The 288,358-nt window shown below is 41.3% G+C and overlaps 1 protein-coding gene and 1 long non-coding RNA gene across 2 annotated transcripts; both read left to right on the plus strand.

Moving 5' to 3' along the window:
- The first annotated feature begins 57,785 nt into the window (after positions 1–57,785).
- Positions 57,786–117,340, plus strand: LOC121465764. Its single transcript, XR_005976677.1, has 3 exons — positions 57,786–57,809; positions 109,951–110,034; positions 117,298–117,340. It is a non-coding gene; the product is annotated as an uncharacterized LOC121465764 (long non-coding RNA).
- A 5-nt stretch (positions 117,341–117,345) lies between these two features.
- Positions 117,346–175,872, plus strand: Dcdc1 (doublecortin domain containing 1). Its single transcript, XM_041679150.1, has 18 exons — positions 117,346–117,476; positions 119,876–119,968; positions 123,261–123,360; positions 126,294–126,429; positions 128,071–128,230; positions 133,206–133,364; positions 135,143–135,343; positions 140,671–140,764; positions 143,021–143,188; positions 145,517–145,699; positions 149,723–149,926; positions 151,711–151,912; positions 155,210–155,341; positions 156,056–156,157; positions 161,980–162,116; positions 163,332–163,508; positions 172,933–173,083; positions 175,272–175,872. The coding sequence occupies exons 1-18, from the start codon at positions 117,346–117,348 to the stop codon at positions 175,397–175,399; spliced, it is 2,658 nt and encodes an 885-aa protein (XP_041535084.1). The 3' UTR covers positions 175,400–175,872.
- Positions 175,873–288,358: the final 112,486 nt, after the last annotated feature.

The following is a 288,358-nucleotide window of genomic DNA, read 5'->3' on the forward strand; positions in this document are numbered from 1 at the left end:
ATATTACCCAGACAGGTTAACATACACTGGCTTCTACAATCTGATAAGCAGACTATTTCAGCAGATGCACAAATGGCTGAAAGACTGCTAATTCTATATCTATCCAATTAATACCTACGCCACTTAATAGACACCTATGCATCAGTAATCAGTGGAGTGATGATTGACAGACTTCCCAAAGCATAGTCCTGAGCGTTCCCCATAATATGAGAACCTGAAATGAAGTAATCTCGGGAGTCACATTCCTTCAGAAACGAGAAGACTCTGAAAAGCTGCTACTCCTCATCCTCCCTTCTCAGTAGTGGTAGAGATGTGCTGATAATATCGATGTTATTACAATAAATCTCACTTCTAGATGCCTTAGAGCCTAGTGACCTCCTGAAGATCAGACCACGGGCTAGAACTAAGGCGTTTTAACATCAGTTCAGCTTCTGTTACATTTATGGTATGTTATATCATACTATATTTATAATGTGTTTACTGTCTTGAGGACAGAGAACATCGCCTCCATTTATCCCCCTTTCTCAGCATTGATGGGTTTTTTGTGCTATTATTGCCTCTGTTTATGCTAGAAAATCTTTTGAGCTTGATATTTATTGACCAAGAAAGTAAGTCCATCATATTGTTCTATAATTTAGTCTAATATCATCAACATGCATCATTGCATGTTGGATCTAAATTTAACTTTAAAATAAGTTATTTTAGTTTTAGTTATGTGTGTGTATGTGTGTGTTCATGCAAGAGGAGAGACTGGAAGAGGGTGTTGGATTCTCTGACACTGAATGATAAGGCAAGTGCAAGCTGTCACAGTGAATTCTGGGAATCGAATGTGGGGTCCTCCACTCTTAACCATGAAGTCATCTCACTAACCCTCTAAATTTGACTTTTAAAAAATATACAATTTTTTTTGAAAAATAAAATGCAATTTTATGCATAAGATTTTTGCTTTGTGAGTAAGTTGCTACACATGAGAAAAATATCATCTCTCTTATCGATGTGGCACTACGTGTCAGTTTTATTTTTTAAAGTCATTATTGATAAAATTTAAAGGTATTATATATCAATTTGAGGCTCCCCAGAGGAAAGCTATTAGCAAACTCTCAAGTCTTATTTATGATATAAAGTTACATGTTTCTACTAATAGAAAAAATGTGTGCTCAAACCTAGCCGAAGTAGTGTCAAATATGAGAGAAATAAGGACACAGGCATTCCTTTCAGCATTGTTCCTCAGTTGCTCATCCAGGTGTATCCTGAAGTCTGACACCAAGATGATCTTCCAAATCCTCTAAACAGTCAAAAAAATATTTTGAAACCCCTTTCCACAATGACTTTGTTATGAGTTTTAGGATAGGGACATCCTGATATGTTATGTATGTATCTACTTGTCAGAAGGGAACTTGGTCTCCTGTCCTGTACCTAGTAGTAGGATTATCTCTGAGCACACATGTAGATTCTGTTCCTATAGTTGTCTGACTGTGGGTATCTTTCCTATCACATTTACTATTCTTGGAAAAATGCAATGACTTAAAAAGCCAAAATTAAAACCACAATTTATTCCAGGTAAAACTTTAAATTTTATAGGTTTTGATAGTTAGTATTGGAATTCTAATTACTGATCACAGGTGAAGTACTTTGATGTTAAATATGTTCACAATAATTTATGCAATGGGAAGGATGGCCTGTAACAATAAAACTGCACAGAGTTCTGACTCATTATAAACATGATCTAAAATTGATTGCAATATAGCATATTCCCATCAAAGCAATATAGCAACTATTATTTTAAATTTGATTTGGATGTTTTATTTTTTAAAGTAGTTCATTGATGGAGGAAGGTCATTGGCTAAAAAATAAAGAAACTGCTTGGCCCTGATAGGTTAAAAAATAGGTGGGTGGAGTAAACAGAACAGAATGCTGGGAAGAAGGGAAGTGAGCTGAGACGCCATGCAGCTGTTCCCAGGGCAGACACGATGAAGCTCTGACCCAGGATGGACGAAGGCTAGAATCTTCCCGGTAAGCGCACCTCGGTGCTACACACATTAATAGAAATGGGCCAGGCAGTGTTTAAATGAATACAGTTTGTGTGTTGTTATTTTGGGGCATAAGCTAGCCAGGTGGCCGGGAGCTGGGGCGGCAGGAATGTAGCCCGCAGCTCCCAAAACAGTTCATGCATGAGAATTATATTTACACAATTTCCTTTTTCCCCACTTCAACTTCTCCTATGCTTTCTGAGTCCTTTTCAAATTTATGGCCTCTTCTCCTATAACTGTTGTTACACACCTACATACATATATCCATATACAACTACGGAGTCTATTTAGAGTTGATCACATGTACATATGCCTAGTACTGACCACAGGACTGGATAACCTCCCTCCCTCAGCAGCCATCGATTGTCTCTAGCTCTACTGGGGGGCAGTAGGTTGGGTAACACAGAGGTAGAAGGAGGACCAAGAGATAAACAACACTAAGGATATCTGCAAAAACCATAGGGAGAAATGTTATTCTATAATTTTACTTAAAACACATGTATAATGTATGTACATACATACATATCTTTTTAAAATGGTTACTCTTGTCAGGCAGTGGTGCCACACTCCTTTCATCCCAGCACTTGGGAGGCAAAGACAGGCAGATCTCTGAGTTCCAGGCCAGTTTGGTCTACAGAGCAAGTTCCAGGACAGTCAGGACAACGCAGAGAAACCCTGTCTCAAAATAACAGAAATAAATAACAACAAAATAAATAAAAAAACAAAATGTTTACTCTTGCAGTATAGAAGTTGAGTGAATTGTACAGTTTTGTAGTCTGGTTAATTTGAGTATGTGATTTTTTTTTTGCAATGTCTCTTTTTTAGTAGTGAAGTTCAAAATAAAAATAAAGAAAACATTTCTAACCTCTAAATTGATAACCTTTAACCAACAATATTACCTTTTAAATAATTATTTATTTGGTAAAATATGAGCATTGTCAATATTGAGGAGAAACTTCTAGCACGGAACTATTTGGTGAGCATCTTAACATGATTGTATTAAAGTATTTATACATGTATTAAAGTGTGTTAAGTCAATGAGATTTTATTCAGATTATAACCAATAATGCTACAATGTGGGTATTATTATTCAGCTTCAACCGATGTGAAAAGGGCCAGTGTTACAGGCTTCTAATCGAACTGAGACAGCTGTGCTGGAGGTCAGACACTGGGCTAGGACCATTGCACACAGCCATCGCTGTCATTCTACACAGCCTGCTTCACCTTTCTGAATCTCACTGTATTGTCCATGAAGGGAGAAGGGAGAGGATAGCTCCTCCTCTGTTCTAGTCAAGTGTCCAGTCTGTGTACTGTCTGTAGGCTATACTATTAATATCAAGATGGTAATTTTAGTTGTAGGCCCTCATAAATAAGACTCAAATAAGAAAACGTCTTGCTTGCCTTACTAACCTTTATGAGTTATTTCCCAGGCATCTCTAGACTAACAGTGCCCCTCAGTATGTCCATCACCTACCCGAGCCTAAACTGAGCAGCAGTTAAGTTAGCTTTATGCTTAAAACTAGAATTCTTGTTCAGGGAGAATTTGCCTTGAAAATGAGTTCATTAACATCTTTATGTAGGCATTAAGATGCTTTATGTTTTCTCCCATTTGTGCTCCCTCTTGTCCATTTAATTTCATTTTATAGGGCTGGGACACAGCTTGGTCTGCCAGGACACTTGTCTGGCATGGATGAAGATCCCTAGTTCAGTCCCTAGCCCCTCAATACTGAAGAAACGGAAACAGCCCTTCTCTCTAGTAGTGTCAACTTTCCTTGGTTCAACCCGCTTTTCTAGAACAAACCTGTGACCATCCTTTCCAACCACTGCTCTGTAGCTGTGGTTTCCACCTCAGTCCGCCTTTTACGATATCTTTATATCGGAAAGCCAACTATTTCTTGGCTGTATAGACGTCCCTCCTGATATGTGAGGATTCTTTTCAACGTGATCAGTTTTCCAGTGTTCCACAGACACCAGCTGGCCGTGAAGCCGTGCCGTTTGGATTACACAGTGACCTGGAGTTGTCGTAGTGACTGTTACTGTAGCTTCCACAGGGTAAGGCCTCGCTACCAACTTTAGATACCAGGAGTCCAGATCCAGTAATTGTGAAACTGGCTTCCAGAATTTGTGGAAACACTTAACGACGTTTGCTTGTTTATATAAACGATACACAAAGGCAGCAGGTGGTCAGAGGTACCCGGAACAACGGCTGGCGTGGAACCCTGTATATGACCTCCGGACTCATGGGTAATGCCCACAAACCCCCCAAAAATCATGGAGGCATGTTTGATTGGGAACATGATTTCCAGTATTTTCTTTCCCTTCCCAGAAGTTGGGGCTGAAGAGAAAATTCTAAACTTGCATCATGACTCAATGTTTCTAAGCTGGCGACACACAGTCATCCCAGAACCCAGCAAGACCAAAGCTGTTCAGACACTGAGGAGGTTCTGAGACATTTAAGGAATTCTGCATCCAAAGCCTGAGGCAGAAACAATATATTTTGTATTCTTTCACAATTGTAAACACTGTGTCTTCTTTCCTTACTTCTGGCATCATTCCAGTTCAGTGTTTCCAAAGTCTGCCCCAGAGACCACGTTCCTCTAGAATTCCCCGAATTCTTCTAGCTAGAACGGGATAGACTCCATGTGGATGCAGTTTTCTGGGACTCAGAGTTGGGACCTTGAGCACCAAACCTTGGAGAACAGGGCCTGGAAACGCACATTGCTGGCAAGCACTCTTCGCTTCTGGCTTCTGTGCTCTTCGCTGGGGCTGGAGGACTTCTGCACTAAACTGATTTTGCTTTAGAATGAACTTTCGAACACAGTAGCTCTGGATCCCTCATCTTCTCAGCCTCTGGTGGTGCTGTCAAAACTCAGAGGCAGCAGAAGTCCTGTTTAACATCCTGTTACACTTAATTGAATTCATTTTGTCGTACTGTTGTAAAGTTTCTTGATATTAATGAATACATGATTAGTTAATTAGGCACGATTAGCTTCATTACACTTCAGGTGTTTTTCTTGTTCAGATTTAGTTCAGAATATATGATGTACCTTAACAAAATTCCCCAGCCATCTCAGAGAAGCTGCCTGAGGCTCCTGGAAAGTGTCTCTCATGATACTGTTTTCTTCACCAGCGTCTTCATCTTTAAACACAGCCAAGCCATTCTTCTTTTCTCTCAGGAATCTCAGGAAGGTTTATTTTGTGGGGAGGGGTAGAAATTCCTACATTTTTTTTTTTTTTTTTTTTTTGGTTTTTCGAGACAGGGTTTCTCTGTGGCTTTGGAGCCTGTCCTGGAACTAGCTCTGTAGACCAGGCTGGTCTCGAACTCACAGAGATGAAATTCCTACATTTTTAATTCTCTTCCTTTCATTCCTCCCTTCCTCCTTCTTTCCCTCCCTTCCTCCCTCCCTCGTTTATATAATTGATACGCAAAGGCAGCAGGTGCTCAGAGGTACCTCCCTCTCTCCCTCCCTCCTTTCTTTCTTTCCTTCTTTTCTTTCTGTGAGGATGTTTTCTTTTTCATCTTGGCCTGTTGGCCACCAGACTATGTGGACAAGGGGCAGAAGTGACATCAGAGAGCTTTGCAAGACCTGTGAGCACCACAGAGCTAGGCCTCGGGAGCAGTGCCTTCAGTGAATCACCTCTACTGTATTCCAGAGTATAGGGAATATACAGGCCTGGGAATGGTACCCTGGGAACCACCTAACTTGCGTTAAGCAGCATGCTCTCTTATCATAAGGCTCCCAGTACAAGTTTCTGTTTTCTTCTGTGGAAGCGCAGTCCTATTGTGAAGTTCCTAGCACAATGTCTAATTACCACACGTGGGCAGCAGGGGGAAGGTTTCTGCAGGGAACTGCATCCAGGGTCATATTAGAGATAAGTCAGGCATCCAGGCCTAGAGACAGCCTCCATAAAGATCAGGTAGAGAACAGTGTATCTTCCACCAGGGGGGCGATATGAGGGAGTAGGGTGGGCCTTGTCCATGTTGCCAAGCTTGGAGAGAGCTGCCAGGCCATAGTAGACTGCCACCTCCAACCATCAAGGCCTCCCAATGCTCTCACTCCCCTCGCCCCTCTCTCCCTCTCCTTCTTTATTGAGTTCTTAAGCATCCAGCCTTCCTGCCCCAGGGATTGTAGACATGGGTCGCAGTGTCAGCCTCTATAATACTTTGCTGACTATATTTAATCTTTAAAACTCCTAGTCAATGTTGTTGGAAATACGCACATTGCACGTGTATGCACACCCACACCCACCCACCACATCACACATATACCACATCACATACACACCACATCATACATACACACCATATCTCGCACACATACACACCACATCACACACACATACATACACACCACATCTCTCTCTCTCACACACACACCACACCACATCACACACACACACCACATCACACACATACACCACATCACACACACACACACACACACCACATCACACACATACACCACATCACACACATACACCACATCACACACACACCACATCACATCACACACACACACCACATCACACACACACACCACATCACATCACACACATACACCACATCACACACACACCACATCACACACACACACACCACATCACATCACACACACACACCACATCACACATACACACCTTCTCTCTCTCTCCTCTCTCTCTCTCTCTCTCTCTCTCTCCTCTCTCTCACACACACACCACATCACACACACACACCACATCACACACACACACACACACCACATCACACATACAAACCATCTCTCTCTCACACACACACCACATCATACACACACACACACACACACCACATCACGCATATACACCTTCTCTCTCTCTCTTCTCTCTCTCTCTCTCTCTCTCTCTCTCACACACACACACACCATACCACAGTGCTTTGGGTACCACAACGCTGCAGTAGTAGGGTGAAGCAGTTCTATTACCAAATTATATGAAAAAAGTGACCATTTCAATAAATCCCAGTAGTATTTCTGTGTGGTGCAAAAGCAAGAGCAGTTTGTAAATTCTGTTTTCATTTGCAGACATGAAGGAGACGAGTCCCAGAAGAGGACTTTCGGAACAGATGGCTGTATTCATTCTGAGGTAGAGACTGGATGATCCACAGCCTTTCGTTTCTAAGAAAAGTTGTTCTCGGATGCATGTAACATAAACTGCTTTTGGAAGAGATTCTGTATCTGCACAAATGATATTGCTTTTTGCTTTGAAATCGAAGGTTTTTAAGTTAATTTAGTTAAATTAAACTAAAATTTTAATTTAATTTAACTCAATGGTTGCCCTGGATTTTGTGTTTAATTTTAAAAAAACATTTTTTTTCAAAATGAAAATTAATTTTTCACAATTTATTAGCTGAGAACTTCAGAGTTTGTTCCCTTGCACTTTGAAATAAGATGAGTTTGGTGCCTGCTTGGTTTTTGGACTAAAGAATGTGTTGTCTTTAGTGATGGTGTTTTACCCTCAAGTTCTGCTGGGCAACCAAGTGCAATTGTGAGAGTCTCTGTTGTCTGAGGGTCTCTTGGCAACCCCTGACCGACAACTTGAAGAGAGACACCCCATGCCTGTGTCTGGGTTATTTGACAGTCTAAGATTTTTAGGAGCATTATTCCCCATGTGGGGGAATTCCAGTTAAACTACTTTTTAAAATATGGTTTTAGGGCTGGAAAGATGGCTCAGCAGTAAGGAGCATGTGCCGGTCTTGCAGAGGACCCAGGGTCACTCCCCGGCATCCTTATGACAGACACCTTTAATTCCAGCTCCAGACAGACCTAGAACTTCTGCTATACATGAGCACCAGCACTCTTGTGCACACACTCACACACACACACACACACACATACACAGAATTAAAAATAAAATTAAAGAATACATTTGAGAACGCTTATAGATTTCCATATTTTTTTAACACTCTTAATATTATTTATATTATTTAGTGGTTCCCTGATTGCTTAATACCTTTAAATATACCTATTAGTGGGTCTCGCTTCCCATACCAACAGATAAGGAGCAGAACTAAGTTCCAGGGTTTCCTTCAGCTTTTCCCTCTGATCCATGTGCTTGTATGAATGTTCCCCAAATGTGCATGTGCCAATGGCGTACACCCAACTCGATGGACCATTGAGAGGTGATTAGAACACTCGGGCTCTAACTACATTCACTGATGAATAAAATCAGACACACTAGTAGGCTGTGGTAGAAGTGTGGCGGGGAGGGGCCGGGGCTGGATGCACCATGCTTTCCTGGCAAGGTGCGCATGACGCAGGCCTATCCCTCCTCGCATCCGTGCTCCTTCTGACCGCCACAAATGAACAGCTTTGCTCTCTTCTGCCCTTCAATCACCAATCACCACTGTCTGCCTTACCACAGGCCCGGAGACGTGGAGCCAAACGTACATGCACTGAAACGGAGATCCTAAATATATTCTTTTTTTTTTTTTTTTTGATTTTCGAGACAGGGTTTCTCCGTAGCTTTTGGTTCCTGTCCTGGAACTAGCTCTTCTAGACCAGGCTGGCCTCGAACTCACAGAGATCCGCCTGCCTCTGCCTCCCCAGTGCTGGGATTAAAGGCGTGCGCCTCCACCGCCCGGCTCCCTAAATATATTCTTATTCTTTCCTCAGGTTGTTTCCTATGTTGTCCCTGCAATGGAAGTCCTTCTAACACTGCTCAAGTACCTCCCTACCCCCACCCAGGGTGCAGCTTCTGTCCTGGGGGCGTTTGTATCTGGTCCCCACAGGAGATTATCCCCACAAGCAGATGATACATGCTTTCTTACTTAAAACACAAGTTTGTTTTAAGTAGGCTTGGATTATAAACTTTGTTCACAAACACAGTCACTGATTTTTCTCTAATTGTTATAAATTTACAGAGAAAAACTATTAATAAAGCATTTCAGTCTTGGAAACATTTGAAATTTCAGCTAGCTCCCCATTTTGTCACATCTTGGTTATTTCCATATATTTAAAGATAAAATGGAGGATAATTTGGTAATTATTTGCAGCTGGATCATGAATTGTGCTCATGTGTTTTTTTAGGGATGGAATTGCTGCTATAGGATATTATAAACATATCTTGGCTCCAACACGCATTAGCTGTGTGGCCTTAGGCAAATCACCTAACCTTTCTGAGCTTCACATTCTTCATCTGCAAAGTGGAGATATTAATGCTAGCATTGTGACCATTGTGTGCATTTGGCACAGATCCTGGCTTAGAACAGCTAGTTGGTAATTTGCAGCTAATAATGATAAATGGAAATTTTCAATACATTGATTGCATTTACTTAGATGCTTTTACTTGTGTAACTGTTTTCTCTTTGCAAAAAAAACTATTTCTTTTCTCGCTTGCAAAAAAGTAATAAGATCACATTTCACCGATATTTGTTCAACTACAGCTAAGTTAGATATTTAATTTTGAACATGCATAGAAAATGTACATTGAGGCATCTAACTCAATGTCATGATAAGGAGGAGATTCTAGAAGCATAGACATAAAGACAGAATCTGTATAAAAGAAGACTGCAGTTGAGTGTATGAAATAACAGCTCCCAAGCTATTAGTAGCTTAAGTGAAAAGTAAATAAGGAAGCTGGGTAAGGTGGCTAATGCCTTTAATATGAGTACTCTGGAGAGAGACAGGTGGACCTCTGTAAGTTCAAGGCCAGCCTAGTCTGCATGGAGAGTTCCAGGGCATCTAGGGCTACACAGAGAGACCCCACCGCAACAAAACAAAACAGCAAGAGTAAATAGTAAATAAGAAAATATGGGAAAACCTTTGTAACATCAGCATCAGAGACTGAGATAATATATTAATATAGAGTAAGTCTGACATTTCAGCAGGAAAGTTTTAAACCCTTTGACAGATAAAAGAGCAAGAGGCATGAAAACAAAACATGTCAGAAGAAAAATTAAAAGAGCCAAGCCAAATAAAGCACCTGGTCTCAGTAAAGAGTCAACAACTGTCAGACAATTCGGTGGGTATTCCTTCCGTTAGAGCGCAGTTGGCAAACCTGGGAATCCCCAGTCTGATGAAGGTATGGGGCACAAGCTGGCTCACCTCTGATTAGCAATGATTTTCTACTGCTAATAACTTACCCCGAAGAGCAGAAACTTCAACAGCAAACATCTGTGGTTTCATGGGCTTCACTGTACTCTTTGTCATCATCATTATCATCATCATCAAAGTATATTGCCTGAATGTATGTCTGGGGCATATCAGGTTTGTCAAGTGTCCATGGAAGCCAGAGGAGGGTGTCGGGACGGGTGTTATTAATGGTTGTGAGCCACCTTGTGGGTGCTGAGAATCAGACCTGGGTCCCCAGGAAACACAGCCAGTGCTCTTACTCACTGATGCATCTCTCCAGCCCTTCAGTTGGTAGTTTTAACCCAGATTTTCTCATGAGAATGGGGCCAGTATGTCAACCAAGAGCTTCAGATGTCTGTGACTTAATCCAGATTGGAAAGTCAACTTCTGAGCGTGTTGAAGCCTGCTACTGCCCAGAGGTGTTAATCCATCATAGTGCGACCTCCCTCACAGTGCCACCCATCATGTGTGAGCTGCTGGACAAGAAAAGAAGAAGCAAGGGGAAAAGAGCAGCTTTGGTGTCTCTGATAAGGTCATTTACCACTATTGCCAAATTCTTTAGGTCGCAGAGACCTACACTGGCAAATGAGGAAAGGGACTATACAAAGATAGAAATACAAACGGTACACTATTTCTGAGGATATATTTGGTAACGTAGTAAAAATTATTTTCTAAAAATCCCCACATTCCTTTAATTCAGACACTGACGTACCCTGAAGGATGTTCATTGTGGCGTTGTTTAGAATAGTGAGAGCTGATACCGACACTGGGTACTAGACTGTACAACACTATGGTTGTCATTAGGAGTGCTGGCAGTTACGTCATAGATCTGCAGGGTAATTTATGATGGGAATGAAGCTGCCCATGGCATGAGTTGGTACATATGAGGTAAGAGAACAGTATCACTTCGGTGTATTTACATTATACCACAGAAACATATGTATAGGAAGAGGTCAGGATGGGAACTAAGTCTAAACATGGACGATTGGCTTGGTAATTTTGTCCTTCTGGTTTTCTTTGTCCCTCACATTGAAAGCACTGCGGTCTCTTGTGACTGTGATATTTTCCTGTGGAGCCAACAAAGAACAATCTCCTCTGTTGCTCAACATGCTCTCCTTAGCTGGTGTTGTGATCATGTGTAACACAGTAAGAGCTTGCGTAATAAAAAACCAACATAATACAATAGGTGTAATATAAATCTCAAAGTAACATCTAAAAACTTTTAAATCTTAAGCTTTCTTGCTAATGTTTTAGGTGAATTTGGAGATTTAAGTGTGTATTTCCAAGACTGTGAGAACATGGGCTACAGAAATTAACTGTTTTTGTAAAAAAAAAAAATCCACCAAGTTGTGTAAGAGTAATATTTCTGTGCAAAAAGGGTTACTATAAAAACATAACACATATCGTCCCTTCAAATTCTTCCTTATTCTAGTTCCCAGAACTATTTAAATGTATATTCCCAGAAGTTAGTATGTGCATATTTTAACACATTTACAGGATTCTCATTTAAGTAATAAAAACAGCATATGCTACTCTTGAAGAAAAACCCCCAGCAATTTAGAACCGAGTAAAATACAAATAAAAATACAAGTAGATGGCATGTGATGGAACACACTTGCAATTTCAGCCTTTGCAGTAGAGATAAGAAGATGAAGAATTTAAGGCCAGGCTCAGCTGCACAGCAGGAGTGAGGCAAACCTGGACTCCAGGGTAGTGTCTAACAAACAAGAAACAAGAGCACCTCTCAATCATAGGATTCAAATATTCATACCAGCACTGATATCACAGAATTACTAGTTAATATGATAAGACGTAGCACATCGTGACTTCATGATCGTAATTTTCTTCCTGATTTCATAGAATCACCTTCCTTTTTATATTTATATCCATATTCAGGCTACTTTTAAAATTTTACTAGACAGTCACATTGAAGCAGATATGAACAACGCTGCTGCAATGAACATGCTTGTATGTGTGCATCTATTAACTCAGAGCGCATATACCCTTAACATAGTCATAGTCGTTGACTTATCCAGCAGAAATTCTGTTCACTGTCCTTTTGATTGGCATCTTTTTCTCTTCATTGTTTTTGTATCTCTTTCTTTTTCAACTTATCGGTTTAACCTCTGGGCTATCTCTCCAGCCTTTACTCACTCACTCTCTAGGAAAGTTTAAGGTTAAAGTCACTCAGTATTAGTTTGTTCTAGGACAGTGTAAGGCACTCACTGCTATTCGTTACTCACTGAACTCCTCTTGGTATTTTTTTTTTTTTGGTATAACTTTAGTTTTACACTTTACAAAATGGAACAAGAATGAGAGCACACCCGGGCTTTCTAGATTAGTAAGTAAACTGGATGACACCGAGCATGTCATCTTTAATATGGGCACAATAATAGCGGCTATTTCAAAGACTGTTGCAAGGATGAAGATCTGAACCTATGGTCACATGGGAGAGTCATTTGACACAGTGGTATCTTAGAGGCCTACTGAAAGGCAAGCTCTCCTAGGGTTCATAGAACAACAAAGAAGTACAAACCAAACTAAAATGTTCAGACTACAGTTTCCTCCATCAACTTAAAGCAAAATGTACAGGGAGAGAGGTGCGCAGACAATGCACGGAAAATAAGGTGCAGGTGGGTGCAAGGGCCGCCCCCCCTAAGTCTTGTTCTGCATGTATATAACCTCTATCTGGGCTGCATCCTTCTTCCCTGATGAAGAGAGCTTGTGTCCAAGCACACTTGTGATGGAGGAAGGTCATTGGTTAATAACGAAACTGCCTTGGCCCTTTTGATAGGGCAGCAGCTTAGACAGGTGGAGTAGACAGAACAGGATGCTGGGAGAAAGAAGCCGAGTCAGTCAGTCGCCATGATTCTCCTCTCCAAGGCAGACACAAGTTAGGATCTTACCAGTAAACTACCACCTTCTGGTGGTACACAGATTATTAGAAATGGGTTAATCTAGATGTGAGAGCTAGCCAGTAAGAGGCTAGAGCTAATGGACCAAACAGTGTTTAAAAGAATACAGTTTCCATGTAATTATTTTGGGTAAAGCTAGCCGGGTGGAGGGACACAGCCTGCCACTCCACACAACACACTTGGCCAGTGGTGGTGTTCACAGGAAGCCCGATGCACAGATGGCAGATGATCCCAAGTGAGAATTAGTGGGGCACACCATGTGTGGCTGGTTCAGCTGCTCATTCTTATTGTGTGCCCTGTAGTCTGTTTTTATATCTATATATCCAAAATGCTTGCTGCTGTGGTTGCTAGCTAAAATCAATCATGGCTCTTCAGTATCTGCGTTGCCTTTTTCTTTTCACCCTGTGCTCCCAGACTATAGCTCTCAGTCTGTGTCTGACAGGTACAGACTGCCTCCACTTCACACGGCTGTTGCATTCCCACCATGTAGCCCCTTGTCTGTTCGTTGAACAGAATTGAGGACTGCCAAGCCCTACAGCAGCTGCTTATTTTACATATGTACATACATGTTCACAGTCATAGTTTGAGACGAGAAATGGAAATTGTAGTTACTGATATGTAAGTTTTGGGGGGGGTGTGTGCATGTAGTGCTGTTGTTGGTATGGGTGTATGTGCGTGTGTGTGTACATATGTGTAGAGGGCAGAGGGCAACTTTTGATGTTGATCCCCAGGAGCTACTCACCTTGTTTTTTGAAATAAATTTTCTCACTGGCCTGGAGAACAGCAAGAACCATAGGCCTGGGACTAGCTTGTTACCAGCTGCCACCCCTGTATAGCTGCCACCATCCCTGGATTTAAATTTTTTATGGGTTTTAGGGAGCATTTGGTCCTCATTCTTGCAAGTACTTTGCCAGCACAGCCATTCTCCCCAGTCCTAGATATCCTCATAACTGCATCAAGATAAATAAAATCTCCCTAGCTAAACTCTCTCCAAATAAGTTTAAAAGGAAATTGTCAATCAAAGTGATTTGACCCAAAAGACAAAATTTATTAGCTAAACCATTTTGCTACTTATTTATCTACCTCAGTTTCCAACTGTAGAATATCAAAGCTGGCATGATTTTTAAATTTTGTCCTTCTTTCCAGGCTTATCCTTAGTTTGTCCTGACTTACCTGGAGGATCTCACTGCTTCAGTGGATGTGAGCCAAACAGACAACCATATTCACCACAGAGACTGGACCACAGCTCATCAACCACATGGCATTCCCAGTGAGGAACAGGTCAGTGTGTGGCCAGAGGGAAGACAGACACAGACTTCTAAAGTGTGTTTTGAAAAGAGAAAAAGTATTCTAGTTGTTGGTTTCAGGAAAGAAGCCCAAATTCTCATGACAATGCTGTTGATTATCTAAGTCACATAATGCTATAATGTTCTTTTTTTTTTTAAAAAAAAAAGACTTACTTTTTTTGTGTGTGAGTGTTTTCCTTTCATGTTTATGGATCCCTTGGAACTGGAGTTATGTATGAATGGTTGTGAGCTGCCAAGTGGTGCTGGAGACCAAACCCAGGCCCCCTGGAAAAGCACTGCCAGTGTTCTTAACTGCTGAGCCATCTCTCTAGCTCCATACTGTAATATTCATAGGCACATTTATAGTCATATAAAATCAATGCTATTTTATTGCTAAATATCTATATAAATATGTGATGATACCCTATATTTTATATAGGATAGCCTTCATTTGTTCTGACCACATACACGGTCCTGTGCTGTAGGGAAACACAAAGAACCAGGAGCCTCTCAATGTTATCTTTTGAGTCCATATGTCATAAACATTTCCACTTGATGAAAATTAACTCCACCATTCCTATGTCTCATTACAAGGGTTCTCAAAAACCTGCCAAGAGTCCTTTACTGGAGCAGCTGTCGGAACCCTTGGATACTCACGATGAGCCGCGAGGCTCTCTTGAGGAAACAGGGCAGCTGGCAGTGGTGCTGCTGAGGAAACTGGAAGGCAAACGTCCCAAGGCTCCTGCTCAGAGGTAGGGCATCAACAGAGCGGGGCTTCATTGCTCAATGACATTCGACGTTTTCCTTCGGTTTCATGTAAGACTGATTTCCTGGAGATGGTTGAAATAGCTCAAAAGCCTCTTGGCTTTCAATCATGGTGCTTTCAGGGTCACATTTGATGAAGAGAGGTGACATTTATGTGTATTTTGTTGAAGACTGATATCTGTAATCATTTATGAGGATACTTAAGGATTTTATGAGGATAATTATGGATTGCAGCCCTAGAATCTCACTAAAATATACCTAAATCACATCATTAAGCAAAGGCAATACTAAGCATATATCCAATTGTGAAAGTGCGCACAGGTCTTTGAGGAAGGCAAACACATAAGCAATCCATGGTTTGCTAACAACTCCAAATTACTCCTGTCGGAAAGTGGAAACTATGTTTCCTATTCTCCTCACTCGCCTGAAACTAATGGTTGTTTTACTGGTTGACAATCACTTCATAAGCTGCAGTTTATATCTGTCCCGGTGTGAAAGGACTGCCTATCCCCAAGATCTTAAAGAAGTGCCACCATTCTTGCACGTGCTGATTTGGTTTGATGACATCCCTAACTTTAATTCGGCAGTTCGGATAGAAGTGGCATTTGAATTAGAAAGGAAAAGAACCCTTGACAACTTTGTAAAACTGGAGGCTATTTTACATTCTTAGATTATACAACCCACCTCAAGAGGCTCTGTCTTTGATTGATTGTTATTTGGATGATGAGGTTAGCAAAGATTACCAATTTTCTATCTATCAGTGTGAGGGATTCCTAGAGCTCATCAAGTTCAGGTTTCAGGACATTTCTCCCCTGGTGATTAGCTTTTAAACATTCACAAGTTTCTCGACTCAATGATCCTCTATGGGATGCTTGCGAGCTGCAGTGACATGGCCGGGCCACTCTCCGCAGCAAGTTTGGCGCCATTCTTGTGTCAGTATGGCGAGAGTTCCTTGGGAAGGGTCTTCGGCGTTTTCTTCTGGAAGGGAACTCAAACAATACCAGGGTTCTTGGGGATGTGTTGATGCTGCTCTGGGAAGCTATCACTGGCTAGTCTGCCTCGACTCACACTGTCGTGTCTTCTTTGTCTTTCCTGGCAGAGCATTTGGGTTTTATCGTCTTGGGCTTAGCTCCTATCCTGGGCTCTGGAAGAGCAGATTGCTTCTGCTCTCGGGTTCCCGCCACCCTACAGGGTTTCTGCTCCTCTTCCACGCGAATCCCCGCCCTTGTGCTGATTTACCCACTCTTCCGTGTTTTCTGCCTCCCCAGGCTGGAAGTATTTTCCTCTGAGGGTACAGGGCTACCAAAGTTTAGGGACTGACCATCTTCACTCTGCTGTTGTTTTCAATTTCCTGAGGCAATACTATCTGATAATTGAATGTTAGAAGAAATAGGATAGTAATAGAAAGAGTGACATCCTACCCTCCCCAGCCATAAAACATGCTACTAATGTACTATATACTGGATTTGTTAAATTTGATGAGATAGTTTCAAATGTCTAGGAAATCAGAAACACTGACTGAATGGCAGTTCTGAAAACAAGGATACAAAAGAATTTTAAGCATTAAAAAAATGGTTGCTGCCCATCCATTGTCACAGTGTGAGTTTTCTGTGTCCACTCAGGACCCAAATATTTAACTGGAATGTTCCAGATATAGCCAATTCACAACTTTTATCAGATCATGTTGTTCTAATTATTGGTTGTTCTTAATTTAATTTCTTATTATGAGTAATTTATTAATTAAACTTTAACCTTGGTATAACATGTATGTATGTGTGTCAGTGTAGAACACATTGATATACAGAGTTTAGCTCTAAAGATTTATTTTTAAGTGTATGTGTGTGTCTGTGTGGGTATGAGCATATGAATACAGTCCCTACAGAGACCAGAGGCAGGCACTGACTCCCTTGGAGCTGGAGTTGCAGGCAGTAATGAGTTGCCCAATATGGGTACTGGGAATTGAACTTGAGTCCTCTGGGAGAGTCAAACAAGCCCTTAGATGCTGAGCAGCTCTCCAATCAGAATTTAAGTTTGTATGCTTTCTGGAACTCCAATATCTAGACTTGTAGGTTTTGTCAGTTACAACTGACTGGCAAATATGTCTGTAATTTCCTTTTCATAAAAAATCGCACAAAGACCTTTTCTCCATTTCATCACTTGGAGCTTGCTGCTTTCGTTTCTTAAGCACTGAAGTACTTTCTGCCCCCTCCCCTCACAGTTGACCTCGACAGATGCAGTTCCAATTAATTTTCCTCCCTGTGTTTTTTATCATAATCCTCTTGAATAAATAGTACCATACTTAACAGCAATCACCTTTCTCTTGTGTTGGAAGGAACTGTGGGAAAAATTAGAACGTGGTGTAGAATTTAGTGTGTTGGTGACTCTGAGTCCTAGATTGTCTCGTTAGATTTGTGTATATTCCAAATGTGAGAATCAATGTGTTATATTGTGATATATATATATACTAACACTTAAATATAAATATATATATATTATGTATATATTGTCATAAATGCTTTTCTCTATGTTAATTCAATTAAATCAAAGCTCACTGCAGATAATAAAGGAGTGATATAAAATTACCCGAGTTGTGAAAATGGGAAACTGGGAAGAGCTAAGTGTGGAGGAATCTGCCTTTATTTCCCTAGAAGGATGGGAGGTGGGAGCCACAGTAGTCAGCTAGTGAAAAGAAAGGGAGCTTGGTCCACAGTGCCAGACGAAGTGTGAAATTAGTGCAGGTGGGATGGGCTGAGCATAACACCAGCTGAGGTTTTGTGACCGTATCAGGGGCGGCTCATGTATTATCATCCAATAACTTATACAGTAGGTAGACAGGGCAACTGTCTCTGTTTTACTGATGAGAACACTGAAACTGAGGAGATTTACTTGTTGAATGAGGTTTCTCAGAAATTTAAGGCAGAACAATCAGTACCTAAATCCTGTTCTTAACATCTAACTTTGGACAACTTGATCATTCACATTCCTGTCACAGCGTCCATATCTCAACCCTTCAGACAACATTATTAGCTCAAGGAGGTATCTCAAAATGGGGACTTTTGAATAAGGTAGAGTAATTTTGAAAGGGAAAAATGAAGGGAGTAGTTTTCCATGCAGACTAAACAAGAGGCGGGAGATATTAAAGGACCAAATCCCCCACTTCCTGTGGCATCCAGCCTTGTAGGTCTGTAGTCTAGATGTCCTGATTTGCAGAAGCCTAACCTTCATTTTTTAAATTCCTCTCCTAGTCACATGGCAATAATGGTCATAGGTATTTCGTGCTTTAGAGATTCAGCTCTGTCCATACACACTTGGTGAGAAGAAGCTCACAGGTGCTGCTTGGCGGACACTTAGCTTGTAACCACTGCTGTTCTACATGTTTATTCTTAGAGCGTCAAGAGAGGCTGATTTGTTGCTAAGGTCATAACTTGATGATATTACTACTTTCAAAATCAATGAAGATACAGAAACAAATTCCAAGTATCCACATAGTACAGCTTTGATGCATGTTATAATATCTCTTATAGCAAGGTAGGATTCAAACACAAACCTGTGTCTCCAGACAACACTTTTCCTTACCACCCTTTACTTATTCCATATCAATATGTGTGCTACTTTTTTTTTAAGTAAGTTACACTATTGCCATTTTCTGTGGTCTGTTCTTTTTAATTTTATTCTTAAGCAAAACTCAAATGTCCCCCCCCATCAGTGTCGCACAATCTAAAACAATAACCAAGAATTATGTCCTCCCTCCTACAGAGCCATTTTGATTAATTCATACTTCCAAATCTCAGGAAGATGTCTGACTGTTGATCCACTTTTCCGCTGCAACACGGGGAAAAATCTTTTTCTCACTTGAAGAAGGGAATTCTATCTTAAAGCAAGACACTAGTTTATGGAGGGTATATTTTCTTGTTTGCTCTGGCGACTGACACTTTAGAAAATACTTTTGTATTGTATACACATTTGATTCCAAGCTTAATCCAAAATAAAATAAGTGTCATTGTCATCTTGGAGTACCTGGAGTGTGTTTGTTTGCATTAGTTTGGCTAAAGGACCCCCTTACCCGTATTTAGACTGAATAAGAGATAGAGAAAGAGTGGGGCGGCCGACAAAGCATGCTGACCCGGCTTGTCACCCAGTGACCTGTGAGAGGAGAATAATGAACTGTGAGTAGCTGTCAACTTAACTGCTTCTGACAGTGTGCCTGTGGGCACATCTGTGTTAGTGGCAGCGGAAGGGCCTTTGTTCTTTTCCCACTAGTGACTTGGTGTGCAGTGAGGTCTCTGCTACTGTACTCACGAGCAGCCCCTTCCTTCCCAGGGAAGCCAGCAGCTGCCATGGACTGCCCTGACATTTCTCTTCATGACTCAAGCTGGCATGCACTTCATCCTTTGAAGAGACCAGACATTTAAAAGTACTTTGATAATTTTTCATTAAAAATGTACTTTAATGTCTCACTAACAAAAGGAGTGAGTTATAAAATATGTTTCATGTCATCCTGATTATATACCCATGAAAGCCCACAGAGAGGGAGGCGGATGGATGAGTAATTTGAGGGAAATGTATTGAAATATCAGCAGTTGTTACTGGGCTTTAAATTTTTATTTATAACATTTCTCCCAAGATTTCAGACTCAAATACCATATTTAAATAAATATAAAATAGGTAATAGTCAACAAGATGCTGAAAAGCGTTTTTAATATAGACGCTTAGTGCATGCTATATGGGGAAGAACATTTGGGAGGAAATACTAAGGTCTGCTCTACTTTTTGTTTTGAATTTTCCACTGACAATTTAAAAAATAAATAACACAATATTCTCATTTGAAAGTTAATATAGATCTTACAGTTATTACAGTCATTAGGAAATGCAATTTACTAAGAAACAGGTGTTTCTGGTCCCCAAAGACTAGCCAGGGTTCCCATCACAATAAAAACAGCCCATTCTGAATGAAAACCATCATACCCTAAGAGATTTGTTTAAATTATAATCAAAACTTCATTTATAAAGTAGAATTCCTGAGAGTGTTTTAGAGCCTTGTTTACATTTTTACAATTCCTATAAAGCCCACGTTCTTTACTATAACGAAGTCTGGCTGTGATTGGCATGGAGTAGAGTGAGCATTTGGTACTCAGTTGATTGTATTTGTCAGTCCAAGAGAATATGAATCCCAGAAATACTGCATTGGTCAATTTTTAAAAGGCCTTTTCTTCCCCCTGACAAAATAGGAAGAAATGAAGCTTGAACGAAATGACATGCTTTTTTTTTTTTTTATTTTTTCTGTACTCAAGGTTCTTTCTGCAACACATCTGAGATGCACCGACTACAGGAACTATTATAATCTCTCGTTTTTGACAGAAAGATAAATTAATAGTAATGAGAAGTTCTCTTAGCAGACAAATGATGATCATGTCTATATAATTACAAACTGTAAAAACCACATATTAAAAATTGAAAGAGTCATATTATGATTTTCTTGAGCATTCGGCAGCTTATGATTTATTAGCCTACTAAGTCGCTTGTGAGGTTTACCATGTAGTTGATGATAATCTGTAGCCATATTATTTGCTTTGAACTATCCTTCTGTTTTCTTCAGTAAACATCAACACAAATTTTCAGAGATAATGAATAAACAGGTCAGTTTTGGTAGTCGTCAGAATCTGCTTTTGAAGCAAAGTAGACTGTTCAAATTCTCGCAGATTGATTTATCTAAAACGCTTACCAACAATATAGATCTAAAGAAATTTCAAGAAATTTAGTATGATGTCACCGTGTCTAATTATTATTTCTAGGGGTAAGATCCAACATTGGATCATCTCCCTGGTTCAGAGGTGCTCAGCGTTAGCAATTTGCCTTAGCCCTTTTGTGATTTGTGCAAGAGATTTTCAGACTGTGAGACTGTATTCTAGAGATGTGAGGTCATACATCGGTTTCCCGATTAGACATTCAAATGCTTTGCTATTGGCTGAATCGGATGCCTATTTGGGGCTTCATTGGTCTCATTGGGGAGGGTGTGTGAGGCTGCACACACTCGCATATGCACACATGGCATGGGAGTGTGTGTGTGTCTACACACATCACATGTGCACCCATGGCACAGAGAGGCCAGTGTCGGCTGCCCTCCTCTAGTTCTTTCATTATTTTGGACAAGGTCTGTCACAAGCTGGAGCTCATTGATTCAATAGTGTGGCAGGCCCATGAGTCTCAAGGACCCTTCTCTCTATGCCCTGCTGACATGGGTCCTGGGGATCCAAACCCATCTTCATGCTGGCATATCTTCCCAGTTGCGAGTTTTAGTAAACTTTTCTAATGAATTCCCATATGCCCTCTGTGAATTCAAATTAAGAGAACAAGTAGTGTAATTTCACTATTTCCTTGAAACAAAGTAAATTTTTAAAAAGTCAGACATTCAAGCTCTGAGGTGTGCACTGCTATTGCTTCAGTTCTGAGATTATCACAGACTTTCAAGTCAGCACTTGCATTCTCCTTCCAGACGCGAGTTACCTAAACCTCCAACTAGTTTGGTTGTTCTCTGTTTTTCAACCTGTAGTCTTCATTTTCAGTTCCATTCAGTGTTGCCCTTTGCCTTATTTAACTACGGAATGGGAAACACTGCTTTTCTCTTCTTGAATTTTTCAGCTTCCAATGACCATGTAAAGGCACTGAGGAGATAGCTCAATGTGGGAAATGCCTACACACACAGGGACCTGACTGAGATTCCTAGCGCTTGCATAAAATCCAGGGACAATAGCATGTCCCAATAACCCGAGTGTGGGCTGGGAAGTAGAGCCAGAGGGTCCCGGGTTTACAGTTGATCACTCTAGACAAAATTGTCAGTTTCTGGTTCGGTGGGAGACCTGGGTTAGCTGGGTAGCTCAAGCTGGTCTCAGCTTCAAATGTGCTCTGAGTGCTTGGATTCCATGCACACCGCCATGCTGACACTCAAATATTGGGTCGTATAATCACACACATCCCAGGAGAACTAAAAATACATTTTTGAATGGTATTTTTTATAATACACCAATGTTCGGCCTCTGTTCAGTAAGATTTCCGATTCTTTAGAGGCTTTAGATCTGACACTTAATAGTAACACTAACATGGCAATTGTCACCAGCTGGGGTGTCACCATTCTGCTTTTAAAGGGACGTGGGGGAGTACAGTACTCAGCTTAAAGTTACCTGTGTCATACAACATAACAGTCAGGAGGGAGACTCATACTTACAGGTTTCTGGAATTAGGAGAGGCATCTCTGGGAACTTTTTATTTTTCAGATTCTACTTATCATGCTGTTTCACTGGCTTTAGACAGGTTCTTAGTTTAGCCTCTACCTGCAGAATACTGGGCAACCAGGAAGAAATAAAGAATAGAAAGTAGCACTTAGCACTTGTAGAGTATAGCCACATATACAACACCACACACACACACACAAACACACCAACCACATTGCAGTACACATGTAGACAGCCACCAAAGAACAACGTGCTCATTACAATTAACACAGGGCCAGATGTAGTGCCCCAGCCCTGGCGCTGAAAATGGAGATGGATTTGGCTTCACTGGAACTGTGTTGTGTGCCATCCTAGAGAGATGTGAAGAAGTATCTACTCACTCCAGATAGGAAATCTCTGACAGATAAAAATAAAGAACAATTGAAGTCCAACTTGGTTAGTCAAAGAATTTCTTTGGGTTACTTAGGGAGAGTATAGGTAAGGAGTTACTCACAGAGACAGAAATGACTTAAAGGCAACTTTATTGCAAAAGGCCACCCAAACATGGGTGATGGTTCATGAAAAATAAAAACTTTGAGCCATGTCACAGCCTACAGCGCAATAGGTAGGAGAATGTCTCCGCTAGGCAGCTCAGTTGATCTCAACTTCTAAGCAGTTTGACTGGTCTGAGAGTGTCTCTTAGTAGTCCGTATATAACACCATGGTAGGAAAGAGGCCTGACGCATCTGGTCAGTCTCAGGGTCTTCCTGAAGCTTTTGAGTTGTTTACTTCCTGAATTTTAAAGAACTTCTTTTTACTATAAATGTTTTATCTAAGAGGAAATTGATTGTTACCTGACAGACTATGCCTGAGAGAGGGTGGGTTCTCTGGAGGAACTGGAGGTTGCCCCACAAATAGTTACACCCCTGGCAGTGTCTTTACCATATAAAAGATGCTTTGGTGGATATGTTTGATATCTATATGTTGTATGCAAATATTTCAGCTCACCAGAATGAGGCAGTTGTAATCAGGTGAAAGAAATGGGAGTTTATGTTTTAGTGATATTTAAGCTATGCCTTGTAGCAGGATTGGGGATTCTTTGTTTTGCAGTTAAAACATGAGGGAATAAAAGACTTTCCAGTTCATAAGAGAAATTGCATAGGTTTTCCTTTATTTAATTATTCAGAAGCACGTTTCCAGGACAACCTTGACACCTGACACACGTGACAGGACTTGCTTGTTCTGAAACTTGATCTAAGACGATAAGGTTTACTATGCGGTTCGGCACAGGATTATGGTTGGGGCTATTTCAATTGTATATATTAATATTTCACAGCTTTCTGTGTTTTCTGCTCTATAAACACAATTTTCAGAGCCTTCACGTAGTTTCACCACCTCTCAAAGTATGATGAATAATTCAAAGTCTAATAAATTTAGACGATTTGTCTAAGGTTTATTAAGAATCTTGAGTTTGTGTCTCATCCTATTATTTCCTCCTATGTACGCTTAATATTATAACATTGCTTGGCAAGTGTTCATCATCAGAAACACTCGAGGCTAGAAATGTTAGGAACTTCAGACCTGGGAAAAGGGAGATTTTGGAATGTTTGCATGTGCGTGAGCTTGCTTAAGAAAAGACCCAAGGTCAAAAACAGAGCTCATTTATCGTTCTTATATATACCTTAGACATCAATATTTTGGCATAAATAGGTTTTGACTGTGACCCATCACTTAAAGTCAGCCGTAAATTTTCCACCATGTTGGCACTCAAAAGCTTCCAATTTCAGATTTTCCCATTATGAATGCTTAACTTGTGTCACTGTAATTTTATTTTACATTGCCTAAGGGAAGGGTGGGGTGTGCGGAGAATTAGAAACGGACCAGGATGCGCTTACTGCTGAGAAAGGTGAGATTTGTGAGGACGAAAGCACGGCTGTGGATTTTGCTTCAAATAAATAATTGAACAGGGTGTTTGGTGACAATGCGGAAATGAGGCTTAGTTTGTCTGAGTTCCATTTCATATGGCAGACAAGCAGAAAGTCTTACTGTTTTAGTGATCTTGTACCCTAGTGAGTCCTCATGAATGTCATCTGGAGGTGTAAGGTGAAGTGGCTGAGAGAAGACCAGAGCCACACCACACAGGTACAAATGTGGTCTCTGGCCAGGTCTGCAAAATGATTCCTCAGATGGCAGGTGTGAGGATTAAATTAAATAATCCATGACATCAGCTGTTAACAGACTCTAGACCCTAGGGCACAGGCTGGGGACCAAACTCTTCATAGCCACGTGTCATGTCCTCAGCCTGGTGACTTAGGCCCCTCTATTTCCACTTGTTCATTCGTAAATTATTAATGACAGCACCAACCTTCAGGATTCAATGAGCTGATATTTGTCAGGCGTTTGGAACGGTGCTGACATGAAGATGGTGCATGGGAAATGCTTGTTAAGTGAGCCAGTGCTTGAGAGCAGTCCCTGGCATGGAGAGCTAGCACGCTGTGGGATGCTATCTGGAGTAGTCCCCACCACGCCATACCACTTTGCTTACCATCCCCCAGAGTACTTCCCACTGTCTAAAATCTTCTGCCTATTTATGTGTTATATCTCACTCATCTACCACCTGAGAACATAAGCCATGTGAGGGCAAAGAAGATACCCCGACTTTTTCACCTCTGCAGGGTGTACTCAGGACCTGAAAGCATTGTCTAACACAAATACTAAACTTAATACACACTGTTGAATGAACTAGTGCTCAATACCAACAACGCAAGTATTAATCCCCGTGAATCTGAGATGTAATTGATTTACTTACAGTGTGTTACTCCTACATGATGACACCTCCAGGTACAAAGTCTTCCATGCTCATTAACGTTTATATTCTAAGGAAAACGCTTACATCCCCATCAAGTATCCTTGGTTAGCCGTGCTAACTTGACGTCCATGAAATGCACCAGACTATAATATATTATGCTATAAATACTTTATGCTGAGCGCAATTGAGGTATTTTCGCCATATCCATGTGAATGGGTATGGCGCTTTATGTTAGCCTCAATGTGGTGGGTTTGAAAAACAGACCCCAAAGGAAGGGGCACTATTAAGAGGTGTGGCCGTGTTGGAGTAGGTGTGGCTTTGTTGGAGGAAATGTGTCACTGTGGAGATGAGCTTTGTTTGAGCTCTCCTGTGTTCAAGCTACACCCAGTGAAACAGTTCACTTCCTGTTGCCCGGGCTTTTTCTTCAGTGCAGTGCCTGCCTGCATGCCACCAAGTCCTGTCATGATGATAATGAACTGAACCTCTGAACTGTAAGCCACCCCAATTAAATGTTTCCTTTGTAAGAGTTTCTATGGTCATGGTGTCTCTTCACACAACAGAAACTCTAAGATACCCAGAAAAGTTGTAATTTCATGATGATAGTGATTTAGTTTTTTTTTAACTCATAACTTTTTTTTTTTTTGAGATAGTGTGACCTTTAGGATGAACTGGATATAAGCTAATCTATTTTCTCGTTTGATCATCGTTTTTATGTTTGTTTGTTTGTTGAGGGGGGGAATATTGCTACTTGACAAAATCACCTAGGAGATTACCTTATGTGTCAGTATAAGGAGTTCTCGGCGATTCATTTCAGTGATTTAAAACATAAGAAGAAATGTGTTGATAGTAAACTATCCTTTGTTTCTCAGCAGAACATATGTGTTATTTTATCGCTAGCAGTTAAAATCAGAGTTGAAATTAGCAGCTCATAGAAATTCTAAAAATTTACAAAGCTCGTCTTTGTGTCATTTCAGTACAAGGTACTTTCTGTGTGTTCTCATACTTAATCTCATTTTTAAATTTTCTGAAGTAACTCCTGTTTTGGCCATTTTCCACATGTGAACAGTGATGTTCAGCAAATGTCAGCGATCTGATGAATGTTCCTGTGTCACCGGGGTAACTGGGAAAGTTGTAGCTTCCCCTGGTCAGGCAGACGACTGAGCAATTGCTTTCTTATACAGAACCCAGGACCACTTTGATGGTGACTTTGTAACTTTGGAAATTTGCAATGTTCTATATTTATCTTTCTCATTACATCTTTTCTGAGAGCACAGGACTCTATTATGTCTATTCTTGGTTGTCTTTTAATTTAAAAAAAATTCTGGTTTGACCATTTTTTTGCATAATCATATCTCCACCAGCAAGCAGAAAACATTATTATCGATCCAATTTGCAAATGCTATAGCTTAACCTTTCTTTATTTGCTGTCTCAGAACACTGAACTTCTCTCTGTGTGTATTCAGGCATTGAGCTCAGTTTCAATAATTGTAGCCTGTTTTACTGCCTCCCTTAAATGACTGCATTAATTTATTCTTTGTGCTAAGACTCACACAGCTAAATTGCCTTTCATCTTACCAACTTAACATATGTTAGTCAAACAGCTACTGTAGGACAGTATATATGTGACCTTTCATACTGATAAGGAAGGAAAAACCAGCAAAAGCAAGTTAAATAGAGAAGGGTTTATTTAGAGGGATGTTTTGAGGAAATAGAGTTCGTTATGGTCAGTAAGGAACAGCTTCAGGTTCATGTGGCTGTTCACATCGTGTCCACAATCAGGAAGGAGAGAGAGACGAATGCTGGTGCCCAGTTAGAGTTCTCTTTTTCTTCAGACCAAGACCATCTACATTCAGGGTTAAGCCCTTCCTTAGTCACTCCTGGAAACTCTCTCAAAGAGATCCCCAGAGCTGTGTCTCCAACTGCTTCCCAATCCTGTAGAAGAAGCAATGAAGATTAACCACAGAAATGCCATTTGAGTGCTTAATAGTAACACAAAACATCTGGTTATTTATTTAACAGAACAGTAGTCTATATGATTCTGTAAATGCTCTAATAATAATAGCATTCTTTTGTGAATATCTTACACTTTCTGGGACATGTTCCATATTTTTTCTTGTTTGTTGGGGCTTTCCCAAGCTACTCATCTAGAACTTCTTTTTCCCTTGTTTTTGTAAAAGTGCCGATTTTTATTATGATTATGTGTGTGGGTGTGTTATGTCACCTTTGTATTCACCATGTGAATTTAGTTATTAATATTATCCCTGATTTACAAATTAGGTAACTGAGAGAGAGAAACAGAACTGTCCCCTGTGTTTTCCTTTCAAATTCTAAAATTCAAAACAAGGCAAAATAAATATGTTTTTAATGTGTGAAGTCTGGCAAAACCACGAACCATAGCTCAGAATGATCCCATAGTAAACACTGCTTATTATAGAACAGGGATTTAAGGAAGACTGAATAAATTCAAATAGTAATTTTAAAATAATTTTATCACATAACTTTGTTTCCATGCCAAGTATTATAATCTTGATTAGATATCAGTATATGAAATTAAAACTTCCAAACATTTTATATTATAACCCCAAAGGTATTTCTTCTGAAGTCCCACTTCTTTCATGTTGAGCTGCTAAGGTTTCCTTCTCCTCATCTGTCACAAACACCTCCTTTAGGGACAGCCGAAGACCATGCTTCTGCAGCAGAACTGCTAATGGGCCAACCAGTTTATAATCTTATGGAGACCTCTGTGTGATTTTCTTTGGGACTTGCCGGCTATGGAAACTGGGCAGGACAGAAACCCCAGCAAAGCAGGCCCTCATGTTACAGCCAGAACCGGCTTGCTGTCGTGCATGGGATCTGAGTCACAGTGACTGCTGGGTCTCCAGCCATACTTCATGCCAACACGCTATTATCCATGGAGACCCATTGACACAGAAGACAGAGGGCTGGCCAAGAGGCCAGGAAGCAAATCAGGTCAAACAAAATAATTTTTTTGGTTAGCTTCCTCTTTCACAAAATCTATTTTAAAATCCAAAGTTGACCTCAGGTGTCAGTTTGACCCTCTTGTCAGTTGACCCAGAGGATTGGGTTCTCATGTTGGTGACATCCACATCACACACTCATTATTTGAATTCTGACTCTCCTTAAATCTTGTTCTATTTTTCAAGGATTTGGTAGGAATTATTGATCATGAGACCATACAGAAATAGTTGATATTAAAATAAAGAAAGAATACCCTTTACACAGTTAATTTTGTGTATGATGTTTTTATTTCCAATTTTAATAATAAAGTAAAAACCAAAAACCCCATATAATAATAATAATATACACATATATGCTATGGCAATCAAAATAAAACTCTGATGGTGCTAAAAAGAATGAGAAATTTAAGACTACTCTTCAGGTGTTCACATCCCCGCCGTATATTTATGTCCTTAAGGGAATTTTCTGTTCTCTGTTGTTCCAAAGATCATTTCAATCTGCCTCCCAGCTTCATGTCTTCTCTGCCAATGGGGGAGCGCGGCTGTCATGCCCCATCAGAGAAGTGAGTGTCTAAACGGGAACTCACAGCTGAACAAAGTGCATAGGATTAAGTGTCCGTAAAGGGCTCCCCCTCGGATGGGACGTCTAAACAACCCTTTTCCCAGGGCTCAGGCGCCATCCCAGAAGAAGGGACAGAAAGAACTAGTGTGAAACAGCGTCTTTTGGATATGGCAGGATGGCTGCACTCTCTAGCCCACAGTGGCTGTGATTCTCAACACGGGGTAGGAAGGAGGTCATGAAACCTCACCCCTATCTGTGGGGCTATGGAAAGTTGATGGCTTCAGAGGGAAGGAGAATCAGTTTTCTTAAGGTTGTGTCCCGTAAGAGGTTGACCATGCTCCAGGGGCTGGCCCCATAAACCCAAGTACATGGCAACCCAAACTGGGAAGGTGTGGGGGTGGGGGAGTACATGTAGGAAGAGTCATAAGTGGAGTGGGTGGTGAATATGATCAAAATAATTGTATGAAATTCCCAGTATATGAAGCATTGTATTAAAAATGAATAAATGAAACCAAATCCTCTTCTGAATGCGGGGTACCTGGAGCTGTGGGAGGTGCCTAGCTCCTGAAAAGACAGACAGTGAATTTAAAGATGGTCTTGATAAAAACGATTCAGATGCCAGCTAATCCCCTTCCTTGGGCAGAGCCTGCTAGGTAGCAGACAGGGGAAAACAAAGGCCCTGCCTGCTAAATTCTGGAAGCATCATAGAGATAGACACTTTGAGAAGTCCCCTGGGAAAAGCAAACTTTGGAAAACCAGTGGGCTCCGCTCCTGTCCGCTAGCAATAGGTCCCACCTGCGCGCAATTACGTGGTTATCGGATAATGCCACCACAAAAACTGGAGGCGCTCCGGAGGGGAAAAACACAAACAGAGAACTAATAGAACAGACTTAAAACCTGGGGCTTTGCGACTGTTCTTTAGAGCCTCAGGGCTCAGGACGCTGGGAGGGGTCTAGGGTTGAGGTTAAGCTAGTGCCCCTCCCTTACTTCAGCAGCTAGGTTCTTGGGTTCTTCCCAAACCACTGCAGTGTAATGGATGGGATGCGAGCATTTAGGCTGCTGCAGAACACACGCTGGCTCCCTCTTATCAACCTGTGGCTTGGACAAGTAACTCCTCTTTCTGCCTGTCTGTCCTGACATCTGTCTAACGGCCATACTTGTCATAATATCAACATCAACATGTGTTACTGACAGCCACGTGACTAACACATAATACAGAATTCTAAAACGCATAATACAGAGTTCTAAACACATAATACAGAGTTCTAAAACACTTGGGACTATTTTTATGGGGATAGTTATAAAAACTAAGGGTAGACGTGGGTGGTAGTCACGCCTGGTACCATACACCTAGAACCCCAGGATTTGGAAGGCATTGATTACCAAGTCCAAAACCAGCCTGAGATAAAATCGCAGGGCGTTCTGAGTTGCATAACAAAACCTTGTTCCTGAAAACCAAACCAGCCACACCAAACCAGATTAAAATAGCTCTCAGAGTAAAACCTAAGGACCTCTCCCTACTTTCTTGTTAGGTTTGATTTAGCCCTGTGCCATTTTAAACAACACACACTGATTTTACTGTGGATTTCTGTTTTACTAGATATTCATAAGGCATATATGTTCTGAATTATGTTTTTTTCTCAATTTTTTTCTTTTTTTTGATATTTATTGAGCTCTACATTTTTCTCTGCTCCCCTCCCTGCTTCTCCCCTCCCACCTTCTTTCTCAAATTTAAGTCAGGAAACAGGTGGGGAACACACTCTGAGAGAATTTGCTTTCTCTACTCTCTACCACATAGACAAAGGCACGTCCAGGCGTGGTGATGGCTTCTTCGTTGATGCTGTCGCTTAGGAATGATCAGAAGAACCAGTGCTTCTCCCTATGAAGTGAAGAAGATGAGCAGGGATTTAACAGCAAACACGAAGTAAGGACAGAGAGAGGGCATGGGGAGTAGTTTTCACCTCTCCCTGTGCAGAAGAAACAAGCAATCATTGGAAGCATATTCCAGAGGGGCCACTTGCCAGCTCCTCTGCGAGCCACAGGGAATCTAAGCTTAGGCTCAAAGGCTTTTGCTGGTAGACAGATGAAATCTTCAGTTTCTAGAGAGAGGGAGCCATTACAGGACTGCACAAATAAGAGCTGGTTTTGCTAAAAAAGAAGGAATTTCTCTAAAAAAAAAAAAAAAAAAAGAGCAAACTTCAGACTTGAAAGGTAGAAACTGAAGGATAAAGAGTAAAAGTCCAGCTTCAACTGGCTCGGGTTAATAAAGACCCTGATTCAGAAAATAGTGAGCAGAAGACCAGGAAGCAACCTCAAGAAAGGGCTGAAACAATCTGAGCAAAGAATCAATAAAATGTATAACTATTCGACGGATTACACCGACATAAATATATATATGAATGACTGAATGCGAATTCCGGCTCCAGGTGTGGAAGGAATGACTGAAGCTGGACGTCACCGTTAGAAGATGGGGTGGTGGCAGCTGTGAAGGCCGGGGCCACTCGTGTAGCTGCGTGTTGTAGGGAAAACACTGTTTCAGAATATACTTATTTCTCCAAAGAAGGCGTAGTCTTACAGTGGGGGAAAAAACCAAGCAAACAAACAGAAACCCACGGGGCAGACAGCATCCTAAACAGGTGGTAAAGCTGCCATGAATGGGAAGCCCCTTGTCACCCCGACAGGCCCTCTACAAATGAGCAGAGAGGACGCACACAGGCCTATGTGCTGTCCTCCCCTCAAGCTCAAGCCCAGCCTAGATTGCATGAAGGCATTGAATATACAAACTGAGGAATTCTACTGATTTGTTTCCACCAAAATACTGAGATCATGAAGGAGAAAAAGGAGAAACTAAAAAATCTGTCATAGATGGGGGAGACCAAGGAGCTACTGTCACTATGCCACTGTTAGCCTGGCTTTGGTCTTGGAAGACAGGAAAAAAAAAAGTACATGGAAGAAAAGCTGATGGAAGCCAAAGTCAGTGGTTTAGCTGGAGGTACTGTGGTGTGCCATCATCCTGGCACCGTGCTGGGCATGGCACACATTCCTGTGAGCTGCCCCAGAAGGAAAACTAGGTAAAGGATGGATGGAAACTCCAGACTGCTTTACACACTTCTCCAAGAGCAGGGAAGGAAAGGGTTAAAGTTAGACTGGTTTTTATATTTCTGAAGTCGCGTAGATCTAACGCTGACACACAACCAAGCACAGAAATTTGAATCTATCCAAATGGCTACCGACTACCATCAGGTGCTCTTAAAGCCTTTTCAGAAATGTATTATCCAAGCCACTCCTTATGAGCAACGCCAGGCAATTTGCCCAGTCAATATGTATATAAAACACACACTGTGTATGTAAGTGACAGTAGGGCAGGGAGTTATTTTTTTAATTACACAAAGAAGTCATTAGAAACACAAATGTGTGTATTTCATGAGAAACAAAGTCTCATGGTGTGGTTTAGGCTGGACTGGAAGTCATAATGTATTGTAAGCTGGCCTCGGTCTCATGGCAATCCTCCTGCCTCAACTCCCTTGTGCTACGATTTTAGATAGGCATGCACTACCACACCCATCAGAATGTATTTATAAGGGTATATTTGAAGCCTTCCAGATAATTAATGGCTATTCTCAACCAAAAATAGAATTTCTCAGGATATGTGGAGCAGCTGTTAAATGACATGAAACCAGAATAAAATAAGCATGTATTAAACAGAATATGTTTCTATTAAACAGATGCTTATATATTTACACATCTCCGCACCTCCACCAGGCAATTGCCTAGAATTTCCTTTTGACAGAGGTTGAAGTTCTACGTCTCTACACTTGGAGATCTCTTTGGGCCAGCTTTGTAGAATGGGCAATTTTTGTGCCTGTAATTATCAGACAACATACAATCTTGTGCATAGCATTGTTGCTGCAATCAGATTTACCACGTGTGCCCCGGAGACAGAGGAAGCTGCCCCTCCCTAAACAGCTGGGATGGAATTGCTAAAAGGGCCTTCTGTCCGTTTTGATAAATAGTCGCGGCCGCCCACCTCTGCCAGGTGTGTCTTCTTTTCCGAGGATTAGAGGAGGGGCCGGGGCTGGTCCCTTTTAAAACAGAAGATCCTCCTAATTGCAGGAGTTGATTAGCTAAGAGTAATGTAATCTCCTTGGAGGCAATTTGAGTTGATTTCCTTCTCATATAAGCTCTTTAATCCCACTTTATTAAACTAATTAAAATTTACAAGAAGAAAATAACATCATCCCTGTAAGTTCACATCACCCAGGGAAGGAATTTCACCAAACCTATTTAGTCTGTTTGTTTTCATTACTATTGTCTGTTACCTCAGTTAGACCTCGGGGCCTTACTTTCCTCCGCGACCTCTTAGTATTCTTTTCTACACAGCTTCTCATTGTACTCTCTGAGGCACGTACATTGTAGCAGCTTGAATTCTTTCTTCTTCTTCTTCTTCTTCTTCTTCTTCTTCTTCTTCTTCTTCTTCATCTTCATCTTCTTCTCCTCCTCCTCCTCCTCCTCCTCCTCCTCCTCCTTCTTCTTCTTCTTTCTTGATTGTAAAATTATGGCTTCCTTCCAAAACATTCTAAGGTCTAACAGGTTGATTATAAACCTACCAGGGAATCTAGTAACCCTATAACCCACGAGATGATGAATTAAAATGAAGATAGGTCACCTCATGTAATATCCGTGACAGAAACTAATTGTAGTGGACTATATCCTTTTGGAATATGTATTTGGAGTCATTACTCTTTGGTATTATTTTGGAGAAGTCCATTTAGAGACCTGCCCCTATGAACTTTGTGAGTCTCTCAGTTATGGGATTGGCATATAAATGACAGGTGATGGAAGCTGCAAGCTGGATTTCCTGTGAGTTTGGTTCCACGTGCCAGGATCTGGGCACAAAGGAGGCTGAGCCAAAGGAGCCTGGCTCCATCACAACTCTTTCCGGCACGGAATTTGGAGGCGGTGTTATCATGGTCAGATGCTTTATCCACCCAGAAGAACAGCATTGGCAGAGCTGCAAGCATGGAAAAGATGTCTCAGTGCAGCTAAGGAATGAGGTCCCCTGGTTAATTTTGTCTGTAACTTAAAAAAGAAGAATATGTTAGCTGGGGAGTTAAAAAGTCCACACTGTGAGTCTCGTAACCTTCTTAGGGAGAGGATATTAGTTAAACCAAGACTGAGATGAAATGTTACTTCAGAGAAACTTGCCTTTTCATTTTATGAAACTCTAGCCAGAATGTGAGGAATCGAAGATCAGTCTGCAGCGCTGCTTTGTGAGCTCAGATGGGGGCTCTGGATCTCGCTGTGATGTCTGGGAACAGGATTATATGTATAGAGGTCGATGCTCTGATTTTTTCCTTTACCACAGAACAGTGTAAGTGACTGGTACAGAGATACCGTCAGCATTTTGACTTTGAAATTCTTGTATGAACAGCATAAAAACTCTTAAAATTCTATTCACTACATTTTCCCTAAAATAGATGTCTAAAATTAGTCCATTAATTCTTAATTAAGCAATAAATGACTCTGATATTGGACATTTAACCAATATCAAGTTAGTGAACTTTAAAAAATTATTTTTCAAATGATAGTGTTATGAACTTGAGAAATCATTAATGCCAATAAAATTTTAAGTAACCCCCCTTTCAAAGCAAACATTAGTTATGCTATTTGCAAATTCCCCTGAGATTTCCAGAATTACTGGAGTTTTTCAGCTTCTACAGTCCTATATACACCCTTGAAAATTAATTCTTGCTTGAAACTAATTCGGTTTTTTTCTGTATTTTATTTTGCATAGCAACCTTAGTTTCCCCTCCCTCAACTCCTTCTGTCCTTCCCCTACCTCCCCTCTATGCCCCCACCCCTGTCCACTACTCGGTCTCCATTCAGATGGGGTAAGGTCTCCCTTGGGAATCAGCAAGCATGGCCTATTAGGTTGAGGCAGGAACAAGCTTCTCCCCTTGCATCAAGGCTGAGCAAGGCATCCCACCATAGGGAATAAACTTCTAAGAGCCAGCTCATGCATCGGGGACAGGTCCTGGTCCCACTGCTAGAGGCCCAACAAAAGACCAAGCTACCCAACTGTCACCCAGATGCAGGCTCCCTAGCTGTCCAACCAGAGTCCACGAACTCACACGGAAGCTCAGGTCAGCTGTCTCTAGGTTTTCCCATCATGATCTGAAAACTAATTCTTGTTCATGGTTCCAAGTTTGTTTGTTTCTTAATGAAGAGTCCACAAGCCTTCTGGGTTTGTAAGACTGACCTAAGGATAAATGAATGGGAAAGCAATTCATAAAAACGTTCAACACGAAACCTTGACACCTTCTTAGGACAGACGGAATTTTCAGTCACTCACACCCTGAGGGCCAATGGGTGTTATGATTTTATTTTATTAAACTTATAAGAACTCAGATTAAAAGAAACTGGGTATAAATGTGGTTTCCCCTGTTTTCTAGTCTCAGAATGTGGGATACCCAGATTGGTTGTTGTTTTCCCCATCCTCTCTCCCTAGAAACACACACCCCTCCATGCTATGGTCTTTCGTGTTCAGTAATGAGTTAGTCCTCAGATACCAATAAGGTGATATGGGCTTGATGGAAGTTAAACGTCCCTAAATCCTATGAATTGATCCGCAGGAGCCGCTTTCTGCCTGAGTGGAGCCTTCACCCAGGCAGACATTAGCAGAGTCTCCGAGGTCAGGGTGACAGAGGGGGAGTGGGCTTGGCGGAGCCCGTGCACTTTCTTCCTGACAGTGTCTCGCTCAGGCAGAGGGAAGTGAAGCGAGCGGACCATGCTCAGTGGCATTTCCTAGCGCAGCTCAGCTGGAGGCCGAGGCTTATTGCATCAGTGGCAGACACTGGCCAAAAAGGAAATACATAATTTTGTCCAAGTAGTAGATCGCACTCTCCCGATGCTTCCCTCCCCCTTCATAGTCTTCACCCCCACACACTAATAGCTCTAATAGATCCAGGCTTTCTGCATATTTCAGGCACAGCAGTGCTTCTAATGCATGTGTGAGAGGGTCCTTAATTTATGTCTACCAACTGTGTGGTGCCCTTCTTTTGGGTAATGTCATCATCCTAATGGTGTTTCTATTATACTCAAAGGTAGCAAATGACTCTTATTGCAAGAAGGTAATTGATTTTCACTGAGGGAAAATGTAAATAGCCGTAAGAAATCCTATGAAAGATAAGCAGTTCAAAATTGTCAGAAAAAAAAAAGATGATTTGTATACATAACATTGGTCCAAGTATATATAAAAAATGCTTCTTTTCTATTTTCAAGTCCATAGCCACCATAACCGTATTTCACATCATTTTATTTCAAATTGAAGTCGAATCGGAGAATTTTGATGATTTTGCTTTTAGCAGTTTAACTGTGTGCATTATGAAAATTACTATCTTATGGGGAAGGGGGCTTCCTTTGTCAGCGTGACTCTGAATGGAAGCCATGGAAATAAAATTCCTCCCGCAGATGTGTAAAGAGACAGGTTTTTTTTTTTCCTACAGTCTTTCTTTAGCGAGAACTATAAAGCATCTGATTTGAAAGGGCAAACCTTAAAATACATAAGCCATTTCTTTTTTTTTTTTTTGCTGAAAGAGCATAAATGGTAGCTCCACATTTTTTTAAAAAGGCAAACAACAAAATGTATATTATTATACTAAGTATTGGGTAAAATTGTGGCGCGTAAGGGCTACATTCAGTGTGGATTCAGTTGAGGGCAACATTTTCTCAGCCAGTGACACAATTCTGAAAGTTTGTGTGAGACTTGAGATAACTGAGAGCATCTGACATAAATGGCTTGCTAAAATTAAGACAATTTAAAAGATATATAGTAAAGCACTCATCAAATTACATGTTTCTTTGACATGTCAAACACAGGCATCTGCACACTGCTAGCCACAGCCATTGCTACCTGCGGCATCTACCACGCTCTGAGGCTATGTTACCTCCGGTGTGAGCCACAACTAAGCATGAAAGCAACGTTTCAGACTCGGAAATCTTTTCTCTACTTAAGTTTTTGTACTTGTATTAAGAAATACATTTTCAATTCCCTCTATCCCATCTTTAAAAATGATTTAAAATGCACTTTTATTTTCAGGGTCATAAAATACATGAGAACGGTGTTGAGTTGTTGCCTTAGGAGGTCATGGTTTCAGAAGGTAACTTGCTTGGACCTCTGAGCTGGCAGCGGGAGAGACCTTCTGAGTCTTATTCCTGCAGGTTGCTAGAAAGTGGAAGACAGAAGGGCTCCAAATCCCCTCTCACTGAAGGCGGTGTAGAGGCAGCAATTCTTCCAATTTAGTAAGGTCAGATGTGAAATCTGTAACACCTAACCTTAACCTGCACAAGGTAGCATTTGGCTGGAGGCAAGCTTGACTTAGCTCAGTCAGAGTAAACCGAGAGCATGGTGCCACAAGCAAAACATACTCTTTAATATTCCAACCACACCCTTTAGTTTGCTACAGCCTCAGGTTCACAGGGAGATTATTAATCCTACCCAGAGCCCTGTATACAAATTCCATTGAGTCAAAAGCCCATGCTCGAGATGAGTAATCCAACTTTATGGCAGAAAAAAAAACCCTTGTGTGTGTATTTATTTCATCAGGAAGAAAAAAAAAAGTCAAATAGATAAATTACTGCTTGACCTTACAGTTTCTCTATTGCAAACTTTCTAAAACCCAGGTCTTTTTTATGTTCTCTGAATCCACCCTGGATTTATCATGCTGTAAACAAGCAATGAAAACAGGAGCCATGTAAAGGGTATTAAAGAGCTACTGCATCTCAGCCATGAAACTGTGACACAGCCTTGGTGTGTCTGATAGGGAAGGTGCGCTGGGAATTGCAAACTGACAAACACCATGGCAGACATTTCAAGATGATACATTAGCTTTTTGGTCAGAACTTTAAGATCATGAGAAGCAGACAAATGAGGTAAAATTGGGCCACCAGGAAGCATTCAGGTTGCATACAAAGATATCTGAATTATCAACACAATCTGTGGTGTTATATGTTCACACTAAGGAAGCTTTTTGAGAAGGCTTTGATGACTACAAGTCACTTTAAAGGTGTTATCTTTGCTAAAAAGCAAAAGGCTGTATTAAATGTCGTTTACAGTTTCTAAAATCTGACACCTGGAATATTTTATTTTACTATATGATATTGCGTCATAGATCATTGTGATACGTAAGACCCTGCTTTGGATTACCGGGAAATAAACAAGGATGGCTCAGGGGTAATAATGCCTGCAATTTTAAGACTGGGATACGAATATCAGTGGCAGTACAAAGCTAAGGATCCATCTGAGTCCTGGAAACTTTAATTCAAGTGCATTGTGGGCCCATAAAACTTGAGTTTGGCCGCTCTTAAGAAGTCATGCCATTTTGTCATTTGACACTAATTCCCAACCCAGCATGCTTCAGCAAAGACTGGAATTAGTTCCAAACGATTGCAGCTAAGCTGTTTTCTACCATCTACAAGAAAAGCCTTATGCCAGCGGAGTCGAGAGGTTTCGCCCATTTCCTTAGCATGTGTTAGGCCATGGAACACACGAGTCTAGACAATCAAGCGTCCTGATTACATACATGATCATGGCACCTCTGAATGACCTTTTCGTTCATATCGATCACTTTTTTGTAATCCTCCACTCTCTTTCTTTCAACAAGTGTTCTTTCTCACAGGCCAAGGAAGTAGATTCTAACCCATTGGAATCATGAAAATCAGTTCCCTTGTGACAATAGTTAACCATTAACTACATTAGAAAAAGAATTTTATAGACATTCGGCTCACACCTCAAATTTTGTGCCCTTAAAGCCCAGTGTAGACCTGTTTTTCAAATTTGGAGGCAGAATATTTAGGCAACATGACTATAAAGAGTTTTGTTCAACCAAAATAAAACAGAAAATTCTAGATTTAAAACTGATCATTAACACATGAAGAAGAGTTCCCAAGTATGAATTTATTTATTTATTTTTGAGACAAGGTCCATCTTGAACTCTTCGTTGGTACTCCTGTCTCAGCCTTCTTGGAATAGAGGTATACATCAGCATCCTTGCTTTACTTTCAGCTCATTGCTTTAGTCCAGAACAAAACAGTTCAGGATGTATCAAAATCCAACTCATAAAGTATACAAATGGTGCAGTGAGCGTTCATGAAAAATAGCTCCATGCTGATGGGAAACTTAGGAGGTATGTAACCAAATTGAAGATAATTTGAAACAGACAGGTCCAAATAACGGTTAAGTATTTAGTGCCATATTACTGCCGACAAAACTCAAGAAGGCTCTTCCTAAATAGGTTTATTGTGCTATAAGTATTGAACAAAATAAAATTACAGTAAGTGAATTAAGAAACTTCCTAAATGTACTTTTTCTTGAGTATTTTTCCCTTTTAACAAAGGGCTAAAATCTCCTAATTTCATGAAAACTTCAGCATTTATACTTGAACACAATCTTCCTTTTGCATCACTAAAACTTACCCTAGTGGCAAGTTACACACTCTACCACTACAGAATAAAGTAGTTCAAGTAAATAAACAAGAAAGAAAAGCACCTCAAAGTCTCTCGGAGGAGACAGCCAGATGGCAGGGAAGTGCGGCACTTGCTATAATTTTATCAAAATTACTATTGTCATAGCATGTTAGCTCTCATAAGGGCTCGCGCAGTCACTGATCGCATACAGACAAATTAATTTCAGGTTCTCTCATGGGTAGTCACGTAACAGCCACACTTGAGCACGCACAAAAGAAAATGAAATAATCATAGTCACATAAACTTAAAAAGCAGCGCCGCATCTTGAGTTTACTATTCCATAACGTCTTGGGATCAGTGATCATCTGTTATGTTAGACTAAATTGATCTATGAAGTAGCAACCATTGTGTGTTTCCTGCTATATTCCGTCTTTATTCTATAAAGGTACGATGTCATGTATTCTATTAGTGAAGAATTGTTATTAAGGCAGCAATATTGCAATTCCTACATTTGTGGCCTTTCTTTGGGTTTTACGCTTTTATCTTTTATGTCTAAAAGAATAACAGAGCTTTCATGTGTTCCTTTAGAGATAAATACACATATGAATTCCCAGTGATTAATGGGCTTAAATGATATTTGAATTAAGATGGTTTATTACAGGTTTCAGATACTCTCCTTCCTTTATTTGTCAAGAATTATGAAAAGAAAACCGGGCACTTTGTACATTTAATATGATTCTGCTATTCATTTCTAGACAACAATACTTGACTCTACACGTTTCTTTTCTAAAGCCATGTATCTCATTGCTCTGTTCCACAGCCCAGGTTCTTGCTGGCTCGCTGTGGCCCACGGTACCATGTGTCAGATTTGGCTACGCCGTTCACACAGTAGGCCTCAGTTTTTTCTTTTGTGATGCAGGTATCTACTGCACAGCCTCAGAAAATTGTGATGAGAACTTAAGAGTAGTAAAAGTTTTAGCTTTTAGAAGCTTAAAATCTGTGTTTTTTTTACCACTTATTGCAGTTTCAGATGACTCATTTGAGTGAGTATAAAATACACTATCTGGCAAAAAAAGATGGCAGGCATGAACATCTTAGCAAATGGCTTACTAAATATTTACATTCTTTATCCTTTATTTCACCTAAAAAAATGCTGCATCCAATGTTATACTTGTGCTCTGTGGTCTTGCGTCTAAATATAGATTTTATTTCTTATAGCTGTTTATTTTATTATTTTCATCTCACTGATAATGCATAGCAGTTTTGAATGTTTAATACTTAATTCTTGAATTCTATAATGGTAGGGATGTTTAGTGTATAATAGACAGTGATAGTGCACGCCTTTAATCCCAGTACACGGGAGGCACAGGCAGGTGGATCTCTGTGAGTCTGAGGTCAGCCTGGTCTACAAAGTGAGTTCTAGGACAGGCTCCAAAGCTACAGAGAAACCCTGTCTCAGAAAACAAACAAACAAACAAACGAACAACAACAACAGTAATTTGTATTAGAATTCCTGTAGCTTTTTAATCCGCAGCAGAATTTACTTCACCTTTCTTTTCTTCTTGTTGATGAGCTGGGAACTTCATCTTAGTCTTTATGGTAAAGCCGTATCTGTCTGGAGTTCCTGTTAAGGAATATCTCTACACATTCTATAGGTAATATTTTGTGTTGTTTTTCTTTTGATTTCTTTTGAGGGAGGTGGTCTTATTGTTTTTCAGGCTAGGCATTCAACTCGTGATCTCCATCCTAAGTGCTGAGCCACAAAGCCTGGGTCACCTTCTATAACGGTCTTAAGTGCTGGTTTCCTCCTTTTTAAGTTCTGATCAAGTTCAATCTTGAATGCTTTGCCCAAGTGACTGCAGATAACACAGTTTATGTTCAGAATCAGGAAACCTTGTAGTGACAAAATGCTTCTAACTTATCACTAAGTTATAACATCAAAACCTAAGTGACACGAGAGGAATTTACAACTGAGGAGCGAATAGAATAAGGCAAAAAAATATTGCTGTGTTTTTAAAGCTAATGAAGATTTGAAAATGAAGTATGTATCTATGGTAGTTTGAGTGTAATTGACTTCCATAATCTCATAAGGAGTGGCACTATTAGGAGGTGTGGCTTTGTTGGAGTGGGTATAGTCTTGGAGGAAGTATGTCACTGTGGGGGTGGGCTTTGAGGCTTCCTAAGCTCAGGATACCACCCAGTGTCTCAGTCAATTTTCTGTTGCCTGCAAGATGTAGGACTCTTATCTACTCCAGCACTACGCTTGACTGCACAACACCACGCTTCTCACCTTGACTGTAAGTCAGCCCCAATTAAATGTTTACCTCTATAGGAATTGTCATGGTCATAGTGTCTCTTCACAGCAATAAAAACCACAAGACAGGGCTTATAAGGGCATTGCTAAATGAATTACACCTGAGCAGTGAAAGATTATGAAACATTAAATATCATTTTCAGAGTTTTTTACAGCATTGGTAACTTGCTTATTCTGTAATTTTAATTGGTAAGACACTCAGAATGCAATGTGCATATGTAAATGCAAATGAAGAAAGCAAACAGATCATGGTGGTGAGGTGATTGCTTATGATTACTGGGACTGTGAGATTTAAGACTGATTCCTTATATATTTTCTTTATTTCTCTATTATTTTATAATTAACTTGTAGTCTTTATAGTATAGGAAATATCAATAAATAGGTTAATTTACTACATAATTTTTACAACATTAATTACAACATTGTCGTGGGATCCCCCTCTGTATGCTATGAATCTGGTTGGTGGTTCAGTTTCTGTGAGTCCCATGAACCCAGGTTAGCTGATCTATGATTTTCTTGTGGTGTCCTCAGCCCCTCTGGCTCCCACAGGCTTCCTACCCTTCTTCCCCAGGATTCCCAGAGGTCCAGCTGAGATTTGGTTGTGGGTCTTTGCATCTGTTTCCATCAGTTGCTGGGTGGCAACAGATAGCAATCAAGCTACACACCAATCTATGAGTATAGCAGAATTCCACTAAGAAGCATTTCATTGCTTTTTTTTGCCAGTCATGTTAGGTTCTATCCCAGGTCTCCGAGCTGTCCGGCCTCTGGGTCCTGGCTCTCCAGGCAGTATCAGAAGTGTGTGTCCTCTCATGGTATGGGTCTCTAGCTGGACAGTAGTTGGTTGGCCATTTCCATAATTCCTGAACCACTTCTTGCCCAGGATATCTTGCAGGCAAGGCAATTGTAGGTGAATGATTATGTGGCTGGATTGGGGTCACAATCCTTCCACTGAAGATCTTACCTGGTTACAGGAGATGGCTGGTTCAGGCTCCATATCCCCCATTGCTAGGAGTGTTAGCTGGGGTCACCCTCATAGATTCCTGGGAGTTTCCCTTGTAATAGGTTTCTAGCTCATCAGATATCTTCTCTAATTGTGTTTTAAAAGATATTTATTATACCTCTTTGGAAGCTTTGGAATTTTAAAAAAAGCATATCTAAATTGTTATACTATTATATGTGAGAGACAAACATTTTGCTTATTAAGTTCAATGTAAATAAATTTCTTAATTTATAGATGTCCTTGAATTTTATTATTTTTAATATATGAAATAAATCATATAGTACACTGCACTACTTTTCTGGTATGATTGTTTTGCTGTTGAAAGTGTTTCTCTTGCTAATACAACATGATGATACACATTGTAGACACAAATGTGAATCATCTGTATTAAGCTATTGTTTTTCTTTTTTAATTTTCTCTTTCCATGTCTCTCCCTTTCACACCCTGGGTTTCCTTCTGCTTTTATTTTTCTCGCACTTACTGAGTCTCTTTCTCATTGTTCCTTGTTCTGCTTTGATTGTCCATGATGGAAAGGTGGCAGTAGCCAATTATTATATTGTACCACAGTTCATATTCCATTGTCATCTGTTGGTTCAAATGCCTGACAATCCCAAGATTTTGTTTTAATTAGAGGTCAATTCATGTATTATATATGCATGGAGATATATGCATGTGTTTTGCTTTGGGTAAAAACAATACAATTCTAATGATAACTTCTTCATCCATAATTATAAACTAAGGCAGAGGCTGGCCACACTTCTGGACAGCTGGACACAAAGCTGAAGACTAGATTGCCTCTCTGCCATGCAATTATCGCTACTCTTAGGGCAAAGTCTATTCTTTCTTGTTCTTGATCCTTCCTTAAAGAGGTGCCTTGGCTGTGTGGTACTGATAAGCTAATGTGACTTTGGATGCTCACACTTTGACTGACTTGGGGAACCTCCTCTTAACTAACTGAAAGGTTGTTATGATGGATGGATGTTTGTAGAGCCTAGACATCAAATGTTTGCCTTTTATAATGTCAGTCATCTGAGCTTTCCTGTAGTCCCTAGCGTGTGAGTGTGTCATAAGCATGTAAGTGTGCCACAAAGAAACAAAGGAAAGAGAAAACATCTTTCCTGTCCTTGCAATACTTATATGTAGTTGGTAAGTAAAACAGGAGAGAGACAGGAAGAGTGTGTATGTGTGTGTGAGAGAGAGAGACAGACAGAGAGACAGGGGGAAGATGGACATAATATGTGAGCTAATAACTATATAAACAGGAGTTACTAGCAGAGCCAAGATCTTCATATGCTATGGAATTTAATATTAGTGGATACAATAAAAACAAAGCAGCATCAACTAGCAAAAGTCTTATAGGTTGACAGAAGACATGCTAAGGCCCAAACTCTCAATACCCGTGAATATGAACTTGGTTAGAAATAGAATCTTTACAGGTGTAATCAACTTAAGATGAGGTCATACTACATTAATGTAAACTCTAATTTAGTATGACTGATACCCTAATAAGGGGAAAAGAAACAGACAGACAGACAAGTTTTCGTTAATCCTGGTATCTCCTATCACTTGATCTTACTAATGGTGCCTGTAGATTCTGATAGTTTGGATATAATTTTGAGATCTGATAGAGGGCCATGAATCACTTAAATAAGGAGTGACACAATTTAAATTCTAAAAGATCGCATCGGTTACACAGCATGTGAAAAGTAAAGCAAAAGAGAGTTTGGACAATCCATCTGAAGCAACTCTTGTATGTAGTCTTCTTCTTTCTTTGCTACCTGGTATAGGAGTTCCTTCTGTATTTGTGTGTTGCTTTCATTGGTTGACTAAAGAGACTGTGATGGAGGAAGGTCATTGGTTAAGTAATAAAGAAACTGCTTGGCCTCATAGGTTAAAACATAGGTGGGAAGAGTAAACAGAACAGAATGCTGGGAGGAAGAGGAAGTGAGCTCAGACTCGACAGCTCTGCTCTCTGGAGCAGAGATGCCATGCTCCCCTCTCCTGGGCAGATGCACGCGATGAAGCTCCGACCCAGGATGGAAGTAGGCTAGAATCTTTCCGGTAAGACCGGTGCTACACAGATGATTAGAAATGGGCTAAATTAATATGTGAGAATTAGCCTAGAAGAGGAATGGGCCAAGCAGTGTTTAAATGAATACAGTTTGTGTGTTGTTATTTAGGGGCATAAGCTAGTGAGGCGGCCGGGGTGCTGGGGACGCAGCCCCGCGGCTCCTATTACTACAAGACTGCCTTGACCTTTTGATAGGGCAGCCCTTAGGTGGGCTGAGTAGACAGAACAGAATGCTGGGAAGAAGGGAAGTGTGGCAGACTCCATGCTTTTCCTACCCAAGATGGACACTGGTTAGACTCATGCCGGTAAGCCACAGTCAAGTGGCAATACACGTTAATGGAGATGGGTTAAACTAATATGTGAGAGTTAGCCAATAAGAGGCTGGAGATAATGAACCAGGCAGCAATTTAATTAATACAGATTTCCGTGTAATTATTTCGGATGTACGTTAGCCGGGCAGGACGGAACAAGGAGCCCACACCTTTAACTACACTACCATTGTTGTCAACTTTAAACATCCTCTGTTCATGTATTAACCCTGGAACTTTTTATTACAACACCCTATTAATTTTGTAGAGTCCATTGCAATCTATAAGCGTATCATATATTCCATATTCTTAGCTCTTTACATTTCTCACCTCAAAGAGTCTTTGTCTCTACACAGGTGGCCATTTACCCTTTGCCATCCTTCACTGTGATCTTCATGTCTCTCTTTTTGATACCTTAATGATAAAAGTGTTACACTTAATAAGATCCTTCTATTGATCTTTCACTCTGTTAAAGCTGCACAAGCCAATGAGGCTGATTTTTTTTAAAGCTTTATTTATTTATTATGTATACAGCATTCTGTCTGTCTGTATGCTTTCAGGCCAGAAGAAGGCACCAGATCTCATTACAGATGGCTGTGAGCCACCATGTGGTTGCTGGGAATTGAACTCAGGACCTCTGGAAGAGCAGTCAGTGCTCTTAACCTCTGAGCCATCTCTCCAGCCCTCATTTCATAGGTAAACTGATGAAGGGATGATGTCACTGTCTAAGGTCCGCTACTAGATGGCCAAGTCAGAGTTCACACTCTTGCTTGTCCACTGTAGAAAAGCTTGGCTTTGCTCTCACAAACGCCTCCCTTAACAGCTCACACCCCATCTCTAGTGTTCTTCCTCACAGCTGAATCCCCACTGAAACTTTCCTCACCTCACCCATTCTACTTCCTTAGTTTTATTTCCTTAAAAGGCATACAATTTGAAAATCTATTACAAAAGCAGATGGGCCATCTACAACTTCTTGATTAGGAAAAGGGAAACAGAACAATAGGGTTTTCTTTTATGAGGCTTTAGAGCATAGAGGCAACTTCACTCTTATTAAGTAGGTCTTCCATCTTATTTGAAGATATGCTGAAGCATTAGTCAATGTGTTTTAAGACAACTTACTAATTTTAATGCTTTCTAATTAATTTGTAAGGTAGAAGATATAAATTATGAAAATTTGTTACTATTTGGAAAGTTATTCGAAAGCAGACTGGTCTTCTAAAGCCTTCCTTATCAAGAAAGAAGAAACTGAACAACAGGTTGCTTTGTAAAAGCTGTAGAAAATTACAGGCTGGGGAGATGAAGCAGTGGATAAATGCTTGCTGCACAAGCATGAAGACCTGTGTTTAAATCCCCAGAGGCCATATACACCCAGGCATAACAGCACATGTCTATAATCCGAGTATTTCTGTACTGAGATAGGACATATCCTGGAATTTCAGGAACCATCGTGTCTTACAAATAATTGGACAAGAGACCTTGTGGTAGAAGGTGAGCAGCAACATCCAAGGTTGTCCTCTGACCTCCACAGATGTACAAATAGGGTACAAACCACGTTCGTGAACCCATGCATGCATATGCGCACATACACAAATATTATACATACACAGTTGTGGTAAAACAAACAATATTTGGATGAGAGTATAACATTCAAATTCTGTGGCATGGTGTTTTAGGTTATCACCTATTATCTTTGCCAGTCTTCAGCTAGACAGCTCAGGTCACAGAAGATAAACACACTGGTGATCCCCACCCTTTTGTGGATGTGTGCATGCATGTGTGCATGCATGTATGCGTGCATGTGTGTGTGCATGTGTGCATGTGTGTCTCTGTGTGTGCGCATGCGTGCATTTGCGCGTGTGTGTGCATGGGTTGATGAATGCCCTGGGACCTTTAAAATCCAGAAGCTCAAGCCACACCTTGGATGCTCTGATCTATAGATGGATGCAGGCATTCCTGTTAGAGAGCTTGTGCTGCTCTCTCTTGCAAAGTGGGCATCACTGGTAGATGCCAATGTGTTTCAGCATTGGAGGCCTTTACATGCATGTCCTCTGTACAGCACTGACTGAGTCTGTACGTCTCCATAAAAAACCAATTCAAATGCCAACATCTGTCTTTGAAAGTTCTTTGGTGTTACCACTCCAATCCAACTCATATAGTTAATTAATACATTTTTCTGTTTTTAAGCATAATATTATACATGTGATTTGCATTCTGTAATCTAGGTTTTTATTAGTATGCCAATCTCTTCTATATACATGATTTTACATATACCATTGCATTTAACTTTGCCAGTTTTTTAAAATGTCAGCCTTAAGATTTGAGAACTAATGAAATTGTATTATATGAAAGAATTCTAATATGTTTTTATTAATGTTGGTTTTGTTTTTCACTATTGACTTGAGTAATCTAAAAGAACTACCATTAATTCAATACTTTATTCTCTTGTTTTTTTTTTGTTTCCCTTATCATATCTTTCTCTTTTTCTTCCTGCTATGTAGTCTAATCTAGCCTTGTACTCATGATCTTCTTGCCTCTGTCTCTTGAAAGATGGAATTATAGGTATGTCCAGTATACCTGGCTTTAATTGAGTACTTTCTTTATAACACATACAAATGATCCCATTTAATTATTGTTACTACTCTTTAATTGAGTTGTTTTAATTAAAATGTTATGTTGAAGGAAAAGGTCCATGGAAGCCAGATGAGATTTTTCAGGCAAATGTAGAAAACCTGGTATCAAAATTCACCCACTTTCTAGCTACCTTCAATTTGCTTTCTTAAAAAATAAATCTCAGTATTTAGATACATTTCACATAGTAAAAGATGTTTAAGATAGTAAAAGATATTTGTCCCGTCCTCCTGGCTAGTTTAACCCCAAAATAACCACACAGAAACTGTATTAATTAAATCACTGCTTGGCCCATTAGCTCTAACTTCTTATTGGCTAACTCTTACATCTTAATTTAACCCGTCTCCATTAATCTGTGCATCACCATGAGGTCATGGCCTACCAGCAAAGTTCCAGCACGTCTATCTCTGGCAACGGATCCATGGTGTTTTTCTGACTCTGCCTTCTTCCTCCCAGAATTCTGTTCCATCTTCCCTGCCTACCTAAGTTCTGCCCTATCAACAGGACAAGGCTGATATTAATGGTAATTACAGCACATAGAGGGGACTTTCACATCATAAGATTATAGATGTTATCAAAATAATATTTTGATTTTTGTGCATATTATAGATGTCTAAGCACTTCAGTACCCATCATTAGCTACTGTCCTCGAGTCTTATTTTTAAGTTCCTGCCACTGAGTCCTAGTCCTTCCACTGGAAGAGATGGCCAGTTCAGGCTCCATATTCCCCATTGCTGGGAGTCTTAGCTAGGGTCACCTTTTAAATTCCTGGGAGTTTCCATTGTACTAGGTTTCTAGTTCGTCCTTATGATTTGATGGAGTGTCCTTTAGCTATATGCCCAGGAGTGGTATAGTTGGGTCTTGAAGTAGGTCACTTCCCATTTTTCTGAGAAACTGCCATATTGATTGCCAAAGTAGCTATACAAATTTTCACTCCCACCAGCAATGGAGGAGTGCTTCCCTTGGTTTACGTCCTCTACAATATAAGCTGTCACTTGTGTTTTTGATCTTAGCCGATCTGACAGGTGTAGTATGTATGACCTACAATTTGTCCTGCCAGAAGATGTACTGGGGTAAAGGTGGCACAGAAATTATGGAAGTGACCAACCAAGTGGTCCAGTGTGGGACCCATACCATGAAAGCAAGGCCACTCCTAACTGCCTAGATGGCCAGGAACCAGAAACTGGGTGTCCCAGAGACCCAGGAAAGAGTCAATAAAATGATTTCTAATGATACTCTGCTATATTCATAGATTGGTGCCTAGCCCAGTTGTCATCAGAGAGTCTTCATCCAGCAACTGGTATAAACAGATGCAGAGACCCACAGCTAAACATTAGCTTCCCCCTACAGAAGAAGGGGAAGAAGGATTGTAGGAGTCAGAGGGGTAAAGGACCTCACAAGAAATCCCCCAGAATCAACAAAACTGGGCTCATAGTGGCTCACAGAGACTGAACTGGCAACCAGGGAGCCTGAATAGGACTGACCTCTGCCCTCTAAATATGTGTCTTGGTCTCCTTATGGGACTCCTAACAGTGGGAGCAGGGACTGTCTCTGACTCTTATATTGGCTTTTGAGACCCTTTCCTCATACATCTTGTACAGCCTTAGTATGGGAGGTGTCTCATCTCAATGCAGCTTGATATGTCATTTTTGGTTGATAATCATGGGAGACCTGCCCTTTTCTGAAGAGAAATGGAGGAGGTGTGGAATGGGAGGGCAGTGGGGAGATGGAGGGAGGGACTGGGGGGAGAGGAGGGAGACGAAACTGTGGTTAGGATGTAAAAAAATTAAAAAAACATTCCAACCACTGATATTCACCAAGGCCCCCTACACAGTGGCCGTCAACCAGTGGCTCTACTTACCTGGAATCCATTTGTGCCCTAAAATTGCAACTTTAATTAAGCCTATTATAAATGACAATTTCTTTTGAGAGTGTGTTGTTCAGGATGCCAGCATCTTTCTGTCATAACTGCTTTAATCCACACACTTGAAACAACCACCCTTTTCTCACCCTTTCCACAGTTATCTCTTGAGTGGAATTTAAGTTATGGCATCTTTAGAATTTCAGCAGGTAATGATGGAAAGACACAACTCCATGAGGGTGGAAGGAGAACTGTGGCTTTACATACCTTTAGATGGGCTCTTCATAATCAGTAAAATACCAAAGGGGAAAAAGATCTACAAGAAAAAAAGGAGAAGAAGAAGAAGAAGAAGAAGAAGAAGAAGAAGAAGAAGAAGAAGAAGGGAAAGAAAATCAAGCAAGTAATAACATGAGCAGCTGGAGAGAGAAGAGCAGGAGAGCAGCTGATGGGCCGGAGGGAAGGAAAGATGAGATTTTCAGTGAAAACCCGTTATTACTCAGAAGCAGTCTTTGATATAGCTAAAAGCTGTTTAACAAGAAAAGGCCTGACCAGCAAAGCAAAACAAGGAAAATTTTAAGTGCTAAATATAACTTACATAGGATCCAAAATAAGAAGGCATAAAATGGTTCTGGCACTTAGGATAATAAATAGAATTTAAATCACAATTGAGGGCCTTCTAAAATAATTGTTTTAGAATATTGGGGTATTGATGGGTAGAAGATAATTAATTATTGCAATATTGATTGCTCTTAAAAGTCATGCTTATAGCGCATTAAATACTACTGAGAGAACCGGCTATGTTTCAGTAGATTCACTGATGCTTGTGAAGAACTAGGTAAGGATACTTACTATTAAACCACACAGTGAAAACTTTGGCATCAGATCAATAGGTAGCTTTAAAGATAGGTTTTTTTTATTATTTATTTATTTATTTATTTATTAAAGATTTCTGTCTCTTCCCTGTCACCGCCTCCCATTTCCCTCCCCCTCCCCCAATTAAGTCCCACCCACTCAGCCCGAAAAGCAGTATATTAGTGATAAGGGAAGGTACCCCAAACTTAATGGCCTAAGATAAGAATCAGTTTCTTAGAATCGGGAATTTGGGGTGCCTTGCTAGGTGACTCTGTCTCCGAATTTTTTATGATGCTGTAGTTTAAGCTCAGGTTATCCATCATCTGAAGACCAGAGTGTAGCTGGAGGACCCACTTCTGAGGTCAGACATTTAGTCAGGTGACTTATGTTGACATAAGACCTCTTTTGTTCTTTTCTGGTCACTCAGCCTCATTGACCATAGAGCTGCTTATGGCTATGAGATCTCAGCTAGCTTCCCCCAAGGGAAAAAGAGTGGGGGAGTGGGTTACTATGGACAACCTGATAAATGTCAAAGTGTACTTCTCATGCTCTTCTGTAACATGGAGGAGGGGCATCTTTTCACAGCATAATACATGCTGGCTTCTGTTGTTGGTTTTTGTTGTTGTTTTTAACTCTTTATTCTTTGGGGTTCCACCGCCCAGATCCCAAATAAATGCATGGAGGCTTATTCTTTCTTATGAATGACCAGCCATAACTTGACTTGCTTTTTTTTGCCAGCTTTTCTTAGCTTAAATTATCCCATCTATCTTTTGCCTCCCGGCTTTTACCTTTCTCTATTTCTGTGTATCTTTTCTTTCCTTCTTATTCTGTATCTGACTGTGTGGCTGGGTGCCTGGCCTCTGATGTCCTCCTCTCCTTCTTTTTCTTGCTCCTTGATCTCCCCTCCCTGAATTCTCCTCCTACATCTTCTTCCTTTCCATTCTCATGCGCGGCTATTGGTCATTCAGCTCTTTATCAGCCCAATAAGGTATTTAAGGTAGACAAAGTAATCCAGCTTCACAGAGATAAACAAATGCAACATAAAAGAATATAACACATAGTTGTGTCATTGAACAAATGTCCTACAGCATAAACAAATGTAACAGTTCTTCAACTAATATTCCACAGCAGGCTTCCCATTCTCTTGTTCCCTTTCAATGTCTTCACCTCTCCTAATATGTTATCTGCATTTTGCTTATGGATTGATGGTGATTATAAACAAATAACTTAATAAGCTTTGCAAATATTTTCTTTTAAGGTTGATTTTTGTATCTTTCATTTAAATTTTTATTTGGAAATACTTAGTATATTATTTCATTTTTTGCTAAGTGTGATATGTTACAGTTTGCCTTTGTGTCTTTATGTTCTTAACCAACTGAAAATAGACATGTGTATGTGTATAGCTCTGTGTGCATCTATAATAATGAGATAGATCCCCTCCTTTTTCCTTTTAATTATGAAATGTTTGAAATGTACAGGGAAATATAGAGGAATTTGTTTTGAGGAGAAAGTGATAATTTTAGCTGGTGATTTCAAAGGATTCAGTTCGGTACACAGTTTCAGACTCTATGTTTTTGGGTCCATTGTGAGGCAGAACATCATGTTGATAGGGGGTGTGGTGGATAGGTGACTTCATGGCAAAGGAAGGAATGTGGTTGACCAGCTAACTTTTTCCCTTTTCCCTTTGAATTTTCTTCAGTCCCCTAGCCCTGGTGATGGTGCCACCCCCATTCGTCATTGTTGCAGACACATCTGGAGGGGTATATTACCAATCTCTTAGGTTATTCTAAATCCAGCCAAAATAACAATGAAGATTAACCACCACAGCTACAACTCTTATCAGTTCGATATCCAAATATATCATCTTTAATCTAACACCCTTCCCTGCCCTCCAAAGAATCGAGTCCTACTTAGAATACAAAAAGGGTTTAGTTGAAATCAGGAGTTTCTGCCATCTTCCCAGTTCCAGCATTATTCAAAAGTAAGCTCAAAGTCTTCTCTCCGATTCATGGAAAACTCTCAGCTGTGAGCCTTTGTAAAACAAAGCAAATGGCATGCTTCCAAAACACAGAGACATAAAATAAATACTCCTAAATGAGAACAGCGGCAGGAGGGCTAGCTCAGCTGCTAAGAGCACTGGCTGTCCTTCCCAAGGTACTGTATTAGGTTCCCAGCACCCACATGTTGGTTTGCAACTACCAGTCACTCTGGTTCCAGGGGGTCCAATGCTCTCTTTTGGCCTCCCTTAGCACCGGGCACACACATGTACTTGGTACACAGATGTGTGTGCAGGCAAAACACACCTACACACAAAACTAAAATATATAAGTCCCCGCAATTTTCTTAAAAAATAAAATGTAGGGACAAGAAAACAATAAGAAAGAATTAGACCACAGTAATACTAAAACCCAGAAAGACAAACATTGAATTATAGCAGTATGCACAGTATCGTGGGCTGACTGCAGTAGTCTTACACAGTCCACTCCTGCATCCTTCTCATGTGCAACCTGCACTCTCTCTCGCTCTCTTGCTCTTGCTCTCTCCCTCTCTGGCTGATTCCTCTCATGTCCTTGGCGGATTTCCCATTCTGTCATCGCTAGCATCCTGGAGTCTCCGGTATAATGGTAACTTTGTCCTCACAGCTTCACACATTGCCTTCCCACGGGACCCCTATGGGGAATCCCATATTACCCCGCCTTCTAGGCTTATCGTTGGGATCTTGGTGAAGCTTCCCTGACTCCATAACTCATGTATTTTGCATGCTTGCAAAACCAGCATCATGTGATATGGTTATAAAAGCTTGGTGGCTTTCTCTAAGAAAACGTGTCCATAGGTAGCATTGTGCAAGCAGGGTACCCTGACATCTCTGTCTTCTCAAAGGAAAGTTTTTTAGATTAGATTACAATTTTATACCCTGGGGTGAAGTATGGGCAATTTCTTATTGTCCTGATGTAGAATGCCTGACATCTCTCTAATAACACTAGTCTCTGTAACAACCACAAGCTCCTTATCTACAACTCTGAACTTTCTCCTTTTCTGACCAAATGGCATGTCTTTTCAAATATTTCTTCATTGCTTTTTAAAAATTATCATTCTTACTGTAAAGACTAAGCACAGCCAGAAATAATTGCCACAGCTTAAACAGTTTGCTGTCTTGAGACAGACTTTACTAAATTATTAAGTTCATAACTTGTAGGTTCAGACTTACTAAAACTCCAAGTGTTTGTTGAGTAACAGCTTTCTCTAAGACTAAAACCTTCCATTTTGGAAGGAAATGTTTTAAGACAGGATGTGTATAAAGAGGAGGTGAAAGTGAGATACTGCAGAGAACTCAGTAAGACAGGAAGTCAACAACTTAAAATTGCTTCCAGAAGTTCCTGAAGCTGAACAGATTCACTAGGCTCCTCCCTCCTCAACAATATATAAACAGTAAAGACTGCCGAGAAAAGATGTCAGAAAAGTACAGCAGCTTATAAGAAACAGAATTCATCCAAACTGCCTAGAAGAAATGAAAGCTTAGCCGCATAGAAGAGGCCCAAACCAACTGAACCACCTGGAAAGGACATTCTTCAATCTGTTGAGACAGTTGCACTGTAATAAACACCAGGTCTATTTTTGGGGAGCTATCACCCATGCTTTGGTGATCTTTGTTGATACACCTGTCTTTGAGTCACTCCTGCTCCTGTGAGAGACTCTTCACATATATTCCTGCAAGTCCAACCAAGTTGGACTGACTGCGGGGGCATTCAAATGTTTGCTTGTGGTGGGCTCCCTATCTGGATGAGTAGATGCTTATCCGTGCCTTTCCAGGAAAAGTGGTCACAGGATACCAGAACAAGGACAAAATACAGACAAATTGTTTGTCAGAATGTAACATAAAAGGTCTCTCATTCAGTTTCCAGTAGACTCTTCACAGGCAAGTGTCAGGAAGCCACATTTATCACTCATCAGCTACAGCCTCATTGCTGAGTCCATTTTACTTTGGAATCAAGTTTCTTGCATTATCTGAGTTCTACACAATCCCTCTGTATCAGTGAGTGATTTCCTAAATCTCCATCTTTCTTGTTCAGTATTCCAGTTCCTCAAGAATGTGTCTTCTGTCTTGTTCTTTCTTCCTAAACACACATGTGTTTCACATGTGTTTTTTAAACAAGATGGCCACAACATTTTAAATAATCATTGAATTTTAAAATATGTTCAAGAGTAATAAAGCCAAGCATGTTTTAGATGCCCATGAAAATTAAAGACATAAAAAAAAGAAAGTATGTACTTAGAAGCTAGCCCCATGACGATCTTTTCACTGGCATCAAACACACCCCTCATCACTAAGTTCTATGTTTTGATTTTCAAAATAAATGGGAAAGAGATGATCATGGAGGAGATAAGAATAAAAAATAAGTATCAGAGAGATCAGTGTAATAACAAAATGGTGAAAACTTGCCTTCTAGACGTGAATAGTAGAGATAATATCATCAACTCAAAGCAACACCATGATTTTAAATCAATGAGACTGCACTAATTTTAAAGCACAAAGCTTTTTGGATTGATTGTGAAGTTTTTCTTAAAATATTTAGTCACTTGATATCTTAGGGTTTTATGGCTATGAATAGATGCGATGACCATGGAAACTCTTACCAAGAAAAGCATCTAATTGGGCTTTCTTAAAGTTCAGAGGTTTAGCCCAATATTGTCATGACTGGAAGCACGGTGTCACACAGGCAGTTGTGACACTGAAGAAGTAGTTCTGAGTTCTATATCCAGATTGGCAGACAGCAGAAAGAGAGAGCATCTGAAACGTCAAGGACCACCCCCAGCGACATCCTTCCTCCAACAATGCCACTCCCCATGGACCTATCGGAGCTGTTTTCATTCAAACCACCACACTTGGCTTTCATTACATTCATGTAAGTTTGAAAAATGTATTTTATATATTTTGGAGATCAGACCTTTGTCAGTTGCGGGGTTGGTGAAGATCTTCTCCCAGTCAGTGGGTTGCCTTTTTGTCTTAGTGACAGTGTCCTTTGCATTACAGAAGCTTCTCAGCCTCAGGAGGTCCCATTTATTCAATGATGCCCTTAATGTCTGTGCTGCAGGGGTTATACATAGGAAGCGATCTCCTGTGCTCATCTGTTGTAGGGTACTTCCCACTTTCTCTTCTATCAGGTTCAGTGTGTTCGGACTGATGTAGTCACTCATATTTGGTTTCTAGCCATAAATAAAGGACATTGAGCTTATAATTCATGTTCCTAGAGAAGCTAAATAAGAAGGTGAATCCAAAGACAAACACATAGGCATCCTCCTGAATATTAACCTTCATCAGGCGATGAAAGGAGACAGAGACAGAGACCCACATGGGAGCACCGGACAGAAATCTCAAGGTCCAAATCAGGAGCAGAAGGAGATGGAGCACGAGCAAAAAACTCAGGACCACGAGGGGTGCACCCACACACTGAGAGAATGGGGATGTTCTATTGGGAACTCACCAAGGCCAGCTGGCCTAGGTCTGAAAAAGCATGGGATAAATCCGGACTAGCTGAACATAGCGGATAATGAGGAATACTGAGAATTCAAGAACAATCACAGTGGGTTTTTGATCCTACTGCACGTACTGGCTTTGTGGGAACCTAGGCAGTTTGGATGCTCACCTTATGAGACCTGGATAGAGGTGGGCAGTCCTTGGGCTTCCCACAGGTCAGGGAACCCTGATTGCTCTTCAAGCAGATGAGGGAGGGGGACTTGATCGGGGGAGGGGGAGGGAAATGGGAAGCGGTTGCGGGGAGGAGGCAGAAATCCTTAATAAATAAATAAATTTAAAAAAAATTGAGAAACCCCCAAAAAAAGAAAAATGTATTTTATCCTTTGTTATCATTATTGATAAAGTTGATATTTATTGACTGTTTACCATTATTAAGACAAAATATTGTCCACTACATAGATTTTTTCATTAAATTCTAACTGCTACTTTATGATATATGCATTCTAATTTTTTTCATTTGAAACAAAGAATTAGAATAACAGAAATATTCAACAGTTTTGATTATACAACTAAAACATGTGATGGAATATGTAGGTATATTTAGGTCATCTGATTCTGTAGCCTCCACTTTTATTAGTAGATAGACTTAGCAGTCAGAGATTCAAGAATGATCAACACAGAGGAGAGCCCTGACAATATCTATGTCCTTTATGGGGTAATAGTGCTAAGTAACTCCTGGAGGGAGTCAGGGAACAAACAGAGTTGTATGGGCTGGGTGACTGTGAAGTGAGCCAGGCTTCTGTGGAATCAGCTGAGTTTCAAGAAATAAGTGATATTCTGTATTTTGAACAATAGAAATATGAAAAATAAGAGAATAAATGTCATTGAATAGATTGGTTTCTGGAAGTATGCATGAAAAACAGATCATAGAGAGTTGAAATGGAAACACTGAGTGGTTTGCAATGAAGAGATTTGACCTAACAAAAACAGTACTCAGTAGGTTCAAGGGTCCCCTTTCAGAAGAATTGTGCTAACATGTTGGCCAAGTTAAAAAAAAAAACTAATGAACATGGAAGATTCTTTAGAGGGATCAATGTATACTCTTAAAGTGAATAGAAGAAAAGATAGAAGTAATCAGAAGTGTTCAGGGATAAAGAAAATTTGTTTTGTAGAGCTTTGTGTTAGGTAGCCATGATCTCAGGGAGTCTTTTTGGTCTTTGGTTGAAGTGAAGATGGAGGGGAAGGTTTGTAAGTAAGAGAAACCTTATATTGAACCTGATACTACTTACTGCATTTCAGCATCACAGGCCAGTGTTTTGTCCCCTTTGGGGATTATGCATTCTCTCTGAGTTATTTTCTTAGTCACTTTTCTAACACAGTAAGAAAGTACCCACTAGAAGTTGTTCCAAGAAGGAAAATCTAGCTAGGTTTGTGACTACACAGAAGTCCCTGCATTACAACAGAGGGGGAATGGTGCCAGAAGTGACTTTGTCCCTCTTGAGAGCCCGAAACAGCTGTGGACCAGTGAGTGATGTGTGATGAGACCTTCCCTGGGAAGATGCTTCACACACGTCTACTCACCCCAAATAGGGAACCGACAGAAGACCAAAGTATGGATACCACCAAAGTCCAAATTAGTGAACCAAAGAGTATTATTGGGGTTACTCATAAGTGGGTGAGGGGTTGCCTACAGGAGGAGAAGAGACTCAAAGACAGGTGACTCAGTTGATCTAAGCCTCTTCCAGGTATCTGGTCTGGTTTCTCTTTTTCCCAGGCAGCTGACCTGATCTCAAGAGTCTTCCCTGTAGCTTGGCTTTGTTTATCTGAGAAGCATTCTCATTTTTTATAGCTCACTCTGCCAGAAAGGGGCTAATGAATCTGGCCAGTTGAGTTGGGGGTGGGGGGCTTCCTGGTGCTACTTTTTGTTGCCTACCTTCTTGTTTAAGAAACTTCCCGTAGGATGGAATATTTCAATCTCAGATGAAGCTATTACACAATAACCAAGCCGCAGAGATCGGCTGGAACAAGGAACTGGAACAGAGCTAATAGCATTCAAATAGACACCCCTAGTGACCTGTTTTCTCAGCCAGGCCCCACCTCCTAAAGGTATCATAGCACCGCCAGCAGAAGACAACAAACATTCAAAGCATGAGTCTCTAGGGGATGTTTTGGAGTTGAACCATAAAAGTCGGGTGAGTATTCCTTTCAGTCTTTTTCTGCTGGCAAGCTTTTCTGAATATAGTCTATTTTTGTTGATCTAAATGAATTGAGATAATTAAAGGACTGTTGATAATAGCATGAACCTTGCTGGAGATGGATCAGATGTATTTTTAGTGTGACAGATTGGAAGGTACTGCGTTTTACATGGGTGAGGAAAGGAACAGAAAAAATGGAGAATAATTCACAGAGGAACATAGGTCTGGACAGCTAGTGGGGCCGTGTTGAGGTGGACCACACAGTCACTAATAAAACAACATTGCACATCCTCTTGCTAAATACAAGGGTCTTAATATTGTGTCAGATATGTTTTCTCTGTTTATCGAGTTTGTTTTTTCATATAGCTTCCTTAAATCAATCATTCAACATGAGCTGAGTACTTCCTTTTAAATAAAAGCATCTTTAGAAGGGTGAATTTTTTTAATGAGACAACCAGCAAAAAACAAACAATAACACAACATTGAGAAAACATGAGTGAATAAGGTTTAGTTAACTGCTTTAAGAACAGAACATGTCCAATAAAGAAGTTATATAGGAATGACATGTTGTTTTAATTATGTCATTTAGCATAAATGTAATATGATATGTGTTGCATATATATATTTATGCATGAAAAATAATAGAAAGTCAGTTTTGTATTTTAATTATATTGAAAATATGTCTAATATATCACAAAGAGCTTTATTAGATATCTAAGAAAATATATTTTAGTATTTCTTCCCTCTCCTCCCTCTCAATCCCCTCTTCTCTCCTTTGCCACTTCCCTTTTTCCCTCCCTCCCCCTCTCTGACTTTGGAAGTCTTGCTCTGTAGCTCAGGCTGGCCTTGAACTCACAGTTCCTCTGCAATAGCCTCATGGATGATGGTCCCACAGGTACATGTCTCCATGCTTTAATAATTTTATTTATGCCTGAGCATGATAGGTTCAGGGAGAACCAAGTATTATTCATCCAGGCATGCTAGACATGTTTGGAAAATGAAAGGCATATATTCAATTCTTATTAGCATTATTGAGCCCTTCTAATAGATTATACACATATTACCTAGTTTAAATTATACAATACCACAATGAGGGAGATATTATCATTTTGTATACTCATGTGCATGTGTGTGTGTCTAATTGTGGAGGTCAGAAGTCAACACAGGGTTTCTTTTATTGCTCTTACTTATTATTCTTTGAGACAGGCTCTCTAACCATGAGAAAGCTCACTGATTTGCTAGACCAACTGGCCAGTGAGAGTGCAGGATCTGCCTGTCTCTACTTCCTCAGCAGGGGTTACAGTTCTGCAGTGTCATGCCTGGCTTTTCCATATACGCTGGGGACTGAAATTCAGTACCCATGCTTGTGTGGCAGACACGCTACCCACTGAGTGTTCTTCCCAACTGCTATTTGTTTTATTGTATCTCACGTGTATGGGGAAACAGGCACAGAGTAGGAAAGACACATGCTAACAGTTACACCTGTACTAAAAGGAGAAGAAGGGACCTCAGCTTGGGCAGCTGATATGGTCTGCAGTCCTAACTTTTAGAACAGAGTGTCCTGGCAGCCTCTAGACATGGCATCCCACAAACACATACAGATCAAAGTCATGTCTTTCCACTCAGACATTCGAAATTAGTTTCTTTTTTTTAAAATTTTTTGAGAAAAAAAAAGTTTCCACCTCCTCCCAGCCTCCCATTTCCCTCCCCCTCCTCCTGCCCTTCTCCCCTTCCCTCCACTCCTCTCCCCCTCCCTCTCCAGTCCAAAGATCAGTCAGGGTTCCCTGCCCTGTGGAAAGTCCAAGGTCCTCCCCCCTCCATCCATGTCTAGGAAGGTGAACATCCAAACTGGCTAGGTTCCCACAAAGCCAGAACATGAGGTAGGATCAAAACCCCGTGCCATTGTCCTTGGCTTCTCATCAGCCCTCATTGTTAGCCATGTTCAGAGTCCGGTTTTATCCCATGCTTTTTCAGTCACAGTCCAGCTGGCCTTGGTGAGCTCCCAATAGATCAGCTCCACTGTCTCAGTGGGTGGGTGCACCCCTCATGGTCCTGACTTCCTTGCTCATGTTCTCCCTCCTTCTGCTCCTCATTGGGACCTTGGGAGCTCAGTCCGGTGCTCCAGTGTGGGTCTCTGTCTCTATCTCCATCCATCGCCAGATGAAGGTTCTATGGTGATATTCAAGATATTCATCAGTATTGCTCTAGGATAGGATCATTTCAGGTTCCCTATCCTCAGCTGCCCAAGGAACTAACTGGGGACATCGCCTTGGGCTCCTGGGAGCCACTCTAGGTTCAAGTCTCTTGCCAACCCTAAGGTGGCTCCCTTAACTAAGAGATGTGCTTCCCTGCTCCCCTATCCAACTTTCCTTTATCCCAATCATCCTGTTTCCCCAAGTTCCCCCCATCCTCCCCTTCTCACTTTTCTCTCCCCATCTCCCCTTACCCCCATCCCACCCCACCCCCAAGATCCCAATTTTTTGTCCGGCAATTTTGTCTACTTCCCATAGCCAGAAGGATAACTATATGTTTTTCTTTGGGTTCACCTTCTTGTTTAGCTTCTTTAGAATCACAAATTATAGACTCAGTGACCTTTATTTGTAGATCAATTTGATGTTCTGTATGCTGAACACAAATGTGGCAACAACTGACAAGATTTTGTAAACTATTTGGGAACAAAATTCTGTACAGCACATTTCATGACTGTGTGAGCATAAAAATAAGTATGGTTTTTCTTCAGCATTCACAATGGCTCTCAGACATTCACCTCATAAAGGATTTGGGAGGAGTCGTGCTTATCCAATAAGCAATTGGACATTTACTTTGATACTCCCAAGAAATCCAATCTCAGTATTTTAAAACCCCACCTATTAATCCTCCAGAAGTTCCCACTCTCAACATCCACAAACTGGCCAAGAATGAACCTAGTTGCCATCTCTACCCTCCCTCATTCAAGCAAAGTCAATTTATGGGACAATCAAATCCATCTGCTTGAATATTTTTTTTTGTTTTCTATTGCTTACCACCTCTCCACACTTAACACATTTCCCACAATATTACTTTGCCTAAAGAACAGCTCTTGTCTGTCCCTTCCCTATTTAAATCCATGGATGGCAATGGATAGCCTTACTCAGGCTGCTGGCTTCTTCACGCTGTCCTGCTGTGCCTCTTTCCCTGCCTTCCACTCTTCATGGCCCCTCTGCTGGGTGGATGCTCATGCCAGCCTTGCCCACAAAGATTTTCAGACCAGAGCCCGAGACATCGGGAAGCATTTGAATAAATAATGCAAGCTCAAGGTTCTGTCATTTGTGCTTATCTCTATAATTTATTCCTGTGGCTCTAAATCTAAAACAGTGGTGGGAAGTGACGAGAAACACAGTGTCATTAGGACAGGGTTAGGAGGAACATGGGGTGCACAGCGTAAAAAGGGAGTCGGGAAGCAGCAGGGGAGAAGATGATCCCATGATTGACATCTCAGCCTGACCCGGAGGAGAAGCATGAGTTACTGGGACAAAAGGAGGAAAAGCTCTTGTTTGAAAATCCCTAGGGGCCAGGTTGGCGTGAGTCTCCTGCTATCAAATGGCAAAGTGAAGATAGTAGTGGGAGATGAGAATTTACAGTTAGATGGCTGCTAGTTCAGGGCCAGCCTCCATATGGCTTGAGCTTGCTGGGAACCCACAGGTCCCCGCCTTGGCCTCCCACGTTTGCTAGCACGCTTCTGTGCCTTCTCACGTGGTACCACTCAAGTGTGGTTAAAATGGAGACTGTGCAAGAAAATTGAAGAAATAGCCAAAACTTGCTTAAGGCAAACACATCAATCACAGTCTACGACTTCCTGTAAACCGCAGGTCTCAATGTATATGTAGTTCATTTGGTCAGGATGGAACTCTCTGTGTCATACTCCCCTCCTCTCCTTTGGGGACTATCATTACTGGCCTTTCATCCAATAGTTGGGCTCATAGTAGGCGTCCTTTGCTCCCATCTTGACTCCTGAAAACAACAGTTACCTTAGAACAACATAATTGTTTGATTCATTTAGTCTGTGATATAGCATAAAAAGATCTCCTATGAATAAAATGTTAAAATATATCAAAATAATTTAGTTCTACTTTGAAAAGAACTATCCAATTCATAACAGCAACTAACGAGGGAATATTTTCATAATTATTTCTGTATTAGTCAAAAATATTCCTTTCTCTCTTAATAACTCCAGTTGTGAAGAAAATGCTTTTATTTTGTATAATTTCCGTATTGTTAATATTTGAGGATAAGTCATAGATGGCCTTTAAGTTAAATAATGTTCAGACACGAGATTACACTTAGGAAATTAATTAGCCCGCTAAGCATTGCTTAGAGCGCTTTAAAGAAGTCTAATTTATACAGGCTGCTGACCCTGCAAAGGCTATCCAAGTCTCCAGTTTGCTCTATGGACACACTTGCTGGGCCCTGAAGCCAGTATTTAGGAGCCTGGAAATGCCCTGGGATCAGAAGAATAGCTGCAGTGTGCAAATCAATGGACTGTGGCTGATTCTTTCATCTCTCCGAAGGGAAAGTGAGCTTGGGAGAGCCCGCTAAGCACCTTGCATCGGGCTGTCACCCTCAATGCACCTTGGCTATCCTGGCTGCCCGCGAAAGGAGAAGATGGGAAACAGAAAGTGTATCATTTCATTCACACAGACTTGTTCTGGAAGTGTGGCTGTGATATGGTTTCTGTCAGAAGCAATCTGCTCGATTCACCTCTGTTTTTGCTTGGGAACACAGCGCGGCCTGTGTGTTTGCTAACCCTAGGTGCGCGGATGTGCTGCCTTGTCAAGCTGCATTTGTCTCCACTGCCTACCTGCTCGTTGAGCAGAGCTCAGCCTCGCTGCGGTGGCAGGGAGAGCCTTAAGGCTGCGCAGCGCCTGTCTCTTCATGTAATTAACTGTAGCCCCAGATAGAGAACAAAACAGAGATTTTGTGCTGGGAAAGGGTAATGTGTCTAGACAGGACTTTCTAAGCAGTGAAAAGATTTGTTAGCGTTTCTGTTCAAACAGAAGAACATAGTTTTTGCCTCAAAATATTCTGAAGGCAGTGTCGGTTTGCTTCCTAAAAGCAAAGGAAATTTTGGAAAACCTACTTAATGTGGCTTAAAAGCATCTTCAAAAATCCTTCATGAAAATGTTAACCTTAATATGCTTTGAAGATAAGGAGCAGAAAGAATCTTCCTCAAATGCAGCCCTGGTTATTGTGTAAAGTGCCAAAAGGCTAAAGGGGATGATTAACATAGGGGTATTTGCGTCAATATTGACAGATAAACGATCAATAAAAGACAGACGAGAGAAGTCCTCTTTATAGTAGAGTGTTAACTGATTGGTTCTGAGGGAGGATGAATTTAGGAAATCACCATTTATGCTGTGTCTACCAATAGATGACGCAGAATTCACTAATGAATGTTACTGAGCGTTCGTACACAGAGCCTCACAGTATCTCGGCACAATCTTTATGCATCTGTGCACTAGTGATTCTGGGTGAAGGACTTTGAGAAGCTTGTTGATGTAGGTTTTCTATGCTTGAAACTGTATCAACACTATCTTCCCCCCAAATAGAATTCGCACATTGTTTTTGGCTTCATCCTAAGTCATCAAAACACAAGTCAGTTTGGTTGCTGTTGTTTTTATCAAAACCCTACACAGACATGGCTTCTTTTTTAACCCGGCATTAGGAATGTTCATGCTGCCTACCAATGTGACTCGCCAGCCTCCAACAACACCTCATTACTATAGTAAACTGCCCAATCAGCACCTGCTTTGATGAGGATGAGGGCATCTGGCATGTTTACAGTTCAGACTCACTGAGATCCACCAAGATTTCCAAGTCCAACGCAAACATCTGCCTGTGAGTTTAACGTTCCATTTGACGTCATAGCAAAGAACACTGACCTCTAGGGAAAGAGGGTTTGTCGTTGTTTCTGTGTCATTCTTGGTAAATTTCCTTTGAAGACGTATGCCAGTGGCCATGCCAGAGGAGCAGTGGGTGGCAACTGAAGTTCCAGGTGTCAGCCCACCAGGAGGAAACTCTCTAACAGGCCAGTCTTAGTTAGGCAAGGCCGCGGGATTGCAGACCCCGGGATGTCTTTTGCTTCTGCTGTGCCTTCACGTGTTGGCTGCAGCTCTGTTTCTCTGGTCTCTAGCTAGCGTGAGTAGGATGTGGGGAGATCTCCTCTGCCTGTAATAAAATGTGTTTATCTCTTGGAAACATTCCATTCTACTGGGCATTTTTACCTGTGGATTGTCAAGAAGAGGACTTCTCCCTAAGCTGTCCTGTCTAATTTGATAATAATAATAGTAGCCTATGCAGAGTTTTGATGGATAACAATAAATACAAGGATATGTTTCACGGCTAAGGCCTGTGAATTCTGCTTTAGGAGCTGCTCAGGTTAAAGAACGAAAGGAAAACATCTGAGTCCAGGAGCCAGGATGGTTCTAATTCCCTTCATGCTGAAAAGAGGCAGTCTTGTGCCATTAGGCAAAACAAAGCTTCAAAATAACTTCAGGTTGGGCCAGATGCATTGCTAGTAGTTTTAAGATAAAAAACAAAACAGAAAATGAGCTAGATCACAAGGACACATAGCTGAGCTGTCTAACTCATTAGGCTAGGGTTGAAAATACAAAACGATCTGACTGTTGCTCGCTCTCCTTGCTAAGTCTGGTTAATAATGAAAGGTGATTAATTTCTTGCACCAATCCCTGACCTTAACTTTTGCTGTTGATGAATGGGTGCGCATCCTGGAGACTAACAGTTCAGCGGACTGACAGGTTTTTATGTATAAAAGTTGAGGTTTGTGTCTCCTTTAAAATTCCTTGTAAGATTACCTTTCATCATGAAACGATTGATTCTTTCTTTGTAACCACAGCTCACAACCTGCGAATGCAAGAGTTGACAGAGAAAAATGCCTCTTGCTTGCTCATGATCTAGATATATTGTATGTGCAATATTGGGATAACTCTGTTTTTAATCATGTAAGAGAGATGAAAAACATGTTTTTACCTATAATCATTCATGTGAGAAATGGAATGAAACCTGCCTGTCACTCCTTTGCTGTCTGAAAGATTCTGTTGGGATATATAAGCTGTAGAAGACGTGAGTTGGAGAGAGAACAGGGAATAAAGAAGGAGAATAAACCAAGAGAGTGAGTGTTTCTTTTCCTAAACTTCCCTCAGAAAGAAAAGTCTAGCTTACACTGACTCCATGGATTCCTCTCAAAATCGCGCGCTGCTGGAGGTCGGCCTCCCAGACAGTGGTGGATGTAGAAGGGAAAGTATGCTCACCTCAGAAGATGCTGTTGTGTAGCCATAGTAACTCCAAACTGCTTATGAGAAAGAGACGAAAATATTGTAATAAAGAGTAAAAACAGTATCGAAGACAATTAGCCTAAGTTTTCTTAGATATTTTTGATCTTGATTTAATATAGAAAATGTGACGGTGAACAGATTCATAATTTAACATAGTAGAATTAAGCAATCCAGTGTGTATGTGGAAGAGTCATCACTAACCGAGTGAGCAAGTGCACTATCATGTGTCTCTCACTGATAAGTGATGATGGGCGTGAGCACCCTGCATGCTGGATAGACAGGTCCTCTTAGCTAGAGCTGTTGTATGTGGCCAAGCATGTCCTTCCGGCTGGCAATGAATGAGATTGGGTTCACTTCACAACTAAGAGAACAATGAGTCCTTAAGCTTCAGTCCTCTGTGGCTTGATCTGCCTTGCCAGTGTTTTAAGACTATCTCTGTGTCTTCTTAAGACAGCTTGTTATTATTCATGAGATTGAGATATATACATTTTATATCACGAAGTATTTTGAGTTCTTATGCTTAGGAAAATCCATTATCCCCGTTTACTATGAAGACTGAAGAGGTATATAGGACTCATGGTGTCTAAAGTCTTCATTGAAATTCTGAGGAAATTGAATCCCAGGGATTCCCCAGCTATTGGGTTGTGGGTAGGACTAGAAATCATAGTTAATTCTTGGTTTCCAAGCTCATGTTGGGTTCACAGGTTGTCACATTGATAACAATAAAGAATTTGTTCACTATCCTGGAAATGAAAGCACAATATCTTTTAATTAGACCACCCATGGAAATTAAATTGTAAGCAATATTTTAAAATATCTTCATTTATGTAATTTTGGATTCACAGAATTGTAAAGGTGGTATGGGTTCCTTATATCTTTTCATGAAAACTCAGAAAGCAGTGAAAGTACAATAGTGTTAATTGTGGACTTTATAATTTTAATAGTTTAGTTTTTCAAATGATTTAATTTGTTACTGTTGAATATGTGAGATGATGTCTCACTATTCTAGTCAGGCCCTGACCACCGGACTCTTCTGCCTCAGTGTCCCTAATGATAGGATTACAGGTGTATGATCCTATGTCAAGCAAATTTCTTTTTCTGCTTTTAGGCCCCATACATATGACACACTACTTTTAATATCCATATTTTCTTAATCTCTTCTAATCTACTGTAATTTATCAACAATTTGTCTTCCCTTGCCCCTTTGATAATGGTCAGATATTGTATAGAATGCCCTTCTATGTGAGTCTACTAGAAAACCTTTTCATGGTTACACCGAAATGATGGATTAGAGACAATACATTAGAGACATATTAGAGACATATGTGCCATTCTCATTGTATTATGTGATGGCGGATGCCTTATATTGGCGTCACATCTCTGAGAGATGTTTGCTTTGATCTTGGTTTGCATGGTGTCTGTCTCCCCTTCCCATTGTGAACTTAACTTCTCCTTTGCCACATTTGCTTAAAACAGGCCGTTCAGCCCACTTTCCAGCTAAGAGGAACTTGGATGAAGCTCCTAGGGACTTGAGCAAGAATTTGCTAATGTTAGTTAAGATCTCCTCTGCAAGTTTTGCCCATTAGCTGAGTGTTCATCACTGTGTTTCACAGTGATTAGTTATGTCCAAGGCCAATTTAGCTACCATTATTTTTTGCATTTATTAATTAGATTATTTTGTTAAGGAAGATATACTTATCTCCACTCATTTACTTATATAGTTTATTATTTATATCCAAACGATTTGCATTTACTCTTTGAGAGATAATCTAATACTATAATTACTCTGATTTGCTCAGGTTGCAAAAGGTGTTAGCCCCTGGGAGCTGTTTTATGTTGGATTCTATTCCTTTTGATGCTCATTGTACTTTCCCTCTCTTCTATTTTAGATCATTCTTTTTTCAGATACTACAAGCTGTTTAGGTCCATCTCATATGTTCCCTGCTGCAACAGTAGGATTCACCATTTTGCCAATAAGTTTTCTGGTTTGTTTTACTGGAAAAACAACTGTTTAGAAACTACACTCTGAACAGTGAACGTGCTCATTGCTACTGGAGTACATTTCTCTTAGACCTTAGACAGAAACACACACACACACTTTGTAAGTGTGTACATTTAGGTTTATTTCTGTGTCTATGATAGCATAATCATGAATTCATACTGCTATGTTTGACTCTAATCCAGCAACTCAGGGGCCTATTCTAACTTGTATTATTTGGGAAATTATTTGTGACCTTTTCCCCTGACAATTGAGCAAGAAGTTAGTTATATGCTTTGATTGCTGTGCTTGTGGTAAATACATTCCGTCCTGTCCTTTAACTGCGTCCTATTCTGTCGATTATGTGCCTCTTCAGTCAGACTTGAATCCAGACCCACATTGCTCTTACACAGAACTCTACTCTGGCTAGTCTGGTTTCTTTGATGTTCTAAATAAATTTAGAAGCAGTTTGTCAAGATCCTCAAAAATATTTGAATTTTTATTCTAATTGACATCATATTGACTCTGTAGATCAAATTGTAAAATAATCAGCACTTAGCAATGTTAACTTGTCTCACTCATAAATATGTTGTATCTTTTCATTTACTTAGATCACTTCTTCTACTGGTGTTTTGTAATTTTCATCGTATAAACACTGCACAAATTTTAAAAGATGTGTTTGTAAGTATTTTCTCTTAATATTCTGTGTGATTGCGAGTGAACTATTCAGTTTGAAATCACAGTTTTTCACTGCTGGTCTGTAGGAATATAGTTGGCTTTCATTCTTGATCATGTCTTGCAACCCTGTGAACTCTTGATAGTTCCAGAAGCTCTGTTGCAGATTCTCTAGTTTTCCATGTGAACTTCCTTGCTGTCTGTGGGAAGGGATCATCTGGTCTTCTAAACTGTTTACCTCTCATTCCCGTCTCCCACTGGCCTTAGAAAAGCAACCTCAGTGCCGCATTGGGTAGTAACAATGAGGGAAGAAATCTGTTTCAGCTTTGATGTTAGGGGAAGATCATCACATTCCGGACCAGAGTATGATGTTAGCTCTAGATTTTGTTGTTATGATAATAACATATGATAAATAATTCTCATCCTATTTCTATTTTGTTAAAAACTTTTATCATGCATGAATTTAGAATTTTAATGGTTTAGAAAACAATTTTATTGTATTTACTTATTTTATTTACTTACTGTGTGTTTGGCATGTGCACCGTCATGTATGAGACACAGATGGAGGTTAGAAGACAACTTACAGGAGTCTGTTCTCTCCACGCACCGTGTGGGTCTTGGGGATCAAGATCAGATCCCAGGCTTGGCAACAAGTTTCTCTATCCACTAAATCATTTCATTAGACCCTCAAGTTGAGACAGTATAGCACGTTTCTCTTAGTAGTCAAATACAGAAAATTACGCCAACTGTGGTAGTTTGAATGTAATTGACTCCCCATAAGCTCCTGGGGGATGACACTATTGGGAGATGTGGCTTTGCCGAAGTAGGTATGGCCCTGTTAGAGAAAGTGAGTTACTGTGGAGGTGGCTCTGAGGTCTCATATATGCTCAAGCCACACCTAGTGGTTTAGCTCATGTCTTGTTGCTGCCAATCAAAATGTAGGACTCTCAGCTCCAAAACTATTGTCTGCCTGCATGTCACCAAGTCCCACCATGAGGATAATGGACAAAACCTCTGAAACTGTAAGCCCCCACATTAAATGTTTTCCTTTATAGGAGTTGATGTGGTCATTGTATCTCTTCAAAACAATACTAACCCTAACTAAGACGCTGACTCTCAGTGTTGAATCAGGATTCCTATAGTGAATCATATCTTACAGAAATTTTGATCACCGCTTCCCTTTTAAACATCTGGATCTGCTTCTCAGTTTTTTGTTGAAGATTTTTCCATTTTGCATCTCTGTCCATGTTGGACTTCAGTTTTCTGAGGTTTTGTTTTGCTTGTTTGTTTTTCGTTCCTTTTGCATTTTGAGACAGGGTCTCACTGAGTTGCACAGGTAGTCTTGACTTCCATAGCCCAGGCAGGCATTGAACTTGGGGTTGTTCTGCCTTAACTTCCCAAGCGGCAGGGATGTTTTCTGTTCTTTGAAGATCCTTGCTGAGATTTGGGATTGAGATGATGCTGGCCCTTAGAGACTATATAGGAAGTTTTCTTATCACCTTTAATTTTCTGAAAAAGATGATAGCATTGGAGCAGTATTTGGTAGACTTTGAAGTCCTATGAGTTGATTTTTTTTTCATTTACCAGGAGTGTTCACTGCTAATCTCCTGCCTTAAGTAGAGATATGAATGCTGTGTATTTCGTCTTGAATGAGTTCCATGGTTTATGTTATTCATTTAGCTGGCACATCCCATCTAAATTGTCAGATTCATGGCTGTAGAGCTTCACAGTGAGTATTTACACTTTCTGTGTCTGTAGGATTAACAGCTGTGCAGCCACTTAACTTGTGATATTTTTGTGTATTAATTTTTCTTGTCAGTCTAACTAGACATGCGGTGCTTTTAGAATTAGGCTTTTACCTCATTCATTTTTTTCTGTTATTTCGTTGGTCCGTGCCCTAATTTTTATCATTTCCCATATCTGCTTGCTTGGAATTAATTTGCTCTTCTTTTTATAGTATCTTAATTTGGAAGACTTAATTATTTACCCTATTTTTCTTTAGAAATGTAAACATTGAATGCTATTAATTTCTCTCAAATTTTCTCTTTATTATTTGTGTTTTCCACACTTGATGTTTTTATTTTCATTTAATCAACTCATCTAAAAATTTTTATTAGCTTGAAATATTTTACTTCAAAATATTTTAAAGTTTCTTTTGACACTTTTTCTTTAATCTGTAAATTCTTTAGAAGAAAAATGCAAACTGTGTTGTGAAGATACAGCATTTAATATGGATTTTTGGCACTTGGTAGTTTTTAGACAACTAAATAATATTTTTATGTGGAATGCCATTTTAGCTTTTAATAAATAAAACATTATTTATGAATCCTTCTTGAAAAAAATCAAAGTTAACTTACCTGATAAAAATAAATGATCAAATTTGCTCATTCAATTCAATTCACTATGAGCAGTGCATTACACTTTAAATGAAATTCAGACTCAGCCACCATCTTCTTAATATTCCTGTGTATGACGGGGGCTCTGTTATATTCTTTGTAACAAGACTAACACTGACAATCAAGCAGTAACATTATCCCTAACTCCATTGTAGTAATATGAGCCGTGGGCTGTGTCCCTGGCACCCGGCCGCCGGCATGGCTAGCTTATGCCCCAAAATAATTACACAGAAACTGTATTCTTTTAAACACTGCCTGGCCCATTAGTTCCAGCCTCTTAATGGCTAGCTCTTACATATTGACCTAACCCATTTCTAATAATCTGTGTAGCCCACGAGGTGGCTTACCAGAAAAGATCTTAACCTGTGTCTGTCTCAGGTGAGAGAATCATGGTGACTGCCTGACTCGGCTTCTTTCTCCCAGCATTCTGTTCTGTTTACTCTGCCTACCTAATTTTCTGTCCTATCAGGCCAAGCAGTTTTCTTTATTTAACCAATGAAATTAATACAAAACAGAAGACTCTCCCCCATCACTCCATACATTGTCTTAGTGACCGCACCACCTCTTGCTTTAGGACTTTTGCTGTTTCAGTCTTCTTGGAGATTAACACATTTGTCTTCATCAGGCAAGTACATCTCAGCCTAAGGATGCTCCACGAGTCTTTAAAGCACACTTCTGGGAACTGCCAGGACATGAATCATCCATTCACCATGGAGCTAGGGCGGGCTAAGAGCCTGGGTTGTGGCTGAGCAGTCACTGGGAGGCGACCCTCCTTCAGAGTTGACTGTAGCCTGGGCGAGTTTGGAGACTTACCTTGAGCAGGCAGAGTTTGAGAAGTCAGGTTGGTCCCTGTCTTGGTCTGTGTTATCTCACTTAGCCTGGGTTTAAAGGTTCCCTGGAGGTCAGGATTTTATCCCATGAGTAGCCTGTCTCACTTTGTTGTTGGTCATGAGGTTTTCTTCACAATGAATTGACCATTATTCCGATGGTCACCCTGACAGGTTTTTGATCTTTTTGGATGTAATATTTATAACTCTAACACACAAGTAAATTGGATTAAAAGGACAATGTATCATTTTCTTTTAAGTGAGCTGATGTTTGCCATTTTCATTTCACAGTTAAAATATATTCAGCTGAGGTGGAATTTTGTTGTTTGTTTGCTTGCTTGTTTGTTGTTGGAGATAGGTCTCACTGTGTAGCTTTGATTGATTTGGAACTCATTATTAGATCAACATGGCCTCAGCTCACAGAAATCCATTTACCTCTGTCTCCCAAGTCCTGGAATTAAAGATATGCTTCACTGTGGTGAGCCTCAACTTAGATCTTATAAAAGTAAGCATAATTTTATTTATGTTTTTCTTCTGGATCCCTAAAGGAAGGCATTTTATAATGCATTTTATTTGTGTAAGTAAGATGAAAAGCATATCTTTTAAATTTTATTTTTAATTTTTTTTGCAATAATATTCAGTAGTGTAGAAGAAGTCCAGGTATCTCTTGCTGAGTGAATAATACAGAGACTGGTGTACTGTTTTCTTCTTGTTTTGTCCAAACTCTTCATTATAGTAGGTTTGAATTATTAACCACCTAAAGTTAAAAAAAAGTTTTTCTAGTATCATATTTATTATATGAGAAAATTGATTTTTCCATTCATATTCTGTAGAGAAAAGTTACTTGGATATTTGTTGGAAAAATATTTTCCAAACACACCTCTCTTGGAACTATGCCTAGCAAGTCTTCAAATCCCCGTGAGACAGCTTCAAGACAGGTTTGTTTGGAAAATATTTTTATGCCGGAGAAGACAAAGGCATCAGGAGAAAATGGGGAGGAGGTTTCCACCACTGGGGTACTGTGGCAAGTTTAATGACCTCTGCAATGAGTTACAGTCAGACAGCCAGATCCACACTTCCTGCTTCCAGCCCTCCTGATTTGTGCTCTGGGCCTTCGGTCTTTCTTTCCAGTTATCATTACTATGTGTATTATTGTGTTTTGATACTCATCTGCCTAATGCTGGCCCTTCCCTGACTGCGCCTCCCTCCTCCTCAAGGAGCAAGGCAGCTTGCTCATGCGTTCTTCTGTCTGCTCTCGAAGGTTTGAGCTTTCATTACAGCCAAGCACCTGCTGCTTCAGGCCTGCCTCCTCCGGGTTTCAGGGATGTCCTTAGTCTTCCCTCAGCAAGCCCATTTGTCATCTGCCTCATCCTTGGCAGCACCTATTCTTATACCAGTGATATTACAGCTTGCTCACATCAGCTTCCCCTCGGATTCTCACTTAAGTGTGCCTGTATTATCCTAAAGAGCTTCCCACCCCAGAGTTATTTTCGAATGGCACAATTTCAAGTCCACTGGCCCGGAAAATGTCACAAGAATGGAAAGTTCTCACCCATGCCACTTGCTTGAAAGTAGGTTTGCCTCGCTGCACTAACGCAGTTAATGTTAGTGAAACTGTCTACCCGTGGCATGTCCCTACTCAATAACCGCTGAAGTATAGCTCTCCCGTGCAAACAGATTAATGCCATTAGTGAGAACCAAATAAACATGGAACTATACATATGAACACATGCGTTTTGGTATGACTGTGACCCTCATGTCCTCGGTCCTCTTTAGCCTGAAGTCAAAATAAGGTCACCCAGCAAATGCTCGTGTTTCCTGGCTAAGGGCCTCACCTGCATAGTTCCCAAACCTTTTGTCTGTCATAAGATCATTCCCTAGGTCACCTGGGTTGTTCCTGATGTTTCCTAGTATGTGTGGGCAGTCATCTGGTGGTAGCCTGGTCCTCTGTGAGAGCAGGACTCCGAAGGAAGATGTCCACTCCCCTTCTGAGGAAGTCTCTCCTTCACACCTGAATTGCATGATAGATTTGGGGGCTGGCTGGAGAACTCATACTTGATACCTTTTTCTCATTTCCATTATCTTACACTCAAGTGCACACACATTCACACCAGCCATGCTCAACTATTCAAACAAAAGACCCAGGTCTTCTTTGTGCCTCCTCTTCCCACCAATCACAACTTCCTGTCCATCAAAACCCAAATGCCTAAAGGTTTTCTACTTCACCTTATAAGATTAATTGCAATCTAGGTTTTCTCTTTCATTTTACAGCAACCAATTTTAGTAAATTGATTCTTTATAAGATAGGAAATAACATGAATGTACAATATTACGTATTACTCAAATAATTTTTCCAAGATTTATTTTATTGGATATGTTTAAACAGAAATAATTTATGCTACCTGGTTCTATAGAATTGAAAGGTACAAATATGCTACTTCCTGCTGTGTAAGCGCTGAAGAGAACACATAGCATTTTTTACTGTCTCTTTATAGATTTTTTTATTATTTTTCATTTTTTTAAAAATTTTAATTGTTTTATTGAGCTATGTATTTTTCTCCACTTTCCTCCCCTCTACCCTCTCCCATGGTTCCCGTGACCCTGATTTACTGAGTAGACCTTGTCTTTTTCTACATCCCATGTAGATTAGATCCATGAATGTCTCTTTTAGGGTCCTCTTTGTTGTCTGGGTTCTCTGGAATTGTGAGTTGTAGGCTGGTTTTCCTTTGCTTTATGTCTAGAAGTCACTTATGAGTGAGTACATATGATATTTTTCTTTCTGGGTCTGGGTTACCTCACTCAATATGATGTTTTCTAGATCCATCCATTTGCCCACAAATTTCAAGATGTCATTATCTTTTTCTGCTGGGTAGTATTCCATTGTGTAAATGTACCATTTTCCTGTTCCATGCTTTGCTCAAGAGGCATTTAGGTTGTTTCTAGGTTCTGGCTATGACAAATAATGCTGCTATGAACATAGTTGAGCACATGTCCTTGTAGTATGATTGAGCATCCTTTGGGTATATACCCCAAAGTGGTATTCCTGGGTCTTGAGGTAGGTTGTTTTCTAATTTTCTGAGAGATTGCCATATTGATGTCTAAGGGGGCTGTACCAGTTTGCGTTCTCACCAGCAATGCATGAGTGTTCGCTTTACCCCACAACCTCTCAGCATAAGTTGTCACCAGTGTTTTTTATCTTGGCCAGTTTTATGGATGTAAGATGGAATATCAGAGTTGTTTTGATTTGCATGTCTCTGATGGCTAAGGATGTTGAGCATTTCCTTAAGTGTCTTTCAGTCATTTTAGATTCATCTGTTGAAAGTTCTCTGTTTAGGTCTTTACCCCATTTTTAAAATTAAATTATTTGTTCTTTTGATGACAAGTTTCTTGAGTTCTTTGCATATTTTGGAGATCAGTCTTCTGTATGATGTGGAGTTGGTGAAGATCTTTTCCCATTCTGTAGACTATTGTTTTGTGTTGTTGGCTGTGTCCTTTGCTTTACAGAAGCTTCTCAGTCTCAGAAGGTCCCATTTATTAATTGTTTCTCTCAGTGTCTGTGCTACTAGGGTTATATTTAGGAAGTGGTCTCCTGTGCCAATTCATTTAAGTGTATTTTCCACTTTCTCTTCTATGAGGTTCAGTGTGGTTGGCTTTATGTTGAGGTCTTTAATCCACTTGGACTTGAGTTTCGTGCGTGGTGATAGATATGGATCTATTTTCATTCTTCTTCATGTTGATATCCAGTTTTGTCAGCACCATTTGCTGAATATGCTTTCCTTTTTCCATTTGATTTTTTTTTTGCTTCTTTGTCAAAAATTAGGTGTTTGTAGGTATGTGGATTGATATCTGTGTCTTCAATTTGGTTCCATTGTTCCTCCTGTCTGTTTTTATGCCAATACCAGGCTGTTTTCAGTACTGTAGCTCTGTAGTAGAGTTTGAAGTCAGGGATTGTGATGCCCTTAGAAGTTCCTTTATTGTATAAGATTATTTTGGCTTCCTCAGTTCTTTTGTTTTTCCTTATGAAGTTGAGTATTGTTCTTTTGAGGTCTGTGAGGGATTTTTCTAGGATTGATGGGCATTCCATTGAATCTGTAGAATGCTTTTGGTAAGATTGCCATTTTTACTATGTTGATTCTATCTACCCAAGAGCATGGGAGATCTTTTCATTTTCTGGTGTCTTCTTCAGTTTCTTTTTCAAAGATTTGAAGTTCCTGTCATACAGGTCTTCCACTTGTTTGGTTAGAGTTACTCCAAGATATTTTATGTTATTTGTGCCTATGGTGAAGAATGATGTTTCTCTGATTTCTTTCTCAGTCCATTTATCATCTGTGTACAGGAAGGCTACTGATTTTTTCAAGTCAATCTTGTATCCTGCTACGTTACTGAAAGTGTTTATGAGTTATAGAAGTTTCTTGGTAGAATTTTTTAAGTTGCTTATGTAAACTATCATATCATCAGCAAATAGTGAGAATTTGACTTCTTATTTTCAGATTTTTATCCCCTTGATCTCCTTTTGGTGTCTTAGTTCTCTAGCTAGAACCTCAAGTACTATATTGAGTAGCTATGGAGAGAGTGGACAATATTGTCTTGTTCCTGACTTCAGTGGGATCGCTTTGAGTTTCTCTCCATTTAGTTTGATGTTGGCTGTTGGCTTGCTGTATATTGCCTTTATTATGTTTGGACTTGTTCCTTGTATCCCTGCTCTCTCCACGACCTTTATTATGAAGGGATGCTGTATTTTATTGAAGGCTTTTTCAGCATCTAATGAGATGATCATGTGTTTTTTTTTCAGTTTGTTTATATGGTGGATTACATTGATAGATTTTTGTATGATGAACCATCTCCATATTTCTGGGATGAAGCCAACTTGATCATGGTGGATGATTTTTCTGATGTGTTCTTAGATTCGGTTTGCCAGTATTTTATTGAGTAATTTTACATCAGTGTTCATGAGTGAGATTAGTTTGTAATTGTTTTCTTAGTAATTTCTTTGTGTGGTTTGGGTATCAGTGTAATTATAACCTCATAAAAAGAGTTTGGCAATGTTCCTTCTGCTTCTATTGTGTGGAACAATTTGAGGTATATTGGTAGTAGTTTTTCTTTGAAAATCTTATAGAATTCTATGCTAAAACCATCTGGTCCTGGGCTTTTTTCAGTTGGGAGAATTTTGATGATTATTTCTATTTCTTTAGCAGTTATAGGTCTGTTTAATTTGCTTATCTGGTCTTGATTTAATTTTGGTCAGTGATATTTACCCAGAAAGTTGTCCATTTCCTTCAAATTTTTCAATTTTGTAGAGTACAGGTTTTTGAAATACGACCTAATGATTTTCTAGATTTCCTCCATGTCTGTTGTTATGTCCCTCTTTTCATTTCTGATTTTGTTAATTTGGATATTCTCTCTTCATCTTTTGGTTAGTTTGAATAAAGGTTTGTTTATTTTGTTGATTTTCTCAAAGAACCAACTCTTTATCTCATTGATTCTATTGTTTTCTTTGTTTCTATTTTGTTGATTTCAGCTCTCAATTTGATTATTTCCTGCCATCTAGTTCTCTTGGGTGAGTCTGCCCTTTTTGTTCTAGTTTTCAAGTGTTTTGTTAACTCACTAGTGTGGGATTTTTCCAGCTTCTTTATGTAGGCTTTTAATGTTATGAACTTTCTGCTTTTATTGTGTCCCACAAATTTGGGTATGTTGTATTTTTATTAACTTTTAGGAAGTCTTTAATTTCTTCCTTTATTTCTTCCTCAACCCATTGATGATTCAGGTGAGAATTGTTTAATTTCCATGTGTCTGTGGACTTTCTGGAATTAGTGTTGCTTTTGAATTCTAATTTTAAGCCATGTTGATATGATAAGATACATGGGTTTATTCCAATTTTTTTTGTATCTGTTGAGGTTTGCTTTGTTACATAGTATGTGGTCAATTTTTGAGATGTGTCCATGAGGTGCTGAGAAGAAAGTATATTCTTTTATGTTTGGATGGATTGTTCTATAGATGTCTGTTAAGTCCATTTGTGTCATAATATCTGCTATTTCCCTTATTTCTTTGTTAATTTTCTGTCTGACAGACCTGTCTGGTGGTGAGAGTAAGATACTGAAGTTTCCCAGTATTAGTGTTTAGGGTTTAATGTGTGATTTAAGCTTTAGAAGGTTTCTTTTACATATGAGGGTGCCCTTTTATTTGGGGCATAGATATTCAGTATTGAAATTTCCTCTTGATGTGTTTTTCCTGTGACTAATATGAAATGTCCTTATTTGTCTCTTTTGATTGATTTTAGTTTGAAGTCTATTTTGTTAGATATTAGGATAATTACACTAGCTTGTATCTTAGGTTCATTTGATTGGAAAAATTTTCCCAACTCTTTACTCTGAGGTGATGTCTGTCTTTGAGGTTGAGGTGTGTTTCTTGTATGTAACAGAAGGATGGACTCTCTTTATACATCCTATCTTTTAGCCTTTGGTGTTTTTATAGGTGAGGTGAATCCATTTATATTAAGGGATATTAATGACCAGTGATTGCTAGCTCCTGTTATTTTACTTTTCATTGTTGATGATGTTATTGTGCATGGCTTTCCCTTCTTTGGGATTTGCTGCTGTGAGATCATCTATTGTTTGTGTTTTGTGGATGTAGTCAACTTCCTTAGGTTGGAGTTTTCCTTCTAGTACTTCGTGTAGGGCTGGGTTTTTGGCTAGGTATTGGTTAAATCTGGTTCTGTCATGGAATATCTTGTTTTGTCCATCTATGGTGATTGAAAGTTTTATTGGGTATAGTAGTCTTGGATAGCATATGTGGTCTCTTAATGTTTGTATAACACAGGACCTTCTGGCTTTCATTTTTTCCATTGAGAAGTTGGATGTAATGCTGATAGGTTTGCCTTTATATATTACTTGGGTTTTTTTTCTTTGCAGCTCTTAATATTCTTTCTTCATTGTATATATTTAGTGTTTTGATTATTATGTGACAAGGGAAGTTTTGTTGTTGTTTATTTGGTGTTCTATAAGCTTCTTGTATCTTATGCATACCTTTCTTTAGATTGGGGAAGTTTTCTTCTATGATTTTGTCGAACACATTTTCTGAGAACACATAGCATTTGAATGAACCTTGAGTGAGCACAGTTTAAAGTGATTTGGAGTTGCTGTGTAATAGAGAATGAGAATGAAAAGAGCATCAGAACCTCAGTGTTCTCCACCATACTCAAACTTCCAGGGAAGGCAGCTGACAGCCAGACTGACTTGGGAGGAGAGGGGAGATCTGTGCCAGTTTAACTTCCATGTTTCCTCAGGATTATGAGTGACCCACCTTCTGGATGGGTGTTTCCATCACATCCATTTAAATACAGAAACCCAAAATAACCACTCAGTCTTCATCTGACATGGGCTCTCTGCAGGTTCTCTTCTGTTCTTACATTTCTTGATCGTTAAGACACCTGATTCATTACCCTCCTCCTGCTTATGAAATGTTTTCCTGTGCACCTCACAGGACAGTCCTTTCCAATCTCTTTTGCTGCACTGCCCCTCTAGAACTTTAAGACAATTCTGAAGCCATTTCTGACAATTATGAGCCCTCTCAGTCTCAGCAGTAATGCTCCTCTGGGAACCAAGGATCTAACAATTGCCCACACACATACTGAAAAGTTGGGAACTTTCCATCACCTCCCTAAGTCCTTGTGAATGTTCTCCAAATAGAAATCAGTTATTGAATAGGGGCAAGATACCCTTAGGTGTTGACTCAGTTACTGATGTTTTCACTTAGGCCCTGGGAAAGGGGCAAAGTGACCCTCAGATGTTTTCCCTTACCTCATCTGATCTGGCAACCACTCTCCAGCCAATTATTGGTAATAGCCCCTTTGAATAAGCCAATCATAATAGTTAAAGAACAACCCCTAGACACCCCCTTCCTTCCATGGTTTTCTCCTTTAAAAATAGCCTGTACCAGCCACTTGGGGTCTTTCTAGCCTCCCAAATGCTGAAATACCCTGTCATGACAGAATTAATAAAATCTTCATGCTTTTACATCAGCTGTGGTGTGAGAGATCGTCTCTTGGGGTTACTCCTCCTCGGTGATTGGACTCTAGGGTCCAACACCCCTTTGTTTGTAATAAATCTAAATGTCAGAACCCCCAGGGCTCTCCAACCTCCTTCACTCTACTGTCTACATATCCTAGATGTTCTCGTCTGCTTCTGTGTTTGAAAGGCCATTCAGATAGCACTGTGTCTCAAACCCACAGCCCCAGTTCCCATATCTTCACATCCACGAATGCAATGTCATACCAAATAAATATTGGGAAGTGCAGTAGAGATTCAAGCTGAACACATCCACATGCTAATAGCATTTCCTTCCCTTAAATATACTCTGCTCATTCCATTCATGTTCCCCTCAGGCAGAATAGCTGAGAATTTCCTTGCTGTCTGTGCTCCTTCAGCAACCATAACCAAATTTCTTGTTCACTCACTCTCAAGTTCAACAGGACAATCTGTTCATCATTTGTTATTGTTCAGATCCTCATCCATTTATTTTCTTATCCTAGCCAAGACAGTTTGCTCTACAACAGTTGATAATTAACTGATCTCTGCTTCCTTTACTACCCCTTGGCCCACATCCCTTCTTCACTCAGATTTCAGTTACTGCTTTTGAATGAAAACCACACATTTCCTTCATGCTGAACACTTTTCATCAGGTTGAGAATAAAATTTCCTTACCTTGGCTCACAAGACGCTCCATACTCTTTCCCACCAGCTCATCTGGCCTCACTGTCCTACTTCTGACGGGCTCTTTGCCTTTCGTCTTCCTCTTGAGCACTGAATTCTCTCTCCATCGAGAGCTGTCATGTAGCTGGATCTCCAGCCCCACAGGAACTCGGCCTTCCTCCTCCTTTCTCAGAGATCTTTGGTGTGTGAGAGCACTCACACAGTTTCTGTCTGGTATGTTGATTTAATTCTCTGCATAAGAGCATTTTCAGATGTTTGTTTCTTGATGATCAACTCCCAACATGAGTAGGGTGCTTTTTGCTCATGCTTGTATTCTCAGTGCTCAGAACAATTCCTGAAACTGTAGACATTACAAAATATCTGTCAAGGCACACCTTCTTATTTGTGAATTTTCATTCCCTTAAAACAGACCAAACAAACAAATCCAACAAATAAAACCCAAGAGAAACAACACACAACATCCAGCATCCCGCCTTTTCAGTCATTATTTTTCCTATTTTAAACAGTAAGAGATACCTGGGCTAGGTCAACTCAGAAGGCATGCCAAATGATGAGTGTGTTTGTGTTTATGTTATCTGTAAAAGTTCCTGCAGAGTCCAGAAAAGGGTATTGGACCCCTCAGAGGTAGCTTCAGGTGTTTAAGAGCAACCCAATGTTGGCGGGTACTAGAAACCAAGGTCTAGTTTTCATAGCTGAGAAGCAAGTGCTCTTTACTGCTAAGCCATATCTATGGTCCCTAAAAAATACCATTTAAGAGGTGTGAACCTCATCTGGGAAGCACACTAGAGCTGATTCTGTGGTCGGAGACACAGGTGAGCCAGCTCGCATGAGGGCCTGAGGGCAGGAGAATTAGCCCTGCCCCTTACCAGCTATAACACGTAGGCAACACAGGCAACCGTACCCTGCACCCGACCTTCAAAATACACTAGAATCGGCACTGTTGTTGAGGTGCAAGTAAGCTAGCTCCTAAGGCATGGAAGTAGAACTGATCCTGCCACTCCCTCATAGTCTCCCTACAGCAAACAAGAGAAAGCACCCTGTTCTTTGTCTGAGCAAAACAGCAGAGCTGGCCTTGGCAATACGAGTGAAGGGGTTGCAGATCTGGGGGCCGGAGAGCAGGAGAACTGGCCTTGCTGCTCCTTGCTGTAGGCTGCATTGGACAAGCAGAGGCCATGCTGGAGAACTCGCCTGGGGAGAGAAGATGAGGGAAAGCTAGCGAGCCAATCAACGCAGGCGTCACTCAGGCCCAGGATCAGGGCTATGGGTTGGTCCACCCCCCATCTACTGAATCTATGAACTATGAGCATGTGAATGGGATGAACCTACAGATCCAAAACCAGCAGGGTCTCCAAGACACAAAACAACAGAATGTCAAAGAGGAGCCCCCGTGAGAGCCCATTATCGGTGGTGGAGCAGAAACCAGAGGCCTCAAGTCAGACCAACGCAAATGGACTAAACGCTAAACTATGTGACTCAATGGGTCACACTATACTTTCCATAACAAGATTCTTTTATTTTCTGTTTTTGTTTTTATTTCTGTTTTGTTTTTGGTTTTTTTTTTGTATTGTTTAACTTTTGTTTTGTCATTTGGTTTTGATTTTGGGAGGAGGTTACAAGGGCAGATCGCAGATTTGAGGAGATGGGAGTAAGTGGGATCGAATGCCTCATGTGAAATCCACAAAGAATCAATAAAAGGGAAAAAAGAAAGAAAAGGGCATTGGGTCCTCTGGAAGAGAATCACAGGCAGCTGTGAACCACCAGAGCTGTGTTAGAAACCAAACAGGAGTCCTCTGCAAAGCAGTGAGCATGCGTAACTAATGAGCCGTTCTCCAGCCCCTACAGACCATTCTGGTGTTTTTGTTTGTTTGTTTGTTTTTTCAGTGCAATATGTCCTGGTTATGAACAGAACTGTTTATTTTCTAGTTACAGTTTCCTATATTTATATCCCTCGAATTGTTTACTTGTGTACACTTTCTTTTCCTGAAATGAAACTACTAATTGTCTACCAAATTTCTACCTTTTTTTTTTCTTGCCTCTTTAAGATTTGAATTCAGTGTAGTCAAAAATGCTAGCTGCTTTGGTGCCCGTTGCAGATATAGATTTCCTATGACATAAAAAGTGGAACCCATTATGTGCCATCTTTGAGAAGAGTATTTGAAAGGTATTGACTAAACGATTAGGGGGATATTCTTTGTCATTTGCATCTTGTTGGTCTTGCTGCCTCAGACTGCAGCGATGTCCGTGAGGCAATAGGAAGAAGAGAAAGATAAGGAGACGGTAGAGAGAAAAGAAGACACATTCTCAGTCAGAATAAGTCAATGTCATACCAATTTTGGACTGACAGTCTCTAGGTTTACGGGTAACAGGAAAGCAATCCAATCATGTTTAATCCCCCATTGTTTGAGTTTTCTCAGTTCACTGCAGCTGAGACTCATACTGATTTCTCAGTCCCAAGGAAAGCATGGTATTTTCTGGAATGTTGAAACTATCAGAAAGTCAGTCTTAGTAAATTGCTTTATAAAAATGTTCTTGTTAGTCATGTGACATAATTTGGTGGTGCAACTTATCCCTGTAAGTGCTGATTTTTCCTGACCTCTATTTTGATAAGAGACTACAGTTTAGAGAAGGGATTTGTGCTCTAAGGACTAATAATCATATGTTTAAAACTTACTGACCTTTGACAAATTTCTTAATTTATCCAGATCTTACTTCTTGATATCAGCTCATATAATTTTAATAGCATATGCCTTTTGGAGAGTATGCAGAAATGATAGAAATTATCTCTTGTTTGAGGTCACACCTCTCCATACATGTTATAAGGAGACTGCTTGTTGATTCCCAGCTGCTCAGCAGCTCAGACCCGAAATAATCACACAGAAACTGTATTAATTAAATCGTTGCTTGGCCTGTTAGCTCTAACTTCTTATTGGCTAGCTCTTACATATTAATTTAACCCATTTCTAGTAATCTGTGTATCACCACAAGGTTGTGGCCTACCAGCAAAATTTTAGCACATTTGTCTCTGGTAATGGCTCCTCCATAGCTTCTCTTTGACTCTACCCTTCTTTCTCCCAGCATTCAGTTTAGTTTTCCCCACCTAGCTAAGTTCTGCCCTGCTATAGGTCCAAAGCAATTTCTTTATTCATTGATGGTAATTACATGTGTAGGAATCCCACATCACACACATATATAAATGTGTAAAAGAAAATCACTGGATTACAATTCTAAGGTTTGTGTGTTTTACTTAGGTAAATAAGGCCTTAATTAAACAGATATCATAAATAGGTGTGCCATAAATGGAGAACAAGGAAACTTCCTTATTTCAGTGTTTGAACATGATGCCATCATTTCCTTAGTGAAGATGGGGCAACTTATTCAGAGGGGAGGAGAAATTCACAGGTATTTTAAACTGAAATTCAGAGACAGAGGGTTGCATTCTACTAAGAGTACAGACAAAGTACCATATCTTGCTGAAGTTTTCTTTCCTACTCTTGGATTGTCCTGTTAGTGAACCTTAATGCCAAACCTGAAATTCGTGATACCTTTGTGACATTAACTGAAGAGTCACCTTGTGCTAAAGAAGACAATATGTGAGCCAAATATGAGAGGCCATGACCCAGACACATGGGTTCAGATGGGCTTGATCACACTATGCTTGTGGAAGATGTTCCATGAACATTGATAATCACAGAACAAAAGAAAAATGTAAGACAATGCATTTGCCACATACACTGCTAAAGACATCTGGTAGGCAGGGTACCGGGCAGCTGGGGAGCTGCAGATGCCAGCCTATGATAATCTTAACTTTAAAGTTGAAGAGAGTTAATGGTCCGCATTTCAAAGTTTTCCTAATGCTCGCAAACAGAGAGTTTGGTAATAAATGGTTATCAAGCTATTAAAGACGACCCAAGATAATTCTGGCCCTACATCTGCAGCACTCCACATCTCTGTATGTATGTATGTATGTGTGAGTGAGTGTGTATGCATGCATGCGTGTCTTCAGTAGTCTCCATGGAGATGTGGATTCTTCAGAGAACGTCAGCCACTTTCCAATGCTGAGACTTGAAGTTTAGGAAGCAGCTTCTAAAGCATTTCTCATTTAAAATGAGGTATCCATGTCCCTGGCCTGGGGAAGACCTTTAAAGAAGGGATGGCTTCGAAACTGGAAGAGGCATCCTACAGTGTCTGTGAGGCGAATTTCTGCCAAAGTCAAGTGCATAGGCTTTGAAGCCTCCTGAAGCTCTCCAGGGTAGCACCTTCTTATAGGACCAACAGTATTCCTTGCCTGAGTTTGTGAGCTCCTTTCTGTAGTTGTTTTTTTCCTTCTCTCATTGACCCCAAACGTATGTCGCACACGTGGGAGCAGCTTCCCCATCATTTGGAGGTGCCAATTTGCCTCTGTGAAGGACAGACTGCCTTTCACATTGCACATTATCCTAGACTTTAAGAAAGCAGCTGTGTGGCCGTCAGATGACCTGCATTTAACCAAACAGCTGCTGCCCAGTCCCCAGCGGAGCTTGTGGGTCATTGTGGATGGAATCGTGTAGTACCCACGCTTGTTTGTGAACGTGAGTTGTTGTGATTCTGAATGAGGGCTGCTTCTTCTCCCAAATGGATCATGAATCATAGGGGATGAGGATCTGTGCTAGTTGGTTCAAGGCAACTCGCCCAAGATCAGACTAAATAGATCTGAGGTATAGGAACTGCCTGTTTTTGCTCATTGTTTGCTCATCGGACAAAAATTAATTGTTTTGTAAGCAAAAAAAAAAAAAAGATCTTGTCTCCTTCTTCAGGTTATTTCTGAAGCGAGGATACTGAAGTAATGGCTTCATGACCTGTGGAGCTGAATGGCACATTTACTGATAAGGGAAAGTACCCAATGACACTATTCAGTAAACACACACGAGCACATGCGCGCCCTCTCTCTCTCTCTCTCTCTCTCTCTCTCTCTCTCTCTCTCTCTGTCTCTCTCTCAGAGCCCTCTCTCAGGGAGCGACTACAACTACGGATTTAGACATCTTTATTTCTGTCTTTGTGAAATAAACTCTAAAATCCATGGAATAAACTCCATTTATTTTTGCTCCCTTTACCCCCTCACCTGTACCCTGCACAGTAATTTTACTCCCCAGGACAGCTTTTAAGATTCTAATCTTGTTCCTGTCCAGCACTTTTCTCACAGCAGTAAGGAGAGGACTGGACTTCCTCCAGTACTGTATGGAAAGGAGAATCTGTCCCTAGAAATAAGAGCACTGTTTATGTTACGATTCCCTTAGCTTAGCCGAACCTTCGATTATATCGCCCATTCAGATAACCAGATTTTTACCCCCTGTGGTCTGTTTCCATTCTCGGAGAATTGTCAACAATTTACTTCTGCTCTGGTGATTATTTTCATGACACACACAGAGAGAGGGGGAGAAAGAGAGGCACAAATTTTGATAACTGAATCATGTATACAAAACTCTAAGTGCATTTTAAAAAAGATAGGATGCAATAAAATAGTTTTCCCTTAAAAATGGCAAATTGAGCTCCATTAGTACTTGTAAGCCAGGCCGACATTTAGGTATAAATCACACTGCTAGCTTCATTTCAGAAAGCATGGAGAAGACCTTTATTTTCAGAAACTGAAGAATATCATAATGTTTAAAATTGAATAGGATTTTACAATTTGAATGGATCCCGATCGTGAGCCAAATAATCCTATTGCTTGAGTGGGAACTGTACAACATAGAACTAGAATGGATGGACTCAAAGTGGCTGATCAGTTCCATGCAAGAGAAAACCCACAGCGTAAGCCCTCTAACCTTGGGTGGTTTGCGCACTCTAGGGCATCCTGTTTGCTCTAGCTCTGCATTCTTGCGATATGCATTCATCTATAAGCAGTGGAACATTGGTGGAAATGTGGTGGTCAATAGCTCTTGTTTCCTAGGGGAGACGGGGTTATCTCTTCTGAAACCTGGGAAACAGTGCTTCATCCACGTCCTTATCACTACTGAATGTTTCCCAGGACCAGAGAATATTCAAAGCAGAGACACATTGTTTCGGACTGTGTTAAGTTCCCCATGTATGGCACTGTACACGGGATGCACACAAATGGCCTGTTTTCATCTACTCCTGTTACATTCGAGAAGTCCACGCCCCACTCTCGGCGTTTTCCAGCGCAGCTGTAGTTTAAAGCCTATTTTTTAAATAAGTGATGCTCAATTTGTCTTTGATGATCCGGATGATTCAGGTGAGATGGGAGCACGTTGGGCCCTTATTTGCATAAAAATTAATCACAGAAAAATGTAAATTGATAAAATTTTGCCTGGCTTTTTCCCCCTATTTGAGAAGCCGAGGACGGCTCCCAGAAGCAATCATCTCAGCATGGGGCTGCATTGGATGCTGTACAAATGATCACATTTGTGTTGAATACTCACTCATTTAAATGTCAGCCCTGATGGGGCGGTGCATCAGTGGAAAAAATGAAATCTAAATACACAGCAGCTGAACACTCTCAAACCCGTGGGCACTCTTTAGAGATATATGATCTAATGTGAAAAAATTGCAGATTAATTATCCTTTTTGCAAAAATGGTAATTGTTTTAGTATCACACCAGAAAAAAAAATCTGCAATTTATTTGGAATCAAACAAAAAACCCATAATGTTAAATACGTCATTACATCATTGTGTTTATTAGAAGCCTACAATTAATTCCTGAAGCTTCTTTGGTCTTTAAAGATGTGTAATATGAAACAAAAGAATGTTGCTATTAATTTTCAGACAAATGCTTATCTTCTGAATGAGTCAGACTCCCATGAGAGAGAAGCCAGGTTTATGGAGTTTGGTAGATACGGGGTGTTCACTTTGTTGGGTTGCTGACACTTATGATAATATATGCATGGATCCCTTTGAAGCAGTGAGGTTTAAATGTGAGGGTTTTGTACAAAGTGCATGTAAGTTTAACACACCTTGGAAGAAATTTTGGCATCTTCTCATTGGCAGAAGCTTGCAGAACAACCACATTGAGACAAACATTGAAGCTCAAAACCTATTCCCAGAACTCGCCCAGGAGAAGGGTGGCTATACACCACTCAGCTGCATGAAAATTTAGGCATGTGGCTTCTCTCTGTTTGAGATCAAGAATTAGAGACACAATAGTAAGGAAAGTTATAAAACCTTAAAGCATGTGTTAAAATGTGTACAAGCAAGGCCATTGTAACACTACATAAAAAATGACAAATGACTTTTATTGATATCACCACAGTGATTCTCCAGTTTGCACAGGTTAAGTTTTGTGCTTCCAGCCGGCTCTCAATGGCTTCTGTATTTCTGCTGGTCAGTGTTCCCATATAGACTTTCCGGACAGTGTTACAGCAGCGATGTAGAGGTGTGCTCTATTGGAGCATCCGCTGCAAAGGACTGAAACTCTGAACGCGTCTGAATTAGAGAAGGAAATCAAGGTGAGAACCCGGTGTCTCCACCTGCCAACTTAGACATTTCCTATTTACTTCCTGTTCCTCTAACTTGCCTCAACTCTGGCAACCTAGTCCAAACATTTTTCAAAGCTTGAAATCTCTTTTTCTTGGCAGAGTTGTTTTGCTGTTAGTTAGCTTTGTGGCTAGTCCTTAAAACTGAAAAGGACCAGCATCTTAGAGACCAAACCTGTTGGGGATATGGACAATGACATGTTCTCTAATAATAACTAGTACCATGAGATATATATTATTCCTATCATTTGCCAATGTCACATTCTAATCTGGAAGTCAGACATTCAAGGCAGCTCTCTGTGAGCCAGACACTGTCTTTGCCTTTACAGTTAAGGATGTCTTTTTAATAATCTGTGAAGCAGAAATAATCTTGCCCCAAGTGTACCATGCCCAAGGTGAAGCCTTGGAGAATAGTTGAGAAGGTGAAAGAGGCACAAACTCCATATATAGCCTTCCTCTAGCTTCCCTGCATTCATTGCCCACTGATTAAAGTATGGGCCCAGGACAGCTCCAGCTGCCTAGGCTGGTGACTAGTGTTGACCAATGTTTTAGGAATACATGTTGAGTGTTGGCTCTATGGTAGACATTGTTCTAGACATGGGGGGACACGCTGAAACAAACTTCCAGACAAAAACAGAGACAAAAGTTATTTCCTGTAGGCTGAGCCTTGTGATAACCACACCAACAGGCTGTGCAGAAAGGAGGGATGTTTGCTGTGGTCATGGAGAGCTTTGGTTTTGCGGGCAAAGCAATGCACCAGGGAGCAAATGCAAAGAATGCCTTGAGAAGCACCAAGGCAGTGAGAGGCGCTGCGGCTCCTTGTGTCTCAGAGCAAACCAACATCACCTACTTGGCTTGGCCTTAAAACCCTAACTAGAGGTGGCGAGGAAATGAGGAAAACAGATACACAGGCACACGTACAGCAAAGCTGGGGGCAAGGGAAGTGTGCACACTCTGAGGGAAGACCTGCTGCATCTGTAACCCGGAACCCTAGCAATATTCAGTTGGTCCACCACCAGGGTGAGGTTAGCTGTTTTGGTAGATCTTTGTAAGCAAACAGTCTCCGGCTGTAAGCAACTGGTGCAGGAAGCTACAGCTGTTAGGTTTTATACATGCCTGGCATTTGCTCATGCTCCTTGAGGAAGGCTTTGACCCCATCTGAGCCTTGCTCACATGGGGAAATGGCTTAGCCAGTTTCCCGTGGTCTGAGGCCTTTGGTACAGCCATGACTGTGTCAACAACACTCAGGGCTGCACTGACTCTGAGCCTCCTCTGATCCCTGCCAACCAGAGGGAGGGGCTCGTCTCACAGTCTGACTGCAAGCACACCTAACAGTCATTTACTGACAACAGTCCTATCTGTCACATAGTAAAAAGAGAGGCACTCAGACTCTTGATGTGTGACTGGGAGGCTCGCCTTCTTGAGGTCTGTATAATTTGCCGGCTACTGTAGCGGGAGAGCTGAGTTTATCATGAACTCTTCCTGTAACCACCTGGACAAGTCTCCCTGGACCTCAAGTGTTAGACCACATACACCAAACAGTAAAATCCTTTCAGTCTAACAAACAGAATCATCTGAACCTGACATTAGTAAGCAAACGTTTTCCCTGTCCACCTCTAGTAACAGAAACAAAGAAGACAGACAGACCACACATTCTCTCGGCATGCACGTGTCCCACATCTGACCAGGCCTGAGGGGTGATTCTGAAGTACACGATTATGCAACCTCCCAGCTATCCGATACAGTAACACAGGCTAATGGGGCAGCTAATCCTACAATAAATACCTACCTCACTTTAAGAGTCCTCTCCTAATCTAGCTTGGAAAACAATTTGATGGGAAAGCTCTTGAGAGATTACTGCCTTCTCAGTGATTGGCAGGGTACCTGCCGGCCTCAGGCTCAGGACACGGGGTGACACCATAATATTGCACTAATTGCAGGGGGTAGGATGGGATGCTAGAGAAGGAAAGAAAAAATCAGTTGCCTTTACAACTAGAGCTGGTCAGCTGTGATCCCGTAACACAATTCTGCTGGGAGGCGAAGCAGCTAAATAGTTGTTACCAAGAAAGTGTAAGTTATGGAGAAAAAGAATCTTGAGTGAAGACATCCTATGAGTTATTGCTGAAGATTTTAGTCACACAGTAGTCAAATAGAGGTCCACAGCAGGGATTATGGCCTTCATTGGACAATCAGGTTCCACTCTAACTGCAGCTTATATTCTTCAACGCATTTCTACTAAAATATTGCCTACTCTTCCTTGGTGTGACAGTCAGCTCAGGTTGAAAGTCTGCTGTGACGTCTGCCTTCTGCCAAGAGCGAGCTGTCTGCATTCCTGGCTCAGAGTTGCTGACTCTTGTCATGCTGTGCCGCAGCACAGACAGATGTAGTCAGTTGACTGAAGAACGAATTTCACTGTTTAATTCAAATGCATGCAGCTTTGCATTTCAATAGCCGTGTTTAGCTGGTGAAGACTACTAGACAACCAAACTGCCTGGTATCACTAGCTGTTCCCCTGTCTGTATCCCACCTTCCTACAAACAAGAATGTCAAGACTGCCTTTTCTTCCTTCTCTTTTCTTTTTTCTTCTTCCTTCCTTCCTTTCTTTCTTTCTTTCTTCTTTCTTTCCTTCCTCTCTTCTTTTCTTTTCTTTCCCTTCCTTCCTTCTTTCTTTCCTCCATTCTTTCCTTCTCTTTTCCTTCTTTTTCTTGTATGTGTATAAGTGTTTATGATTGGCCCCAAGTTCTCATGTATAACAGTCAAGTGTTTTACTACTGAACATCTTACTAGATCTGAGCATCACTTTCTTTTGTTTAATGAGGCGGGGGTCTCACACATAGCCCAAACATTCTCAACAAAAGAATTAAATTTAATTTTTTAAATTTATTTTTATTTTTTTTTATTTTTAAATGTGTCTCTTTTTTTTTAAATTTATTTATTTATTAAGGATTTCTGCCTCGTCCCCACAACCACTTCCCATTTCCCTCCCCCTCTCCCGATCAAGTCCCCCCCCCTCATCTGCTCGAAGAGCAATCAGGGTTCTCTGACCTGTGGGAAGCCCAAGGACTGCCCACCTCTATCCAGGTCTCGTAAGGTGAGCATTCAAACTGCCTAGGCTCCCACAAAGCCAGTACGTGCAGTAGGATCAAAAACCTACTGCAATTGTTCTTGAATTCTCAGTATTCCTCATTGTCCGCTATGTTCAGCTAGTCCAGATTTATCCCATGCTTTTTCAGACCTAGGCCAGCTGGCCTTGGTGAGATCCCAATAGAACATCCCCATTGTCTTAGTGTGTGGGTGCACCCCTCGTGGTCCTGAGTTCCTTGCTCGTGCTCCGTCTCCTTCTGCTCCTGATTTGGACCTTGAGATTCATGCTCAACTTCCTTAGCCATCAGGGAAATGCAAATCAAGACAACTTTAAGATACCACCTTACACCTGTCAGAATGGCTAAAATAAAAAACACCAATAATAGCCTTTGCTGGAGAGGTTGTGGAGAAAGGGTACACTCACCCATTGCTGGTGGGAATGCAAACTTGTGCAACCACTCTGGAAAGCAGTGTTTCGGTTTCTCAGGAAATTCGGGATCAACCTACCCCTGGATCCAGCAATACCACTCTTGGGAATATACCCAAGAGAGGCCCTATCATACAACAAAAGTATATGCTCAACTATGTTCATGGCAGCATTGTTTGTAATAGCCAGAACCTGGAAACAACCTAGATGCCCTTCAACGGAAGAATGGATGAAGAAAGTATGGAATATATACATATTAGAGTATTACTCAGCAGTAAAAAACAAGGACTTCTTGAATTTTGCATACAAATGGATGGAAATAGAAAACACTATCCTTAAATTTATTTTTAAAATTATATATATATATATGTATATATATATATAAATGCTTGTGTGTATGTTCTTTGGTAAAGTGCTCCTCATTATCTTCTCTCCTTCCCTCCAAATACCTTCTTTCAAAGTCTACCTCCTACTTCCGTGTCTGTTTTGTCCAAATGTTGTACTTTTATAATTCTTTTTAGATTCCCTTAATGCTTAGGAGAATTCTTTTTTAAAAAATATAAATAAATGTATTTATTTATTTTACATCCCAGCTTCAGTTTCCCCTCCCTCCTCTCCTCCCAGGCCCTCTCCCCCACCCCTCTCTGTTCTCAACCCCTAATCCATTCCCCTTCCATTTCAGTTTAGGAAAAGGCAAGTCTCCCATGAGTATCACCAAAACACGGCATATTAATTTGCAGTAAGACTAAGCATCTCCCCATGTATTGAGGCTGGGCAAGATGACTCAGTATGAAGACTAGGGTCCCAAAAGCCAGTAAAAGAGTTGGAGACAGCTCCTATTCCCTCTGTTGGTGTTCCCACAAGAACACCAAGCTTCACAACTGTAATATATACACAGAGAGCCTAGGTCAGTCCCATACAGGCTCTCTGGTTATCAGTTAAGTCCTGTGAGCCCCTAGGAGCCCAGATTAGTTGATTCTGTGAGCTTTCCTTTGGTGTTCCTGACCCCTCTTGTTCTTAGAGTTCTTTAGGTGTGGTATATATAAATGCTTGATGATTTGTGCTTGTATTAAGACATTTTGGGGAAAGAAGTACCTTCAAATATAGGGATAGAACTCTAACAGTAGCGCTTCTAAATCCTGAGTTTCAGGAATGTCCCACTAACTGTCATCCTTCTGCCATGTACAGAAGTTTCTTTAGTACCTACTGTATGCTGTAAAATATTAGTTTAAGACATATTGCACTTGTTTATGCTGTGGAATGTTTGTTTAATGATGCAGAAACATCATGCATTCTTTTATGTTACATTTGTTAAAATCTGTGAAACTGTGTTACTTTGCCTGCCTCACATACCTGGTTGGTCTAATAAAGAGGTGAATGGCCAATAAGTAGGCAGGAAAAAGGTGGGGCAGCCAAGCAGAGAGAATAAAAAGAAGGGAGGAGCAAGGAGTAGGAAAGAAGGCCATCAGGGCCAGACACCCAGCTACACACCGAGACACAGAAGAAGGAAAGAGAAGATATACAGAAGCAGGAAAAGGTAAAATCCCAGAGGCAAAAGGTAGATGGAATACTTTAGGAAAAGCTGGCTAGAAATAAAGTAAGCTAAGGCTGGACATTCATAATAAAGAATAATTCTCCATGTGATTATTTGGGAGCTGGGTGGTGAGCCTCCCCCCTCAAAGAGTAAAGAGTAAAGAAAATTCAACACCTGTTGTGTTTCAGATGGCATACTAGACTCTGAAGATATAGCTATGAGCATGAGGGTTAAGAAATTAGTTCTCACCAAACTTACATTTCAGAAAAGAGAATAAAAATGATCATACAGTTACCAGTGGAGTGGTAAGTGGTACTGGTGAAAACTATCTGTAGCACAGAAGAACCTAATCCAGATGGGTCGGAGACAGTCTTAGAAAGTCTCCTGCCCACATCAGAATGTCTAAGACACTCACAAATACTTAAATACCATGGAGCTTTGAAAGAAGTTCATATTTTTTTTAGTTGCTTCTCAAGTCAGAGTTGAGAGTTTTTAAACAATATAGTTAAAAACAAGTATTGGCCTAATAATATCTTTAATAGAAATTTTCAGATCTAGTACCATTCCTTTACAAAATGAAATGGAAATATGCATATATAATTTTAAATAGTAATATTATTTATATCAGCTATTGCATTTCTAAATATTCAAGGCCTAAGGAAGTTATGATACATACTGAAAGGTGAGAGCACGTGAGTGAATATATTCACCTTGATGTTTTATATAAACCTAAATCTTGGAAGCACCCTAAGTGTTTAAATATAAAGATTTAGTTATGAAATGTGCAGCATGCTTTCTAAATGTTATTAATGTTTGCTTTTTGAAAATTCCATACATGTATACAATGCATCTTGCTCATACTCATTCCATACTTCTCTGTTCAGCTTCCCCCTCAACAAATCCTTGTTCTCCCTTCCACATTCTTGTCTTTGTAAAAGTGATCCAAGAAGCCCTATTAGTGCCTCACGTGTGGGGGATCATCCATAAAGTCACAGACTAGCCACTCCTCCTAAAGAAAACTGACTGCCCCTCCCTCAGAAGCAATCAACTGCCATTAGGTCTTCAGCTTGGAGTGGGAGATCAGGAGCTCCTCCCTGGTGTGGATGAGAATTTTTAGTTCTCTTGATCCCATAGAGGACTGGTGAGAGTAGCCATAGTGGCTCTGAACTCATGGTGTAACAGCCGCGCCATGTTGAGAGACCAGCTTTGCACAGCCTCCTTCTCTTCTCTGTCTTGTCATTCTTTCTGCCCTGTCTTCTGCCCCAGTCCCTGAGCTGAAGGTTGAAGCCATGACGTAGAGTTCATTCATGCCTGAGCCCCCACACTCATCCTCATTCTTCTGAAGGGGTTCAATACTCTGCATTAACCATTATCCACTGCAATAAGACATTTCTTTGACCAAGGATGAGAGCAGCGTATGACTATAGATATAAACATAAAATATTTAGAAAGTTTGAAAACATGAGTGTTAGACAAGCAACATTCCTAGGTTCTCTCCTGGGGCCTGTGACTGCCTGACTCATGGAATTTGGCCATGTTTACTATAACAGGAATGAATGCCTCCTATGAAGCAGACCTCAACCCCGATTAGGAGAGTGGCTGGTTACCCTACAAACAGTATTGCCTCTATTGCAGCGTTGGCTATATCCTGCCTAGTAGGACATCCATTATTGTAGCCTTTAGGGTTCAGTGTCTTTTCTCCCCCTCACAGTCTATGCAGCATTTTCTGGCACTGTGAATGCTAGCTAGCAGGAAAAGTGTTTCCTGGTCAGTTCAAGATGGGTTCCTAGACGTCCCACAACTGAAAAGTGTGCTATCTTCACAGAGAGTGTCTTACCAACTACTTCTGAAGCACGACTAAGAACAATGGTGATATCCTGTCTGAAAAATGAAATTTGCAACAAATGGGTGGAACTGGAAAAAGTATACTTGGTGACTGGGTGACTGGGGGTTACCCAGACCCCCAAAGACAAATGCTACATGTTCTTTCCATATGTGGACTCTTTCTTCATCACCTCAATGTTTGCTTCTGTGGTTACACTATTCTCTCATTTTTGGTACTGTCAATTTTTTTCTGCTTGCCTCTTTTGTTTGGTTGGTTTATTTTGTTTCAAGAACATGTTTCATTATCCCAGATTAGTCCAGAATGTTCTACATAGCTGAGGATGACCTTGAACTCCTAATCTTCCTGTCTCCACCTCCCAGCTTGCCCAGGGTATTCCTATCTCAGCCTACTGAGTCCCGGTGTTACAAGTGACCTCCAAGCCTGTCAGGTTTCTACATGGGTTCTGGGGATTTGAACCCTGCTATTGATGCCTACTCAGCAAGTGCTTTATCTACTAAGCCATCACCCCAACTAAGCCCTTGTTTATCTCTTGTAGATGGAGCTGCGGGCTGCGTTCCTGCCACCTGGCTCCAGGCTGCCTGGCTAGCTTATGCCCCGAAATAACAACACACAAACTGTATTCATATAAACACTACCTGGCCAATTAGTTTCAGCCTCTTATTGGCTAACTCTCACATCTTAATTAACCCATATCTATTAATCTGTGTAGCACCACGTGGTGGTGTCTTACCAGGAAGATTTCTAGGGTACGTCCATCTTGGGCTGGAGCTTCATCACGTCTGCCCTGGAGAGGAGAGGCATGGCGTCTGGCTCACTTCCCTTCTTCCCAGCATTCTGTTCTATCTACTCCACCTACCTAATTTTCTGACCTATTAGACCAAGCAGTTTTCTTTATTGATTAATCAATGAAACAAAGATTAACAAATGACCTTCCCACATCAATTTCTCACTCTTGTATTGTGTGTTCATGTGCACACAGGTGCATGCATGGAGGCATGCACATATGTGTAGGACAGAGAAAACTGTGGGTCCCATTCTCTCTAGAGATACCTTTAAGATGGAGTCTCGCTAGTGCGGAGTTCAAGAATTAGACCAGAGCCCCAGGCATCCCTCTGCCTCTGCTCCCCTGGCACTAGATCACAAGCATGTGTTGGGCAGTTTTAACAAGGTTTTGGGACTCAGACTCAGGTCCTCATGCTTACAAGACAAATACTTTACTGCCTGAGCCATTCTCCCATTCCTCTCTGCCTGGATTTTAAATAGAGTTCCTTAGTTCATCCATGTATTCGATACATAATCAATGTACCTGTAAGTGGAGCAGTTCTCTCTTCTGAGACCAGAGGACTAACTTCCATTTCCTCTTCATTAACCTTTTCAGCTCCTCAGAGGGAATCAGTGAGCCTTTGGCTAGGTGTCTGCAGATCTGTGCAAACATCATGCTTACACTGAACCTGCCCCCACCCCCGTCCCTCCTCTCACCGTCCCCTGGAACTTCATCTATTGTTCCATTCTTTCCGAGACAAACTGGGACTTTCTTTCTGACAAACTGAGGCTAGAAACTGCCTCAGTTCCTTAATCCTTTGCATTATAAATACAGATGCTAAACACATGGTAGATGGTGCTTGCCAAAACCAACTTTAGACAGAGAATCCTTGTTACTTCATTATGTTTGTAGACTTCCACTAATATGTTTTTCCCCGGCTGTTGGAGCTTTCCTACCCTATCTTTTCTCCTCCTTAGATAGCTAATTTTTGATTGACATGGAGCCATTACTATGGCCTTCTTTCCTTCTCAGTTTCTTATTGATCTTTGTTACATCTCTTTTCTTGTATCTTTGGCTGACAGAGAACTAAATGGACAACAGATTATCTACAGACTTCCAAAGCTATTTGGAGAAATATTTTTCAAGACAAGGTGCTTTCCGAAAGCTATTCCTCTCTTTCTTCATGTCTGTCAAGTTGCTGGGACATAGCCTGAGTATTTTGGTTAGAATCCACCCCACAGTTCTCTGGGTATGCAAGCAGACCCACCTTGGAATGATCCTCAGTCCCAGACATCAGGAAACCACCTTTTTCTTCCTCCAGTTTCTATGTAAGGAGCATATCATTTATTTTCTTCAAGACCATCTGCTATACTTCTTGTAGAATATGTCATTTCTTTCCCCCTACAGTTTGTCTTACATTGTGTTAAAACTATTTTCCATGTATAAACTCTTTTTGAAATGCTGTGATGTTGAGGCTGGAGAAATGTCTCAGTGATAGAAGACTTGCTGCGGGAGCTTAAAGACGTGAGTTCGAATCACTAGCACGTCTATAAAAAGACCAATGTGGTTGCACATGCCTAGAACCCCAGCACTGTGGGGAAGGCAGAAGACAGGAGGATTGCTGGGCTTGCTGGCCCTCAGCCTAGCTCCAATAAGCTAAGCTGAGGCAGCTTCCTCTGTCTTAAATAAGAGAGAGAGAGTGGTAGAGAAAGACAGGCAACGTCCTCCTTTTCCCTCAGCGGGTATGCGTACAGAAACTTGCTCACCTGCACACACACACGAGCATGTGTACAGAGACTCACTCCCCTGTACACACACACACACACGAGTGTGTGTACAGAGACTCACTCCCCTGCATACACACACACACACGAGCATGTGTACAGAGACTCACTCCCCTGCACACACACACACACACGAGCATGTGTACAGAGACTCACTCCCCTGCACACACACACACACGAGCGTGTGTACAGAGACTCACTCCCCTGCACACACACACACACACGAGCGTGTGTACAGAGACTCACTCCCCTGCACACACACACACACACAAGCATGTGTACAGAGACTCACTCCCCTGCACACACACACACACGAGCGTGTGTACAGAGACTCACTCCCCTGCACACACACACACACGAGCGTGTGTACAGAGACTCACTCCCCTGCACACACACACACACACGAGCATGTGTACAGAGACTCACTCCCCTGCACACACACACACATACACGAGTTTGTGTACAAAGACTTTCTCACCTGTACACACACACATACACATGAGTATGCATAGAGACTTGCTCATCTGTACACACACATGCACGCGAGCATGTGTACAGAGACTTGTTCATCCGCGCACACACATGCACACAAGCATGTGTACAGAGACTTGCTTACCTGCACACACACATGCACACACACACACACACACACACGCGCCACACAATGCACCACATTCCATCCAAACACATACAAGATAAAAAATTATAAATTATAAAAATGACTGTAACTTTCCAGACGGTTGAGCTACTCCAAAATTCCTTGCATTCCTGGGATGTCCATCTCGCCTAGGCACAGGAGGAGAGCAGAGGCTCACTCGACAGTATCATCTCCCTTACTTGCAGAACATGGATAGGGAAACTTCAGAGGGTTCATCACAAAATGTGACAGACTCAAGCTATCCTAAGTGAAGCAGACCCAGCAGGCCGGCATCTCCCAGAGTGCCGCCAGCACAAGCAAGCATTCAGAAGAAGAGCTTTTATTTTATTTTATGTTATTTATTTTTCTTACAAATCTTGCACTTGGTAGAGGCTTTACCATCGCTGCAAAGAGAACTTGCTTTTACACCAAGTATGAAACCCCTGAGCACAGGAGATAATGATAGGGTTTTAGAGCTGAATATAGATTACTCCTATGGATCCAGAATCTAAATAGCCAGGAAACTCACCCAACTAGAAAAGCAACACCGAGAAGGTAAAAGACATTTTCAAAAACCAAACTTCCAAGAGATGTTACGACCAGCTTTGTATCTATTTTTTCCTAGACTCAATACATGTGTGATGCTCACGAAATCATTAATAAGCCCTCCCGAGCTCCCACTGCATGACACAATCTTTGAAAAATAACTGCAGTGATCTTTAATTGAATATGATATAGAGACAGAAAAACTATAATGAAATAAATATCCAGTGTCATAGTTGAAACAACTCGTCTTCCTATAAATCTCAAATTCCTCCAGGTGGATCATGATCATGTATTTATTATTCCTACCTATTAATTGATACTAAAATCCAGCTTCTCCTTAAGCTAATTATCAAAATAATGTAACAAACAAAGCAAAGGTGCATATGGCATAAAAGATGATGAAAGTTCATATCTGTTATTAAAATAACATATTTAATAACATAAATGCAAAAAACCCAAAATAAAATAATATGTAATATATGAGCTACTTTCTCTCTGAGCTTTTGAAGCACAGAATAACAATGCTTCATTCTTCAGGGTCTTGTTTCTCCTGGAATAAATTACTTAAAATGAATATCCTAAAAATAATTATTAACTTAAGCCATTATGTTGATCTCTAATAGTCAGTGTAAATTGCAAAGTCAATATAGCTTAATGGACTTCGTGTGCTGTTCTAGCCAAAGACTGAAGAGCCACAGCCGACTTTTCAGGTGGGCAGCTAGTCTTCTAACCCTTGGGTGGGTTCAGGGTCAGCTGGTGCGTGGGCTCTCTTTTTCTGAATGATTTCTCCCATATGTAGAAGACTCAGACCTTACAGTGCTTCTTACAGTTCAAATTAATGGGATTTTGTTGGGCTGTTATCAAATCTCATCAAAGTAGGACATTATTGCTATTTCTTCCACAACCCATTTCTGTTTCTTTTTTGTTTTCTTTCAGAAATTGGGCATTTAATGTGGGTCTCATAAAATGAACTCTATCAAAATCCGAGTGTGGAATGTGTTATTGTGTTGTACGGAATCATGCTGTTCACTGTCTCTGAGGAACCAACCGTGTCCTTCTGCCGTAGTCAGAGATGAGTTCTAGGCGATCTAACCTAGCGGCTCAGATAATCTTAGAAACAGAAGAGGGATCAGCTGAGAGGATAACTAGGTCTACGTATCAAGCAAACAGTTAAATGATTTCTATGAGAGCCATGGCACACGAATCCACATCGGGCATGCTCGTTTGTAAGATGCTCCCCATTTGGGTTGGAGTTTGAGCACCTACTGTTTACTGAATCCGATCCAAATTACATATGCATCGTTTTATTTCCAAGTTCACTACGTTGTTTGAAAATGTTACTGTGTCCTGAGAGGATATCACGAGAGAAACACATTCAGGTCTGTTTTATTTTGTTCCGAAATCCCGAGAGTCTCTCTCACACACATCTATAATCAGTCACAATATCGTAGCTTTGCCAGAGACGCTGGACTCTGAAAACATGAGCCAAAGTGTTACTACTTTCTGTTCCTTCATGAAAAGCATTCAACAGGCCCTTATGTTGGAGCTGTGCCTAAACTGATCAGGTTAGAATAGAGTCAATTCTGTACTTCATTTTTGAGAGGCAATATCATCCAACCAAAATATTAAAGAATAGCCCCATATTTTGTTCCTTTTGGCTTGAAAGAATATTATAACTTTGGAAGTTATATAAGTTTGGAAGAATCTGATAATTTCAGCTTTATTTTTGTGCCTGGAGAAGATAGCCACCAAAGCATTTTAAGTAGAATTTTGCCGTGAATAGAAAAACAGTCCTCAGATCATTGTGCCCATGTGTGTTTTCGGTTTGGTTCTTCCATATCTTGGAAGTTTGTTTTAGACGATTTTTTGAGTAGAAATACTGAGGGGGAAAAAAAAAGGAAGACGTTAAATAGAAACTTTCCAAGCCAAGAAGCCTGCTGCAAGCTTTGCACGAGACGCTGTCTCCACCTAGTGGCAGCTTCTGAAACTGTGGCTCTGAGCATTTTCTGATGCTGGGTTCTAATTTATGTTATGCACATGCACTGTCATTATAGCTGGGCCTGCTAGTGCCATTACAGCTAAGGGTCTGTCAGCGCTTCATTTATAATGCAGAATATTAAGAGGTCTATCGCTTTTACATAAAAGCTCATGCTGCGTTAGAACTCTGAAGTCTAATGGCTTCTGCTCTGTGGGAATGTTTAGCAGTAGATGCTGAACTTGGCCAGCTCGTTTTAAAGATACCCTAATGAGCTGAAGCTACAGAGGCACTACAACCAGAATGACAAATCTTTTTCCTTGCTTGAGAAACTTCAGGAATTGACTACAGAGTGATATTTTTAGAACCAAGCATATCTATAGGATGTAAGCACCGTATGTGTGTGGAGTCTTCACACTTGAAGATTAGATAGTACTTAGTAACTTAGATGTTGCTTCTCACTTGGACAAAAACACATGACATAAACAACTTCAGGAAGGGAAGGCTTATTGTGGGTTCACATTCCAGAGGTTATCAGTCCACCCTGGCTGGGACAGCACAGGGACAACAGCAGGTCACTCAGCGGTGGCAGGAGCATGTGTCTACTTGTATCACAATGGCCAACAAGAAGTGGAGAGGCCAGATAGGGGACAGCCATCAGGACATGCCTTTATGGTACTACATCCTCCAGCTAGGACCATGTCTACAAGTTTCCACAACACCCCAAAGAAGCACCGCTTGCTAGGGACCAAATACATTAATCGGTGAGGAACATTCTACATCCAAACCATAATATTCTATGCAGGACTCCATATGCTCATGGTCACCATATACAACAAAGTACATTCAGTCCAAGTCCATAAGCCCCCACATTCTTAACATTCCAACACTGATGTATTCAAGTCTTCAAAGTCTCTACTGAAACTCAAGGCACTCTCTTAACTGTGAGTCCCTGAAAGCTCTAAAAAAATTAAAAAATTGATACTTGTAATATACAATGGCACGGGATAAACAGTCCCATTTCAGAAAGGAAGAATAAAACTTTAGAAAGATCAGACCAGAAACAAGGTAAAAACTCAGTAAGGCAAGCACCAAGTACTGTGGCTCTGTGTCTGGTATCTAGGGTTTGTTGTAGTCAGCCATGTTCTGGTATTCTTGTGAAGCTGGCCCTCAGGCACTGGCGGCACCCATGGGTTTTCTCTTTGTTGACAGAGGTTTCTGTCCCACCCAGTCCTGCAGCTGTTCAGTCCCAAAGAAACACACAGAGGTCTACATTAATCATAAACTGGTTGGCCTATTAGCTCAGGTTTCTTATTAACTAATTTTTACATCTTAAATTAGCCCATAATTCTTGTCTGTGTTAGCCACATGTCTTGGTACCTTTTATCAACGAGGTATTCTTATCTTGCTTCCTCTGTGTCTGGGTGACAAGTGTAGACTCAGCCTTTCCTCTTCCCAGAATTCTTGTATTCTGGTTGCCCCGCCTATACTTCCTGCCTGGCTACTGGTCAATCAGCATTTTATTTAAACAATATGAGTAACAGGGTACAAGACCTACAGCAACCACCCTTTTTTCCTTTGGGACTGACTGGCTGCGGGACAGGGTGGGACAGAAATCTCTATCAACAAATGGTGCCAACGTGCAAAACTAAATCCACTTAAAACTTGAGAGAGCTTGGGAAGTAATTCTAGACACAAAAGAACAGAGTTAAGCATGGCTTCTTGGTAGCAGCATTTTCTCAGGTGAGCTCTGTTTGTTAGAGGCAAGGGCATCTCATTTAAGATAAAATTCCTGACTCACCTAATTTAGCTGCAAAAACTTTGCAGCTGTTTCAAGAGGACCCACCAGCAAACACTTGAAAGGTGTTAATGAATAGCCAACAGCATGCTTCTCGGTGATGGCAGGTACCTTGAAACTCCATAGAGTTGTGATAATAAACATGACACCTGCCAGTACCTCCACTATGAAGCCAGACTCTCAGAAAGCTAAGGAATGGGGTGGATCCAGCTGTCAAAGCCACGGCTTTAATCCTAGTCATATTGCTTAGCAAATTAAAGACTTATGTGGTCAGAAAAAGAGATATACAGTAAAGATAGATTCAAAGATGAAGAAAACCTCTAAATGGTTTACAGTGTACTTTAAAATATATGTAGGTTTGGGAGAGAAAAGAAAAAAGATAAGGAAGGACCTGAGAGAGAGAGAGAGAGAGAGAGAGAGAGAGAGAGGGAGAGAGAGAGAGAGAAAGAGAGAGAGAGAGAGAGAGAGAGAGAGAGAAGTTGGGTGTGGTGGTACAACCTTTAATCCCAGTTAGGTGTGGTGGCACACACCTTTAATCCCAACACTGGGAAGCAGAGGCAGGTGGATCTCTGTGAGTTCAAGGACAGTCTGGTTTACAGAGTGAGTTCCAGGACAGCCAAAGATACACAAAGAAACCCTATCTCAAAAAGAATTAAAAAGAAAAAGAAAAGAAATAGAGTTTAAAATAAAGCCATGTAAAGATGGAAAATACACAGAGTATCTGGATATTGTATGTTATTGTGTTGTCTTTGAATTGTTTGATGACTAAGGAAAAAGCAACAGCTGCTAAAAGATATTTGATAGAATCGGGGGGGGGGGCTCTCAGTGAATACTGAAGATTTATTTCTTACAGCCCTTTTATACCCAACGCAAAATTCCTAATCACTGCCCATGTATGAATATATTTACACAACTCTTTTATCTACATGTTTTTTTCAAAGTGCCTGCCTTCTTGAGTGATGTTTGCCACTGTCGTTCATAGCTATAGGAAATGAGAGCACAGAGCTCCAGTGCAAACTGAGACGGGCTAACATGGCATATTAACCTGTTTGTGAGCCAGCCATTGTGAGTCGGCTGAGTCTCTATCAGTAGCTGATGTTTTGCGGGACTTACTGTTCTAGAATAAAATCCTCACTTAAGATTACCTTCCCATCAACATCAGTAAAGCTAGTCAAATAAAAATAGCTTTAAAGCAAAAGTATTGCACTATCACTTCCCTCGGCAGAGTTCCTCAGCATGCATGTGCTTGCCCCTATGCAAGGACTCTCTTGAGTATGGGAATACAAACACTGAGGGACACAAATGTGTGGTATTGGTAGCTCAGATATCATGAGGGCAATAGAGAGAGAATAAAACAAGAGTGGCTGTATCGGCAGACTGTGAGTCTTGCATGGGTGTGAAAGGAACTGCTGCTTTACTCAGAAGGTTGGGAGAATGAGAATGTAATAAATGCAATGGTTTGGGATAGCTGGTGTTTCTAAATATCTGGGATATTGGGGGAGAGGTGTATGCAATAGATTAATAAAGAAAAGCTAGGAAGAATGAGATCTACAGGCTTCCTACCTCTGTGCCTGGGGTGGGATGATGTGTGGAGGATAAAAGTGCCACATAAAAATGTGTCAAAGAAACCAGGTTCTTAGAGATGGCTAGGTATTCAAAACAGAAAATAAAATTGATATGAGTTAAATACACATGTTCTTACCATCAGCTTGAGGCAGCAGGAGCTTACTACCATCTGGGGTTGCTCTGTAACCCTTGAACTGTATTGTTCAGTCTCTAATTCTCTTTAGACTTCCTTCCAGGTAACTGGATGTCTGCTGTCTTTTATGCAGCTAACCATCTGGGATCAGTCTGAGGAAGATGATAGAGAATGTTCAGACAATACATGCAAGGTTCCGCCAAGGAAAGGGGGGAATGGAAGATGGATGGAGGCTGTATCCCATCACCACCCTGGCTCCTGAGAACTAGCTCCCAGCTTGACGCCTCTTGGTTGGTTGGAAATGTTGTCATCTCTTGGTTTCTGGCTCTTCACGTTTGCTGAAGGATGGCTGAAAAGCTGGGCCCTTTTACATAAGATAGATATTACATATAGTTTTGATGGGGTTGGATGACCTTAGAAATTTCCCGGTCTCTACAGATCACCATCTCCGCTTAAAAAGTATGGATGGTGTGCTGTTTCTGTATCATTTACTCTCAGTAATGCATTAAATTAAGAACTGTCCATAATTTTATCCTTGAGATCACTTTGACTTATATACAGTGATTAGTCTCCTGCCATAATATTATATTTTATTAATATTGATTTAGAAGTGCTATATCTTTAATTTTAAATAACATTGTTGTATTTCTTCTTAAATAACCAGTGACTGAATGTATTATGAAGGTTTTCAACCTGTCATAGAAATAATTAATTGGCTTCCCCTATGCCGTGGTTTGGAATGTTTATATAGCTCAGACATGCTCTTTTCCATGACCTGTTAAATTATGTGGGTGAGAACATGCATGCATTCTACTTCCTATATCTGTATTTATCTGTATTTCAAGACTGAATATTTTCAGAAATTACATGATCAGAATTCCTCTTAACTTTCTTTTTCCTTATTCTTTGTCCTTCACTCTTCTTGATCCCACTCAGCTCCCCACCCCTCTGTATCCACCCTTTGGCTTTACAACCTCCCCCGCAAAATAAAATACAATTTAAGAGAAGAAACGAATAAAGAAAGAAAACATTCTCACCATGGAAGCTGTAGTGTGACACTGTCAGTCACACAGTTTACTTTCTTGTCCGTGTATCTTTGAATGCAAGTGTTTGTGGCAGGGAGTCATTGGTCTGGTTTGAGACCTCTGGTTTCTGCTACACTATCAATACTGGACCCTCAATGGTACTCCTCTTGGATAGTCTGTTGCTTCCCTGTGTCATGGAGATCCTGCAGCTTTGGGTCTGCAGGATTGGCCCCTTCATGTCCTCCAGCAGATCATAGATGGAGTGGATATTGGGGTGAACCAACTCATAATCCCGATTTGGGCCTGGGTAGTTTTCTGGGTTGGTCAGTCTGCTAGCTCTTCTTTGTCCTCATGACCAAGGTGAGCTCTCTGGCATTACCCCTTCTAGTTCACCCCTTGCTGCAAGGAGCAAGGAGCAGGGCCAGTTCTCTTGCTTTCATGCTCTTTGGGTCAGCTCTTCCACATCTACATCAGCAGGGCCAGCTCTACTGTGTTGCTCAGCCAAGGTGGGTGGCCACTCTCCCAAGTGCTGCAGCTGGTAAGGAGCAGGTACAGCTTATGACTTCCGGACCAACTCTGCCACCTACCACAGACAGTAAGGGATGGCAGGGGTAGAGGGCATCTCTCCCCAACCCATACCACCACATGGCAGATGAGGGATGGGGCAGATCTCCCAAGCTCATACCCTTGAAGACTGTTCACATGTACCCCTGTCAATAGGGTCAACTCTACTGTGCTGCCCTGGAGAGGTGCAGGGCCTGCTCTCCCAAGTGCTGCAGCTGGCAGGGTCAGGGCAGCTCTCCTGCTCTTATGACCTCAGGGCCAGCTCTTCCATCTGCCACAGGTGTTGAGTCAGTGGTAGGGCATCTTTACCCCACCCATGCTGCTATATGGCAGATAAAGAGAGTGGCCAGATCTCCCGTGGTCACCCTCTCAAGACTGGCCTTCCTGCTCCCCTGTCAATAGTGTCAGCTCCAGATGAGGTGCAGGGCCTGCTTTCCTGAGTGCTGCAGCTGATAAACAGGAGAGTCAGCTCCCTCGCCAGCTGGAGGCAGAAGGGGTGAGGGAGGATGGCATCTTTCCCTTGCCCCTACCACCAGACAACAGACAAGGGAGGCGGTACCAACTAGCCCAATCGCTTGCCCTCAGAGCTGGCTCACCTGCACCCCTGTCTACAGGGTGAGCTCTACCATGCTGCCCAGGTGAGGCACAGAGCTGGTTCACCAGCGTTGGTGCCGGTGAGGGTTTGGGTCAGCTTCCCCCCTGCTGCAGGTGGGGAGGGGCAAGGGAAGGAGAGCAGGTTTTTCTCTCCCATATCACCATGTAGCAGATGAGAGTGGCAGGACCCACTCTCCCATTCTTATGCCCTCAGAGCCACCTCGCCCATGCCCACAAACAAAGTCAGTTCTATTGTGCTGTCCAGGTGAGGTGTAGGATCCTCTCTCCTGAGTGCTTCAGCAGGTGAGGAGCAGGACCTGCTCTCCCTAGTGCCGCAGCCAGTGCGAGGCCAATTCTGTTCAGCACTATCCTCTCAGCCTTTGCAGGTTCAGGAGCCAAGAACATCAACGCAGACGGCAGCTGCATCAAGGCCATGAACCCAGACGTGGGCCCCACAAGCAGCCCTGGTATAGACAGCACCACAGCCATGGCTGACCATCAAGTTATCGACCTCACCTGCTCTTAACCCCTTTCACCTCTTCAGATATGCCATGTCCATGGGACACGGACCATTCTCTTCTTCTTTCTCTCTGTGAGGGCCACAGTTCTGAATCTGTTCCATTTTGACCAAAGGTCAGAGTGGTCAGATCTAATTTTGCTCCTCAAGCATAAGCAGATGATTGACCAAGAGTGTGGCTACTCTCCAAAGGCCAGTCCACAGGATGCTTTACTTAGGCCACAGTTATCAGGTGTTTTGAGATGTGAGGAGGTAATTGTGCTTGCTTGCTCATTGTGTCATGGAAGTCCTGTGCCCTTCCCTTTTGATGGGGGTATATAAGAATGTTGAGTAATAAACTTGGGACTGGTCACTGGGTGGTAGTGCATGCCTTTAATCCCAGCACTTGGGAGGCAGAGGCAGGCAGATCTCTGTGAGTTCGAGGCCAGCCTGGTCTATAAGAGCGGGTTCCAGGACAGCTAAGGCAGTTATACAGAGAAACCCTGTCTCAAAAAAATAAAAAAAGTAATAATAAATTTAAAAACAAAACAAAAAAAACTCTTGGGGCTGGTCACAGTACTCCCTCGATGCCCTTCCAACTCTAACTTCTGTTTCTCATCTATTTCTTTATTCAATCTACACCCCCTTCCTCTGGAACATAGGGACCCAGACCTATCAGGCCCCACATCTCTCCCTCCTCCCTCCTCCCCACTCCCCACCTTGCCATACCACTCCATACATTTGCTCACTGGAATAGTTCTTGTGGCACTTGGCATGCCTATGTTTTCTCCTTGGAGCCCAGGACAGACCCTGGCATGTATGTGGGTCTCCCTGTCCAACTCAGTCTATCATGGAGCCGAACAGGACCATGCTTCCTCCTAGTTAACAGGGTTCTTATACCAGCAATATTCACATGCACACTCTACCCTCACTTTTAATCTTTTCTATAGCAAATGTTTAGTTTGATTTTCTATTTTATCTTTATTGCAATTTTATTAATCTGTACTTATTTGCAAGAGATGTAAGAATTCTAGTTTTCTTAAATATAATTATTTCTCATACTTAATATTTAAAAGGACACTTACATTAAAAACTAATTTGGGAATTTAAGAAACTATAAACAATTATCATAATTAAAGATTTTGCTATTTTAACTATATTTTTATTTAAAAATATTTGTTCGACTATTCTACTGAAGTTTTATTTTCTAATTTTTTTAGTTGTATTTGAATATTATATCTTCCCAAATATTTTCTATGGTACAATTCAAATTTTTAAAAGATAATTATTTAATGGAGAGCTTTATTGATTTGCCTTCTCTAACTCTTTTTTTTTGGTTAGATTTATTTAGCTTTATTTTCTGTGTATGGGTGTTATGCTTGCATTCATATCTGTGCACCACATGTGTACAGAGACCTCAGAGGCCTTCAGAGGCCATTGGATTTCCTGGACCTGCTGCTAGCCTCAGATGGTTGTAAGCTACCCTGTGGATGCTGAGACTTGAACCCAGGTCTTTAGGAAGAACAGCCATCTTCTTAACTGCTGAGTCATCTTGCCAGCCCCTCTATTGAACTCACAAACATGCCTTTAGAGTATAAATTTGCTTTGGCTGTAATTCTAGGTATGTCCTATAAGTTTTCACAGACATAATTTTAACTGCTTACCAAATAGCTGTTGGTCATTTTTTTCTCCAACTGGCAAAATAGCATTTTTTTAAATTTATTTATTTATTAAGGATTTCTGCCTCCTCCCCGCCACCGCCTCCCATTTCCCTCCCCCTCCCCGATCAAGTCCCTCTCCCTCATCAGCTCGAAGAGAAATCAGGGTTCCCTGACCTGTGGGAAGTCCAAGGACCGCCCACCTCCATTCAGGTTTAGAACTCAGGACCTATTGAGACAATGGGGCTGATCTATCGGGAACTCACCAAGGCCAGCTGGCCTGGGTCTGAAAAAGCATGGGATAAAACCGGACTTGCTGAACATAGCGGACAATGAGGACTACTGAGAACTCAAGAACAATGGCAGTGGGTTTTTGATCCTACTGCACGTACTGGCTTTGTGGGAGCCTAGGCAGTTTGGATGCTCACCTTGCAAAATAGCATTTTGAGAAAGATACCATGCTTTTAAAAATGGTATGTTGTTGATCTTGTAAAATTTGTACTTTCGTGTGTGTGTGTGTGCGTGTGTGTCTCATTTACCGTGACACACATAAATTAAATAATGTTTTGTTTATTATTGTGCATGGATGAATGAATAGTAAGTGTGTGTGTATTTGTTCATGTATGAGGGCATACACATGTCTCCACATATAGGTGTAGAAGTCAGATTGGGTGTTGGTCTCCCCTCTTACACTTTAGGTGGGGTCTGTCTTGTTTGCTGCTGTACTATGTACTCCAGGGAGCTGGGTTGCAAGCCTCTCGGGGAATGCCCTGTGTCTGCCTCATCTCTGTAGCAGCGTTGGGTTTGCAGCCATGGGCTACTGTAGGAGTGCTGGGCTTACAACCACGGGCTACTGTAGTAGTGTTGGGCCTACAGACACAGATTACTGCGTCCGGCTTCTACGTAGGTTCTGAGGATCCAAATTTAAGTCATCAGGTTTGTACTGCCCTTATGTGACTATATTGAAGTTTACATTTTTCATTTGATGCAAATATTATTAATGCTATAGGAACTGTTGAGAAGACATTCTCTGAAAGCAGACTATAATACATATAAGTAGTAACAATTACATTTACTAATTTCCAAGATAGAATAATTAATTTTTGGTTTCAAGACAGGATCTTGCTGTGTGGCTTTGTGATCCTCCTGCCCCAGCCTCCTGAGTGCTGGGGTAGCAGGTGTATGCCTTATTGCTTAAAGACTACAGGCTGCCGATTTGCCTAGCAAGTGGAAATCCCCAGATTCAATGCTCACTACTGTAAACACTCACGCACGTGCGCGCAGACACACACGCACACACATATAATTAAAAGTCACCTAATAGTTTGAAGTCTGCTGGCAATGTCATAAATTCCTCCCACAATAAGTGTGTGCACATTAGTTTTCCTTTGACCACCTAGGAGTTTCACTGAATTTTTCTGTTTCCACTGGTTCTTCTACCATTGTGCTAATATGTATGCCATTGTCATTGTAAATGACTTTGATACTTTGTCTTTTGCCTCAGATTTTTTTTTTTTTCTGTTATGGCGTTGCCAACTTTGGCTCAGTTTAATCTGTTTCCTTCTTTTTTTTTCTTTTTTTTTATTGCGAAAAGAAGAAAAGAAAAAAAACATAAAAAAAAACAAGTTTCCACCTCCTCCCAGCCTCCCATTTCCCTTCCCCTCCTCCCACCCTTCTCCCCCTCCTGCCACCCTTCTCCCCCTCCTCCCACCCTTCTCCCCCTTCCCCCACTCCTCTCCCCATCCCTCTCCAGTCCACAGAGCAGTCCGGGTTCCCTGCCCTGTGTTAAGTCCTAGGTCCTCCCCCCTCCGTCCATATCTAGGAAGGTGAACATCCAAACTGGCTAGGCTCCCACAAAGCCAGCACATTAAGTAGGATCAAAACCCCCTGCCATTCTCCTTGGTGTCTCATCAGCCCTCATTGTTCGCCATGTTCAGAGAGTCCGGTTTTATCCCATGCTTTTTCGGTCACAGTCCAGCTGGCCTTGGTGAGCTCCCAGTAGATCAGCTCCACTGTCTCAGTGGGTGGATGCACGCCTCGTGGTCCCGAATTCTTTGCTCATGTTCTCCCTCCTTCTGCTCCTCCTTGGGACCTTGGGAGCTCAGTCCAGTGCTCCTGTGTGGGTATCTGTTTCCTTCTTTTTAGAATTAGTTAATTTATTTCTAAAACGTTTATTTATATTCTTAGAAACAGCAAATGACCAGACTGGGACTCTTAATTCCAACTGATTCTTTTCCTGGCTCATAGCAGATATTCAGGGAGACTCAGACTGTGGAATGACCTTTAACCTTGCTACATCTCGCTTTTGTTTTCTGGTTCATTCTAGGTGGACCATAAAGCATAAGGGGACCAGGAAGCCCAGCCAATGGAAACACTCCAAAGCTGAAAATCCTCTGTGGAGCAAGCTCAGGTACATGTGACCAGTCCTTCCCAGTGGCTAGCTTAATGAGGTTGTATGACTTTATCTTATGATTTTAAGATCCGGTATCTGGTCAGGCTTCAGAAAATGCCATTTTGATTTCAATATTAAAAAAAAATCTTGTTAATTCTGTTGATTACTGAAAAGAGGTGTGTGAATCTTTCACTGTGGAAACAAACTGAGCTGGATTTCTCTTGTGATCCCTCATGTTTTAATTTCTAAACTTTGAAACGCAGGCCCTAGGCCCACATATGATCAGAGTAGTATATTTTAGTCACTCTTGTTATCATTTCGAAACTGTCTGCTTCTAATAAAAAGATCAGTATTCAATGACATTGAAAGCATTTCAAAATTTTGGTTGTTATATGTCTTGTATGTTTTCTTTCCATCATTTTGCATTTTGGTTTTGTATATTCTTGGAATGTATGAGTCCAACTTAGGAAGTTTGTCTTCTGTCATCCTCTCTAAACTAAAGTGTCTAGCCTTGTCTGTCCTAACTACATGTGGACCTGAATTCCTACTTTCTTTCTGCTTTTTATGCCTTATCTTCCCTTCACCTCGGTCTTTTATTCTATCATGGCTTTTTTGTCCTGATAGGTTTTTTTTTCTCCATTTACTAGTTTGTACATTGTTCTTTCTATTGCCATTCTTTTTTTTTGGGGGGGGGCAGTTTTATTGTAACTATCCTGAGCATTCTAACTTTTATAAATAAATGACCAAAATGAAAATTAATAAACATGTTGTATCTTCTCTCAAGTAATAGGATTTCTGATATGAGGAATTATTTATTGCCATATATTTAAGTTGTATCTTAAAAGTCCCCACAAGATATTGACATTTTTGCATGCAGTTGATATTTATTTCCACTTATTCTAAAATTTTCACCTTACAGCTCAGGTCCTCCACCTAAGGTTACTTTCATTCTGGCCTGCTTGCCTTCCATTTAGTTAGTGCCTAACAGCGAGGTCTCAGCTGTCTAAAAGTGCCTCTACTGCACCCTTGTTCTTGTCAGACTATACCCCCAAATTCTTTGGTCCTTACTTGTAAAATGGAAAGAACTGAGGCATTAAATTAGCTAGAGTTAGATGGATGGACTGCATCTTCCAAAATGACTGGGTTTTGGGGTCCTGCTGTTTCTTGAAATGTTTGGAGAAAAAAGTACTTAGCAAGCAGGGAACTCAAATTAAACACAACCCATTTCACTTCAAGCCTGCGTCCATTTCATTTGAAAGACCCATATTTCCAAGTCCTTCTTCACATAATTGATTTGGAAGTTTGACATTCCTATTGTGGAATTCAAAACACTTTGGGCATGTGTTCATTAATTTTATTCTGGATCTGATCTCCAATTTTTATGTTGTATCTATTGTTTGTTATGTGTTTTAGTGTCAGGAGGAGAATAGGAAAATAGATGTGGTCTCTGAGTCCCAAATCGTACAGTTTAGGGATAGGCTGTAAGAGAAGAGAAAATAAGGCAGAGAAAGAGTAAAGAGGGGGACGAAACCTATGTAACAAGCTTTGTGTTAAAGTAGTGAAGGCTGCCTGTCCAGGAAAAGCGAGCCAGGCTTCATAGCCTGGAGGGGCCTGAACATTGAGTCACAATATTGAATCCAGGAAAAGCATCAAACAATCACTGAACTGAATGAATATCCAGTTACTTTTTTTAATCCAGTTCTTTTAATTTCATGGCAAGAGTTATTCAACACACAGTGATGATGAACAGAAGAGGTGAGAAGCATAAGCCCTGTGGGAAGGCAAAGCTGTCTTCACTGTGTCTCAGGCTGCATACATGCTGGACCAGACAGCTGATCTGAGAACCCTTCCAATGCAAATGCCACTTCTGGATACCAATTATCCTAAAAGGAAATTAATAACATTTAATAAAATGTAGTTAGTAAAGTACAAAATTTCATGCATAGAGAATATCATTGTTTTATAACACTAAACATAATAAAAACACAGAGAACTAACACATTCTTTTGGCTTATTCTAAACAAACCAATGGTTTTAGTATGTTTATTTTATTCAGAAATTGTTTAGTTTATTTAGAAACAGTTTATAGGAATGCGGTCTCAGGTTATTTTCTCAAACCTTGAAGAAAAGTTATAAATTGAGAAAATAAGTTTTAAATCTCCAAAGACAAGGAATAATGGGATTTTCCTATTCAAGGATGACATCATTAGAATTAGCAAGTTTAAAGAGAGTTAAGATTTTGGTTCGTATAACAGGATAATGATCTTAAAACTACTAAATTAAAATACATCTATTTAGATAGACCAATGATAGAAGAAAATGAAAAGTACATGTTTTATTAGTCTTATGAGATACGACTTTTCAGTGACCAAAGATGGTAAAAGGTAAACATGATGGGTATCTGTAGACGAAACACAGGGAGATGTGTCTACACATGGACCAGGAACTCTCTTACCAATGATGTATGGTCTTTCAACATGTCAAGCAAACTCAGAAACAATTTTTAAAAAAGGAAAGGGGGAGGAATGCAACCTTAAATGAACAAGCAAGAGAGACGAAGATTTGATTATTACTCACCGACAAAGAGGGGCCAGTATTGTAGAGAAGGCGAAGTCATCGGTTAGGAGCTCACTTTTGAACCCGCTCATCTGTGTGTGAGATGAGTTAAAGCAAGGGGAATCACCCACTTAAAGGAGCACCAGGGCCCCTCAGGGTTCCCTGACAATGCAGCCATGCTGGAGAAAGGCCTGAGCACAGAGAAGACCAATAAAGAAATGAGTGGGAAGACCAGAATTCCAACCGAGAAAATGGATGGGGAGAGACAGCCGCGGCCAGTTAAATTAAGCATATTCTTGTTGTCCATCATTATCCCGAGGCCGTATTTCTCTATTTGCATGAAGGACTAAGTAGATGTCTTGAATGGGAAAGCAGACATAATGGCAAACCCCTATGATCCTAGCATTTGGGAAGCTGAGGCAGGAAGACTGTGACAAGTTTAAGAGCACCCCGGGCTACATAGATGGTCCCATGTCAGCCAAGACTACATAGTGATGCTTTGTCTCAGAAAAACAAACAAAAGCCAATTAAAGAACCTGTAAGGACAGGAATTAAGATATTTTATTTTTTTGTTACATTTCTTCGTATGTGTGTGTGTGCGTGTGGTACCATGTGTTTGCCACATTGTCCTATGACAGTCAGAGGACAACCTGTGGGGGGTTAGTTCTCTCCTTCCACAGTGTGGGTCCTGGGGACTGAGCTCAGGTCATTAGCTTTGGTGACCAGCACTTTTACCCCATGAGCCATCTTACCCACTCGAGAATTAAAGTATCATAAAAAAAAGAAGAATTGATGTTAATAGCTCAGATATTTAGAAAGCTAATTTTTCACTTCTGGATGTTTCTGTGATATTTTACACTGAGAGAGGGGCAGGAGAAAGTTATCTTTGGGGTTTCTTCCTTCTACCTAGAAATCAGAGAACCCACTTGAAGGCAGCAGGGCATCCGTGGAGCTGAACAAATGTCCACAGTGACTACCACGGTCAGGGGCAAGGTGGAGGCTAAATAAATCAAAACTATCACACCTCAGATTTGTTCTGCAGAAATATAATTTTGAAATTACTGTGATATTGCTATGATAATAACCAAGGCAACTTAAAAAGAAAACATTTGATTTGGCTTTACAGTTTCAGAGGGTGAGAGTCCGTAATGGTCAAGGATCAGATAAAGGAATAGTTGAGAGCTCATATCTTGAGCCGTAACCGTAAAGCAGAGAGAAAACTAACCAGGAATAGGGTGGACTTTTGAAATCTCAAAACCCACCCTCAGGTATGTCTTCTCCAACAAGAACATACCTCCTGCTCCCTCCTAAACAGTTCCCCCAAATGGGAACCAAGCATTCAAATATATCACCCTATGGTGATAGCCACTCGCATTCAGTCACAGTGAGGTGTCGAGAAACTCATAGTTCCAAACCCTCGCTCTATAAATTGGCAAGCACACAGGCTAACAGTGAGAGAGAATCGTTTCTCTTGTTTTTCCCTTCCATGATTCGAAAAAATGAGAAATATTAGTAATTTTACACTCAAATATCAATGTGAAATGAATCTGTGTTTGCATATGTGATGTGATGTGTGTGTGTGTGTGTGTGTGTGTGTGTGTGTGTCTGTGTGTGTGTAAACCAAAGAATAACCTTGGGTTTTTATCCTCAGAGGTTTTCTATTTGTTCTTTTTATAGACAGGGTTTCTCATTAGCTTAGAATTAAGAAGCAGGAAAAACTAAAAACTAACAAAAGCAGCTTTCAGTTTATGGGGTGAGGAGAATAACACGAAGGATGAACTGTTAGGGATTAGGTAGTGGGCTAGAAATGTAGCTCGGTGGTAGAGTACACTCCTACCATGCATAAGGCCCCGGGTTTGACCACCAATACCGCAAAATATGCAAAAATTAGGAAGAAGGAAATAAAATAAATTATAATATTAAAAGCTGACAGAGCAGACTAGAAGGCACATATACACAGAAACATCCAACCAAAAGACAATCTGTTCTTTGAAAATATTAATAAAAATATATGCATAGCCATACTTATATTTACTTATATGGACATGCAGCAAATCAATTGCCAAGAAGCTTTCTGGAAAGTTCCTAAAGTGGTTGACAAACAAGGATAAGGTAGCTCTCTAGCCAGAAGTAAGCCAGCTACTACTGCTTGGTTCCAGAGAGTAAGACAGCAGGAAGAAGGCTGAACCAGGTAGGAAGCCATGGCCCACCCCCAGTCCTGTCCAGGCCAAACGAACAATCACCAGTGACCTCAGACTGGGAGTCCAGGAACAAGATGCTCTATGTCCCAAGTTCTTTCCTTTCAGCCAAGGGAGGGCTCTGCACACTAGAAAGTTCTAAAGCCCTGCCTAAGAGATTGATGACATAAACAGATGGTACAACATTAAAACATGATTGGACATCTAATCTTCTTTCCTTGATGGGAATGCATGGGGCTCACAAATTACATATCAATTCACATCAAATTCATTCAAATTTGGAAAAAAAATGAAGTAATTTTAAGAATAAAAGAAGATATACATGTATAGCTGCTTGGGAAGATAAAAGGATATTATAAATATGCTAATAATTATAGTAATTAATAAGATGGTCAAATTTTTAAACAAAGAATATTAAAAAGGAGTCAAGAAGAGAGCAAAGGGGCTGGTGGGCTGGTTCCCTGGATCAAGTGCTTGCTCATTTCTAGGACCCACATGGCCTAGGGAGAAAACTGCACTGCCTGGTGAGCTGTTCTCTCATCTCTAGCACAGCACTGCGCACACACAGCACCCTCCTGATAGCAACACAAATTTAATTAAAGGGAGACAGACAACATGAGTGATCCATCAGCCATGGAAAAAAAAGTTAACCCCACAACTCCACCATGGCCTCATTTTTCTAATTCATTGAACTACGCTCATAACAAACACAAAATTCAGAAAACAAAACACAAAGAAATATCTTCCAAGTCATTTCATGAGAGTAGGAAAACATTGATATCACTATTGATGAAGATCCTAAAAGAACTTTAGATGCTAATTCCATTTACAAATATCTGCAAATATCTTAAGGAAACTCTTAGCTCACTGAATTCAGCAATCTATAGACTCTGAAATACACCGCGGCTGGTTTGAATAGATGTCAGTTGACCTTTATGCAGAAATGTAAGCTTAATTTAAAATGAGAAAATTAATTAATGTAATTGACAAGTAATATAAACACAAAACCATTTAAAGGAGCTTTGTATGGCCCAACATATGCTTAGCACTTTAATAGAGATGCTTCAGATTGAAGCTAAGCTCTCCTCCAGGCTACACAGTTTCCGAGCTACCACCACGCCCCATCTTACATCCTAAAAACGAAGCAAAATGGGGCTTTCCTAACTGTACATAGAACATCTGTATACCAAACAAATTGTGAAAAACTGACTTATATGTACAAGAAATGGTAGAGGGTCAACAAAAGCCAATATGCAAAGAAGACAGGATACCAAGATTCACCAGATGCGTGTTGCCAGATGGAGTGTACTATCCATGGCGGACAAACTGACATATTGAAGAGAGTGGCACTCCTAAACCAGAGTGGAATAGTGACTGTTTTCAGAATGGGCACGATGTCAGCAGGCCAGTTGTTAATGCAGAAGAAGGACAGAAGAAAGAATGACAGGGAGGAAGGGAAGGGAGGGGTGGCAGCAAGCTTGTCTTTTGCTGGACGTCGTCTTTGACCATGCTCTATTCCGTTTACTCTGCTTGCTCCATTTAATCTCTGTAGATAGCAGTTTGATCCGCAGCCACCCAGTGTGCTTCCGAGCCATCCTCAGTTTCCTTATTTCGCACACATCAGCTCCACCAGTCTTCATATCTGATAAGCACGCTACTACCAATCCTTTGCTGCATGGAGACCAGCACTCTTATCAACAGCGCTGTGCCCCCCAGCATCCAGACAAACAAAACAAAATACCCCAATTGGATTGACACAGTATCACAAGTATGTCCTAAGGTTTCAGCACTCTGGTGAGGTCTTACTGAGTCAGGGTCTCCTGCTGTGAGGTCCCCTGCAGCTCCTGCCTTCATTACCAGGATTTTCATGCTGATGTCTAAGTAAGCCTCTGCTGTCTTCAAAGTATAGATTATTCTGTCCAATTTACAATTTTACTTCTGTTCCCCAAATAAATAATCAGTAATTATTGAAGAGTGGATGAATTAGTGATATGAATAAAAGTTTAGTCAAATAATATAAAGTCACTAAACTCCGCAAAGGAAATGTCTGAAATGCGTTTGTTATTACTTCATCATCTTAGTCTGTTTCTTAACACCCCTCTCCCACCCGTGTAATCTGCCCTGCCGCCTTGATCAAGTTCAAGATGATATAATTTCAGGCTATTGTAAAATTCTTTTTCACGCATTCTTCATTTCCTTCACACTGGCTAAAAATACTTCACACAGAAGCAAAACCAGAGATACTTGAAGTTAACTAACTTCTGCTTTTCTAGAATGTTTCTTTCCTTTGATACTTTTAAAAAAAAGATCAATTTTAAATTCAAAAAGTTAGATACTTTTTAAAAAGTGATCAATTTTAAATTAAAAAAATATTGGATTTTTTTAAGCAAAAAATACCTACAGTTTTTTTTTTTTTTTTTTTTTTTGGAATGGCTCAGATGTCTAATTTTTGCTGAACGGATGAAGGATTGAAGGTCCACAAGACTCATTATTTATTGTTCTTATATTCTTTCATTCATTTTTGAAGGCATTTGATTGGCCAATAGAAGGTCTACTGGTGCCAAACATCTCTGCCATGAAGAGGCTGGTTTGTAAGACACCAGAGCAGTGTGTCCCTGTGAGACTCCAAATCCTGAGGAACGGAGACAAGGGAAAGAGCAGATCCCTTGTTATGGGCCCAGATGTCTTACCGGGACGGAGATTGCGGTAAGAAGAACACCCTTTCCAACCGACCTTCCAGAACACTCTCCAACTTCTACAGGTGCCAGTCTTCAGCTTGAATGTTTTCTGGAAGGATTATATGTTTATGTACAAAAAGGGTCCTATTCAAAGATAAAAACAGACAGGGTTTGCTTTAGTTTCTTGGTCAGGAACTTGAGTTGTTCTCTCTGTTTCCATCCACACGTGAGCAGAAGACTGTGTTAGGCAGGAGTAGTGGCTGCAATTCAAACAGCTCTCTCTACGTTTTCACATAGTGCTTTTGTTCCAGTTCTACAAGTGTATGCAGGTATAAATAAATTTACAATGTGCTTGTTAAATCTGGATTTTAAATTGCTTCCTGATTATTGTAAATAACTAGTCTCCTATCTTTGGGTTAAGACACACAGTTCTCTGAAGTATAGGAAAACACGGATCTGCAGTTGAAAGTTACCCTGCAAATAAAGCCATCCCTGACAGCTTATGTTTCTCTACCACTGGAGACCAACCGCCTGCCATATGTTTCTATTTTATGGATTGTGGAAGAGCTTTGATGGGAAGAATGAGTTAAACACATTGTTTCTCATATAATTACCAGCAATGTTACCTCTTGACCTTTCTTCTGAGATATTTAGGATATCTGAGGCTGCTGATAATAGTTTAATATTACTCTCTTCTCATCGATTAAATATACTTCATACATCACTGAACAATGAGTAACTTTCAGATTGGCTGTCCACTGAACTGCCTGTAAAGATGATAAAGTAAAAAATTAATCTTCAAAGTAAAGTCAAGCCTGAAATTGAAATCTTTGACGCATACATCTCATAATTAGCTCATTCTGCTCAATGTAAGATGTGAGGGTAATGCCCTTAAAGAGAGTGTGACTTTTCTCTCACACCCGAAGCTAACACATCATTTCGTTCTCTTTCTACATTGACACTTTTTTAAATCTTATTTTGTACTTTTAATTGTAATTATAATTATACACAGAAAGCATCTTTTACCTTAGTGTTTAAGGTGCTTAGCTCAGTCAAGGAATTCAGCAGTATTTTGAGAGATTAGCAAATTTGAACAGCTATCCTGGCAGAGAGGATGTGAACTGCCCATTGTCTGAATGCTCTGCTCGTAGAACAACGTGTCAAGCCATCAAGTGTGCAGAGAGTGGCACGCCACTTTGTTCACCCCAAATTACTTTTGCCCAAATAATTAAAATAACCTGACATTCCCTTGACAAAATTATCCTCCCAAGGAGTGCCCAGTCTTCCTTTGCTGACTGAGACAGTTTTGTTCAGGATCATCTATAGCAAGTCCCAGAGCTGCGTGGAAATACTGGCTGACAAAAGGTTTAGATAGAAAGGCACAGCTTACATGAGAACATGGTTAGGTGGCCCCATCTCCAGGATGGACATATTAGAGTCTGTGTAATAGCAACTTATTGGGCTCTCTTTAATAGACCGAAGCTCAGTATCTTCCAGAAGAAAAGATTTGACTGACAGGTGAAATGTTTTGCTCACATTCACATGAGATATATTTATTTTTATAAAGTTGAGCTATTGTGAGTATGGATGTATGGATGTTTGTATGCATGTGTATCATGCTAGAATAGAAATCTATTTTAGCACCATCCTGCTCTGGCTACCTGCTATCCTTCAGCTGTGTAACAACCCACTGAAGATGGTTTTGAGGGTTTGCTGATGCTGTTGGCTCCACCATTGACAAAGACTGAGGAAGACAGCCCTGCCTCTCGGTGTTGTGATCACCTGCTGTGCTGTTGCTTACCTGCTGTCACATCAAGGATTAAAGCATTAGAGAGCCACTTTAATACAACCGTTAAAGGCCTACAGGGGGTGCCACCGCAGCACTCATGAGTGATTAACCGTATTTGATCCATTTTTCATTTCCTAAAATACAGAACAGGTCTCTGACTTGAAGATTCAGAGGAAGATCTTTAAGCATTCCAATATCTCTATCAATATCCTTTTTCTGATCATCATCATTTAAAATTTGTTGAAAATAATAAAATCATTAAGTAAATAAAACACTACAGAGAAAAAATGAATGTCATCTTTAAGTTTCATTTAATTACATTTTGGAGTTTTCAGCACCATGAAAAAAGGTTCAAAATATTGTAAGTAGATTTTCTTTTACAAATCCTTCACAGAATACATGCTTCTTTAGCATGCCATATCATTCAGTATACAGTATTAAAATTTATATTTAATTATAACATGAAGTTTAATATTTAATTATATTAAAATTTGAAATTGTATCTTTTAAAGGAAGGCAGATTATTGGCAGCAAATCATTATCAGTTAAGGTCTCACCACTTTCCCACATGTTAAGACACGTTGTCACTAATCAACCATGTCACATAACATGTGCATGCCTTGCATTATTGGTTGCAGAAACGTTAGTGCTGAAAGAAAGGAAAAAAGCCACACTGCAAACTATTCTGAAGCAGAAAGAAACCAGACTGAACTTCACCACCTTTTGGAGAGGTAAATGTTTACTATTTGAAATGCAAGTGTGTTTTCCATGAGAAACCTTGAGTGGTCACACTTAACAGAGAACACACAAAACATTTCTATACATAAATTGTCAATATAATGATTGTAGACATTTTAATCATGTATAATACATTATATATACTACATATAACATATATAGTATATATTGAGATAGGAAGACAAAGCTAATTTATAAAATCTCCCTCAAAAATGCAAGATTGGAAAATTCCAGAAACCAGAATAACAGAAGCCCGGCATTTGAAACTAGATAATCTGAGCCTGGAAGACATATTCATCAAAGGCGTTAGAGGCCAGTTGTTTTCTGCTCTATACTTTGATGCTGGCTAGCATGGAAACTAGAAAGAGGAAGGAGTGCACAGAAAACTGCTTGTCTCAGCCCTCTGCTGCTTGCCCAGAAGGGCCAAATTCAGCTCCAAAACTAGGGCTTCAAAACAGAACAAAGGGTAAAGACAGATTAATTAGCTATTCACCCACCCCTTCCGCTGCGACCCAACTGTCCTAGCACTGGATGTTCCCACAGGTGAGAATTACCTCTAAAAAAATTACAAGTGAGGGACAAATGTTGCTCTCCCACAGGCTTTGCCATAACCACGCTGATATGCAAGGATATCCATGCAGGAAATGAGAAGGCATTGCATTAGCTGTTGTGGTCTCAGCCAAACAGAAGCAGGGCAATCCCACCCACCACTGCAAGTGAGGGATCTCACTCAGTGTACACCGCTTCATCAAATAGAGCATGAGACGATGTACTTTCTCCTGGCTTATTTCCTTTCAAGACCACTGCAAGGACATCACTGGTCTCGATATCTGCTTAATTGCTATATGCTGATGTAGGAAATAAGAGTTAGAAAGTTCCGTGCTCAGTCTTGCTGAGGAGCACAAAGTCATTTCTGGTTCACTACAGTGGTACAGGTATCATCAGCAGTGTGTGTCAAGACCTTCATCCCAACAATATTCTTTAGGAAATGCATGACCCGGCATAACTGTTAGCTCTATTTCTCCCTCCCTAGGGTTTAGGCATAGCTAAAGGCAAGGAAACCTATGCTCCCATCCCTTCAGTGACTCTCCATGAACTAGAACTCAGGTATGCTATTCTAGAATCCAGAATGCCTTCAACCTGCTCCTGTCTTCTTTATAGGCTCATCAGATTCCCCAACCCATTCATACACCCTGGCCCAGCCTGAACTCTTCTATTTTATTTTTAATTTAATTTTTTATTTCTTGAGAATTTCATTTCTACCTTCCTCTTCCCCCCAACTCCTCCTCCTCATCATCTGTCAAGTTCAACCTTTCCTCTTCTTATTGTTATTGTTTTGCACACAAACACACACACACACACACACACACACACACACACACACACACACACACCTGAGTCCCTTTAGTGTTTTTCATATGTGCATGTGTTTAACAATGACAACATGGTATTGGATAATCTGTCTGGGGGCTCATCCATCGAGAAAACTGATTCTGCCTCTCTCAGCAGATAGTGATTGGCTTATAACTCTTCATCTGGGGTGGGACCTCCTGGAATTTCTCCCACCCATGTTGGCATGTTCATTGATAAAGTCATTATGCAGGTATTGTTTAAGCAACTATATTATTGCTATACCATGAGTGCTGCATCGTGGTCAGATCTAGAACACACCATCTTAGCAGGCATCCAAGTTCCCTGACTCTTATAGTCTTTCTGCCCCCCATATTCCATGGCATTTGCTTAGGTTGTGCCTCACATCTCCCAAATGGGGCTAGACACCCCACTGTCACTGACTCTCTGAATTTTTCCTGGTGGTGGATCTTTGTAGTAGCCTCTGTCTACTTCAAAAAGAAGCTTCTCTGATGGCAGGTGGGCACTGTGCTTATCTTTGGGTATGAGGTCTAGTATTTAGAGTACAGTTAGAAATTATGTTGGTGTAGAAAAATGGCAGTAGTGGGCTCTCCTCAAGGGTCCATGACCTCTCCAGCCATAGCAGGTTGGCTAGGTTTACAATACTAAGCACGAATTCCCTCCTATTGAATGGGCTGTTAGTTATCCCCCCCACCATAACAGTCCCACTGAAGGCATCTTACTGGCCAAGCATTTGTTGTAGCCAAGGCTTTATAGTTGGATGGGGTTATTAATGCCTTGCAAGTATCTTCTGATATTATGAGAGCTAGCCACAAAGAGGATGCTTCCATGTCAGTTGCGGCTTGATTCCTCCAAGTTCCGTGTCTGAAGTGTGAGGTGTCTTCTGTAACAGGGTCTTACTTTTGATTTCTGAGGAAACCTAGGGCTAGGGCAACAGTCTATGTTGTTTTTAGCATCTCTTGGAAAACCCTGGCCAACAACTCGAAAAGGGGTTTTCAATGCCTGGAATAGGGATTTTTGTTAGATAGTCTGTGACTCTTGGGGAAACTATCACCCCACGTTGTATAACTACACCTGAACTATATACATGCATATGTGGGTAAATGTATGTATATTTGTGTTTTTAAGTAAGCCTATAAAACAATATGCTCCCCTTACGGGCTTCTTATACATCATTAGTGTTGATCCTTCTTCCTCTTTCCTTCTGTACTCACCTTTCCCCTCCACAGCCACAGTCTTGTCTGCCCCCCTTTCTTCTTTCTCCCTCTGTAACACCCACACCCTGCTCTTAAAGAATGATTCATGTGTTCAAGTCCAAGCCAATGTCACTTCCTTAGATAAAGCCCCTGCAGGAAGGGATCCACTGTTTTCCTTTGCTCTTGAAAGACACTGACCATCGTCGACAACAGTACCCGCTGCACCATGCTGAGAGTCAGTGGATGGCCTGTCTTCACTCTTGGCTGGGTAGGCGACTCCTCCAGCAGTCAGGAGTGTATGGCATTCATCTCAGTGCCCACAAAATACTGTGTGAAGCCTGGGGGTGGTCAATGATAACATTTAACAAGGCAAACATCCTGGCTGCAATCACTTCTGGGGGGAGGAGGATGAGGAACTGCTTGATGCAGGTGTGGCTTTTTGGTGACTTTGGAGAGCACATGGAGCTTCAACTGAAAACGCCAAGAAGCATATTTGAGATAGAAGGACAAACATGAGTTAAAGCCAAAAAAATGGCCAGATATATGTAAGACACAGACTGAGAAAGTCTGAATTTAAGTCCACAAACCAGAGTCAGGAACTGAGAGTCAAAAGGACACGCTGGCTCTTGAGTCGCCATTAATGGCCAGGCTTTGTTTTCTTACGTTACTCCTGGAAGCCGCTTGTATGCAAAATTAATTTCTACGTCTCTTGTTGCAGGTGCACTGAAATTTTAGATTTACCTTTTGCTGCCCGGAGACTTTTCGATGAAAAAGGGAAGGAAATTTTTTCCCTGAATGACCTGCAGAGAGATGAACTGGTAACCAGGGGAGGGTGGGGTTGGAACTGTGAGTAGGTGAGCACACGCTGAGAAAGAGCACCCTTCCGTGCAAGGCTGCCATGCTCACCAAGCTTACTCTTTCTCAGAAGGCCCCCCAAGGCGTCAATCATCAAAAACCAATGCTAACCGATAGCATTGCTTTCTTCCTAGGCAGCGGGTCAGGCTTGTGTGACTCAAGATGATAAATAAATATGTGTTTATCACGCCTTTTTAAAAAGGATGCCTTTTCCTCCACTACAGAGCCTACGGCAGGCCAGTTATTCACCACTTCTGATTTCTACATCTGTTGCTGAAGGAGAGAGACCCTTAACTCTTTTTGAAGTCTATCTATAGTTATTTAATGATTTTCTTATTAATGACTAATTTCTTTGCTTTCTCAGATTAAAAGAAGTACACATTTTCATACCCTCTAATTGGAGTCTAGAGAAAGCTGAGAAATGGAAGGCCTTGCATGGCCTAGTCTTGCCCACCCCCTCCTCTCTGGAATTAGAGATATCTGCGTAGGTGGAAACATTCCTTGCCCTGGCTGATGCCTGAAGCTCTTTGAATAAAATCTCCAAGCTGAGCATGGTGGCTCATGCCGGTAACCCCACTACTCCTAGAGGCTGAAACAGGAGGATTGTTGTGAGTTCAAGGTCACTATTGGCTTCATAGTAAGTTCTGGACCCATCCGATTTGTGTAGGAAAACACCATCTCAAGGAAAACAACACCCATGCACACATATGTGACCAATACAAAATAAAACAACTTGGTTAGTGCTCTGAAGCTGAGAACCCCTTGAGCATTTGAAAGCGACATTCAGTGAACAGTGTGAGAGGCAGCAGGTGAAGAGGCCTTGCTTTGTTTCGGCAGGTTTTATGTGGAATGCTAACTTTATCGCTTCTAAGAGTTTTGTTTGTTTCTTATGTTTCTGTTTGTACATGATGCTGGGGTTATTCAGTTGTTTCTGTTTTCTTTCTCGCAGATGGAATTTTGAGCAGAATAAGTCAATAACAAATGATAGATGTAGCCTGAAGATGAGTATAGAGGAGGCACCAGGCCAAAGGGGAGATGGGAGTGAGGAGGGTGGGATGATGGTGTCAGAAGTGCATCTCTCGTCACCAGGGTTTAACTCACTGCGCTGTGAGGGGGAAAATTGTAATGGGGCCAATTGCTAGATGTAGTGTCTGTCAGAGAATGGGAAGTCTGATGTTCAAGAAGGGGACAACCTAAGAGGATCCTTCCTGTATCCTCATGTAAAGAGCTAAGTGATGAGTGTATGATGATGGCAAGAGGTAGCACTGGGGTTCTCCTCCGCCTGGGTCTCAGCATGTTCTTGTTCTTCCTGTCTTTAAGGGAATATGTGCCAGGTGTGGTGACATAGTCCCACGCTCCCAGCAGTCAGGGGACTGGGGCTGGATGATCTTGAAGCTCAAGGCTAGCCTGGGCTATACAGAGGGACTCTGTCAATGGGGACGGTTGGAAGGTTGGGAGGAAGGAGAGAAGAGAATGTATTCAAGGGCATTTAAGAAACAGATCCATGGAATGAGGGACAGTGCTACCTCTACTATTATTATCCAGAAATTACACATCGATATCTAGTGCACACTTTAACATTGTTCAATAAGCTAAAGCTACCTTAAAAGAGAAATGTTAATTCTATATCATTTTAATTGAACAACTCTTTACAGTTTTTAATTAAAGTAGAATTCTATCACTTTCTCCCAACCACTCTCAAGTTGGTGGCCTTCTTTCTTTGATTATTTTTATTTTATACAAATATATATGTATGTACATATGTATGTATTATGTATGTATGTATATGCATAAACAAGACCAGAGCAATGGCAATATCAGCAGACATGTTAACATGGAAGGGAACAATTTCATAGAGTCCCATCCCTAGGCAAAGAACCACAGGTAACTCATGACTACTGAGAGAAGGAGAATTAGCTTCTCCTAGGGATGAGCTCTTATTAGTTGTCAGATTCAGAGTGGCCAGCCTTAAAACCATATACACACAGACATCAAAAACATATCTAGTAGTGTGTATGTATGTGTGTTTTAAAAGATCTTGGTTTTTAATTATGTGTACACTTGTGTATGTTTATACACATACATGCAGTGCCTCCAGAGGCCAAAAGTGGGTGTTGTATCTCCTGAAGCTAATTTACAGGTGGTAGTGAGCCACACAACATGGATGATAGGAACCTACTCCAGTCTTTGCAAGAGTGGTACATGTCTTAAACTGCTCGCCATATCCCCACATTAGTATTTTGGTGTTTATATAATACTACAAGTCCATTTCTGCAAGGGATCTTAATCTTTTTTTCATGAAAGAGCAGGTAGTGGAGATCTTAGGCTTTGGTGACTATGTGGTCTCTACAGAAACACCAGCCATTGGCTACATGTAAACAAATCAGCAAGTCTCGTTCCCAGGAAATCTGTATTTACAAAATGTACCAGCAGCTCCCATCTGGGCCATGGTCACATTTGGCCAGCTTCTGATTATCTCTTCATTTCAATCCTTCCCCCTTACCTTCCTTTCCATTAAAAAAATTATTTGAATTTTGTTATTTGTAAATGACTATAGACTTATAGGAGTTGCAAAAAAAGATGTGGAATGGTTTTGTTTGTTTGTTTTGCTTTGTTTTTTCCGTGGTCCATGTTGTACTACATGAGAGGCTGGCATCACTGGCCAGCCATGGTAGAGTCTAACAGCATGCATGCAGTTAAGGCTGTACCGCCTGCCGGGCACTCTGCAGAACCAGTGCCTTTGCCGGCGGCTTGTTCCTTTTCATTACTGGGTGGTACTCCATGACACCGCAGTTTGGCTGTTCACCCTCCGTATGGTCCTGACTTCTGGGACTGCTTCTACTCTGAGCTGTTTCGATCCCTTCCACACCATTTCCCAGACGCATCTCTTTGATAGGTATATGTTTCATGTGGAGAAGCCTGGATTAATCCTGACCTCTCCATCGCTCAACAAAGGAAGCAAATCCTCCTCAGGAGCCTTGAGTTTGACGTTTCCAAGATTAAAACCTTTTGCAGCTTGTGCAAGGAGGAAGGTAAGCTTTGGCGGTACCTTACTTTGATACCCCAACACATCCAATGACATGGCTTTATATTTAAATCATTTTTATTCAAACAGTCCATTCTGAGCTCTGCATCTTGCTGTTTGGCTCTTTAGCCTCATTCATTAAAGTGTATTTAACGTGGTTGCATATTTTATTACCTACTATACTTCGGAAGAGCCAATGGTTAAAAAAAAAAAACAACTCAACACGATTCCTTTTATGTTTTACAGATATGTAATTTGTGAGCCCCATGCATTCCCATCAAGGAAAGAGGATTAGATGTCCAATCATGTTTTAATGTTGTACCATCTGTTTATGTCATCAATCTCTTAGGCAGGGCTTTAGAACTTTCTAGTCTGCAGAGCCCTCCCTTGCCTGAGAGGAAAGAACTTGGGACATAGATCGTCTTGTTCTTGGGCTCCCAGGCTGAAGTCTATGTTTGCGGTCACTTGTGCTTGTTCGTTTGGCCCGGACAGGACTGGGAGTGGGCCATGGCTTCCTACCTGGTTCAGCCTCCTTCCTGCTGTCTTACTCTTTGGAACCAAGCAGTGGTAGCTGGCTTACTTCTGGCTAGAGAGCTACCTTATCCTTGTTTGTCAACCACTTTAGGAACTTTCCAGAAAGCTTCTTGGCAACTGATAGGTCAGCTGCATGTCCAGAAAGTCAAGTCCATATGCATGTAGCCTTGCGGTGCGGGGAGGGGTCATGTCACAGAGGCCTGATGCTTCCCTAGTGTTTCCACAATGACACCAGTAAGGGAAAATACAACTCCTTGCACTGGTTTCTGGTATTCTCCACCTTCTACCTCTGTCCCTGCAGGCCAATACTGAAAGGTAAACTCTTTATACACTAAGTAGGAGAGAAAGGCTTGTGGGAAACACACACACCAGTGCTGCATTTCTTGGCTTATATAGTTGTCATCTTGGGACAGTATGCTGTTGTTAGCATCTAGGGAGTCAACTCAGTCGGTAAAATCGCTCGTCACTGGGCCTGATTGCCAGCACGCTTGTGAAAAGTCAAGTGTGGTTACAAGAACCTGCCATCCCAGCACTGGGGACAGAGACAGACTCACTCACTAGTGGGCCTAATCAGCCAGGCTCAGTTCCCCGTAGGGAGCCCTGGCTCAACAAACAAGATGGACAGCGGCAGAGGAACAGCATAACAGAATATGGTTGACTTCTGCCACCCCTACCCCTACTCCTGTCTTTGGACTTTTGAGTTTCTCTTGTAATATCTCTCTCTCTCCCTTGTGGACTTCCCCTTTCCCTTACCAAGGTAAGGAAAAACCATTATCCCCCACAGTTTTATACACTTTTCACAGTACTGGATTTCATGCTTGAGTCTGAATCTCAGAGAACCATCTAAAGACGTATATGGAAATGCTATAGCTTGTTAGAATAATTGGAATAGAAAATCATTAAATTAACCTCGGAAATACCTACTATTAGTACTTTTGTCTAAGTAAATCTCAAGAGGAAAGAATTAGCAAGCATCCAATTAAAGTCCAACTTCTTAGTTTAAAGAACGCCCAAAGGCTGAAGGCTTTGCCCTTCATTGAGTATGTAATTTTGAATTCCTGGTGCTCTTCAGTCGTGACTAATATGTCTTTGCAATTGGTTCATTTCTTCTCAGCTCTCGTTTTAGAAGTCCAAATTGACCTTGTGTCTGGGGGCAAGCTCGTTGTGCATAAACCTGTAGTCATTGTGGAAGAAGAGAAGCAAGAGAAAGGACCAGAGGGAACTCAGATGCAAAATGATGCTTTAATACCAGGAAATGCTCCCAGAGACGCTCTGTAAGTAAGTCATCACTGTGGCTGGAAAAGGGGGCCAGTGCTGTGTGACTGCAGCTCTTCCACCTGGAGGCAGTGTGGAGCCCATGCAGGGAACTCAGAGACGTTTCTGAAGCTCCATCACTTGTCATACCGTATTCACTTAGTTTCTGACAGACCAATAGAACCAGGGCTTTAACCATCACTTTCCGCTCCTTTCAGCGATGCAGCTACAACATTATCTTAGCATGGTACTTTCCTTTCCCCTTCCTTCCTTCCTTCCTTCCTTCCTTCCTTCCTTCCTTCCCCTCTTTCTTTCTCACCATGTTTTGTCCCAGTAAACACTGAATCATTTTGAGCCACTGAAATTGCTTTCTGGAAGATCGTCATAACGCCATCCTTTCAGGCTCTCTAAGGTCCATCTGTGGACAGTTATCTTACCTTCAGTGCTTCCGTGAGAGCCTAGGCTGACAAGCTGAGTAATAACCTGCCCTCTTATGGCCCTCAGCCCTGCCTGACAATGGCCCTTCTTTTACCTCATGGTCACTTCCATTTGACACATCTCTTGGTGTTGTCTAGCGTACCGGCTTCTAATAGGTGACAAACTATTACCTAAAGATACCCAATGCTCGCTGCAGATACTTCTTTCTTTCTGCCTCAGGTTCTCTTTCTTGTCACACACCTATCTGTGGTGACTTCACTAAATTTAGACAGTGCTGTACTTGGAGATGTTCATGTCGGGTTTCTTCGCCCAACCTGGGGCCTCGGTGTGGCAAAGGACCCCACCCACATGCTCTGCATAGGCAGAATAAGGGTATGATGAGTTTACTCCAGACTTGAGCCCTGCGATTGCCAAACTCACTTATCCTTGTTACAAATTTATTTTTTTGCTTTTATTAATTTTGAACGTGTGTGTGTGTGCATGCGTGCGCACGCAATGCATGCACCACACTGCAGGTGCAGAAGTCAGAAGATAAGGACTTACTTCTCTTCTCCCACTGTGGCCTATGTGTATCAAACTCAAGCTGCCAGTCCCGGTGACAGGTCCCTGTACCTGCTGAGCCACTGCTGGCCCACCTTGCTACCAACTTGTAGGAAGCTGGTTTTAGGAAGCACTTTTCTTAATCTGACAAGTGATTCATTCACCTAATCCAGGTCTCCAAACAATACAGGCACTGGCAAGCAGTTTTTTTGCTTTCAGAGAGTTTCTTCTCCCATGTGGTGTCTCCTATAAAAGCTAGGGAATTGGACACAAACTTTCCTAACAAGCTTTCCATTCTTCTGAAGAGTGTTTCCTCCAGCCCCTAAATTACCAGGCTGCACTCAGACAAAACAGAGTGAGGAAAAAGGAGTAACCTTCTAGAGCAAAGATCTGCTTTGTGGATCAGTCACAACAAGGCCTGGAGTCCTTAAGGTGCGGGAACTCATAGCTCCCAGCACACAGGGTTGCTGGTTCTTACCCAAACACCCCAGGCAGGTTTTGTGACCCAGGCTCTCAAAGATTCCCTGAGTCCAGGTGCCACTGGCTCACAAGGAAGCTCATTCTGCTTTGATGATATACTGACTGGTTTTGTGTCAACTTGACACAAGCCAGCATCATTAAAGAGGAAGGAGCTTCAGCTGAGGAAATGCCTCAATGAGATCCAGCTGTATGGTGTTTTCTCATTTAGGAATCATTGGGGGAGGGCCCAGCCCATGCTGGGTGGTGCCACCTCTGGGCTACTGGTTCTGGGTTCTATAAGAAAGCAGGCTGCACAAACCATGTGGAGCAAGCCAGTAAGCAGCACCCTCCATGGCCTCTGCATCAGCTCCTGCCTCCAGGTTCCTGCCCTGTTTGAGTTCCTGTCCTGACTTCCTTCAGTGGCGAACAAGAATGCTGAAGTATAAGCAAAATAAACCCTTTCTTCCCCAACATGCTTTTTGGTCATGGTGTGGCTTCACAGCAAGAGAACCCCGACTAAGACAGATGACCAGCTCTCAGAAGTCTCTGCCCCTTGAACTCATGCTTCCCTGTGATGAACTCCACTTTTAGCTGGCAGGCCTTCAGTCCTCGCTTATCAGTGTACCTGGCTGTCTCTCTTTGAACATAACTTTCACTAGTTCTTTGAGGTATATCCAATGACAATCTATTTAATTGTGTTTTTAGTTATCTCTTTTGAGTTGGCATGAAAAGTCATGGGTTTTCATAATCCATCCCACCATGAGTTACCCCCACTGCCCTCCTCCACCTTCCCTTCTGCTCTGCTGTAGTCACCTTCTTCCCAAATGCCCCCTTTGGGCTTCCATGTTGCATATCCTTCATTGTCCTCTCTCATGTTCCTTCTTCCCTGACCGGTAAGACATCTTTGATGACAAAACTCCACATTAGGACGTCTTTGTGTGATTTCTCTGGAATCCGTCGGTCTGCATCTTTGGAGGATTTAGCTTGTAAGAACTGAGGTGATTTAAGAAAGGTGATTCAACTTGGGCACCTGGGAGCCCCTCTAGGGTCAGGTCTCTTGCCAACCCTAAAGTGGCTCCCTTAACTAAGATTTGTGGTTCCGTGCTCCCCTGTCCAACCTTCCTTTATCCCAATCCTCCTGTTTCCCCAAGCCCCCCCCTTCCCTTCTAACTTTTCTCTCCCCATCTCCCCTTACCCCCATCCCAACCCACCCCCAAGATCCCAATTTTCTCCCCGGCAATTTTGTCTACTTCCCTTAGCCAAGAGGATAACTATATGTTTTTCCTTGGGTTCACCTTCTTACTTAGCTTCTTTAGATTCACCTATTGTAGACTCTGTGACCCTTATTTATGGCTAGAAACCAATTATGAGTGAGTACATCCCATGTTCATCTTTTTGGGTCTGGGATACCTCACTCAGGATAGTGTTTTCTATTTCCATCCATTTGCATGCAAAATTCGAGAAGTCATTGTTTTTTACCGCAGCGAAAAAAAAAAAAAAAGAAAGAAAAGTGATTCAAGCAAGTTTTGGGAACATAAATCTAAAAGGGACCTTCTCTTCTGTTTTTGAGATTATTATTTGATTCCAACATTGCTTCCTCCCCTTCCCTCCATCCACACCCTCCCATTTACCCTTCCTTACTCTCTTTCAAACTCATGACCTCTCTTTTTATTCTCACATGCATATATGTACATACATATATGTTCCTAAATATAACCTGCTCAGTCCATATGTTACTTGTATGTATGTTTTCAGGGCTGAAAGGCAGGCTTTTTTAATTGCTGGGTTCTGTGGAGAGATATGAGCCAAAGCCTGTAAGGAAGAGCAGTGTGGGAAAGAGCCTGGGCACTGGGTCTACATCCCTGCTGATGGGAAGCAAGTACAGAGCACAGAACGTGGGGACGGCCTTCTCATTCCTCACAATATTGCAGAGACTGTCCCTTCCTAATTCCTGAGCTCTGTCCGGAACCACCTCCCTGACTACTCACTCTGATATGTCAGCATCTTCCTGTTCCTCAAATGAATCAATGCATTCTTGATGTTTTCAATTGTATTTACTTATTTGCTTTTGACTAGAATGTTCTTCCTCAATAGCAAGATTCTTCTGGGCCCTCAGTTTTGAGCTGGCCTCAGAGAGGAGTCTGGCTTCACTTCTAAAGCACTGCAGATGGCAGCAAAGCAACCCCTCGCTGCAGTGTCCTGTTTTCTTCTACAGGGAAGCTAGCTGTGGCTACTCATTTTCTTGTCTGTTATCTTTCCTTTTCCCAACACAATGGGAGCATAGTGAACAAAGACCTTACCTGTCTTGTTCATTACTGTACTCAGCACAAAGAGTTCTATACCTGGCACATACCAGAAGTTAGATAAATATTGGTGAAAGGAATACATAACTAGTGGAATATGCATCTTATGAATAAGAGATTTGGTTGATTAATTTTTTAAACAAGATAGATTTTTAAAATGCTTTTCTAGAATTGACTTGACTGCATTGTCTTGCCAGGACTAGCAAAGGCTGGTGAATTCCGAGTAGGCTATAGGACACTGTGTGGTGAGGGCGGAGGAGCTGTGTTTTCTGTTTCAAACACAAGATGGCACTGGCGTCTTTTCAACAACTGGGGATATGCTGACCAGGGAAGCTGCCTGGGCTCAGAAAGAGGCCTTGGTTGTGCTCCAACCTCATACCCATATGCAACACTGGCCCTGGCATTGAAACGTGCGAAGCCAGATGTATGAACACCAGAGTTGCCCTGGAAGACTTCAGTCATTTGATAATGCTGGTGCTTGCACCAAACTATCACCACTACCTTGTTGATCGCAGCCTATCCCAGAGAAAGAACTTTATTTACCCAGCTGCATATTAGGACTGAAATATTCATGCTGCTATGCCTGTGTGTTTATACCTCCCTCAGAAGAACAGTCTTCATAATGCAGTGTCCTGATCTTACTCAAAGCAGATGTGTTCTAAGAACAACCTGGAGTTCAGAATCCGTGGATCTGAACAGTGGCTGCTACTCCTGCCCCCTTTGTCTTGAGTTTTCAAAATCACTATTCTATTCTAAAGTTTTCATGTGTTTTTCTCAATTAGAAAACATGCATGCAGCTGTGATTTGAGTCACTTTTGGTTACTCTATTGAGAGGAAGATTCTATAATATCATCTTCAGAATAAATATCTGCAATCTGGTTATCTGAGCTATACTGCTTTGTACAAAATCAGGAGCCACTTAAGCACCAGTGTGAGGAGTGTCATTTCGTGTCCACTATGAGTTGCTCAAACTACTGTTTAATAGCTTTAATAGAACTTTGAAATATAATACATGGGCCCACATTCTAAACTAAAATAACAAAGATAAATGCTGTGGACTATGACATTGAGGGATCTGATTTGTAGGCATCTACCAATAGAGGTGCATTAGTGGATTTCCCAATCTAGGCACCCCTGTGAAAACATGATCTAGAGAAGTGCCAGTATCCTGCAGGCAGTGGTCAGGCTACAGCTGGAGACTCTGTGAACATGCATCAGCACTCTTAGACTTGACTTTGCCCCTGCATCTTGACAGAGATTCACATGAGAGAGCCCATCTCCGCATGGAAGCCTGTCGCAGGATGCCCAAGTATGCCTGGCAGGACCCTTCGTTCAACCTTGCTGATGGCGACAGCCTTCCAAAGAAAACGGACAAAGAGCTCCTGGAAAATGTGCAACCCCAAAAGAAACACAGGTAAAGTTTGCATGGGATTCTTGTTGGAAGGTTCTGTCTGGTCTTAGCTCTCCTCCTGCGGCTACAAGCACATTCCTTAACATCTTTACTTTGGCTGCTGTGTGTGCCCGTGTGCACATTCTTCTCTTGTGATGCTAATCACAGCATCTGTGACATGTCGGATGGACATGTTCTTTACCCCTCAGCTCCTCCTGTGCAGGCTGACATGATGTTTGGGTGTCTGATGGACTCTTTCTACTAAACGGTAGTTCCAGCCACCTTTGACTCCTGAGAACTTAGAATCGGAACACTTGTATTCATTGGACGAGCATGTGGATAACTTACTAAAGCCTTAACTAGGATGTTCTTAATACCTTAAGAAGCTAGGAAAATACAATTTTTCCTTTTAAACATTTTTGTTCTGGGTGTCATCCAATGAAATGTTAGGAATATAACATGCATTGTATTTTTCCACGATCTTTAGATATTTGTTTGGTGTTATAGTGGCTACTAGCACATGTGAGTTAAACAGTTTCCACAGATTTAGCCATTACCATTAGAGCACACACACAGTGGAGGCTTAATAGAGCTTTTGGATTAATATGTCAGTGTATTTCGATGTTGATGATATGTCACACATATGCTTAATGTTTTGTGGTCCTTAAGTAAGAGATTTCTTTAAATTAACTTCCTGGCATTTCCTCATTCTGTTATGATAGTTCTTCGCTGAAATTTTGGAGCCCAGAACCCAGCAGCAAGAAGAAAAAATATTTCAGTTTGCACAGAACACAATTACTCCCTGTTTTCATTCTGCACGCCTCTTCCCTGCCTCCTCATTTTGTTTGAATTTCACCTTTTCTTCCTTAGCTATACTGCTTTCCATTTGAACTTGCTTTCTCTTAGCTGGCAAATTTTTCAAATGATCTCTTAAATAAACATTTATTTCTTTTAAAAAATGAATTCAGGATTCTACTTTAAATTTTTTAAATTAACCTCTCTCTCTCTCTCTCTCTCTCTCTCTCTCTCTCTCGTGTGTGTGTGTGTGTGTGTGTGTGTGTGTGTGTGTGTGTGCCATATCTGAGTATAAGCTGGTGGAGGCCAAAAGAGGATGTTGGATTCCTGGAGCTGTGTTGTGAGAAGCTGTGGGCTGCGTTCCTGCTGCCTGGCTCCTGGCCACCAGCTAGTTTATGCCCCGAAATAATTACACGAAAACTGTATTCTTTTAAACACTGCCTGGCCCATTAGTTATAACCTCTTATTGGCTAGCTCTTACATATTGATCTAATCCATTTCTAATAATGTGTGTAGCACACGAGGTGGCTTACCAGGGAAGATCTTAACCTGCAGCTGTGTCAGGTGGGAGAATCATGGCGACCGACTGACTCGGCTTCTTTCTCCCAGCATTCTGTCTGTTTACTCCACCCACCTAAGGGCTGAACTATCAAATGGGCCAAGGCAGTTTCTTTATTAATTGAAAGTAACTCCTCCATCAGAGCTGGGGTTAGAGGTGTCTGTGAGCTAAGTGTTGGATGTAGGTGCTGCAGACCGAGCTCAGACCCGTTAAAGGAGCAGCCAGCACACATCACTGCTGACAAATCTCTCCAGCCACAGGGTTCTACCTTCCACCCCAGCTTAGAAGCACATTGCTGATGGCCTCACTGCTGTCCTTTGGTTCTATTCATCACTGCAAGTTAACACACAGCCCACAGGCAGCTCTGACCAGCAGAACTTAGCATCTCCAGTGCATACACTTCCGGGGCCATTTTTGGGTCACTAACAGGCTTTTTTTTTAACCTTAGCCATTTCCCAAAGCACAGTAAATTGCAGAAGCTGCAACATCAGGAATTTGAATACAGAAATAGGCGAATCATTAGCTTTGCTGCTCCTCAGTTGGTCCTGGGTGTACAGGGCTGCAAACCCCGGTCAGGCACAAGGGTCGTTTTGGTGGAGAAGAAATCTGACGATGGGAACCAACGCTGGACACATAAGGAAGAAAGCAGGTAAACCCCCTGAATTTTGAGGTTTATACACCAAACTGGATGAACAATGGCTCAGTGGTTACAAACACTGGCTATTTTTCCAGAGGACCTGGGTTCAATTCCCAGCCCCTACATGGTGGTATACTGCCATCCGTAACTCCACTCTGGCCTCCACAGACCCTGAGTGCACGTGGTGCCTTTGCAAATACTCAATACACATAATATCCATCTAACTGCGAATGAGACCCTAAGTGATCTGCCATGCTCTCCACATAGCAAGCAGGAATAGAGTTGAGGAACTGGGTTTTCTATTTTACTGGGTGAAAATTCTTTATTCTTGTCAAAGAAGAGACAGAGACATAAACAAAAAATTTAGGTAAGCTACACACAACTTAACAACTGCTAGATTAGATAAGACATCATTTATTTCTGAGTTTCATCTAGCCATTGCCTCAAGACTAGATACTCATCATTTCTCGTTGTGACAGGAAGAAATCAGATATGAATTCTAAAGTATTCCTAATTTTTAAGTATTTTGGGACCTTTGTTTATTCAATCCCTCTCCCTGTTTCCCTTCACAGTTTTCATTCATAAAAAGAACAAGTGATTTCTAGTCATACAGAGAGCATTTATTCCTGCTTTATCAAATGTATTAGCCTAATTCAGTGTCTGACCATGTCTCTATATTCAAAATGATCAAACATTTTCTTGAGAAGATCAGAAAAAATCAGACAATTTGGCTACTTGATTATAGTAAGAAAATATTATTGATCTTGTTGCATATCATAATTGGTCAATGCCTGTGTTGAGATAAAAAGAGGGCCTTGGCCAATTAAGTTTATATTCTATTTAGAGATAAAAATATGAGATGTTAAATGAGCTTTATTTTAGGCATTCTAGCAAGGGTTTAGAGAAACGGCTTAGCAGTTAAGAGTACTTGCTATTCTTGCCAAGGACCAAAGCTCAGTTCCCAGCACCCACAGAAGAGTGGGCCCCAAACTATCTTTATTTCAAACTCTGGGAGAGCCAACATCCTCTTCTGACCTCTGTAGACACTTGAACGCACATGTGCATGCATATAGCAGACATGTATTTATTGTGTAAACACAGAACCAATGATAAATAAGTCATAAATTCTAGTAAATATAAAAGTATCAAAAGCTGAGATATAGATGGAACAAGATAAAATGTTGACAGTGTTTCAGTTCATGTTTTATTACACATTTCTCTTTGTTTTGTGTATGTTTGAACATTAATTTAACCAGAAAACATAACTTCCTGCTTTTTTAGACTAAAATTCTACTATGACATATCGTGGAGCTCTAGTGAACTCCTCAGCCTTTTTTATAATGTACAGGATATATTTTTATATTATGCAAAATATTTCTTAATGGGAAGGAGCTGTGACTTTCATTGTATTTATGGAGCAGACTGCCCATGGTTTGGGTTCTGTGCCTTGAGGGAGACAGAATAACCGTTGGGAGGCAGCATCAGCAATCCTGGCATGGCAGGAAAGGAGTTAGCTCTACTCCACCATTTCCAGGGTGAGTACAACAGACAGCAGGGAATGGTCATTGGTTGTGTGTTAAAGGAGCTGGAGAGTGATCTGATGGACAGAGATGTTGGTCTGTTTCTTCACCCCATCCATCAAGGCTATGCTGCCTGTGATGAGGAGCTAGGAGAATAGGCTTTTATTCCCGCAAGCGACTAGTTATATGAACCACAATTCACTCATTCAGCTGACACTATATGTTCATCAGAGGGAAAATCTACCACGATGTTACAGCCCTCAACATTTACGAACTCAAATGTGAGGCACCCAGTTTAATAAAAGAAATGCTATTCCATCCAAAATTCCCACCGACCGTGACACAGTGATGGTGAGTGACTTCAGTTCCGCGCTCTCACCAGCAGACGGGCCACCCAGACAAAAACTGAATAAAGAAATCCTGGAGTTCAAGATTATCATAAATCAAATGGGCCAACAGACGTCTACAGAGCATTCCACCAAACACTAAAGGAAACAGTTTCTTCTCAGCAACCCATGAACCTCCTTTTAAACTGACCACATATTAGAATACATAGCAACTCTAAGCAAAGTTAGGAAAACTGAACTACCATCCTGCATCCTGACCACCACAGATGAAGGCTATGGGTCATTGAAGACATTGTTTTAGGGGTGGAACTTCAGAAAAAAACTAAAAAGATCAAGATTCTTGTTCCTCTGGAGCTAGACCCCTAGAGTACAAAGATATATGCACTACATTTAGTGGTTCTATCTGCCTTGTTTTTCTGGATCATGGTAAAGTTCCTGTGATTGTTTTTCTAAAAATTAAAAATAGACTTTTTTATATGATATATTCTTAATATGGTTTTCCCTCCCCCAACTCCTTCTAGATCTTGCCCAACACCCAAGCTACCCACCTCCACACCTTTCTGTCTCTCTCCCTTTAGAAAACAAACTAGAATAGAATAAAACAAACAAACTACCAAGAGAAGATGGACTGAAGTAAAAACATATGAAACAAATATAGACATAGACATATACACATTCACATGCACAGAAATCCCATTTTAAAATCCAGAATTTTCTTAGATCTGGATGCAGGCATGACTGAGTGCAGGTGAACATGGTGGGGGTGACCATGTGACTCTGACTTGGGCAAGCTTGGAAGTGCTTCCGTGGCCATTGTGAGAGAGATACCTATGGCTCTGAGTCCTGGTTAGCTAGGTCATTTGTTCTTCTGGGTGCTGGAGAGAAAGGAGCCGAGAAGGCGGTTAAAAACAGGAAGAGAAATTTGCCTAAAACTGTTAGCTGATGGGCTATGAGCAGTTCTGAAAACTCTAGCCATGGGTAACACTAAAGTCTGTTTTAGTCTTCTGGAACTCTACAACTTGACCATCTTGAGACTATCCTGTGTCAAACCATGGGGAAATGAGGGGTAGTTGGTGGGGATAGTTGGCTGCTATAATGCTTTTGTTTTTCCCTGTTTTGACAGTACCATTAATTGGTACTTACCAATAGCAGAGAAGTATTTCCTTTCTGTAAGAAGCATGTGCTTATGAAACTTCCACATGAAGCCCCTATATACAAAAGAGCAAGGTGGAAACAATGTGCCCCAATGATCTCAAGATGAATGTAATTTCAAGCATTAAGTCATAAGCGAATCTATTCTGGGTAATGTGGACCCTAAGGTAGTGACATCTCAGGGGGTCGCTGCAGGAAATCAGCAATCATCTGATCATTTGAATATTATTGAGTGCCAATATACATGTAAGAAATACACATGTATGAAAACAGCTGAGCCCACAGAGGTGAGGTCTTGCAGGACCAAACCCTGACATATGCTGAAGAGGCATTTCAAAAAATAAAATATCCATTTTGGAAATTCAGTGGTACCCCATTAACTAACTATGGAGGAGAAAATAGATTGTAAGATTAGATGACCATCTTTTACCCATATGATGGGCTTTAAGTTTTCTATTTTCCAGAACTTTGTGATTCTTTACAATAAGGGTGTGTTGTTTTTATTCTCAGAAAATTGAATAAGCTATCTGAACATTTTTTAAGTCTTAAAAAAATATATTCTATATTATATATGTAATATATATATATATATATATTCCCCATTTTCTCTCTGTCCTTTTATTCTCACCATTACATTTTATATTCAAGATAGGTTACTTATATTTTCAATGACAGAAATGCCACCACCATTGACAACTCCACTTTCGGAGGATACAGGACCCTCTGCTGACCTCCATCTGCACCAGGCATGCAAATGGCATATGGAAAAACATGCAGGCAAAACACACGTGAAAACAAATGAATAAATCTTAAAAAAAAAAACTCAACATAGGGGCTAGAGAGAGAACTAAGCAGTTAAGAACATTCCCACTCTTCCGGAGGACTGAAGCTTGGGTCCTAGCACAGACATCGGATGGCTTACAGCCCTAGCTCTGTGGTGATTAGCTCCCTCTTTTAGCCTCTGATGTGGGAGTGTCATATATAAATCTTTTGATTTCATTGGTTAAGTAATAAACAAACTGCTTAGGCTCATAGCTTAGAACATATGTGGGTGGAGTAAACAGAATAGACTGCTGGAAGGAAGAGGAAGTGAGCTCAGAGACATCATGCTCCCCTCTCCCGGATAGATTGACAGCTCTGCTCTCTGGAGAGAGATGCCATCTTCTCCTCTCCTGGGCAGACACACGTGATGAAGCTCCGACCCAGGATGGACGTAGGCTAGAATCTTCCGGGTAAGGCACCTCGGTGCTACACATTATTAGAAATGGGCTAGTCCAGGTGCGAGAGTTAGCTGAGAAGAGGCTAGATATGATGGGCCAAGTAGTGTTTAAGAGAATACAGTTTCCGTGTAATTATTTCTGGTAAAGCTAGCTGTGCAGGCGGCCGGGGTGCTGGGGACGCAGCCCCGCCGCTCCTATTTCAACAAGCCTCCAGAGGCTTGCACACACACATGAACATATACAAGTATACTCACCAATAAAATCTTTAAAATGCTCAACATATATCTTGGGTTTTAGAAAATCTCCTTTGGAAACATGAGAATTTAATAGAAAAATACATATTAAGATTTATTTTATCCATTATGTGTCTCTCTGTGTGTAGGAATGAGCATATAAGTGCAGGTGCCTGTGGAGGTCAGAGAAGGTACCCAAGCTCCCATGACTGGAGTTACAGGCGGTCGTGGGTCAGTGTGGCGCCTGGGAACTGAACTTGAGTCCTCTGGAAGAGAAGTATGTGCTCTCGACAGCTGCACCATCAATCCAGCCCCAGGAAAATACTTTAAAAAGCCAAGCAAATGCACAATTACAACTAACGGTTTCCCTTATGGTATTTACTTTTATATGCATTAACTCACTCAACTCCCGCAGGGTGCACACTATTCCAGTGCACAGATGGATAAATTGAAACATGGAGTTAGTTAATGCCATACAGTACTAAGAGATGGTCCCAGGATTCCATCACATGCAGCAAAACTATAAACTCCATTTCATCATCTTCAGTGCTTCTCAGTAATAGCAAGAGTGGGCGATAAAGATGAATCCGGGCAGGTAGAATCTAGAGAGAGAAACCGTACCATAATTTAAATAGGGTACATAGATTATGAGGAATTATTAAACATGATAAATACTAACTATTGTTTATACATTCTACATAAATTATTATATGGATAATATCTATATTGGACTATCATAACTTATTTGTTCTGATAAGATGGTGAGACCTAAAGAAAACTGGGTTTCTACATAGCAGAAATTTATAGAAATTCCAATTATATTAACCACAGTCTGTTACATAGTGGGACCAATTCTGTCTTCTTAAGGACCTTTCACCTCGTGAGTAACCCTGACCTTGTACTGGCAGTGTCTATGACCAAGGCTCAGAATGAAGCCCAGGGCTATCCCGTTATCATTCAGGTAAGATACGCACAGGCCAACAAGAAGCTATACCCTTTCAGGAAGCTGCAGTGAGACGCCATGCCCCCTTGTTACAGAGCAAAGGGATAGCTGTCCTAGAATGTTGTTTTGAATGTTACTGTTAAAATACTTTTTGTAATACCCTGTCTAGACTTCAAATTGAGTATGTTGAGATACCTCAGTTGGGTTCATTCTGGTCAATGGTGAATATAGGCTTGCTGGTAGTCAAAAGTGGGAACAGTTATTACAGTCACACACTGGCAAGCAGGAGAAACTGTCCCTACAGATTTCCAGAAGCTTACAACCTCAGGGAGTGATGGCTCTTTGGTGCACCTAAATGTATTGATGGGGAGCACAGGCAAGGTCCCATGGCGTAGATATTGGAGGAAGAGACCTTGTCCTTCTTTTGGGAGGTCATGAGCCCACAGTCGTAATTCTGCTACTGCACTTGCAGTACCTCTAACGCAGGCTTCATTTGAGTTTGGGACAGAGACCCTGAAGCTCTTTCCTGTCACCCCTCCTTAGAACCAAACACCCACAAATGGACGTGTGATGCTCCCTGATAGGCCAAGGAACAGCTTAGGAGCGTCCCAGCTCTGCATCTGCCTTCTGGAAGCTGCACCCTGGTTTCCACCAAACAGCATAATCATTTCCACATAACATTTGCTTTATTCTGTGTTTTTTAATGAGGAAACTTGTTTTGCAGTTTGGAATCCCAAATCAGGACACAGCAATCTGGATAGATTCTGAAGTTCGCTTAATTAAGTTTTCTGTCCTTGTGGTAAATAGGAACTAGACATTTGTGCTGAAGACGCAGCACACATGGCCTTTCATGTTTCCTATGGGGGCCTCCTCAACACGGGCCACAGCTAGGTGAAGCCTCACGCGGCTGCACATTCCATTCCCTACTCATTTTCATAACAGTTGGAGATATGAATGTCACCCCCAATGTGTCTTAGTTTATAAAGAATAAACTTAATCATAAGGTAATTCAGACTAACTTCCAAGGTATCTTCCCATTACCAGCACTTCCATTTTATGTATTAAATAATAAGTTTTTGAGAAAACATTCATGTATCTATAAGTGGAAACGAGTCCCTTCAGGTTAATACCGGTAGATCCTTTCCTGTTGCTTGAGAATTTAGCCTTTGGTTCTCCAGATCGTGGAGGGACCTCTGTTGTCTGACCCACTAAATTAGTGCTAAGAGCTTCAATGCTGCTTATATCTTACCAGGCACAGTAGTTATTATAAATTATAAAGTTCCTTGAGGCATGATATGCTTTCCTGTTGCTAACCTGCCGGCTTATGTCTATTTAATTACACTTGAGATAACTCATAGAATGCTATAATCAAATAACAAAATTACTTTCCAGAATAATGCAAGCAATAGAATTAAAACACATATCCTGTTTCTATTACATAGTTTAGCTACATTTTTAAAGCTGGGTTTTGAAAATCTCACTTCCTTTAATATCAATCAAACGCATATTGAGATGTCAACAAATTGTGTTTTCATTTAGTGAGTTGGTGTTTAGGGAGATATTGTGCATGCATGTTGGACAAGAACATAAAAATAATAGGTAAATTCAAATACAGTTGGGAAAGCAGAACGTCAAATAATGTTTCTAAAAAATGCTGTTCTGGTCAATATCATAATCTTTTAAATGATCTAAGCAATAATCATTCTAGAAACTTTTCCTAAAATATTTTCATGATTTACACACATGCGCACACACAAAGAGACACACAGACACACACACACACACAGACACACACACACACAGACACACACACACACACACACACACATACACACACCACAGATATGACACATGCACACATGGTCATTATTCTGCCAATTTATTTATTAGAGGGAATGTTTAAAAAATGTCCTGCAGGTTCAACTATTTAGGAATTTCCCTAATTTCCTAAGTATTATTTTTCTAAGAAGAAATAATTAATGTTCCTTTAAAATGTCAGAAAAAAACACAAAATAGTGTTAGAAGTCAAAAATAGTGGAATTACAAAATTTTAATTAGTTTGTTTTTTGGGTTTTGGTTTTGAGAATCAAGTACGTTTAATGTTATGTAGCTTTGTGTGTAATTCCTAAATATTGACAGTAACTATCATTTACAGTAAGTTATGAGTAATTGTATTTCTAAATTTATCCAGTAAAAAATTTTTTTTCTGCTCCACCATCTTACAAACTCGCCCATCTTTCTGAGTCCATATTTTGTCACTCTTTCATTTTTTAGAAATACAAGCCATACAGCAATGGGGCTGCCAATCAAAAGTGGCATTACGTGGCAAATACAAGAACATTTATAGCCTTTCACAGCACTGCCCTGGATCGGAAAATCACAGCAGCCAATTCCTCCGGCCTTTGTACATCATCTGTCACTAAAGAAAACATTGATCAACCCGTAAGTAGTTCTCTCTTCCCAAAGAAGGAAGAAAAATAGGGTCAATTAATAAAGCAGGAGGTTTCCCCCCATGGGAAAGCTTAAGTTCATATAAGGCTGAACACTAATTTGCTTGCTTCAGACAAGGTCTTGCTACAGAGGCCAAGCTGGCTTCTGACTGGCAACCCTCCTCTCTCAGCCTCCAAAGGTGGGATTACAGGTGTGCACCACCGTGCCTGGCATGAATGCTGATTTTTGATGAGATCACTTAGACTCTGGGATTTTTAATAGGAAAGAATGAAATGAAATTATGAAAAGTAGAATAAATTACATCCTCTATCTAAAACTACTTGTTTTACTGTGGAAAATTTTATACATATTCTAAAGTAGACACTAGTACAGTGAATCTTGATTGATGCATCACATTCGTTAAGATTTGGACACTTTTGCTAATCCCAGATATGATATTATTTTACCTCTATATTAAGCATGCAGTTTTATAATTTTGATCATTTTTGATAAAATCATCATGCCATTGTCATGATTAATAAAATGAACAGTGGCATTTGGGCAGTATAATAAACTATTTTTTACCAAATTTTCTAGGTTGTCCTAAAAATTCATTTTTATCGTTGGTAGTTTGAGTCAAGGTTGAGAAAAGACCCTCAGGTGGGATCAGGTTCACAGCATGGTCCATAGGCAGGCAGCACGCTCTGACTTGGGTACCATTTGACTTGGTTCTCTTTCTCCATGATCTCTGTAAATAGGATTCACAGTAAAGTTGTTGTTAAACCTATGCTTACCATTTTCTACAGAGCCTTCACAAATTGCCATGTGTTCTTCAGATACTCAGGTCTCTGAAGCCTATACCTAACTTCCGTTTTTAATGATGCTTTAGTGGTTTGAAGGAATTTCTCCTCAGACCAATACCTGAAAATTTCTCAATGTCTATTCATCTAATGTCATCATTTTGCTTCAAATCAGTCAATTTTATCTCTATATCAATTAGCTAAAGATTTAATAAGAATATTACCTCATTATAATATTTCAGTAGTCAAAAATACGGTTTGAAAGAAAAGGCAGAGGAAATGTGTGATTCTTTCTTGCACATCTACTTAATCAACTGAAAAAAAAACATATATTCCTTGTGAGGTGGCAATTTGGGTTGAGCTCTGCCGAGCAGCTCTGCTGGTCTTGACAAGGGCTGCAAACGTGGCTCTCATCTTCTTGTGGATTTTTAGTGTATGAGGACTGGAGAGTCCAAGATGGAGTCTCCCACAGGTGTTGACTCTCCAACCATTCCACTTCTCATGAAGCTTGGTCCAGTGAGTTCTGTGTGACCTCAGGGCTCCAACTGTAGCTACAGAGCCAGGCGCTACAGTGCAAGCTCCTTTCATGCACCTGCTTGCCTCTTACATCGGCTGTCATTGGGCCAACGTCAGGACATAGCTTGCTCACAAACACAGAAGAAAAGCACCGTACCTCCTGACCAGAGGAACGGTAATGTCACCAGTTGAAAGGGCATGTGAACAGCATTGGAATGGTTTTACTGTAGCCACCTTTAGAAATAATTTGCTACACTAATAGCCACATGGCTAGTTTTCAAGTCAGTGCCTACCAACCACAATTATTTTTGCATGATGTCAAATGAGGTCCCACCCCTGCTTCATTCTTTACTTGTTATGAACTCCTGTGAGCTTACATACTCAAATCCAGTCACACTTTTCGAATTGTTCTTTCTAGTCTCAAATTGCCCTTCTTTGAGTCAGTTGGGACACTTATTTTTGCTCTTGCATTTTTTTCAATTTTATTCCTTAACTCCAGGATAGATTAGTTTCTGTGCACAACAAGATGTCCCTTATATACAAGATGTTATATTGTAGTTTTTCTGCCTCCGAAGAGGTACTGGTCATTCTTCAAAGAAATCTTGATTTTATATAGAAGTTAGGGTTCTCAGTATTGCATAGTCATTATAAAGTTAAGGAATACTTTTAAAATTTTTAATTACTGGGGCTGGTCAGCTAGCTCAGCAGATAAAGCATTTGCTGGCAAACCTGAAGACCCAAATTCAGTCCATGCAACCCACATGATGGAAAAAGACAACCAATTCCTGCAAGGTGTCCTCTGACCTCCACCCATATGTACCCTGCCCCCAGCATACACACGCCAAATAAATAAATACATGTAAAAACTTAATTATTGAGAAGCATAATAATGCATTTGGGTTGTGGTTTTAAATTTAGCATTTGATGATGACAAATGTGTTTTCCTTGTGCTGTGAAGAGTTCTGCAAAAAATGCCTTCATGGTTTAGGAGCCCCACATGGAAGCATCTTTTCTGGTATTTTAGGGATACTGTTACCTCTCACCCGATGGAAAGAAAAAACTGATGCTCTGCCAGGCTTGTGGACAGTCCATGCGGGCAGAGAAGGGGTTGAAACAGCTGCTTCCAGGCGCTCCATTCTTCTGTGTTTCCGGCTCCCAGCAGAAGTCCTTGCCACGAAAGCCATTCAAGGTCATCAGCGTTGACAAGGTACTTCCCCACTTATCCAGCTGAGCTCTGCTACTGCCCACGTGACGATGATTTGGAAACTTGGGTGCATTTAGATTGGCCTCACATCCAGGTTCACTTCCACGCGTGCACTTCATCTTCCTCAGAGGCACCTTCCCATCCTGCCAACATTGATTCCTTTATCCTAATTGCAATTTAAATTGCATTGTCTTCTAATAGTTCTCTTCAGCCTTTGGAGTGAATGGGGCACTTTTGCAGCTGTAGGCTGCCGACACCTTTCCCTTCTCTTTGTGTAGCCTTTAGGTCGGGAAGTGACTTTGAGTCTTTGCTTAGCACAGCAGCATTTGCTCTATGTGGATAGGAGAAGCTCCTTTTTTATGAGCATGGTGCATTTCAGGGAGGATTTGACATGTTGTTGTTAGTAGCAGTTCAGGCTAGGTGGCAGAATTCATGCATCCATACCTAATACCATTTAGAAGTTCTAGGGGTGATGGTAGGGGACTAACTCTGCCACATTCTGTGACCTTAATTTTAAATGACACCATTTTAAAAAAGAAAATCCTCCCTTCAACTTGAACAGTGTTGTTGGAGGCTGCTTGTTGGTTCCCAGCCGCCTGGCTAGCTTGGACCTGAAATAATCACACAGAAACTGAATTAATTAAATCACTGCTTGGCCCGTTATCTCTAGCTTCTTATTGGCTAGCTCTTACATATTAATTTAACCCATTTCTATTAATCTGTCTATCACCACGTGACTCTGGCTTATTAGCTAAAGTTTCCAGCTTCTGACTCTGGTGGTGGCTCCATGGCTTCTCTCTGACTTTGCCCTTTTTTCTCCCACCATTCAGCCTAGCTTCCCCTGCCTACCTAAGTTCTGACTTGCTATAGGTCCAAAGCATTCATTAATGGTAATCACAGCACACAGGAGTGACTCCCACATCACCTCCCCTTTTCTGTTTAAATAAAAAGGAAGGTTTTAATTTTAACATAGTAAATTACATATAAAAAGCGGTATCAAACAAGAATTACAGTTACAATATTTATATCTACTTTATCTTTTATCATAGCTAAGGAAAACTGTAACTATAATTATAAATTCTTCAACTCCATCAAAGACTCCAGAAGGATATAATATTACCAAAGTGAACAGGAAGTGCATTGTAAGCAACTTCTGAAACTCTAGAATTGATAGAGACATCTTGCTACCTGGACAGTCACCCAAAAAAGTTCTTCTGTATTATTGGGGCATCCATCTTCAGTCTACAGGCCCACAGTATCCAGCAGACTTTTTCACGAAGCAGGAAATTTCAAAGACAGTTCTGCCTATATTGGCAGTTTGTCAGTCACTTTTTTTCTATGTCCTGCAGAATGTCTAGCAGACTCTTTCATGAAGCAGGAACCCCGAAGGATTATCTCACCTTTAGGCAAGTTCAGCAGTCATTTGTCTGTGGGTCCTGCATGTCCAGTTAAGCAGTCCAGGCAAGAACAGTTTCTTGCCCAAATGGCTAACCAACTCCATAAGAAGTCTCTTCAATGCCCATCTTTCTCTTGAAGTAATTTGGTGCTTCCAGGAACACATGTGTCTCACTGTCATGAAAAGTACTAAATTCTTAAAACACTTTAAATGCCATATTCTACAGTCTTTGAAAGATTTGAGGAATTCCTATCCATCTGAAATACTTCTCTGTACATCTAGAAAATCTAACTTACATGACTACAAGCTTGACTACTACAAATGATTCTCTATTTATCTGTATTTCTTAATTATACATTACATTTTTAAATGAGATGTACAATCACATTACCTTAATCAAGAGCAGATATATATGTATACATATACATACAGTATAACAAAATAAACCTTAAATTTGTATCAATCAACCAAGATCAATACTAATGCAAATCTCTATAGCATATCACCTTTTAAATATAAAGAAACATTTATAGACAAGATTTAGGAATATGGGTGTAGTTTTCTCCACACTGCCTCCTGCTGATTGTTGGGTGTAGTAATTTTTGGGAGTGTTCACAGCGACCTTTGTGGGGTTGTGTTTCATCAAACCACACCAGTCTCCATAGGTTCTCATCCTCTGTGGAAACAACAGAAGAGCCTCTTTTCCAAAGCAACATATATTTAGATACAAATTTGGAAGTCACGATACCTTTATAGTATACATGCTGGTTTAGCTTAGCAGCCCATTTAATGAAATGTCTATCTGTACTTATTCATAGTCAAAAAATTCAAAGATAACACAATAATACACATAATCCAGACTCTCTGTGAATTTCATCTTTATATGGCTTGTTTTTACTCTATTACTTTTTAATATTTATTTTATTATCTTTACTACTTTAATCTATGACTGTCTATACTCTATCTCTTTAAAAACTTTATACTTTCATTAAAAACCACTTACTTCTTTTCCAAATATCTATACTCTTTGTCTTCTTTCCTCCAAGCCTATGCACATTTATCTAACATTGTCACCCATTTAGACGTCTTTTATGTCTAAATCTGTCCTACTGTGTATCTGTAATTGTGTATCTGTGTATCTTTATTTTTAAGGAGTGCTTTTTTTAAATTTTAGCTGCTTGTCAATAGCTCAGGGTTATTACTGATTTAGCTCTTACAGCTTAAATTAAACCATTTCTATTAATCTATGGTCTGTTACATGGAGTTACCTTTCTTTCATCTTTATTTTTATTTTTATTGAGCTCTACATTTTTCTCAGCTTTTCTTCCTACCTCTCCCCTTCAACCCTCTCCCAAAGCCCCATGCTTAAGGAATGCTTTTTAAAATGCTAAGTGCTTTTTAAAACTTAAGCTGCACCATTACAACGGTATATACATTACTACCAGCTTGCCCAACCCAGCCCAGCATGGCAGAGCTGCTTGCTGCCTCTGAGAGCCATGCACAATGCCACATCTCTAGGCATACAGCTGGTCCATGTTGTCACCAAGCAAGCTGTAGCATATTGCTCACAACTCCAATTCAAATACTTGGTTTCCCCAAAGAGTCAGAGTTCATGCTAGCAGCGCTGCCCACAGCCAGGAAGCTGCTATTTTGAAAGTGCAAGTGGCTGCTACCACTGAGTCAGTAAGACCTCTCTTTAAAAAGCCATGCTTCTGCTTGCTTCTAGCAAACAGAGCCCACCCAAGAAAATGCTGCTACCAAACCTGCCTACATAAGTTCTGCCTTGTTATAGGTCCAAAGCAGTTTCTTTGTTCATTAATGGTAATCACAGCACACAGAGGGGACTCCCACATCACAGTGTAAAGAACTGGGGGTGGGGTGGGGGAAGGGTGGATTTAAACAGCAGAATAAAAAGGAGGTAATCCTAAAATGTCGCAGCCTGCCAGCCTGGTGTGCCCCTCAGAAGTCACCTGCCTGTCTCCAGACCTCACTCCTCTGTCTCCCAAAACTGGTTTTATACTAAAGATGGACAGTGACAGGTTGTAGTAACCTGGAAAGAGAAAGGAAGCAGTCATCTGGAAGCCAGAGGGTATTTGGTTTTGCAGAGGTAACTGGGAAGGACCCTCTACATTATAATAGTTCAGCCAGGGCCTGTGCATCTTGGCAGGCTCCTAGTCAGGACACTGGGGAAAGCTTTCTAAGGGATGTTCTACCCTCCTCCTTCATCTTTCACCAATGGATGGCCTCCTTCTAGAGTTGTTCATTAAGAAAGTATCTGTAGTGTTCATATTCCCTTACTTCTATCCCAGGTTCTCTTTGGTCCTGGTCTCCTTTCTTCCACAACCCAAACAAACATACAGCAACATTTAAAGAAAACCAAAGCAAGTCAGAAAGACAGACCAACTGCTCAAAAGTCAGTGAGAGGGCTAGAAAGAGAACTGAGGAATTTTGGCCCAACACTCTTCCTCCTCTACACCAAGTATCTAGAGTACATAAAGAAGACACTATAAAACGTAGGTCTACCACATACACACATATGCAGACTTTAAAAAGGGGGAGTAGAGATATGCCAAGATAACAAAACAGAAACAATTAAATTTGTGTAAATGATATTTTTTTAAACAAACCAGGCTGATTTATCTTCTTATGAAGCTGAAAACACTCTAAGATATTACGAAGAGCGTCTGTCATCTTTATGGATGAAGGCACGCACATGCACTACATCCCACAGTGGCGTGGTACCTTCCTACCAAAAGGCAGTGAAAATAATCGCATACAAAAATGGGGATGGATATCGGAATGGGAAGTTAATTATGGCTGGAACATTCCATGGGGTAAGTGGCTATTAATAAAATGTTGTATGTGTCCTTAGAAGTAATGGTGGTTGCAATTCTGGACAAGAAGTACCTCAAAGCTGAACAGCAAGCATCCCTGTTTACATCCACCAATTTAAGCTAATGAGTTAAAGATTTCCATTCTCCTAGAAAATTTTCCAACAAGATGGCTGGGATTCTTTCTGATGGTTTTTTCTCTGAATATAAAGTTAGAAGCAATGTGAAACTAGCACCTTGGTTTTCAAGGGACCCCGAACAAAGTGGGAAAATGGAACCACCAGGCTATCTTCACCCTCATGGTAAACAGAATGCCTTTTTCCTCCTTGTTCCCTTGCACTGCAAGTTGAATATCACCTGAATGTTTTTTTGGTTTCTTTGGTTTGTTTTTTAATGCCCCTCACTTGGACATTAAATGCCCCTCATTCAGAGCTTCTGAGCACGTGTTTGTTGACAAGGCCTTTCACCTCACTTTTACATGGAGGCTGCTTAAGTTGTTAGAGACTATGTGTCTGCCTTAGAGACTGTGTAGTCACGACAGGAGAGCCCCCAAAGTGATAATTCTGTCTCAACAACCCTCCTAATACTTTTAATAACCTATTTTATAGGTTTATACAGTATGGGTTTTTTTATGCCAACTCCTCCCACCCCCTTCTTGTCACTCACCTCTGGGGTTGGAAATAATTGGCTTTTCTTATTCAGGTCTGGAGAGATGGCTCAACATTTATGAGTATTTACTACTCTTGCAGAGGACATCAGTTTGGGTTCCACACCCCTACGGGTAGCCCACACAGTCTGTATGTAACTCCAGTTCACTAGGATCTGATATACTCTTCTGGCTTCCTGGGGCATCTGCACTCTTGGGCACACAGAGATGGACAGCCATAAACATAAAAACAAAAGTGAATTTTTTCCAAAATGAAACTATTGCTCAATGAACCAAGCAAAGTACAAAAGTTAACCCCAAGATTTACCCAAGGCTACAAGACTGGCCTCCTCTCTCTCTTTCTCTTTCCATCTGAGGGAGATGATACCCTCCTCCCAGTACATAGATCCCAGAGATTGAACTCAGGCCTTCTGGTCTGTGGCAGGCATGCTAAGTCTGAGCCACCTTGTTGGCCTAAAAGACCAGCTTTTAGATTTGTTTTCCCATCTGCAAAATGGAGGGGATAATGTGTGAGAGTTTTGGTGAGAAAATTATTTGTTTATTTAAAACTGTTCACCCATTTGCAGTATTGCCACTTTATATCTTATAGTGTAACAAAAAGGAAGGAGATGTTACTTGCTTTAAGCAAGAATGTCTTGTGGAAAAATGTATCACCGTATATAAGCTGCTGGGCTTCAGCTTTAGAGCAAGGAATGTTCAAAACCAGGTGCGGCTCATATTAACTTAGAGAAAACAGATGTAAAAATCGCCTGTAATCAGAAATCAACATCCTAGTCATTCAGCATCTGTTTTCTGAAAATAAGGGCTTTACAGATTTCTACAGTGGCTGACAGCTTGTTATAATTTCAATGTCATCATTATTTTCTATTAGTGTTTTTAAAAAATTGTTTTTATTTTTCTGTGCTCTGCCTGCATGCAAGTGCACTTCATGCATGTTTGGAACCCTCAGAGGTCACACAAGGGCACTGGATGCCCTGGAATTGCAGTTATCTGTAGGTGGAAGCCATCATGCAGGTACTGGGAGCAGAACCTTGGTTCTCTCAAAAGCAGTAGGTGCTTGTAACTGCCCAGCCAGCTCTCCTGTGCCTCCTATCCATTACTTACAACTCGTAGTTTGCAGCTTCTTGCAGAGTGCACGGAACGACTTGGACTCACTAGAGCAGCCACCAAAATCTACACCAGAGATGGAACCAACATACTGACTTTGCGCAGCTTGGTTCTGTGGGCCATAGGTGAGACCCTCGCCCAGAGATACCCTGAGACACAAGAGAGAAGCACGGAGTCTTTGGGGACAGCACAGACAGCTGTTCAAAATACAGAAGGTTGGTGAGCTTCTATGGGCATTAGTCGTTTATGCTCCGTTATCGAAAAGTTAAATATGATTCATCCAATCACCACAGCACGGATTTCAAAATTATACCAGGGACTTTTGTAAATGGTTCAGAGAAAGTGAGGTTCTCATAGTGTCCTTACCTTTCTTAATAAGTAAGTAAATAAATAATACATATTCTAGTTTTAGAACAGAACCAATAAATCAATTCATAAAACTGACAACAGTAGGTAATTTAACTACTTTGTAAAGCACTAACATTGTTTTGTTCTAAAACTCAGACCCCAAATCACCTGGGAGTAGTGAAGAAGTTGTTGCTAGACCAGCGCTGCTCTCTTCCCACTGTTGATGGGAAGGTCTCTGTCTTCTACTTTTCCTGCCCTTGTTTCCCTCCCTGACTTTGCTGCTCCCCCTGCTCTGTGAAGCCCTAGAAGCTCTACTGGATGTTCCTTTCCTGCCAGATGTGATACAACAGTGTGCTTCTCAGTGTGAGATTTTCTACTCAGGTCCTGAGAGGCATAGTTTAGAGCTTATAAATTTTGGTTTGGGAGTCAGAATAGCAGGTTTCTAAGCTGAATGACATTGGTCAAGGTCTTGAACCCAACTCTACCTCAGTCCTTGTATCTCTATCTAGATTTACCAATAATCACTTTTCTTACAGACTTTTCATGAGAAGCAAAGGAATTAAATGCTGATTAAAAGAAAAAAAAACTTATCTTCAAGGGAATAAGAGATAGTTTATTCTGGAGTTCTTTTGAGTAACCAAAGCTAGGGAACATAGTTTTTTGTTCCCCCAAATTCTATGTTCCAACATGGAAGCTGTTTTATGGTTTCACAGGACAAAAAAAAAAGTCATAAATCAAGGCAAGTTTAAAATATATTGATGGGGCCGGGTGGTGGTGGCGCACGCCTTTAATCCCAGCACTCGGGAGGCAGAGGCAGGCGGATCTCTGTGGGTTCGAGGCCAGCCTGGTCTACAGAGCTAGTTCCAGGACAGGAACCAAAAAGCTACGGAGAAACCCTGTTTGGAAAAACCAATATATATATAGATGGGTATATCAGAGATGTGGTAAGCTTTTTTATAAATCCAAGATGCTTTCTTGTGACATTTTTAGCTTTTGGAATGGTGCAAGCTAATAATCTTGGTCTGTTAATAGCCTTTTAAATGTTTTTACCTACTGTCCACACAATGTTAGTTCAGACACTAACTGGCTGGGTGAGGAATGGCTGTTCTGGAGGGCTGGAACAAGCCTAAGATAAGATAATTACCCTCTGGACCTGCAGTTCTCCAATCCCTGCACAGTACTGATGTTTTAATTAGTCAGTCCAGCTTTCTATTCAGGAGCTTTTGCTCACAACAGAATGTATCTGCTTGTGATTTTTGTTTTTTTTTCCCTTTCTGTTCTATTAAAATAAAACACTACAGTATGAGAAATATTTTGTTCTACCAAAGATGGCTGGGATACCAAAAGTCTATAAATTTCTCCCATCTTGTGAAAACGTAGTATGTTCCTGTTTGCCCCCTGCTGGATATCAGACATTTCTGTGCCTTGACCACACCCTTCCTTTCTTCACCAGCAGTGAATTAACCAGGCTGTGGGGTCTAGCTCCCACCAATGGGGCAAGACCACCTGAGTCAGAATAAGAACTAAGTGAACCTCCATCCCCAATGTACTCGCTCACTCAATTCGGGTCATCTCGAACCCGGTTGCCAAAGTAAATAACCTACAGACTAGACTGTGTTTCTCTGTGCATTTCTGGGAATATTCTTTTCTAATGGATGAGGCAATTCTAAAACCAAACTATGTTTTTCACGGAGACCAGGAGGTTCAAATCTAGGCACTGGCAGGTTTGATTCATTGGGGATCAAGAGCTATATCTACCACAGGGCAGTGGCGCTGGATGTCACCTGGCTGAAAGTTGATAGACAGGAGAGACAAAAGCTGTGTGGAGCTCCTTTAGAAAGGGCTTGGTCCCAGCCACAAGAAGAGCAGCTCTCCCAATGTAATGGTATTTTTAAAAACCCCATCTCAGGGCAGGGGAGATGGCTCAGTGGGTCAAATGCTTGCTGTGCAGGTGTGAAGACCTGGGTTCAGGTCCCCAGCACTCATGGTAGTACACAACCATAACCCTAGGCTTGGGCGGTGTGGGCAGGTAAATTTGGGGCCTTATACGGCCAACCTCACTGAAAGAGCAATCACCAATGTCTGTGAGAGAGCCTGTTTCAAAATTAAGATGGATAATGATAGAGGATGATATTCTCAAACCAGCCTCAAGCAGACACAGGCAATCATGCCTAAACATATGCACATGCCATATAAATGAATGAAGAAGTCAATGAAAGAATCCAACCCTCTAAGGACATCATGTTGACCATTAATTTTCTCTACTTTAATTTATGAATGGACACATTCAAAACACAAATGGGTAAATATGCACATATATGCAAGTTTATATGCATATTTACTTGAATGAATATTTAATATTTTTTCATATAATTTATATTTGGTCCTTGTGAATATAAACATATATTAGACCAGTGCTTGACTCGTATCTATCAAACAGTCATGACTTTTATTTATTGTAAATGTGTATATTATGTTGTTTGATTTTTTCCATGAATTTTAAGAAGCAATGATTTGAACAACTTGTACCTGAATGGTTTTCAAAGTACATGGCTCTCCCTCTACTTAGTGTTAAAAGGGTAATCATCTCAAATGCAGTTCTTTCAAATTCCTTTTAAAAGTCTTCTTGAAGAACAGAGTAGTACAACTGCTCAGGACTGTCAGGAGGATGCCACTCCTCAGGACGACCAGAGGTCCTATTTAAGGCATCCTTTCTTCTCCCATATTCTGAAGCCCATCCTGGGGCAAGGCAGCACCATTTGTGGTCTGCTCCCGTTTGAAGTTGAGTTTCGGCATTATGCTACTAATATCCACAGAAGAACTTTAAAGAAATAGCTGAAGTGTTTCAGCACGGTGCTTACAGGGCAGGAAGCAGGAAGAACACATCTGCTAAAATCACTCAGCTCTGCTGCAACCCAGCAATGTCACTAAACATCATGTGTTTCAGTTACTTTTTAAAATTTTTTTCCATTTTAAAGTATCTGGAAGGATGTTCGATTCTTTGGTTGTCTGTGACATTTCTGACTAAGTGTTGTGTTGGCTCCAGTTTTCATAATAATTAAGGAAGTCATCAATGAAGAAGAAAATACTTTGAGCAAGTGAATTCATAAAGGATATTCGTTCATTATTAACTGACAAGTCTAAACATGTTGCTTCTTTCCCAGAAAACTCAAAAATGAAAATGGGAAACAGATTGGATTGTTTGGAGGGCATAGATAAATCTTTGCTTGCCCAGATCCTCAAAAGTCCCATTGCAATTTGGGTGTCTTGTGGTGAGCCATTTCTGCCTCTAAATGGTAAGGTTTTTCTGTTTTTGCTTCCTTTTAAACAGCATGTAAAAAGAGGGGGAAATAAGCTTTATGTCATGAAAAAATGAATAAAGTATGTCTAATGTCACCATAAGGATATTGTATTTATGCAGAGAGCCAATCAGTCAATTAATACTTGTGCAAAGACAGCTATATGCACATATTTACACAATTGCTTGTTTTTCTCTTACTGGAATGGCTTATTCTGCATGGAGAAGTGTCTGATTTAGTTGATAAAGAGGTGCTTGGTCTATAAGGCGGAGAATAATGGTATCCATTAGAAAATAACAAATGAGTTTAATTCACACTGAGGACGACCTGTCTGCACATTTTCATTTTTAGGAATTGTACCCTTTAGGCAGTAGGTGGATGTTTAAAAAAATGAATGGTCCCAAGCCAGGCTTTCATCACCACCAAACAGTTAGTGGAAGCAGAAAATGAAATATGGCCATTGCATATGGTAAATCTATACATAAAGCAGTTTTGATCGCCTTCCTGGCCCGCCTCTGTTCCATACAGAAATGCCCCAAGCTTTCTCATCTTTCAAACAAAGCTTCTTTTAACAGCCCTTACCTCTTTTAATTACATCTTTCTAATTCAATCTGTCTCTCGAAGCAGAAAGTTCTTTGTAAGTTATTGGTAGCTATGATAAGTTATTCTTGACAAAAGAACACTATGCAAAACATTATTTCTTTACCGTAGCTCCACAGAACTCAGAAAAATTAAAGAAACAAAACTGGCTAAAGAAGGACCAAATTTTGGCTGATTTAGACACCCTGAGACACAAGATGCGGCAGTTGAAAGGTCAGTGTGGATGAAGTTAGTCATTGTGTTTAATTCCAAATGGAACAACGGTTACCAATAATTATTTTCTACTGCTTGATACCAAATAGTTAGCCAATACATGCTACAGAAACATTATGCTGTGTAAATTAGAACAAGGTGTAAAATCTAATAGCATAGCCATTTGGTACTGGTTTTATATCTGTAAATTTTATATTAAAAGGAATACCCCATGATTTGCATTTGCACTGAGAAAAGTAAGGATTGTCTGTCCTTGCGTTTGAAATGCTCTCTTAATTGACACTATAGAAACTTTAGGAATAAATAAAACAAGACCTACATATTTAAGCAAAATCTTGCTGTTATTCCTTGGTATCTTATTACTGGAGATAAAGTTTATTTATGGGACATTTTTCATTTTAGCAATTAGAGCAGAGCAGTTGTGAAATTATCAAGGTCATGTTCAGTGAGCCAAGGACTCTCTTAATACAGCATGAGTATGCTTTTCATAGTCAAAGCTAACAGTGGCCAGTGTGTGTCCTTGCCCCTCGTTCTCCCCGCAGAATCTCAGGTTCCTGACTTCATACTGTTTCAAGCACTTGAGATGCAGGTGATTGTTCAGAGAAAATCAGTGTTCTGCGGACTGTAGTCTAGTAAGGAATGCATTTCAATCTTCATAATCACAGAATTTCAGCTCCTCATTATAAACATTGGCTTGTGTCTTCAGCCCTTGAGTTTTACTTCAACAACCATGCATATAGTTCTCAATGTAGAAGGCAGCTCTGGCTTTAGGATAGCCAATATCCATTCCTTACCTGAGGAAGGATTCCGGCTATGAGAAAACCTTTTGTGACTCCTCCAAATGTCTGCTATCCAACTACTAGACATTGTGACCTGAGTATTTGGGGACAAGCCCAGACTCGAGCTGGTATGTCACCTAAGTGCCAACGCCTCTCTAGTCTCCTCTACCAGAAGTTCTGCACCATTCATCCAGGCATTCTCTACCAGGAAGCTGCAAGTCGTCCTTGTTATCACCCCCTCTCTCCTTCCCCAAGCGAGTCTTTAGAAAATCTTGTCCCCTGTGTTGCATTGAGCACTAGTGAATTCCAACCCCCTTAAGTCTATGTGCTGGCTAGTTTCTGTCAACTTGACAAAAAGTAGTCACCCAGGAAGAAGGAACCTAACTGAGGAACTGGCTCCATCAGCTGGGCCTATAGGGATGTCTGTGGGGCACTTCGTTGATTAGTGACTGGTGTCTGAGGGCCTGGCGTACTGGGGCTATGCCACCCCTGGCTAGGTGTCCCTGAATTTTATAATAAAGCAAGCTGAGCAGGCCACAGGGAGCGAGCCAGCAAGCAGCATTTCTTCATAATTAATGCTTCAGCCTTCTGCCTTGAGTTCCTGCCTTGTTTTCCATCTAGAAGACTATAACCTTCAAGCCAGATAAACTCCCCAGGTTGCTTCTGGTCAATGTTTTTATCATAGCTACAGAGAAGCTAATTGGAGGAGTTTCCTCTGCCTTTATCCAAATTCAAGCAGAGACTCTATGACTGGGTTAGTAGAACGGTTTCTAACTAACTGATCTTCTGGCTTCAAGTCTTCACAGCATCCATCTGATGGTTACCAGCTTCCCTCATGTTGTTGTTTTCCAAAAACTGGGTCCTTTTCCCCTCTCACAGTTGGGAACTAAGAATAATACCGAGCACTGACTCATAATTGAAGAAGACTTTCCTTCTTGGCCAAGAACCTGAGAAATGGGAGATAAACCGCAAATAAAGTCTTCAAGTTGGGAAATGACTGATAGAGTAAGATAAATGGAGGCGGGTGTGAGGAAGGAGAAGAGCCACTAGTGAGAAATAGTCCTGTCTTTCCTGGGAGCGAGCGGAGATTTTCCTGGAACTCAGGCATCATTTCCTTTCCCTCCTATGATTCCTTCAGGTTGTTACCATAGCAACTATCAACTGTACTGGCACAAGAAGGTTGTCTTTTAGCATGCAGATGGGATTATAATAAAGACAGAGATTGATGGGAGGGACCATTCTGGCAGCCATCAATTTCAGTAAGATTAAAAAAAAGATGTTGTAGCCTACGGCTATACATACCAACCTCAAAGAGAAGCAAGATTGCAGTGGCTCAGCAGTCAGACCACCAACTCAGTACTCAGGCACTATGAGCAAGGGTGAGACTCTAGAGTTGAAACGATGGTGTGAAAACACAAAGGTGTTAAGGCAGCCCAGATATACAGGCTACTGAGGCTTCCTAGCACCCTTAGAAACAAGTCTGGGTTGTCTTCATGTGGGCCTCCATGATCCCACTGTCTATAAGGTCTCCTGTTTCCTTGCTCACTCCACCCATGAGTTTTCTACATTCATCATATGCTTTCAAAATTTGGGGCGCTTGAGAAAATTTAATTCCCTCTACTTCAAGTTTTCCCCCTCAGACCCTCTTGGAGTCTCCCTCGTTGTTATTTCTACTTCTTTTCCAGGGGTCCCCCCACAAGGCATTCTAATCGTGGGGTAAAGCAGTTTGTCACATCTTGAACTCCACCCCTATGGCCCTCAAGATATTATGGTAATTCTTTGTTCCCAGGACTATCCTCCTCAGATGAGAAATGTTCCACTCTTCCAGTGTGTTCCTGACTAGTTTTAGAATGATTGAAAGGAAAAAAAAAAATGAATGGAATTCCAATTCATTCACTGCAGGGAATCTTCCAAGCTTTACTGCCTTAAATTTGTAGAAAGCAACATTACTGAAAATAGCATCTGAAAAATCACCTTTGCTAAATTCTGGTTTTACATTATGCCTCCAACTTTAACTCTAATTTGCAAAAAGACATTTAAATGTAATTTGGTATCAGCCACAGCACCAGCACCTAAACAGTTGATGCTTTGTTTGTTAGTGGAAGTCCATTATGGAGTTATCCACAGATGTCCTTTCTTTTCAGATTCAGTGCTAGTTCTTGTCTCCCCCTAAAAACTGGCATGTATTCTGTGGTTACACATAATTATATGAATTGCTCTCATGAAAAGCCTAGACTAGCTACAAGGATTATCAAAATAAATGGTAATCAAGTCTTAGCTGAAGCACAATTCATAAAAACTTGGAATGAGGAGGGAGGGAAGGAAGGAGAGAAGGGGGAGGGAGGAGAATAGTCTCTAAATCATGATCTTTAGGCCTCAGACTCCTAAATTCTGGGATTGTAGACATCAACCACTGCTTAATTTTATACATCTTGAGGGTTGCCTAGAATAGGAGGCATGAACGTTTGTTGGTCATTGCAGCAAATACTATGTACAAAAAACTATATTAAGTGAATTGGTTATCATTTGTAAGTATGATCAGTACTATTAATAATAGTAATTATTTTGTAACAATTTTGTGATTGTGTAGCTTTTGTCAAATAGTTATTGCATGATTAACACATAATAGAAAATAAATATTGATACCTGTGTTTCTGAGAATAAAATATATTTCCTAACTTGGCTTTTTAAATTAATTAATCTCAGTATTACAAATCAGAGCAAGTAATGCCTTTGCTGCGTACGAACCAGGTGGATCCAATAGCCAAAATCCCTTCCCAGACACAGATATTGAAAAGGGTTGGGGTCCCAATAAGGGGTGGAGTGCAGAGAATTGATGAGCAGGGCCATGTGAAACAGCAACAAAGCACTCTCTAGCTTCTAAGAGAAAACCGAGAGCGGAACAAGAATCCTCTGCTTGTTTTTCCCAACTTTCAGTGGGACAAGACATCTGCTGTCAGGAGAGCTCCACCTCCTTCAAATGGAATGGTAGGAGCAGGAAAGAGTCATGTCCCCAACAGCCCGCTCATCGCTATCCCCAGTCTCATGTCCCCAACAGCCCACTCATTGCTAACCCCCAATCTCATAGAAAATAAAGTAGAATATGTAGAAACCATAACAAGGAAATGAAATAATTTATACAGAACCCCTTTGCTTGGCTTCAGTTTATGCTATCTTTACATATGTAAATTGCAGTAGATTATGAAAAACTTTCCACTGACTGAAGCCTTTTGTGCATTTTCATGAGCATTATGGTGCTAATGTATTTGTTTGCTTAGGACCTCTAGAAGCAAGGTGACAGAACTGAATGCCATGTAATCTAGTTCTCGGGTTCCATTTTTCAGCTACTGCCCTTCAGCTGTGTAAATGAGAAGCAATTGCTGAACTCTGTGTATCTGAACAAAATTTGAATGTCCACGGTGCATTCTAAATATGACATTTGTTAGGGTATAATCCATTAAAATATATGTTTTGTAAATTAATATTATCTGCACTCTGAGAGTAAAATTGGATGAAAACTGACTATTTTTAAGGATTTGTGTTAAGATTGCTGTGGTTTGAAGCTCGTTACCTAGCGATGCCGTCCCTGTGACTGACGGACCGCTCCAATGATGCTTTTCCACATTCACAGACAGCACGTGAAGCACGATGAGGCATGTTGTGTGCTTGCTTCCCGGAGAAGCCATTGCCATCACTTATTTTTATTGCTAGACCATCTCATCAGTTTTAGCTGTAAAGACACACGGCCTTTATCCTCCGCAAGTCCTGAATTATTTTCAGAGTTTTGTTTGTAGCCGTCATCTGAAAATCTTCAAATTGACAGGGTCTTGGCAGCAAAGTTGAGACTTTCATTCATTTTCCGGGCTCTCTCATTTACTCACTGGATTGGCCTCCTTAGAGACCCTTGTGCAACCTTGGGTCAGCAGCTCCTGCCAATGTCCCCTTTCTCAGTTTGTTTACTAAGTGTTGGGCATCGAATCCCGAGTCTTGAGTGTGTGAAGAAGCCTGACAGCACTGGACTGTGCCTTCAACCCTTTTTAATTTAGATTTTTAATTTTGAGGGGTGCTAGAATTGCTCTAGCTCGCCTGGCTTTTACTCAGACAGGCCTCAAACTCACCATCCTTCTGCCTCAGCCTTCATGGAAGCTTGGGTTTCTGTTATCTATATACCATTCACACATTCACAGTTCATAGGTATAATCATTTTCTTACCATCTTCCTTCCCTACTGAACTTGAAGCAAGAGCTCACTGAAACAAAAAGTGCAAATTACACAACATAAAACATGGCTTTTTTTTTTTTATTTCAGAAGTTTAGAAAGCCGTAGGGGACTTGGAGCCGTACTCACCTTCAACTCAGAGAGAGAAAGCAATATCGTATAAGCATGACTGAAAATCCTATATAAGGATTCAAAGTGGTCGAGAAGGAACGCAAACATCCTAGTTACCACACTTAATAATTTATGCCTGCAGTTCTTCAGAACACAGTATTCCAACAAATACTTTCTCTTCCTCCAGCTTTTCAACAGCGGAAAGGACTCCGCAGAGGCATCAGAAGCAAATTGTGCTCAGGGGGTGTTATTAGATAGAAAAAAAAATGGGGCTCCCATCTCTTCTGTTAATATTATTGTAGAAATACTTAATCCCCAGGCTGTGAGGCTAATTGTGGGGGAAGGCTTGTTACTAGTGGAAAGAACAAAACATATGCTCTGAGACTGGAAGAAATGATGGGAACCAAGTGAGGTCGTGAATTCTATTTGACTAAATTACTGCCGAACCAGATCGCAGATGCTGTGTGGGGGCCAGGTGGAAGTCAGCACGCTGTCTTCCTTTTCCATCTGTACAGCCATGGCCATTTAAAGCCTACACTTGAATATTGCTAAATATTATCACCTTAGTCATCTTGGCTTCTATGATATTTTTAGTATTTTATAGCCTATTTACTGCCCCTGAGTGGAACAATTTATGCCTGGAAAGTCAGTCCAATTCCCCTAAAACTTGGAAACCTACCTTCAGAAGCAACATCTTTTCGTTCCTCTTTCCAGGGCGGCGAATGGCAGCCCGTCAGCCAGCCACCATGGTGCCCACCCAAAGCCCTCTGCAGCCGGTAGTGATGGAGGGAGGCTGGACAGAGCAGACTCAAGAGGAGATGAAGCTCATGGAACGTATCCGAGAGACCGAGGTATGCTCCTTGGGGTCCCAGACATTAAGAACTCTGCCCCTGTTAGCAGCATTTATAAGTATCATGTTGAATTTTTAAATCATGCTATTAATATGCTCTCAGCAGCTAGGCAGTTATAACCACCATAACCATATGCCAGGCAATGAGTTGGCATTTGGAGAGTAGCTATCCCGGAGACAGCCAGCTCACATGAACGTCTGTTTTATTTGAATGGAGACCAGAAATTATGACCTTAGCAAAGACAAGAGAAAGGCCCAGTGGATATGTACAAAGGTAATTACACTAAGTGTAGTCAAGTTGAACCTTATGGCTTCATCGCTCATCACCCCTGAGGGTACTACGCAATATGTAAAAAGAGCAAGCAGCACAATGCCGATCACAATGGAGATATTTAGAAGTAAGAAGATGAAAAAGTGGTTTCGGCCAATTGGTTAATCAGTCAAGATTGCCAGACATAAAACATTTGAAAAGAGAAAGGTCAGCAGTTGAGGCAGGATTGGGGATAGAGACTGGGGGAAGCCGCATGCTTCGTGGAATTCTTCATCCTACTCTTGGCCACTATTTTAGCGGGGCTTATCCAACTCGTGACGTGTGTTCAGTGCAAATTTTAAGTGTATGTCTAAATCAAGGTGCCTGGAGTGAAGAAGCTGACATTGCTAGAGACTTGACTCCTTGCCAAGCTCAGAAGGATCAGTCTGTAGTCAGGGAATGAACAAACAAGCACTGGGCTAGGATATGCTTGAGTAGGATGAAGGGCTGCCAGGCGAGGGCTTGGCAAAGCAGGAAGGTGGCAGCTGCATTTCAGAAACCAGTGAGCTAGGACTTGCTACACACAGTCCCCTAAGCATCACTGAGCTAGAGAAAATGGAGCTGTGGTTCTGCATCAAAACCTCACTCATTAATTGCAGAGACGTCTCCTGTAGGAGAAACACCACACGCATGTCCAGAAACATATCACCCTTCATTCCTCAGCATTGCAAATCCGTTAAATGCTTCGTCTAAGTGAGTTTGTGTCTGTTATTACCCCAGTAGCTTCATGGAAGCAAGGGGAATTCACCCAAGTCTATGGCAGGAGAGGTCTGGGCATGCCACACTTATTAGAATAAGTATACATTGGTAGACATTGTGATTACATGGCATTGCTGGCTTCCACCAGATTCCCTTTGCACACCATTCGTTGTCCATATGCAGTATTCTCTGGGCTTTCCTTAACAGGCGCAACTTTCTGAAGGCAAAGAACTACAGCCCAGGTGCTCCCTGACTGCAAGTCAATGTAAAGTAACCCAGCAGCACACCCTGCACCGGGTTCCGCATGTGAGACGAGTGTGGGCCTACCAGAACGGAGGCAGACCTGACGATGGTGCTTATGTCAGGGCCAGCACTATTTCAGAGGTAGGTCTAATGTGGTCTAACAGGCCTGGAATCAGACCCTGACTTTGACTTCTCTAGGTTGGCAGATCAGGCAAGTTAATGAACTTTTCTCATTTGTCCAATGGGAATAAAACTGCCCTCGCAAGGCTGGTCAGGTCATTGAACAAGCTCACCCATGTGCACACGTCTAATGCTATCTGACAGGTGTTTGTGTGTGTGTATGTGTGTGTGTGTGTGTGTGTGTGTGTGAGTGTGTGTGTGTATTCGAATAGGACACATGGCCAATTGCACACACTCCAGACCAAGACTACCCTTTAAAATTACTTAAGAGTGGAAGTAGTGGCGCAAGCTTCTAATCCCAGCACTTGAGAGGTGGAGGCAGGAGGCGAGGAGCTAAAGGTCGTCTTTAGCTACAATGGTAAACTTGAGGCCAGCCAGGGCTAAGTGGGACCCAGTTTATTTTACTTAAAAAGGTTTTTCTCATTCATCTTAAATCTATCTCACAAAAGAGTCGTTTCTACTCCCTGTTGTGACTTATTCCCCAGAGATGTTCTTTATGGAAAAGCGACCGTGGTTCTTACAGAGAGCCTGTCATAGTCTCACGACCTGCTATCCTGGCCCGACAGAATTCCTACTTCCCAGAGATAAACACTGGCTTGAGGAGACAAGCAGCTGCTCCTGAATTGTTTCCAATTTGAAGAATATAAATCTAAAGTTTGGCGTTTTGGTCTTAGTCTTTAAGTGGAAAAGAAGCAAGCGGCAAGTAGGTTTAAATAGTAGGCATTCCCTAAAGTCTTTCCTGCTGCAATGGTAATGCTAACACTTCTTAGCCTGTTTTCCTCTGATAAGTGTTTGCATAGACTTTCCTGGGATGAGAGACAGAAATGACGCTGGGGGTAGGGGTGGGGTGCAATAGAAAGATGCAATAGAAAGGTCTAGGAACTTCACAGAGTTGATGAAGGTTCTGGAACAGCAGAGGCATCTCAGCTGGGCTGGCCTCCAGGGATGCTCCAGGCTCAAAGCCTTTCTTCACGGAAAGACCCCTGAGTGCAGCCACATCTCAGAAGCTGATGACTAACTTGCTACACTTGAAAAACAATGTGAAAATGTACAACAGTCACCATGAGCAACAAAGGGAAAATGGTTATTTTCAAAGAAGCGAAAGCCAACTTCCTAGAGAGACTCTGAAGAGTGGCTGTAATGGCGCTCTTCTCACTGTTCTCTTCAGAAGCAGTCAGCCCAGTGCTTGGCTGAGGAGCTCTGCATCTGCTTCCATCCCTTACTGAGTGTAGTAAACCCTATGAGGACAATTAGGGTAGTCAGGGCCAGTTCAAGCTCCGAGGTGTGGATGGGGGTGGGATTGGAGGGAGGTGGGGGAAGATGGTAGAGGGAGGGGAGGGGGAACTGGAGTTGGTATACAAAATGAAAAAAAAATCTTTTTAATTAAAAAAAATAAAAAAGAAAGAAACCAGAGTCAAATGTTGATGCTGCTTCCGAGAGAGCATTTAGCCTTGGCAACTAAAGGCAACAAAGTAGTGAAAGACTAGGCGGTGATCAGCCAAGAGACAGAGAAAGGAGCGTGGAGAATAGGAAAGTCACCTATTAGACGGTGTAGCGAAACTCACAAGGGATTTTCCAGAGATGACACATGGGTCTATCTAGTCAGGAGCTGGCTTTCTGATTGATGTGGCTCTCACTGTCAGCAATGGAAGGCACTCCCTAACTACGGTTCCATGATCGTATAACTTTCATGAACTTTCTATATGGAGGCTACAGTGCTGGAAGCTGGGAAGTATCATTTTAATTTACGTCTGTGAGCAGACATTTATAAACTCTGAACGCACCGTGTAATTGACAGGTTAACATCAGTAGTAGAGAATGTGTGCCGCAGGATCTCATTAAATTATGATGTCAGGATGACAAAGACTCATTACACTAGAGGCAAGTTGTTTAATGTAGATTATTATATTCTAGAACAAAGCAATCCATTATGTCAAAACAAGTATATGTGCTTTAATGACATTCTTGGCAATATTGACTATATTTGACAGGTTTCTTTTTTTTTTTGGACAAGGTAGATCTTTTTTATTAGTCACACAATTTTAAAAATTAATAAAATTCTATTTTTCTTTGAACCTTCCACCCTTACAGTGCAGAGAGTCCCGCTCTCCTTGTATGCAATGGAACTGGGTTGCAGTTTTGCAGATGTTTTAGGAGCCCCCCCTCAACAATACACCCCTTAAAGTAAATTTTGAAACAAGTATAGAAAATTGAAGAAAGACCAGAAAGAAAATGATGTCAAGGAGTTTCTAGAGTTCTGTTTAATTTGATGACAGTGTTGACATGTGTTTAAATAGTAGGATTCTTAAATATCAACAGGATTCTTTAATATAAATTATGTACGGGTCTTTGTTACTGTCTTTAAATTAATTTTTAAGTTAACATAAAAAGTATTGGGTTGATTTCTTCAGGGATTTTTTTTTTCTATTTTTCTTTTGATGGTGGTGGTGGTGGTTTTTTGTTTGGTTGTTAGTTCAGTTGGTTAGTTTTTGGTTTTTTGAGACAGGGTTTTTCTGTGTAGCCCTGGCTACTTTGGAACTCCTTCTGTAGACCAGGCTGGCCTTGAACTCACAGATTCACCTGTCTCTACATCCAAGTGCTTGGATTAAAGGCCTTCACCACCACCTGCCGGCCCTCAGGGAGTCTTCAGACATGTGTGTTGTACTTTGTCCCCGTTCTTCCCAGTAGTGATGATTTGTTTTCCTTTCACGTGTACTCTTTGCTCTCTCTATCTTCTGTATCCCTTAAATTCCACTACTTCCCTCTCCTGAGCCCCTTCTAGTTCCATGCTCTACAAACCTAGACACATACATATACGCATCCTAGTATATAATTTAAAAATTAGATTCCATGTCTGAGGAAACAGGCAATACTTGCCTTCCAGGGTCTGACATAAACTTGTTTAATATGATTTCCACTTGCATCCTTTATTCTGCAAATGTCATAATTTCATTATTCTTTATGTTTGCATAATATCTCTTTGTGCGCATGGGCTACATTTTCTTTATCCGTTCATTTGATGATGGGTGGACACCTGGCTTGGTTCCATTCGCTGGCTTTTGTGAATGTGGAGGCGTAAGCACCTCTGTGGTATGCTGACTCAGTTTCCTTTGGCTGTACACCTGTCAATGGGATAGCTGGGTCATTTTGTTCTAATTTCAGTTTTGTGAGGACCCTCCATATGGATCTTCATAGTGGTTTCACAAGTTTATGTTCCTACTGGTCATATATAAAGGGTCCTATCCACCCACTCCCATCTTCTCCAATGCTTGCTGTTATTTTTTTTCTTGGTGGTAGTTATTCTTCTTTCCCTGTTGACTATGGATATAAAATACATTATATGGTATTTGCTGGTCATTTATATTTCTTCTTTTGATAATGGTCTATTGAATTCAGTAGCCCACTTTTTGATGGAAGAATCTAGTACCTCAGTTCTGGGGTGGGTGCAGGCAGAGGGCTTGCCTTTGTACTTTCGGGGTCTCCTGACTACCAGTCAGCCTACAGGAGGGATGTTGGCTGTGTGGCTATATACCCCTGCAACATCAGAGGATGACAGAGAGTTGGCTCCAGAATTTGACCTACCTGCTGGCTCAGAGCTATTAAACCCCAGGGTGATTTTCGGATCAGATCTGTCTCGGGTCACTTTTGGTGGGCCTGTTTTTCTCTGTGTACTTCCCAGCCAGAGCCAGCCCCCTGCTACCTTCATCTTTCAGCTCACTGATGGCCTGTACTCTACCACTGCCTCGCTGAGCCTCCTTCCACACAGGTTCTGTGTCCAACCAAACCAAGGCTCCCTATCCTGAGGATGTGTCCTACTCTCAGGTCCACAGGGTAGCCTGGTTTTAACCATACATCCTGTTTCAAAATAGCCCTAGGCCACTAACCTCTGAGTCACATGATGTGATCAAATTGGATTTTTCCCCACGGTGGAACACATCCTGCAGCTAGACTAAAGCCGCTGAAGACTGTGTGGGCTTGCTCTGGGTGTAGGACTGACTGCTTCATCCGGGTTACCTTTTGGAGACAGCTTCTGAGTACTCTTCTTGACTAAGGCTGTGCCATGGCAGCTGTGTTCAGCTTGCTCCTCTGAGTACATACTATACTGAGTATACCATTGTACATACTATACTGTCTTTGCTCTTTCCAGGACCCTCTACTTCTTTTGTGAATTTCAGAATCAGCTTGCCTCTGTTCTTTTCTTTAGATAAAGTCTTGTTTTTTGTTTTACTCTTCTTAATCTCTCTTTCACCAGCTCTCACGGAAGTAACCTCTAATCTGTCTCCTTCTAGGCTGTCTCCTCAAGTTGATAAAGAGTATAAAAATCTATCCAGGCTTTAACTGGGTACAGAGAAATAGGCACTCTCACGTTGATGGAAATTGAACGTTTTAGAGAAGGCGCACTTGGTTTTACATCTCCTAAGTAAATGCACTTCTGAATGCATCTACATTAGCTTCTTTGTCACCGTGACAAAATAATGGGCAGGCGCACTTCTGAGAGAAGGACTTGGTTTAAGCACATGATTGAGTCCATCAGGGCAGAGGTCCATCATGGAGACCATGGTGACCGGAGCATGTACGTGTTATTTCTCGCATTTCAGCAGATAAGGAAGCAGAGAACTTTCAAAGGCCCACCCCTAGAGCCCTACCTCAGCCAGCAAGGCATTGCTTCTTAAAGATCCCACCTACAGCCACCAGTTGCGGAAAGGTGTTAAAGCCCATGAGACTGTGGGGGTGGTATTTCACACTTGACCCTTAACCTGCCCCAAGATCATTTCATGAACCTATGCAAAGTTTGTTTGCTAGAGATATTAATCGCAGAAGTGTTTTCAATAGAGATAAACTAGAAGCAATTCTAAGTTTATCAATCGGAAATTGGTTAAGTGAATTATAGCACGTAGGAAGGAATATCATAACTCAATTAAAATCAACTTTAAGAGAGAATAAAAACAACAAATATGGCTGAGATACACTAAGTAAAATAAACATAATGTAAGGCACACAGAATTAGATTCTATACGCACATACACTGTAAATTGAAAGCAGCGAGGAAGGACTTAACTGCTCTCAGTATTCATTTTTGATTGGGCTGGATCATGGGTTACTTTTATTTTTCTTTCTCATGTGTTTGTATGTTCTGGGTTTTTATGATGAAGTCAGATTGTTCTTCTGTGATAAGGGAACTGATCAACTTCTTGGAGAGGGCTAACATAAGAGATAAAGGTCGGGTTAGTGGAAGTTCAGTTCAGCCATCAAGGGAAGGAAACTTTATCCCTCAGATAAGGGACAATAATACAAAGGAGTCCGTTGCCACCTCTGACAGACCTGAGAAAGGAGTTGTGCATCAGCAGCTTAGGCAGAGGAAGTGTTGATGAGGAGAAGTGCCAAGCACAGGCATGAGTGTTGGCGTTGATGTGGTGTGGTAAGCAGACGACACTTACATCAAGGAGTAGGGAGATGGATGACTGTCTTCTTGGGATGTGTTGTAGTTTTTGCCCTCTCAGACTTAGGTGTTTGGACACCTGGTCCCTAGCAGGTGGCACTGTCTGAGAAGGTTGTAGAACCTCCAGACACCTGGTCCCTAGCAGGTGGCACTGAGAAGGTTGTAGAACCTTCAGACACCTGGTCCCTAGCAGGTGGCACTGTCTGAGAAGGTTGTAGAACCTTCAGACACCTGGTCCCTAGCAGGTGGCACTGAGAAGGTTGTAGAACCTTCAGACACCTGGTCCCTAGCAGGTGGCACTGTCTGAGAAGGTTGTAGAACCTTCAGGAGGTGGGAGTAGGTCTCTGGGGATGAGACTTTATAGATAGCTTGATTTCCTGTTCAGCTTTTCTGACTGTCATTCTAGTATGACTAGCAACCTCCTGCTTCTGGCAACATGCCTTCCCACTGCTTAGTGAGGGCCCCCTTCTAGCTCTGTTCTTGCACAACCTTTTCTTTGTGTGACTGAAAAAGGGGCTTTGTTGTTTCTTATAAAGAAACCATCCCTGTTAGGTTAAGCCCCTCCTTCATACCCATGTTTAACCTCATGTGTCTCTTTGAGGTTTCATCTTCAAAGATGGTTGAAGTGGGAATTAAGACTGTTAGTGTCCGAGGGCTATGCTGCCACAGGGCAATACCAGTGCCATGGAATGTCTGGACTGAGTTGTGGTTGAGGGCCATATCTGGGTCTGTGGTCCTATAGCAGCTGGAGTCTGTGTTGAAGTCAGTGCCCCATATTATCATTGGACACTATGGAAGAGCTGGCCATGGTAGCCTGGGCATGGGGGAACTGGTCTTTCCTCTCACCAGCTGCCTCGGTGTGAGAGCTCCCAACCCTCAGAACTGGCCCCAGTGGTGCGGGCACAGGAGAGCTGGCCTGACCTTCAATGGCCCTGGGAGAACTGCTCCCTAGCCCCCACTGGCTCCCACAAGGAAGAACTGGTCTCACCTCCCACCACAAGGAGAACTTGCCCGGATGGCGTGGGCATGAGAGAACTGGACCTGCCCCTCGCCTGAGTGGGGCAGTCTTGTGGAGGCTCATACTGACTAACTCAGCTACCATCCTGGCCCACATCCAAGGCTTTGAGTTGGCACACTCCAGCTTCTACTCCATCTATGACCTACTGGGGTGTGTGAGGCATAGCCACAGGAGCTCCAAGACTCAGGGCAATAGCAGGATATCTGGGAGAAGTTTTGGTGAGGGTCCAGTATTGATGGTGTACCAGAAGCTGGTGGTCTAAAACCAGACCAACAGCTCATTACAATGAACATTTGAAAGTAAATCTGTTCGGACCAAAGGGTCTACTCTGTGACACACCACAGATCCCAAGGCCACCATGACGAATATATGATGGAAAGGCAGGAGGGACAGAGAAGTGAAATGTTTTTCTTTTTCTTTTAATTTTCTTTTTTTGGGAGAGGCTACAAGGGCAGAGGGTAAACATGGAAGAACTAGGAAATGAGCAGGATTGGGGTGTACAGTGTGAAATTCCCGAAGAATCAATAAAAAAGTTAGGTTAAAGAAAAGTTGGGAAGTGACAGATTGCATCCAAAGTTGGCATCTGGTTTCCACACATGGGCACCTATGTGCATTTACACACACACACACACACACACACACACACACACACACACACACGCGCGCGCACACACATGACTGAAGAGAGATGGTAGAGGCTGATATTAACTCATTTGTCTCAGTGACTTACACAGAGAATATTGACAGGTTTTGTATTTTCATTCATAGCATTCTGTTCTGAAGAACAATATAACATCATGAGTTCTCCAGGTTTCTTATGAAATTCTGAAGTTTGCTATTGGATGCATTTTGCATGTTGATGAGAGATACCTTTTTCTGTTGTTTCATGTGATTATCAGACCCATGATGGCATGCATCCGACTTTCCACTTCTCTATGTTTTTTGTTGTTGTTTTTAGAAAACATATAAGAAGTAATCAATGATATGTTTATTTGTTGCTTTTAAGATTTTTATTTTTTTTATTTTTTTTATTTTTTTAATGAGATTTTTTTTATTGAGAAAAGAAGAAAAAAAAACATAAACAAAAATCAAGTTTCCACCTCCTCCCAGCCTCCCATTTCCCTCCCCCTCCTCCTCTTCACCATATCAAAGTTATAATGAGATTAAGTGATTTTTATTTTAAATTTTATGTTTGTCTTTCTTTTAACAACTATGTGGATTTTTTTCTGGTGAAAATATTTTCATCTTTGTTGGCTTAAAATTATTCTCTCAGTTTTGTTTACTGGCTAGCCTTGGTCCCCGTGGAACTGCAATGCCGGTTTAGAAGGCACCACACTCTTGTAGAGATCACCCTGCTGTTAAGTGGGCTGCAGCACTTTATGCTTTTAAAACTATTGTCAATTTGTAACATAGTTTGCTACCTGAAAGTGACAGTTACTCACTATTTCATTTCGCTATCATATTTTACTGCAGTATTATTATTTATTGAATCTTGTAAACAAATCATGGAAGTCCTTTTCCCCCCTATAAAATAAATACATGTGCATTTTGACTGCAGCTGTACAAGACTATTAATCAACTTCATGAAAATTGACAACTTCTGTGACTGACACCTTTTCACAGTCAGATTTGTGGCAGTTTTATGTACATGGAATCAGATTTTTGGTCCATCAATAAAATTGTATAGGTCTTATAAAACGAACTCACATTTTAAAAATAATTATTTCTGTTTGGTTTTGTTTGGGTGATAAATTTTCGTCCACTGTATTTTCTGAATGTCTAATTTTAGTAAACAAAAACACTATTAATGCTCTAAAGTTTACTATTTACCTTTTCGTTTAAATGCTCTTGTTTTTATTATTGATTTCGTCATTATTTGATTGACCAAAGCTTCCTAAGGATAAAATTATTCCTACCCACTGAGAAAAGCTACTTCTTACACTCTGGAACCTGCTTTGAATGTCATCTCCGTTACAGAGTACATTCTATATCAAGATTTCTCTCATTCGGTGATTCTATGCTTATTAAGTGTTTTAGCTGATAAAATATACAACCTCTACCAATTTTCCAGACCTTCTGTTTGTGAAACAAAGGCTAGGGTCTGGGTTTCCTCACTATTTGTATGTCTAGTTCTTTGGTCATTAAGCAAAAAAATTGAAAAAAAAGGAAAAAAATTGAAGCTATTTTGTCATGTCCAGGTTCCTAATCCAAGATTTGCTGTATTTATAATTTTGTTAAACACCAAGATGCCTTCATCTGTGAAAAAAAAAAATAGTGCCTACAAGGAAACTTCCCCGAAGACCTCTGGAGTTCCCTCACTTTAAAGAAAGTCAGCAGACACTCACTGTGTGCCGTTCTTCAAAGCCCTCCTTACCGCCTATGTCCTAAAAGTATAACTGAATGAATGTTTAAGTAAGGATCGAACTCTCTGAAAAGCATTGCTTTAGGGCAGTGGTTCTCAATTGGGCTTCCCTTTGGGGTCATACATCAGATATCCTGCATATCAGATATTTATATTACAATTCATAACAATAGCAAACTTACAGTTATGGAATAGCAGTGAGATAATTTTAGGATTGGGGCTCACCATAACGTTGTGGAACTGTATTAAAGGGTCACAGCATTAGGAAGGTAGAGCATCACTGCTTTAGAGGATTGAGATATAGTTCCTTTGGTAGAGTGTTTGCCCAATATTCATGAAGCCCTGAGACTGCTAACACAGAAACCCAGCCTGGTGGTGCACACCTGTAATCCCAGGTCTCAAGAGGTAGAAGAAGGAGGATCAGAAGTTCAAGGTCATCTTCAACCACATAGTGAGTTGGAGGCTAAGAGCCTGTGTTACATGAAACCTTGTCTCAAAACCAAGCATTGTAATAACTATTTAGCGATATTTGTCACTCAAATACGGCTGTCCCCTTGTGTTTCAGTTGCTGGATGAGTGCACTGCTCGTCTGAAAATGTTGCACCCTGCCAAAACCCTGTACACCTCAAACGGGGAGCTCATTCAGTCCTGGGACAGCATAGAGAAGGATATGATTGTCTGCGTGTCTGCAGGACGTGGCTTTGTGACCTCAAAAGGTATGGGTGACACCTCCTCTTTTATCAAGGTCTTGAGGAGTTAGAGCATTTAGCCTTCTTTGCAGAGTCCTTGTCTGCTGAACTCTGAACACTGTTGGACGATTTTAGTAATCACACTTCTCATGCTGTGCTATTCCACGTGATGAAGGTGACGTCCACATCTGTGTGTGCCTGAAAAACCATTGTCACATGGTTTAGTCTAAGAAATGGCAAAGTTGGTTGTCGCTTGTAAAAGTTGACAGCTTTCTGTATTCTCAAAGTGTACACCCTGTCAGAACTATATACACAAGACTTCCTGTCCTGAGAGGCTCCAGTTTATTTGTGAATGTAAACACACCAGTTACTTTCCTTATTACTGTGACCAAACGCCTGGGGGTAGTACCCACATGGCAGAGAATGCCCTGAAGCAAAGGTCATTGCAGGTCACTTTGCAGCTACTGCAGCCCGGAAGTCGCCCTCAATATCAGCCATGACAGTGAGCACCTTTCAAATGGTGACAGTGAGGAAATGGGTCCAGCGACAGCAGGCATTGGCTCGGTACCTCTTCCTCACAGCTCAGTCTTTCCTGCTCTCAGCACGGGCCTCCTGGCTTCATAGTGCTCGCTGGGTCTGATTGATGAATGAAGCTATGCCTGCTTCAGGAGAGTTATCACAAAGAGTATCCAACACCCTCCCTCAACACACACACCACACACACACACACACACACACACACACACACACGAAAATCCAGACTGCCTTCCCAGGAGCAAGTAAATCCCCAGAAAAATCTTCCCCAGTAAAATCTGTGAGGAAGAGGGAGAAAATTAGAAATTCAAAGAGTAGTCTCCCTACAAACCTTCATTTTCAAATCTTCAGTTTTATAAGCACCCATTTCTGTGACGTCAAACCTGGCCCCTGGCCTGTGGAAATGGGTGCTCCATGTCGCCTTCCTGGTGAAGGGTTTGTGGCTTCCCCCAGTTGCCTGAATTCTTTCCAGTAAGTCATGACTGTCTAAGCAATATGATTGGTCACAGAAGTGAGTCATGTCTATTCTGGGCAGTATGATTGGTCACAGAAGCAAATTTAATTATTCCTTTAAACCTGATTTTTTTGAAGCCATTTTGTTGTTTCCATGAAGTAAAATAAAAGTATCATCTAACAGGAATCTACATTTTTCCAAATACTTGAAAAACAAAGAGAAATGCTTTTGAATATATTTTATTCACTATGAGATGTTTAGCTAATTAACCATTCCACCTGTGACTTTTTTCTGTGACCTACTAGCTAAAGGATGTGTGAGAAAATAAGACATTCTGAGAGTCTCAAAACATGATAATTATTTATTTCATACACAATAATGCAAAAATTAACAAGCAGATGTACTATATTGATTTTTTAAAATGAATTTCATTGGCAAAACAAAACAGAAGCTTTCTGAATGGCGTCTTTTTCTCACATCCTCAACACTTAAGAATACTTTGTGTCCTTTGCAGTAAAGTCCAAATGCTGTTCACAATGCCTGGATTTCCAGCTTTTCAGTGGACTTGGTCTTTGTACCACACTCCAATGTGAGATTCCTATTCAGACATTGTATTGTTTGGAAAGAAGTCTTCTCTAATGTACTGTAAATTCTAATTGGTTTTAGCAACAAAAATCTCGAATCAGAAATTTGGGTAAATGCTGAAAGATCAGAGAGACAAAGGAGCATGCCATAGCCACTTCTTACCCGTCAACTCCTCAACCTGGAAGGGGATGAACTCATGGCTCCTCCCTCCTTATATTTCTCTCTGTGCCCAGCAGTATCTCTTCCTGTCTCCATCTTTCCTAGTGCTGGGAATAAAGGCATGTGCCTCCCAGTTACTGGGAGCAAACGCATGAGATCCAAGTGCTGGGATTAAAGGTGTGTGCCACCACTGCCTGGCCTCTATGGTTAACTAGTGGCTAGCTCCACACTCGGATCTCCTGGCAAGCTTTATTTGTTAGAGCACAAACAAGGTATCACCACACTCTAGTGTCCCTGATTGCACAGACATCCAAAGAACAGCAGCATGTACCTGACAGTGTGAGCGCAGGAAATGTGTGATGAGAACACAAGGATTGCCAAGGGAGCCTGGATGCCCTCATCACCCTGCACGTTAATTCTATACTTGAACTCTATAAAAACATTGACCTGTCTCTAAATAGCTATGTGCTTTTCTTTTAACAGAAAAGCAGCAGCTGGTGGAAATCAAAGCGAATTATGCCAGAATCCGGAGGCAGCGGGGCCGCGAAGCCACAGACATTGTGGTATCACCATCCATGAAGTTGCTATCTCTCCTGCAGCCACACAACTAACTTCAAGCAGAGCTTCATATCTTGTGCTGTATTTTATGGATATAGCTATGTGTAGATTCTCAAGGGCTAGTTATGCCATGACCATTTTTGTCCCTTTTAACCTATACACAGTGTCCCTTTTATTCCCACCATCCGCTGAGATTTGAACCTAGCTGTTGGACATACACTTGAGTGGTGTGTCAAGCATCCTGAGCTATGCCTCCAGCTCCCTCGGTCTCCTTCAAAGGTTATTAGTTTCCACATTGTATGTGAAGTAGCATTGGATGCCTCGAGTCTGCTCCTTGAACAGCAACAAAACAAGACAAATAATGCAAGGAAGATGACTGTCTTAGGTGAATTTTCTTTGAGAAAATATAAGTTGCTGAAAAGTAACTTAGAAGGATCAAGGAACATACATCTATGCACATGTATGTATGTATATAGCTAGGACATTGATAATAAAATGACTCTTGATCACTGAACCCTAAATTCAAGTGGCATTTTCTGGCTCCATTACTCTGATTTTGGGGCTTCTGTTAGAATCCCTCACATACCCAATAAAACTGGAATGGCTGGTGGCTACCAAAAACACAGACCTCTGTCTCTTCTTCCCCAGTTTTTCTGCAGTTCTGCAGGCCTCTCTCGGGGCAGTTAGGTGTCACTCAGGAGAATGAAGGTGGGTGGTTATAGTGACTGATTGGTAGTAAGAAGTCATAGACTATGTCCTCAATATAAATTCAGGAAGGATCTAAACACAGTATTTCAAAGAAAGTTCATGTGAGGAAGAGGGGTGTGAATATGTGTGTCTCTGAAGTCTTAATGCCACTTCCACAGGACAAGAGGCATCTTACCTGATAATTTGTTCCTGGGAAGAGGAAAGACCATTTAGAAAACAAATAGCCAGTCAGTGTCAGGCCTGAGTTTGGCTCTGTTGCTGGTGGGATGTGTCAGGGAACCGCCCCTCCTCCCTGTCTTCCTCCATACCAGCCACAGTTCTGCCGGAACAGCTAGGTGTGTACTCACACAACAGCACAGCTAGGTGTGTACTCACACAACAGCACAGCCAGGCTCCTCGTTCAGTCCCCCACTTTAAATGGTACAGAAAGGCAATGTGTCATTTCTACTGAAGGGGGCTCTTGGCAACTGCTGCGAAAGGCCTGGTATTTAGTCCCTGTCTGCAGATCAGCCGGGCTGCATGAATAAATCCCTGCTGCCTGGGACACCATGCCGGCCGAATCTCAGGCGTCAGGTGAGCAGCAGTTCACCCCGTGGCAGACATTTCTCGTATGATGTGGCAGAAGCAAAGGTGGCCCAGGGCAGCGGTGTGCCACGGAGGAGGCACACCCCATGATGCTTTTACTTTGCTTTTCTTTCTTCTGTTTTGCTAGCAATCCTGAAAGAGAACAAGAAAGGTTAGAGAACTTGCCCACGGCCTGACAGTGGCCCATCAAGACTCTCACCAACTGGGTCTTTCCTTGCGGTGAAATGACTTGATCACAACACCCATGAAGGAAATAAACCTTTTTTTCTTTTTTTCAAAATTCTGTGAAAACACATGCATTTCTTTAGGTGCAGAAGCTCCTATCATTTACTGCCAGGGAAAAGTTGCCTCGTTGTAAAAACGGTATCATTCGCCCGAGATCAAATGTGCAAATTCTTGTGAAGTCTTCGCTGTTGCGTGAGAACGGGCCTGAAGCGAAAATTGATAATATCACACAACGTCCTATCAAGCACCAGGAGACATCGGGCAAAAGCCTTAAGTGAACTTCTCTGTTGCCAGCAAATGGGATTTTAGATGTAACCTAACAGCCATCAACACATCACCTCTTCCTAGCGAGGCGGTCACACTCACACTGTAGATGACAGCTTGCCTAGAATATCTGCAGCATTCCTAGTCAGTGCTGACTTCCATAAAGCTAAAACACTCCGGAGTTTTCCCTTCTGATTGCCTCTCTATACTGGCTTGAGTCTAACCGGGGAGCAGTTATTACCCCTCAGCGAGGACTATTTTAACTCGGTGACTTGTCCCGAGCTTCTAATAAATGCAGTCAGTTCCTCTGGAGACATGTTTATCAAATTTAAATCAATTTCATACCTATGTCAGATTTCAGTATTGTTTTTTTATCAACTGAGAGGCACTTATTATCAGATACTAAAGCAGAACCCTCCAGGCCATAGCCTTCCCCAGAAACATAGTCCCTGTTGGCTCCCCAGGTGAGCCAGGAGTCAGCCACAGACACCTGCACTGGCAATCACTTTCAGAAGAACTAGAATTCTAACAATGCTGATAGCACATAGTCCACGAGTGAGGTTACATGACTGTGAGTGAACCTTCCACCTGAGTGCATCTCTGTGCCTTGTGAGACAGGACTGTGCAATGCTTCAAATCACCAAGGTATTTCAATGTAGTTACTACGAATTTCTATTTTTTCCTGATTGCTCATAATAACTAAATATGATTTTACAAATCAACAAAATAAAGAAAAAGCAAAACCAAAAAAAATGAAGGTAAATTTGTCCTCTTTTGCCACAAATTCCCTTAGAGACTATGGCCTCTGGGTGATGTGACCTTTCTAGGCTAACCTAGGGACAGCTCTAATGTGCTGAATGTCACTGAGAGATTTGTGATTTCCCAATGAGCTGTCCAGGGAGTGGCATCATTTGGGAGGATAGGATCAGAGCATCCAAGTCTGTGTCTTTCTAGGTCTAACAAAATCAGATGCAAATCTTCTCAACAAAACAGAATCTGAGCCCTTGGACAGTGATTGTTGTGTCTATCAGGGCAGGGACTCCGGTTTCCTCCTGGCCCTGAGCAGACTTTCTTCCCTCCCAAAGCTAGGGAACCTGAACCAGAGAGCAGCAGTTTCATTCTCAAGACGATAAACCAGAATTCTGCCTGCATGGCTGGGTGTGGGGCTGCAAAGTCAGAAGGAACTGCAAATTAGGTTCGACACAGCCCACTCCAAACTGACGCCGCTAAAAGCCACTGGGTCTTCCAAGTAGCAGCAGCTATCCCGAGGGTTCCCACTCTCAAGCCACAGAATCTTTTCATTCTCCCAGCCTGTAATGCAGAAGTATTACAGGCTGTCACCCTGTACTACATATGCAAATAGAAATATAGGAGGAGAGAGGCAGTGCTGGTGTCCCCATGCAACTGAGTGGGAGGAGAGCAAAAGAGCAGAGGCCCAAAATTATGCTCATAAGGTAAGTAGATGGAGATTCTGAATTGAATATACTATTGCTCATGGTTCATTAAACACTGAAATCTCAAGGGTTCCAAAGGATAGTGTGGTAATTTGAATGTAATTGCCCTTCATAATCTCATAGGCACTATTAGAAGGTACAGCTTTGTTGGAATGGGTATGGCTTTGTTAGAGGAAGTGTGTCACGGCATCTCAGTCAACTTCCTGTTGCAAGATGTAGGACTCTCAGCTGTTCCTCCAGCTCCACGTCTGCTTGCACGGCACCATGCTCCCTGCCATGATGACAATGGACTGAGCCTCTGAAACAGTAAGCGAGCTCCCTCAGTTAAACGTGTTCCTTCTAAGAGTTGATGTGATCATGGTGTCTCTTCACAGCAATAGAAATCTAACTAACACACGTACTGACAGCTTCAGGGTAGACAGGTCTGGCCAAGCTGTCAAGACGAGGTACTCCTTAGTTAATTGTACAGCAGAGGTGACAAATTGAACGCTGACTTTGATGCCGAAGCACAGCTGTGAATGCTGAAGAGTGTCAGTGCAGCCATGACACCTGGCCAGCTGGACCAACTTCAGGACCACCACTGATAGCTGCGTTTCTCAAGGGGCGAGCTTGAAGATGGGAATGTCCTGGGACTCTCGGGTTAGTGCCTCCCAGAGTGTGAGACTTGAATCCTATCTGTTTCCTTTCTATTGCTCTTTCCTCTCCCCTTCTCTAGGAAAAGACCTTGTCTTTGGTCTTTTGTTCTCTACGAAACTTCAAGTCTGATATTTTATTTTAAAAAATTTAAATCTAGCCAAGAAGGTGACTTAATTGGAAAAGCGCTTTTGCCCTCAAAGCATGAGGATCTAAGAATATGATGCCCAGAACCCATGTAAAAAGGTTGGGTGTGAGCCGCAGCAATGACCGGCCTGGAAAGATATCCCTAAAGGTGCTATAGCGTTAGTCCTATCTTGGCAGTCAATTGGACTTATGGCATGCTCAACAGGAGGAGAGTCGTGCCTGGTACCAGAAACCCAGGCAACTACCCAGGGCTAGTGAAGTCATGGATCTCAGAAGAGATCCCACAACCACCACTTTGCTAAACCAGCCTCATTCTAAATACTTATGTGCCCAGATAAATGAAATTTTTCTTTGCAGTAGACAGATCATTACAGAAAACCACAACTGGTTAAAATGCAGAGAACAAGGGAGCAATGGTCAGCCTTTAAGTCATATATGTACAGGCAACAGTAAAGGGACTCATCAGGTTATAGTATGTATTTGTACACATACACACCTGTGTATATATACATACATATATATATATAAAATCAAAGAAAAAGAGACTATGAATTTGAGGTGGGGGAGGGACATAAGAGAAAAGGACATATGAGGAAAATAAATGGGAGAAATGGGTGTGATTATGTTAATTAAAACAAAGAGCATGTTTAAACCTGGGTTTGGTAGTATGCAGTTGTAATCCCAGTACTGGCAAAGGGGAGACGGGGTTTGTTGACCAGCTGACCTTACCTAATTGGTGAGTTCCAGGCCTAGAAGAGATTCTGCCTGGAAATAAGGTAGACAACTCCTGAGTGACCACACCCAGAGTTTCCTCTGGCCTCTTGCGTGTGCATGTACAAACAAGCACGCATACACACATGAGCAGATACACAAAAAGAGATAAAAAAAATCCTCCCCAGAACCCGTGACTGAACAAGGGATGCTTCCCTAATAGTTCCCATACTTTAGTGCACACGGAAGCATGGAAAGCCTGGTGGAAATGCAGATTCCTAGGCCCCTTGGTAGATGTCATGATTCCAGCGCCTGCATGTGGCATTTTATCCAGCACCTGGGAGGAAGTATGGGAAGTCGCCACAGTTGAAGGAGCTCTGTCAGGAGTGTGCTGTTTACTGTCAGCTGGTGGTCCAAGCTGGAAGTCCCAATCTGAAGACCACTCTCCAGTCCCTGCCAGACCCTACGCTGTGTGTGCAGGACTGGACCTAACTGACTGCCCTTGTGTGTGCTCATTACCATTTCCTTAAACAAATAGGGAGATAGTCTTTTATTTTTTAAAGTTGGGTTATCGAGACAGGGTTTCTCACTTAACTCAGGCTAGTGTAGAGCTCATTATGGAAGTCAGACACCCCATGACTTCACAGCAACCCTCCTGCCTCAGCCTCAAAAGTGCTGGAATTGAGTGTTAGCCATTATGTCCGTATTTAAATGGTTTGGGTCAGAACCAACCACTTAAGAGGCTGGAACTAGACTTGGATATTGGGAAGAAGAACGGAATCACAGGCATGATAGCTTCTCATATTAATTAAGCAGGCTTGGTGTCAATATCAGGGCTATCTCAAAGGTCGCAGAAATAATGTCAGAGTCATGGGACAGACACAAGCAGCAGAATAATTTTGAAGTTGGTAAAAAGAACCAGTTTTCTAATACAGTTTCATAAGAAGAGAGATAAAGAGAGACCTGGAATGAAAACAGGATTTCTGCTTTCCCTAGTTGAGAGCCCTCCCTCAGTGTAGGAACTACCTGGGCAGAAAAGGTTAATCCTCTCTAGTGTTTGCCTGGCTCAGTTAGTGTGAATGTCCAAGCCAGTTCTTTAGAAGCCACTTTCTTTGCGAAGAAAACTAGTATTTTAAAGATTTGATTCATAAGTTGTGTATTTAGCCATGCCCATGTGTCTGCGTCTTTGTGTATTTGTGTATGCCTATGTGTATTTGTGTATGTGCATATGTATGTGTGTGTATATGTGTGTGTGTGCACTTGCTGTTAAAGCATTGTGCATGCAAAGGTGAATATGACATGGGATTTCCATCCCCATGGAGCACATGGTGTGTGTGGGTAGGAGACACTCAGAAGTTCTGCACGTCTCATAAAGTAGTTATGTGTAATAAATAAACTGATCAAAAATTGTCCTGTGTCAAAATGAGTTAGAGAATAATTAGGGATCGGGTGAGGGGTGAGCACTTAAAGTACGACAGAAAGTCTTCTGTAAGTAAATGGCACTCCTAAACAGAGATAATATCAGGAAAGAGCCTGACAAGCTCAGAAGATCTGTGTGAGCATTGCATTATTACAGAAAAGTACCTGGGCTGTTTCAGTTAGATGATAGAAAATTCATCTTGGGCTCATAGTTTTGGAGGTGTCAATCTAAGGTCACTTGGACCTGTTGCCCTTGGTCACGTGGCACAGTAGGGCATCACAGAGAGAACACACAGAAAAGCAAAGCTGCTCATCTCATGGCACACAGGAAGCAAAAACAGAAGAGAGCGAAGGTCCTAGTATCCCCTGCTAGTGACCTCATTTCCTTCTCATAGTGTTCACCTCCCAAAGGACACATAATAATGCCCACTCTGAGCACCAGGTCCTTGACACATGGTCCTTGAGGGAATACTTACCAAGCCATGGAAGTGTGAAGGAAGATGGAAGGTAGGGCTGTCTAGAAGGGCTAGAAAGGAACCACGAGCCACTCAGAATTTTCTAGTGGCCACGTTTTTGAAAGAATGTATCAGATACAGTTTAATACCTCTGTCTTGGTCAATGCACACAGTATATACAAGGTTTTGTCACTGCGCTACACAATCAACATAAAATTGGAAGCTCCGGTTGCCAATAAGGGCAGCTAATAGGGAAGCTGTTGCAGATGTTCAGGGTACAAGTCCCCAAAATATTCCACCTCTTTTTGGTGATGGAGATTTGCCAGGGTGATCAGGGCAGTGAAGATACACAGCAGCCCTAGAACTCAAGCTTCTCGGAGGCCTCTCTTCAAGATGAGCCCGTGGCTGTGTCCCACGGCCATCCCAATATTCTGTTGCTTCTGATAGCTTTTGTTTGGTTTTGTTTGACGTGTGATCTCACGCATCCTAGGCTAGCCTTCCACTGAGGATAACCCTTTTTCATGCCGCAGGACAGCCACGGAGAAGTGTTGATAGGTACGGTATGGTTCACATGAAAAGTTTGTATGATCCACATCTGTGCATATAACTAAAGCTATGTGTTTGAGAAGTTTATGTGAACCTCTACGGCAGTGCCTGACAACCTCAGAGGGGAGCCACATCCCGGGTCCTCTGTCTGACTCAGGAACTGAGGCTACAACAGAGGCTGATTTCCACTTGCAACTTTTATTATGGCTGAAACGGGACTCCTAGGGTTCTTCTGGCTGTGAAATTACTTACCTTCACTGTCTTCAGGCCAGTCATCAGTCATTGGGATGAAAACAGCCCTATCACTCACCATGGCACACTTTCTGCCCCTAGCCTTTCTCCTCTCTAGTTTCTTTTCCTTTATAAGAATTGGCAGTTTCATGCATGCGCACGATGTATTTTGCTCAAGTCCACTCTCCTTTCACTCCCGTTCTACTCCTCCCCCACCCATAGTTCCTCAATCCTTCTCCAAATTCATGTATTCTCCTCCTCTCCATTTTCTTCTTCTCTCTCCTCTCCTGTCATTGTCATAACCTACAGAGCCCACTTGTTATTGCCGCCTGTGTATACATGGATGTTGTGGTACCTGCTGGAGCGTGAATAGCCCTGGTGGATCACATCCCTCAAGAAAGTGGGTTTTCCTCCCAGCAGCCATCAATTGCCAACAGTTTCTCAATGAGGCCACCTGCTCCCACCGTGCTGGGACTTTGTCTGTCTTCGAAGTCCTGTGCATGCAGTTACAGCTACTGTCAATTTGTATGTGTGACTGCCCATTGCATGCAGAAAACACGGCTGTGCTATAGTCATCCACTTCCTCTGGCTCTTATGATCTTTCTGCCTCCTCCTCTGCGAACAATCCCTGAGCATTGAAGGGAGGGAGCGTGATATAAAGATAACTTTTAGGGCTAAACAGACCAGTGTGGGTCTCTGTGATAATTACTGTCTACCACAAAAAGAAGCTTCCCTGATGAGGGCTGAGTGATCTGTTCATCTACGGGTCTAACAGGAATCAACTTAATTCTGTGTCCATTTAGTTACAAGTGTAGTAGCTGGGCTCAACTTTCTAGAATGAAAATCACCTATGCCACCCTCTGTAACATGAGGGCCTGCTTGTTGGTGTTTCTGTCCTGCAGTTCCCACAGGCTTTTAGCCCCAAAGAATCACACAGAATTCTACATAAGTTATAAACTGATTGGCCCATTAGCTCAGGCTTTGTATTAGCTCTTATAACTTATATTAGCCCATTATTCTTGTATATGTTAGCTACATGGCTTGGTACCTTTTTCAGCAGGGAAGATCACATCCTGCTTCTTCGGTGTCTGGACAAAATTGGGGGGAATGGACTTCCTCCTTCCCAGAATTCTTCTGTTCTCATTGACCTGCCTCTACTTCCTGTCCGATTGTCTCACCTATACTTCTTGCCTGGCTACTGGCCAATCAGCGTTTATTTAAAACATAATTGACAGAATACAGAATTGTCCTACACCAACCTTCTTACTCTAAGTCCTTCAGGAGTTTCTTATCCACACACTGAAGAACAAACTCCCCCACTGCACTCCAGGCCTTGCAGAGCCATGGATCAGCCATCTTGGCTTTGGTCCTTTGCTCACAGGGTTCTGTGAACATCCTCTCTTTCCCCACACGGCACCTGTTCACATTCTCTTCCTGCAGCTCTCTCAAGCCATGTTCCTTGACCGCTCCTCTGACACAGCAGGGACGGAAACTTCCTTTACCCCAGTAGGCATAAGCTTTCTTCCCCTGATCTGAAAACCCCTTTACAGTAAGGTCAGGCTTATTCAGATTTGGGTTTCTAAATATCAAGAGCCTGAATATTTTTTTTGTTTGTTTTGTTTTGAGACAGAGTTTCTCTGCTGTCCTCGAACTCTCATTGTAGACCAGGCTGGCCTTGAACTCACAGAGATCTGCCTGCCTCTGCCTCCCAAGTGCTGGGATTAAAGGCGGGTAAGAACACCACCCTGCTGTGAACATTATTTTTAACATAGGATGAACATTCGTTAAATGAAAGTGAGATTTATGGTAACTTTTTGGCTAAGAAAAGCTTTTCATTTTATTTTATTTTTCCAGGCACTGCTATGTCTGGCTTTGAATATGGAAAATGTACTGGATGAGAATTTGGCTTCCCAGGAGACTTCCTTTTCCTCACAGTGCCCCATCAGAGCAAGTCAGCTCTGGCTGGTGAGACACTATCCACTGGCTACACGTCCTTGAAGGTAAACCAAACTCACACTGTTTAAGCTTATGATGCCTTCTTTACCATCTGTACCAGTTGACGCTCACAGTAGCGGCCTGATAGACTGGAAAACACACGGCTCCCGTCAGGGCCCACGTAGATTCTCTTCCCAAGCAGCCTGGCTCGGAAGCGAAGACCTGTCACTCCCTTTCACAAGCCCAATGATTTGTGGCTGAGACGGGAGGAGCGGCTCTCTGAACCACATGCCCCCTGGTGCAGGCAGGCTAAGGAAAGATGAATGGCCGTAGAAGACAGACATCTGAATGTTTCGTATTAAATTAGTCCCACAGAGCACCCAGAATTCTCATTCCATAAATCACGAGGTAACATGGACTCGCTCCCAGGTTAGATTGCTGTGACTTTGGCCTGCGGTGTCACAGATAATCTGAGAACAGTTAACCGATTGTCTGAAAGAGTAATCATTTTCAGCATATTTACTCAGTAGTGCTGAGTGACCCAGACTGATCTCTGCTGCTAGAAACAGCATGTAAATGGGAGTCAGCCAATTGGGGAGATTTCCAAAAACGAGTATCTGTTCCTTCAATTCTCGGTTGCTCTGAAATTGCCATGCACCTATTCAGGGGGCACCCTTCAAAGGAGTAAATATGAGGGAGCCCAGTGCGTCCCCACCCCTCCGGGAAATTACAGTCCCAGTGCCATTTTTTTTTAAACCCATCCTCACCTGTTACGCTCTACAAATCACAGACTTGGAAAGGAGTTGATTGTGCCAACACATGTTTTGCTCAATGGCCAAGGTTAATTCTCAGAAGGGTTTACGTGTACTTAATCTATTGTGGGCCTTCTGTTTCTGAGCTGACGTCTGTTGCTGTCTGGTACACTTCATAGACTGGAAGGAACATTCGCCTGCCCTTCAAGAGACCATCCAACTCACTGGTACTCACTGGCTGGGGGTTCTGTCTGCAAGGCTGCTGCCTCTCTCTATTAGATAGGCTTTAAAAGTCTGGTTCTGGTACAGTGGTGAGCTGCAAGGGGTCTGTAAAAGCGGGGGTAGCAGTCATTCCAAGTGGGTCTTAAAGTCCTCTCTCTCTCTCTTTCTCCCTCTCTTTCTTTCTCTGTAAAGCCTTTCTACAGAGGGTCACTAGATCTGTGTCTAGGGTTACCTTTGCCCTTAGAAGCCCAGCCTAAATGTGCAGAGAACCACGGAAAGAAGTCATACCTTGGCTCTGTGACAGCCAAGGACTCTAGAAGTGACTTCAGGGAGAGACGTGACTATGGCCCACACTTGGCTGCTACAATAGAATATCTGAGGCTGAGTGATTAATAAAAAACAAAAAACCCATAAACTTATTTCTACAGTTTTGGGTGCTGGGATGTCCAAGATCAAGTTGAAGCCACCTGTATCTAGTTCAGAATTTTTCACTTTGTCTTCACACAGCAAAAGCCTGGAAAGCAAAGGAACATCAACTTTCTACTCGTTCTTGTAGCTGCCCTCACCTAGTTATGAGAACAGAGGCCCTGTGACCGATATGCTTCCCAGAAGTCCCACCTCCCAAGCTATTAAGGGTTAAGTTGCCAGCACACGAATTTTGCATGTTCAGGTCACAGCAGTTGCCACAACATGGGTTAAGCCACCTTGGCAGTGTATTGTCTCACAATTATCTTACCATTGTCTCACAATTCTGCAAGCGAGAATTCCAAGGAAAAGGTACAAGCAAGGCTGATTCCCTCTGAGGACCCTTTGTAGCCTTGGATTCTCAGTGCCCTTATCTTATGATCTGAATGTTTAGGGCTTCTCCCCTAATCACCAGTGTGATCCTGTTAAGGGTGGGACCTTCGGAGATCATACTCCTGAGGATTAGTGCCCTTATAAAAGTGGTTTAAGGGGGCGACCTTCCCCCATACTCTCTGTGGGGACATAAGAAGATAACCATCTGGGAACTGGCAGGCAGGCCTTCCCTCACTAGGCGAACTCTACTGTCCCTGTGAACAGACACCTCCCAGCTTCCAGAAATTTGAGGAAGAAGTTTCTGTGGCTTTTAAGGTACTCCATCACGGAAATAAACCAAAACAACTGACAATCTTTGCCTTTCATTGTCTTTTAAAATATCACCCTAATTTCTCTCATCGCTATTTTAAGTGTCAGGGTCTAAATTTCCCACTTTGGTGAGGACCCTGGTTATTATGACTATCGGGGGCCCAGTGTACTCTGGTTATGCTGGCAATCAGGGCCCAGCATACTCTGGCGCAGCCTCACCTTCACTGATTACACCAGCAAGGGTCCCTTTCCCAAGTCAGGTGACCTTCTGAGGTGTTGAAGATCAGGCCCTCAGCATGTGGATTCTGAGGGGACACAGTTCACACCCACAATAGTAACAAAAGATCAGAGTTCCCCTCCTAAGCACTTTGCCCTCCTATTAATCATGCTGGTGGCCTCTCTTTCTCTTTATACGTTTTTATGTCTTTCTTGTCTCTCACTAACACCAGAGTCTGATATTAATGGAAAAACCATTAAAAAAAAAAAAAGACGATTATCTTGCGAGGCAAAGTGAGTGCACTCAGCTGTAAAAGGAAGACTTATCTATCAATTTCAGTCAAACCTTGCTTGTCTGACACTTTGCAGTTAAGGAATGTGTTTTTATTGCCTGGCCAGATAGTTCAGGTTTCCGGTCAGTCTTACCAAAGACCCTTTTTATAACATTGACAAAATTTTATCACGGAGCTATGAAAACAAAATTAGATTTCATAACTCACATCGGGCCTTGAAGCGGCTGCCCCTATAAATTTTACAAATCTTATCAAGGCTTTAATGTTTCTAGTCTGATAAGATTTTTAAATAGCAACTTTTACTGAACTTCATGTATATATTCATGTATATAAGTAAACGCATATGTGTGTGAGCACATAGAGAGAGATATGTCCTGTTTCCTCTTCACCTTACAGAGAAGAAAGCTGTGCTTGTCTGCTTCTGGGCAGGAAACGCACAGAGGCCAATTACTTCGATGGGTGAAGACTCCCTAAAGGTAGATAAACTTACTTATGGAAAGCAAAGCTGCCATTTATCTAAAAGTTTTGATCTTAAAATTTACCTTCAGATGAAATGGATTTTTTTCATAGTCATAGTTTGAAGATCAACAACATCGACAGATCAGCCATAGTGTATCTGTATGTACATACTGAGTAAGACAGGTCATAATTGAGAGCGGTTTTGACCACAGAAATTTTTCATTTGGATGAGATCCTACATACATACATCCCTGGGCTTTTTAGTCTGTAGAGTTAACTGCTGGCAAAGCAAATGCATGTATACTGAATGAGTCTTTTGTATCCCTAGCCGGGTAGCAAGCAATGAGAGAGTACAAATCCTTGGTTTTATTTACTCAGACCCACAAAGTCTTCTCACAATTATCAGCTCTATCCCAGTGCACTGGGAAGGGATAGTTCTGTCATCTGCTACCCTTGGGCCGGGCCTGCCTGATACTTAAATCCCTGATGAGAATGGAGAGGATCTGCCTACTTTATGGGACTTCCACTCTGTTAGCCGCTCAACTACAATCCTGAGTCCAGCGCTAGCCAAAAGTTCCTTTCTGCCTCTCAGAGGCAAGAAGCACTTCTCAGAACTGTGCAAACACAACAAAGAATCACTGGCATAAACTACATGTGTTATTCATTAGTAAAACACATCTCTATGACTACATGTTTTGGCTTCAAGTATCAAGTCTAAGGAAACACAAAAGAAAAGTTATGTGATATCTCTTACAAATGATTGAGCAGCATTTAAAACATCAACAGGCCACCATGAAGCAGTTTTCAAGCCGTTTGGGTTCCTATACTCCTTCAAGAACTTTGAAAAGTCACACTTAGGAAATTCACCTGCAGAAAACATAGTGTTTTTAAAATATAGTTTCTCCGGGTTCAAGGAGTCACCTGAAAGATGTTCTAAGAACAGAGATCCTGATGGAGAAGGTTTCTAATCTCCATACTCTGATGTTTGAGACAATTAAGTTCTGTATCTCTTAATTGGCAGGTTTCCAGATACATTTCAGATGGAGCACACATCAACTTGAATATTTAGTTATATGTTATCTTGTTATATACAAAATTAGTCACAAGCTATGATGATACTCTAGCATCTTTGGGCAAAATTTTTGCGTGTGAGAAAGAAGAGAAAATGCTAGCTTCTTCAAATGGTGTTGTTAATTTGGGAGCAGTCCTTGAAGAAAACCTTATTAGCTAGAAGGAAGAAAAAGATAATTAAGTTGATATTCTTCACAATCAGGAGGCCATTTTCCTGGCCATTCTTCCAGGCAGAAGGAAGCATGATATTTATCAGGAGAACGATATTCAGAAGAATGAGTGACTGAGAACTTCCCGAGTCTGCATGGTAACCATTGCTCTCTGTCTGGAGAAAATGGGGCATCTTGTTTTGGGAACCCCAACTACCTCCCCTTAACTCTCTTGTTTGGAGCTTATTTTTTCTGAGTTAGTAATGCTGGCTAACCACCCAAGCATCTTCCTGATTATCTTATTCCAAATCAGGTTTATAATTACTGGACTTTCTATGTATGAGAAATCGTGAATGAATTACCTCCTGGATCCTTTAAAATTATGACTTAGAAATCTTTTAGAACTGTAAAATGTTTATATGAAAAAGCATTATGGGTTGTGGGACAACATCACTGTCCATGGCTAGAGTTCTCAGATCAGTTAAGAGCACTAGCCTCAGAGTCCACGATGCCTTGCATGGTTATTCTGTCTATTCTCTTTGTGCTCAGTGCCCCACAAAGAGTCTGGGGCTCTTTCAATAGAGTAGGTTCTCACTAAACCTGCTGGTTCCCAAATAACAAACTAAGTTCCCTACTCTGCTTCTTAACTGGAAGATATGCTTGTTTTCCTCTAATTCAAAACTTTCAACATCAGATCAGAAAAAGCATAGTGATGGGAGATTCCCCCTGTATGCTGTGAATATGTTTTATTATCACTGGTTAATAAAGAAGCTGCTTTGAGCCTATGCAAGGCAAAATAGAACAAGGTAGGGAAAACTAAATTGAATGCTGGGAGAAAGAAGGCAAAGTCAGGGGGAGAAGCCATGTAGCCGCTACCAGAGACAGATGTCTCCACTGGAGCCTGCCAAAACTTTGCCAATAGGCTGTGACCTCGCGGCGATGCACATATTAATGGAGATGCGTTAGTTTAGGATATAAGTGCTAGCCAATAAAAAGCTAGAGCTAAAAGGCAAAGTAGTGATTTAATTAATACAGTTTCTGTGTGATTATTTCAAGTCAGGGCAGTCGGGGAACAAATTAACAGCCTCCACCAACAGCATAGAAAAGCACTTTCATGTCTTTTTTTCTTTTTTAAAAACAAACAGTATTCAAAATCTTGCCTGTATACTAGAGAGGAGAAAAAGATTTTTCTGTCTTTTTGTTCTTGGCTAGGACAGACTTCTGTGACAAAAACAGATACAATGAAACAAAACCAACTTATTAGCTTTTAGCCCTTGGGTATGAAAGGGGGATAACCAAAGAATGTGTGATTTTCAAAGGGGGAGCCCATTGCATGCTTAAATCTCATCTTCACCTGAAAAAAAAAAAAACTAGGGAGAGACCAATTGTGGTGATATTTTGTTTGTGTTTTAATAAATAAAGTTTGTCCGAAGAACAGAATGCAGAGCTAAGCCACTGGAGGCCAGACGGTGGTGGAATACACCTTTAATCCCAGAACTCTGGAGAGGGAGACAAGAGGCAGACAAATCTGTTAGTTCAAGGCCACCCTGGGCTACACAAAATTGATCCAGTTTAAAAGAAAAATAGCTCACACAAACGTGATCCCAGAACTTGGGATCCCATGTCTTTAATCTCAGCACTAGGGAATTGGAGACGGAAGTGATGTGGCTGGGCAGAGAGAGGAGTGTAAGGTGGGAGGAGACAAGATCTCAGTGCAGTCTGAGGCAGCAGTCTGAACCAATATAAGGGAGATGAAGTTATTCAGTTTTAAGTTGTATCATCTCCATTGTCAAAAATCTATGAAGCACCATCACAGTGCTGGAACACTGTAGGCAGAGGCAGGAAGACCACCTGAGGCCAGGAGTTCAAGGTCAACTGTATCCCAGCATCCCTCTCAAAACAGATAACAAGCAAATAAACATATTGGACGGCTTTCTCTCCCTGTTCCGGAGAAGAAGGCACATACAGGAAATTTCCTTTGCAGGTGTCAGTTTCCTTATGAAAAAGGTAACTTTATCCTGACTTCATGGTTTCCTGATGTCTCCCTGTTTTCCATGCCTAATTTCTCAGAATAATCCATTTGCCAAAGGTGGGTTTGTCATTCTGGTTCATATGGATTCAGAAGTATAACTAATAATTTTGGTGAGGGAAAGCCCAGCTTGCCTTCCCCTGCTGGGAACTAAGCCCAGGGCTTTGTATATGCAAATATTCTATAACAGAACTACACCACACACCTCTTTCATGAACCACAGGTTGAATATACAGCTTTCTATCTTACCAGAATGCTAATGCAGGAAAAGGATGTCTCAGTGACAGGAAGTGAAGAGTCACCATATCCAAGGTCTTATTTAATACCAGAAAATTTAGGGAGTCTCTTTGTGGTCATCAGATGTCTCCTCTTGTGATTCTTACTCTCATTATTAAAAGAATTTAAGGATAGACTCAAACAGAAATTTGAAGACAATGTTATTAGCATTTTTAAAGAAAACCCAGGGCAGACAAACTGTAAGTCTCAGCAGCTGCCCTGCCAGAGGAGAATGGAAAAGAAAAAGAACACACTTCACACTATTTGAGAAAGTGTGGCCTAAATTTCAGCTGTATGGTCTACAGGGTGGGGAGGGGAGGAAGAGGGAGCTGGAAAAGTTAGGGATGGCCAATGTGTTAAGAAAGCATGCTTAGATGAGAGATAGAAGAAAATGATAAGTTATATTTTTCTAAGTATTTCAGAAAAGTTTACAGACCTATGAAGCAGCACAACTGTACTCTGCTGCCTACTCCACCAGGGGAAGGAAAATTAAAATTTCTTGGTAAAGGAGTAATTTTTCCACCCAGTTCTTTAGAATATTTTTTTTCTGAGTAGTTTTTTCCCTTTGCCTGGTGATTGATGAACCCCCATTAAGTCTCCAGCATGCCAGAGATTTCTTGATCAGAATATGATAATGGTTTTCCTTTTGTAGACTGTTCCTGCTTCTGGATTATCAATGCATCAGAATTGTGTGTTTTCTTTTATCTTCACGTACAACCTCAGCCTTCACACAGCCACCACACAGCTCTGGGTATTGTAGGGATAAATTACCTGACACACCACTTGAAAGGTGGAGCCTTGTGATTCTCAACCATGAAGGAAAAAGTAAATTCTGTCGTTGTGAATTAACAAACAAACAAAAGCCAAAACAATATATATATATATATATATATATATATATATATATATATATATATATATATATTAAATTAAATTAAAATAAGTGTCAGTATCTGGTAGAACTGTGATTTGAGAAGCAAGCACTCTGTCTACCCTAAGGCAAAGGAAATCTCCATAGCTTAGCCCACATTGATGAAATTCATTTGGCATGCCAACAGTACTCTGGGGGCTGAGACTGTAGTGGTGTATAGTGCCGGACCAAACACCCTCTTAGCTCTCTGGAACATTACTATCATAGTGAAAGCAGAAGTTCAATTGAAAGAAGAGCTAGCAAACGGGTAAGTGACAAAGTTGGAAGTGTCTGCCAAAAGATCTTATGCTAAAGTTCACTCTCCTTCTGGTGTGCTGTTGGAAGATGAAGGAATCTTTAAGATTTATGTGTTAGTAGAAGTCCTGGTAGGAGGAAATTTCAAGATGGGTCCCTAGAAGGGAATACTGAGGGTAGCTGGATTTTTCTTTGGGCCACCAACTCATAAATAATGACATGGAAGCTGGGTGGTGGTGGCGTACGCCTTTAATCCCAGCACTCAGGAGGCAGAGGCAGGTAGATCTCTGTGAGTTCGAGACCAGCCTGGTCTACAAGAGCTAGTTCCAGGACAGGCTCCAAAACCACAGAGAAACCCTGTCTCGAAAAACCAAAATAATAATAATAATAATAATAATAATAATAATAATAATAATAATGACATGGAGACTTCTTATTAATTTTGAAAACTTAACCTTAGCTTAGGTGTTTACCTAACTAGCTCTTATAGCTTAAATTGATCTGTTTCTATTAATCTATATTCTGCCATGTGGCTTTACCTTTTTTCAGTATGGCTCACCCAACTTGCTCCAAGTCTGCTGGCAAAAATATGCATGCCTTGATTCCTCCTCCTCTTCTTACTTCTCCACCAAAATCCCACCTATTCCCTCCTGCCTAGATATTGACCATACTATTATTAAACCAATCAGAAGATGCCTTAGGCAGAGACACATCTTTACAGTGTACATAAATATTCTGCAACATTTCCCCCTTTTTCTAATTAAAAAGGAAAGATTTTAACTCTTAACACAGTAAAACTATAATCACTATACAATAAGAACAATTATCTGGTAAGAATTACATTCACAATATACCATCCACTTTCACATGAAAAATTCAGAGAAAGTACTATATTATCTATCATATCTTAGTGAGTCCAAATTTTTATTCCTAAACCATTTTTTTCATAACTTGCTGTACCAGGCTTTTTCTTTTTGGTCACCAACCAGTTCCCAAATCATGACATGGAGACTTACTATTAGTTTTGAATGCTTAACTTAGCTTAGGCTCCTTTCTGGCTAGCTCTTTGAACTTAAATTAACCCTGTCTCCTTAGCTTCCTTTTGCCTTGGGTCTTTTTACCTTTTCTTTCTTACTATCTTTATATCTCTCTGACTTCTTGCCCAGGGTATCTTCCTTGTTTTCTCCTCCTTCTCCTCTTGTTCTCTTCTCTCCCCTTTCTAGATTTCTCCTCCTATTTATTTATTCTCTCTTCCTTTCAGTCCCACCTATTCCTTTCCCACCTAGCTATTGACATTCATTAGACCAATCAGGTACCTTAAGAAGACAAGGTGAAACAAAAATAGAACATCTTTACATAATTAAATACACATCTTTATATCATTAAACAAATGCAGCATAAACAAAAGTAACATATCTTTGCCCAGTTAAAATAATATTTTCCACAACATTTCCCCCTTTTTGTCTAAATAAAAAGAAAGGGTTTTACTTTAACATAGTAAAGCTATATGCACTAAGAACATTTATCAAGTAAGGATTACATTTACACTATCCAGTCCACTTTTATTTGGCAATTTCAGAGAAATCACTCTATTATATATTCTATCTTGATGAGTCCAAAGCTCTGTACCTAATTTGCCTTCTATCACAACTAGGAAAAACTGTAACTATAACTATCTAGTCTTCAACTTCATTAAAGATAACTCAGAAGGAAAATAGTATTACCTGAGTTAACAGGAAGTGCAGTGCAAGCCACTTCCAAACCTATAGAAACAACAGACATCTGGCTGCCTTGGCAATCACCCAAGGTCCCTCTGCAATGTTGGGGCATTTAGCTTCAGCCTATAGGCCTAGAGTATCTGGCAGAATTTTCTATGAAGCAGGAATTTTCACCTTATCTTGTTGAAGTTTGAAAGTCTTTTTCCTTTGCATCCTCTTGTCCAGTTTCTACAGCATACTGTCAGCAGGCAAGACAAAAGCAGTTCCTTTGCCCAATGGCTAACTTTGTCACAATGAAGGCAAACTCCATATGGATTTTCTTTGATGTCCATTATCCTTTTATGAAGTAGATTGGTGCTGCTAGGAGCAGACAAGTCTCTCACTGTCATGAAAGACCTTATGTTATTAAATTCTTAAATGGCATATTCTGTAGGTCTTTGAAACATATAAGACAATCTATATCTAAATATATCTGTTTAACTTTGAAAACATACCTAATATAACTACAAGTTTGATTATTATAGATGACTAACGACTAACCTGTATTTCTCAATTATACATTATATTTAAATGAGTTATATAATCATGGTGCCCCAAAGTAAGAGTAGGAACATATGTACAGTATAATAAAAATAATTTTAAATTTATATTGGCATACAAAAATCCATACCAATGTAAAATATTTGAGATAAATAGTGTAGGAGGTCCTTCTGTATTTTCATTGCTTTCATTGGTTGAATAAAGAAACTGCCTTGGCCTTTTAATAAAGGCAGCCCTTAGGTGGGCAGAGTAGACAGAACAGAATGCTGGGAAGAAGGGAAGAGGGGCAGATGCCATGAATCTCCAGCCTGAGACAGACATAGGTTAAAATCTTGCCAGTAAGCCATAGTCACGTGGTGATACACAGATTTAATAGAAATGGGTTAATCAAGATGTAAGAATTAGCCAATAAGGAGATGGAGATAATGGGCTGGGCAGTATTTAAATGAATACAGTTTCTGTGTGGTTATTTCAGGGGTTAAGCTAGCTGGGCAGTGGGACACGGCCCCCGCACCTCCTACAACAGATAAACTGCTGTATTTTTATTTTATATGCCTATATCCCCACTAAATGATGATAAACAACCATAACACACTAAATGACCAAAAAAAACACCTACCCCACTTCTTGGAGACGTGGGCATTTTGTCTCTGAACTGCTTCCCATTGTCTGTGGACAAAGGAATCTTTTTAGGGAACCTGGTGGCGCACACCTTTAATCCCAGCACTCGGGAGGCAGAGGCAGGTGCATCTCTGTGAGTTCGAGACCAGCCTGGTCTACAGAGCTAGTTCCAGGACAGGCTCCAAAGCCACAGAGAAACCCTGTCTCGAAAAATCCAAAAAAAAAAAAAGAAATTGAAATAATAGTCAAGTCCTAGAAAAACTAGCTATAGAGAGGCGCAGCGGCGGCGGCGCCAGACGCACAGAGGCGCAGCGGCGGCGGCGCCAGACCCAAGCGGCTGGGACAGGCGTGCAATAAGGAGAGCAGATCGCCCTACTACAATTGAATCAAAGAGGTAGGCCTTTGGTTGGCCAGGTCACTGGCACAAGGGGAGCCTGGTCCTGTCCTGAAGATCCTTCGGAGGGGTGAGAGGGTTCTTGGCCTGCAGCAGGAACCACAAAAGAGAGTGAGGGCATTTTGTAAGCGGAGCCCTTGGCCAGCAGGGAAACCTGATCCGGTTTCTAAAGGATCCATTGGATAGGATCAATAGGAGGAGATGGGCAGGCGCCAAGGCAAGAACTCACCCAATAATCCGAAAAACAACATGAAAACATCAGAACCCAAGGATCTTACAACAGAAGTATTTGAACAACCTAACACAGAAGAAGTGGAAAAAATCAACTTTATGAAGATAATAGAGTCCCTTAAACAACATGTAAAAAATGCCCTTATAGAAATGGATGAGAAGTATAACAAAAAGTTTGAAGAAATGAGTAAATACGTACATGATACCCTGGGAAACCAAGAAAAAACCATCAAACAGGTAATGGAAACAGTTCAAGAATTGAAAACTGAAATGAAGGCAAAGAAGAAAATACAAACTGAGGACCAGCTGGATATGGAAAATCTAGGCCAACGAGCAGAGTCTACAGAAACAAGCATAATCAATAGAATACAAGAGCTAGAAGAAAGACTCTCAGATGCTGAGGACACCATAGAGAAAATAAACGAACAGATCAAAGAAAACAGCAAAGCCAACAAATTCTCAACACAAAACATTCAGGAACTATGGGACACAATAAAAAAACCAAACCTAAGAATAATAGCAATAGAAGAAGGAGAAGAGTCACAGCTCAAAGGCTCAGAAAATATTTTCAACAAAATTATGGAAGAAAACTTTCCCAACTTAAAGAAAGATATTCATGTAAATATTCAAGAAGCATAGAGAACACCAAACAGACTGGATCAAAGAAAAACATCTCCTCGCCATATAATAATCAAAACACAAAATATACAGGTTAAAGAAAGAATATTAAGAGCTGCAAAAGAAAAAGGGCAAGTAACTTATAAAGGTAAACTGATCAGACTTACACCTGACTTCTCGATGGAAACTATGAAAGCCAGAAGGTCCTGGATAGAGGTTCTGCAGAAGCTAAGAGACCATGGATGCAAACCCAAACTACTATACCCAGCCAAGCTATCGTTCACTATCAACGGAGAAAACAAGACATTCCAGGATAAGAACAAATTTAAACAATACGTAGCCACAAATCCAGCCCTACAGAAAGTAATAGAAGGAAAATCGCAACCCAAGGAATCCAACACTGCCAACACTGCCTACAATAACCCAGGCATCTAATGACCCTTCACGAGCACATCTCAAAGAAAGGAGACACACAATCTCTACTACCAAAAGCAATAAGAATAACCGGAGTAAACAACCACTGGTCATTAATATCACTTAATATTAATGGGCTCAATTCACCTATAAAAAGGCACAGGCTAAAAGATTGGATACGAAAACAGGATCCAACATTCTGCTGTTTGCAAGAAACACATCTCAACCACAAAGACAGGCACCTACTCAGAGTAAAGGGTTGGGAAAAGGTGTTTCAAGCAAATGGTCCTAAGAAAAAAGCAGGTGTGGCCATACTAATTTCTAACAAAACTGACTTCAAACTAAAATCAATCAGAAGAGACCGAGACGGTCACTTTATACTCATAACAGGAACAATTCATCAGGAGGACGTCTCAATCCTGAATATATACGCCCCCAATATAAAAGCACCTACTTATGTAAAAGAAATATTACTAGAACTCAAGGCAGACATCAAACCACACACACTAGTAGTAGGAGACTTCAACACACCTCTCTCTCCAAGGGACAGGTCAATCAGACAGAAACCTAATAGAGAATTAAGAGAATTATTGGAGGTAATGAAGCAAATGGACTTAACAGACATCTATAGAACATTCCACCCAAATAGGAAAGAATATACCTTCTTCTCTGCAGCTCATGGAACCTTCTCAAAAATTGACCACATACTCGGAAACAAAGGAAACCTCCACAGATACAAAAAAATATCAGTGTCCACCTGTGTCTTATCAGATCATCACGGATTAAAGTTAGAAGGCAACAACCACGCTGCCCCCAAAAAACCGACAAACTCATGGAAACTGAACAGTCAACTACTGAACCACACCTGGGTCAAGGAAGAAATCAAGAAAGAAATTAAAGTCTTCCTTGAATTTAATGAAAATAAAGGGACAACATACTCAAACCTATGGGACACAATGAAAGCAGTGCTAAGAGGAAAGTTCATAGCACTAAGTGCCCACTTAAAGAAAACGGAGAATGCATACATTGGGGACTTAAAAACACACCTGAAAGCTCTAGAAAAAAAAGAAGCAGACGCGCCCAGGAGAAGTAGAAGACTGGAAATAATAAAACTGAGGGCTGAAATCAACAAAATAGAAACACAGAAAACAGTCCAAAGAATCAATGAAACAAAAAGCTGGTTCTTGGAGAAAATCAACAAGATCGACAAACCCCTATCCAAACTAATTAAACGACAGAGAGAAAACACGCAAATAAATAAGATCAGAAATGAAAAGGGGGACATAACCACAGACACAGAGGAAATTCAGAGAATCATTAGATCTTACTACAAAAGCCTGTATGCCACAAAACTGGAAAATACAAAAGAAATGGACATTTTTTTAAATAAGTATCATATACCAAAGCTAAACCAAGACCAGGTGAATGATCTAAATAGACCGGTTTCTCGCGAAGAATTAGAAATGGTTATCAAAAATCTCCCTTCGAAAAAAAGCCCAGGACCAGATGGTTTCAATGCAGAATTCTACCAGAACTTCCAAGAAGAATTAATACCTATACTCCTTAAGGTATTTCACAATATAGAATCAGAAGAGTCATTGCCAAATTCCTTTTATGAAGCTACAGTTACCCTGATACCAAAACCACAAAAAGACCCAACCAAGAAAGAGAATTACAGACCGATCTCACTCATGAACATCGACGCAAAAATCTTCAATAAAATACTGGCAAACCGAATCCAAGAACACATAAGAAAAATTATCCATTATGATCAAGTAGGCTTCATCCCAGAGATGCAGGGCTGGTTCAACATACGCAAATCTATCAATGTAATCCACCATATAAATAAACTGAAAGAAAAAAACCATATGATCATTTCACTAGATGCGGAAAAAGCATTCGACAAAATTCAACACCCCTTTATGATAAAGGTCTTGGAGAGAATAGGGATACAAGGGTCCTACCTAAATATAATAAAAGCTATTTACAGCAAGCCAACAGCTAACATTAAATTAAACGGAGAAAAACTCAAAGCCATCCCACTAAAATCAGGAACACGACAAGGATGTCCACTCTCGCCATACCTCTTCAATATAGTGCTTGAAATTCTAGCAATAGCAATAAGACAACATAAGGAGATCAAGGGGATTCGTATTGGAAAGGAAGAAGTTAAGCTTTCGTTATTTGCAGATGATATGATAGTGTACATAAGCGACCCCAAAAATTCTACCAAAGAACTCCTACAGCTGATAAACAGCTTTAGTAACGTGGCAGGATACAAGATCAACTCCAAAAAATCAGTTGCCTTCCTATACACCAAGGATAAGGAAGCAGAGAGGGAAATCAGAGAAGCATCACCTTTCACGATAGCCACAAATAGCATAAAATACCTTGGGGTAACCCTGACCAAGGAAGTGAAAGATCTACTTGACAAGAACTATAAGTCTTTGAAGAAAGAAATTGAAGAAGACCTCCCTTGCTCTTGGATTGGGAGGACCAACATAGTAAAAATGGCAATTCTACCAAAAGCAATCTACAGATTCAATGCAATCCCCATCAAAATCCCATCAAAATTCTTCACAGATCTGGAGAAGACAATAATCAACTTTATATGGAAAAACAAAAAACCCAGGATAGCCAAAACAATCTTATACAATAAAGGTTTGTCTGGAGGCATTACCATCCCTGACTTCAAACTCTATTACAGAGCTACAGTATTGAAAACAGCTTGGTATTGGCATAAAAACAGAGAAGTCGACCAATGGAATCGAATAGAAGACCCTGACATTAACCCACAAACCTATGAACACCTGATCTTCGATAAAGGAGCTAAAAGTATACAATGGAAAAAAGAGAGCATCTTCAACAAATGGTGCTGGCAAAACTGGATGTCAATCTGTAGAAGAATGAAAATAGATCCATATCTATCACCATGCACAAAACTCAAATCCAAATGGATTAAAGACCTCAATATCAGTCCGAACACACTGAACCTGATAGAAGAGAAAGTGGGAAGTACTCTACAGCACATGGGCACAGGAGACCACTTCCTATGTATAACCCCAGCAGCACAGACCACTAAGGGCATCATTGAATAAATGGGACTTCCTGAGGCTGAGAAGCTTCTGTAAAGCAAAGGACACTGTCACTAAGACAAAAAGACAACCCACTGACTGGGAGAAGATCTTCACCAACCCTGCAACTGACAAAGGTTTGATCTCCAAAATATATAAAGAACTCAAGAAACTAGACCGTAAAAGGCTAATCAACCCAATTATAAAATGGGGCACTGATCTGAACAGAGAATTCTCAACAGAAGAACTTCAAATGGCCAAAAGACACTTAAGGTCATGCTCAACTTCCTTAGCGATCAGGGAAATGCAAATCAAGACAACTTTAAGATACCACCTTACACCTGTCAGAATGGCTAAAATAAAAAACACCAATGATAGCCTTTGCTGGAGAGGTTGTGGAGAAAGGGGTACACTCACCCATTGCTGGTGGGAATGCAAACTTGTGCAACAAGTTTGTGAAACACTCTGGAAAGCAGTGTTTCGGTTTCTCAGGAAATTCGGGATCAACCTACCCCTGGATCCAGCAATACCACTCTTGGGAATATACCCAAGAGAGGCCCTATCATACAACAAAAGTATATGCTCAACTATGTTCATGGCAGCATTGTTTGTAATAGCCAGAACCTGGAAACAACCTAGATGCCCTTCAACGGAAGAATGGATGAAGAAAGTATGGAATATATACATATTAGAGTATTACTCAGCAGTAAAAAACAAGGACTTCTTGAATTTTGCATACAAATGGATGGAAATAGAAAACACTATCCTGAGTGAGGTAAGCCAGACCCAAAAAGAGGAACATGGGATGTACTCACTCATATTTGGTTTCTAGCCATAAATAAAGGACATTGAGCCTATAATTCATGTTCCTAGAGAAGCTAAATAAGGTGAATCCAAAGACAAACACATAGGCATCCTCAGGAATATTAACCTTCATCAGGCGATGAAAGGAGACAGAGACAGAGACCCACACGGGAGCACCGGACAGAAATCTCAAGGTCCAAATCAGGAGCAGAAGGAGACGGAGCACGAGCAAGGAACTCAGGACCACGAGGGGTGCACCCACACACTAAGACAATGGGGATGTTCTATTGGGATCTCACCAAGGCCAGCTGGCCTAGGTCTGAAAAAGCATGGGATAAATCCGGACTAGCTGAACATAGCGGACAATGAGGAATACTGAGAATTCAAGAACAATTGCAGTGGGTTTTTGATCCTACTGCACGTACTGGCTTTGTGGGAGCCTAGGCAGTTTGAATGCTCACCTTAGGAGACCTGGATAGAGGTGGGCAGTCCTTGGGCTTCCCACAGGTCAGGGAACCCTGATTGCTCTTCGAGCAGATGAGCGGGGGGGGGGGGGGGGGGGGGGGGGGACTTGATCGGGGGAGGGGGAGGGAAATGGGAAGCGGTTGTGGGGACGAGGCAGAAATCCTTAATAAATAAATAAATTAAAAAAAAAAAAAGAAAAAGAAAAACTAGCTATAGCATTTATTGTCCAGCCTCTGAGTAATGAGAAAACACAAGGCTTATCTGCAGTTCTGGATAGAATAGTCTACGAGACTAAACCATCTCAATCAGCAGTCATGATGCTGTTCTGGATGCACTCTGAAAGGTTGGGTCATCTGGGCCACCCATTTTCATTGGTGTTTGGTCCCCTTGCTCTGAAAACACACAAACTCTCTTACATGGCAAACATATCTGCATTAATATAAGTATGGACCATGATTGTAGACAGGGCAACCTAAGATGAATTTTTGTTTTATGTTTGGATAGGTAAAATATATGTCACTTGTCTTGTAGTTTTTCTAGTATTATTTCTTTATGTCTGTAGCCAGGATTTTCAGGGGGTCTTCCTGATCAAACCTGATCTGTATTAACAGAATTAATTGAACAGATTCCATAGCCTTTCATTTCCTGGATAAACAAAACCATAACTTCTTCCACAAAGGAATACATTTTTTTATTTCCATTTTAAAGTGAAGGCATTCCTAAAGTACACAGGCCAGTTTGATTCAGCAGTCCCTTCCACAGTTTCATTTCTCCCAGCAGCTGTTGTTTGCTTTATCACCATTCAGAAAATTGAAAGTCAATACAACATACAGGATCCAGACTCCCTGTATATTTCCCATCTCTATGTGGCTTCTTCTTTTTTAAATTTTTTTTTATTTTACTTCTTTTGTTCAAGATTTTACTTTATTATTCTTAAAGTACATATTTTTTTTTCTATGACCGTATTTTCTTTTTTTAAGCCTATGTACATTTTTAAACACACTATGATCACTTTAGAGGTTTGAGTTTTTTGTTGTTGTTTCCATTTAAACCTGCTTTACTGTGCATCTCTTGTCTTTTCTATCTGCATGAGTAAACCCTTAAGCTGCTAAGCAGCTTTGTGTTGGCAGCTCTGGCGGCTGATGTCACCCTACCGGGGTCCCTGAGAGACAAGCTCTATACCTCCCTCCACCCCACCATCTGGCTGAGAGTACATTTTTTTTAACCTGGAACTGCATTCAACTGCCCTTACTCTGGAATTGCCTACCCTGTGGCAGGTTTTACTTCACTTTATTTTTTATTGATTTTTATTGAGCTCTATATTTTTCTCTGTTCCCCTCCCTGCTTCTCTTCTCCCTACTTCACTTTTTACTTTTACTTAATGTACTGTTTAAGTGCTCTGCTGTATGGCAGAGTGTCTTAAGGAGCCTTATCTTTTTTTTTTCCTTTCTTTACTTTTCTTTTTTTTTCTTTTTCCTTTTATTTTTCTCATGCCCTATGTGGAAATTCTGGCCTCACATTGGAACGCCAAAATGTACCAGGCTTTTTCTCTTTAGAGGGCCTCCCCCCAATTCCCCAATAAAGACACAGAGACTCATTCTTAGTCACAAATGCTTGGCCTTAGTTTAGCTTATTTCTAGCCAGCTTTTCTAACATAAATTAGCCTGTTTCCTTTTCTATGTTTCACCTTTGGGCTTCTTATCTTTCTTTATTCTACATGTCTTTCTTACTCTGTGGCTGGCTGGGTGGCTGGGTGCTGGCCCCTGGCATCTCCCCCTCTCTCTCCTTTTTCTTTCATTCTTTTGTTCTTCATTTCTTTTTGGGCCATTTGCATTTGACAAATTTGGTGAGAATACTGTATTATCTATCCTATCATAATGAGTCCAAAGTCTTATACCTAAAGTACTTTATATCATAACTTGTATCACCATCCTAAAAATATGTTTTAGACCTAAAAACATTTTTTAGATAAACAACTTAAGCTTTTATGCTTCTCAAATTTATAAACTTTACATTTCTTATTAAATTTCTTCTCTGAATTTGGTAACAAGGAAAACTGTAAAACTATAACTCTTTTGGTTACAACTCCATCAGAGATCCAAGAAGGATGTAATATTACCTGAGTAAACAGAAGTACAAAGCAAGCAACTTCCGAAACTATAAAAATAACAGAGACATGTGGCCCAAGGTTCCATTGCAATGTTGGGGCATCCATTCTTAGTCCATAGGCCTAGAATCTCTGACAGACTATTTTGTGAAGCAGGAATTCTGAAGGATTGTTCTACCTTGTGTGGCCAAGTTCAGCAGTAGCCTTCTTTGGTACCCTGCTTGTCCAATTTGGACAGCATACTGTCAGCAGTTCAGGTAAGGACAATTTCTTGCCCAGATGGTTAGCTTTGTCTTATTGAAAGCAAACTCTATATGGGGGTTTTCAATGCCCATCATCCTTTGTGAAGTAAATCAGGAGCAGACATGTCTTACCATCATAAGCCTTTTGTTAACAAAACATTTCAAATGGCTTATTGGTAGGTCTCTGAAGTATGTGAAGACAACCTGTCTATCTAAAATATATCTCTGTATGACTTTGAAAACATACCTGACCACAAATTTGATTATTATAGGTTACTAACTACTACTAATCCTGTATTTCTTAGTTATCCTAAATAATTTGTAACTTTCAAGTACTAGAACGTTGCATTTTTAATGGGCTGTATAGATACAATACCTTAAATAAGAATAGAAGCATGTATTTAGTATAACAAAAATAATCTTAAATTGCATCAATATACAAAAACTCATAAAGTATTTGAAATTGATAGTTGCCTTCCTAGCCTATATTTCTATAACTGGGACCTTGTCCCCTTCTTGTTGTTGCTTCCTGGTCTCCTTGAAGTAAGCAGTTTTCCCCCTTGACCTCCTTACCTCCTTCTGCATCTACTATGTCCCAGAACAACTTAGCCAACTAACAATTGACCCAGCTGTCAGAGACCAGCTTTGCCAGGGATCCCACTTAGCAGGGTAGGGACATGGGGATTAGAAAAGTAAGTAAAGAGAATGAAGATGCCAGTGAAAATAATAAACAGAAACATAGGTTAGTATCAGGAGGGAGTTCCAGTGAATACTGAAAATTCTCTATGTTTAATTTCCATTTGCTTAAATCTCCTACCCCCAAAAGGTAGGGATGGTAAGATTTAAAAAAAAAAACTTTATTAACATTATACAAGGAATGAAAAGACCAGTTGAAGGATTATGGTTTACAACCTTAGTTAAATATTCTGTTGCCAATACAAGACAAGTAAGGCTCATACTCTAGACCAAAACATTCTGTGGGCACACCACTCTCTGGGTGGAATCCATTGTTATCTCCCTAATAGAGTAGGGATCTAGTTGAATCCTTAGACTCTTATTTGATGTAGAAACAGATCTACTTCTTAAAACCCGAAATACCAGGTCTGGAAGGCTGTTATACCTCTTCTCTGAACTGCTGACAATAACCTTGAAAGAATAGAACTCTCTGATCTAAATCAGGGTGGAATGGATCCTTGACCTTTGTTTGATGTAGAAACAGATCTTCTTCTTAATACGTGAAATACCAGCTTTGGATATTAGCCACACCAGTTGTCTGAACTGTTGACAGTAATCTTGAAGGAACTGAAGTAAGTACCAACTCTCTGACCTAATTTGTCACTGTTGTAGAAAACCAACACAGGAAGTTGGTCCCAGAATGGGGCTGTTGATGTGACTGCACCTGACTTGTGGTTGAGAAGACTTTGAATTGATTTTTGACAAGAATCTGGACAACATTGAAGAATCAGATCATGGGGGGCATGAAAGCTGTAATGGGTGACTCGGGAAAGGCTCAGCAGCCTAGAATGCTGATAGGAATATGGATAGGAGTGACTCAGCTCACAGACGCGCAGGTAGAAATGAGGATTATGCTGGGAACCAGGTTCTAGGCAATTTTTATACAGTCTGGCAAAGAATATGTCTACATTTGTTCCAGCCCTGATATGTTGGATAAATCCAGTTGAAGGGTGACATACTAGTTCATCTGGTGAAGAATGTTTCAGCATCAGGGTATAGCATAGATATTTCTGTGGTTCTTAGGAGATATACTACCAGAACTGAGAGAAAAAAAATGCAGATTTGAAATCTTTCCTAAATTTATAATTTGGCAAGAATTTTGAATAAGGTTCTAACCAAAGAGTATACAGTTGCCAAAGAGACTGACATGATTCAGAGAGTTCAGGGCTTTGCACTGGGTAGTGGGAAAGATGCCCTGAGAACTCATCAGGAATTTCAAAGGACACGGGTCCAAAGATATCAAAGTATTACCCTTTCCGTCGATAAAGAAACACAAGGGCATCCTGCTCACACTCCAGAGAATTGGTCCCCCATGGTTCATTTCATCATGTTTAGCTGGCCTGGGATTCAGACGATGCTGGATCTGGAGTTTGAAAGGGTCTTGTACAGATCACACCTGTGGTTGACCTAGATGTTGTGCATATGCTGGTTTGGCAGGCATGCAGAATGCCAGAGTTATATGTTCATCAGGCTCCTTCCAAGATTTCAAGAGAAAATATGAACCAATCATTGTATGGAAGAGTTACTGTCCCCACTAGCATTTCCTGAGAGGGCCCCGAGAGTGAAGCTAAGGATGTAGTAGAGATCCCTGGAAGTCAGAGATGCCAGGAATATGGGATGCCTGCTGAAGGAAGCTGCACATGATGGACAGAGCTTGTGTGTCACTGGGAGTGGCTTTGAGATTTCTAGTGCTCGAGCTAAGCCCAGTGTCTCTTTCTCTCTCTCTCTTTTTCTACTGCCTATGAATCTAGATTTAGAACACTCGGGTCTTCTCCAGCACCATTTTTCCCTGTGCACCCACCATACTTCCCACCATGATGATAATGGACTAAACTCTAAGTCAGTCCCAGTTAAATGTTTTCCTTCTTAAGAGTTGCTGTGGCCACGGTCTCTCCTCACAGCAATTGAAACTTTAACTAACACAAAACCCAAGTCTCCTGGCAGAGATGGGGCAGAATGAAGTCTGATGCTAAAAGCATAGGTGCTACACTCCCATGGTGACCATTGCCATTTGGTCATCCCAAAGTGTTTGTTTCCTGGGTGTCTGGGATGTGCTAAGACCCCTGTATAAAGACAAATGCCTACGCAGTGTTCTTTGGATTAAGCTCCAGAGACAAATTTTGCTGCCACTCTCTGAGTTTCCAGAATCTCATTTGCTCTGTGAACGAAGGTAAAACTCCTGTTGTCTCCAATCCTGAAGCCTTCAGGTTTGCTGTAGGGACACATTTGGTTTAGATTAAGCCCAATTGACTGAAGTATTGGTGCTCAACCCCAAGACACGTGACCTCATCAGGTATCACTTGATCTGGCCTAACTGTTCTTTCTAGTAACAGAACACCCCAGTCAGTGGTGAGGACAGGGTCTGGGGAAGAAGATCAGTCAGGTTTAGCAGCCACATGTCCACAGCTGGATGGAGGCTTTATAGACTAAAAGGAATGGGTCTGTAAAGCCCAATCAGGAGCATGTGTTCTCTTTTATAGAAGTTTTTTTGCTTTTTCTTTCCTTTTTTTTTGGGGGGGGGGGGGCGGGGAGGCTGAATCTAAATTATAGAGATTTTAATAGCTCTAGTGATTAGACAAACATGCAGTCAAGTCCATTATGCCCTGTGTAATGTCACCCTCCCTAGGGCTCACCTTCTCTACTTGCTGGGCTCCCCACATGAGACTCCTTCCCCTTTATTTTGTATCATGGGGAACAGTTTTCTTCTGAAAAGATGCACTATTCCATTGTGTGACTCCCCTCACTCAGGAGGTGGACTTGTTTTCTCAGGGGTTTCATGGTTGTATATTCCAATTGTGGAAGAAAGGCACAGAGCAGTGTCTGGTAATCCACTTACAACTGCCTGCTGCCTACTGTATGTGCTGAGGACATAACAGTCTCTGCACAGTGCCTGGCACAAGGTGAGCATCAAAATCATCCATGACCTTAAAGAGAATAGATCAAAGTGCCCAGACTCACTGCTAAGTCGTGATTTTGGTTTTGGCAGAATACTCCCTTTCCAGTTCCCTGGAAGACCTTTCATTCTTTTTCACTCATATTCTGTAATTGTATTTTAATAGTAATATTTTATTCCATCTTTATAGACGATCTTTCTGCATGGAATGGGTGCTGTATCTTGAGGTGAGTTGGAAAGCTTGAATTTTTTTATTGTTCTTTCCCTCAGAGTCAACACACACATACACACATATACATACATACAGACCACATCACACATTCAAACACATACCACACACACACACTATACCACATACACACATACACACACATACATACAAGCACATCACAACACACACTCAAACAAATACCATACATACACACCACATGCACACTATACCACACACACACACATACATACACACCACATCACACACTCAAACACATACCATACATACACACCACATGCACACTATACCACACACGCACACGCACACACACACACACACACACACACACACACACACACTTTTGATTTAAAGCAAAGGACAGCAATGATATCTTACCAGAACGATGCAGTTTATGTAGTTAAGAGATTGATTTCGTTATATATTCATATGCATGTTTCCTCAGGGGTTTAGATTGAAGCTATTATTACCAATTTGGGAAGAATTTTTTTTGTGAAGATAATCTCAAAGAAAAGTTAAATAAAACTGTGTGAGTTTTATTTTACTAAAGTCAACTTTTCAAATCTGTGTCTAAGTTAAATATTTTTGCCCTAGAAAGACATAAAGGTTGTCCTCCGAAAGACATTTTAGAAGACTATGAAGTTAGCCCAATGCCATCAAGGGAGGAAACCATCTCCCAACAACATAAAATCCACTGTTCAAATGATGGTTATCATTGGGTTCACTGTGATTGGCTGATTCTTGTCTCTGTGTGGGGCGAATATCAGATAACAAGCCATGGACACAGTGGTTAAAACACATGAAAAAGCCAGCAAGATTTTTCTAAGACCAGCTCTAAAATTTTCTATGCAGAGGTGTTAAAGGATAATAAGCTGAGCATTTCTAATGGCTTCTCACCATTTACCACGCAAATAAATCTCATTTTAAATGTGTTTTCTAGGCTGTAATGACAAAAATGTTAGATAGTTCCCTTAAACTCAGGAAGACAGATTAGCCACTTAGAGGGCAGAATCCGTCTTGGTGGCCAGTTTCCTCTCAAAGAGAATGTCGGCTGCATGCACAATTTTCTGTATTCCTCTCTCTCCTTGGGAGAAAGGCTGTGGGAGGAGCCTGGTTTCCTATGTCTTTGCTTTCGGTCAGAATTGATTCCAGACGTGGGAGGTAAATACTGGAAAGAGAGTGGAAAATAAAGTGGAAATGAAAAAAAAAAACAAAAAACAAAAAAACCTTGCAGCCCTTTGTGTGTTGATGACAGATGAGGTCGGCATTTTCAGTTTAAGCAATGGACTTGTGGGGTGCTCGGAGGGCACCTCAGTCCTGTAGACATTTGACAAAAGAAAGATTCAGCTGAGTATCAAGCTTGCCTCCATGCCCTGTGTGCCCAAGAGGAAACCAGCTGCCCTGATATTAACACGTCAACATCAAATGTATACTGGAGATGCTCTGTAAATAAGCCGACTTCAAGCCTTTCCTAGCATATTCATAATTTGTGCATTCGTGGGCATTTTAAAATCTTGTACGTGTTAAACTTATCATGGTTATTTCACTACTTGGAAAGATATGAAAGAAGCGTTCACAGTGTATAAGTCCATTACAATGGAGGAAGTGGCAGCAGAGCAAAGCACCTGTGACCCAGACAAGGTTCTAAACGTGGATTCTGATACTTTCTTACTTACGCTGAGCAATCTATTATTGGTATCCATTTCCTTAGTTCCAAATGAGTACTGAAACTTTAGTATTTATTGCAGATGGCTTGTGAGAGCCAAATGTCGTGTGTATAAACGCTAGCCTAATAGCTGAATCAATAAAGTCAAGTCTACTACCCTTTTGTCATTTTAGAAATTCTGCCAGAAGATGATGCCTCGTCCAGCATGGTGTGACATCAGTGATCACAAATCATTGAAATGTTGTGGTTTATAAGCCGTTTATAGCCTTCCTCGATGCCTGCCATCTCAACTCACATTGCTACTTCCGTAAGAGTTCTTGGTTTACAGGTTCACATTTGTTATTGACAACATAAGCATCCAAACAATCTCATGGAAAATAAGAGGAAACTCAAGTAATTGAAGAAGCAGTGGAAAGGTGTTGAACTGAAACAAGAAGTCCACAGAGCAGAAGACAAGAGACTTAGAACCCTGGGGTACCCCAGATAGCTAGTCAGCTGAAACAATGGCTTCTCATTTAGTCCTAGGTCTAACGTTCAGTGTCTAGGAAATCCTACCTTATCAGCTGGGCTCTTTATATGCTCAAAGCCCAACTGTATTAGGAGATGGAAACAAAATATCTGTAAATAAAAAATATGTCTGCAAATTCTTTCCACCTCAATCACGGGTTCAAGAGGGAGCTAGGCAACCATGAAGACAGAATGTAAGTAGAGACTGTACTTTTGTTACCCAGCTGCCCAGACCCAAGTAATCACATAAAACTATATTAATTACAGCAATAATTCAGGCATATAATATTCCTATCTAGCTCTTACATCTTAATCTATTTCTATTAATCTATGTATCACCATGAGGCTGTGGCTAAGGTAACTGGTAAAGTTCTGGCATCTTTCTGCTTTGGTAACTACAAGGCATCTCCCTGACTCCACCTTCTTTCTCCGTGCAATCAGTTTACTTTTCCCACCTGCCTATATTCTGCCCTGCCATAGGCCAAAGCAGCGTCTTTATTAACCAATGGTAATAAAACATATTCACAACATATAGAGGGGAGTCCGACATCAAAGGAAAATGCATGCTGTTGGTCAACAGACATAAACGGTCCTCGCTCCTTATCTGACCTGTGATGTAGTTTTACTTCAAGCTGCGTGCTCTTAGGTACCACGCCTACATCACATATTCCAGGTTTTAAGAGCTAGGAAAGAGTTTCTCTTGAGTGAATCTGAGAGGTGGTGGTGGGCCAGTGTAAATACCGTACAACCCAGCAGGAAAAGGCAAGAGCAAGGAAACACGGTTGACTGCTTTTGCACTTCTTTCTTCTAGAACTCCTTTCTTTGTTGTCTTTTTCCTAGAATCAGACCATCTCAAGATTGAAGGAACATGGAACCCTTATGCAACACAGCTGTTTAGCTGATGAAGAAAATGCCCCCACTCCTCCCGAAAGTGAACACATTTCGTCCAGATTTAAGTATGTCCAGAAGTTTATCACCCTCCACAGCAGCTGTTTTCCCTCTGACAGTTCTGAGGAACATTGTTCCTCACACTGACTCGAAAAGCACATGGCTGTGACTTATATGCATTGGAACAGGCTAGCTCTGCATTCAGAGTTGCAGCGCACACGCTGAACCTTCTTCCAAATAAGAAGTCTGTCTATCGAAGTCTAATGCAATCTTCCTCTAAAGCTGTAACCATCTCACTCAGTCCTTGGGCAAGATGGTTTCATAATACATCACCTGGAATTTTTCTTGAAAATCTCTTTCATTTGTATTACATACCATGTGCTTTTCAAAGCAAGAGACACTCAAATAAGTTCCATCTAGACATCGCAAAAGTCACGATAAAAGTAGGTGCCTGAATTGATTAAATACTCATTACATGCCAGGCATCGTGATTCTTTGTCTATTGCATACATTATGGCAGTACTCCCAGAGATCCTGTTATTCTCATTCACAGATGAAAAAGCTGAGCTTGGAAGTATAGTCACCACACAAATTCCTGCTGCGAGTAGGCAGGAATAGTGGGATTCAGGCTGGTTGCTCTGAAGATGAAACCTCACACTCTTCCCACTTCTTAATAGATTAACACAACTTACTAGCTAGACTTTCTCCTCCTCCCTTTGTCTCCCTCCTCCCTCTATTCCCCTCTTCCCACTCCTATTCCTTCTGATCTGTTCTGACTAACGTTACAGCAACCCCTGGGAAGCTCTCTGGTAGTTTGCAGTACGGCTGTATTGCTTGTACGTTTTCATTTTCAGGGAGCATATTCATATACACTGTACTGCTGAATCCTCACAATTAAAAGCACATCAAAAGTAGTTTGTATGTAAGACAAGCCGCACATAAACTCTTACTATTAACTCCATAATACTCCAAGTCAAGTTGCTGTTGGGTTTTGTCAAATAGTTGGGGAGTCGTGATGATACTTACCGGAAGGTGCCATCAGATCTGGAGGAGAGCTGGCAGTGTGTGTCTTACTGCCCTAATCACAACCGCAAACGCAGGAGGTCCCTACCACCTCGTCCTTCTGAATCAATTCCATCCATCCTCTGCATCCGGATGTGCACCAAGTGTCAATTTGGTGGGCATAGATGCTGTTCTGCTCCTCCCAGTTTGGTTTGTTTGTGTGTTTGTTTATACAGTGTTGTGTACTGGGGCTTTGTGCAAAATGATTGGACTTGTTCATAGAAGATGATCAATTCTCTACCCAGTTACAGGTGAGTCTAAAAAATATCTTAGAAGAGAGAGAGAGAGAGAGAGAGAGAGAGAGAGAGAGAGAGCACTTTTAAGATTTCTAGATCTCCTAACAGTACTGGAACTCGGGGATGTCTAGGCAGGAGTTGCCCATGCCCCATAGCACAGTTCTCTTACTGAAGCAGAATACTCAGGTCTGTTAGGCTCCTCCTCCAGGACTGCCCAGAGGAACTGCTACAAAGCATCCTGAGGTGATTCTTTTCTGCTCCCCGGGGCAGGGCCTCATTCCCAGCTGCTCTGCTCATGGACGAGACTTGGAAGACAGTTTTGGAAAGTCAGCTTTTACTCCATGTAGATGTGTATTTGATTTGTCCCAGACCGAAAGAGTTTTGAAGCAGAACGTAAGTTTAAAATTGTTGTCTGGAGCTGAACAGTCATGGCACATCCCCTATAGGACGCAGAGGCATGTGGCAGATCTCTGTGAGCTCAAGGCCAGCTTGGTCTACAGAGCTAGTTCCAGTACGGTCAGGGCTACACAGAAAAACTGTGTCTCAAAAAGCAAAAAACCAACCAAACAAAATTGCTGTGTGCTTTGAATTCTCAAAGCTTGGTCTTCTATTTACTATAAATCATAATCACTTAAGACAAAACAAGCTACTCTTTCTCATCAATTTCTCTTTCCAATAATACCCACGATAACTCGAAATTTATGTCTTTGATGTATGTTCATATATTCTTTTAACTCTCCCTTGGCCTAACATTTAAAGATAATTCCAAATTTCAGTGCCCTTCAAGCGGAACCTATGCCAAATAAATAATGTCATCTTTCCAGCGTAGATATTCCACCAGCTAAGATTTGTCACTTGAACCTTATGTTAAGGAAAGGAGATGCTGGATGACACTCCTCTATGATCGGTTGTGTTTCATTCTGCACACTCCATATTGCCCACTAGGTGGCATCTCAACACACAGAAAAATCGGATCTGTGTGCTGGAGGTAAATCCACCACATGATTTTAAAAATGGGTTTTAAATTGCATTGAACTATACGGTTGTAATAGCGGTGAAACTCTCGGCATTTTGTGAACTGGAAAATTCGCCGGTGAAGGAACTGTGTTGCTGTAGTAGGTGAGGGACACTCTCTCTGATAGAATCCCGCTGCTCTTTCTGATAGAGTACTGTTTGGAAATTATATCCCGAGATAGGAAAGTAGGTGCAGCAGCACACGGTGAGGTAGGCCGAGTGGCCTGTCTGGCTGATGAGAAGAAATAAACCACCAGAAAATGGGATACAAAGAGCACCTAAGAATTTAACAGACACTCGGCGTTCTTCTGGGCCAGATTTAGAAAAACAATGAGGCCCTTGTCCTGGCCTGTTCTGTGCTGCTGAGACAGAGTATCACAAACTGGCTAATTTCTAAGGATAAGAAACTTATTAGAATGGAAATTTATTGGCTCACAATTTGGCGGGCTGAGAAGTCCAATATAAAGCCTCCAGCATCTGGCAAAGGCCTTTAATGTGTATTATTGCAAAGCAGAAGGTGTGGGGGGAGGGGGTTGAACGTAGGGTCTGGTGCATCTTAGGCCTGCACATTGCCACTGAACTGCCCCTCCAAACTTAAAAACCTACCTTGCATATGACAGCGTCAAAAGTCTCCTGCAGGACGGAGAAGATCTCATTGCCTAACCCCTTTCTGAAGTCCCCCTTTCCCAGTGCAATTCCAACGGAGATTCAGTTCCAGAGTTTTGCAGGTTACAGACATGCAGACCTCAGAGGCCCTCCTGGTCCAGCACCAGCACTCTGACTTCAGGAAATGAAAATAGTCAGGGAAAAAGAGGAGTGACGTCAGAACAAAATAGACATGATGGGTACATACCTCTTCGTGGGGAATGATAGAGATTGTCTTCCCTTCACCCAACTCCTCTCAGGGTTTTCTGTGGTTTTCCAGCTACCCTTTGCCTTCTGGATCTCTGAGCTCCTCTCTGCATTGTCTTAGAATTCTGCCAAGCCTGTTTAGACAATATCCATCCATGTCTGACCAGGCAATGAATTCTGTCACGCTGAATTGCCAAGCCCCTCTCCCTTCCCTCCTGGCCCCTCCTCCCCCTTCCCTCCTGGCTATTTTCTTATTTTCCATCAAGAGCTACACCCTGCTTCTGGATTATATGTTCCTACTCTTGCTGACATTTGGAGTTAAGTGCCATCTCCTGCCTCCCTGAGAAACCCCACCACAGAAGTCCTTCCAGCTGTTCTGGTGATCTTGGTAAAGTTCATCTTCTCGTCCTTTACTTTCTTAAACCGTCCATAACACAGTCTCTCAGCGGCAGCCCTTATTATCTGTTGCGATCTATACATTTGAACAACAGCACTTTTCTTTTGATCTTTTGCCATCTTTGAAATTTAATAAAAATCATTTCATCATCTGTCTGTGTGCTTTGTAAAATATTTACCATTTTCATGTAATAAAATTTCAGCCTTTCCAACAATTTGACCCTTAAGATCACAGAATTTTATTAGGGTTCCAGTGCTCGTAGAAGCACATGCTTTTGGCACCCATGTGTCAGTCATCCTTGCTCCTGTCACGTGAGCCTGTACTTCCCCATCTAACAGTTGGCCTCCTGTGGACCGCGAGCTCTGGGATGGGGGTGGGGTAAGCTGGCTATCTTCTTCACCACTTTCTCTTCAGGAAGGCATACAGTAGTGTCGGGTGCTTGGAAAACCGTTACTGAATAAATCAAACTAAACACCCAGGGAAGAAAAATGCATGTACTGATCTCTAAACTAAGGCATGAAGGCTGCTACAAAGGTTCTCTGTAACACACAATCCAAGGTTACTCCTTCACTCCGTATTCCCACAGGCTGTAGTCTCTTCCAGTGGGGACTCCCATCCTGGGCTTCAGATCATCACCAAGAGCAAATTTCATGCAAAGGCTACCACCCAGAGGTAACTCCTGGCTGTATAAGTCAAATCAACGCATTCTATTACGTTACCATTAGTTGACCACCAGCAGACATGAGAATGGAAGTCTCCAGAAAAATTTAGTTTTCCTCTCATTGGTGTTTCCCCTACGTGTTTTCTCCTTTTACTTTAATGCGATGTGTGTGGATGGACACACAGGAGATAGTCTATCTTATGGAACAAAGATTTTTCATAATCTTTGTCACAAAAAGACAATATTGTGAGTGTAGGACCCAGCCATGATAAGCTTAATAGGAACAGACCACCCAAAGGAAGTTCTTAACTTCCAACCAGCAGGACCAAGTCATGATAAGCTTAATGGAGGCTTGAGTCTCAGTAGTTTACCTTGAGGCAATACCTGGCTGCAGGAAGAACCACAATCTGAGATTACCCAGGCACCACCCAAGAACAGAATATCCAAAGGAAATTCTTCACATTCCAACTGCTGTAGATAGGATCCCCTGGCAGTACACACTCACCAGGACACCCCTAGACAAATGTCAACCAATCAGAAGTCCTGAACCTTAGAAATCCTTCGCCCCCACCTTTATTACTATAAAAACCCAACTCTAACTGAGCTTGGGGCTCTCCATTTATTCCAATATTTTGGGCATGCGGAGAGACCAAATTTGCAAACTTGTATAAACAAAGGCTCTTTGCTTTTACATACGGGACTCTGTCTCGTTGGTTTTTGGGAGACTTCACAGATCTGGGCATAACAGAGAACAGGACTGAAGTGTCTGATGGATGGTATGGCAGGAACTCTCATGAATGAGGGTTTTGTCATGGGAGGATCACAAGCTGAGGTCCCAGCGTTATAAAATCTGCCTTGGAACCCTGGCTCCACCACTTCCTGTCTTGAGACCTTGAGTCATTTATCTGACATTTTCGGAAGCTGTATTTTAAGTGTAAAAGTGACATCTATTTTTCGGGATTCTTGGGAGAGTTAGATGAGATCACGTGCTTCCATTCTGAGCTGCCGGCTGACCCAGTGAGAGCTCAGTCAGCACCGGGCATCGTTGCCAACCTTGGTTTCCATCTGGGCGTTTTTTCTTAGAGGTTCTCTCAGACATTGACAAAATGAGTATCCCATGAGTTCCCCATGTATTGTTTTGGTTGTGTCTCTTGTGGACCAGCCCAGAAAAATGCTTTCTGAGAAGCCTGAACGTGTAAGTGTGATCTCTAGGACCCATGTAAAGGTGGAAAGGGAGAAATGGCTCCATTGAGTTTTCCTCTGTCCCCCACATGTGTGCTATGGCACATGTGCTCACTCCTCCTACACACACACACACAGAGAGAGAGAGAGAGAGAGAGAGAGAGAGAGAGAGAGAGAGAGACCAGCAGCACCAGCAACAACAATAGCAATAATTATAATAACAAATAAAAATGTTTAAATGTTTCTGAAGTTATCGCTGTGGACAAAAACAAATGTACAAAGCATATGCAATATGGTATGTTTTCCTTTTTCTTTTTGGGCTAATATTTTTTAATTAGATTGTAAAATTATTTATCCCTTCTGTTTCTTTTTTCATTCATCAGTCTATTCAACAGCTATTATTGCTTACTAGTAGGTTTTGTGTATTTGGAGAAATATCATTGAAAGTTTGTCATTTAGAAGGAGGAATGAAACATACTCACCTCACTTCAGGAGAAAGCAATAGGAGTCAGAAAGAGCAGACACACCACACTGGAGTTCAGAGTGGAGTATTGTCGACGTTTTAAAATGAACATTCAGAAATGTACAACCAAGCCAGAAACCTCTGCTCTTGTGCTGAAAGAACTCAGAATCTTGAAAAATGACAGAATTGAAACAATGAGCAATTTTCCAAACAAACCACGGCCACCAACCAGAAAACAGACAGACATCAACAAACCCACGCACCACTTTCCTCCCAAATTGTTCACTGGGAGAAAGAAAAGCCTATGGTAATATCTGTGTAAGTATTTTGTTTGTCTGCTTTTTTGTTATTACCATAACACTTGGCTTCCAAAGACTGGAAACAGGGGTGAGCATACTTAGGGTGATGCCTAATTTCCCATATTAATTCAGACTATATCAAAAATATTTATTCCATGCCCAGCAGATGAGTACATGGATCAGGTACTAGATAAACATAGAGATAAAATAGATGTGTTATGTTTGCCTTCTCATTTCTAGCATGCAACATTTGAGTCCATGGGACAGATGCAATAAGATGGGACCAGATAACTACGGCACAGAAAGGTTAATTTGGCTCGTCAATGAAGTACCATGCTAAAGATCGGTGGAAGTACAAGTCGTGAGGTTGAAGGGATTCCTGGCTGAGGATACTAAGGGAGAATATACAGACCTGTGTTTAAATTCCAGCTTCCACCCAGATTCCTTAAACTCAGTGTCAATTTTATCATTTACAAAAACCACAATAATTATAGCAACTTCAAGTTATGGTTCTGACCATGAAATGAGGCCATATAGTTTAAGTGTTCAGCATACAATCTGTTGTTTCTGGTTAGGTGTGGTGGCACAGGACACTAACCTCCTTGCTCTTCTGCTAATCCTCATTCCCAAAGCTTGAGTCACCAATTCTGCTAAGGTCTCCCGCCCCTCCGTTGGCTTGCACCACACTTTGGTAATCTCCATTAGTTTCAGAAGACCACGTGAAGATTTCGTTTTGCCTACAGCATTCGTTCTGTGTGTGTTCTTGGCTGAGGTCTGAGAGGCTGAGCTTTGATTAGATTTCAGACCAGAGATTGAGTTCCTATGAACTCCACTGAGAGCAGGAAGAAGAATGGAGTGACAGAGGGACCTGATGATCTTTGACCTCAGCCCATTGATGGCTTTTGTCATCACTGCTGGTGGCTGCTCTGAACAAGAACGCATTGTCTCTCTGTCTATTGTGGACTGGCCTTTACAGTTAGTCTTCACGGGATGTAACCTTTAATCAGAGATATGTTCTTCTGCCCAGGGCAAAGGGTGGCTGGAGAGAGAAAGAGATGAAGCAAGTTAGCCGCCACTCTAGAGTGGGGCTTGAGGAAGAAACACTAGGGAAAATGGCTACATTAATAAGAGTTAAAAATTAATAACCATAGAGTTGGGAATATGTATTAAACATCTACATTGGTTGTTGCATTTAATCCTGTCAAGCTGCCGTGCTTTTCAGAATAAAAACCCCTGAGATTGTCATGGTTTTATTTTTTAATAGTCAATTCGCTAGGTGGACCTATGTTATGGCTTCTTCCCAGACGATGAATTAAACCATCTGAGACTGTAGCTACTTGTTGGTATAAGCCAAAAGGCAGGAAAGAAGTTGAAACCTAAATTGACTCTAGAGTCCCTCTTCGTCTCTCTGGAGTCAGGAAGCAAAGATGCCTGTGTGCAAAGAGCACCCCCCCACACACACACACCAGCATTTGCCCTTCTTGGAGATTTGGGTCAGGTCACATGTCTTTGCAACACTTTCCTTGAAAGAGTTTCTAGAACCTTCTGATCTCTCCTTTGGAAATCATTTCACCCAAATCATTCCAGGACCTTCTCAAAATAAAGCAAATGTTACTCTTTCCATTTCACAGATGAAAAAAAAAAATAGTTCAGAGAGGATTCGATCTAAGACGCATTTCTAGAAAGGAACTGAGTCTAGATTCAACCCATGATTCATAGCCGGTAGCTACTTCATTGCTGTGGAATATTGATCTTCCTCAATTAAATTCTGTAAATCTAAAGTTCTTGAACTATCCACCAAGTCTCTACTCTTTGTCTTCTTCTTTTGCATGTCTATGTGGGATAAAAGTGTTTCTTTTTCATCAATCATTAATCTCAGTTCAGATGTTGGAAACAAAAAGTAGAATAAGATGAGAAAAACAATCTTTTAACATGTATTTTGTATATGTTATAGATATGTAGTAATCAAAGAGGTGACTTTGAATTTTAGCTTCTAATGGCATCTTTAACAAGAATAATAAATTCTAGAGAACTAACAAGACCAATGCAGTGGACTTCAAGTTCATATAAGCCGTAACCTGTGGGACCCTGCAGCAGGAAAGGTTCTGGCATCGAGGGCTCTGGTGCACATCAGGCAGAATTCCCCCCACCCCCACCCCAGTGGTTAACTTTCTGCTTCCCTCAAAGACTTGACAGAGATGGGAGAGTTCTCCTTCCCAGGCTTCTTACCAGCTTTCAGCTTGGTGACAGTTCATGTTTGAAGCTTTCATATTCTGGTCCCCCAGACCCTGAAGACATGCCTTAGATTGCTCTTGCTGACAAAGAATATGCAATATAGTTGAAAATAATTTTTAAATCTTTTTTTTTTTTTTTTTTTTTTGGTTTTTGGAGACAGGGTTTCTCTGTGGCTTTGGAACCTGTCCTGGAACTAGCTCTGTAGACCAGGCTGGTCTCTAACTCACAGAGATCCGCCTGCCTCTGCCTCCCGAGTGCTGGGATTAAAGGTGTGCGCCATCACCGCCCGGCTTTTTGTAAATGAGTTGCCAGCAAATTTGTAATTTGGGGAAAGTTATAAGAGATGGGGATTCTGTCTGTATTTCTCTGAGAGAGAGAGAGAGAGAGAGAGAGAGAGAGAGAGAGAGAGAGAGAACAAGAGGAGAGTCAGTTCCAATAGTTTTGGGGGAAATACAGTTTTCTCCTGTACAGTAGCTGCCCTGTTTCCTTGGTTAATTACCTTTTGTCGATGTTTTCTTTTGATTCTTTGATTCTTGAGGCTATGGAAGTTCAAAGTAAAAGAAGTGATTTTTATCTTGAAAGTGTGAAATCTTGTCATATTTTTCTTTGATTAGTGCCTGGGGCAGAGTTTCTGTTTTGTCTAATTCACATCAAGTCTGGTTCCCAGCCCTTGCTACTTTGGAGTGGTAAAACCAATTCAACCTGGATAATTAATAGGGCCCTTTGCCCTTTCAAAGTAAACGCTACTTGAATGTTTTCCATGGTGTAGAAAATAGAAGGGGAATGGGAGGAGAAGGGATTAAAAGACTTCTGACCTCTTACATAAAGACAATACAAGCCTTGTGAGATAATACTTGCAGTGTGTGAACCAGGAAACAGAAAGTGATAGAGGAAGGAGACATTGCAGGAAGGCATGTATTTCTGAGTCCTGGCTCTGGGGAGGAGAGAGAGAGAAATGCATCTTCTAAGAATCTAGCACAAGTAGCTCATATTGTACCAGACTTCAGACTGACCACATGTAAGAAAACAATTTCCCCAATATGTCTGACAGAAAAACCTGGAACTATTACTAAATCCAGACCTCAGAGCATCACTGTGACATCTGTTTTCAACAGCAGATACAGCAACAACAGCAATAATGATGACAACAATAATGATGATGATGCGTAAGGAATAAACAATTAGGATTGAAAACCAACTTAAACAACAAATTGTAAAATCTGACCTGCTAGGAGTACAGATGATGGGAGTTACCTGACACAAAATTTAAAATGGTATTTAGATTGTTAAACAAACAAACAAAAAACTACTAATGAAAATGTAAAGAGCACCAAGTGATGGAAACTGGAGGAAATTGAGGTAGTGGAAGACAGATGGTAATGATGGATGATTCCTGGAGTTCTAGAATTACTAAGAGAGACCAAAGATGGACAATATTCAGTGGGATAATGGACATCATTTTCCAGAATGTATGGAAGATACTAACCAAGAGAGACAGAAAGTTCAGTGCACTTTATACTTCATCTGTGGAAGGTCAAACACAAAGTGAAAACCTTGACACTATAGTGCTGAGAGAAAAATCACTGTTGTCCTTAAATTCAGAAGTCTCTCAAATTATATATTTCAAAGAAGGCTGTCTTCAGGTTAGAACAAACAAGTAAGAACTCAGTTTTTGTCTTAATACACAAACCCTCACAATAGGACTTTCTTTTTTTCTGAGAGAATTAAAATAGTTATCACAGAAAAATCCCATGACTTCAGAAGTAATTTCTAACAGTGAACATGTATAAATATGGAGAACTAGAAGAAAGCATTGGTGTAGAAATTGGGTATAAATCTATTGTCCAAAGACACAGTGGAAAGCCTCAAAAATGGCATAAACATCAGAAGGGAGATGAAATAGGGTTAATGAACTAAACTTCAAGTGAAGTGACTCCCAAAAGAGAGAAAATACCAATTTCTATAATAGTTACAGACAAGTTATAATGGCACCGTAGCAACTTTCCCACTCCCAAAACCTAGTTTTTTCTACTGCCAGCTCCCAAATAATGACATGGAGACTTATTAACTATCAAATGTTAGCCTTAGCTTAGGCTTGTTTTCAATTAGCTCTTAAAACTTAACCCATTTATATTAATATACATTCTGCCATGTGGCTTGTTACCTCTCCTCCACACTGCACATTTGAGTTGCTCCATATCTCACTGGTGAATCCCTGCCTCTCTGATTCCTTCTCAGAGTTCCTATTTTTGCTCAGAAGTCCCACCTATCCCCTCCTCCCTAGCCATTGGCTGTTCAGCTCTTTATAAGACTAATCAAAAGGTGACTTGGCAAAGACACATCTTCACAGTGTATAAAAAGATTAGCCACAATACCAAACCACTTGAAAAGTTGCAGATCTGGGGCCTTGTCACCCACTGAATACTTCTGTATGTTAGTCTACAAATAGGAGTAATGAACTAATCATGGACACACTGTGTCCTTTATCCTCCTGCCCCCTCAAATTGTCTAATTATTTCAATGTTTTTTTCTCACATACGTATGTGTATATGTATATATGTGGGATGATATGCAAGCCTCTTGGGGTATGTGTGGAGGCCTGAAGTTGACATTTGGTTTCTTTCTCAGTTCTTCTCTGCCTTATACTTTGAGGCAGAGTCTCTCGCTGAACCTAGAGCTTCCTGATCCCAGCTAGTCTTGCTAGCCAGCTTGCCAAGTTCATTACATGCATCCTAGACATCCTAACTATGCTTCTTAAGTTGCCTGGAAAACATTTTACTCACTGACCTACCTCTACAGCACACTAGCACGCAAGAGAAAATGAATCTGTTCAGAATCCCATGTTGCATTTAGGCCTCATGCTTCTTCTTCTCAGACTCCCATGGCCTTGACATGTAAAAATTGTGTGATGGTTACTTTGTAATCTCTCATTTAGAATCACCTGATGTATCCTTGTGACCAGACACATCTTTAGCAGCAATAGTAGAGTTTAGACAACATCACTGGTCTCCTCTTGGATGGCTGTGGTTTCTATAGATGTGACACTGGAGGAATATGTCCTGGACTAGAGTCACTGAGGAAAGGTAGTTAGTAAGTCCTGAATGGAAGTTATAATGAAGCTGTACAAATAGTTATCTATCTATCTATCTATCTATCTATCTATCATCAATCTATCTATCTATCTATCCATCCATCCATTCATCCATCTATCCATCCATGCATCTATCATGTATGACTGAGCATGTATGTACACATATACCATGGCGCTCATGTGGAAATCAAAGGACAATTTGCTAAAGTCATTTATGGGCCCAAAAGTCATCAGGCTTGGTGACAAGAGTTCTTACCCACTGAGCTATTGCCCTGGCTTCTATCTATTTTTATTTTGAGACCAAGACTCACCCTGTGGTTTAGGCCTCTTTTTTCTGGGTTCTCAAGTTTCTCAGTGAGTAACTAAATACTTACTGCCCAACCTGGTTTCTCATTTGGTTTTCTATGTATTTTTTTTTAAATTTGGATTATTCATTTAAATTGGTATAATCCATTTTTTCATTATTCTGATATTGAAAATTGTCTTTATTTTTTATCAATGAGTCCTACCAGGCTGGCTTCATATTTTTTTTAGTCATTTTCTGAGTACTTGTTTATTTTATAGCATAAAAAGGATTTTCCAGGCTCATCTTGTTCTTTCTTTCCAGCCTCCATAGGGTTTCTCTCACCCTGTTCTGGCTCCCAACCCCTCAGAGATCCAGGCTAGGCTGGGTGATTTCATCACCCTTCCCCCATAGCTGCCTTCCCACATCAGCACCATGAACCAGAGTCTGTTATTCCACCCCCTCACAGATGGATATTTTCCTGTCCTGCTGAGATCTCTTTCAGAGAGACTATGCCCTAATCTCTATACACATCTCATCACCTTTTCCTTCTACAATGTTTCCTAATCATTTTGAAAAAGCTCCAACATCTTGTTCCAGTCTCCTCCAAAAGCCTTTCTGCCCGGATGCAGCTCAGTATCCCATTCCAGGTTCCTGTGACAAGTGGGACTGACCCTGCTCAGCCCTACGGATATCTCCTTCTCCCAGGGGTGCTCTGCCACATCCACCCTGGTCAAACACTGACCTTGCTGGGCCTTTCTAATGGACCTAGAGGTCAACTGAGTGGAGTGTAATGAAAGAGGAAGGAAAGGCAGAAAGAGAAGAATTGGGGAAGGAAGAAAGGGGAATATGAAAAAGGTAACTGGAAAAGGAAGTAGGAAAGGAAGGCATTTATATTTACATATTACTAAGTAAAAAAAAATACATGGTATGTTTTTAGAATGATGTCTCAAAGTATAGTGTGTGGCATCTAAATGAGTAGAAAAGAAACAGTGAAGAAAGAAGGAAGACCAAATCCATCCAAAGAAGGCAAGAAAGAGTGAAACACTTAGGAAATAATAACAGTCACAGAAAATTCTACATTGGCCAGGAGGCAGTGGAGCACATTTTTAATCTTAGCACATGGGAGGCAGAGGCAGGCAGAACTCTGAGAGTTCAAGTCCAGCCTGGTCTACAGAGTGAGTTCCAAAATAGCCAGGACTACACAGAGAAGCTCTGTCTCAAAAAAAGAAACTAATAATAATTAATAACAATAATGGTAGCAGTGAAGAGGAGGAGAGAACAGCAATCAATTACCAGTTATCAGGATCCAGGCTGGCTGTTTCTAGATTCTTGACCTCTTCTTCTAAGAATGGAAATAAAGGGCCGACACAGAGTTGCAAGGAACTTTTATTCAAAGCAAAGCCATAGGAAGGTCAGATTTCATTGCAGGAGGGCAGTGGTCCAGGTCAGAGAAGGCACTCAAGGGCCCTAAGTTACTGTCTGGGGTCTCCTTTCATGGGGGCTAAAGAAAGGAGGGCCAGCTACTAAAGACTGTCGTTTGGATGGTTCTCTATTTTGATTGGTTATGGCTATATAACCTACTGCAAATATCCCCTCCCACAATACATCAGATTGTAATCATCATCACATACAGTTTCACACAAGCATGAGATGGTAAGTAACTGGTTCCTTCTGAAAGCTTGCTTGAGGGCACAGCTTTGCCTTACGGTGCATGTACCCCAAGCCAGTTCAGGCTGGATTCTCTTTATTCTTCTGTTCAGACATAGTGATAGTATGGTCAAATAGCATCTGATTAAGTTTGATTGCCATTAGGGAAGCAGAAACTTCCTCCATTGTTTAGAGAGCACTGTGTGTGCAGCTTGATGCCAGTGGGGCTGTATGATATTAGCATATTGCTAAGTGCATTGTTTAGAGAAGAATGTCTGTGTGAGGCATATGCTCGGAAGGACCTATGCTGTCAAGTGCATTATAACAAGAACAGGGTATACATCTGTGTACAGATCGAGATAAGCTGGGTTCTGGCATGCTCCTTTATGTGCTCCTGCCTCAAATCTACCAAGGCCACAAAGATAAAAGCCTTGTGTAACCTAACACTTGGGTGGTCATGGCAACAGGACTAGAAGTTGCAGGTCATCCTCAGCCGCGTAATTTAAGGATAACCTGTGCAACATTCTCATAGTCCTGCTCCAAAATCAAGCAGCCAGCCAAGAGATATAGAATAAACAAGTAAGAATAAGCTGGACATAAAAACAAAATCCATCTAGATCCAGTTCACGATAGCCTGGCCTGAAACATTAGTACACAGAAAGTTTGAAATAGTCCCTGGCCCTGCTTCTCCCACAAATGAGTAGCTTTGGTCTCTTGCTCTGGAGGAACAAGAGGTAACAGAGTCCAAGTGATGAAGAAGGACTGTGCTAGGGATGGTGACCACACATAAGGCCCCTTATCCTGGTGACAAGATTCCTCCAGAGAGCGGCAAGGGAAGAATAAGATGAGCCTCAAACACCATTCGTTGTGTCGTAATTACTTCATGTTTATGCTCAAAGAAAGTGCTTGAAGCACAGTAGGGATGTGTCAGAAGGGCACAGGAGCCAGTGTGCAGGGTGCCACTTCCAAAATCAATGTGATGTCAACACAGAATCAGAATTGTGTTTTCCCTGGAAGACCTGGCTTCTGTATGCCTTTGGTCCTTAAGAGCTGAGGCTGCTGGACAGTAGAGGTACTTCCCAAGGGTGTCAGTGACTCTGTCTCTTTTCAGGCAGTCCACAGCAGAGCATGGTCTACTGCTATGGCTCCTCTTTCTTACGGTTTCAGCTTGTATGGGCAGCCATGCTCTTGACCTGCCCCCTCTCTTCCTCCCTACCCTATTCATGGTAGCACCCCCTCGCTGTTGTTAATCTTGAAATCACTTCCCCATTTCTATTGCATTTCTCAGATCACCTACCATCTGTGCAGGCCATTGCTTAGGTTAAAGTCCCTCTGTTTAGATGTTTAAAGTGTTTTCTGTTTTCCTAATCAGACTCTGACTAACACCACACATAAACACTGGCAAAAAGAAGGATGGTGTAATTATGTCACCATTAGACTTTAAGACAAGGAACATCAATGAGATAAAAAACATAGCATAGTTACAAGCTTTATGCCATCTAATAGCCTTCATATATATAACAAATATCAATGAAATTGCGGAGAAAAATGGACAGATCGCCATCAGATGTTGAACACATTTCTCTCTGTAAATTGATAGCTCATGCTGTCAAGGGGGGAAATATGTAAAATTTGTGAAATATAATTTAAGAATTCATCTAGAAGACATATATAGTCCACCACACCAGGACCTAGGAAACATGTATCTTACACGAACACACATGGAACCCAGATCACACTTTTGATCATAAAGGAAGTCTCAAAAAATTTCAAAGACCATCAGATGATTACATTCCCAAGCACAGCACAATATGTTAGAGATCACTAACAAAGAAAAGGTTAAAATCACCTCATACGTTCAGGAGAGAAAATCCACCTGGGTAAAAGAAGAAATTCCAGTGGAAATCCAAAATGCTTACAATTGAAAAATAATAGAAAAAGCAATAATTTCCTGGAGGAAATGGAATGCCTTGTATATTTCCTCTAATGAAGGCAAATAATACAGAAAATTAAGGACTTTGAGTAAGGATATCAAAATAAAGTGAAATTGGGGAAAGAAAATATTAACAATAAGAGCAAAAATTGCAATAAAATATATGACTAGATTGATATATTTGGTGACATTAAAACTAAGAAACTATATTCACCAAATACTACCATGACATTGAAAAAGTAAGTAAAAACACCCCAACTATCACACACTAGATATGACATCTTAAGATATACTAGCTGTAAGAAATAGTGTTCAAAACATGAATAATTCCCATCAGTACGTAAGCAACCCAACAAAACAAAACAAGAGAAATAGACATCTCCAGATAAGAATTGTGCATTGCTATAAAGTGCATTGGCCAACGAGAGGATGCCTTATTCAATTAGGAGCTGGTTGTAAATTTCCTGAATTCAATGATACACATATACACCAATGAATGTGCTCAAATATGTCTGGGGAATCTTTTAAATAGAATGTATTTTTAGGGCAGTTTTAGGTTCATCCCAAGATTGAATTGAAGTTAGACAACTTATCATCATGCTCGTGTTTTCCGCTCTGACGGCTATGTATATGAGCAGAGGCCATTTGATTTCTTCTTTCCCAGGCTGGACACATGTTATCTCCTTTTCTTGTCTTCCTGAATTAGTCCAATGTCAAAAGACAGTGGTGATTCCAGGCATTTCTGCTTTGCTCCTGACCTTTCGCAAGAAAGCTTTGGGAATTCCATTACTAAGATTGATAGTTGTTGCGGATTTTTGAAGGCTTTTGTTGTTATTATTGTTTTATTTTTTATCAAGGGGGGGGCTGCTTTCCTCTATTTCTAGTTCAAGGGGAGGCTTTATTAGAATAAAGTATCAGGTTTGTCAGGTGAGTCTTTTAATCTATTTGTAGGATCATGTGACTTTTTCTTCATTAGAATATTGACAGGATAAGTTACAGGGATCAGCTTTTTAATATGGAGCCCACTTTGTATACCTGGGATAAATCCCACACCTGGTGTATAATTATTTATACATAGTTGGATTTGATTTGCTGATGCTTTATTGGGAGTTTTGGTTTACGTTCCTGACAGCTGATTTCTTTCTTATAATTCAGTTTTGGCATTGAAGCATTGCTGGCCTCATAAATGAGTTAGAAATTATTCAGTTTGGAGAAGTAGTTTCACCTAGAAAAGACTGCAGAGAATTGGCATAATTTCTTCCTTAAATATTTGTAGAATATGTTAGAAAATTCATATGGGCCAGATTGTTTTCTGTTTTAGAAAAATAGTAATAATGAACTCAATTTCTAGACTATAGGTACACTTACTTAGGTTATTTATTTCTTCTCGTGTGAGCTTTAACAAAAATATTTTTCAAATAATTGCTACATATCATATAGGTTTTCATGTTGAGGGGCACACTGGTTTTTTATAATTAAGATTATTTGAAATAGCTCATATAACCAGCAATATTAAAATAACAAGGTAATTATGAACTAGTAAGTAACATAGTTAGATAAAACATAAAAATGAGAACTCATGATCTACATTGGGGTTCTTGGTCTTTTTGTTTTGTTTTCTGTTACCATGTCCTTCTGATATTTTAATTGTTTCCTAACTACTTGCCTTAGAGAAAATTTTAATATGACAAATTGTATATTTATAAAATGTGTATTTATGAACTGGTTTTATATCTATATATACACATACATACAAAACATTATGAAATATAGCTTCCATACTTTCAATCCCATTTTCCCCCCTTGAGGATGCTATCACCCCACAATGAGAGTGACTCATTCCTCAATGTGGATGGATCTTTAAAGAAAACATTATTAAGTTTAAAACAAACACTATTAAACACTATGTTATTTAGTGTTTACATTAGTTATATTTAGTTAGTTATATATGTGGTAAAGTTAGAAATAAAATCAAGATTATAACAAATATAAAATTCCTTAATTGCTTTTACAAGGTCAGTAGACCGAGGAATGGATAATAATCAAGACGGATTGTAATCAGCAGTGGTCTCTTAAACTATTGGTCTAGTACAAAAGAGCTTGAAAATGTTAGTATTATGTAAAACAGACATATTTGCTATTTTACTTACTTTTCTATTGCTGCGATAAGACCACACCCAAGGCAGTTTATGAAAGGAAACACTGAATTTGGGGCTGACATTTTTAGAGAGTGACATTTTTGGTGCCATCACGGCAAAGGGCATGGCAGCAGGCGGGCACACACCTGGGACAGTTACCGAAAGCTCACATCTTGAGAAACAGAGAGAGCCAACTGGGAGTGTTAGCAGTCTGTTGAAATCTCAAAGTCCATTCCCAGTGACACGCCTTCCCCAACAAGGCTATGGCTCCTAGTCCTTCCCAAACAGTACCTCCAGCTGGGAACCAAGTATTCACACAAATGAGCCTGTGGGGGCCGTTTTTCATACAAACTTCCACACTCTGCACTCTTTTGCAAACATGGTATAAGATAATGAAAACATAATATACCGTGACAGGTGTCTGTAAGTAGACACAATGACACACAGCATCAACCACTTACAGCATTCAGAGATCGCCAGAGCGAGGAAGCACATGGCCATAGCTATAAAGGGTATGTGGGAGTTTTCCTATTAACGGAATTTAGATACAAGAAATCTTGGACATTAGAGACTTTAGAATACTTAAGTTGGAAGAGATGTGGGTTACTGATGCCTGATAAATGCGGAAAGATTAAAACCACAGCAGATGTTTCTTCATGAGAGTTGCTTTCACACCTAGAAGTAAAATCCAGTCTGAACCTTTCTTGTAAATGAAGTTACCGGTCCACTTTAGTGCTTCGTGTTCTAATCCGTGGCAGCACAAGTTCCCAGCCCCACTGCCATCTCTAATCTGCTCAGCCTTCTTCCCAGTTGCCCTTGCAAAACTGTTCCTTTCTCAAAGTTCAAGATTTTTTTATTCCTTTCAGGCAAGGCTTCGCTAATTAAAGCCCAAACAATCTGAGAAGTAAATGAGTATTTGGGGGCCCTGGGCACCGTTCCATGGCCGTGGATTTCATGTTGTCATCTGCTAACACTCCAAGCCTGCTTTGTTTAAAGCTGAACCTCCATAAATGCCCCCCTTTTCACTTTGAGACTCTTCCTGCCTCTTGGCTGTGGTTAGGCTCAGCTCAGCCCCACCTAAAGGGAGCACTTCTTTCTCTGCTCACTTGCTTTCCCTTTGTAAATACTTGGCACACATGCCAGCCACTCAGCGTTGCTGCCACTTGTGGTTACTCGGTGAGTATAATGTCTAAGGCTACAGACGCAAAGCGCATGTTAAGTGCAAACTCGCGATGAAAGAAAACAACGGGGATGCGGGAGAAACTCTTGCTGGACTGCCTGAGCGTATTTTGTAGAAGACTTAGTTCACCTTTGCCTTCCCCACTCCCAACCCTCAGGGCCAGCGTCCATTCTGAGAAAAAAATTGCTAGAGAAAGTAGGAAGTCGCTGGTGTTGGTAAGGGATCATCAGGAAAATGGAATCTTTGGGCGCTCACTTTGTGCATGACTAACAAAGGGCGTTGAAAATGAGGAGAAATGACAGGGACCCAGGGATGTCCTGACCTCTGCAGGGTTTAAATGCCTTGATTAGACTTTCTCATTTCCTCTGTGACAAGCCTTAACTTTTTAATCTTTGATAGGCAGCATTTTCATTTAATGACTTCCCATTGTGGTAAGTGAAAAGTAATTGCAGCGACATGCTTAGCAAATCAATACGGAAGGAAGGCGGAGGGTCCGTTATGTGGATCTTCCTCGCCTTTAAAAGTCCCAGGAGCTCGTGTTTATATAGATGGACAGAGGTTTGTTTTTAAAGATAATTATTTATTATGTATACTGTGTTCTGTCTGCATATATTACTGTGCACCAGAAGAGGGCAGCAGATCTCATTATAGATGGTTGTGAGCGTGGTTGCTGGGAATTGAACTCAGGACCTCTGGAAGAGCTGCCAGGGCTATTAACCTCCGATCCATCACTCCAGCCCCTGAACAGAGTTTAAAAACATGCAAAGTTTTATCTTTTCTCTGCCTTGTTCAGACAAAAGTCGAAGCCTGCCTGATGGGCTTGACCATTTTGTCTATTTATATCTAAGTATTAGTTGTGTCTTTGGAAAAAAATGATGGACCTCTACATAAAAAAGTGGTTTCTTCCCTTACCTCTCAAAATAACTAACTAAATAAATAAATGAATGAATTCTGTCGTGTTCACTCTAATGCCAAGCCAGCTTTAGGAGTTAGTATCCTCTGTCTACTTGGAAAATAGCTCCTGTCTCTTGACACACCCCACCCCTGGCTATGCTAATCACCTACCAGTTTGGGGCCTTTAGTTAAATTCAGGTTAACAACTGAGCTGGCCTGGAGTGGTGGGCTTCAGTCACTTGTATATCCTATTTGGATTTTAAAAATAAAGAGTAGCATCCAGAGTCAGTTGAATTGGCTCATCTTTTTTAACTGTTTAGACTCAGATGGATCAAGGCCTCATCTCATAGGCCAGTGAACCCACTTGCAGTAAACAATCTCAGCCTTGATCCTCCTCCGGGTGATCCTGGGGTTCTCAGGGAGCCCATGTTTCTTTTTTTTTTATTTAAATTTATTTATTTATTAAGGATTTCTGCCTCGTCCCCACAACCGCTTCCCATTTCCCTCCCCCTCCCCCGATCAAGTCCCCCTCCCTCATCTGCTCGAAGAGCCATCAGGGTTCCCTGACCTGTGGGAAGCCCAAGGACTGGCCACCTCTATCCAGGTCTAGTAAGGTGAGCATTTTTCTTGATAGCATTCGATTTACTTCCTTTATTTGGATCTTCACATTCATGTCATCTCCGTGGACAGCGGGTTTTCCTTTTAGGATCACACAGAAGTTAAGGGCACAGAGTATGGGGTCACTCAGAGCTGAGTAGGTCTGGGCAAATACTCATTTGCTCTATGTTAGCTTCCTTGTCTATCCAAGCAGGCTAAGAGGATACTTCTACAGAGGATCAGAAGCTCAAGGTCCCTTTAGCAACTTAGTGAGAACTTGACTCAAGATGAAAAGGGAGAAGGGTCCGGGCTGTGGCTCACTGCTGGAGTATCTCCTAGCATGCTTGAGTCCTAAGCTCAATTGTCATATTATAAAGGGACACAACCTTCTGCTATCCTGAAAGAGCTCTTGTAAAGACAAGGGTTTACCTAGTCTCTCAGCAACAGGAAGCGGGTCTTCACAGCTTGATGAGGAGCACAAGTCTGCTCTTCTCCTTGGGGCTTTAAGAGTCTTGCCAGGGGATTTGAGTTCCTTTCTTTTAATCCCTTCCTCAACTCTTGTCCCCCTCTTCCCTTCCTTTAAGCCCCACCCCACTCTGCCTTCACTTGGGCTCTCTAGGCTCTTGAGACCCTCTGGCTATTTTCCTGAACAGCACAACAATGCTCTACTCAAATGGATAGCTCAGGCTGCTTTTCAGAAGCATTAGTCCTTACACCCTAGAAAGATTGGATAGCCCAGGCTAGCCTTCAGAAGCATTGGTTCTTATACCCTAGGAGGACCAGATAGCTCAGGCTAGCCTTCAGAAGCATTGGTTCTTATACCCTAGCAGGACAGCCCATGTAGATTCTTTACAAAAAGAATTTTCCCACTCTCCAGGACTAGAAACAGCTTCTAGCAGCTGTGATTTGCAAATGGATGATTCCTCTCTCTATTATACTACTACAACTATTATTAGTAGTAGTAGTAATATTAATAATAATAGTAAATTATGCCAGCACAGACAACTTTCAAAATTTCATCATAAGTTTAGTAATGAATCTATTTCCTCTTCAAAGGACTTTCCCAGTCAGCTTCCTTTTCTGAGAAAGAAAAGAAGATCAAATTAAAAAAAAAAAAAACAGAATCAAGTAACGTAATCTACATAAAGCCATTATAATGGTGCCCAGCACTCATGAAGTCCTTCACTAATGGCAGCTGCTGTTGTCTTTACTAGTGAACAGACTCCGCATCACTGCTGGTTTCTCGCCAATATGACTGACCCTTGGTATCAAAGGGAGAATGTGAGTAAGCTTAGATTTGTTCCCAGGTTGGTTGTTGTAAAGTTGATCTTCTGCTTTTTTTGAATCCAGCACTGTGTTAGTTAACTTTCTAACTCTGTGGAAGACTTCCCCATATGTCAAAGTTCATCATCTGTTTCTTTCGAATCAAGTGATGTAGGTGACCACAATAAAGTAGTCCCACACTGATCAGAATAGAGTATAATAAAGGGTTTTTTATTTAGGGGCAGACTCACAGATCAACAGTCCTCTGCACGAGCGGGGAACAGAAACGGAATCCAGGAACCAAGAGAGTGTGCACAGACTTCTCCATCTGTTTATACAGTACCCAAGACCATCCCTAAAGTGGGCCAGCATCTCAAAGGCCATTGGCAGAAGGAGTTCCACCAGCAAAGCACTGTGTTAGTTAACTTTCTAACTCTGTGACAAAATTTCCCCAGATAATCAACTTACAGGGAAGAAAGGTTGATCTGTGTTCACACTGTCAATGGTCTCAGCCCAAAATTTCTTAGCCTTATTGCTAGGACTGGCAATGTCAAAGTAATGGCAGGGAATGTGCCTAGTCACAAGGTGGCCAGGAAGTGGGATGGGCCTGTAGCATAATTAATAAAAACCCAGAGACAGATATTGGGATTTAACCTGAAGACCAGAAAAGCAAAGCAGCCAGCCACTGGTTTGTACCTCTACCTTAGTCCAAAAATGGCGATCCTGCCTCCAGGAATCCTCAGAATCAGACTGAGACTGAGAACTGTCTCCTCCCATTTTATACTCCTCTCTAGTGCTGGGATTAAAGGCATGCACCCTACTGCCCAGTTTCTATGGCAAACTAGTGTGGCTGTTGGGATTAAAGGTGTGTGTCACCACGACCTGGTCTATAAGACTGACCAGTATGGCTGTTTTACTCTCTGATCTTCAGGCAAGCTTTATTTATTAAAAACAATTGAAATATCACTACATGGCAGGGTCCCTGCATCCTCCTCTAGGGCATGCCTTCAGTGATCTTCCTTCCTTCCTTTAGCCCCTACTGGTGAAGGTTCCTGCACTCCCTGGTAGTGCCAAGGTGAGGCCCAAACTTTTAACACACAGGCTCTGCAGGGGCACTTCAAACTAGCAAGGCTGTGCTTATTAACAGAGAGTAAGCTTTTATTTTTGATTTTAGAATTGAGAGATCAGAATAGAAAATTTGATAGATTAAAATTTTTAAAAAATCTATAGGTATTAAAAATTTGGGAAAATTTATTTGAAGCTTTAGACACAGAACTTTTACGGATGAGGTCCTTCCTGCAGACAGCAGTGAGCAGCGGTGGAATTCCCAGCCTGTGACCTCCGGTGTGTCGCAGTCTCCACCACTCTTTGCTTCATCACTTTAGCAGCCTCGAGATGTACAGCTGGCATCATCTGAGTTAAGTTTAGTAGTTAACCAATCCCCCTTCACAGGGCCCAGGAAAAAAAATATCTGAAGACTCTGCTGCTCCATCTCTCCGGTGCTACGATAACAAAAGGTACAGATCCCTTCCACAACTTCATCTGTAACAGCTGCTTCGGAACCGCCTCCCTGCTGGCCTGGCCACTGTCAAGTAAACTGGATTGAAAGACCCTGTGAGTTGCTCAGGTTGCTCAGGTCATTTGCTCTGAGAGCTCTATCCAGGGTCTGAAATGTCTCTAAACATGCCCATGGCACAGGTCTGGACAGCTAAGGAATCTGTGGTCACATTCATGACAGATCTGCTTAAGACATTTTCCAGAGAGCGTTTCTTTGCCTCGCAGCAGCAAGACGCTAACCAGCCTCTCCAGCTCCAATTCCCACAGCTTCAATTCATCCTGGATTCAACTGACAGAGTAATCTGCTTCCAACATCGATCTTATTACAACCTTCACCTGCTCAGGACCCTACAGAACCTCCCTATTACTGCTGCGTCCAGTCCACCCTTTGCAGTCCGGCAATCTAGGCCCTCGTCAATTATGCTGTCCCTGGTGGAACATGTCCAGCCTTATCACAAGTCTCTTCTTGACACAGTTCTTCTGCTACGGATAAAAGTCCGGGCTGTTGGACCTTCCAAATTCCCATCCATGTTTTGCCGGCCCGGAGCCATCTCTAGATTTGATATCAATCAATCACACCTTCTTTCTTTACTCTCTTATCATGCACATATTTATTAAGTATGTGTTCTTGAAATTAATTCAGTTTTCATTCTTCCTCCAAAGACATAACTTTTTTACAATAATACACATCCCTTCCCAGTTTGTGCTCCTAGAAGATCTCACTAATCAACTACAGTGCAATTTCGATATTTTCCCTCAACATTAAGGTCCAGGAAAGCAGCCACATGCAATTTTACTGGGATATGGCAGACAGTGTAGCATGATTCTAATTAGTCTTATTAAATAAAAACCCGGAGTTAGGTGTTAGGGGGTGAGAGCTGAAAGATCAGAGAAGCAGAGCAGTCTCACCTCCCTGAATGTTCAGACCAAATAGGCAAAAGCATGTCTTTACGAATCCTCAGGTTGAATTGGCCTGAGCTCTTTGTCTCCTCCTTCCTTATATTCCTCTCTCCACCCAGTCATATCACTTCCAGTGTCCACCTTCCTAGTTCTGGGACTAAAAGTTGTGTGACTTTCAAATTCTGGGATTAAAAGTGTGGACCATCACCACCTGGTTCTATTCCTCTTTTAGACTGGGCCAAGCTCCTGTAGCCCAGGGTAGCCTTGAATTCGCAGAGCTCCATCTGCTTCTGCCTCCCGAGTGCTGTGTTTAAAGGTGTGTGCCGCCACTGCCTGGCCTCTGTGGTTAAGTAGTGGCTTAGCTCTGCACTCTGATCTTCAGGCAAGCTTTATTTGTTAGATCACACACGATATATCACCAGAACAGTGTGTTTGTGATTCTTTTAAAAAACATTAGAACATCATTAAAATAATAAGTGATAGAAAGAAGAAAATACATCAGGAAAATTGAGGCAGGAAAGAGGGATTTTTTATTTTATTTTTTCCCTGAAATTCACGTTCCTATATGTAGTACGAGTAGGTCATGATCAACATAATCACATTCAAATATTGGGGATATACCTCAGTGGCTAAACATTTGCCCAGAATCCACATGACTACAAGATGTAGACCTGCAACACACACACACACACACACACACACACACACACACACACACTGGTTTGTTTCAAAGGCTGCCTGGACTCTCCTGACAGTATTCAAATGGCTACAGCCTTGTACATTTTGCTAATTTAACAGTCAATGAGAAAGATGTCCCAGAAGCCTTCCAGAAGACAAGGACAGTTTCTTTGTGTCTCACTGGATCTGTTTGAGTCATGGGGTCATCCTTGTCCCAATACTCTTACATGTATGTATAAAAAGACAAAATATCGACTAAAAACTTGGTTATGATCGGAACTTCTGGTCTGAGTGTTCATGAAAAGTAAAACAGAAGATATAAACGGTTTGAAGGACACTGGGTATTAATTTTCTACAGGATATATGTGCATGTCTACGGTTGTGACAATATCACAGTGAACGAAGGAAATTTAATCTTATGACGCTTTTTTAAATTTATGTATTTTATGTATGAGTGTTCTATCTACATGTACACCTTTATGCCAGAAGAGGGCATCAGATCCCACTACAGATGGTTTGAGCCACCACGTGGTTGCTGGGAACTGAACTCAGGACCTCTGCAGAAGCAGCCAGTGCTCTTAACTGCTGAACCACCTCTCCAGCCCACTTATTTATTCTCCATTTGGGGATACAGAAACAAACAAATGTGAACATAAGACATCAAGCGAAAGTCACTGTACATGAAAACTGGAACAGCGATGTCACAGAATAAGGAGTTTAGAAGGGATGGCTGTACTATATTACATAGAGTGTTTTGATGTGATGCTTGAAACTGAACTAAAATAATTGAAGGAGAAAGTCGGACAGAGGAGCAATGGGGAGGAAAGAGCATCCCACACACAAACACAGTATCTGGTGAGCTTGAGAATCAATGAACACAAATGGAATGGAATGAACAGGGGAGGGTGGGCCTGTGTTGAGGCTCTTTAAAGGGTGGGAAGTGGAGACAAAGAACTTACATTGTCAGGTCTTGTGGGACATTGTGAAGGTTCTTGACTTTTCCTGGGAGTGGCATGGCAAGCCACTGGTCAGTCTGGAACCCATGGTACTATGAACTAACCATCTTAAAAACAGTCATTTTGTTTCTCTTAGTCATTGAGGCAGATTGGGAAAGGATGACTGGCTAGAAGCCCATGGACAATTTGGAGGGAGAAAATCTTGGAGGCCTTGACCTGGATGACTGTGAAATAAACGGCAAGACGTAGTCAGACTTGGTAAACACTTTGAACACATTGAAGCAGAGAGGCCCTGAGAAATTTGGTGTGGGGGTGTAGAAAGAGGAAAGACGGGAGTCCTTGCAAGAAGAGAGCAAAGGAAACATGGTGCTGCCGTGACAAAGAGTGGGGGGAACTAAGCTGTAGTGTTAGATATTTTAGACGTCAAGAAAAGTCCACCAGAGCATTGATACAGGAGTCCCAAGTTCAAAATGGAGGCATCATTTGGCATTTCTAGCTCAGGAGCTGTAGGCATCAAGATAAGGGAAGCCATGAGAAGAGACAAGGAAATCGGAGGAGTTTAGATACATGGATGTGAAGTCTTCTCAGGTCTGACTCTGCGGCCTTCCCCACAGGAACTGAGTGGATCCGTGTACGCAGCACACCTCACCGCACATCAGGAATTTCCCCTTGTGCTTTGACTTTTTGTTGAACTCCCATAGTCCTCTTTTGAACAGGACTTCCCTGCTTCATTTTAAACGCTGTGTTTTCCATGTGTCGTCTCCTAAATATACGGACACATCAGGAAGGTCAACCTATACGGACTGCCAAAGCAAATGCTGAGCTAGCCAAAGACAGAGCTTGGGTTTATCTTGGACTGTCGGACCACCATGGCCTGGCTAACACATCCTGTCCCTGCTTGGGCTCTTGGAAGGCATGGGAAGGCCAGTTAGGTCAAATCCTCAACGGAGGCCTCTGAGTATCTGAGCCAGCATCCTCGTGATGGGGGCCAGACCCTCCGAGGGACTGGCCTCCTCCCTGACTGAGGGCTAGCCTGATTAATCTGGCGCCTAATCAGACTCCTTTGAAGGCGGTGGAGGGGAATGAAGGAATGGCACACCTGTTTCTACTTGACTCCAATCCTGAAATAATTCTGCGGCTCCTACAAGATTTGAAACAAATTAAATCTGAAAGGGCAGAAAGGGCGACTTTGAACGGCTGGCTCTGTGGAGAAGTGGGGTTTTGATCCAGGAAATGGCTGCACTGAGCCGTGGCAGCTGGTACGGCGTTAGCGCAGGATGGCGACTGTGGCCATCTACAGTGGCGTCTTCTAACCTGTTATCCCTGGCATCAGGCTTCGGCTTTCCGGCCTTTGACAACATAAGAAGGTTATAATGGCACGACACAAAAAGCAACTGTCAAGAGGGGACAACGTTCGGCGCTATTTGTGGAATCTCAATGAAGACCCATTTGGCCATAAGGGGAAGCAATGACAGGCACGATTCCTACAGCCCGAAGGGAGACTATTGTTGGGTGGGACACTTATCGTCACTTCCATCAAGATACTAAGGCCTGGAGAAGCCTGCTGCTACCAGTGAGGCCGGAGGGTGCAGGGCAGGGCTTCCAAGCCAGAGCTCTGCTGGTACTTATCTTTCAAGTGGCCCTGGGGTGAGCGTTGTCCGAGGAGTCCCAGGCCTGCCTCTGCAGAGCCTGAATGGTCAGGATGTGGGGAGAGGGAGGTAGCAGTAAGACAGGACTGTTTTTCCAACTGGACCGAAGGTGATAAGAGACTGTCTCTGCTGGCTCTGGATAATATGGGTGCCTTGCTCTTTCTGCCCGGCCCTGCAGCCACAAACTCTTCCTAAGTATCGCTAGGTGACAGGCAGTGGGTTTCTGGTTTGGATAGGAGGCCTCTTTGTACTCACGGCCCGGTCACTTTGATCTTTGCTATAGACACAGCCAGATGTGATCGGTGTGGCAACCTGTTTCCCTGATCTGTCGCCAGTGAGGGCTTTGACAGAGAAGCTGAGCGATATGCGGCCGCTGCTTTTTAAGGTATCCGTTACTAATACCCCTTGGCAACAAAGTCTTCTTGCCTGGGACCTAGGGCAGCTGATTAAGCACTCGTGTTAGTCCAGGTCTGGCCAAGGCTGATTTTTAAGGCCTCCCTTCATCCTTCGCACGGAAAAAGGAGCTAAAGACCTGATTTGCCAGGCCACTTTGACCTTTGCTTCCCGATGCTTGAGGGCTGGAACGTTTCAATGAGGCAGAGCCCAGCGCTCGCTCTAATGAGGTTTGCCAGGACCTGCTGTTTGATAAGGGGTGGGTTCGGTGACTCTCAATTTTCTTCCTCACTGATGTTCCTGCAGCCTTTGATAACTCAGATCACACACATGGGGGTGTGCCTTTCATGTTCTGCAGCCCCATGGGCAGGGGTCTGCGGAGCCATTATTAATATGCACCTCAGTGTGGCTGGGGGGAGGTGGGGAGTGGGGATGGATGGAAATAAAGGAGCCAAGGCTGCCTTTTACCAGCGCTCAATAAACCTATCGTGCATGGCTGTTAAAAAGGAGAGTGCTTGCCAGAAGGGGACCAGGGAATGAACGAGAGTCACTTCCACAGGCATCCTAAGATCAGAGCCATTTGCTATCATCTTAAGTCTCACCCAGGCCAGGCTGGGATCTCTCCCAGCACCCTGTTTCTTTATCAGACACTGTTTTGGTGGGAGGGTTGGGGTTGGGGTCAATTGTAGACAAGTTCAGGGTCATTATACAGGGCTGGAGACCAGATTTAGAAACGGAATAGCAACCACTTCTGTCCTGCATTCAGGCAAGACCAACTATGCAGTCGCCTCTTCTCTCTGCAGCGAAAGTTTTCCACCAGTATCTCCCTCCTTTCTCTGTTTATATTAAGGAGCTATTTGGGGGGGTCACTATGAGCATTGAGGGCAAATCCCCACTATAGAAGAGAGGATTTCTTAGGAGATCCATCCCTGGAGGGAATGACTTAGGCAGCAAAAGGGATCCACTCCATCCTAGTCCACGGTGCATGTTTCACGTCCTTCTAAAGTCGACTTCTCTGCACCTAGCTCACTACATCTCTGGTGGTGCCACCTAAGCACTTGATAGTGTTGATATCGGAAGCTAAGGAAAGAGCATATGAAATTCTTAGCCGAGCACTGCTCGGAATGATGGCATTTGAATCTGAGTCCTTTCCCACCTGAGATCTCGCCTCCTCTGATCTATGTTCCTCATCAGCTGCTGGCATAAACTTTCAAAAAGGCAACTCTCGTTTTGCCATGCCTGTGCTCACCGCCCCCCATGACTCCCTGTTGCCTACAGAATAGTCTGATTCATCCAACTGGTCTCGGCCTGCCTCCTCACTCTTTCCCCAGTAGCTCCTGCTAAATGTGTGATAGCTTGTGCTCTGAGGGAGGAAAGGCAAGAAATTATGCAGGCATATGCATACTCTATCTTATGATAATGCTGTGTTATATAACAGATCGTAGCAAACCCACAACCTAGAAATAGTAATACAAAACTCCATTATAAATTCTGTACCATCAGTTTGGATATAGTGAATGCTTTCGTTCATTTTTGCTGACCCCTTGTGTCTGTCGTTAACCTAGTGCTGGAATTAATGAAAATGTGTACTAGAGACACAAACATCAGGTGATGATTCTTTTAACATGTAAGATGAGATGAAAACACTGGAACTTCGCTTGTCCATCAAAAGTGTGTCCTCTTTTCTGTGTCAGAAATTCGCGAATATCAAAAGAGCAATTCTTCAGCATTTTGTGCAATTTACAATGCAATGGCTTTTAAAAAACACTTGCTACACATTATCACTTCCTCTTAGATGATAAAAACATAAAAAATAAAACAAGCAAAAAAATAAAAATAAATAAAAACAAAAATAAAACAAGCCAAACCCTGAATGGTAACATCTGTCCACCTCTAGGCCACTGTAGTATCTTTCTAAAAGATACAAATGAAACATTTCTACCTTCTCCGTGTACATTAGCTATAAATAATGTAGATAAAAGTAAATCATCTTAAATGCTTAGTGACCTGAGTTGCATGCTTACTGCGATTATTTTAATATAATTCTATTCTAAAATCAAACCACTTAATTTTTATAGTGGCTGCATTAGCAACCATATTATGAATTTCCTGACATTTTAGTGATTGAATGTTGCAAGACAGCTCACGTTGCTGCTCCACTGCATTTACCCATAAGGCCTAGCAAAGGCTAATTAACAATCACGTAGGGAGTGGGAATAAATGCAAGGCTCTGCTAGTTTCTTCTCTCTCTTCTCCAAGTAGTCACCCTTTTCTCTAGTCACAAAGGGAGAACCATTGTTGGCCATCAATTGTTTGTTTGTTTGTTTTTCACTGTTGTTCTTTAAAATGGTGGTCAAACCTAGAATTTTCTTTAGGAAAACTTACTCGGTCTGTGAAGTTCACTTGGGATTTTCCTACCACCTTAGTCCTGGGTGAACATGTGACTGAAGTCTGACCACAACTGGGGCAGAGTGGACTGGTAAGCAAACCAGTGAATCCAAGAAAATGGCCACAGGCTGTTTCCTAGACTTCCTTCCAGAGAGCTAATGCCCTGTTCAAAAGAGTACTTAACTGGTAAGTATGAGCTGCTGGGGCCCTACTGACCACTACCTAGGAACAGCCTACCTGAGTCTGAACCCAACGGGGAGAGAGGTTCTGGGTAGAATGGTCTGACTCTCAGATCTGCTTGGGCCCCAATGTTCTCATTTTATGAAATAGAATAATACTAGTACTTCCTGTGAACTGTATGAATTAAAATATATAAAATACTCTACCATTTAGTTATCCAAGATGATCATCCATTTCTTGCCTAAACTAGTGACTTTTTTTTCTACCAATTGCGGTTATCATACACACCCAAGAAGGGAAATCCATGCCCAGCAAAATCTTAGTCCCCTTTTGAGGAAGGGCATGAGCTCTTTGTTAGTCCTGGGTTCTCTTTCTATCTCGGTCCTTTTCTCAGAATCCATGGCACAATCAATCAGATCCCACACACAGTGCAGGCATTTCAAAACAATGAGTGGATGAGAATCTCAGTGTCTTTTGGATTAGTTACTGACTGTTGTGTAACAAACTACCCCGAAGCTCACCACCTTAAAAATAAACATTTGTCATTTTTAATAGTTTCTGTGGTCTGTGAATTTGACAGAAAATTGGATGGGCAGTTGTCCTGTGGACTCTCACAGGAAGTTGAATCAGAAGAAAACCAGGACTGGAGTCTTCTGAAGTCTCTCTTCAGGCTAGAGGGTGTTTGCAAGACGACTTGCTCACAGGGCTGGCAAATCGGCCCTGCCTCTTGATAGGGAGCCTGAGTTCCACTCTGAAAGCTTTCTTCAGTGACTCACAACATGGTGGCCAGCCTCCCCTACAGTGATGATCTAAGAGTAGGTCAGACATTGCACTGATCCCTGTAACCTTACTCCTGAAAGTCCTGAGACAGAATAAAGAAGAATATACTATCCTTTGTTGTGCCTATGCACACTGGCTCACTTTGAGAAGATAGCACTCCAAGATGGGAATACCAGCAAACAAGGCTGATGGGGAGCATCCCTACAGATTTCAGGGAATCTAAACACCCATCATTAGTCTTCTCTTTAAACCAATAGAGAAGTGAACACTAGTAAGTTGCTTCTCATCTGGTGTACACAAAGTTCAGATTCCTGCTGCAAGTGGCTCAAAGAAATCTAAGTTCTATAAAATGAAAAAAAGGTAACTGATAGAAACTGAAGTATTTTGGAAAGGCAATGAGGGAAGATGCAGGTAAGATGATTCCTTGGCGTCTTCAAACTCAAGAACCCTCACGTTTCTCTGCTGACTGCTGAACTTGCGCAGTGACAACATTCTGGGGTGAAGTGAAATCACGCATCTGTGGGCAATCCATAGACTCTCCTAATCTCATGGATGTCCTGGATGAAGTAAGATGAGGATACAGTCCATAGGAGAAAGTCTAGCCGAGAGGGCTTCATTGCTCTTGAGGAAGTTGGCAGAACTGCTGTCTCCACCTTCCTGTCCCCTGTGGTATCAGCACCTGGGAGGAAGCAGGCTCCTTTTCTCCTGAGCCTGGCAGTGCTCAGATACCATGCACATGCCGTGAAACTGGAAGAGCTCAGTCTGGAATCCGCTATCCCTCTCAGCCTTCTTTCTGTCTTCGCTCACAGGACTATGCATCTTCAAGCTGCCTTTGCTTGTCTGCACACACAGGGACAACTACAACTTAAGATTCACACGTAACATTCAGAAATGTGGAAGCCATGTAGCTTTGCAAAACTCCCCTGTATAAAAAGATTCTTCAAATTCTAATCCTCTCTTTCCCCATCATGAATTTCAGATAAAGGAGTTCAAGATTTTTTGTGTGTTTGAGGCTAATTTTGGAATTTGGGAGGTAGGGCCTGGCTGATTGGGCATGTGCATTGAATATTGTTTTATTTTGCTTCTGAAGAGTCAAACTGAGATCTTCTGTTTTCTTTTTAAGTAATATTTTAATGAGTGTATTCATGATATATGGTACCATGTGTAGTGATGAGGCGAGCAGGCCTGCTTTTTGTCCCGCCCAGCTCCTGCACAGCTAGCTTAGTCCCGGAAATAATAACACGGAAACTGTATTCATTTAAACACTGCCTGGCCCATTATTTCTAGTCTCTTATTGGCTAACTCTCACATCTTGATTAACCCATTTCCATTAAATCTGTGTAGCACCACGAGGCTGTGGCCTACCGGGAAAGATCCTAACCTACTTCCTTCTTGGGCCAGAGATTCATGGCATCTGCCTGACTCTGTTTTCTTTCTCCCAGAGTTCTGTTCTGTCTACTTTACCCACCTAAGGGATGGCCTATCAAAAGGCCAAGGCAGTTTCTTTATTAACCAATGGAAGTAACACATAGACAGAAGACCCATCAACCATGTGTCATCAAGTCGCATTGTACGTTGAGCACTCTCTCCTCCATAGCCTCCCTGCTTCCCTTTTCATGCCCCTTCTTCCCCAGTTATCCTTTCCTCACCTAGGCAGACTCACGTGTACATTGATATGTATGTGTATTATAGATATGTTCATGAATATATATATATATATATATATATATAATCAGAGTCCATAAAGATGTGATATTTGTCTTCCTAAGACTGACTTCATTCACTTGATTATCTCTAGGTGCAACCATTTTTTTCCATACAAATGCCATAACTTCATTCTTTTTTATGGCTGGGAAAACACTGTGTGTGCACACACTATATTTTCTTTATCCATCCCTCTGCTGAGGGACCCCTACGCTGGTCTCACCATTTATCTGTTGTGAACAGTGCTGCAGTAAACATGGATGTGCAAGTGTCTCTTCTCAAAATACTACAGACTGATCTGCCAGCTCCACCACTCCTGGGGATTGAATCAAAGGACTCAAAGTCAACATATCCTAGAGACCTTAAGCTGAGGATTTCTCCCAACCTTCAGACACATCACCCCTCTCCAGGCATAAGAGACATGTTTGTATACGTATTTGATACATATTTAAGTGCACACATTTTAGCATCAAGTGTGAGTTACACTGACGACATTAATGACTTAGTGTAAGACATGCCAAAATCACCGTCTGCTACGACTGTCAGAAGTGCCTGTAGTGACTCTTCTTGGTTGTCAATGTGACTACATCTGGAATTCACTAAAACTCAAAAATGTAGGGGCACACCTGTGAGGGATCTTTTGCTTAATTTGAGGTGGGATGATCCACTTCTAATCTGGTTCTTCAAGGCAGGAACTCACACCTTTAACCCAGATCATTTGCGCTGTGAAAACCCACTTCTGATCTGTACCACACCTTCTGCTGAAAGCCTATATGAGGACATGGAAGACAGAAGCCTTTTCTCTTTGCTTGCTTTTACTTCGCTAGCTTTTTAAACAACAAAAGATTTTATTGTTGGATTTTTCCAAACAAAAATTCCCAGAAGGTTCTACTACTTCAAATATATAAGATAAATAGAGATTGTTTTGCTATCTTTCAGGAGAAGGTTTGCAATGCTATTTGATTGGCTCTCCCAACACTCATCCACCTACTAGAGAAGCCACCAAATAAAACAGTAGAACCAAGAGCCATACAGGACAGAATCTGAGAACAACTGCTATGGACAATGAGGATTCTCTGTACTTTTTCTTTTGTAAGAAAGTGAACATGTGATGTATGCTTGTATATGTGTGTACATGTGCACATGTATGCATGTATGTGTATGTATTCATGTGTGTTAATTGGCATTAGCAGGGGAGTGAGTTAGCAAGAGAGACAAGTTAGGAGATTATCGTGCTCATCCAGGCAGGGATAATGGGAACCTCAGCTCTGGGATCATAAAGACTCTGTTTAGAATTTTGTCACCCTTCCCAGATGACTTGGCATCCCCTTGACAACCTTTCCTTAGCATGAAGATAGCCAGCGACAAAGGACCATGAGTCTCCTCATGACCTGCTGGTATTGTACTTCTCTGAAGATAATCATGGCTGGAGGACAGCCTCTGTTTGTCATTTTCTTCTATGTTTAGTGGGGGTGCAAGCAGAAAACTCTCCATTAGTAGCAGGCCTTTCAGGTTTGAGCAACTTGGTGTTTATGAGGCTCTTAGTGGGCGTCAAGCTTTAGACTTTGTAGTGGGGCTACAAAACAAAGAGGCCCTTACCCTCAAAGAAGCAATGTGTCTTGAAGGTCCTTCTAATACCAGCATCATTACAATATAGCTGTGGGACACCACTTAAGAAGTAATGAGGTCAGCCTGGTTTTTGAAGCTTGGGGAAGCCAAAAGAATTCCTTTATTTTTTTCTCCTTTATACATAAACAAGTTGAATTTTATTTTGTTTAAAGATGGCCATGGAAAGATGCTAAAGGGAGAGCGTTGTGGGAAGAATGGGTAGGATGAGTATGCACTGGGCCCTGAAAGCCTGCCTTCAGCCCCTACTTATTTAATAGCACAGCCCATCACGTGACTGCTAGCACAGCTTTGAACAACAGGACTTCTGTTAGTTTAGAATCCAACTACTCCACACATTACCTAACCTGTTACTGACTTGATTTACTGGTCAGTTAACTGAGGACAGTGATCTTACCTGTCTTATAGGGTAAGTATGAAAATGAAATGTATCCATCTAACTGGAAAACAGAGCAGAGTCTAGGTGAGACATGCCCCAGAATGTTGTCCTGTTCTCTCCAGAATTCTTGGAGCATATGATGGTTATAAATGGCAGGTGGTAAATTCTACAAGAATTTCAGAGATGTCTTCATTTATCATTAGAGATGGCTAGATACAGAGAAAGAGAAGTGCAGATATTTCCTTGGGTGCCCATCTTCACCCTGGAATGACTCGACTTTGGTGTAATCTGTGTCCTTTTTGCCGTGGGTTGAGGTGTCAGATAGCCTATTCGGTCCTGCCTAGGTTCCCAAGGGCCTTTTCCCGAAGTGCAGTTGAACAGGCTCAGGAGCAAGTTGTCCTTTGCCTGGCAGTTGCAGTTCCTGGCACAAGGACTGTGGATTCCAGAAGAAGCCACAGGGAGCCGGAGCCTCTCAGGGTTGGCATGCCTTTGAAGCTAAAGCCTTTGGGCATTTGTGTTCTTTCGATAGGGGCCAGAGACCATTGGGCTGAGCAAGATCACTGCTATCCCAAGCATGAGGACAGCATGGCCTTTTAGATCAGGAGCCGACCTGATGTCCTGGCTTGGATCCCTTAGATAGAGAACCTCGGGGATCAAGTGCGTCCCAAATGACTTACTATGCTGTGGTAGAATGAACTTTGAGTCAAGATCCTCTCAGAGGCAAGCGTGATAAGTAGACATAACAACCCAACCTGACTCCCCAGACACTGTATTCTAGAGATTGACTGTGGGGATCAAATTAACCCATGAGTACACAAGTCTTTCTTAAATGGGAGGCTGGGCTGTGAATGTAGTTCACCTGGTAGAGTACTTACGTCCCCCGCATGAGGTCCTGGGATCCTCCAGAACAGCAGGAACTGGGCGTGGTGGTGTATACCTGTAATTTTTGCACTAGATAGGTAAAGGCAGGGGACCATGGGCTGTTGGTTATCTTTAGCTATGTACAGATTTAAGGCCAGTCTGAGCAAGATAACCTATCTTAACAACGACAAATGTCAGGCTGAGTTTTCTGAGTGTTGTGAACCCTTGCCCTTCCACCCTTACCTGTGATGGTAATATCTGTCAGCTACTCAACCTCTTGTCAATCACTAGTCATATTTTATCCATTTCTTCTCGCATGAGTTTCAGAATATTTACCACTTTATCAGTGTAATCTTATTTGTATCCAGGATTGATTTGAATGCTCTTCCTAGGTCATTTAAAGAAGAGTCCTTTGTTCTCTCTCTCTCTCCTCTCTCTCTCTCTCTCTCTCTCTCTCTCTCTCTCTCTCTCTCTCTCATGCACATGCATACAAGTGTGCACTAGAGATTGAAATCATGGCTTTTCACATGTTAACCATGTGTTCTGCCACTGAACTATACCCTTGCCCTTTACACAATACTTTTTGTTTGCTTGTTTGATACAGGGTGTCACTATGTACCCTAGGCTACCCCTGAGCTTTCGTTCACCACATCATTTCAAATGCTAGGATTGCAGGTATGTGCCCACTGTCCACATTATTTATTATGCTCTATGAAAATGACTTTTTAAACTGGATGTATGACAAGGTTGTATAAATTGCTCAGGGATGGGTTGTGTCATAAACACTGTAACTGCTACAGCTCTGGACCAATTTGAGGATGCATGTTTGATTTCAGTAAATGGATGAATGGGTGGCTAAATTTTGGTTGGCCAACGGTTTGAGGGTGACTCCATTGTGGCTTCTCTATTACTATAGCCAAGAATGTCACTTTCCCCACTCACTCACAGCAGAGTGGGAAAGACTGGTGTTTGAGTGGGTAGAGACCATGAAAGGTAAATCAGTAGGTTGGAGGGGAGATCTGGAAAGAAGGAATTGCCACCCCTTTTGGCTGCTTGTGCAGGCTGATTCTGGATGTGGAAATGAGACAAGTTAAACTCATATTCAAGAATATTCATAATGAAATCAAGCTACCTATTTCTCAGGAAAAATTACCCCTACTTATACCAGCTAAGTTGTCTGGTAGTTGTACCAGGATAAACGCTTTGCTTGGCAAAATGCTTCCCTTGCCCTCCTCTTCCCCAGAAAGGTATGACTTTCCCAACCCTTCTCTTAGAATAGACCCCAAGATAAACGATGGCATCGCTATTGATCTATTTTTAAATGAAGGCCAATGCTCCATCATACTCCAGTGGATCTTGTCTTTGATTAGGAAAATCTAGATCAGTCTTGCTTCCTCTCTGGCTTTAGCAGAACTCTTCCTCCAACTTTTCGGTAGAGATGGAATGAGCAGGCTCTATATTGGGACCCAGGGACCTTTGCTCTAAAACTATAAATAGTTCTGTGACATTTGACAAGCCACTTAGTCTCCAAAGCAGATTCTGTGTTTTCAAGCAGGTCTTTGATTCTTCGTAGGATTTACTCAGACCAAATGTGAGGCCCAGAGTCATGATTAATGTCCCATTTTCTTATAGTCATCACCTCAGACATTGTATGGAAACCTTGATGGGTTTTTTTTTAATCTATGATGTTTTCAGTAATCATCATTATTGTTTTCTATCTCAGTTTTTAATTTAAAACCTTACTATATCTCAAGCCATCATTTTGAGGCCCTATCAGTGGGGTCCAGGGTGAAGGGTGTGGAATGAAGAAACAACACCCAAGTTGACAAGATAAGAGGCTGTCCTTGAAGAAACACAGGTGTGCAGGCTTCTGAGAGCAGGGGGTGTGGTATAGATGGAGTTAGTGAAAGGCACCAACTCCTGGAATCTCAGGAGAGCCGAAATCCAGCTCTAGGTCTCGGCTCCTTGGCTAGAGGGTGCATTAAAGCCAGGAAAAATTGCCAAGATGAGGAAAGACCAAAGCAAGGAAAGAAATGGGCAGATGTGGCTATGCCAGTGATCTACACTTCTTGATTCAACGAGGCCTCAGCTTCTCTAGCACATTTGAACCCCGCTTATGCTCTTGGCCTACAGCCATTGATGGGCGAATGTGAATCCAGGTCTCTAAGCTTCTGGCTGGTGAAAAAACAGGGAGTTCCCCCAACCTCCTGGCACATGGGAGTCTATTCCCAACATCCCTTAAGGATCCAGTCAAATGTTGGCTGATTCAGGTTCTCATAGTGCCAATCTTGTTTCCTTTTAAAACTGACAGACCTTCGAGCTGAACATGTATAGAAAGTTTGCTCCGTTGTGTCGTGATCAATCAGGTGTTCATCTGACTAGCTCTTGTTTCTCCTCAGACGTCTTGCTTCTGATACGCCACATTTAACCTCATCCTAATTTGTGCCTGGCTTTCCTAGGCTAGACAGGTACATCCAATGAATTCTACCTTCATTTTCAGATTAGCACTAAATTGGGCATTAAAATATTGCCACATATGTAAGAGCACCTGCATTTAGTCATCTTCCCATTTTCAATTGCTAGCCTAAAGTCTTGGCTCTCATATGTACTTAAAGCTGACATTGTTAAATGCATAAGCACATCTGAATTATTTATATTTAGGTTTATACAGTCTCCAGCTGCAACCGTATATTTCAATATCTTTAAATTCCACGTTGCCATCTGGACTAGATTGCTGCTAAATCAAATCAGATAAACGTTACCTTTCCACTACCTCTGATTTATATCAACCGTTCATTTCCAAAAGCACAGCCCTGTTAAATCCAATCTACTTTCAAAAAGCTTATAAAATTAACTCCATTTTGAGGGTTTGATATGCTTTCTCTGAAGCTTCATCTTTGAAAAAGGCCATTTGGGTAGCCTGAAAAGCAGTGCGCAGCCGGCAGAGCCAGGAGTGGGAGATTTCGTTGATTATTGTACACAATAATCAAAATCTTCTGGGCCTGACTTCATCCAATTACTCAAGACTTTTTCCCTAATCAAGTTATTGTGAACTGGTTTCTAGAGCACAGAAATAGAATGTGCAGGCTTTAAAGTGTTAGGATGTTCTCTGTGATTTAATCTGGCATCTCTCTGAGCTCAAGGAAAGTATTAGTCGAATAGTCAAGAGTTAAGCAGAATGATGGGACTTTCAGAGTTATGTTTTCATGTCTGCTCTACATGTACAAACACTCTTCTCACCTAGAGAACAAAGGTGAAGGTTTACACCAAATACATTATAGTCAGTCCCTTTCCATAATAGAATTTCGGGTCCACATTTATTGGTGAAAACAGCGATGTTCTATAATTTGTTAATAAATGTAGTCAATGAAAGTAAATTACCAGGTTCTTTTAAACTATTTTATTATGGGCATTTATTCTGTATGTTGTGCGTATGTGCTCATGCCTGCGCATGTCACAACATGCATGTGGAGGTCAGAGGACAGTTTACAAGTGCAAAGTCCTTGGAAATCAAAATAAGACGGTTAGGACTGTGGCAAACACCTTTACCCACTGAGTCGTCTAACTGAGCAACCAAGGTGTGTTAGGAAGAAGGAAGGAAATACAGAGGGAGGGAGGAATCTAAGCCTAGAATACACTGAACATCAAGATGAAGGCCAGGGCTGGAATGGTGTGCACACGTTGCCATTATTTCGATACAGTCATCTGAAGACCTGCCTGCCGTTCACGTCTTCTGCCCATGCAATTCCGAGTCTGGGCTCAGTTAGCGAATCTAATGACTGGAACATGAACTTTTCTCCAAGCCGCTCTGCCGGATGGATCTGTGCTTCATCACTGTACACTTGAAATGATGTCATAAACAGTCACATTTTAATTCTTCCTGCAGGTCCTAAATGGGAGTAGGGAGCGAGCCATGGACAAAAAGTGGTTCCCATGTGATATGCTAGGCCTGAGGAGCTGGATACAAGTCCTAAGTGCAGGGATGGAAACCCATTCTCTCTCGGTATGACTAATGCTAATTTTTCCTGTACAAAAAAGAAATATCTCTCTTTTTAATGGTAAATTGCCATTTATTGTAAATGTGCCATAGGAAGGAAGCCATAAGTCATTATTATTGGCCTATTATGATTCATTCTACTTTACCCTGAATTAAATAAAAATGTGCACATTAAGATAATACACTTTTAGCTCCAATGTTCTTTTGCTGGAAGAGTGCCCACTAGATTTTTCCAGTCTTACCACTCTGGGGGCTGACCCATCCCACCGTAACCACTGATATTCATCCCAAGCACAGGAGATGGCTTGCAAAACTCTGTCTTAATGGCCTCCGTTCTTTGTGCGGCATCCAAACTTTCATGTAGACCATGGGGAAAGTCAAGCCCTCAAGAGTTTTGGTGTTTTTGGGAAAAGGAGGAAAAGCCTGGAAAGAAACTCATTTAGCTGAACGAAGGTGAATACATTCAGGGAAGTTGGGAGGAAGTCATTCTTCTCAAAGGAAGGAAGCATCTTAGATGAGAATTCTTAGATGAAAGAAAAGAGAGCACGTGCCATTAACTCTTCTCCATGTGATGGTCTTGGTTGTGAACTTGAGTGGGTCTGGAATCAACTAAAAGATAAGCTGGTGGCACAGCTGTGGGAGATGTTCTCAGTCAGGTTATCTGAAGCAGGAAGACGCACTGGAAACGTGTATGGTGTCTTCCGGGTAGATGAAAGAAGGTCTGAGAGTCAGGCCACTCTTTGCCTCACTGCCTTTGTATCTTGCTGGTGAGTTCATCTATTGTTTCTGCTGCCACTGCTGCTGCTACCTTAGTCCTTGACTGATTTCAGAAGACGGCTTCTTGGGCTTCCAACATGGACTGAAGTCTGCTGGCTCTCCAGGAATTCTCCAGGCCTTCAGCACCAGGTTCAGACTGCTGAGACATCCAACCTTGTGGACTGAGCAACTGGTGAATTCTCAGACTCCTCAGAATAAAGACAGTCATTGTTGGACTGCCCAGACAAATATAATAAATCACATTATGATATTCATTCTGTCAGTTCCGTTCCTCTAGAGAACCCTGACTAATATACTCCAGTTAAGAAAAACAAATATGAATTGTAAGTTGAAAAGCAAAACGGGAATTCTCCTGTGGCAGTTTAACTGTGAAATGTCTCCCCTGGGCTCATGGTTTGAATGCTTGGTTCCCATCTGATGGTGTTACTTGGGAAACCTGAAGACAATTTCAGATTTGGGTCAACACAGGAAGTAGACACTGGAGAGTGTGCTCTGAAGATTATACCTGGGCCTCATTTACTGCATCCCGTCTACATGAACTCAGAAGCTCCACAGTGCCCGCCCGCCATGACAGACTGAGCCTTCTGAAACAATGAATCAAAAAAAGCCTTTCTCCCTTAAGTTATTTCTGTCTGGCATTTATTCGCAGAAACAAGAGAAGCCAACTCGATCTGGTTCTTTATGTATTTTCTTTGAGAGTTTCGCTCATTTATATAGTATATTTGGGTCATATATACCACTCACTTTCTGTGCATCTTCTTCTATACCCATCTCCATTGCATACTCTTTTCACCTTCAAGATCTTTCTCTCTTTTTAAACCCATTGAATCCAGTTAGTGCTGCCTGTATGTGCATGAGTATTTGGGCCATCCACTGGAGCATGGCCATCAGACATGGTTCCCATTCCTGGGGAAAACAGACTCTCCCTCTGCCAGCAGCTTCTTTGTTATTTAAAGCAAAGGTTTTTGCAGATACTCTAAAGAAGGTCCCACAGTGGTTATTGCTGAGAGGGACAAATTCTGCCTGCCAGGTATGATGTGGCCTCAAACAGTATGCATTTCTCACTTAGCCAAGCAGATCATATTCCAAAGTTAATCTTAATTTATCTATATAAATTTGCTTATTTGCATTTAGTGTGTCAATTTGCTATGAACTTTTGACAATGAAGAAGTACCAAGAAAGCGTCTTGGCATCAGTTAAAACCAGATTTTTGCTTGGTGCCTCTTACTTTGTAGCCCACATGTTGGATGTGGGCGGGGAAATGGTGCCATCACCCCTTTCTGTCCCATGAGCCAACTTCTTTGTTCCAAGTCCAGAGGACAAAGTGCAAAATACATGAGCATGAGTGAGAGAATGGGAAGGCAAATTTAACACACAGAAGGAATCAAAGGTTCTGGCAAGGTGGCTTGTGATTAGTTTGATGGTGATGTTTCCTGTAAGGAGAGATGGGAAAGAGGAATGGAAGGATAGAAAGAGGGGCCAAATGGTTTGGAGCAACCACCCAAGATTTGTATCACCTACAAATGTAGAGTAAGCCCCCAAAGAAAACAGACAGTACATTGCCATGAACTAATATCAAGTATTACTAAATAGCACAAAATGTTCTTAGAAGAGAGAAACAGAGGGTAAATAAAGGACAGACCAGAGAAATTACTGTAAGTATAAAAGTGTGTGTGTGCCAATTAGTAATAAATATTGTAGGAATAAAAATAGCCCTCGGTGTGCAGAAGGAAGGTTACATGGTAATTAAGGAAATTGAGGGGCTTATTGGACATCTAAAATATCGGGAAGGAAGATAATGAAAGCATAATTGCAGATAAAAATTATAAGAGTGTCAAAAATGACTGAGGAGCAGTGAAGTTGCAAATGAAATGGAAATCTCAAAGCCACGCAGATAACATATTACTTGGGTCTTAATTGCTATAGGTAAGAAAGAAAAGGGGAGGAATGATGACAGCGGAGAGTGTCTTTGAGAGCCACTCACCAAAGGGCAGATCACAAAGTGACAGCCCCAGACAGGGATGAGAGACAATTTATTCGGAGGTATTCATTTTCAAGATAGCCCGTTTTTAAGAACATAGTCGGCCTGGGTGTTCTGTTGCCGTTTCCCCTCACGGATGCTATCAGGTTAAAGTATACGAGGTTACCGATATTTGATTGTTGAACTGCAAATTTTGTATGCCTCATTTAAGACAATGTGCAGAGTCCCAAAGGCTTTGTTCTAAGATCCATTTGTCCAGGATCTCCTGAGTTTTTGTGGAAAGCATAATTTTGAGTTAGAAAAATGTAAGCATGACAAGTCCTAAACTGAGCTTTTCTTTGTCCTGTTTTAATCTCTCTGAAGTGGACATCTGTGGGCACCTACACTGCAGTGCATGCCACTTGCATTGGCACAGAGGGTGCCTGCCACCTCACCTAGTGAACTAGTCCTTTCTTTTTTTCTCCTCTCTCTCTCCTTCTCTCTCAGCTGAGGATGACCTCAAATTTGTGATCCTCCTGCCTCAACATTTTAAGTGCTTATATTACAGGAATGAACCTCTGTGACTATTTATGCTGTGCTGGGGATCATGGATCCTAGGCAAGAATCTTAACCACAGAGCTACATCTCCAGTCTATCAGAGACCTGAGAACCAAAATCTTTAGACTTACATTTTATTCTTTATCATTATTATTATTGTTGTTTCTACTAATATGATGAGTACAACTTCAACTACAATGACTGACTACTACTATGTGTGTGTGCATGTGTATATGTGTGTTTGTGTGTGTGCATGTGTATGTGTGTACACATGTATGTGTGTATATGTATGCACGTGTTATCATGTGTGTATATGTGAGTGTGCACATGTGTATGTGTGTGCATGTGTATGTGTGTATGTGTGTATGTGTGTGTGTCTGTGTATGTGTGTGTGTGTGTACCTGGAAGGGGGATGAACAGGTGCTCGCATGCCATGTAACTCAGGTAGGGATGAGAAGACAGCTTTCAAATGTTCATTCTCTCCTTCTACTTGAGCTCCAGGAGTGAATCCAGTTCTGTGGGTTTGCAAAGCAAGTGCTTTACACACCACGCAAAGCCATACAACAAGAATAAAGCTCTTTGTTTCAACTTAAAAGTTGAGAGCTTTGGGGAATGGCACTTTGCTGTATGCAACTACATGATACAACTGAGGATGGGAATGGTAGATGACAGAAGATATCTTCCTATTGCATTCCCCTTATATTGGAGAATAAATAAAATAAACCACCAATATTGAGCATCATTAAATGAATCTGATTCTGCCTGATGGATTTTAATAAATATTTACATTAAGGAAAACATTTCACCATCCCTCAAGGGGTTATTACAGAGACTAACAAGACAAGACAGCTACTTTTCAGCAACAGCCAAATAATTGGTATTTGATAGAGTTGTCTGATTCACTGATAATTAAAATTATAAATGGGTCTTGTTTGGACTGACTGATTATGTTCATGCTTGGGTGACTCTGCCCTTTAAGTACTGGGGCATGTAATTAGACCCCTCTTTGACCTTTGGCTATCACGGTGACCACATCTAGACTGTGACATCTATGGCCTAGATAAGCACTTAGAACCAGATGGCATTTTCAGACAGAATTAATATGGGCTCCACTTACCATGACTTGGCTTGTCACAGACAGCAGAGCAAAGGACTTGGGGATGTCAGGTCTTCGACACTGTAAGCTACTGTATCTTATGTCTTACTTCTATTCCCTGAAAAGGTGCCCAGAGGCAGATGACTCAAATTCATTTTCCATCATTTCTCCTTCTTCTTTAAATCATTTTCCCACAATGTGGAAAAATAAACTCATGAAGATGCTGCGATGTGTATGTGTCTCTAGCACATGACTTGGTGCCTCTGGGAGCTAACAAAGTGGCCCGTATGAAATTATCAATATTCAACCAGCAATCTTCTCATCTATGCTGGATTCCCTACATGTGTCCACACTTAGAACCACAGCCTTTTAAGAGTTAATTCCCTGCGAAAAGAGTATGTCTATTCCAACCCTTTCATTTTAAAAAAGGAGGAAACCGAGGCACACCGCGGCTGGAGGTTAACCAGACTATTAAGGGGCAGCAGCTGATGGACAAGGTCAGAGTCAGAGCTCAAGTGTCTTTTCTTTACCTTTGAACTTTTCCTCCTTAATGGTAACCTTTAGCTGGCGAGGGACTGTTCTTTGTTACAGAATCATAAGCTGAATAGTTCCTTCTAATTTCTCCCTCTGCGTTTTTTCAATATGACATTTTCAAGCATTGTATTGCTAGCACAGAGTTGCAGTTGTTTTATAGAGACGTTCCATAGGCTGTCTCATGATGGGTCCCAGAGTTGCAATAAGCTTCTAAACCTTTCCACAAGCGAGCTTTGAAGAGTAATTCATTGCCTAAAAATCAGCCCCATCTTCTCATCACCAAAGTTCTGCTTTTTATTCTCTGAATACATGCTAATATTGCTTATAACAGTGAAGTGTTTACCTAAATCCAAAGTCAAACCAAAACAGCAGTTGGTGCTATCGCCAAGAAATATTTTCTGATCAGAATGCAGGCACATGAAATAGTCACTGCTGATCACCTTCCCGTGTCCTGATGTTTTCCTTAAATATAATCCCATACTTATTGCTTAAGGGAGACATTGAATCATGTCACACGAAATTTGTCAAATCCTTTGACCAATCAACAGTGGCTGACGTGTGTTTTAATCCAACCCATATTCTGTATGTAAGAGAGAATATTGCTCGAGAGTTGTAGCAAGAAATATCAAGGTTTACATCTGTCACAGACATGGCCAGGGAGTGAGTGGAGCGTGAATTAGATAATATAAAAGGTCTTTGGTGGGATTTCTGAGCTAAAAGGATGCAACTGGCTCACATTTGCCAATGGCCTCGCTCCTCTAATGCCACCTCTCTGTTAGGGACTAAATGCCACTGATTATGGCAATTTGTTATCTTGACACGGAAACAGCTAAATTATGATCCTGATGAAATTATAGTAGGTGCATATGTGAGGCAGTAATTAAAATCCTGATGAGGACAAGGGTTATGTCACATGAGAAGTCCAAAATGAAAATCATATTTTAAATATTATGATAATGAAGTCACAAAGACCACAATTTAAATAATCATTGAAATTATTTCTGGATAATTTAATCTAAGTGCCCAAAATTAATTTATCTGAGTGGGCATTTTATTTCCTATTTTTAGATAAAATAAAACTGCAAGTACTAACTGATATTTAAAAAAAAATACTCCTAGCTACTATAGATACCATTGTGGAGATTTTTCAAAACCAAAACTGATGTGGGATTTCTTTCTGTATGCTGTGATTGCCATTAATGAATAAAGAAACTGTTTTGGACCTATAGCAAAGCAAAACTTAGGTAGGCAGGGAAAGCTAGGTTGAATGCTGGGAGAAAGAAGGGCAGAGTCAGAGAGAAGCTATGGAGCCACCAGAGATAGATGCTGGAAACTTTAGCCAGTAAACCATAGCCACGTGGCAATATACAGACTAATAGAAATGGGTTAAATTAATGTAAGAGGTAACCAACAAGAAGCTAGAGCTAATGGGCCAAGCAATGATTTAAATAATACAGTTTCTGTGTGATTATTTCGTGGCTGGGTGGCTGCGTGGCTGGAACCAACGAGCAGCCCCCTCCTCCAACACAAAACAAACCAAAATAGATATGCCATATCACCCAGCCATATTGAACCTTAAGTCAGCATATGGCAGAGCTACTGAATTCACATGAATGCTTATTGCAGCTCTGTTCACAAGAATTACTTGAGGAACCAACCTAGTGATCCAGTAGCTGAGGATGAGAAAATAAGACATAGTACACACTGGGTGTTTTTTCAACCATAATGAGAGCTAGAGTTATGCTATTTGCAGAAATATGCATATAACAAAAGACATCTGTACTAAGTAAATTAAGCCAGAAAAACAACTATAATAGGGTTACTCTCTCTCTCTCTCATATGTGTTTACTATCGGTATAATACTGATACATAAATTCATGTAGGGACACAAGACACACCATAGAAGAGCAACCCTCCTGGGAACAATGGGGACTGATGGAAGTGGAAGAGAGGAAAGGAGAGAGGGGAATAAAGTCAACGCACAAGAAAGTATATGGAAATGTCCTTCTGTATTATTATGTTATATATTTTTTCACTTTGAGTCAGGTTCGTTCACTTTCGTTATTCATTGGACACAATTGTCCATATTGTAGGACCCCAGAATGGCCTTTTTAGCACATATATACTCTTACTTGTCTTGTTCTGGAGAAAATACCAGATAAAAGCAATTGAAGGAAGGGTTAATTGTGACTCACAGTTCTAGGATCCAGTCCATCCTGGGGGGTAATCATGGCAGCAGGAGCTGGAGGCCTCTGGACACATTGTATCCACTGTCAAGAAGCAGCAAGAACAGTGAAGAAAGCTCCTTCCCAGTCTGGTTTCTCCTTTCCACCCGTTGGGTGGCCCAGCCCATGGAATGGCCCAGTCCACAGTTAAAATGAATTTCCCCACATCAATTAATCAAGTCTAGATCATTTATTATAGGTATGCCAAGAGGCTGACCTCATCCTTCACATACTTGGCCAGTGGCTTGCCTTCTAGGACTTTCTATCAAGTTGACAATATAAGCAGTCACAATATGTATAACTGTATGTATCATCTCAGAGTAGTTGACACAAGCATCTCCAGAAAGTTTTCATTCCCTGGGTAGGAAGCGTTTCAAATCCTTTCTTCTAAGACTTTGGATATATACGATTAGCTTTTGTCAATCATAATTATCTAGGATGTTGGAAGCTATTCCTCCTGTGTCCTTGGGCCCACTCCACACCCTCTAACTTATCCTTGCCCCTTTCCCTCTCTAGTGTGAGCTCCCAGTAAGCAGGAACTCTGCCTGGCCTCTGCGGTCAACCGCGTGAGCGTCCAGCTCTAAGTGAGAATGCACGGGATCAGTCTCCCTGTGTCTGGCTCGTTTCACATAACGTCTTCCAGGCTCATCCACCCATAGAAAATGACAAAAAGTTTCTTCTTTATTCTCTAGCATTTCTCTATATGCTGCTTCACAATTGACCCACTGGAGACCCATAAGCCTTCCAGTGACACCAAGTGTTCAGTATTCAACAATAATTTCCAATGGATCTACTATAGGTATGACTTACTTAGTCTACGAAATTTCAATTTTTTCACAGTCATAATTTAATTTTAAAAACCAGATCCTATTAGGTGATTGGCTCTTAATTCATTAGATACCAACTTCCCTGGTTGCTTTTAAAAACACACAAATAAAATACTGTTGAAAAATGTTCATGAACCAAACCCAGGCAATGATTTACCTTGAGAAATTTCATCATTCAACAAAAAAATGTTAAGACACACTCTTACTTATATGTATCCATATGTACACATGTACACTTATATGTTTACAGGGAGAGTGGCATGCATTTTGTCTGTAAAGATAAAGTCAACAGCACAATGAGAAAGACCTATGCCCTTTAATCTATGCCTTTTAATAGTTTTATATTTTCTTCCATATATTAAAACCACTTTATAGTTTTAATACAGTTGCTCTGATACTTAATAATCACTTTTGTTTTATATGTCATTTTGCTCATTTTCATGGAGAGGCCAAGAGTGTGATGGTCAAGACTGTAAGAGTGTCTTCATTGATTTCTTACCATCTTATTTATATTTATTTATTTGAGACAGTGTCTCCCTCTGAACGTAATGCTCACCAATTTATCTAAACTGATCAGTCAGTGTGATAGGTACTTAACTCAGATCCTCCTCATGCTTTTGAAGAAAGCACTTTACCAACGGAGTTAACACCCTAGGCTGTAAAGATCAATTTTACAGGTTGCCAAATTTCAGTTCACATCAGTCTTCTTTCTCATGTATTCTCTGCTCAGTGCTCCACCACTTCATGTTTAGCAACAGATCTGAGTATATAATATGGGTGATGGTGAGCTTAAGTTACTTTCTATATCTTCCCAGCAGGCAAATGGGTTCAGAATCAGATAATGGGTTTGGAGTTTGACTATGTAGTGGTATGAAAAGCAATTATTTTATCCTGCTACATTCTTAACACAACACAGGATAGATAGGGTTTACATACATACCCTAAACAATTTATCATGAATCTGCATTTTCTACCTAAAATTAGAGCCACATGTTACAAGCAAAAGGCTCAGTCTTACAAGATAGCCCCCACTTCAAATGGTAATCACAAGTTTGGGTCTCTGATGCTACTACATCCCTAGTTATAAAATGGGTTTTCCCACCATGTCCCTTGAGTGTTTCCTAGGGTGGCTAGATTGGCTCCAGAACTCAGCGAAACTCCTCGCTTGCATTTAATGCAAAGGGTATCACCAAGGATTCAGATGAGGAGAGTGAGGTAAAGATGGTCCTGAGTACAGGATTTTCATTTTCTTGGGAGTTTCACGCACCACAATTGGCAAGTGCACATGCTTACAAATCAGAAGTTATGCAAAGTCTGCAGCTTGGTAACGTTTATGGAAAGTTATTATTAACTCAATCTCCACTGCCTCTCCTACCTCAGAAGATGGCTCTGAGACTCAGAGTTCCATGCTGCTAACATGGATGGAGTTTTTGGGAACTTCTCCATCCAGGAAGGACTTAGGAAGCGTCACCTCCTTAAGAAATGTGAATCTTTTATGGTCTAAAATGTCAAGGGACTAAGATCTGGAGTGAATGGCCACATATTAAAATAAAAGATACAGACAGAATTCTTATTTGTCAGGAATTACAAGGTCTCTCAGAATTCTCTGCCAGCAACCAAGAGCAGAGAAACACACACACCCCATACTCTATATCACTGTGTTCCAGTGTGGTGGTTGGAATGAGGAAATGAGAAGCGTCTCCATAGACTCCATAGACTTGAATACTTGGTCCCTCGTTTATAGAACTGTTTAGGAAGGGTTAGGAGGTGTGGCCTTGCTTGAGATGGTGCATCTCTGGGGATGGCTTTGAGGTTTCAAAGGCCCATATCAGATCCACTGCCTCCCTCCCCTCCTCTGCCTCCAAGTTCTGATGTGAGCTCTCAGCTATTGCCTCAGCACCATGCCTGCTTGCCCGCTACCATGTTCCCCAACATGATGGTTATAAACTCCTCTGAAACTGCTAAGGAAGTCCCCCCAGTTATATGCATTCTTTCATAAGTTGCTTTGGTCATGCTCTCTTGGTCTCTTCACATGTCTTGGTCTCTTCACAATGATAGAAACATAACTGAGATATCCAGGTTTATATATGAAAATATATGTAGTTCCTTCAATTTTCTATTTTTTTATTCACAAGATTAAAGTTATCACTACCTCTGTCTTAGTGGCCAGTGTAGAAATGAGAAGCAAAAATGCAGATAAAATGCCTTGGAAGAGGGGGGATGACTCTTCCAATGCCAACTGATTCTCAGCTTGAAGTCATAGTCATGGAGAAGTAGAAATGATTTAATTTAAATTTTTTCCAAAAGATGATCAGAAATCTTTATTTTTTCAAAATTAAAGTTTAAAAATAGTGTCAGAATGTTTCCCTCTGTAAACATAAAGTACATGAAAAGTGCAGATTGGTCAAAAGCAGAAGGAGAATGACCCATACCCTTTAATCTATGTACTGTGATAGTTTCATATTTTCTTCTGATCTTTCTTCCATGCATTAAAACTATGTTTATAGTTACTCAAATGCTATTTACTTTTATTTTCTATTTGTTATTATATTTTATAATTTCTCAATTGCTCTTCATTAACTCCTATATAATCAACATTTAACTTCCACGTGTGTTACCTATAATTTAATACAAATTTTTACATGCTCTGGATGCTAAATTTGACTCAAAATTCCTATTTGTGTTTAAATAAAGAGCTTTAGCCAAAGCAAAAAATCTGTATTTATTGTCTCTTTCCCAAGACTGGTTTCCAGAAACAGGGTTTGTTCGCGAATGGCAGAAAGACTTCACTTCACCTTTAGATTTATTTTCTGAGGTATTCTTGACAGGTTTTTTGGTATTCTTTTAAAAGTTACTTCGTTCTCCATGGTGGAAATTGAATTGGGGATAAAATAGTGATTAGTAGCAACCACTGATTGCTAATTGACTTTCTTCATACCTGGGAAAATAAAGTTTAGAATTCCCGTGGGAACTCTGAGGGAAGAAGGGATGGGGTAAAGACGTGTTCCGAAGGGTGTTTCAAGTCTCCCCACTGCCAACCGCAGCACAAATCAGCTCACTTTGAACAAGAAAACGGCACACACTCAACACCACAGTGTCTTTCCTGGTGACATTATCCCTCGCATAGCCTGGTACCTACAGTTATGTGGACCATGAACTCAGATCAGTCAGTACCACTTCCATATAACTGCAGCTTAAAAACATGTTCATGTTCTAAGCTGATCATGGAGAAATCAAATAAGTTTGCCTACATCAAAAAGACTTCCCTTGTGTTTTGGCTATGACTCGGCAGACAAAGGCCATGAACTCTGCCCATGTTTGTTTTTGTTTTATTTTTTTAATTTTTAATTTAATGTTGTACTGCCAAAACAAAAGACATGCCACAGCTGTTCTATGGAGAGATTTATGCCCTGTTCTCTTCTCCCCTCCATCTGTCTCCTGTCTGGAAAGCAGGCCTAAGAGGTGGACGTTAACCCACGTGGTATGGCGAAATGGCAGCACCTATAGCAGCCTCTAAAGCTTCTGATTCCTGTTTTTTCACATTCTGCTGGTGGACCAGGGTCAAGTAATTTATTTAATTCTCATGAGTTTTTTCTTTATGTAGGAAAACTAGGAAGGATGGTGTTTTCCAGGGTTGCGCTGAAGTTATTGCAATTAAAATGCCCACGTCTTTTACCATATAAAATGGCGGAGCCCTTCGCCTTAGTTTTCACATTCTGTTCCACTACATCCGTCACCTACCCTGCATCAAATATCCATCTCTCTAAGTTATTTCTTGGAGTCCCTGGCAGATCAGCATACATTTTATTCTTTCCTTCAGCAAATACTGATTAAGGTCTTACCTATATGCCAGGCATTGGAAACCAACAAACAAGACAAATAAGGTGCTTGTTTCTGGAGTTCTTTTTAGAGAGAAGATGAAGAAACAATGAAGCTGTTTAGGAAGTGATAGATACTATCAAAAAAGGACTTCCTCTTAGGCTCTTTTACAAGGATTCAACACGGACCCTCTCTTATCAAAGAGAACAAAGCTGGGCTAGTGTTGTAACTTGGTGGTGGGCTCCTTGACAAGTATGTATGTATAGTCAGTCTTCAGTACTGCAAAAGAAAGAGATGATGGGGGACATGAGAATAAGAGCTTGCTGTTTGAGTTCTGAGTAGCAGCAAGCCCTATGTGAAACATTGCTATGGTGACCAGGCCTTTACATATTGCAGGACTCCTCATATCTTAACAACTTACAAAGGCAAGGAAAACAGTCAATTAAAATCTGGCTGAAAATAAGAAAACCTGCCTCAGGGAATTTTGTAAAAACATTTTTGGGTGTGTGTGTTGAGGGGGGGAATAGAATGTTATTTGATTTACTCCCAGTTCAAAACAATTTGGAATTTTTTTTTAGAGGCCTGAGCACCTTAGGGGGCCGTCAACTAGACTGCAATAAGTCGGTGACTAAGCCCCTATCCTTAATGAAGCTCCTTTGCTCAAGGTCCAGGGACGCTGGCAGCACTCTGCCTGGTAATTTAATTTCTTTCTTTTTTCACCATTTAAAGCCATCTTTACAGGTAGAGACAACACACTCCCCTTGTGCCTTAAATGATGTTCAAGAGGAAGGCAGCCTCATTTGCACAGCCTGGGAACCCAAAGGCATGGATCATCTCCGAAGCCTCCATCCTACACAAACCAACCCTTGGAGGCTGCTGGAGCTGGGTTGCCTCAGTAACCAGACTGCCCGAAGCTGTTTTCAAATTGTAAAACCCATAAAGTGAAATTTATTGCACTTTGCTGCATTTTACTAGAGTTAGAGGGTTCAGATAAAATTTACTGGGTAGTTGTAAAGCTCCATTGATAGGAAAATGAACTGTTTTCACAGGCACTCATACAGGCCGTGTTTTGATCACTGCAGTGAATCCAGGCCTTGCCAGAAGGCTTCCCTGCTGTTTCAGTTTAATTGAGGACAGGTAAATAGAACTGCAGCTCTCAGCCCTGGGCCAAGGCTTAGAGGATTAATCTGACCCGTTAGTCAAGGGCCCCAACCAATAGCTTCTGCTAACACTCACTGTCTGAGACTGAAGGCTTTCCTATCCTTTCTGTTCTGAAAAAGGGGTGCTGAGCAAACACTGTAAGACACTGCTCACCAGCCAGGTGGTAGTGGCGCACACCTTTAATCCCAGCGCTTGGGAGACAGAGGCAGACAGATCTCCGTGAGTTTGAGGCCAGCCTGGTCTATAGAGCAAGTTCCAGGACAGCAGAGCTATACAGAGAAACCCTGTCTACAAAAACCAAACCAAACCAAAAAGACACTGCTCACCAAGGAAGGGAAGGGAAGAAAGAAAAAAAGAACAAAGGAAGGAAAGAAAGGTTGGAGGAAGAAGGGAGGAAAAAAGAAGAAACGGAAGAATGGAAAGAAAGAGGGAAAGGCAATACTCCCAGCAGGAACTCCATTGTCTTTCTTTTGTGTTCTCTTTTCCTTCACAGCCCTGCTGGGCAGTGACCACTCCCCATGTGAGTCAGCCCTGTGTGTGCTTCTGACACAGTAAGGCCATATTACCAAAAGTGTAGGACGGCCCACTAATGTCATGTAAAAGTGTTTTAGGTGAGCTGTGGTGGATTCATTTTTTTAACCGTGATTTATTTTTACACAGTAGAAATAAATATCACTATTTGTTCATAACAGTAACAAAATAATCCATTTTAAAAGATAAACACTTAGTAAAAAAAAATTCAACAGGGGAACTGGCATATGGCATCACAGCAAACCTCAGGAAGTGATCCTAAGATTACTAAGCATCGCCTTAGACAAACTGTAAATACCGGGGAGAAACGTAGTTTTATTATCTTTGTTTTGTCTCTCGTTCTCCCATGATCACCACACTTCTTGAGGCAGGGACGAAGTTCTATGTTCTCTATGCCATCACATTTCTTCCTTGGACTCTAGGAGGAGGAGGGTGTCTTGCTCTGCCTCGCAATCAGCCCTGTGGCTGACTCTGGCCATTGAAACGAACGCAGAGGGGGAAGCGTGCCATGTTCATGCCACTGCCTCAAATGTCATCGTCCACACATTCTTCTTCCTTCTCTGCGTCTGGTGGTGGGGCTGCAGAGGGTCCAGCCTGAGCTTATAACCTCCTAAGTAATGCCAACATAAGAGAACCTAGTAATACCACAAGGCCAGATGACACACACACACACACACACACACACACACACACACACACACACAGAAAAGTCATAAAGTAAGATATTGTAGAGAACAATAGAGAAACAATTGAAACAAAAACTGGAGAAACAGAACGAGTTACCCATGGCCCTTAGCTCTTGCCAAGGCCAGAACTGAAATTCTGGACGTACAAAGTCTAGACCAGCATGACCAGTGTATGCAATCCAATTAAACTTAGGAATGAGATTCAGTGGATGAATAGAGAGAACAGACCAAGATGGTAAGGTGAGCCACAGTGGGGCTTGGACCAGAGACATGGCTTCATTCCGCCTCCTGCAGCAGCCTGGGTTGTTCTTTCCAGAGACCTGCACTAGGCTGATTCTGGGACTCTTGACTGTGCTGCAGAAAACTGCAGAGTGGAGTAGAGTTGGAGTCTATCATGGAGAAATGTCTCATAGATTTAGGCATGAGGGTCAGGAGAGGGAAGAGTGCTCGAAGATAAGGGAAGACACAGCCAAGCACAGGTGTGGCCTTCTCAAGATGGAGCGTCACTTAAGTGTCTTTTCAATAGCCATATATACACCATTGGTGACTTCTGAGGTTACATCTTAAAGGGCTGAAGGGAACTTAAATTACAGGCTGGTTCTCTACTGCCAAGAAGGTCACAGGGGTTGGAGGCAAAGTGAGGATGTTTTTACTGCAAACGGAGTCTATAATCTTGTCTGTGAGATGATCAGAAAGTTTCAGGTTCCTATCTAGATGAGGTGCAGGAGCATACAGGAAAGACATGAGTCATATATGTTCAGGTCTCAAGCATGATTCTTTTTGTTATTTTAACACTCACGTTTGAAAACATCTCTGTGGAAAAGGAAGGCTACCCCTGTATCTGCAATCTTCACAGAAAATGTTGTTAGCTGTTGAATGTTTGACTCTCAGCTGGCCAGAGACTCCAGACTCCAGAAGCCCCTTCCTTCTTCTGTCCTCTTAATCTCTATTTTTCTATCACAATTCAATATTGGTTTCTAGTCAACATGCCAGTGAGGCAGAACACTTCAGTGCTAACCATGTTTTGTTAACTACCTCATTTCTTACTAAAAATAGTTCTTTCCACTTTATGATTGAAATTTACAGTATTGAGGGGTTTCTGTCTCTATTTCAAAGTCCAGAGTAACGGCAGAGCTGACTTGTCCTCTTCCTAGAGCCCAAGAGAAAAATGCCATGGTGTGGAGAACAAAGAAAAACATTATCCCTGCCTAGAGAAGTATGGTAATCAAGGAAAATGAAAGACAAAACATTGATAATGCAACTCCATTGTTCCTAGAAATCAGCAAATGGTTGTTAGAAATTCAAGTCTGCATATCAGAAGAGGTCAGACCCGAGAAGAAAGACCTGACCTGGACTGGAGATATAGCTCCGTGGATAGAGAGCTGGCTTGGCAGACACAAAACACTTGCCGGGATCCCCAGTACCAAACAAACCTGGCATGGTGGCAGGAGACTGTAATCGTAGTCTTTGAGGGATAGGGACAAGAGGGTCAGTTATTCCTGGTCATATTGCTTTATATAGTAAATTCAAGGTCATTCAGCTAAATGAGACAATATCTCAAAAACAAAAAAACCCATATATAGAAACCACTGCCACCAAAAAAAAAAAAAATGTATAATGAGAAAACAGGTCAAGTTCTAAGGCCAGAGTCACAGGATGGAGAGAACAATAATGGCCGTGCAGAGACTTGGTCTTGTTTAAAGAGACAGAGGCACTGAGACAGGAACTCCCCATGAATCAGGACTCCTATTTAGAGCCAAGGCAATTCAATCATAGAGCAATCTTTTTAATGCCCATTAGATCTACGTCACCAGGCTAGGTGCTATGAGATTCTGCACGTAAGATTCCCACTCTTCCTCTACCCAGGAAGAACATCCTTCCACCTGTAAGTGTGAAAATAAAGGAGCAGAAGAGAGAAAAATATGCACAGTCAATTTCAGAATTGGCTCTGCCTCGGCACCCTTTGAGACTGGGTATACACAGAGGACCGCTGTGATCAAATGGATTGGATGAGTTTGAACCGGCAAGTAGGCAAATCAGTGAAAGCTTCTCCACTGAACTGCCCTGTGCTCATTTTAACCCACCCCTCCCTGGCTACTACTGCCTTTTCCTAAATCAACCATACTGGCAAAAATGTCCTCCCTCTTACCATGTAATTTTTCTCAGTTTTAGGTTAGATCCATTTTGTCATATTGAAACTAAAAAGAAAGGCAAATGGCTTTTTAAGCTACAAGGACCACAAAATAGCATTAACACTAGACTGGACGTTATGGGACGTTGTATCCCAAACTCCTTATTTTCAGATGTGGAAAATGAATCAAAGGGAAAATAATGCAGCTCTACAGACAGCTGCTGCCTGAGCCAGACTGGGAGTTAGGACCCGGCTTTCAAAGGCAGCTCTTTCTCTACTGTACCAAATATCTTTATCTATAGGTTACACGCAGAGACACAGCCAGACTCTTAGTAAATAGGGATTTTAAATATTTTTCTTCTGTATAGAAAGGCTTGCCATTCCTTTGACCACATTGGATCCCTTAACTTAAGGCCAAAACATGAGACAATATTGGACAGAGGCCACCACTAACAAGCCAGGATTTTACAAGTGCTACAGTGTGTTTCCTGGAAGGCAGCTACGCTCACCACTGTACTACCAATGCTGCACCTACAGTGTGGTTCCTATAATGCCAGAAAATCCTTCTGGATTTTTACATGGGAGGGTCCTGATGAGAAGGATGGACTTAGAGAGAGCATCATAGAAGATCAATATGATTTTCTTACTTTAATCCCGGAGTCAGTAAAGTTGTACCTCATCTCGTATTTATCCCCTGTAATCACGTTAGTGGTGGATATGATTTGTACTGCAGCAGTAACAATTCTTGGGCATCTATTATTAGGTGGTGAAAGCTCCCCTGAATCACCACGGTCTTGAATTAAAGGGGAAATGGCTAGAGAAATTCACTCCTGGGCTGAGAGATTATATGTCAAGCTGTAGCCTAAAGTGAATTTTTATAGCTAAGTTATAAACCTGTGAAAATACTGAGACACTTAACTGCAGCTGACATCTTTACGATAAGATCAAGAGAAATGCCACCTTTAGAAACTACCGGATTCTCTCTAGCGTTGGAGCAGTTGGGTGGGACACATCCGGGAAATGAGGAAGGAAAGCTGTGCAGAAAGAGGAGCTGCACGCATTTCAGGCCATTGCATGCACAAGGAAAAGAACAGCTGGAACCAGAAGGACAATGGGGATGGGAGAGAAATGTAGAGAACAATAGAATCAGGGCATGGAACCACTTGAATATCATATGATTATAGATTTAAGCTATTAAAGGCTGTTGGAGAAACTATGAATCCATGAATCAATAATGATATATATTAATTCATGTTTAAAGAGAGGCAGAGAAAACACTCTTCATGATCATATAAAAACTTGATGGATGTGGCAAAATCATCATTTGGTGACTATTACAGCAGTAACTGGTTCAGTTAAGAATCACTGCATTGGCTGGAAATATTGGAAGAATGCTAGACAAGAAAGCGAATATTTACATATTTTCAAAGCAGCTCCACTGAAAGCCTTGCAAATCACACAGAGAAAAATGATAACCTTCCAGGAAGAGCAGAACTTAACTTAGTGATCCAAGTGTGATTCATAATGGTGGTGATACAGACTTCAGTGCTCCAAAGACACAATACCACTTCAGTGTTAACTCTATTCCCAAAGGTTTCACTTGCATTATGTCATGGAGACCAATGGCAAACTTTACTCAACTTCACCATGCAACTGATGCTCTTCACAAAAATTAAAAATATTAAAGGAAAGGGGGAAAGAGAAAAAATTCGAGTATTCTAAACTTTGTCTTAATGTTGTCTGAACAGATAGGGTAACTAAATGATCCTAAACAGGATCTCGAAGGACAAACATAAACTTTGATACATGGACATTGATAAAATTTGATTACAGTTCACAGATGAGCTAAAGGCATTCTACTGATGAGAACTTCTTGGGCATAACTTTCCTGTGGTCATGAAAAAAAGATCATACTCGATTTTACAACTCAGGGGTTAGAGACTATCATGTACCACTAATTTTCAGAATAGCTCTGAAAAACCTATATTCATGGAAAGAGAGATAACAGAGAGGGAAGGAGAAAAGAGAAGGAGTGGGGACTAGGAGAAAAGGTTGTGTGTGGGTAAAACAACATGGTGGGAGTCCACTGAAGAGCAGAAGAAATTTTCTGCAGTATTCTGTTAGTACTTATATAGATCCAAAGTCATCTCCAAACTAAAATATCATAAAAGAGACAGAGTGAAAGCAATGAGTTATTATTACAGAGGAAAGTGAAGGAGAAAAGTATTAAATTTAAATAACAGATCACAAAGAAAAGAACAAACGAAGACAAGAAATATATCTGCTCTAACAGGGAACTCTGGATTTTGTTTATTTAAAAGCATATATCAAACTATTGAGATGTTTCAGTAGATAACAGCTCTTGCTGTCCAGCCTGAGGACCTGCGTGCAATCCCTAGGACCTACATAGTGGAAGGAAAGAACTGATTTCACAGGTAGTACTCTGAAGTCCATACACAGGATATGGTGCATTCACACCCCACACAAATAGAAAGAAGAAAGAAAGTAGAAAGGAAGACAGACAGAAAGAAAAAGAAAGAAAGAAAGAAAGAAAGAGGGAAAGAGTGGGGGAGTGAGGGAAGGAGGAAGGAAGGAAGGAAGGAAGGAAGGAAGGAAGGAAGGAAAGAAAAAAAGCAATAAAATCCATATATTAAAAGCATATTGTGAGGCTCTTCTAGATGTCAGGACCTAAGAACTCCCTATAACAAGACATGTTGGCTTTCAAGAGGAGAGTTTTGACTCACAATCATATACATTTTAGACCATGGCTGGGCCCACTTGTTTTGGGCCTGTTGCAAGGCAACACATGAGGGTGGGAGCATGTGCCAAACAAAATTATTCACAGTGTGACCAGAAAAAGAGAAAGAGACTAGATTCTCACAGGCCCCCTACAGGGCACATCCCCAAGGACCTAAGACTTCCCGCCCAGCGCCACCTCTGGAAGAGTCCACCACCCACTCAGAGCATCACTCTGGGGACAGAGGCTTTAACACACAAGAAATTAAGGAATACTTATTATTTAAATAACAGTAGAGGCTTTGCTTCAGGCAGCATCCTGTGGGGGACTAGACCTTTGTCATCTGCCTGTTTCTGCAGCAGAAGTGCCATGCAGAGGCTTTTGGGAAGAAATATTATCCAGAAGACATGGGGCTTTGACCTCTCTGCAGTTTCTGCGGTATTCTAGACACTGCAGTGCTGTAGAAACTTCTGGATGAATGGGAAATGATCCTCGGATAATGGCCTTAGGCTCCCAGAGGCTTCAGACTGTAGTCATATACTAAAATCTCAAAACAAAGTGAGGAATATCAATTTCGATGCAAATACCTTCTAATTTGTCTTCTGTTCCTCTTTCTGAAAAGCTTTCTTAAGCAAAAATGGAATGGAACATTCCAGAAGGGGAGAGCCTTCAGGCGTGGCTAGCTGGTTTCATAAAGAAGTCGCCGCGTCTATTGCTTTCTTCAGTCACTTTCCTGTTTTCTGGTTTCATTGGCAGGCGCCTGCTCTCCACATGGCATTCCTGAGTAGTTCTGAGTTGATCCTTCATTAGCATGGCCACACATCACAGTGTGCTGAGGACAAGCCCAATTCATAGCCATGCCAGTTATTTTTAGGTATGACATCCCCTTTCACTTCCAATCGTCTTCCCTTGTAGGATTAATCCTTCACCCTGCTGTTATGGATCTCAGGAGGAAGGATTGCAGGAACTCCATGTTAACACCACAGAAAGGTCCCTGAACCTCATGACCACCTCTGAAGCAATTACTGTCTTCAAGGGAAGATTATTCTGAATGGCCAATGGGGGCCATATGCTCATCTCTGATACTGACAAGTTAGGTGTGTGTAATCAGTTATCCCATTTGGGGGAACTTGGCAAAGAGGCTGAGCAAACTGCATTTTAAAAATTCATATATGACCACTATTAAACGCACCGAAACCCTGCTCATGTTTTACGGAACTAGCTGCTACCACTGCTTGCAGTTGTTTTCCTTGGCTTCCTCTCAGAAGTCAATCATAGGTACAGATGAAGGCTTGGATGACACACAGGTGGACCTGAATCTTCCTTAGATGGTCTCTTAGCTCAAAGTAAATGTCCGCAGACACCCATGTGCTTTTTAAATGAACTAAGTTTTAAAAATGGAAACAAAACTGATGTGAAATTGATTTCTCATAGTGTTGCCATGACAAAAGTACTTTTTCATCCCTTTGTCACACTTGTAAAAATCGTGGCAGACCACATATCTTTTTGACCAAAATAATGGAAGACAAATTCTAGCTTTACATTTTTAAATTCCATGTTGCCTCCCCTGCATCTGTGAACCTGAGTGGTGTATCATTCTTCTCACCTGGTGTACCACTGTAAGAGACAAAGAGGTAGACAGATGGAGAGAGAGACAGAAAACATAAAGAAAATACAGCTATCCGTATTCTAATGCCTCAGAAATAATGGGAACTGATTGCATCTCATTCCTGACTCTTCTTTATGACTCTGCTAGGGTTCAAATGTTCTTTCTCAGAGTCATGTGCTCAAAACCTAATCCCCAATTGGACAGTGCTGGGCGGCACGGCCTAATGAAGGAAACTGAGTCATGAAGGTTGTTGTTTTCTTTCCAGTTACCATAACAGAATATCCTGGCAAGATCAGCTTGGGGGAGAAAGGAGTTATTTGGCTTATAATTCCAAGTTATATTCTGCCATTGTTGGGGATCCAAGACAGGAACTTGAAGTATCTAGTCACACCCATAGTCAAGAGCAAAGAAAGAATGAATGCATGTATGCTTCTTCACCCATTGCCCCTTTTCCACTTTTACATAGTTCAGATTCGGCTTATGAAGAGATGCTACTCATGCTGTAGAGGGGGCCTCATCCCACCTTAATCAACCCAATTAAGAAAAACACATAGCTAATCTGCTCTTGGTAATTCCTCATTGAGACTCTTTTCCCAGATGGTTCTCAGTTCTGTTGACAGTCAATGCTAGCCATTCCAACTGTACTCTTGTGAATGAATCCCAGTCATGTTGACAGTCAACGCTAGCCATTACAACTGTACTCTTGTGAATGAATCCCAGTTGTATTGACAGTCAGTGCTAATCATTACAACTGTACTCTTATGAATGAATCAAGGCCATTAACAAAAGACTTTGGGGTGGATTAATCCTGTGACCTTTGACTGCCCTGTGAGGAGCAGCATCCCTCAACTCTAGAGGGTGCAGCTTTCAGTGCACCATTCTAGATACAGTAACTGAGCCCGTAGCATAACCTGGTGGCAGGCACCTTAATCTTGGACTTTCCACTTTCTAGAATTTGGCAATACAGTGTCAGGTATGTTGTCACAGCACCATAAAACTTAGTACGATGGATTATAAAACATGTTACAGACTGAATCCCCGTCAAAATTCATCTCTTGATGTTCCAGTTCCAGTATGACTTTATTTAAAGATGAGCCCTTTAAAACAGTAATTAAAGTAAAACAAGGTAATGAGAGAAGATCCCTAGCCCAAAAATACCAGCTGTTTTTAAAGAATAAGAGACCTAAAGTGTGTGAACAAAAGGAAGGACTAGTGAGGGCATAGAGCAAACAAAAAACCTCCACCATCTGTTCATTTGCAAATTGGATAGAGGAGCATCGCCAAAGCCCGGTGACTAGTAACTTAATTCTGAACTTCCCACTTCTAACACTGTTCGTTCAACCATTAGTCTATACGGTTCTGTTTCGGAAGCTCAAGTGAAGTAATATAAAACATATATTTTAAAGAAAATAAAGATTATATAATAAGCAGCATTTTTATCCTTCCTCATTTTTTTTAACACATTGGACCTTTTTTCCCAAAAATACTCAATTTTCTTTGAAATTTGATTTTTGAAAGGCAGTATTATTTTCATCACAGAGGTTTAGTCTTTTAGTATTATGAAATGTGTGTTTGATCTTAGATGTGGGAAGTCCTCTGTATATGTATTGCTTTTATTGGTTAATGAATAAGGCTGTTTTGGCCAATGGCTTAGGAGAGTAAAGCCAGGTGGGAAATTTAAGCAGAGATAGTGAGATATGTAGAGAGAGTAGGTGGAGTCAAACAGATGCCACGTAGCTGCCAAAAGAGACAGATGCCAGAACTTTACCCATAGGCCACAGTCTCTTGGTGATATGCAGATTAATAGAAACTGGTTAATTTAAGATGTAAGAGTTAGAAGCTTGGGCTAATAGGCCTAGCAGTGTTGTAATTAATATAGTTCCTATGTGATTATTTGGGTCTGGGCAGCTAGGAACGAATGAGCAGTCTCTGAAAACATGTCTTCAGTCCCATTTCCTGAGATGCAGCTCCAGAACTTCTTGGGATTTCCAGAGAAATATAAGAGAACCACCTGTATACTAATGACAGGGGTGGTGGCTGGGAAGCTTGGATAGCGTCAGGATGAAGGCTGGGTGCTAGAAAGACCAAGGCATGATTCAAGGGTTGGAGGTTGCATCTTCTAAAGAGAGGACAAGAACCAAAGGTTAGACTGCTCACCAAAGGCCAATGATGGAATTAATCACGTATATGTAATAAAGTCTCCAAAAAAAAAAAAAAAAACCAAAGCCCAATATTCTGGCGAGTTTTGGGGTGACTGAACACAGGCAGCTTCCCACGGAGAACGTGCAGAGGCTTCTCACTCTTCCCACCTCCCTTACTCCAGTTCTCTCTGATTCCCACTCTTCCCACCTCCCTTGCTCCAATTCTCTCTGATTCCCACTCTCCCCACCTCCCTTGCCCTGATCCTCTCTGACATCCTTCTTAACAGATGAGCGGACACAAAGTGTTCCCGTAGGTTTTGTGAGCTATGCTGGATATGTTGCATCTGATTTATCGTTACTCAGACAAAAGCAGAGGTGATAGCTGTGTACAAGGGGTGTCTGGAAAGCCACGTTATCCTGTGGGGTTGAGTGTTCAACCTGTGAGGGCTGAAGATAACTCCAGGAAGAGAGTCAGAATGCAGCTGATTTAGAGAATCTCCGCTGCTCTGTGCTAGAGAGCTGGTTGCTGTGTGTAGGAAGTCCCCTCTCATGCACATGCTCAAAGGGTGTCAGAATGAGAGAGAGAAGGGGGTGAATATTCATGTTTTCTCTGTTTCCCAAAAGCCTTGATGAGTTACTTAACCTGAGCTCTAACAGAGGGGCTTCTATGAAAAGAACAGGCAATTTTTCTATTGTAAAAAATACTGCAATGAATTCACAATACAGTTATTATAAATTAGAATTGTCCTGGACCTGCAATATTTTATTTATGGTACAGGGAAGGAAAAGGTTAAAGTCTTGACATGAATGCCAAATTGCTTCCCCAAATTCCTGAAGCACATTCTCTTTCCATACACGCTATTTCAGAGTCTGTTTCACTGAGCACTTTCTATCCTGAAGTAGGATTTTTAAAATTACCGATTTGATGGGTGAAGCCTTTTCTCTTATTTGTGTCCTAATGCACATCTATTTTGATGTTAGTAAAAGGGAGATTTTCCTGTTTATTCATCATTTGGTTTTTCTTTCTTTTTGTAAGCTGCCAATAGCATTTACCGTTGATTCTTTACTGTTAAAAGCACCCTAACGAGTTACAGCGCCATCGTTGTAAGTTTTTCCTTATGTACCCCCTGTTGGCCTCAAATCTGAGATGTAGTAGAGAGTGATCTTCATCTTATCCTCCTGCCTCCATCTCCTGAACGCTGGGATCACAGGCTTGAGGCCCCACACAGTGCTTGGGGACCAAGCCTTTGTGCATGCTGAGCAAGCTCTCTGCCAATTGAGCCATTTTGCCTGGTGTGCTGTGTGTTTATGTTACAATCTCTGTGTCGCTAAAACTCCGTCCCCAAGGAAGATGTAAGCAACATCTACCCCTCCTCCCAAGGTCTCAACAACAAGCCCAGCATCATTCCTCTGAAGTTCAGTCTGGGGAATCAATGAGTTTATTGGGTTTCCCTATCAACTAAGGGGTCCTTACAGGGTATGGGCAGTCCTCCGCAGCCAGCTGTAGCTGAAAAGCCTTACCCAGCAGGCATGAGAGTATCCCCAGTGGCATAGACTCCGTCCCTCAACCTCCAACCCCAATTCCTCTTACCTTACCGACCTCTAGCCCTGGATGCCCTCTGGCCCCTCCCCCAGGTCACATGCAGTGTTGCCAGGTGATAGAAAGCAACAGGGTCTAAGGCAAGAAACTCCTTCCCTACCCCACCCTTCTGTGCCAGGATGTATACCAGCTCAGCTGGGACAATCTTTGCAGAGTCTAGGGTGGCACATTGCTGAGCCCACAAGCATAGCAGTTGCTTGTCAATCATTTTTAACTTAGGTTAGGTTGTCTCAGACTCCCTTAAGCAATTCCTGTTCAGTGGAGGCCAGGAGTTGCCCAGTCAACCTCTAACCTGTCCTTTGTTCTCCAACTCGAACATCTACGGGAATCTGGCAACACTTTGTGTAAGGTAGGACCCGAATTCCCAGTCACAGAATGGACTCTGCCTTGCCCTTCCAAAGCTTGCTTGAAATAGCTACCTTATTTAAAAGGCGCCGTTTTAATCTGTGTCATGACAACACCTGGAGGCTTTGGCCATGATCAATAATTAACTTTCGAACTGTTGCAAGGAATTCATCTTTTGTTTCACTACAGAACTGAGAACCCATGCCAAATACATCGTGTTTCCGAATCATCCGACGCTCGTGAAGAAACATATACAAACTGGACCGGTCTTAAAGAACCCTACAGTAACTCTACGTAATTCCATGCCAAGTTATGCGTATCCGAATCTGAAGTCCTAAAGAGTCTCCTTTGCACACGGCTCACATATTTAAATAATTACAGCAAGGCTTTTCTTCCTGACCTGTTTATGATTGAGCAGACATAATCACATTTGAAAAGAATGTTGTTTATGCAGATCACAGCGCAGAGAAAAGTCAAAAAGAAAGAAAAGAAAAAAAGAGAAAATTGAGAAGCCCTTGAGTGTGACTAAAAAAACTCCAGTTTATAGTTTAGCAGGCTTGTGTTCAAATTCTGCAACCCCTTGGAAGCATGGGCTGAGTCCCTCTAATTCTCCTGCATTAATGTTTGTCTGTGAGGCACAGTAGAGTCTTAGTAGATTACTCTGGGAGTTAACATATCCTGCTTTCAAGAAAGGCATACTTAAGACCCAGAGAACCTGCTAGAACAGAATTTGTCCAGCAAACAGGTTTTGGTTAACGTGCAAGATACTGGAAAGCATAGCGTTTAGGTACCCACAAAAAGGACTTCCTTTTCCAATCCATCATGTACCCACAGAAAGGACTTCATTCCCCGGTCCATCATTTTCAATGCTTCTTGATGTCTCACAGACTCCCACCTTTCCTCACTCTATATCCCGGCCTCCCCAGGTCTTGAGTGTGAAGGTCGCAGCTGTTTAGAACACAGGCATCCTGGCCAGCTGTGTATAAGCTCTTGTCTGAACTAGCGATCGCCTGACCCCAGCCCACACCTCTCGAATCAGCATCTTCTGAGCAGAGGACAGGTCCTGCAAGTGTATTTTTTTTTTTTAAGATAACAACCGCTGGACAGATGTGAGAAACTGTTATTACTCATCTTTAAAAGAGCAACCCTGGTGCGTGCAGAAGGTCTTCTGGGAAATTAAAAGCACTCACTTTCACAGCCACAGGCTGAATGATCAAGAAGCAGCTTGCTTGGATTCTTGTCTAATTGTATGGTTTTCATGAATAACATTATACATGAATAGGAATAGGCTGGAAAATTATTCAGTCCCCCTCAGTTTTCTCTCCCTGTCACATGGGGGGTGGTGTCTTCAAGCTTTTCCTGCCCCAGTACCCACAACCCTATGAGCCATTCCTTTTTGAGAGTGGCTCTAACCCCACCGTCAATGTGTACAGCAAACTTCAGGAGTCTTTAGATGCAAGATTTTAGAAACATACTAATTATGCAACTATAAGATTTCCCCCCATCTCCTAGAATCTCTCATTTTATTTTCTTTTGTCTTTTTTGCTTTGTTTGTTTGTTTGCAATGGAAACCGTTGGGCCTTGGCAAATTATTGATCAGGGTGTTACAGCTGGCTAAGGTCCTGTGCTTCTTATGGGCCAGTCAAATGCTTTTCTTATGGGAAGTGGCTCCTGGACATAGATAGAAAACAGCCAGATCTGATCCTCACCGCAGCTTCTACCCAGAGGGTGGCTCTGGCTCGTCTCAAAATTCTGTCATTTTTTTTTTTACTTTTTGATCCACCAAAGACCTTTTTAGCTAACACATAATTTTGACACTGGATTAGCCAGTAACAACCACTGTTTCTTGCAACCAAGAAATTTATTCTACTTCCTGAAAAAAAAAAAATGTGGCTTCTTTTCCCCCAGAATTTACACAATAGCATCAAGGAAGGCTCCCAGCAGGGATGGGGCTAGCGAAAGCTCACCTTCGGGAGAATTTTACATTCCCAGCTGAGGCCTTGATTTCGCCTGGCTTTATAATTCTTCTTCAGCCCTCCTGATGCAGTCTGACAGTTTGTGGAGTACTGTTTCTCTATGATAAGAAAGCATTTGCCTTAGGGAGGAGGGAGAAGATTGAATGGAAGTGTTTTACATTCACTTGAACCACAATTATTTTGCTGACACAGGGCAAGGTACTAACAGGGTTTTGCTGTTGGGGAATTAAAAACCATTTGGCCTATTTCTTGTTCAGATATTTCTCATCCATAGTATTGTAGCTTAAATGCAGTAACATGTGGTTAAGGAAAATAATGAAAGTATGCACCCTGACCTGTGGGAATAATCAAATTCCCAGCTGATGGCGATTCCTGGGGAGTTCTCTTTGGAAGGACTCTGCCTTTAGCCTTTCATAGTCTCTTCCGGTGTTATCAGCCTCACCCTCTCAAGTCTTCTTCCTCAGACTGTCCTGCTGGATATCAGCGGGTCTCTTTCTAAGCAGCTTTTTGAATTCCTCAAAGATATTTTTTTAAAGATTTATTTTTATTGCTGTGTATGAGCAGGTGCATATAGGTATCCATGGGAGCCCGAAGAGGACTTCTGAGCCCCCGAAGCGGGAGCTACAGGCCATTGTGAGTCACCTGGTGTGGGCCAAATGGAGGGCTCGTAATTTGAGGGTACTGTCTGAAGCACTTAGGGACATGACAAAAAGCATGGCGGCAGAAGCACAAATCAGTGTCCCTAGGTAGAAACATAAACATTTGGAAGAAGTTTGCCAACATAACACTCTGTTTCTAGAAAGCTCTCAAGCCGATACTTCTGGTCCTTGGACCCCACTTTGGATAAGAAGGTGCCAAGTCGTCTTCTGACTTCTCATCTCTAGCCTTTGTTTGTTTTTTTGTTGTTGTTGTTTTGTTTTGTTATTTGTTTTTTTTTTACTTGAAACTTTCAACTTTTGCTCTCAAGCTTTGTTTTCTGTCCTATGAACCGTGCCCTTCACCTCATTACAGCATTCTCCGTACCTGTTGTTGAGCTTTTATTAAAGGCCACATTCACTACACTTAACCTCATGCTATCGTTACTTCTGCTCAATCACTACCATGAGGTAGAAATTGCCTTCTGAATTAGTAGGTTTGTGTGTGCGATTTAACAAGATACCTGAGGAAACTCACTTAAGGATGGAAGCCTTTGTTTTGACTTTCCTGTACCTTTTTTTGCTTTTCTTCAGGTTGGGCCCCCAACCCATATTTGGAGTGGGTTTTCTTCCTCAGCTAAACCTCTCTGGGAACACGTTCACAGACATACCTGCATGTGTGTCTCTGAGGTGACCTTAAGGCTGTCTTGATGGTGGGGATGAGCCATCCGACCTCCCTAAGGGCTTCAGACATTTGCAAGGAAACTGTGAAGGAAGGATTAAAGGTGATTCTCTTGATTTCAGTCAGCTGACAAATCTTGGCTCTTCCCTTGCCCCAAGAGATGTTCAACCTTCAATGGAAAGCTGAGGCCATTTAGAATCAAGAACATTTCCCATCTCATGAAAAAAGCTAAAGTCACTGAAAGGTCTGTGCTATGGAAGAGTGTGAGAGCTTTGGAAGCTGGTGGAAGTAAAGACAGAGCTTCCCTTGCCCAATAAAGCAGGAGGTACCTACATCTCTTTGGCAATACAGAAGATGCTGGCCAGAGTTCCAATAACCAGTAGGATCCCTGGAAAGACTGGATGCTGAACACTATGGTTCCAGGTGGTATCAAAGGGTGCATACAAGCCAAGCATTATCTTGCTTCAGGGGGTGCAGGGGTTTGTCTATGCTCACCGTGGTGGTGTGGGGTGTTATGTATCTGACTTTTCTCCCCATCAAGTATCAGACCAGCATCTAGAATCCCTGGAAAACTCTTAAGAGAAAGTCTCATATTCCATCGGTTTGAGATTCGGGGACTTGAGATCAAATTTGAATTGATCTCAAGAAGCAACATAGATCTTGTAAACCAAACTGGCCTTGAACTCACAGAGATCCACCTGCCTCTGCCTCCTGAGTGCTGGGTTTAAAGGCATGCGCCACCACCACCTGGCCCATTTTACTCTTCTTAAACCTCAGCTGAGGAGCCTTTAAAGCTACTCCTGTTTGGCTCACTGTGAAATCTTTGACAAGTGTTTCAGCTTCCTGCCATGGCTCTCCAATGTGAATAACGCCAGTTCTTAGGCTGCCATTCACAGAACTGTTCTCCCTAGGGTGCTGAAGTAAGTACTCAGTGCTGGGGAGACCTTTAGTCTGGGGGAGATGTGTGTTCTCTACTGAATAGTGTTCTCTGTTCCTCAGCTTCCCGTCTGAAAAATATGGGTGTTAGGAAGATGACCTGTCCAAAACTTTTAATCCTGCTATGCTCCTCTCACTCTCCTCATCTTTAGATGACTCCTCTGTGTTTGTTTTTTTTTTCTTATGTGAAAAATCATGTGTAACTTCTGATCAGATAAATGGAGATTACAACGAAAACGAGGTAGTACTACATAGCCGCCTACTGGATCCAGTACGCGCATGGGCCAATGACTGCTCTCCTAAACTGCTAATAAATTTCTGGACATTGCTAATTGGAACAACGTCCAGGCAAATAGCAACACTGGGTAGCAAATCCAAAGGCCCAGAGCCTTGTCTGAATGCCCTCACAGTATCAGTTCTCCTTCTGATTGTATGGTACGAACTCATGCTTGTACACATGCGTCAGAGGATGCGCAGGGGGTGCTCACACCATCAGTGTTCGGGGCAACACTGAACTCAAAACAGCCCGAACACCAACTGATGAAAGAGTGAACACAGGAATGCGGTATGCCCATTCAATATATTCAATATAATACTCTGCTGCAGATGCAAAAAGTGTGTGCGGAGGGGTGGAGGGGCGACAGATGAAAGAATAAATGTTACAAGCATGAAAAAAATAAAACACAATAGAATGCCTGAGGCATGATTTCATTTATATGGAGTTTAAAATGAGCAAATTGGGAATTGTAGTAATAAGGGCGGCGTGGCTGCGGTCTCAGCACCCCAGCCGCCTGCCCGGCTAGCTTATGCCCCGAAATAATTACACAGACACTGTATTCTTTTAATCACTGATTGGCCCTTTAGCCCTAGCCCTTACAGGCTAATTCTCACATCCCGATCAACCCATCTCTAATAATCTGTGAGCACCGGTCTTACCGGGAAAGGTTCAGCATGTCTAACCTGGCAGCTTGCTTCATGGCGTGTGTCTGCCCAGGAGCCGGGAGCATGGCGTCTCTCTCAGGCGTCTGCTCCCGAGAGAGCTGTGGAGTCTCTGACCTCACTTCCTCTTCCTCCCAGTGTTCTGTCCTGTTTTCTCCTCCCACCTATCCTCTAACCAATAAAATGGGCCAGGGTAGTGCCTTTATTAGCCAATGACCTTCCTCCATCATTTCCCCTTTTTCGGTTTAAACAAAAAAAAAAGGCTTTAACATAGCAAAATTACATATAACAAAACAGTTATCAAGTAAAAGTTACAATAATCTTTATCATAACTAAGGAAAACTATAACTATAACTAACTATTCTTAACTCCATCAAAGACTCCAGAAAGATATATTACCTAAGTAAACAAGAACTAAGAAACTTAGTTCTAGAAATGACAAAGACATCTCGCTGCCTGGACAGTCACCCAAAGTTCTTTTGTACCGTTGGGGCATCCATGTTCAGCCTTCAGGCCCATGGTATCCAGCAGACATTTCCATAAAGCAGGAAAATTCAAAGTCAGTTCAGTCACTATCTGTTGTGTCCTGCAGAATGTCTCGCAGACTCTTTCAAAATGAATCAGGAACCCCGAAAGATCATCTCACCTTAGGCAAGTTCAATAGTCCTCTCTCTGCGGGTTCTCTGTGTCCAGTTTATGCAATAGTCCAGGCAAGAGCAGTTTCTTGCCCAAATGGCTATCAAATTCCATAAGGTGCCTCTTCGATGTCCATCTTCCTCTTGAAGTAGATTGGTGCTGCCAGGAGCAGACGTGTCTCATTGTCATGAAAAGTCCTCAGTTATTAAAACATTAAATGTCCTATTCTGTAATCTTTGAAAGACATGAAGAATGTCTATCTAAAATATATCTCTATATATCTAGAAAATCTAACTAACATGACTACAAGCTTTACTATTATCGATGATCATCTATTAACAACCTATATTTCTTAATTATACAGTACATATTTTAAATGAACTACACAATCACAATACCTTAATCAAAATCAGAAACACTTATACATATAACAAAATTGACCTTAAATCTCTGTCAATAAAGCAAAATCTATACTAATGCAAATTATTCATACCTATATCATATCCCCCTTTAAATGTAAAAGAACATTTATAAACATTTTTTGGGAATATGGGCGCAGTTATTTCTCTCCAAACTGCTTCCTGCTGAATGGGGGCGTCGTTAATTAGGTCTTTCATGGTATAACCTGTGTGCTAGTTTCATCTCAGTTGGCAGTTGAGCGAAGCAATTTTCTGAAGGCGTGCACAGGAACCATTCAGGAGGACGTGGTCCATCATACCAAATCGGAATAGAAGAAATGAACAGCGTCTCATCCTCTGTGAAAACAAAATAAGAAACTCCTTTCCAAAGCATCATGTCCTTAGATCCAAATTTCAAAGTCAAGGCATCAAAATATCTATGTCGGATTAGTTCAGCAGCATTTATAAATAAATATCTTTTAGCAGCTGTTGCTCCTTCCTCAGCATTCAAACAATTCAAAGAGAGCATAATAGCATACAGTATCAAGATTCTCTGTGTATTTTCCATCTTTGTGCAGCTTTGTTTTAACCTCTATTTTGTTTATTTTTACTTTTAACTTTTTGCTTTTTGAGACAGGTTCTCTGTATCTTTGACCTGAAGTAACTTTGTAGACCAGGCTGTCTTTGAACTCTCAGAGATCCGCCTGTCTCTGCCTCCCAGGCATTCAGGATTAAAGGTGTTTGCTACTACACCTTGAACTCACAGAGATCTGTTAGTCTCTGCCTTCTAGGCACTGGGATTAAAGGCGTGTGCTACCACACACAACAACTCTCTTTCTTTTTTTTTGTTTTTTACTTTAAGAACTTCAAATTTTAGTCTGCATATATTTTTAACACACTTCAAACCATTTAGAAATTTTCTTTGTCTTTGAATCTCTCTCTACTGTATATCTCTCTTTTTCTGACCACATGAATCTTTAATTTACCAAGCAATCTCAGTAGGACTAAAGGCGTGGCTTTGCCGGCTAGATCCAGTCCATTCCTTAGCTTTCCAGCCTCATGGCGGATATACAGGCTGTAGCTATGTTTACTGCAACAACTGTATGGCATTTCAAGGTCTCTGCCAGCCAGCAAGCTACAACAGACAACACTCAAGTCCTCTCTTGGTAGCCGGCCCTCCTGCCTCAAACAGTCAGAGTTTGCCCTGGCAGGATGGCCCAGAAAGCCGGCATTTTTAAACGGCGCAGCTTTTTTCCTGCTACGGCTGAAAACCGAAAAGCATGCGTTCAGCTTTTCGTCAACACCGTTTAAGTGTTTCGTGGCAGGACCTCTTAATGAGCTGCAGGCTTTGCAGGTAAAGCTGAGTCAGGAAGCCTCTCTTAGATGAGGCGCTTGCTTGCCTCTAGCAAGCAGAGTAGAACTGAGAAATTGCTGCTACCAAGAAACCAGGCACAATGCTTTCATTTTGTTCTAGAATTACTTCCCAAGCTGTCTCAGGCTTTATGTGGAAGCAGTTGTCCACGTGGGCGCCATATGTAGTAATAAGGGCGGCGTGGCTGCGGTCTCAGCACCCCAGCCGCCTGCCCGGCTAGCTTATGCCCCGAAATAATTACACAGACACTGTATTCTTTTAAGCACTGCTTGGCCCTTCTGACCTAGCCCTTACTGGCTAATTCTGATATCCCGATCAACCCATCTCTAATAATCGGTGAGCACCGGTCTTACCGGGAAGATTCTAGCCTAGTCCATCCTGGGTCAAGCTTCATGGCGTGTGTCTGCCTGGGAGCTGGGAGTATGGCGTCTCCCTGAGGCGTCTGCTCCCGAGAGCAGAGCGGTGGAGTCTCTGACCTCACTTCCTCTTCCTCCCAGCATTTTGTTCTGTTTACTCCACCCACAGGGCCAAGCAGTTTCTTTATTGGCCAATGACCTTCCTCCATCAGGGAATACACAAAGGCATAAGACTTTTAGAAAGACAAGAAAAATAATTACTACAAAAATTAGTGATTTTTTTTCAGCAGGGCAAGAAATGTGTTGTGTTAAAAAAGGAATATGTATGAGTCTTCTGGGATGTTGTCAATATTATTAGGTGGACCTCATCTGAGGGTTTGTTTGCTGGTGATTTATTATACTGATGTTTATGATTTATGCACATTTCTGCATAAGGGTTGCATTTCACGTTTTGGAACATTTCAATTATACTTCAGGAATGTTAGGGAAATCCCTGTGGTTGTGTTCCTGCTGTCCTGGGAATCGAAGTTTCCATCCAATAGTTTCTTCCCTGGGTCTGACCAGCAGCAGAATCTGTGGGATAAAAACGTTTTGGGTTCCATAGAATCAAGCAGAGAAATTTGGGTTCATAGCTTTTCCTTGAGGCTTGGTGGGAGCTTAGATTTCTGTAGAATTTTAAATTGAAAAATGGAGTTCCATGATCTTAGAGAGAGATAGGTGCTGTAGATCTGTGGTTCCGAGAGGAAGCATACGCCTGCTCACAATAGCATACTGGGGGAGATTCCCTCTCTCCTTTCCTTGAGAACATCTGTCACCGGCCACATGCTAGAGGGTTAGCCATGTGGGTAGAGATGTTATTTGTGTCTAGAATGTACCCATGAACTCAGGCTGGGCCTCAGAATAGGAGAAGGGAAAGTACCATTCATGTAAGGAGTCCCAAGCAGTGAAGAGGAGGAGGACGAACACACGACATCCAGAAAAGGGCTTCATATGCATACTGAGGAGGCAAATTTGGAAATGGGACAATAAGAGCAAGAAATGTACTCAAGAGATTCTATTTTTAAGGTAAAACTTTAACCTAAAAATAGCATGGGAGGATGAGAATCTAGGTTTGGGAAATGGAACGAGTACTTTAAAGCATTACAGAGATGGGAACCATGAGGGAAAGGAGAGAAGGCTTCAAAATATCCAAGTATGATTAACAGAAAACCTAGAGGCAGGGGCTGAAGAGGTGGCTCATTTACTGGATACACTTGTTGCTCTTCCAGAGGACCTGAATTTGGTTCCCAACACCCACATTATAACTCACAGCTGTGTCTATAACTCTAGTTCCAGGGGATCTGATGTCTTCTTCTGGCCTCCTTGGATACATAATACACATACACACATGTGAGCAAATACTCATGCATAAATAAATAAATAAATAAACAAATAAATAAATAAATAATTTTTTAAAAAAAGAGAGAGAGAGAGAGAAAGAGAAAGAGCTGGAAGGAGAAAAGAAACACCAATATGGAAGGAAGGCAATATTTAAATCCCCCAATGGAAAAGACAATTTGAATCTTAAGAGCAATAAATCTCATTGAGCTCCCATTGTTATTTGAAACGAAATAACAGATTTTACAGGGAAAAACAATCCTTCTGGCACTGGCACATGGGTGATCTACTGACTTGAGAATGAAGGATTTACAATCGCTCAGCTACCAGGAATTTGGGGAGATGTTTATGTGAATGAAAGAGTTCAGCAAATGCAAGAGCCAGCAAATGCATGGCTCCTTTGGAAGGAAGAATTCTCAAAAATAAAACAAGTCACAACAGAGAACTCAAGATGGGAGAAAATAAAGAAGCAAGAAGCCTTGCCAGGCGTATACCTAAACAGCTGTCTGAGAGCATCAGTATGTTAGCCTCTCGAGGAGGCTTGAAATGCAAAGATGTGTTCAAGAAAAGACTTAGTCATGAATTCAAACTAAAAAGGCCAGATTAGAGCATAATCTGAGTGGTCAGAGGTGACAGAGATGGAAACCGAGTGATAGCAGACAAAGCAGAGAGAAACAGATCTTCATGAGCAAAGTTGGAGATGGGGAGACTTCATTATATAGGAAAAGTATTTGTTCAATTAATGCTTTCCAGAAAGATGCTGAGCACTGAAGCAGTGGAAATGTTTGTTTGTCTCCCTTCTAAATTAATGCATGGGAATTGAGATACAGGGTTTAGAATAAGTTTTGCTGATTAAGTTAGCAAAGAACAAAAGAGGGAGGGAGGGAGGGAGAAAGGATGAAGAGAGAGAGAGAGAGAGAGAGAGAACCAATATTGTCATAAACTGTACTTGGAGCTTAAAAAAAAAGCTGTTGTTAAACTTCCTTATATTTTGAATATACTTTTCCCCATCTACTTACTTAGTATTTTTGAAGTCAATTTTTATAAATGACCTGAAATAAATACATTTTAAGGGACTTTTACTTTCCTTCTCAAATTTTATGTGTGTGGGTATTTTGCCTGTGTGTATGTCTATGTGCTGTGTGTGCCTGCTGCCTGTGGATGCCATAAGAGCGTGTCATATCTCTTGAGGCAGGGGTTGCAAACAATTGTGAGTCACCATGTGGGTGCTTGGAATCAAACTTAGGTCCTTTGTAAGGACAGTCAGTGCTCTTAACTACTGAGCCATCTCTCTTTCAAAAAAGGAAGGAAGGAAGGAAGGAAGGAAGGAAGGAAGGAAGGAAGGAAGGAAACTGGAAAAGAAAGCATGATTTTTTTTTCAAAAACATACAGACTTTTGATGTTTCTTATTTAGTTTTTCACTTGGATGGCCTGTCCATTTCTAGGGGTGTAGTGTTAACATCATTAAATATTAGTGTATAATCTGTATAGTATAGTCTGGTATGTTTATTTCATAAAACTGGGTATGTTGATAATAATAGGAAATGACCTTCCTGCTTTTTCTGACTAATTCTGATTTCAAGTCTACATTATCAGATGTAAGTGGGGCAATTCCGGTTTGCTTTCAAGCCCCATTTGTTTGGAACCTCCCCCCCCCCCCCCCCCCGTTTCATGCTAAGATTGTCTTTGCCAATGAGAGGCATTCCCTGAAAGCAATGAAGAGCTCTGTATAACTTCTTAATCCAGTCCTCTAGTCTGTTTATTTCTACAGGAAAATTGAGATCATTAACCCTCAGTATTTATTTAAAGGTATGCATAAATCCCTGTAGTCTGCTCTATATGTACTTAATCTTCATTTGCTTATCAACGATTCTACTGAGACGTATTCTTTCTAGTATTCTTGTGGATGTGTTTGCCTTCTTCCGTGTGTAGAATTCCATAAAATAGTGTCTATAGTGCTAGTTTAGTGGTCAGGGATTATTTTAGTTTGGGTTTACTAGGGAAGATTTTCATTTTTCCTTTGGTAATAGAGGATCTTTCTTGAATACAGTAATTCCTTTCAGGGCTTGGAGTATATTGGTCCATGCTCTCTTGGCTTTCAGAATGTCTGTGGGGAAATCTGCTATTATTCTGATGACTTTGCCTTTATTTATGACTTGGCCCTTCTTTCTAGCAGTTTTCCGTGTACTTTGTCCTGTTTCCCCAATGTTTTAACTATAATGTAATGAGGCCAATAAATTCATAGTTATTCATCATCTTTAGCCATTAGGGAAATGCAAATCAAAACTACATTGAGATTTGATCTTACTCGAGTCGAAAGGGCTATTGTCAAGAAAACAAACAAGTGCTGGGAGGGAAGGAGGACAGACAAGGAACATTTGTTGACTGCTGATTGTGACGCCTATTCATACGACCAGCGTGGAAGTCAGACCATTGAGATTTCCCCAAATTTAAAAATAGAACTATATGACCTAGCCATATCTAGCCATGACTCTTCTAGGTATATACCTGAGGGAGTCAGGGTAAGCGTTTCTGAGATGCTGGCATGCCTCTGTTTCCTATGGCACTGTTGGCAGTAGCCAGATTGTAGAATGATGATGGGATGAAGAAATAGAGATGATAGAGGGAGAGTCAACCAGAGATGGAAACAGAGACAGAGTCAGAGATAGAGACAGAGAAAGACAGAGACAGAGTCAGAGATAGAAATATAAAGTCAGACAGAGACAAAGATGGAGACAGAAAGAATCAGATATAGAGACAGAGATAGACAGAGTCAGAGACAAAGATAGAGATAGAGACAGCATCAGAGATAGAGACAGAGTCAGAGATAGACAGAGTCAGAGACAGATACAAAGATAGAGACAGAGATAGACAGAAAGACAGAGATAGAGACAGGATCAGAGATAGAGACAGAGTCAGATAGAGTCAGGAATAAAGACAGAGTCAGGGGTAGAGACAGTATCAGAGATAGAGACAGAGACAGGGTCAGAGACAGAGACATTCACGGATAGAGACAGACACAGAGAAAGACAGAGAGTCAGGGATTGAGACAGGGAAGATAAAGGTAGAGAGAATTCAGTGGGAAAAACACTGAGGATGTTGTAGAGGAATGGAAGGGAAAAGAGGAAGATAAATGGAAATAGGGTTGATATGATCAAACTATATTATATTTATACATGAAATGATATGATGAAACCCCAGATGTTGTATCATTTACATATGCTAATAAAATGCTTTTAAAAAGAGCTATATTCAAATACATTTGGGGAAATATGACCAAAAAGCAGTCACTAAGAAAGTTTTTGATTAAACAAATTGGCAAAACAATACAAAAAAGAGCAAATACAAATAAAGAACTACGGCGTTATAACCAGGTGATTAATTTAGATAAGAGCATAATTGTTAGAAACATTTATGCATCAAGAACATGCAGCAGCTGAATAAAAACCCAAGGCTGGCAGAAATGCAAAGTAAATTTAAGTGCAACTGAACAGTGCTTTCTCCAATGTGGCTGCCTCAGAATCATGGTTGAAATAGACAAAAAAGAGAGCATCTGTAAAACAACTGAACAATACAGGTCTGTAACACTTAAATATAAAAATACATCATGTAGAGGTCTACAGATTATGAATAAAATTAATCTATTTGATCAAAAATCAATCTAAGGCCTATGGTACGATAACGTGATAAAGTTAAGAAGTGACAGTTGTAAAGACACATGACAATATATAAATAATCTGTATCAATAAGGAGATCATTCAAGAACTACAGTGATTGGCAGTTGAATAAAAATGAAAGCACTCCATTAGACTTGAAGTGACCTCCTGAAGGTCACGTCCATCAGACTTAGTGTGACCGTGCTGGAAGTTCTGTCCATCAGACTTGGAGTGACCTGTTGAAGTTTGTGTTCATCAGACTTGGGGTGACCATGCTGAAAGTTGTGTTCAGGAGAAAACATATGGTCTTCAATGCTTTTTTTTTTTCATTAAAAGGGAAAGAGTTAAAAAAAAAAAGGTGGTGAGAAAGGAATTAAATAAATATTAAGAATTTTTTAAATTACAAAATTATTAAGGAATTAGAGGCAATTAACAGGAAAAATCTATCACAATAGCAAATGGAAGTTAGTGAAGCTAAAAGCTAAGACTGGGAGCTGGGGGATGGCTCAGTAGGAAAAGTTCTTGCTTTGTGAGCAGAAGACCCACGAGTAACTCCCAGATGTCTTAAACAGCTGGGTGTGGTGTTGCCAATCTGTGTCCCCCGTATTGAGTGACTGAGACCTATGGATCTCTGGA

This window comes from Microtus oregoni, unplaced genomic scaffold (genome assembly GCF_018167655.1).
Source record: "Microtus oregoni isolate MIOR12 unplaced genomic scaffold, Mior012 000031F_ref0000149, whole genome shotgun sequence".
In the NCBI taxonomy this organism is placed as follows: Eukaryota; Metazoa; Chordata; class Mammalia; order Rodentia; family Cricetidae; genus Microtus; species Microtus oregoni.

What these genes read in the sequence shown, in the direction of transcription:
- Dcdc1 (XM_041679150.1), top strand. Translation starts at nt 117,346, where the DNA reads ATGAAGAGGCTGGTTTGTAAGACACCAGAGCAGTGTGTCCCTGTGAGA. An exon ending in GCTATCCCGTTATCATTCAG is followed by an intron (nt 140,765 to 143,020) that starts GTAAGATACGCA and finishes TTCATTTTTTAG; the next exon opens with AAATACAAGCCATACAGCAA. An exon ending in TGGCTTTGTGACCTCAAAAG is followed by an intron (nt 173,084 to 175,271) that starts GTATGGGTGACA and finishes TTCTTTTAACAG; the next exon opens with AAAAGCAGCAGCTGGTGGAA.